Source organism: Lepidochelys kempii, chromosome 7 (genome assembly GCF_965140285.1).
Source record: "Lepidochelys kempii isolate rLepKem1 chromosome 7, rLepKem1.hap1, whole genome shotgun sequence".
NCBI lineage: Eukaryota > Metazoa > Chordata > Testudines > Cheloniidae > Lepidochelys > Lepidochelys kempii.
This window is the reverse complement of record NC_136386.1, coordinates 110,547,043-110,835,400: the sequence shown is the minus strand read 5'-3', so window position 1 is coordinate 110,835,400 and position 288,358 is coordinate 110,547,043. Positions and strand designations below refer to the sequence as shown.

Genomic DNA, 288,358 nt, shown 5'->3' with positions numbered 1-288,358 from the left:
AAGTATTGTCAAAATTTTGACTTTTGATGAAAAAAAACCCAGGGAAAAACTTAGTTAACATTTTTGCAGAATGTTTCCAGCCAAATTAACTTTTTTAATTTCTACATTAATTTTTTTATGAAAACACAAGGGGGGGAATTCGTTTGGGGGTGCTAACTTTGCTTCCTCTTTTTTGACCAGTTTAATCCTACAGGCCAGGAAATGGCAGAGAGAATAAAGTACCTTGTTCCTCAGTGGCTGTCTCTGTAGATCCAACTTGTGACACAATGGTAATGCAGTGGCATACCTACTCTGTGGCTAAATAAGATTCTCTTATTCTCTCAGGGCCTGATCTAAAGCCACTGAAATCAATGGGAGTCTTTCTTTAGACTCCAACGGGCTTTGGATCAGACACTTGTTTTGGATTATTTCACACACACATTGATAATGATCACCTTGATTTAGAGGATGACATCAGAAATCCTAGTTTTTATTGATGGGTTTTCATGGGACTCCACAGACCAATTTGAGAAGAGCAACGCTAACAGCACTGGCCACAGAGCCATTTACCGAGTTATGTTCATTAAGCTGCATGTTGTTTCCGTGCTTCACGCAGAGCTTCCAGCTGCTCCACCTGACTCTTCTCAAAGTTGCAGACACACACCTTTACAGTGCGGCGCCATGTAACACAATCATACAACTGATTGTGCAAACACTAAAATATTTCCTTTTTTAAACCATAAAATCAAAGTTTAATATTTTTCTTAGTTGCTGCAAAATATCTGGAAGCAAACTAAGGCTTGTGAACTGGAGCTGAAAGGAAGCACATGATAAGTTATACTCAAAAGATTAATTTCCTGTCTGGGTCTACGAATAAAAATCACATGCTGTGTTAATGCTTCCTGCTAACAAAGCTTCTTTTCAAATCACCCTGGAAGGAAAAGTTAAATTGTTTCTATTGCAATTTGTTTCAGCAATGAAACAAATAAACTTTGTCCTGGATGAGATTATGGGACTACATATGTCGATATGTTTTTTTCCTTCTTCAAGGAAAACAGAATAGAGGGCTGAATCCTGGTCCCATTGGAGTCAATGGCAAAACTCCTAATGGAACCAGTTGAAAACAAATGAAGAACAGAATATGTGATGACAGGAATCCATTTGATCCTAGTTTTAAGTAGCATTTGAAATTTCACTAGAAGGTCTGTTCTCAGTTTTGCAGACCTAAGAATTTGAGATGGCTTAGGTCAACAAACAGAACTTTTGGGAGCTCACCTGTGGTGAACAGCTAAAACTTTTGTTAGAACCAACCATACCACCAATATGCAGCACACACTTATCGATCAGCAAAATCTTTGCAATGATTAGAGATTTGAGGCATGATTCCAGTCTCACTTTCTCTATTGTAAATCAGGAGTAACTAGTGCAGGCTCTTTGAATAGTCCTGTTAATAATTAATTATTATTATTTTCATTGCAGTGACATACGGGAGTCACCCATCATGGAGCAGGACCCTTAAGTAGCTATTACCCACTCTCTAACCATTAGTTTCTAGCTGCACTTCTGCTGTAGCAGGCATCTTCTCATTTGCAAATATAGCTCAGTTCCTATCACTTTTTGTCTTTGCTGATTGGGCATGAAAGAAAAAAACTCTTTATAGCTAGTTTAAAAATATATTCAATAACCTCAAAGTCATATATATCTGGGTAATAACTGTGGTCTGTCTCCAGAATGAAGAAGTCAAGTGAAATAGAGGCTCTGATCATCCCACAAACACGCAAGCCTTATGCAACACAACCGAATATTACAAATAAAGCCTATGCACAGCGATAAGTTTATGGAGGAGATGGTATGATGGGATAACATGATTTTGGTAATTAATTGATCTTTAAATATTCATGGTAAATAGGCCTAATGGCCTGTGATGGGATGTTAGCTGGGGTGGGATCTGAGTTACCCAGGAAAGAATTTTCTGTAGTATTTGGCTGGTGAATCTTGCCCATATGCTCAGGGTTTAGCTGATCGCCATATTTGTGGTCGGGAAGGAATTTTCCTCCAGGGCAGATTGGAAGAGGCCCTGGAGGTTTTTCGCCTTCCTCTGTAGGATGGGGCATGGGTCACTTGCTGGAGGATTCTCTGCTCCTTGAAGTCTTTAATCCACGATTTGAGGACTTCAATAGCTCCGACATAGGTGAGGTTTTTCGCAGGAGTGAGTGGGTGAGATTCTGTGGCCTGCGTTGTGCAGGAGGTCAGACTAGATGATCATAATGGTCCTTTTTGACCTTAGTATCTATGAATCTATAAATGGTGTGTTCCAGCTGTGTTACCTTTATCCTGCAAATTACAGTCTGGCGCATAGCCATTTGATTGGTATTTTACCTAGGGGCCAATGTCCGATAACTTGTCTGTCTATCGTCATAAATAGACATTATGATCTCTGCATAAACCTGCAGGAGCTCTCCAACTAAAACTGGGGAGAAGAATGCAAAAAGCTTATACTGTGCCACTTTCTGCATGATCTGAATCTCTCTCTCTCTTCCCCCAGGTGTTTATAAGAGGCTACCTGGATAGGAGAGCAGGGTAATTTAACAGAGAAAGAACACATGATGAGGATATATTCAGTGACATAGATTTCCCTTTGCTAGCCTGGCAAAAGTAATTAGAGAAATGTGAAACATTTGTACAAATGTAAATCACACTGGGCATATTTTCCAACACTGGAGTCCAAAGTCTGTGTAGCAAGGGTGTGTGTGCAGAAGTGCATCCATGATTGTACCAGATATCATCATGATTACACATGTGCGTCTCTCGTTAGGTGGTAAGTGAACCTGCATTCATGAGTACCTGAGCATGGTTTGCTAAAGCATGGACCTGGTTCTCTCCACGTTTTGAAAATCTGCCCTTTCGTTTTGTGAGGATGAGTAAATGAAGACCATTCTTTGGCATTATTTGTATCTGAATTTCATATTAAAATGTGATCCAACAGGGAAGACGTGAAAACTGAGAAGATGGAAGCTTATTAAGCTCTCTCCCTCCCCCAGTTGTATAGACTGGAGAGGAACAAATGAGTGAGAATTGAGGCAAAGTGCCCTAAGCCTGGGAAAGGGAGCAGAGCAAACATGGCATGTAGACAGTCCTCTTCACCCAAGCCCATGGATGCCCCACTAGGCCTACTCTGGCATTCAGGCCTCCATTAGGACTCTCCATTTATGCATCTGGCTTAAAGTTTTGTAAGTGGTATCTGTTAAAAAGCAGCATTAAATCTCACAGATTCCCCCTTTGGCCTTTGCATAACAGCATGGACATACTCTAGCTTCCAATGGTCCCCAGGAAGCTATATTGGGGTGAGAGTACTATAATGATCCAAAGACCAGGGTCATGAGGCATATTGTTTGCATGACATACTGGGATCGGTCCTGTTTTCCCAGCAGATACTGGTGCTCTATGCAGTTTGGAGCACCCACGCCCCTACTCCCTTCTACAAGGCTGACATGGGGAGAATATCTTTAGATTAATTATCTATTTTAACTTTGTTTTCACCCACCAACCCCCCTTGGTTTTGCTGCAGGAGGCACGCACAGATTCCTAAATTTGCATTACAAATAGACTGCAACATACTCAAAACATTTCCCACTTGATTAGTCTTGTACTCTCTCTCCCATTTGCAATCGTTTCTCTTTTAGCTTGCAGTATAATGTGAACCTTGGTTATTTCACTCTGCCTCAAAACATCACCATTTCAAATTGAAATCCTGGTACTACGTACGTAGTATGGTGCAGCATCAGTGTAATCATTAGCCTTCAGACTGTGAGAAGCTATTCTATTTTAGTTGCACTAGGTAATTGTGAGAGTTTGGAATTGCAGTGAAGAACTGTGAAAGGATTCTGTATAAAAGTTCTCTTTACTCTGAAAATTAAGAGAAAAAAAAAAACTACCCCTCAATTTAAGAAGCTACCTTCTCAATTAACACACAAATGAGCACTAACACCCCTAACTGAGCATTTTGCTGTAACACTAAAATTTCTGCCCTGTCTTGGCTGGTTAGCTCAGCCCTTTTTATAAAGGATTACCCACAACGCTTCACTCAAAAGAATTAAAATCTATCTCTGTTTAAAAAACCTGCCAATTAACTGACATGAGCAGTCTACAGACAGTTAATTCATCTTCAGCCTTTAATGTCAGAATGTCCACAGTAAAACCACATTCATTAATCAGACAAATGACAAACATGCCTTCAACAAAATGGCCACCCAGCTACTAAACTACATTTCCCAAAAGGCTTTAGTTTAGCCTCAGAGATTATGCCTCTGAGATTTAAACAGCCTCATTGTGCAGCCACTTCATTACAAGCAGCTTCGTATTTTGCTGGTCGTACTGTTACATAAATTAGCCTGCAAGACAGGATACTTTTAACAATATGCAAGTCATTCCTTTGTAAACTATCCTTCTCTGCACTGCATAATATTACATTGATTTTATCATTGTATTTAATTGCTCTTACACAGAAGGATCAAACCATTTCTTCTAAGATTAAAAGTACTCAGAGGTGCAGAAACCTTTAAACATTCCCTTTAACAAATATGCTATGTAAAACTTGCACAGAACAAATGGAAACAAAAAGTTCTGCTGAACAGCAAAAACAAATTAGCTATTTACACTCCTCCATTCACATACATGCCACACTGACACTGACAAACACTTGCATTTCCTAGCACTTTTATCCAGGACCCCAGCAGTTACTGAACACTATAATAAAGGCAATCATCTGAACCTGCAAACCCTTACTCATGCAAGTAAGCTTCTTGTATGTATTTATATGTATACATACTCCTCCTAATCACCACAGGGTTTTCCTCCACATTTACGTGGGGCTGGGCAGTATCCTCAGTTTTACAGATGGGGAACTGAGACATGGAGCTTCAATGACCTGATTATAGTCATATAGGAAATCACAGAAACAGGAACTGAGCCCCGATCAGATGAGTTCTAGTGCTGTGCCTTAAACTCAAAGCCATCCTTCCTCCCAAGTAGCCAATGGGACGAACTGCATAAGTAAAGGATGCCACTGTGCATATGAATTTGCAGAAGAATATTATTTGATCACAAGCAAATGATAGCTAGCTGATGAGCAGCTCCTGTGCCTCACAGTAATATGTGATGTCATCATATATTTTATACCTATTAGGGCAAACACTGTAATGACTTATATTTCAGGAATTATGCAAAATTAATATTCCCTTGCTCATATCTTGTTAATAATTACTTCCACATTTTAAAAACATTTGACAGATTAATCATAATTTTTTTTATTATAGTAATGCGTAGAAGCCAAGATCAGGGCCTCAGTGTGCTAGGCACCATACAAACACATATTAAGAAGCACTCCTGCTCTAAAGAGTTTACAGTGTAAACGGACAAGGCTGTCTTGTGTCACCCTTCTTAACTTACCTTTTGTTTTTTTTAATAAGGAATAGAGTAGGATTCCATTATTCTAAGCTATTACTAAATGCAACATTTCATCAATGTACTTAGATATAGAGAAGATTATTTTGAGTGAGGTGCAATAATTTATCTTATGTTGTCTATAAAATTGGGTTTGCTCAATTTATTTATTGGGTTGAACTCCTGGACTGTGAAATAGATGTGGTCCTGAGTATCAAAAAATAATTATCGTGAATGTATGTCAGTATCGGGGAAAGTTAGCCTTCCCTCACTTTACCCTCTCTCTTTGATCTTGCCCAGAATGATTACAAGGGACCCCAGAATGCTGACAACATGCTTTTGTTTATCCCCAGTGCCCTGTAGTACATGACATTCTATGCCTCGGGGGAGCACCCTGTAACCCCCATAATACACATATTATATATAATTATGATGTTGTATATAAAGCATGCCATGTAAGGTATCAGGGGAAAGGTTATGATCTACTGAAAGTCATGGTTCTATCTAAATAGCAGTATTTCATCAATGCTTATGAAATTATAAGAATTGTGTTGTATGGTTTTCACTAAAATATGCTGTGGGTTTGGGAAGCGCCAGATACTAGCTCTCCAGAGACAACAAGGGAGGTAACCAATGCCCGGGTGGGTGCCGAACAGACATCACCAGCCATTGTCCAGCAGAGGAGTTGCAATTCAATGACTCACTTACAGGAGACACACCAGGACTTGCTTGGACTTGTGTTCTCCAAGCACATGGACTAAGGGTATAAAACAACACAGTGGCCCCATGATTCACCTTTTCTCCTTCCCACACCTATGCTGCGAGCAACAAGGACACTGAGAAGACTGAAGACTCCAACATGGGAGACTGGCCCAGGTTTCAAGGGTGAAACCTGTGTACTATGAACTGCAATATCCAGTGGGGTGAGAAAAACTGCTTAATCTAGATGTTGCCCAGTCTAATAGAGTTGACAGTTTAGACTGCCTGCTTATGTTTTATTTTATTTTGGTAACTACTCTGACTTCTTGCCTCTCACTTATAATCACTTAAAATCTATCTTTTGGAGTCAATAAATTTATGTAACTGTTTATCTTTACCAGTGAGTTTGCCTGAAGTGTTTGGTAAATCTGCTCAGGTTTACTAAGGCTAGTGTAGATCCACTTTCCATTGATGAAGTGGTGAACCAATTAATAAACTTGCACTGCTCATCTTGAGCAGTGCAAGATGGTATATTCCCGAGGTACAAGGCTGGGAGCTGGAGGGATTTGGCTGTTGCCTTTCTCTGTGTGATTCACGAGTGGCTCTGGGAACATTCATGCAAGCTAGCTGGGTGTGGGGCTCCACATGTGGTTGTGCTGAGTGATAAAGTGCCTGGAGGGGATTGCTGCTTGTCACTAGCAAAGAACTGTGAGAGACAGCCCAGGCTGGAGAGTTAAGGGGGCACAGTGTTCCCACAGTCCCAGGCTGCACCCCAGGGATCCCGTCACAATACAGTCTCTAATTTATTGAAACTGATCCATATCTGGCTTATCAGGATGCAAGTCTGAATTATTACCTCTGTCCCATGGATGTTTTAAATCTTTATTTGGTCAGTGGAACGTTAAGTGGTTTTCTAATGGACTCTCTCTTTATGTACCATCTTGACTCAATGATGCGATCAATTTTAACTTGAAACATCTATTGGCACCCATTAAACATGACTTAGAATTTTGCAGCCATCTCTCTCTCTCACTGTATTCTTTAAATTTATAGCACCCAACTGGGTTTCCTTTTACCCTTACTTGTCCCCTTTGTGCATGGCTAAGATTCTTCTACCAGGTGAGGGCATAAGACTATCTCCTAGTAAGGATTTGTATCTTTCAGCTAAGAGCTCATGCTATCTGTCACTGATGTTAATAATAACACTCCCATTCTCTTCAAAGGATGTGGGCTCAGCCACTAAATGGGACCTTACCCCCTAAATAATACCCCCCTGTCATTTTACTCAAAGTCTTAAGTGAAGGTTCAGTCCTGAAGTCATTGTGTAGACAATATTCCTACTCAAGCCAATAGGAAAATTTCCTCTGTAAAGTCTTCAGGATCGGGGCCTTTATTAGTATTCTTCCCTTCGTCCCCTTTAATCACATATGCAAAGGAACTCTGGCATTTCTAAACCAATGGCAGCTCTACAAGTGTGTTTCATTGCCCATAGTAGGGTTAATAAAAGCATTTGCTCCAGAAAAATATGTAGCACTTAGAAATTTCACCTGTAGATTTCAGAACTCTCCTCAAAGATGAATAATAATTATTTTAGTGAGGTATAAAGACATGAAGTGATTTACCTAAGGTCACACAGCAGCAGGGCCGGGACTAAAATCCAGAGCACTCACCCCCTTGTCCTGAGTACACCCCCATGTACTGTACCTTGGTATAGACAAGACAGGAATCTATATCTTTGGGTTTGGCTAACCTCTACTTAATGCAGGCCTTAAGGGCTCTAGGCCTCCTTTCTGCTCCCCCAATCTTGGGGCTGACTGTGGGGAGGGGGGTGGTCCATCCTCCTGTGTAATTTAGAGACCTAAGGGATGCTCTAAATGAGATTGGTCCCCTAGGGCAAGACACTCCTCCACACCCCTGGCCAGCTCCTTATAAGAGGGGGCTGGAGGCAGGTGCCATTGAGCCAGCTGTAATAGTTTTATGCCAGCTGGAGAGTCTCCTTTGTTAGATCAATCCTCACCTTCCCTATGAGAGCAGCCTTCTGGTTGCTCTGCAGCGTCTATGTGGTGCAAAGCAGCCAGCTGGGCAGGGGATTTGGCCTAATGTCTGTAAGACTGAGGAAGGGAAGTAATCCAGTGGCGGCTCTTCAGGGTAACGTTTGCATTGCCTGTTTGAATCAGATACAGCATGCTGTTGATTGGGTGCTAGAAACTACCTCTGACAATCTTTTATCTATTCATCACTTTCAGGTGTAATCAACCACCACTAAATCAGTCTCTTCCCCCACTTTTCTATTCTCAGCTACCCCCTATATAAATCAAGCACAGACTGATGAATACAGAACGTGTAACACTGTGGCTGCAGAATATGTATGAATACATGCCCAAAGAACATGCTAAAAACTTGCTTTGACCCTGGTGTTGCAGGTTACTCTATGCTGGCTCTGTTATACTGGCTACTATATATCACACTTGGGTTGGGCCAGTCTAATGGCCAGATTCTCAGTGAGAGATGAACATTTTTGGAAATCTGGCCCCCCATGTGTAGCTGAGAAGGAACTCAAGTACTATGGTGATGGGCAGAAGTATAGAAACCTAAGATAAGATATTTATTTTATCACAATAAGCTGACGTTTTCCTAGTCCTACCACAAAATGTTAAGGAGAGGTGGGCTCCAGGCTGTGAGATACAAAAGATACACATTCTGAAATCATAATTACCCCTGTATCTCCTGCCAGAACATGTCTGATGCAATTTGAATCTCCAATAATCAAATTTAAAAGGAGAAACTGAGAGGCTAGTCCTGATACTGTGCTGACCCTGCAGCCCTAGAATAATGTATTAATCATAAGACTATGCACTAATAGCACCTGCTATAAGAGGCTCATAAAGCACTTTACCAATGATGGGTATGATTCAACCCTCGAATGCATATACAAGCACATGGGACAACTCTACCTCACGTATCAATACAAAGCACATACAGTCCCTACTACTCCAGGGCATTGTGGCCACCAGATGTGGTTCCACACATGGGCATGGCATGGCTAAATTGCCTATACTGGAAGGGTTTTCATGGACTTGAAGATTTGGCCTTATATTGTCTGTTATGGCACAGGCCTGATCCAAAGCCCATTGAAGTCTATGGGAGCCTTCTGAGTACCTTAACAAATATATTCAGTAATGACTATAACTGATGTTCTTGTGTGTCTTTCAATAGTTTTTTCCCTGAAAAATTAATGCATCTATTTAAGGTACTTATATGGTTTCATTACCATTGTATCTGAGCCCATAACAATCTTTAGTGTATTTATCCTCACAACACCCTTGTGAGGTAAGGAAGTGCTGTTATCCCCATTTTACAGATAGGGAACCGAGGGACAGAGACTAAATGACTTGCCCAAGGTGTCACAGGTAGTCTGTGATAGAACAGAGAACTCAAACTGAGTCTCCCAAGTTCCCAGCCAGCTGTCTGCACCACCCTTCCTTTCTACACTTTTCTAGAAATGTGGTTTTCCATAAGTGCCCATCTTCACCTCTGGAGAGTGGCTGTTGACACACAAGGTAAAGAAATCAGACGGATGTAGTTGGGGGGGCAGGGGGCAGTATTGTCCCCCCCCAAACTGCAAGCCTCAGGCAGGCACGGTCTGTGCTTCCTGGCAGGGGAGCTGATCACTGTTATCAGCTTCCCCGCCGTGAAGCGCAGCAACTGCCGGCATCGCTCCGCGTCTATCTGAGGCTTGCAGTTTCGGGGGCGAGTGGGGCAATGCTGCCCCCTGCCCTCCAACCTATGCCCATGTTAAAAAGTGGGGGGCATGGCCCCTTGGCCCCCCTGGTTCCAGTGCCCCCGCTTCTACAACGGTTCTGGCACCTTTCCCAGGGATGGCATGTGGCCAGAACAGCCACAGGATACAGGATCAGGTGCCCATTGTGCTAGGCATTCTACAAAGAGAGCTGAAGAGAAAGTCCCTGCCCTACAGAGCTCACAGACCTAAGAGATGAAAGGTGGGAACAGAGAAATCACACATCCATGAATGAACATGGTGATGACTGGCAACATAGGCACCAACTCCATGGGTGCTCTGAGCCTCAAGCACCCATGGGAAAAAATAGTGGATGCTCAGCACTGAGGACTCAAAGCTTGAGTGTGGAATGTGATGAGTTCTGTGCTGCTAACAACTTCCGCCCTTGGGGCAGGGAGTTTGTTTATAAACAAAGGCAGGGTATTTAAGATAACAAAATGCTTGTCAATAAATTAAATTAAGGATCGTTATTTGATCCTGAAAGCATTCCCAGGCAATCCAGTTAAAAGATCCGCAACAAATTAATGGTCCATTTTCAGAAAGGAGAGAAGTAAATGGTGGTGTCCCCCAGGGGTTTGTACTATGACCAGTGCTGTTCAACATATTCATAAATGATCTGGAAAAAGGGATAAACAGTGCGGTAATACCAATAATACAAAATTATTCAAGATAGTTAAGTCCAAAACAGACTGCAAAGAGTTACAAAGGGATCTCACAAAACTGGGTGACTTGGCAACAAAATGGCAGATGAAATTCAATGTTAAATACAAAGTAATGCACAGGGCAAAATATAATCCCAACTATACATACAAAATGGTGCCTAAATTAGCTGTTACCCACCAAGAAAGATCTTGGAGTCATTCGCAGTACTCTGGAAGCACTATGTTTTCAGAATACTGCAAATGTATAAGAATCCTTCTCACTGTGCCTGTATCATCCTGAATTCACTCTCCAGGTTCAGCAAACATAAAAATTATCTCCAGTCATCAATGGGACAGATGCAACTGAATAATGTAGCTGTCCTTAACATTACTTCTGGGGGAATTCTGCACCACTGTGCATGCACAGAATTAATGTCTCTGCAGATATCTTTGTTTCCCCATAGAAAAATGACTTTCTGACAAGAGCAGTCATGCACCACTCCTTAGCAGCACAGGTAAATTATTTCAGGCACCCGGAGTAGCCAACCAGAGAGTAAATCACCGTGGAGCTAGGGACACCCCAGCCATGGCTCCTACCCTGAGCCTGGTTAGCTGCTAGTCCCGGCTGGGCTGGAGGCAGGAAAGGACAGGACTTCCTCTTCCCCTGCGAGCAGTGGCTGGGGTTGTTTCAGACCCACCACCAGACACCTCCCCCAGCTGCAGGAAACTCAGCATCCTCCCGCTTCCTGCCCCCATCGCTCCTCAGCTGCGGGGGGAGGAGTTACTGTATGGGGATATCTGCTTTCTGTAGAAAATACTGATTTTTTGGGGGAGGGGAGTCACTGCTCCCCCATCTGCCCAACCCCCATGCATCTGGACCTCACTGCCAATCCTCATCCCATATACCCAGAACCTCCCTAGCCCTCCATACCCAAACCCCACCCCACTGAACCTCAACCCCTGCATCTGGAGCCCCCCTGCACCCAGACCCAAATCCTTGCACCCAGACCACCCCCACTCAAACCTACACCCTGATGAGCCCTCCCACATACACCACCCTGAGCCCCCACATCCAGACCCCCATGCCTCTGATTCCCAACAAGCTGCACCCAGACCCCTACCCCACCAAACCCCACTCCTCCAGCACCCACACTCCCCCACTGAGACCCCCACACCCAGATCCCTTCCGCTGAGCCCCGACCACCATCACCTGGAAGCCCCTACAGACTCCCATTACCCCTGCACTTGGAACCCTCAGTGAGCCTCTGTGCATCCAGATCCCGCCACGCCTAGACCCACACCCACACCCACACCTCTTCAAAAGCACCCACCAGCAGAAACAAAAGTCAGCACTTATGACCAGCAGAGTTCTGTTACTTACCAGTTTTGTTGGGTCTTGTGTTCACTTAATTTTTGTCATTGGGGTGGAGGTTAGGGTGAGAGGACATTGGGCAGATGTGGGGTACTGAGGAGAGCAAGTGAGTATAGGGAAGGACAGTCACACCTCACTATCTGCCTAACAGTGTTGGTTAAAAAAATTTCATCAAAAGCCTTTTTGATGGAAAATTGGGTATTTGACAAAAATCTCACATCTGCTTTCTTAGAAAATACTGATTTTTTTTTGTTGTTGTTGAAAAACAAAATGCCCCAAACCATTTTAGCTGAAAACCAAAAATATTACAGCTTTTGGACAAAATTTTTCAGTTTTGCTGCTCCCATCGCCCCCCAAAAAACTGAAACAAATCAATAATTTAATAGAAAATTTAGACAACATTTTTTTTCCATGGAGAACCCTTCCTCATCCCTCCATTTTTGACCAGCTCTACTGCCTAACCACGTTCTGCTAGCTGAACTGATGGGAGGTAAAGGCTAGGTGTGTTAGCAGAGTGAAGGAGCATCCCCCCCACTTGCAGGGCTTCTATGGAGGGAATTAAAGCTGCCCTCATGCAGTGGAAAACCAAAGGAAGGGCAGGTGACAACGCAACCTGCCCTTCTGGGGTTTAAATCTCTCCCCTCAGCACCCAGGCTGACCCTGGGAGCAGACACGTCCAGTTCTCTATGCCACTGAGAGTGAACCTTGCTCCCTCAAATTTATTTTTCTCTTTAGGATCGTGCTTTTATTTAAATGGCAAGCTAGTCTATTTACTGATAGCTAAAAACTCCAGGAATGGAGCTATGACTATGAACTTTGGTGCATTTTTATTATTCAGCACTAGCTTATCAAATCAAATGTGTTGCTTCTGGTAAAATTATTTCTCTCAAACTACAATGAAGCCACTAGATGGTGCAGCTAGACCTGGTTTCTTTGAAAGAACAGATACCACCAGAGGGCATTTCAGAAACCTGTAAATGTTGTACAAAGATAAGTGCAGTTGTGTCTTTCTATTTAAGCCAATACATAGAGCCAAATGCTCTGCTGTTGGGCCTCTGCTGCCAATGCACACTAACAGACATTTTGGCCCATAGACTTCTGTAATGTTATTTTGGTAGATGGGGAAAAGTTAGAAAATTTAATGTAAAGCTAGACATGGGGTTTTCTATAAGCAAAGCTAAGATATTGGTGGCCTAGTAGAGTATGGAGGGCTCATGAGGAGAAGCAGATATTGGAAGGGAAAGGTATAATAATACTTAGTCCTTACAAAACACTTTTCATCTGTAGACCTCAAAAGAAAGTGGGTGTCATTCCCCCCATTTTACAAACAAGGAAACTGAAGCACAGAGGAAGCAGAGGGACTTGCCTAAAACTCACACAGCAGGTCAGATGCAGGTACAGGAACAGAATTCAGCTCTCCTTCCTCCCGCTCTCATGCCCCATCACCCACACCACACTGCTCGTCCTCTCCCTTTTGTGGGGGAACAACCATGTTTGGTTTTGGGGCAATGTTTGTGGATATAGCAGATAGACTACGGAGAGTGGTGGAGGAGCAGGTATTGGGGGAAGGGGATATCAAGAATGTGGAGAGGAGGCACAATCAGTAGTTTAAGAAACAAATAAATGCAAAAAGGGACAAATTTCAAATGGCCATTTTTCTCATGTTGTGTTTGACAAACAAGCTACTATGTTGATTTATAATGTGTTATAAGTGATGCAGTTAATAAATTACCCATGATAAATTCTGAGAGCTGTTTGTGCAGTTCATATTTTATTAATGAACAACTTTTCAGTATAGCTTTTATGGTGTAGAGTTTTCACATGCAATTATAAAGTATAACTTCTATTATCTGAATGTTAGTAGGGAGGGGGCGCTGAGGAATCATTGTTTTTCAAACCAAAGTGTTTGATAAGGGAGGGATTTCTCCATAGAATTAATAAACAAAGGGAAACACAACCATGCTTTGGGGGAATAGGGGCTTTTGCATAACTGAGGTCTGGATTATTGAGATTGAACTGTGCCCCCAACACCCTATATATTAGGAAATATGGGACCCATGTTACAAGAGGGACATTGGGCCTTGGCAGTGGGAGATGCTAGGACAATGGTAGTAGGAAATAAGGTTTCAGAGTACAGTACCATCACATTTACCCCTACTTCCAACCCATCCTTACACACCTCTCACTGATCCCCTTTTAGGCCCATATTTGGTGTCAGCGTGTCTATTCAAATCCTTGCCTTTAACTGTCACTGTGTTATGCAAGAACATTTTGCCCTTATGTAGCACTTTTCATACACAGATCTCATAGCGCTTTGTTAGTACAGTAGAACCTCAGAGTTATGAGCACCTCAGGAATGGAGATTGTTCCTAACTGTGAAATGTCATAATTCTGAACAAATCGTTACGATGGTTCTTTCAGAAGTTTACGACTGAACATTGACTTAATACAACTTTGAAACTTTACTATGCAGAAGAAAAAAAAATGCTACTTTTAACCATTTAGTATAAATAAAACAAGCACAGAAACAGTTTCCTTACCTTGTCAAATCTTTTTAAAAGTTTCCCTTCATTTTTTTAGCAGTTTACATTTAACACAGCACTCTACTATATTTGCTTTTTTTGTCTCTGCTCCTGCCTGATTGTGAGCTTCCGGCTCCAAATGAGGTGTGTGGTTGACTGCTCAGTTTGTAGCTGTGTTGTGCATAACTCTGAGGTTCAACTGTACATATTATTATCCCCACTTTACAGATAGGGAAACGAATGCAGAGAGAAGCTGAATTAATTATACGCTTCCCCCCACCCCACCCCGCCCCATGACAGTATTGGAAATAGAACCCAGGTTATCTGCATCCACATTTCCTGCTCCATCCAGTAAATTATGGTGACTCGGAGGACCTGTGTTCAAGTCCAGGATTGGGCCAGGCTTCCTTTGTGACTGTAATCTCTACAGCATCAATCTTAGAAGTAGCTCTGAATAGGCAGAACCCTGCATCCATGCAGAGCCCCACTCACTTCAAGGGTCTGCCCATGTGGCTGCTTCAGGACTGGAGCTTTTACCTCTGTGCCTCAGTTCCCCATCTATAAAATAGGAATAATGATACCTCCTTTCTCCATTGTATCTGTTGTGTCTGTTTCAACTGTAATAGCTTCAGAGCAGTGACTGTCTCTTGCTATGCGTCTATGCAGTGCTCAGCACAATAGGCAGTGGCAGATTAGCCACTGGGCCAACGGGGCCCGTGCCCAGGGGCCCTTGCCAATTGGGGGGCCCAGGAAAATGGGCCCTGTGCCCTGACCTGCTCTGCCCGCTAGGCCCTCCTGCTGGGGAGAGGGATCGAGGCGCCGGGGCTTACCTGATTTAAAATTGCTGTGTCTTCACTGTTATTCAAACCAGAGTTAGCTAATCTGAGTTACTCCTGGGGGAATTCTGAGACAAAAAATTAAAAATTCTGCACACAATATTTTAAAGTTCTGCATATTTTGTCAAAACAACGGTCTATAATCACTTAAATTTCAAATTATTTTGGTAATTTATTTCAAAATACCTGTCAGTAACTATGTCTGTTTTGTGTCTGTATTGTTACGGTTCCCCCAGAGTAAAGGGTTAAAGAAACCCCTGTTTCTCTGCCTTCTCCCCAGCAGAGCTCAGCAGGGGGCCCAGACACCCACACCCCCTAACCCTCAGAACCCAGCTGCAGGGCCCCTCCAGACCAAACACTCATAACCCCTCCTCCCCCCAGAACCCAGCTGCAGAGCCCCCGGCCCAGACACCTGCACCCCCTACCCTCCAGTGCCCAGCCATGGGGGCACCCAGCCAAGACACACCCCCCACCAGCCCACATACTTGCACCCCCCCCTCTTTCTCAGAGCCGAGGAATCCAGAGGGAGAAACAGACTGATGCTGGGTCCCAGGTTTGCATGGAGTTTCTTGCACTGCTGACTCCTTCCCTCAGGGCATGCTAGGAACTGCAGCTGCCCAGAACCCTCCAGCTCCCTCTCCCTCCGCCATGCAGTGTCTTCTATTTGAAAGCTGGGCTCTGCCAGGTCCAGCAGCCCCTAGTAGCGGCCAGCAGCTCTACAGCCCATTTCTCGGTGGGGGGGGTGGGGGGGACGACAGGGGGAGAGGAAATTCTGGGTGCACTACATTAATTTCTGCACAAATTCTGCATGTGCCGTGGTGCAGAATTCCCCTAGGAGTACCAAGTTAACACTTTCCCCCTCTACCATATAGGCATATCTTTTGCGTACTAGACATTTCAGAGTCAAAACGAGCTGTTGCAAACACCCTGTTTGATATGTAAAGAGACAAGATGGGTGAGATATCTTTTATTGGACCAACTTCTTTTGGTGAGAGAGACAAGCTTTTGAGCCACACAGAGCTCTTCTTCAGGTCTTCTTCCCAAGCCACAGAAAAATGAAAGGTGGAACAGATTGTTTAGCATCAGTAGTTAGCAAATATTGTAAAGGACTATTGAAAATAGAGTGGCTGTTAACACCTCTTCGTAGGACAAAAATAAGGGGTTATGGGTTACCCCCATATTGTAATAAGTCATAAATCCAGTGTCTCTGTTCAGTCCTTGATTTTTGGTGTCTAGCAGAGTAATAAATGCAAGCACCCAGGCTTGTCTTTTGAAAGTGTTGTGCAGGTTTCCTTTGAGGATGAGGACTGATAGGTCAGATATAGAGTGGTCACTTTGTGAAAAGTGTTCACCCACAGCAAGCAGGGTGTTTTTGTCTTATTTTCCTGTGAGAGTTCATTCGAGAGCATGGGTGTAGGTGTAGCATGTTCCATACTCCCAACCGTCTCAAAAGGCTTCCTAATTCCGAAAACATGCAGAGAAGCTGGAAACAAACTTGCAAAACCCTGGGCAACAGAAACAAAAGCCTGTGGCCGAAAAGAGAGCCCCATGGTCATTTTATTCCTTCTATTTAAATAAAAGTAATGCTGGTTTCAATGATGGACTGCCGGCAAAGAGATCCTATTTCTGCTCAGAAATGGTATGGCAAGAGTGGCAACCTATGGTTGCTCCCCATTTATTATTGTTTTATAGATGCACCTAAACCCGATTTTTTGTTGGGGGGGGGGGTGTATTACAAAGCAAATCAAGAGCCTTGGCATGCTCCCTGCCCCAGTGACCTTGCAATCTAATTTTAGACATGATACAATTATTGATTGTAAAGGCGATAGGGATGGACGAGAGATCACACTGTTACTCAGGCTTGGTATGCACACAGCTTGATGGTCCCATTAAATTAGGAGTGCTTTTAAACAAGTCAGCTCACTTCCTATGGGCCCTTTTGTCATCAGCGCTAGGGACAGAATGTACCGTCATTGCCAGCGTGGGCTGCGTTTAAACTGGTGAACTATTAAATGTCTTCAGTTTTCTTTAATATTTTTCTTGAATTTAAGCTGAATGGTGTCTTGAATAACTGTTTCACCCAGTAACACAGTTCATGGCCATGGCAGCTGATTATAACTGCACCAGGCATTTCAGATGTAAACACGTTAAATGTCATGTCTTGTAAAAGAGCCTAATTGCTGAATAACAATGGCCTGACCACCCCTTTAAATACTAGTGTGACCACTGAACTCTTCCTGCCCTGAATACTCAGGACTACACATACAAGGCACCACATTAGCTATTTTTCTGTGTGTCGAACACATTCTGGATGGTTCCTTTGAAACCAGACAACAAAAGGGACCACTGCTAGCCTAGCAGAGAAGCACTTTCCAGCTCTTCTTGAGTTTCAGAACACAGCGTACAAATGTGGGACCTTGTGATACCAGTGGTGAAAAAATGGGCAGACACCATTCAAGTATCTCTGGTGGTCAGATGCTAGGAAGCATGCTCCCCCTCTTTCCCCCCAACCCCTCTCCAGCTGAATGCTGGATGTTTGAGGCTCTCTACAAGGCTTTTATGTGGGGGGCTGAGCAGTTGCAAGGGGGTACAGAGCCGAGGAGCAAACAGCGTGTGTTGGATCATATTAAAGAAGTTCTGTATTAAAATCACAAATGAGTTTGATTCCCCATAGTTTAAATTCCAGGGTATTACTAATTAAGAGATCTCTTGGTTTTTGGTACTGTTTCTCTCCCTGTATGTGTGAAACTTGCAAGCTGCTAATTGCGTTAGTACATTCTAAGACAGAGTCTGTTCTCAAAGCAGTTCACACAGAGAGAGACTCAAAGCAATACTCTGTAACAACAGAAACAGCACCCAGAGACTCCCCGTCCTTTTGTTGTATTAACAATTGTGATTAAAATAGAGCTAGAGGATGTATGTGGATGGATGCTTGGTGTGGATAATAACTGAATGATCAGGGAGGTGCCAGCCTAAGAATCCAGTGTCCATCGGCTGAAGAAGGCGTCAAGTGGAAATAACCAGAGGACCCCCCCCCCCGGAGGGCAGACTGGAATCCACCCAACAGCCTCAAGAATGGGAGAACCAAAGAACAAGATAACATCTAGCAGCATGGAGCTGTCAGGAATGTGCTATCTGCTGATTGATTCAGCAACAGCATGATGAAGCAATTCCCATAGACTGGCATAGGAAGAAATTCCTATAAAAATAGACTCTAAAAAGTGAGAACTTTGGGGTCTGATTCTGCAAACCAACTTCCAGGAGCATCAGATGAGCATCTGACAAGGCCCTGCTCCCTCCTCATGTCCAGGCCACCTGGCCAGTGGCTTGGAATGAGCAACGCTAAGGCTGGTAACTATGATAACAACCTTGCAGAACCTCTGTGTGTGTGTGTGTGTGTGTATGAATGAATGTGTGAATAAATATGAGATTGAATGGAATAACTATAACTAACTGCTTACTATGATTCTTTCTGTATTCACAATAAATGTGGTATTTTGCCTTTTTCCCTTTAATAAGATCCTGCTGGTTTTTAATTTATTGGTATAACACGTGGTAACCTGGCAAAACCCACATATTTCACACAGAAATTACTTAAAGCAGAATTAACTTCTGATCCAACGCTTCTCCCACTTCAGAGAAGGGCGGAGTACTGTGAAAATGGGGACTATAGAGACTGCTGACAGCATGACCTCTGAGCTGATCATGGTGCCATAGAGCAAGGGAGCTCAGGACAGCACATGGAGGGGTAAAAACTATGGACTTGATTATTCTCCCCCTCACACTAGTTAATTCTATGGACTTCAGTGGCATTAATCTGGATTTACACTGGTGCCAGTGAGAAGAGAATCATGCCTTCTGTGGATTGGAGTTGATAAGGGGCCATGATTCCTCATGGATTCACCACAGAAAAGGAAGCCACCTTATTGAATATTTGGCCTACAGGTACTGTCAAAGTAAATCATGGAAGTGTGAATGTATCCATTACATGTGCTAAATGAAATGTAACCTAGAGAAGGTCCTCAAGGAATCCATTTTGAAGCATTTGGAGGAGAGGAAGGTGATCAGGAACAGTCAACATGGATTCACCAAGGGCAAATCATGCCTGACCAAACCGATTGCCTGCTATGATGAGAAAGCTGGCTCTGTAGATATGGGGAAAGCGGTGGACGTGATATATCTTGACTTTAGCAAAGCTTTTGATATAGTCTCCCACAGTATTCTTGCCAGCAAGTTAAAGGAGTATATGGATTGGGTGAATGGACTATAAGGTGCATAGAAAGCTAGATCATCGGTCTCAACGGGTAGTGATCAATGGCTTGATGTCTAGTTGGCAACCGGTATCAAGTGGAGCGCCCCAGGGGTGAGTTCTAGGGCCGGTTTTGTTCAGCATCTTCATCTGGATGATGGGATGGATTGCACCCTCAGCAAGTTTGCGGATGACATTAAACTGCAGGGGAGAGGTAGATATGCTGGAGGGTAGGGATAGGGTACAGAGTGACCCAGACAAATTGGAGATTGGGCCAAAAGAAATCTGATGAGGTTCAATAAGGACAAGTGCAAAGTCCTGCACTTAGGATGGAAGAATCCCATGTACTACTACAGGCTAGGGACCGACTGGCTAAGCGGCAGTTCTACAGAAAAGGACCTGGGGATTACAGTGGATGAGAAGCTGGATATGAGTCAGTGTGCCCTTGTTGCCAAGAAGGCTAATGGCATTTTGGGCTGCATTAGTAGGACCAAAAAGAAAAGGAGTACTTGTGGCACCTTAGAGACTAACAAATTTATTTGAGCATAAACTTTCGTGAGCTACAGCTCGGCTGCTACTCTGAAACCTGTCATTAGTAGGAGTGTTGCCAGCACATCGAGGGAAGTGATTATTCCCCTCTATTTGGCACTGGTGAGGCCACATCTGGAGTATTGCATCCAGTTTTGAGGCCCCCACTACAAAAAGGATGTGGGCAAATTGGAAAGAGTCCAGTGGAGGTCAACAAAAATGATTAGGGGGCTGGGGCACATGACTTACGAGGAGAGGCTGAGGGCTTATTTAGTCTGTAGAAGAGAAGAGTGAGGAGGGATTTGATAGCAGCCTTCAACTACCTGAAGGGTGGCTCCGAAGAGGATGGAGCTAGGCTGTTCTCAGTGGTGGCAGATGACAGAACAAGGAGCAATGGTCTCAAGTTGCAGTGGGGGAGGTCTAGGTTGGATATTAGGAAAATCTATTTCACTAGGAAGATGGTAAAGCACTGGAATGCGTTACCTAGGAGGTGGTGGAATCTGCATCCTTAGAGGTTTTTAAGGCCCGACTTGACAAAACACTGGCTGGATGATTTAGTTGGTGTTGGTCCTGCTTTGAGCAGGGGGTTGGACTAGATGACCTCCTGAGGTCTCTTCCAACCCTAATCTTCTATGAGTCTACATATCTACAGCAGTATGGTATGCTAGGGAAGGCTGAGAGCTTCTTAACAAGGCTTTGAACCCTAATCCCTTTAGGATCTGTTAATCATGGGGTGGGGCTACTTCAGGAGAACAGGGATTTAAAAAGCCAGCTCCTATATGACCAGAGCAGCTAATGAACAGGAGCAGCAAACAGGAGAGGTTTCGGAGAGTGTGAGAGCCAGATATACCTAACAATCTCTAAATTTAGGCCCATAAGTACCCTTCCCCCCCCAAAAAAAACAAACCAAAACAAAAACAAAAAAGCTGTAGGAGTAAAAATAATGCAGGCAGGAGGCCAGCAACAGAGTGGGGGCTATCCAGTTTATTGCACCGAATGCAGCATGTATGATTACCTGCCTTATACGTAAGTGATGTAGGTGTACACTCGGTGCAAGCAGCTCATGGCCCGCAGACTGACTACGGGCTCTTGCGGCCAGAGTGGCTGAACTGGAGGAGCTAAGGGAGACAGAGGTACATAAACAGGACTTTACATGATACAGCTGAGCGGCCCCACCTGGGTCTGACAGCCTCTGTGCTGCTGAGCATGAAAGTCTCAGGAACTGAGACCATCGACCTGGAGCAGAGAGAAATGATCCCATAGTTGAGACCCACTATATAAATCAATGGTACACCCACACCTTGAATATCATGTGCAGTTCTGGTCACCCCATCTCATCTTGTCGGGCTTAACGGGTAGTGATCAATGGCTTCATGTCTAGTTGGCAGCCGGTATCAAGTGGAGTGCCCCAAGGGTCGGTCCTGGGGCTGGTTTTGTTCAATATCTTCATAAATGATCTGGAGGATGGTGTGGATTGCACCCTCAGCAAGTTTGCAGATGACACTAAATGGGGAAGAGAGGTAGATACACTGGAGGGTAGGGATAGGATACAGAGGGACCTAGACAAATTGGAGGATTGGGCCAAAAGAAATCTGATGAGGTTCAACAAGGACAAGTGCAGAGTCCTGCACTTAGGACGGAAGAATCCCATGCACCGTTACAGACTAGGGACCGAATGGCTCAGCAGCAGTTCTGCAGAGAAGGACCTAGGGGTTACAGTGGACCAGAAGCTGGACATGCGTCAACAGTGTGCCCTTGTTGCCAAGAAGGCCAATGGCATTTTGGGATGTATAAGCAGGGGCATTGCTAGCAGATCAAGGGACGTGATCATTCCCCTCTATTCAACACTGGTGAGGCCTCATCTGGAGTACTGTGTCCAGTTTTGGGCCCCACACTACAAGAAGGATGTGGAAAAATTGGAAAGAGTCCAGCGGAGGGCAACAAAAATGATTAGGGGACTGGAACACATGAGTTATGAGGAGAGGCTGAGGGAACTGGGGAAGAGAAGAATGAGGGGGGATTTGATAGCTGCTTTCAACTACCTGAAAGGGGGTTCCAAAGAGGATGGCTCTAGACTGTTCTCAGTGGTAGCAGATGACAGAACAAGGAGTAATGGTCTCAAGTTGCAGTGGGGGAGATTTAGGTTGGATATTAGGAAAAACTTTTTCACTAGGAGGGTGGTGAAACACTGGAATGCGTTACCTAGGGAGGTGGTGGAATCTCCTTCCTTAGAAGTTTTTAAGGTCAGGCTTGACAAAGCCCTGGCTGGGATGATTTAATTGGGGATTGGTCCTGCTTTGAGCAGGGGGTTGGACTAGATGACCTCCTAAGGTCCCTTCCAACCCTGATATTCTATGATTCTATGAAAAAAGATACATTACAAATGGAAAAAATACAGAGAAGGGCAACAGATGACTAGGGGTATGGAATAGCTTCCTCATGGAGGAGACATTAAAAAGATGGGACTGTTTAGCTTACACAAAAGATGACTAATGAGGGCTATGATAGAGGTCTATAAAATCATGAATGGTGTGGAGAAAGTGAGTGTTATTTACTCCTTCACATAACACAAGAATGAGGGGTTGCCCAATGAAATTAATAGGCAATAGGTTTAAAACAAACATAAGTACTTCTTCACAGAACCCACCGTCGACCTGTGGAACTCGTTGCCAGGGGATGCTGTGAAGGGCAAAAGTATAAATGGGTTCAAAAAAGAATTAGAGAAGTTCATGGAGGGTAGGTCCATCAATGGTTAACGATTCAACTCCATGCTCTGTCTGAAGCATCTGGCCTTGGCAACTGTCAAAAGACAGAATTCTGGGCTAGATGGATCATTGATCTGACGCAGTATGATGATTTTTATGTGTTTATGTTCATATAGAATGATAGAGTGTAAGTGTAAATAATAGTACAGATCCCAGGCACAAATAATTTTGCTACCTTTGTTACATATAATCATAAGTGACAGTGAGAAATACTTATGATCACTATCAATGCTGGGGAAATTCTGCCAAGCATTTTCCACAAACGTTCACTTACTTTTAAAAATGAATTTTGGCCACATTCATGCTCCTCTAGCTTTAAAGGTCCTCTGAGCGTTAAAACCAGCAAGTTCTACCCATGTAAAGTGATGTTTGAATCTTCTCGTCCAGTATCTGCACTGTAAATGGTATATTCTGTCTAAAAAAATCAACCTCTCTGGGGAGGCCTGTGTGCCCAATAAGGTTTAACATTTTCTGAATTTCCCTAATTCTGTTTATCCAACGGAGCCCGTGCACAGGGGCCCCAGTCAATTGGGGGACCCCAGAAAAATGGATGTTGGGGCTTTTCCCGCTCTGCCTGCCTACCGAGCTCTCCTGCCAGAGAGTAGAGGAAGTCCCCACGCCCCAAATCCTGGCAGGAGCACTGGGCAGGTGGGACAAGCCCCTGCACCCTGACCCTATTTACCCAGCAGGAGCGCCGGGGAGGGACTGTAGGTGGAAGGGGTAAGGAGGGGCCCCCCACTTGCTCTGGCCCAGGGCCCCTGAACACTGTAATCCACCTCTGCTACAGAGCTGTTTAGCTGTGGTGTAGACATTTGGGATCAAGCTGCAGCTGGAGCTCACAGTAGTACCCAATTCAGCTTTCATTAACAGTACTATGTTTCTATGTATAAATATTGTTTACTGTGGTATTCAGGTACAATTCAGTTCCTTTGAGCAATGAGAGAGACAATTTGTTGCTATGGATAGTGAAGTGATCCTCTGTTTAAAATCTAACTTTGAAGTTGACTTTAGCTATCTGGAGAACAAAGATACTTTGAGTTAACTATGCATGCAAATTATTTCTTTTATCCCTAATTTCTCTTTTATTACTTTGCTTTTGTCCCTTTTATTTAGTCCTGCAAGGAGAGAATCTACTCAGATATTGAGAGTTAAAAATGTAGGCAATGAAGTGAACCTAGTGAAGTTTCCTTTCATATAGGTGGAAGCTGCAGCAGAGCTAAATTATGTCTTTTTTTTTTTCTTTTGCAGGAGGTAGAGGTTGCAAAATTTAAAGTGGTTATTTTTTGTCAGAAAACAGGTGAAATATATCTGCATGTCACAAGGTACATGATCATAACACTTATTAATTGTGGCTGAAGTTAGAGATGGATTCAAGTCACAACAACTGGATGCTGAGCCAGATTCTGAACACCCCAAAATTCCAAGGATGTTCAGCCCACTCTAAAAATAAGGGCTATTTGTAAACAACTAGCTCTGGGTTTTGGATTTCAACCAAAGCTCATGTGGTTTGATTGTAGGATTTCGATTTGGGTCCTGTGAAGGGGTCCACTCATCAGAAGCGCACGTCCTTTTGGCTGGATCTGGGACTTAGCTCTCACCCCATCTGCTGCTCCCTTCCATCAGTTGCTTGTGTTGTGGCCCATCCCTCTGTGACTCAGGGTATTCCTCCAGCCAGGTCACTATATAGTCTCCCCATTCTGAGGTAATGAAGTCCCGCTGGACAAGCTGTCCATATACCATTTCTTCTGTTCCAGCTCCAGCTCTGGTGCCACTGTGCCCATGGCTGGTATGGGGACCAAACACCCACCCACTACTCCAGGTACCACCCCAGCTGGCTTCATCTGCCATTAGTGCTTATCAACTCCTGGCTTCCCTCCAGGTGCAGTATGTAAGGTTAATTGGCCCCTTCTGGCCCACATTAACCCACCACTCAGGGCTTGTGTGGAATGGTTACCACATCACAGGCCCCCATCTCTATCTGAAATTATATGGGATCCAGTGGGAAGTAGTTCTCTTTTTTTTCAGATAAGAGTCCCCAAAATAGCAGATACACATGTCAGGGCTGACAGCAGTGTATGCTGCTATCCTGAGACAGCCACTTTCTCAGGAGCATGGTAAAGCACTAGACCAAAGGCTGAGTGCTTGCAGCACCAACAAAATGTCATTATTTCACTACAGCTAGATGCCTAGGGCTAGGGGTGGGGGGGGGGTTGTATCTGACATACTAGCATTTAATGATAAGTACTTTGTTATTGCAGGGGAGGTCAGATCTTTCCAAAGTGGTGGGAAAAATCCCACTATTTATCTAGGGCTTGATCCAATGTCCATTGAAATCCATGGAAGGCCTAGTCGGGGATATTAATACTGTTGACATTACCCATTATCTACTTCCCGCTTTCCAATAGCTTTAGCGATACATCACATTGTAAGGGGGAAAAGTGAAGGAAAAGATGCTGGGTCTCTTGCTTTAACCATTAGACCACATTGCCCAGGAAAATAAAGGAATCACACAGTATTTGCTGTTGGGTTACAAACTGAGAATTAATGGAACAATTTAGTTTGATTGGCAAATAGAGGGAAGCAGCGTGGAGAATTAAAGGAAGAAGGCATCGATGGTCACTGAGACCTACGTTTTCAGAAGTGGTCTCTAAGTTTGGGACTTAAGTCTGATACAGCTTCCAGTTTTAATTTCATTGATCATAGAATATCAGGGTTGGAAGGGACCTTAGGAGGTCATCTAGTCCAACCCCCTGCTCAAAGCAGGACCAATCCCCAATTAAATCATCCCAGCCAGGGCTTTGTCAAGCCTGACCTTAAAAACTTCTAAGGAAGGAGATTCCACCACCTCCCTAGGTAACGCATTCCAGTGTTTCACCACCCTCCTAGTGAAAAAGTTTTTCCTAATATCCAACCTAAATCTCCCCCACTGCAACTTGAGACCATTACTCCTTGTCCTGTCATTTGCTATCACTGAGAATAGTCTAGATCCATCCTCTTTGGATTAAAAGCAGCTATCAAATCCCCCCTCATTCTTCTCTTCTGCAGACTAAACAATCCCAGTTCCCCCAGCCTCTCCTCATAACTCATGTGTTCCAGTCCCCCAGTCATTTTTGTTGCCCTTCGTTGGACTCTCTCCAATTTTTCCACATCCTTCTTGTAGTGTGGGGCCCAAAACTGGACACAGTACTCCAGATGAGGCCTCACCAGTGTCGAATGGAGGGGAATGATCACATCCCTCGATCTGCTGGCAATGCCCCTACTTATACACCCCAAAATGCCATTGGCCTTCTTGGCAACAAGGGCACACTGTTGACTCATATCCAGCTTCTCGTCCACTGTCACCCCTAGGTCCTTCTCTGCAGAACTGCTGCTGAGCCATTCGGTCCCTAGTCTGTAGCGGTGCATTGGATTCTTCCATCCTAAGTGCAGGACTCTGCACTTGTCCTTGTTGAACCTCATCAGATTTCTTTTGGCCCAATCCTCCAATTTGTCTAGGTCCCTCTGTATCCTATCCCTACCCTCCAGCGTATCTACCACTCCTCCCAGTTTAGCGTCATCCGCAATCTTGCTGAGGGTGCAATCCACACCATCCTCCAGATCATTTATGAAGATATTGAACAAAACCAGCCCCAGGACCGACCCTTGGGGCACTCCACTAGATACCGGCTACCAACTAGACATCAAGCCATTGATCACTACCCGTTGAACCCGACAATCTAGCCAACTTTCTACCCACCTTGTAGTGCATCCATCCAGCCCATACTTCTTTAACTTGTTGACAAGAATACTGTGGGAGACCTGTGTCAAAAGCTTTGCTAAAGTCGAGGAATAACATGTCCACTGCTTTCCCTTCATCCACAGAACCAGTTATCTCATCATAGAAGGCAATTAGATTAGTCAGGCATGACTTTCCCTTGGTGAATCCATGCTGACTGTTCCTGATCACTTTCCTCTCGTCTAAGTGCTTCAGAATTGATTCCTTGAGGACATGCTCCGTGATTTTTCTGGGGACTGAGGTGAGGCTGACCGGCCTGTACTCTGTTCTGTTAATGTTTTGGGAGTACAGGGGAGATTCACATTTTTGATTATACGCTTCTTCAGAGCGGGATTGTTCAGACCATACTATTTAAAGCAGCCTACATTTCACAAGAAGCATTTTTAATAACACTGCCAGGAAGAGTTATTTGAAAACCACGGCATGGAAGCCAATTAGTTCCTTCATCAGTTTTCCCTCCTTCCTTACTCCAGGTGGTTTAGATATAATTAGTTAGAATTGCAGTTATGGCTAGTTATAATTTGCCTGCTTTCAACAGACGGCTCAGATGAAAAAGGTACAGAAAGAGAAGGAAAGAAAAAAGGAAGATACAAAAACCAGCTTTTAATTTTAACAAGCTTGGTTTTCACCTTGACGGGTAACTAAATAGTGGACAAGAACAGACTCAGGTATTAGATGTTCCTAAATAGTGGAATCCATCCTTGTGTATGGGGACTGAACAAGTTTATACTTCCTGTAAGTCCTGCGTAAGGCCTCAAAAAGGGTCATAAGTCTGCATTGTTCTTGTGTGAGATCTCTACAGCGGCAGGAATTTCACTCATATTGAACATGACTATTTCCAAAAGCACAAAACCCTTTTTTAAATCTGACAATTCCCTTTATTAAAATAAAAGGGAACAAATATAGGCCCCAGTCCTGCAAGTACTTATGCGTATGGTTAACTTTAAGCATTTCATTAATGCCACTAAAGTCAATGGGACTACTTATGTGCTAAAAATTAAGCACGTGTAAATATTTGCAGAATAGGGACCATAAAGGCCAGAGAAAGACCTGAAGGTTGCAAGGAGACAAGTTATGAAAATGTTTTTCATATAATTTGCTTTACTGAATGAAGCAAAGAAACAAAGCTCTGTAAATGAAGACAAGGAAATCACAAAATAATTACCTACGATAACTCAGTCATTAGGACCTGAATGTGCTTCCCTCAAAATTATGGTTGATATAATTTAACTAAGCATCACTGAAGGTCTGGAAACTCATATCTTTTACTTTTTCTGCCGTGTCATCTGAAGCTCACATAATGCTTTGCAGACATTGATTCTGACCAACACTTCCTGCAGGAAAAACATGGGAAATGTGAATGTCTCTACAGAACAGGTAACTGAATGACAAAACAACACTAAGATACAAAGCAATGGACATGGGTGGAGCCATTTATAACTAAATAATAATTCTAAGGACTCCATTTCACCAAAGACCGCAAGCACACCTGTAAATTTTGAGGACATGTGAGCACAGCCACTGGACTACTCATATTCTTAAAGTTATGCATATGCTTAAGTGCTTTGCTGGATCAAAGCCTAAGAAGGCAAAGATACTCTACTGCCATAGGTAGTATGCCCCTACAGGTGCCGACTTTTGTTTTTGCCAGTAAGTGTTCCTCTCTGTCCCACCCCCTATCCCCCCCCAGGGTGGGGCCTCAGGGGAAGAGGCCAAGCAGGGGCAGAGCCTCAGGGCAGAGTGGCAGGCATGGCCTCAGGGGGGAAGAGGCCGAATGGGGAATGGAGCCATGCTCCGGGCACCGGGGCCCACCAAAGATTTATTCGGCTCTGTGAGGGCTGAGCACCCCCTATTGTTTTTGGTGGGTGCTTGAGCCCGGAGCACCCATGGAGTCAGCACCTATGTGCCCCCCCCACCCCCCCAGATTTCTGCCAAGGTGGGAGTCCAACTGAGCCGGTGGAAGGGATGTGCGTGGGAAAGGCAACAGCAGCTAGCACTTCCGCTGAGCCCCACTAGTGACACCCAGAGCAGGTAAGTGACACCGGGCTGGCAGCACAGCTCTCTGCTAGAGGGGGGCACAGGGAAGCCTGCTGACTCCCATCCCCTCCTTGCCAGCAGCTGCAGTTACCTGCTCCAGTACATGTCTGGACTAGCCTGATTGGGGCGTGCAGAAGGGAGCTCGGGGAGTAAGGGCCATGCAGGGGGGAGACAGGAGGGCTCGGGGGCACCAGGGGTGGGGTGTGGAACCCAGGGAGGCAGTGGTGGCCAGGGGCAATGGCTGGGGGTGGGGGAGGCATGACATCAAAAGTAACTCTAGAAATCAAGTTTCAGAGTAGCAGCCGCGTTAGTCTGTATTCGCAAAAAGAAAAGGAGGACTTGTGGCACCTTAGAGAGACTAACACATTTATTTGAGCATAAGCTTTCCTGAGCTACAGCTCACTTGATCGCATCCAATGAAGTGAGCTGTAGCTCACGAAAGCTTATGCTCAAATAAATTGGTTAGTCTCTAAGGTGCCACAAATACTCCTTTTCTTTCTAGAAATCAAAACTCCTTTGTCTCTTGAGTACCTGCCTTGAAACTTGCTGCATACTACCATAACCTTTAAATTGTGTCCCCCTCTCCCCCCAACCCCCGGACTCTCAGCAGTTACCAGTTGCCTGTCTACTGCTGTGTCACTACTGAACTGTCAGCTTTATTTACCATGTTGGTATTACTGACACATCACCCAATACTGACCTTTAAACTGAAAAGTCTGCTTCTACAATGCATAGGACTCAGTGTTAAAACTGGGACTGGTTGTTTCTTGGCAGTCCCTCCAGGTGCTCCCAAGTCCTAATAAGGAATCTAAAGGGCATCATGCCAGGAAACTGCATTGAACACAGCTGATGCCACTTGTCTTCAGGTTGGACCTGCCAAGACGCATTAGTGTTCGCTTTTCAACAAAAGGTAACACAATGCTAAAGTGTACTATTGCTAGAGTCTAGACCAGAGATGGGCAAACTATGGCCCGCAGGCCACATACGGCCTGTGGGATGGCTCGTCCCTGGCCTGTCCCCTGCTGTTCCCCTTCCCCCATAGACATGCCGCTGCGCAGCCTGCGCTCTGGGTGGTGGAATTGTGTGCTCCTGCAGGGCAGCATGGCAAGGTGTCTGGCTCCGACCAAGCGGTGTGGCTGTCAGGCTCTGAGTAGCATGGTAAGGGGGCTGGGGGGTTGGTTGGATAAGGGACAGGGTGTTCCAGGGGGCAGTCAGGGGATGGGGGTTGGATAAGCATGGGAGTCCTGGGGGGGCCTGTCAGGGGGCAAGGAGCAGGGGGGCAGTCAGGGGACGGGAAGTGGGAGGGGGTTGGATAGAGGGCCAGGTCCAGGCTGTTTGCGGAGGCACAGCCTTCCCTACCCGGCCCTCCATACAGTTTTGCACCCCAATGTGGCCCTTGGGTCAAAAAGTTTGCCCACCCCTGGTCTAGACCAACTTTTACATTATCTTTGATTTCAGAACACTAAAGGTATTGTAAAAAGTAAAAAGCCTGATCAGACCAAGTGCATTTGTATATTAAGTGTGCACTTGGATCTCAGTATTAAAAGAAAAATACCAAATCCATTACCCATAATCTCTCAAATTTTAACAGGATATTGATTTACTAAGTTATAATGAGCCAACACTTCCGCTGCTGTGAACTGACATTTATATCAGATGAGGATGTGGCTCAAAAGTGTTGACAAGTGTCTGATTCAGTTTTTCTAAACTAACTGACTTTTGTTCAGTTAGAAGGTATAAAAAACCAGGATTACGTAACAAGGAAAATATTTTCCCCGCTTTTTGAAAAGAAAAAAAGTCATAACACAGGTTTAATACCTTTGTTGCCATCCATTGAAAACTCCTTTTGATTCCTCCAGAGAAAACCCAACTCGCCAGCTAGTCCCAATAGTCACAGGAAATTGTGTGTTCTTGTGGGTTGCTCAATCAAGTCTAAGTCAATAAACATTTCATGACAGAAAATCTAACCTGAATCTTTTGAGAATGATCCAACAAGTTCTTAATCACTTTTTAAAGTAGATGGATAAACTACAGGCCTTTAAAATATAGTGTTTGGCAAGCCACATATTTTGAATTTAAAGGTTTCTACAGTCCCATCAATCACGTTGCATTTTGTTACATTAAAAAACCTCTACTTCAGAACTCTAATTTAGAAAACCAAGCACCTTTAAGGATGGAGGGGGAAGACCTTTAAAGATTTAGGTTCAGGGCAGCCTCTAAGCTTTGCGGGGCCCTATGCAAATTAATGTTACCTGTTTGGCCCAAGTGATTAGCCATATTCAAGGTCTTGCAGGGTTGTTTCCACTAGGATGAGAAATTGACTGTATGATCCAGACGTATTCTTTAGTATAATCTTGTTTATTTAAAAAAAGTCCAGAAAGTCCTGTTTCCCTGAACACCATAGAAACAAATGGCAGGCAGTTTCCTTGTTCAGAAATTCCCAGATATGCCACTCCAATGAGCTCTGTGCCCAAGAAGCTCTGTCTCAGGGTCATGCTCACAACTGCTTCTAAATTTCTGCTGGCATTCTCCTCTAACTCACACAGGCTGCAAAACCAATATCCTAGCCCCAGTATTTGCAACCAGGGAAGTCTCTGAACCCACATGGCTTAACTCTAACCTGCCATGTGCCTTGGGCAGTCCCTCTTTTGTTTGTAGGCGTCTTTTCTACATTAAAGGGGTTTAATTTATCTTTTAAATCTGAAAGACCTGCTTGACTTTGGCTATGTCTATGGATTGTCTTTGGATCAAAGACCCACCTGATGGCAGCCATTTCAACAGAACAGTAACTAAAATGCAAGTTTCTGAGTAGGGAAGGGCAGTTATAGAATTCAGGGGCTGAATTTTAGAAGTACTTAGGCACCTAAAGAAGCAGAGTAGCTTCCTAATGGGATTTTCAAAGCAGCTAGACCAGTGGTTCTCAATCTGCGGCCCAATCATCACAGAGCTGCGGCTCATGTGACATCCTCAGGCCATACAGGTAGTATTGGATGCAGCCCACAATAGTAAATAGGTTGAGAACCACTGATCTAGACATTTAGCCCTCAATCTCTACCCATGACATACAGGTACTAGCTCAGATGGAACCGCAGATGAGAAAGCAGGGGAGGTGCTATGGATAGTGGGTTAGAGGTGGACATGGCTGCATATCATGGACAAGTCTAAACCACCACTTAAATACCATTATATATGTTCCTAGAAAATTCAGTTTGGTTGTTCAGTAATCAACCCTTTCAGTAAGTAGCCAGATAATCAGCTGTTGATTGTTTAGAAGGTCTGTGTTTGGGGTCACTAGAATCCCTGTAATTAGCTTTCTACTGGTAACTGTAGTGAGATCTATTTCTTGTTTATTCCAAGTGAAGGCAGCTTTGCTTGTGCAATAACATAAGCAATGAAACACAGGGTTGCTATTGTTTCTAGTCACTGACTTTATAGGTATCATGGGCTGCTGCACAAGGTGTGAAAAATTGCATGCCACATCATGCCACCAAACAAGAAAATGTATATCACCCACCACTGTAAAAGCTCAATACACTGATAGAGAACAGAAAGTAACAGAGCAAATTCCTGTTACCTTGGCATGATATTTTAACCCCTATTTTCTCTATCATATCGGGAAAGGACAGCCTTCCTGGGAGTGGGTAAACCCCACTGAAGTTAATGGAGTAACATCCACTTAAACCAATTTTAATTTGGCTCAGTGTAGTTCATATAAGGCAAAAATCAGAGAAGGAACATAGCATATTTTAAGATTAATGCTGAAAGAATATGCAGTTTCATACTGGATACCTGGAATAAATTCTGATCTGAATTTCTGGTTCTGCAAACAGGTAGGTATCCACTTGGGCTCCAATCATGCAACAAGCTTTGTACAGGAGAAGGGTCCACCTGTGTGGGCTTCATTGAAGGACTGGGGCCTTGATTTGTATAAAATAAATGCTGGAAAAATCTAGCACACTCTCAGCTCAATCAGATATATTCCCCACAGCATATAGAGTTAATTAATCCCTGTGCAATCCTTACATAGTTTGCTCATGGCTTCATTCCTGTCAACCTAAGAGCTCTAGATAAAAATTAACATTTATGTTTTTTTCTCTCACATTTGTTTTTCATTATCAAAGTTAGACACTAATAAAATGTATTGAAAGATAGTGTCATTTCCCTAAGAAAATCTTGATAGCTTGTAATAAACTTATTAAAACAACCCCCCACTCCCCAAAAAAATCACCATAAACACCAGATGGCCAAATTCTGAATTCCTTACTCAATTTTAAATCTCTGACTTCAATAAGAGAAAGAAAGGATAAGTAAGGGCTTCAGAATTTGGCCCTCAAATGTCCTATATGTGTGGGTCCCATGCTGAAAACACTACTGGGTATAGGGCTTATCATCATGTATAAATAGTCTCATTGACTTCAATAGATTGCTTACAGTAGCCAATGGGATTACTCACAATATTACTATCTCCAGTAGTAAAGTATTTTTCAGAGTCAGGACAAATTTGTTTTAGGACCCAGTTCAACAAAACATGTATGCTCCTTAACTGGGCATACATGCATAGTCTCACTCGAGTCAATGGGACTAATTCTATGTTAAATGTTAAGCACTTGTGTAACAGAGCCTAACTTTCCATTATTTCCTCCAGTTTTAATTTCCTAGTTTCCTTGGTCTCTTTCCTCCTACTTTGGTTGCTGTTTTAATAACCATAAAAGGGAGGAGATAAAAGGGCTTTCTATGCATAAGTGTTAGCAGGGCATATTCTCTGACATTTGCAGCCGCCGGGCACTGCCTTGAGATCAAGTCTTACATCTGTGTTATAAACTCAGACGCCTGATTCTCTTTTCTATTCAGGCTGACAGTACATTTCCTCTTCAGCTGAGCAATACAGCCAGCCAGCTGTAAAAAATTACAGGATGCTGAAATCTCACTGTGCCATTCCCTTTGCTAAGACCAAGGATATGATGTAGCTGAGCTCCCTTCCTATTCTGTAAACTACCTTCCCCAGGAAACCTCTAGTTAACTGTACCCTAAACAGCTACTGTGGATTACTCATAACCATTAAAGAGATTTTCTTCAAATAAACATGTTTAGGATTTTCTAATAGCAATTTAAACCTAATCTGAGAATGTCTGGAAGTGGAAAATGACTTCTACGTGCTGAGGATAGTGTTCCATTACCAGTAATTTATTGTCTTTAAGAGCATCACTGGAACATTTATTAACACAACAAAACACAGACGTTTCCAGTTTATTGTAAAATCTCATTGCCTTTGTCCATTTGTGACAAAGCACAGTAGTGCAATTTATATTCCTAGACAGAGTTTTCCATTTTTAAAAAAGTGTACTTAGAACTCACATGAAGATTTCAAAATCCAAAATTCAGAAAAAACCTCCCCACATTGAAACCAAGATGCAAAAAATGGAAACAGGTTTAGCTGAAGAAAAGTGAGTACATAAAAAATGCATTGGCTAAAGACTTCTTGATTATAATGTTTTATATGTACTTACCTAAGAGATTATAGTCACATTTGATTCAACAGAGGATATTTCACAATCCTCCTAGGACACGTCTCATGTTTGTGAGTTATGAATTTCAATTTAACTAGCTCTGTTTTGTTTGTACTTATTCACTCTACCCTAGAATGGATGTTCCAAGGAAATGTAATCGTAAACGACATAAGGACATTCAAAAGGACACCATTAAAACATGGATTTTTAAAACGTCCTTATTGTTACTAGCAACATATTAGGACCCAGTCCCACAAACTATTATACTTTGAAGTTAATGGGATTGTGTGTGCGAATGAAGGCTTGGGCCACCACAGTACTATGGCCTGATCCTGGCTCCAACTCCATCCTCTAATGGAGCATCCAGGAGTAAGTCCCTGGGTGAGTAAAGCCAGTGTGGCCACCTCTGTGTCATCTAATCTCTACTCCAGGCATAGGAGACATTTCTGCATAGGTCAGAGGCATGGCTGGGGGTGGAGCCAGAGCACACTGCATTCCAGTGATCCCCTGCTGGTAGACTGGTCCCTGCAGGGCTACTCTAGCCAATGTAATTTAGAGTAGCCTACAGATCCAGCTGGGCCAAGGACCAAGGGAGTAGAAAGGTGAATGAGAGACACCTTTCTTCCCACACCCTGGGTCCAATACTGGACCGGGGTTCTGGTCCCTTAAAATTAAATAATTGAACATAGAGTTTACTTTTCACCCTTTTTTCTGCTTTGTTCACTTCCTACACTTGATTCAGTTTAGAGAATGAGGCTAGTTCTGAACTCCCGCCTGAGCCACGACATCTACACAGCTATTTGTAGTGTGCTAGTGAAAGACCTGCTGCCTGCTACAAATCTGGGTACCTGGGCTGGGAGGTTTGCTCCCAGATGCAGTGTAGACATACCCATAGAGGGCAGCTGGTCTCTATAAAGAGCCATAGGGGAACAGAAGACAGGAGGCTGTGGCAGAGGCTGCAACAAGCTGGAAGCTTCTGAAGAAGACCCTTGACCGGGGGGCAAGAGTTTGGGTCTGGAAGCCAGAAACGAAGGCAGAGAGTGAGAGGCTCCTGCAGAGGACACCCTGAGATCAGGGGAGATGCTCCAGCTAGGAAGGCCTGGGAGTAAGCCTGCTGCAGGGAAAACTGAGACACTGGGGTGTTTTCAGACAGCACCTCAGCAAGAAGGGGCTGTGCCCAGCTTAATGCTGGGGGGGGGGGGCGGGGAAAGAGATGTTTGTGTTTATTTTGAACTTTATGGCCATAAAAAACAGATCATAAGGAGGGTTATTACTGAATAGAGAGAAGCCTTTTATGGGTTACTGAGGAATAGTTGGGCCATGAGAGGGCACCTAGTGCCAACTCTGTTCCAGGCCCCCAAGAGAAGCTGTCTTCAGTCTCTTGTATATCAAGTCTCACATTTATAATTAAGTATATTGTGCTTTTAAAATAAGTGTATTGCATTATAAAATATACAGACACTTAATCAAGACCTTTCATTGAAGGTCTTGTACTTTAGCAAAGGTGTGACTATGCCTCTTTACCTAGCAGTGTACGTTTTTGTGTTTACAGTTCGCACATTTCATAGCGGGCTAAAGAAAACTTTATTTATGCTAGTAATATAAATAAAAAGCCACAAAAGCTTTTAATCTCAAAGCTAGTCTAGCGTCTTTGTTGCTGCGTTACAGCTGTTTGATTTCCCTCATGCTCTGAATGCATCTTTGTGCTCTTATACCATAATTATTCTATTAGTATCCATAAGGCTACTGTATCAGCAGAATAGTATTCGGCACAGGTGTTGCTCTAATGCTAACACAGTTGGAACAATCACAGTGTCCAACAGCCTGCAAATCCCACTTGCCCCATACAGCTGGTTTGTTTTTCACCATTAATTTTACAATGGATTTAATCCAGGATAATACATTTAGGTGTTGCCCTGATAGTTGATTACAGGATGCTAGTATGGATTCACAGATCAGTGAAGGGAGATTTTTTTTTTTTTTTTGAGAACACTGCTGTCAGCTGCCTTCTTGGGCCCATCTACATTAGATAAAGCAGCTGTATTAGGAAATTATGTTATAACTTGATAGTCCTTCCATCACAATACCACACATATATAAAGGAGACTATACAGTATTATAACCATGTCACACCCTGATCTTTATGAAGAGATCATGATAACGATTTGATCCTTTCTACACAGACAGAACCAAACCCTGTTATAACAATGTTAGAGAACAGAAGCCACTGACTTCAGTGGTGTTACACCCTCTTACACAAGGGCTGAATTGGGCCCTTCATTCTATAAGATTACTTAGTTCCATACTTACAGTGTTATGTTTCAGAGTAACAGCCGTGTTAGTCTGTATTCGCAAAAGGAAAAAGGAGTACTTGTGGCACCTTAGAGACTAACCAATTTATCTGAGCATAAGCTTTCGTGAGCTACAGCTCACTTCATCGGATGCATACTGTGGAAAGTACAGAAGATCTTTTTATACACACAAAGCATGAAAAAATGGGTGTTTACCACTACAAAAGGTTCTCTCTCCCCCCACCCCACTCTCCTGCTGGTAATAGCTTATCTAATGTGTATGATAATCAAGTTGGGACTTCTCCCCCCCCCCCCCCCCCAAACCCACTCTCCTGTTGGTAATGTTGAATCCTGGACTGGAATTTTAACTTGTTTAAAGTGGATGTGTGATGGGGTGGGACTCACCACTCCAGCACCTCCTCGTGGCCAATATGGGAATTCGCTCTGGTAGCCAGTGCACCTTGCTCTGGTGGTGCTCTGCCTGTCACCTCTTCTGCTCCTGGATCCACATCCCTCCAAGGACCGCAATGTCCTCTTCAGTGTCACAGCCCTCCAGCTGTGCCACACTTGGTACTCCCCCATTCTGGGAGACATCACTGTCCAGCCACTTCTCTCAGTGGTGACTGCAGTCTACTGTTTAGACTCCCTAGTGGCAAAGAGTGGGGTGGGGGAGAAGGGGACCTGAGCCTGCCCCCTACTCCAGGTTCTGGACCAGGGACCCTGTAGATAGCAGCCACTTGCTGTGTCCCCTCCAACCGCTCAGACTATTTTCGTGGGCCACTTCTTTGTGGCCCTAGCACCTCCTTCACCCTTACCTCAGGGCCTCAACATGCTAGTCTGAGCAGCCAGCCAGGAGCTCGCTCTTACTTCCCTTATCCTGCCCCACCACAGCATGATAAAGGGAAGGTGGATTATTTTAATCAATAAACATGTTATGGAAAACTACTGTTGAAAGGAATCATGAGGCAGAGTAAAAACTTGTCAAGTGAGCTAATTTGAACTAAAAGAACTGCTAGTTACAGGTTTTCAAGACTTCTAGTGAAGTTACAGATTGCTACAACAGATTAGACTCTTCTGAAGAGGAAAGGAAAGGCCCCATATATGTACCATCAGAAACCTGGGTTTCATGCAGTATTTGAGGGAGCAGGTGTGTTGCCCTTTTTGGATATTTCTTCCAAGAAGCACTGGGATGATATGGAAATTGTCAAAAGTGGTAGGAAGATTGGAGCATGGCCATCATTAGCATTAGCCTCACACACATGGTTGGTACCATCCCAGCAACCCAGCAGGACCAGGACTTTACTGAAAGATATTCTGACCAGACAGAATCAGCTCCATCATTGACTGCTGAGATGTGAACCAAAGGTTCATGCTACTCCCCTGTCCCTGTGTGTTTCCTCTCACCTAGTTTCTATCTAATAAGTGTCCAACATAGCCATTTAGGACAAATCTAACCTCGCAACACTTTACTGTGACCAGTTTGGGCAGCTAAAAGCTAGTGCTGGCCTTGCTTCCCATAAACTAGCCAGATGAAAAACAACCACCACCTAGCTAAATATTTTCCCAAGCCAGGAGTGCATAGCTTATGTCCCAGGATGGCTAATAGGGTCTTGCATCATATGCTGGGGCTAAGATTGTCCAGCAACAGAAATTAGTACAACCTAGAGACAGGAAGTACATTATTATTTTCTCTTACCCCACCCCCGCAAAATGCATTTGTCTTGTTTTGTCTTCAGAAGAGACAGGATTAGACTTTAACAATAGACTGAGGACCTGAGATCTACCAAGTAAAAGTGACTTCTCTTCTTTCCTACCAAGGACAGGAGACACTATCTGAGAAACTGTAAAGAACAGGGTTTTTATACTTTAAAATGCAAACACAGAGAGAGGCCAGAAGGAATTTGTTTAAAATGAAAAGTTGCTTGACCTTCTTCACTGTAAATTTTTTACCTTTTCTCTTTTATGTGTGTTTTAATAACTACTAGCAATAAATTTTCATTTGGTGGTGTGCCACAAGCAAAATAAAGTCCCTGCATCAAAACTCTGATCCCAAAAATCTGATGTGGCATAAACGGAGAAATAGGGAAGCTTAATTATAACATCCGGAAAGCCCATCCAATCCTTACAGCAACAGGCAAGACCAACACGTATGATATCAGAGTCGGGGGACTAGCATGTTACATTCTACCATTTCTAGAGGTTGGTCATATAAGGGGTTAATGAGTCTGTTATAGCTGGCAGCTAATGGACTTAGGCACAGATCCACAAAGGTATTTAGGCTCCTAACTTCTACAAAATCAATGGAAGTTAGGAGCCTAAATGTCTTTGCAGATTTGGGCCTATGTCTAGCTCAAGTGGTGGAGATTTATGGTTGTAGGAAGGGATTTTCAAAGGCAGCTCATAAATTAATCTTACTTAAGAAGCTAAACTGGGAGCTGGCTATTAGCTAAACTTTTAGATAGCTGACAAAATTTAAACAAGACCAGTTACTTACAGGCAAGTTTAATTTGAAGTCTCCGCTCCATTTTTTGGATACTGCTCAGCACTGTGTCTACTGTTAGAGATTTGGCAGGCTCTCCATGCAGGGTGGCCACCAGATTGCTTAGAAAAGAAGTCCGGGCCATGCATCCCCAGGTGTTTTAAGGCTCCAAAGTTTGAACGGACCTTAGGCTCTGCTACAGTCTTGGGGTCCCTAGGTATACTTGGAGTGAAGACCTTCTGTTTAACATTCCCTCCTGAGAATTTCAATCACATGGCCCAATGCAGCACTTGTCTCTGAAGTTCAGATACTGAAGGAAGAGAAACTACTGCTTCCCTTCTCCAGCCTGCCCAGCACCCAGTTTGGCTTCATGTCTCACAATGTACCCAAAGAGTACCCCAATATATAACTAATGCATGCGATAATGTGGCTTACTGCTATATACATAAGAGTGGCCATTCTTTATATTTGTTATAATGCAAACTATATAATGGCTTTACATACATTAATGTGAACTTCCTAACATGCCTGAAGGGCAGTGTTTGTTGCAAAGCCAGATAAAGGGCAACAATTTCAAGAGAAAAACAGTCTATATTAACACAGTTTGCATGTAATGACTGGATTCCTCTAAGCTCCAGGGATGGGAAAGATTATTTGTCAGATGCCTTTTAGTTACAGACAAATTTCTGGAGAAATAATTAGGTTTGTAACACTGTGGCCAGCTTGCCTTCCCATTGATCAGGGAGCTAACACTGGATTGCCTTCAGGGCTGTCAAATGCAAACAGAAAAGTAGCTCAGAAAGGACAGATAAAATAAGGTGTTATTTAGCGTGGTCATTATCCAGCTTTTATTGTGCTTGGCAGATCTTTTTTGTTAGATCAACTAAAGATGTCAAAACTAGCCCTTACTTTCACTGAACTGTGGTAGGCGACATCAGAGTGTCTAGACAATACCTGCCACCAACAGTATCTGCCATCAACATCTAGTTCTCTAATGGCTTCCCTGACAGATTCTAAAGATACCCATGTTAAATCCCCTAATAATGCACCTCTTATTAGCCTTCACTCTCAGAAGGAAAAATGTTTGGGGCACCCAAAAGCTTGCAATGAAAGTATCCAGGTGTCATAAAGCTTCACTTGATTATACCAGGGGTAGGGAGAAAAATACTCGAGAGTCCAAAAATGGCATAACAACAACTGAAATGTTTTTGACAAGCATTTCCACAATGATTCGTTTCTAGGGGACAGCCTGACCATAATCTTTTGCCAGAAAATGTTTAGAGAGTTTGAAGTCTTTAATGTAGTTCTAAGCAGGTCAGCAAAGTATAATGGCAAACCAAATAGAGTTTTTGATAATTGTTCCTTTAAAAAAAAAATACAGTTCTAAGTCATAGCATATGTTCTTGGAAAGGTTCTCTGTACTTTAAAGCAGCAAATCCTTGCAACCAATTTTCAGTGGATATTGCTGGAAATAGGTCAGTTAATTCAGTGTCTGAATTATTAAGACTGAGCTTCTGTGCTTGTCTTAATTTCAGTGAGAGCCTGCAAAACATTATACAAGTGAATTGGGATTTATTCAGTCATTACTTTAGCCGTTATTCAGACAGGAAGCACTATATTGTTTACATAGTATAATATGCTACCTTAAATACTAGGGATCATGTTTTTTTCAGGGACAGAGTTGCTGAATGTTTTGGCTAAAATGAACAGCAGAAAAATAGCTTAAAATGTTAACTTTAAATTGTCATCATTATAGTGCAGAGTGAAGGTTTCCTATTTCTTATATACTCAGAATTTCTGACTCTGCTGTAAACCTTTCCCCTAAACATCTGAAGATGGTACATAGTACATCTACATGGTACATAGAACTGGGGGGGGGGGACCAACTTGGTTATAATTAACACCTTTAGTTATTTCGGTCAAGTCTGCATGTGGATACTCCTATTTCATAATAAGAGTGCTCTGTTTCAAAATAACTTAATATAGTAACAAGTGAAATTGTTAGTTTGAAGTATTCTGAAATAGGAGGGTCCATACTCAGACTTGAACTAAAATAACTAAAGGTGTGAATTACAACTGATTTAGTTATTTTGGTTCTATTTACTGTAAAAGCCCGAGTTTTGCTTTAGGAGCCCTTTCATGTGAGTATGTTTTGTGAGTGCAGGCTCCTCTCCAGAACGCATTAGAAGTTTACTAGATGTCTCCATAAGTCACATCACAGAATGGTTCTCACAATCACCAATTCCCTAACATTCTAGTCCCCTTTCACCTAAGCCTGTCTGCATCCCCACCTCTTTCAATGGCCTCCTCAGGGCATGAGAAAGGATAGACCCACTCTAATTTTACTGGTTTCAGAGTAACAGCCGTGTTAGTCTGTATTCGCAAAAAGAAAAGGAGTACTTGTGGCACCTTAGAGACTAACCAATTTATTTGAGCATGAGCTTTCGTGAGCTACAGCTCACTTCATCGGATGCATACCGTGGAAACTGCAGCAGACTTTATATACACCCAGAGAATATGAAACAATACCTCCTCCCACCCCACTGTCCCGCTGGTAATAGCTTATCTAAAATGATCATCAGGTTGGGCCATTTCCAGCACAAATCCAGGTTTTCTCACCCTCCACCCCCCCACACACAAATTCACTCTCCTGCTGGTGATAGCCCATCCAAAGTGACAACTCTTTACACAATGTGCATGATAATCAAGTTGGGCCATTTCCTGCACAAATCCAGGTTCTCTCACCCCCTCACCCCCCTCCCAAAAACCACACACACAAACTCACTATCCTGCTGGTAATAGCTCATCCAAAGTGACCACTCTCCCTACAATGTGCATGATAATCAAGGTGGGCCATTTCCAGCACAAATCCAGGTTTTCTCACAGGGGGTGAGAGAACCTGGATTTGTGCAGGAAATGGCCCAACTTATTCATATTCTCTGTGTGTATATAAAGTCTGCTGCAGTTTCCACGGTATGCATCCGATGAAGTGAGCTGTAGCTCACGAAAGCTCATGCTCAAATAAATTGGTTAGTCTCTAAGGTGCCACAAGTACTCCTTTTCTAATTTTACTGGAATGTACATCCCATCTAAGGGAATTTGTTACACTCTGGTTTTCCCTCCTTATGACACTGGCCTGCTCAACTGGAAGATTGGGGCAGTTGAAGATAGACCCTACTGCAATGTCTCTAGATTCTGCCTGTATACGTATGTAACCCTTCTGCCAATCAGAGTTGGCAGCAACGAGGGCCGGGTTCAGTATCTAGGGGTTCCGTTTTAACAATGCAAGGCAAAACCAGCTCGAGCCCCCACCGAGTGACCTGGGACAATTACATACCACCCCCCTGGGCACCTCTGAGAGGCAATACTTCCTCTCTCGCAAGCACAGAGTCTGAGTGCAGCAAAAGCCTTTTAATAAAGGAGGGAGACAATACAGCATTATGTTGGGGAAACACAGCAAACAGGATTCATAACACAAACCACGAGCAAAAGACCCACCCCCAAAGTAAGTTTGACAGAGTCCTTTTCCCCTCAGGGTCTTAAGTCCAGCAACCCACCAGTCACCCCACCCACAGTCTTCTGACCGTGATCAGTGTAACCCCCAGAGTTCAGAAGTTCCTCCACAGAGTTTCCCCTCCCAGCCTAGGTGGAAGTGCGGGGAGGTATCGGGGGGCATCTCACGTGCTCCACTACTCAGGAGTACGGCCGATTGCCACGCCTCTCCATGTGACTCTGCTATAGTCTTCACCGCCCACTGCTCCTCTCCACCAGCCGCCCTGCTATCCTCTCCACCTGCTGTCCTGCCGGCCACACCTCTCCACCAGCCACCGTGCTATCGGCTCCATTCACCACACTATCTGCTCACCGTGCCGCTCTACTCTGCTCCTCCAGCCGTCCAGTGAGCTGCTCCACTCCACCAGCCACTCCAGCTGTCCCACGAACTGTCTGATCCACCAGCCACTCAGCAACATATCTTCAGGCCCCCTCACTACTTAATACAGCACTCAGTGATTTCAGCTTGTAGTAGGGGACCCTCACTGCTGGTGCAGCATGGGCCCAAAGTGAATTCAGCTCAGCAGCCTGTAACGAGACTCCTAATGAAATCAAAATTAGCTCTGATATTCCACAGAGGAGAAGGTGCAATTGGTGTTTCAGGCCCTCAAAAGCAGCCCACACCACCAGGTACAAATACTTGCCTCCACCCTCTTCCCCCATTCCCTGGGTTTTGGAACCCATGTCCCTTGTCTAGCGAGTGCTACTTAGTTGATGGCGAGTCCCTCTGTCATAAAACAGTTTAATTGTCCTTGATTAACACTTTATTCTTCCTGTCCCAATAACAGAGAAACTGGGGATCCCACAGCAGCCAAAGGGTATGTCTACACTACGGAATAAGGTCGAATTTATAGAAGTCGGTTTTTTAGAAATCGGTTTTATATATTCGAGTGTGTGTGTCCCCACAGAAAATGCTCTAAGTGCATTAAGTGCATTAACTCGGCGGAGCGCTTCCACAGTACCGAGGCTAGAGTCGACTTCCGGAGCGTTGCACTGTGGGTAGCTATCCCACAGTTCCCGCAGTCTCCGCTGCCCATTGGAATTCTGGGTTGAGATCCCAATGCCTGATGGGGCTAAAACATTGTCGCGGGTGGTTCTGGGTACATATCGTCAGGCCCCCGTTCCCTCCCTCCCTCCGTGAAAGCAAGGGCAGACAATCATTTCGCGCCTTTTTTCCTGAGTTACCTGTGCAGACGCCACACCACTGCAAGCATGGAGCCTGCTCAGGTAACCGTCACCCTATGTCTCCTGGGTGCTGGCAGACGCAGTACGGCATTGCTACACAGTAGCAGCAACCCCTTGCCTTGTGGCAGCAGACGGTACAGTACGACTGGTAGCCGTCATCGTCATGTCCGAGGTGCTCCTGGTCGCCTCTGTGAGGTCGATCAGGAGCGCCTTGGCAGACATGGGCGCAGGGACTAAATTTGGAGTGACTTGACCAGGTCATTCTCTTTAGTCCTGCAGTCAGTCCTATTGAACCATCTTATGGTGAGCGGGCAGGCGATACGGACTGCTAGCAGTCGTACTGTACCATCTTCTGCCAGGCAGGCAAGAGATGAGGATGGCTAGCAGTCGTACTGTACCATCTTCTGCCGAGCAGCTATGAGATGTGGATGGCATGCAGTCCTTCTGCACCGTCTGCTGCCAGCCAAAGATGTAAAAGATAGATGGAGTGGGTCAAAACAAGAAATAGACCAGATTTGTTTTGTACTCATTTGCCTCCTCCCCTGTCTAGGGGACTCATTCCTCTAGGTCACACTGCAGTCACTCACAGAGAAGGTGCAGCGAGGTAAATCTAGCCATGTATCAATCAGAGGCCAGGCTAACCTCCTTGTTCCAATAAGAACGATAACTTAGGTGCACCATTTCTTATTGGAACCCTCCGTGAAGTCCTGCCTGAAATACTCCTTGATGTAAAGACACCCACTTTGTTGATTTTAGCTCCCTGAAGCCAACCCTGAAAGCCGTGTCGTCAGTCGCCCCTCCCTCTGTCAGAGCAACGGCAGACAATCGTTCCGCGCCTTTTTTCTGTGCGGACGCCATACCAAGGCAAGCATGGAGGCCGCTCAGCTCACTTTGGCAATTAGGAGCACATTAAACACCACACGCATTATCCAGCAGTATATGCAGCACCAGAACCTGGCAAAGCGATACCGGGCGAGGAGGCGACGTCAGCGCGGTCACGTGAGTGATCAGGACATGGACACAGATTTCTCTGAAAGCATGGGCCCTGCCAATGCATGCATCATGGTGCTAATGGGGCAGGTTCATGCTGTGGAACGCCGATTCTGGGCTCGGGAAACAAGCACAGACTGGTGGGACCGCATAGTGTTGCAGGTCTGGGACGATTCCCAGTGGCTGTGAAACTTTCGCATGCGTAAGGGCACTTTCATGGAACTTTGTGACTTGCTTTCCCCTGCCCTGAAGCGCATGAATACCAAGATGAGAGCAGCCCTCACAGCTGAGAAGCGAGTGGCGATAGCCCTGTGGAAGCTTGCAACGCCAGACAGCTACCCGTCAGTTGGGAATCAATTTGGAGTGGGCAAATCTACTGTGGGGGCTGCTGTGATGCAAGTAGCCCACGCAATCAAAGATCTGCTGATATCAAGGGTAGTGACCCTGGGAAATGTGCAGGTCATAGTGGATGGCTTTGCTGCAATGGGATTCCCTAACTGTGGTGGGGCTATAGACGGAACCCATATCCCTATCTTGGCACCGGAGCACCAAGCCACCGAGTACATAAACCGCAAGGGGTACTTTTCGATAGTGCTGCAAGCTCTGGTGGATCACAAGGGACGTTTCACCAACATCAACGTGGGATGGCCGGGAAAGGTGCATGATGCTCGCATCTTCAGGAACTCTGGTCTGTTTCAAAAGCTGCAGGAAGGGACTTTATTCCCAGACCAGAAAATAACTGTTGGGGATGTTGAAATGCCTATATGTATCCTTGGGGATCCAGCCTACCCCTTAATGCCATGGCTCATGAAGCCGTACACAGGCAGCCTGGACAGTAGTCAGGAGCTGTTCAACTACAGGCTGAGCAAGTGCAGAATGGTGGTAGAATGTGCATTTGGACGTTTAAAGGCGCGCTGGTGCAGTTTACTGACTCGCTTAGACCTCAGCGAAACCAATATTCCCACTGTTATTACTGCTTGCTGTGTGCTCCACAATATCTGTGAGAGTAAGGGGGAGACGTTTATGGCGGGGTGGGAGGTTGAGGCAAATCGCCTGGCTGCTGGTTACGTGCAGCCAGACACCAGGGTGGTTAGAAGAGCACAGGAGGGCACGGTACGCATCAGAGAAGCTTTGAAAACCAGTTTCATGACTGGCCAGGCTACGGTGTGAAAGTTCTGTTTGTTTCTCCTTGATGAAACCCCCCGCCCCTTGGTTCACTCTACTTCCCTGTAAGCTAACCACCCGCCCCTCTTCCCTTCAATCACCGCTTGCAGAGGCAATAAAGTCATTGTTGCTTCACATTCATGCATTCTTTATTCATTCATCACACAAATAGGGGGATGACTACCAAGGTATCCCAGGAGGGGTGGTGGAGGAGGGAAGGAAAATGCCACACAACACTTTAAGCACAGCACTTTAAAAGTTGACAACTTTAAAATTTATTGAATGACAGCCTTCTTTTTTTTGGGCAATCCTCTGTGGTGGAGTGGCTGGTTGGCCGGAGGCCCCCCCACCGCGTTCTTGGGCGTCTGGCTGTGAAGGCTATGGAACTTGGGGAGGAGGGCGGTTGGTTACAGAGGGGCAGCAGTGGCAGTCTGTGCTCCAGCTGCCTTTGCTGCAGCTCAACCATACACTGGAGCATACTGGTTTGGTCCTGCAGCAGCCTCAGCATTGAATCCTGCCTCCTCTCATCACGCTGCCGCCACATTTGAGCTTCAGCCCTGTCTTCAGCCCGCCACTTACTCTCTTCAGCCCGCCACTTACTCTCTTCAGCCCGCCACCTCTCCTCCCGGTCATTTTGTGCTTTCCTGCACTCTGACATTATTTGCCTCCACGCATTCGTCTGTGCTCTGTCAGTGTGGGAGGACAGCATGAGCTCGGAGAACATTTCATCGCGAGTGCGTTTTTTTTTCTTTCTAAGCTTCACTAGCCTCTGGGAAGGAGAAGATCCTGTGATCATTGAAACACATGCAGCTGGTGGAGAAAAAAAAAGGGACAGCGGTATTTAAAAAGACACATTTTATAAAACAGTGGCTACACTCTTTCAGGGTAAACCTTGCTGTTAACATTACATACATAGCACATGTGCTTTCGTTACAAGGTCGCATTTTGCCTCCTCCCACCGCGTGACTACCCCCTCAACCTTCCCCCCTCCCTGTGGCTAACAGCGGGGAACATTTCTGTTTAGCCACAGGCAAACAGCCCAGCAGGAATGGGCTCCTCTGAGTGTCCCCTGAAGAAAAGCACTCTATTTCAACCAGGTGACCATGAATTATATCTCACTCTCCTGAGGATAACACAGAGAGATAAAGAACGGATTTTGGTTGAATGCCAGCAAACATACACTGCAATGCTTTGTTCTACAATGATTCCCGAGTACGTGTTACTGGCCTGGAGTGGTAAAGTGTCCTACCATGAAGGACGCAATAAGGCTGCCCTCCCCAGAAACCTTTTGCAAAGGCTTTAGGACTACATCTAGGAGAACCGCAAATGCCAGGGCAAAGTAATCCTTTCACATGCTTGCTTTTAAACCATGTATAGTATTTTAAAAGGTACACTCACCAGAGGTCCCTTCTCCGCCTGCTGGGTCCAGGAGGCAGCCTTGGGTGGGTTCGGGGGGTACTGGCTCCAGGTCTAGGGTGAGAAACAGTTCCTGGCTGTCGGGAAAACCGGTTTCTCCGCTTGCTTGCTGTGAGCTATCTTCTTCGTCCCCAAAACCTGCTTCCGTATTGCCTCCATCTCCACTGAAGGAGTCAAACAACACGGCTGGGGTAGTGGTGGCTGAACCCCCTAAAATGGCATGCAGCTCATCATAGAAGCGGCATGTTTGGGGCTCTGACCCAGAGCGGCTGTTCGCCTCTCTGGTTTTCTGGTAGGCTTGCCTCAGCTCCTTCAGTTTCACGCGGCACTGCTTTGGGTCCCTGTTATGGCCTCTGTCCTTCATGCCCTGGGAGATTTTCACAAAGGTTTTGGCACATGCATGGTCACCTGCAGCTTGCCACGCTGGCCAAACAGGAAATGAGATTCAAAAGTTCGCGGTTCTTTTCCTGTCTACCTGGCCAGTGCATCTGAGTTGAGAGTGCTGTCCAGAGCGGTCATAATGGAGCACTCTGGGATAGCTCCCGGAGGCCAATACCATCGAATTCTGTCCACAGTACCCCAAATTCGAGCCGGCAACATCGATTTAAGCGCTAATCCACTTGTCAGGGGTGGAGTAAGGAAATCGATTTTAAGAGCCCTTTAAGTCGAAATAAAGGGCTTCATTGTGTGGACGGGTGCAGGTTTACATCGATTTAACGCTGCTAAATTCGACCTAACGTCCTAGTGTAGACCAGGGCTAAGTGACCATTTGGGCTGCTGTGGGCTCATGCTAGGCTGGGTGGGTGTGCCTATGCAAACAAGATCAGTCCCTGAAGTTCTTTTCCACAACTCACCACCAGATGTCAGGGTAGAGCTCATCCTGACTCTGCACATGTGAATCTGCTTCTTCCTGCTCATCCAGTTCAGCAATTCTGGCCTCAGGATGCGGGACTCATGTTTTGAGGACTGTGAGCTGCTTGCATCAGTTGTATACATACACCTACACGGTTGTACATTACAGACTTTGTGCAGTAAATTGGGTAGCCCACATAGTGATCTGTTGTTGATCTTTAACGTCCATAGTTATCCTGGGATTTCCATTCTGTGACTGAGGACTAGATTGAACTAGTTTTTCTCTTTAAATATAAAGATGTTTGTGTATTTGTTTGTTCTGTGATTTTACTTTACTCCACTATCTACTAACTGAGCAGCCCTTCAGTGCCCAACTTCTACAGAATCAGTTTATACTACTGTGGAAATAAATGCTCATTCTGCCAGTGCCTCTAGATTTGTGGATGAGCTGTGACTAGCTGGCTAGCTCTGTATTTATACCTCTCCAGCCCAAAGCAAGAGGACTTTATCCCTCCCATCCACACAATTATGATCAATTGCCACACAAGACAGTTTTTACCTTTGACTCATTCACTTCAAACCCTCACAGTCTTCAAAGAGAGTACCCCCAAAGAGACTAGTTCAAAGAGACTGGTTTTATTAGCTGGCTCTTACAGCAGTTACATCCCTAATAATTAGATTCCTTTTGTCCAAGGGACAGTGCTAATATAAAATGTATGATTTTCAAAAAGTCGCCTTGTCTCTGTTACTGGCATCATTTAAGAGATTTGCAGTTACAAATGAAAGGTACTGCAATATGCTGTTTGTCTAATTTTGCATTATAGTTGGTTTCGCATCTCACGCAATATGTGACAACGCTCTGCTGCACAGGTGTGCTAGTTAAGGGAAGAGAGTGTGAGGAACCTTCCTTCTCCACAGGAAGGGTTTCTAACAAAGTAAATTTCCTCATAGTAAAAATAATTGCAAATGACTAATTACCACAATAGACTCAGATAATTATGAATTATTGTAAATGCAACACACAGTGTAGAAATAACTGTAAAAGATAAAGAGTGGGATCTTAAATTCAATAGAAAGATGAGGAGTGTATTTATGGATATACCCTGGGGCCACATTTCTCAAAAATATGTGCCTAAAGTAGGTTCCTCATTTGATACTTAATAGACAAAATGACAACAGATGCAAGATGATGCAGCAAAAAAAATGACATGAAAACACCATACATCATTAGATAGTTGTCAGGAAGAAGAAATACCAACATGCAGTTCAAGACAAAAGCAACTTACCAATGAGGATATCAGAACAATTAAATATATGGAGGCAGTACTTTAGTCAATTTCTGCATGGCGAGCCAGTGGCCAATCCCCCATATATAGCGGAAGGAGAAAATCTGGATGTTGAACTAGGACCTATCACCAGAGTAGAAGTAGAGACTGGGTAGTGAATCTGTTCAAAAGTGGAAAAGCACCAGGTCCAGAGAACATTCCAATGGACGTTCTTAAGGCGGACTTGAAGAACACAGTAGACATTTTGACAGGCCCCTTACAAAAGATACAGGATGAAGAAAAAATACCAGATGAGTGGGGACAGGGTCATATAGTGAAACTGAAAAAGAAAGGAGACTTCAGTCAGTGTAAAAACTGGAGGGACAGTCAATTGCTGTCAATCCCAAGTAAGGTAAGGTAAGGTATTTACATATATTATAGAGAAAAAAAGAAAGGTTGATTCAAGGTTACAACAAGAACAGGTAGGATTCAGGCAGAAGAAATTATGTACAGATCAACTAGTAACCCTACATATCATCATAGAACTGTTGACTGAACGGGAGTCACCACTTTATATGCTTTTTATAGATTTTCGACAAGCTTTTGATACAGTGGATAGAACAATTTTATGCTAGTTTCTTTGCCATGCCTCCAAATTTTCTGAGCATCATTCTGAGCTTCTATGAAAATATGACATGTCAAGTAATACATAACAGCAAACTAACTTTAACCATTCAAGGTTACTATGGACATCAGACAAAAATGTCACCCATGATCTTTTTATTTGTAGTGGATTGGGTCATGAGAAAGACCACAGAACAGCCAAGGAGCATATAATGGACCTTCACAAAGCAGTTAGAGGACCTTGACTTTGAAGATGACTTCAGCTTATTATCCCATACCCATAGAGACATGCAAGCCAAAACAAGATCTCCAGGCCTTTGTACAATTAATAGAGTTGAAAATCGACACCAAGACAGCTATATACCATGGGAATCACCACACAACAGGAAACACCAATAACACTTTCTGGGACTGACATAGAAGAGATCCAATATTTCACATATCTTGGCAGCTTTGTAAGTACAACAGGCAGAACAAATGAAGACGTTAAAGCCACAATAGCCTTTGTAACTCTAAAACTAATCTGGAGAAACAGAAATCTTGCCCTTCAAACTAAACTGTGAATGTTTAACACAATTGTAAAGTTGATCTTACTATATGGCAATGAAACTTGGAGAGTTATTGAGACCTTGCTCTCTGAACTCCAAGTTTTCAAAAAACAGCTGCCTTAGACAAATCCTCAATATCAGATGGCCACCCTATAACACTTCCGTGAGTAATTCTGTTTATTTCAGTGGGATTAACTGTAGGATCATGGGTTGCAGGACTGGGTTCTCATATACAATTATTACAAATAGCCTCTCTTCTTTGTCCGGCCTCCATCTCTCCACCTGCATTTGCCCACTTCACTATACACTAGACACACAGGCCAACATTTGCAAAATGGGTGCTTATAGTTAAGACTCTAATGGGGCAGGACTCACCACCGTGGTGCCTCCTGCTGGTTGCTCTGGGAATTAGCTCCTTCCAGCCCTCAGAGTGCCTCCTGCTGGCTGGTGTCTCACCCATTGTCTGCTCTGCTGTGTTGTCTCCACCACCGCGACACACGTCCCTTTCTGGACCATGACGTTCTCTTCGGGACGCTGCCTCCAGCAGTGCCCACTACTTCATTCTCTCCCCTTCCAGGGGTATATCAGCAGTCCTAGTCCATACCTGCCTTCATGGCCACCTGCCACCCTAAAGTCTAGTCCCTTGCCTCAAGGACAAGGTGCAGTCCATGGGTCACACTCCCTCGTGGCAAGGTGCAGTGCAAGGGGGGAGGACCCAGGCCCGCCCACTACTCTAGGCCCCAGCCCAGTGACCCTTTAGCAGCAGCCACTTGCTGTCTTCCTCTACACCCCATCACTGCCTGCCTTCCTTGGGCCACTTCCCCCTAGCCCCTGCCCTCTACTAGGAGCCAGTCCTGCTCCCTTGCTGTCAGGGAGAAACTGTGCTCTCTGCTGTGCTGCAGCCTTTACATAGGACTCGGCCTGGCCCTGATTGGCTGCCCACAGGCCCTTTCTGATTGGCTGCTCATCTGCACAGCTTCTCTGGCCTACTTTAACCCATTTTCTCCTGGAGTGGGGCAACCATCCCACTACAGACTCCTAATACCATATTTCAGCACCTAAATTAGTGTCCTAATTTTTAAAAATTGCTGAGCACCCTGCAGCTCCCAATGACTTCTGTGTGAGCTTCAGGGTGGTCAGAACTTCTGAAAATCTGTCTTCTTATTAGGTGCCAAAATATGGACCTAAGAGCCTACTTTCTCTTCTCTTTTCTTCTCTCTTATGCCTCTCTATTCCAAGCAGAACATAGGGCCTTCATCATCTTTGCTGATATCCTGCTTCAGTCTTAACTTCTTCCCATGTCATTTTGTGAGCTTTCAATTCTGCTTCTATTGTGTATTTCCATGTTATCCTTGGTCTACTTCATAGCCTCTTGTCTTGTTATGCTGTTCAGGTCTTTCCTCCATGTATGTCCTAGCCCTCTCTTGTTTTGTTCTGTAATTTCCTGTTCTATTGGTTTCCTCCTGAATTCTTCATTTGTGACTTTTTCTGGCCTTCAGTGACTTCTTGCCTTGACATGTGTGCTAATGTGGGATTTCCCTACTTTGAAACAGAATTAGATCTCCTGGAAGAAACTAGCTTCAGACAGGACAACATTCTTCACACTTATATAATTAATAATAACTGGAGGTATTTGGGTCAGAACTGGGAAAATGTGCTGATTTCAGATCCCAAGTGTGATACACACTTATAGAATCCATAAAACACAGGCATGTTTGAAATGCTGATAGGAAATTAAGAGGAATGCAAAGCACTAAAGTAATGCTTCATGATGATCCAAAATTTACCAGTTAGGCTGCCTGAATCTGTGCTGCCTTTGGGGATCCAGGGTGAACTTTAGCTACCAGAGAGGAATGACGAGAGACATGGCTGTAATATACTCCATTTTCTTTCCTTTTTTAGTTGTAACAGTTAAATAAGCCATAGGAAATAACTCAGCAAAATGACACTGCACACTAAATATGGAAACAGCATGCCCATTGCCTAGGGCAACATCTGGCTATGCATGGATGATATGTTGCTGCAGACAAATCTTCATCTGTTGTTGAAATCTTGACTACTAAATAATTAGCAATGTCAATGCCATCGCTAGCTAGGTGCTTATCTTCAGCAGCAGTTACATCTTCAGTAGCAGTAACACTGACTCTTTTCTTTGGCTTTGCCACTTTATTTTACTATTCTAACTCTATGACACTATCTGTCAAAGTCCAGGTGTGAAACCCAATGTGAGAGTTGAGGCTTAAATGCCCTTGACATCTTGGTCTTTGTGATATCCAACCTACCTTTAGCCCACACTGTAATGAGTTATGAGGTGCTGTACACATCCTCCATGCTAAACTGGTGACTCAACAGTTAATCTCTTTCCTACCACTACTTACCTCTGCAATAAAGGAAAGGGTAAAATTTTCATAACCACTTATGTCATTTAGGAATGTAGATCCCATTGACTTACACTGAGACTTAGGCACTCTCTCAAAAATTTTATCCTGAATCTTACTGAAAGTCAATGGACTTAGGAGCCTAAGTGCCCCAGTCACTTTTGAAAGTGAGACTCTTCGGTTACTTAGGTGCTTTTGAAAGTTCTACCCAAGGTGTATAAACATTTTTAATAATTCATTGAATAATATTATTCAATCTGGATTGCAAAAACATATCTATTTTAATACCTTTTATTTTTTCTATTATATCTTAAGTGATAGATATTACAAAAGAGTAGAGCTAATCAAAATATTTCAAAATATGAGATTTTGACTAAATGTTTTGTTGACATTTCAAAAACCAACAACTGGAGGAAAAATTCATGAAATTTTGCCCCACATTTTTCAGCCAAGCACTTCACTAAGCAGTTGCATAACTATCAAAATCTTAACAGTAAAACCTAGTCACAAACACATTCACAAATTTCTCCCACCCCATCAGTTCAACTTGGCTGTCATATTCCTTTTTGCTTGCTTTTCAGTGAAAAATGATGGCATATCCACCTTTATATTCATTGGTATTGAGTGTCTGGCAGTCAGAGTGTTAGTTGTCTGGAGGCAGGGAGAGTGTAGGAGAGTGAGAAGGGCTGTCATTTACACTCTAGCAAAACTGAGTGGTCAGATGTTGTCAAGTGTGAAGAGCAGCACAGAAATGGCAGAGAGAGAAAGAGGGGGAAATGTTTTAGTACAAGAAATGTCTTTTATTTGGAGATGTTTTTAACATGGTCTCATTAGAGCTTATTAAAGAAGCATCTTTGCTTCTCTCTCTATCATCCATATGACATGCAACACTGTGGGGAAAAGGTCTACTTGAAGATTATGTAGGAGAGCACTGCTAGAAATTAATTGTCTTTTGTATTCACAGAATTTCAGAGAAGGTCCAAATCCACTTTTTCCTGATGTAATATTCCCATTAACATATCTTTAAAATTTATCCCTTATTAATGCCATTCTCTGCTACTCACAATACCTATAACACGTATTTCCCTTTCCCTACTCAGTTCAATGGGACTTCTCAAATGAGTAATGTTACTTGCATGTGTGTTTGCAGAACAGGATTCAGTAACTGGAGGGCACCCTCTTTCTCCTCACTAAAGTAAATTATGCTGTTTAATTTATCAGGAGGGCAGAGAAGTCATTACCCCTTGTTGGAAGGCTAGGATTTTAGTCCTAAGTGTAAATGTGACTGAGTCCTGGAGTTTCTAGTTAGAAAAGCCATGTAAATATGCACAAAACATCTCCAACATCTTATACAACAATAGGAAGACTTATTGATATTCATGATCTAATAGTAGAATATATCAATTCATTCATACATCAGAATATACATTTTGTACAAGGTACTGGTAGAATATCTCAGTGTAAAATAAAAATGACTTATGTAGGGACAGAAAAAAATTGCTGGAATACTTTGAACACTATTCCATTATTATTAATTATTAGAAGAAGCTATGAATGTATAGTAAATAATATGCTTTACTAAAATTTACCCCTAACTACTGAAACCACCTAGATTTATTTTCATTTACTTCAGTGGCAGCTGGATGATGGCCCAAGATGGCCCAATTTAGACCAAATGCATTTTCACTCTCAGTTACCTACATGAGCAAAATTTCCATCCCACGATGGAAATGTCCTTCATTGAAATATGAAACTGTATTCCTAGAAACTCCCTGATATAGAGGCACCAGCAGAAGCTTAAAACCCAAAGGATTTTGTTCAACAAAATTTCCAGCAAAATCTGCAAAATTTATAAAGACTCATCTGGTCAGAAAGGGGCACAACTTGATCAATTAACTTCATAAACCTTGAACAGCTGAAGTGTGCAACACAGCCTAAGAAATAAACTGCTTTTCCAGTAATGCCATCAGTTTAAGTCAACTAGGGTCTGATCCAAATCACATTGAAATCAATGGAGACTCCCACTGAATTAACTGGATTTGAAACAGCTACCTTGTGAAGAATAATTGGAAAAGTATATGAAAGTCCAGTAGAGTTGTTTTTTTTAAAGCAGAATATGTTATGCAGCTCAGACAGCAGTGCTATATGAAAATGCAACTATTTAACTTCTGCTACTTGATCAGTACAATGTACAGCTGCACTTGTATAACTGCCAACCTTTACATCTTCTCTAATATAAGATACAAAGGATCTTGAAATAAATTCCTAATTATGGTAAATAAATGCAGCAGTTTGAGAAGAAACATGCAGATGTGCCAGGGAAGTGGGTTATTTAATCTCAGATCGTACAACTTGATCAAAGTATTTAAGAAAAGAACTAGTAAAATCATGGAATTTGGTCTGCATAGCCTTCCCAGCAGAGGCTGCTCGAGCTATAGGCAGAGTAGGCAACTGCTTTGGGCCGTAGAGGCAGCTGGGCCAAACCTGAGTGTGACACTGCGTGCCAGTCAGGACACAATGCCACTCACTGAGAATTAGCCCTCCTACCACCCCCGTCCTGAAGTAGGGGTGGCCAGGTCAAATCTGAGTGGTGTGCTTCCCCCTTCTGCCATAACCACGGAACCATCAAAAGGCTTGCTGCACTCCCCCCCCCCCCCAAAAAAAAAATCTGACATCCCCTCCCAGCGGGCAATCCCCAGTTGAAAAGCTGTGTTCCACGGGAAGAGGGGTTGAGGGGAGAGGATACACTGAAGTTTTGCCCGTGGGGGCAGATTGTCTTTGAGTGCTTCCCAGGCATGCAGGGAATTTGAAGTGTTGGAAAGGTTTACCGAAAACAAACAAACACATCTTCTCTGTGAAGCTTATTAAGGGTGTTTAATTTCGCTCACTCTTCCAAGTTAATGAGGAACATGTGCCTCTTCTATGGGGATATACTTAACTATATCCTGTAATAGGCTAGCTTCCCTGCCGTGACACCCACGTCCTGGGATAGATGATTCTTCCTACGCCCACGTGTCTGGTAGTTGTCTCCTTCCCAGTGGAGCACAGGCCAGCCTACCTTACCGAACCAGCTCCAGGGAGGACGAGTCCAGCCCAGTCCGCATTCCCCTCGCCTGCAAAACTGGGTCCGGTTCACACCAACTCCCACCCCCCAGTACCGAGGGAACTCTGAGTTTTACGCACACGCGGATTTAATGAAGGGTCTGGAAAGGTCCCTTGTGCGCTAACCGTCCACATGCTGTGCCCGGAGTCTATGCCACGGATCCCGCGGGCGCCTTGCTGGACACCGGCCATAAAATCCCGGAGCCTTGCTCGGTCCCAGCCCCACCAGTAGCCCCCAGCAGGCTAAAGAAGCACCTCGCCTTCCCCTTTGTCCGTCCGCGGGGCTCCCGGCCTCCGCCAGGGCGTTAGGGGGCATGTGCAGGGGGAAAAGCGGCTGACTGCTCCCGGGCGTCGCGCCAGCTGGGCAGGGGCAGTCCGCAGCACGCGGTGCCTCGCCCGGGCGGGCGCTCGCTCCCCGGGGCGCTGGGGTCGAAGGGGCTGGGTGGGAGGCAGAGGCAGGGGGGCTGCGGCAGGGGCTTGGGTTGGCTGCGGGGCTGCCTGGGGCAGGGCGCGCTGCAGCCCTTGCCCCAGAGGCGCCTGGGGGGCGATAAGCATCTGGCGTGACGTCAGGGAGGAGGCTGGTAAGTGGCGCTGCCCAGAGGCGCTCGGGGCTCTCGACGCGGCTCCCCCGGCCCAGCAGGACGCCAGAGCGGAGCCCAGGCGGGCAGGACCCGCGGAGGGCGGACAGAGACCGGCAGCAAAAGAGCCGCGCCGGGTAAGCGCCACAGCAGCGGGCGCGCCCCGCCGAGCTCGCCCGCCCGCCAGTCCCAGGCGGGGAGCGAGAGATCATGGGCGGGAGCCGAGAGTTGGGGGGAGGGAGCAAGGGCACAGAGTGGGGGCAGTGGCAGAGACGGGGAGCGGTGATAACGGGGGGCAGGAGGCTGTGGGGCAGTGATAGTGGTGGGGGGTAAGGGGAATGTGGGGGGCAGTGATAGTTGGGGTCTGTGGAGCGTGAGGGGGGCAATGGCAGAGACGGGGCACAATGATACCTGGGGCAGGGATAATGTGAGGGGGCAGCGACAGTAGTGGGCTGTGGGGGGCTGTGCTAGTGGGGAGCTGTGGAGCATGAGGCGGACGGGGAACGTGGGGGGCAGTGACAGTAGTGGGGACCTGGGGGGGCAGGGGGCTGTGCTAGTGGGGAGCTGTGGAGCATGAGGGGGACGGGGAACGTGGGGGGCAGTGACAGTAGTGGGCTGTGGGGGGCTGTGCAAGTGGGGAGCTGTGGAGCATGAGGGGGACGGGGAACGTGGGGGGCAGTGACAGTAGTGGGGACCTGGGGGGCAGGGGGCTGTGCTAGTGGGGAGCTGTGGAGCATGAGGGGGACGGGGAACGTGGGGGGCAGTGACAGTAGTGGGCTGTGGGGGGCTGTGCAAGTGGGGAGCTGTGGAGCATGAGGGGGACGGGGAACGTGGGGGGCAGTGACAGTAGTGGGGACCTGGGGGGGCAGGGGGCTGTGCTAGTGGGGAGCTGTGGAGCATGAGGGGGACGGGGAACGTGGGGGGCAGTGACAGTAGTGGGCTGTGGGGGTCTGTGCAAGTGGGGAGCTGTGGAGCATGAGGCGGACGGGGAACGTGGGGAGCAGTGATAGTGGGGACCTGGGGGGGGCAGGGGGCTGTGCTAGTGGGGAGCTGTGGAGCATGAGGGGGACGGGGAACGTGGGGAGCAGTGATAGTGGGGATCTGGGGGGGGCAGGGGGCTGTGCTAGTGGGGAGCTGTGGAGCATGAGGGGGACGGGGAACGTGGGGGGCAGTGACAGTAGTGGGCTGTGGGGGGCTGTGCTAGTGGGGAGCTGTGGAGCATGAGGGGGACGGGGAACGTGGGGGGCAGTGACAGTAGTGGGGACTTGGGGGGGCAGAGGGCTGTGCTAGTGGGGAGCTGTGGAGCATGAGGGGGACGGGGAACGTGGGGAGCAGTGATAGTGGGGACCTGGGGGGGGCAGGGGGCTGTGCTAGTGGGGAGCTGTGGAGCATGAGGGGGACGGGGAACGTGGGGGGCAGTGACAGTAGTGGGCTGTGGGGGGCTGTGCAAGTGGGGAGCTGTGGAGCATGAGGCGGACGGGGAACGTGGGGAGCAGTGATAGTGGGGACCTGGGGGGGGCAGGGGGCTGTGCTAGTGGGGAGCTGTGGAGCATGAGGGGGACGGGGAACGTGGGGGGCAGTGACAGTAGTGGGCTGTGGGGGGCTGTGCTAGTGGGGAGCTGTGGAGCATGAGGGGGACGGGGAACGTGGGGGGCAGTGACAGTAGTGGGGACTTGGGGGGGCAGGGGGCTGTGCTAGTGGGGAGCTGTGGAGCATGAGGGGGACGGGGAACGTGGGGAGCAGTGATAGTGGGGACCTGGGGGGGGCAGGGGGCTGTGCTAGTGGGGAGCTGTGGAGCATGAGGGGGACGGGGAACGTGGGGGGCAGTGACAGTAGTGGGCTGTGGGGGGCTGTGCTAGTGGGGAGCTGTGGAGCATGAGGGGGACGGGGAACGTGGGGGGCAGTGATAGTGGGTACATGGGGGGGCAGGGGGCTGTGCTAGTGGGGAGCTGTGGAGCATGAGGGGGACGGGGAACGTGGGGGGCAGTGACAGTAGTGGGGACCTGGGGGGGCAGGGGGCTGTGCTAGTGGGGAGCTGTGGAGCATGAGGGGGACGGGGAACGTGGGGAGCAGTGATAGTGGGGATCTGGGGGGGGCAGGGGGCTGTGCTAGTGGGGAGCTGTGGAGCATGAGGGGGACGGGGAACGTGGGGGGCAGTGATAGTGGGGACCTGGGCGGGCAGGGGGCTGTGCTAGTGGGGAGCTGTGGAGCATGAGGGGGACGGGGAACGTGGGGAGCAGTGATAGTGGGGCCTGGGGGGGGCAGGGGGCTGTGCTAGTGGGGAGCTATGGCGCATGAGGGGGACGGGGTATGTGGGGAGCAGTGATAGTGTGGGACTGTGAAGCATGAGGGAGCACTGGCAGAGACAGGAGCAGTGATAGCAGAGGACTGTTGGGGGCCGTGATAGTGGCGGGGGGGGGGCGGGCTGTGGAGCGTGAGAGGGGCAGTGGCAGAGACGGGGACCAGTGAGAGATGGGGAGTAAGGGGAATGTGAGGGAGCAGTGATAGTGTGGGGTGGGGGCGGTGACAGCGGGGGGTTGGGAACTGTGGGGGGCGGTGATAGTGGGGGGGGCCCTCTGGGAGCCTGAGGGGAGCAGTGACAGCGGGGGCAGAGACGGATTAGTGGCCAGCGAGTGCTGTCCTTTCGATGAGACTGTCACATCTTTTGCAAACCTCCAGCCTCCCATCTGCCTGGTGATTCAGAATTGTGAGCGAAGCGCGAGTTGAGCCCTGGCAGCAGCAGCTCCTGGTGAGAGTAAAGCATTTGACCCTTTGATGGGAAGGGCCGAGGTCCCATCTATAACTCAGCCGTAGGACAGTGAATTGGAGCAGCTGAGTGAGACAGAACACTTGGAAAGGGGGAAGTTTGCTAGACGTTCTTGTTTTACTGCAGCTTGACGCCAGGTGCTGCCTTCCCTCCTGAGGCGGGGCTCCCAAGAACAGTTCGGCGGCACTGTATTTGAAGGTAGGCAGGCCTGGGACAGATTGAGCCTGGTCACGGGGGTACAATGTACCAGCCTGGCTGAAATGGCCCCGTTAGTCCTTGCAGAATCTAAGCTTCCTTTAAAAAAATAAGTTTCTAGCCCTTAAGGTTAAGAAGTTCTTGTAAACATGAACCAATGAAGGGATGAGTTTGCAAGGGGAGAGAAGGAAACCGCGCTGTACCACCTCTGTTTGTGGGGAAGGTCCCAAACCCAGCGGAATGGCTGCGATTCCTTTGTGCAGAACCGGTGGCTGGGGTGTAAAGGGCACAAGGCGGGGAGATGGGAGTGAAGGGCTGAGTAGATTTGCTCCATTTCTCTGCAGCAACAGGATACAGAGGACTAATCCTCCTCCACGTGTTGGGGGCAGTTGTGCCAAGCTGTTGGGTTGCAGGAGGTGGGAATTTCTTTCACTTTATGACACATAATAATGACAATTTGAAGCCAGGATTTAACTGATTATTTTTAGAGAAACATCAGACTAGTCTAAGATTATGGGTAGAGATCTAACTAGGCCTCTGCCGCCCACCCCTGAGTAAGAAAGAAACTAAACACGGTCCACAAAATTCCCCTATTGCTGGAAATGGGGAAACAAACCTGTGCCAACTAAGTGGGTCATGAAAGCAACAGGGAGACAGGCAAATCCAGGAAAAGCTAACTCTCCTTTATATGTTTCAGAGTAGCAGCCATGTTAGTCTGTCTTAGCAAAAAGAAAATAATAAAAAATGCTTATTATATATCCTTTATATGTTTACAGTGTAAGTCATTGCCTGAGGGAGCCTGAGCCATGGCTTGGAATGAATTCAGTGTCCTCAGCTGGCTCAGGGAGAGTCGGCAGTCCCGAAAACTAATTCTGCTTATTGTTTTCATTGCATTACTCCTGGACAACATGCTGCTTACTGTAGTGGGTATGTGGAACCTTTTCTTTCCAACTTATTTTCACAATAAAACCCCCTCAATGGATACACTGAACAGTCTGTGTATCTTCTGCAAGTTTAATTGGTGTTTCTTTCTAAATAATACGTTATCTACAATACATTTTTTCAAATTATATATGAGATATTCTAGATACTGCACAAATACATACCCACTCACCTCATAGTTTTGGTTTAGTTTATATTTATTTAAAAATACATGATAAAATTGTCTAAAAAGTTCTTCACAGAGTATCAATTACAGGTATCAGTAATTTCTAGTCAGAAAAAATTATCTGTCATTTTCTAAATTATTTTTAACTGTGCAGCATTTTCTTTCCTCTGTGGTCATGCAAACCAGAAGGACAGGCTAGATAACACTTGAGAAATATGTTTTCTCATGATAATTCTTGTGCATCGCCCCCATCATCATTGTTCTTATGAGATGATTTTGGTGGCAAAGCAGTATCATTGAGTCAGACTAATATGAAGGCCTTTTAGATTGATTTTAAATAACTCACAACTTGGTTTAGTAAAATCAACTTTGATCAGAACAACACTGAAATCAATGGCAAAAGTTCCATGGTATATAGGAAGGACCTAACCTAATATTAGGATAGAATACTTACAGTTAAAAATGCATTTAGATTTCAAGTTTTTGAACATTTTTAACTGGTTGTTTTAGAGGTCCTCATATTAATATAAATTTGGATACAAAGATGCAAATAAAAAAAGTCAAAAACACGGGGAAAAGGGGAAAATACCAGTTTGTGTTCACACACTTGTATTGCATAGATATACACATTTAGCTTCTACAGATTTGACACATTGGGCTACACCATGGCAGTTTTTAAACTAAACTCCTTATTGATTTCATTAGGGAATTCAAATTAAAAAAGAAAAAACATGATGGCACAATATGGCCTCTAATGAAAGGCTAATATATATTTTTGGCAAGTACTTTTTTTTTAAAGGAAAATTGTTCTCTATGCATTTCATTGTTTGTTCACTAATTATGTTAGAAAATCTTTTATGTAATCTCAGTTTGCAGGTTTGCTGAAAAAATATATTTCATAACCATATATAGTTTCAGACTTTTGCAAGAGGCAATACACGTTAACAGCTGTTGATTTTGTCACTAATATTTCCTGATAAAAATTACTGTCTCACCTGCTTTTACTATTTTAAAAATACTAATTTTCCTTTATTATATATTAATCCAGTTAGGATACAGCTAATACCTTAAAACATGTACAGAATTTTACTTTTAAATGACTTCCTTTTATGTGAACTTAAAACCCCCCCACCAATGAACAGCGTGAACATCTTAGATCTCTATTTATTTATTTAATATAAAAATAATATAAAATCTTTCCCCTCTTAATAGTGTTATTCCCAGCAACATTTATTGAACATAATATATTTTTATTGGAATTTTCCTTGGTTTAAATGCCTTCTTAGTGCAGTAAATGTTCTTTGTAAAAGCATCAGCCAACAAGACTACACAAATAATGTCTTGGGGTTCCTCCCATGTTTTGCCCTTAAATAGTACTTGTGTACATAGATAGTCATGCCTGTCAACATAAACTGAATATCTATGGAAAAGGCTTGCAGAAGTTGCTTATAACTACACTTCCTAATTATAATTCAGTACAGTCAGTATTTTTTTTCCTGGAATAATGTTTGTTGTAGTAATTCTTTGCTGAAGGCAAAAAAAAAAAAAAAAAAAAATCAGAAAACTCTTTAGCACTGTTCTATATAGCAAAGCCCTATTTTTATTTGTTCTGATGATACATTTTCTGTGATAAAGTATGCAAGCTAATGAAATTATGGCATTTACATGCAACAGATCCTAAGTTACTTACATATTGTGTTTGCTTTTCCAGTGCCAATAATTCCCAGTTACCTGTACAGCATTAAACACCAGAAAAATGAAACAGAAATCCAGACTATGAGACCTGAGATAACTACAACAACTGTGGCCAGTTTTCAAAGCATCTTCTCCTATTATGACAACTCCACAATGGATACTGGAAGTCAGTCTGATAGGACAAGATCAAGAGATTTGTATCATACTCAGACAGAGCAAATGGTGGTAAATGTGACTAATATACCATCCGATTGCCCCACGGCAGACAAGGACTTGCTAAATGAAAATGTCCAAGTTGGTTTATTGTTCGCTTCCAAAGCCACTGTACAGCTAATCACAAACCCTTTCATAGGGCCAATGACAAACAGGTATGTTATTGCTTTTATACTGTTAGCATTTTATACTAAGATTTTACTATAATCAGTATTTCAAACAAAGATTTATTTTCTTTTTCCCCCAACTCCCTGGAGTTCTCATTTCATTTATAGCCCCTGGAATATGTTTGACTATCACATCTGCTTTATAATTAAAGCTTTTTCAAAGTAAACTGGTGTATTATGCTTGAACCATTTTGCTACTTTAATCATCATCCAGTTTCTTTTCTCTTCAACTCCTTGGTCTGCATATCTTTATAGAAGCTTTTACTGAAAGGGTCAGTCAAGTTCTTTGAGTACTGCTAACAAAAATACTACATTACTGGGCCAGAAAGTCAAGATGGTTCAGTAACTAAAACAGCCAGATCATTGTGAGTAAATCTATAATGTGAGAATTTGATGTTGAAGTTGTAGGCAGCATTCAGAATTTTTTCCTTGCATGTGCTGTAGAGTATTTATAGTGCATCTTGTGAATCTAGGACTCTGGTTAATATTCCATGAGCATACAGTGAGGAAAAAAAAATGCAAAGCTGTGCTTGACCTCAGTGGGAAAGGGAGCAAGACTATCGCATATATAGTTGATGCTTTGCTGTTCCATCACTGAACTACAATATAGGCTGCTAGATCCTCAGCTGCTTGAGGATCATTGAAATCAATGGTGTCACACTGATTTACATTAGCTGATGTTCTGGTCCAATGTCTTCATACAAAATGTGTTTTTGTAGATGTCATATATATGGAAATATTGAAAGGAAGTGTGTTTAAAGGGGGCATTGCTGAAAATGTATTTGAATGGAATTAGAACCACAGCTATAGTATTCATACTATTAGTATTTATTCAATGAAATTCAAAAAGAAAATAAATGAAGCACTGGTGTTCTTTGTTTGGAGATAGTGCATTTATAAATTTAGTTTATTTTAAGCGTTTGGTGTAAGTGGAACAGACTAGAGGTTATTTTATTGATGATAGCTCAAGTAGTACAGAAATGACAGTATCATAATAAGTGACATGATGAATATGTGGACAGGAGTTCCATGTGCACAAAGTACAATACTTGTAAACTTGATAGATTTTTTTTTAAGCAATTGTGGGAGTTACATTTTTAATGAACATCATTTTAAAGCCCTGTTTTAATGTTAATGATTTGTGTGCGTGTTCCCCGTTCAATTTCTTTCAATCCCTGGGCATAACACAGTGACGTTACCTAATCAGTAAGATGTATGAGAATATAGGATCCCTGTGTACAAGGTTACTTCCGATTTTGTTTAAAGACAAAGCATTATTTTTTGTGTTTTAGATGTAAGCTGTTCTTTCAACAAACAGTTTTCTCTCTGGAAAGTGGTCTTTGGCTACCTCTCTGTTATGTTATCCTGGTCAGATGGTTTTCTTTTATTGGAGCATGCAATGCTTATCATGCATGCCAGTTATACAGACAATCAAAACATTGGAAGTACTAGATATTTCTGCTTCTGAAGTCAAAACTGATATCCCTCTTAAATCTTTGTGCTTGTCTGTACACAGAAGATGTAACAGTTTAACTAAATTTTTAGTTTTAAACTGATATAGCGATATATAGTACAGTGGGGTTTGCACTGGTCAAATCATCCATTAAATCTGTGCAAGTTTGTGTTTAGACCAACCTTTAAACAAGATTCTCTCTCATCTCATCTCAGACCTCCTTGCAAAATTTTTATGTAAATGCCTAGTGGATGTAAGGGATTTTTTGTTGCTCATCAGCAACTCCTATCAATTTATTCATCAACAGTCATAATTATGATAAAGATGGCATGTAGATTATTTGCCTAGATTGATACATTTTAATTATAATTTTGCAAGGATATATCCCACACACAGACACTTTCATATAAGAAATAGTAATCTTTTAATAATATGCCATTTACAAGTATTCTATTGATTTTGTTAGTGGTCAATTTAAGTGGTCACATTGGTAATACAGTTTATGTAGTTTCTTCAGAAAAAAAACACGTGGAAGTGCCTGGAAGCAAGGGTGTGTGCATAATTATGGGTTCATATCTGTTTGTATTTTATGAACAAAGTCCTGATGCAGCTGTGTCTTGGGAGGGGTGACATTGCTCCTGTGGAGCTGTGTTCTGGGGAGGATACTGGATGTGGTCACTGCCGGGGCACAAAACCTCCACACAGATGGCCCTGAGCTCCTATGGATCTCTAGGGATCTGTGTGGATCTCTGGGATCCACTAGGTTTGAGAATGGTCCGCCTAGCTTATTATTATTATTTTTTAAACATGGCTATCCCCTCCTTCTCATCAGAAGGATGAGATGTCGGGAGAGCTTTCTGAGAGGTTGCACACTGAGATTTCCTCCCGGACACTTCCTGGACATTTTTCCAATGGGAGGGAGTGTTGTGAGCCATTGTATTACCTATCATATTGTATGCGGGCAGTGTAAAATTCATGTTGTCCTTAATTATTAATTTCCTGTTTAAGTGTTTGAGCCTTGTAAACAAACAGTATATTCTTTTTAAATATACAGAAAAGAATGTGATCGTGACACAATAACCCTAACTTTAATCCATTGAGTGTTGTGGTTTAATGTATAATTTTTACTTTGACCTCAGTATCTAAATACTTTCTTTTGAGGGATGTTTTAAGGAAAATATCATCAATTAATATATTCATCACCTCACAGCAGAGTTTTTTGGTGAAGAACTTATAACAGCTATTTCTCTCTCTCTCTGTAGGTTAAATAGAAAGTGTAACAATATTGATTTATTATAGGTGGAACTGGTAGCACTGCCTATGGTTGCCACAGACTTCTCCTTATAAATACCCTGTTTTCAGTTGTTAATAACTTTGCCAAACTAAATTGTTCAGCCTGAGCTTTTCCATACTGGGTGTCGTCTTCAAGTTGAATTTTTTTTTGGAAAGTTTAAATAAAAATGGTTCTGCTATTTCCAAGAACGGGATTGGGGAAAAAATAAGTTTTGTCCATGTTAAAAAAAGTCTTATAACCTTTTGGTGAGAAGCTCAGCATGTTTCTTTCTCAAAAGAGTTGCATGTTATGTTTTTGTTTTTAGATTTCTGGGGAGAATGATATTTATTTTGGGTTATTGTTCAGAATGTATGAAGAAATGAAATGAAGAAATGTGCCCTTTTAAGCACTCAAGTTTGTACTTGATGCAACCGATAATTACATTAATTTCACTTTGCAGCTGTAACTGGCTCTCTTTTTACTTGTTTTTAGAGTTTTTCAGGATTTTTTTCCATCTTTTTTCTTTTGTGTAGTTAGAGATGGTTTTAATTTTAATTACTAGATTAGTGAATTATAAGGAGTGAGTGATGCTAACTAATGGCTTTTGTACATTCCAGCATCATTCAGTGGACAGCTGACAAAATATGGATATTCCTTAGAGAACTAGGGGTATGTCTACACAGAAAAAACTGTACCTGGACTAGCTTACCTGAGCTAGTTTACATCCAGCTAGTTTGGGAAACAGTAACAGTGCAGACAGTGCAATGCAGTCAGGATAAGCCCTGTATGGATCTTGGGTACATATTCTGTTCACTAGCCTGCTCCAAAGCCTGCACTGTGCTGTCTTACCTGAGGTTGTGTCTACAATACATTATGCTTGCCTCTGTGCTCCCAGATGGGAGCTAGGGGGAAGCTGCCCAGAGCTTCTTGCCTCAGGCAGGGAAATCCACACCCGGAGTCAGGTCAGCTGCCATGCTCTCGGCAGGAAGCTGGAACTCTCAGGGGCAGCAGGGCTCCAAACAGAGAGTGTGGTGTCCGGACAGCAGCCCAAGCTGGGAGTCTGGTGGCAGCCCAGTTTGGAGTGGAGACCCAGAGACAGCTTTCTTGTCAATTTCAGGGCTCCAGTGGAGCCCAGAAATTGACAAGAATAACATCCAACAGTGGATCTAAAGAACACAGTGTCTACACCAGTGGTCTCCAAACTTTTTACGCCCAAGATCACTTTTTGAATTTAAGAGCAACCCAGGATCTATCCTGCCCCTTCCCCAAAGCATCGCCCTGCTCACTCCATTCCCCCCCTCTCTCAGTCACTTGCTCTTCCCCACCCTCGCTCATTTTCACCAGACTGGGGTAAGGGTTTGGGAGGGGGTGTGGGCTCTAGGCTGGGACTGAGGGGTTTGCAGTGTGGGAGGGGGCTCAGGGCTGAGCCTGGTCAGAGGGTTGGGGTGCAGGAGGGGGTGAGGGGTGCAAGCTTTGGGAGGGAGTTTGGGTGCTGGGGGGCTCCAGACTGGGGCAGAGGGTTGGAGTGCAGGAGGGGCCTTGGGGTGCTGGCTCTGGGAGGGGGTTCAGGGCTGGGGCTTGGGGTGCAGGATGGGGGTCAGGGTGCAGGAGGGGGTATGGGGTGCTGGCTTCAGGAGGGGGCTCAGGGCTGGGGTGTAGCCTCCTGCCGGGCAGCACTTACCTCCGGCGGTCCTGGTCTGTAGTGTTGCGTTGCTGCCGCTAAGGCAGGCTCCCTGCCTACCCTGGCCCCACGCCGCTCCCGAAAGGGGCCAATGTACCCCTGCAGCCCCTGGGGGTGGGAGAGGGGGCATGTGATTCTGTGTGCTGCCCCTCTCTGCAAACACCAGCCCCGCAGCTCCCATTGGCCACTACTCCCTGTTCCCGGCCAATGGGAGGTGCGGGGGGGCAGTGTTTGCAGGCAGGAGCAGCGCGTGGAGGGAGACCCTTGCCACGCACCCTGCCCTGGGGCTGCGCTGGCTGCTTCCGGGAGCGGCGTGGGGCCGGGGCAGGCAGGGAGCCTTAGCGGCAGCCCCGTTGCACTCCAGAGATCGTGATTGACTGGGAGATCCTCTAGGATTGACCAGTGGATTGTGATCAACTGGTTGGTGACCACTGGTCTACACATACACACTGTGTCGCCCTAACTACACCAACATAAGTCCTTCGTCTCTTATCAAGGTGGTTTTATTATGTTGGCGTAGTAGGGGAGTAACATGGGTGGAAGGAGCATTTGAATATTGAGGCCAAACTGTGTATAGGCCTCATACTGTTACCTGTGCTAGCTAGATTCAAGCTATCTTAGATAGGGTAGCCCAGTGGTTCTCAAACTTTTGTCCTGGTGACCCCTTTCACACAGCAAGCCTCTGAGTGCGACCCCCCCCTTATAAATTAAAAACACTTTTTTTATATTTAACACTATTATAAATGCTGGAGGTGAAGTGGGGCTTGGGGTGGAGGCTGACAGCTCACGACCCCCCATGGAATAACCTTGCAACATCCTGAGGAGTCATGACCCCCAGTCTGAGAACCCCAGCCCATGCGCTGCTTGTGTTGTGTAGGCATACCCATTGTTTGCCATGCAAGAGTGAATAGCGCAGTCTGCTTTCAGTCTAAATCAGGGATCTCAAACTCGAATCACCACGGGGGGGTCACATGAGGACTAATACATTGGCCCAAGAGCGGCATCAGTGACACCCCTCCACCCGCCTGCCCTGGCTCCGCCCCCACTCCACCCCTTCCATGAGGCCCTGCCCCTTCCCCACCTCCAGCCCAACTCTACCACCTCCCTGCCCCTTCCCACCCCTTCCACGCCCCCAGTCCAACCCCTTCCCCAAAGTCCCCACCCCAACTCTGCCCCCTTCCTGCCCCTATTCCAACCCCTTCCCCAAATCCCTGCTCCTGACCCGCCTCTTCTCCACCTCCTCCCCTGAGCTGCTCCCTGCTCCTCCTCCCCTCCTGGAAAGCGCTAAGCGCCGCCAAACAGCTGTTTGGTGGTGGGAAGTGCCTGGAGGTAGGCAGAGGAGCGGGGCCGCGGCACGCTGGGGGCGGGGGAGCTGTGGGAAGGGGAGCTTGGAGGCTGACAGGAAATAACTTGCGGGGGGTGGGGGGGGAGCTTGGCGGGCTGCAGGAAATAAACCTGTGGGCCACATGTTTGAGACCCCTGCTCTAAATATTGGTAAAAGTCACTTTAAAAAAGCAAATATAGAGCTAGATAGTGGCTTTTCCATAAGCCCACAGGCAGAATCCAGTCACGCTGCCACAGGAGCAGACCAGGGATCATATAACTCAGTCACAATTGATCCCTGCTTCCTCACCTGGGTTTGGAGTGGAGTGGGTAGGGAGTCATCTGCTGCAACAGGTTTACCAGATCTGGTGGGGTTTCACCGCCCCTCTCCCCCCGACTTTTGAAAAGAAGCCTAGACTGGTTTGGACATAGATGATGAAAATATTCTCCTTTGCCATGGTGTTCCCACTTCATAGACAGTGAATCATGTCCAGCTTCCACATAGTGGCAATTTCAAGTATTTTACTATTTCTTCCCTTGAAAACAGGCTCCTGCACAAGCCAATGTCAAAATCTAGGATTTATCTAGGATTCAAATATGACAGTATAATTTGACTTCATTTAGCAGATAGAGGGACAGAAACAAATATTAGACACCTACTGAATGTTTCAGAAAGCAGCCATTTTGAAGTCTGCTTCGAGCAGGGGGTTGGACTAGATGACCTTCTGGGGTCCCTTCCAACCCTGATATTCTATGATTCTATGATTCTAAGTCTTGCAATCTCTAACTGTTAGAATTTTAGATTTTATATAGAATTTTCTGCTAGGAAATTTCACACTTAAAATCCTCCCCTATGCTGGACAAGACAAGTTCAGGGCCTCATTAATATCCTTAGTGAAATAACACAAACTCATACACAAGGTTGATAAACAAATAGCACTTGCCATATTTGCAACTAACATCAACTTTTGATATATTGAACATTTACAAGTCAAGAAAGTTAAAAGTATGTGACTAGGCTATAGTTATCCCTCAATGATTGCAGCTTGAAGTCAGTGTGACTTGTGCTCCAAACTGACTTCAGAGTTGGATTCTCTAAAACTCCTAGGGGCGTAACTTTAGGCTCCTAATTTTTGAAAAATTTGGCCCATGTGTATAACAAAATGTTTGTGAACTTTTTAGATGTATTGAAGTATAAATAATTTTTCATTGTTAATACGGAAGCAATTTTGTTTTGAAGTGACAAAGGTTTTAACGCCACCAGGTCAAAGATTTTAATGCCACTAAGAGAAAAAATTTATTCAAGTCAGTTTTAGCCCCTGTTGCTGCATATAGATATGTACTGTGCTTAACTTTAAAGACAAGTAATTATTTTTAAGTCAGGGGAATTATTCTTGTGAATAAAATTACATACCTGCCTAAGTATTTGCAGGCTGAGAGCCTTAATTTTCAGTATTTTGTTTTGCCCTGTAGCAGTTTTGTAAAATTCAGGTAAGATACCTTTAGCAGTAGTAGCATTTAACCTCCCACTCCCTAGTCTTTATAAAATGTAGTACATTATAAATTTTAATCTAAAATTGCAATAGCACAAATCATCAAATTAGATTTACAAAGTCTCAACCTGAATTAAATATATGATTTTAAAAATAAGTAATTTAATCATCCCACACTGTCAAAACCAGGGTGATAAGTGCTTGAAACCTTAATTATGGAGAAACCATCTACTTTCTACAACAAAGCAACATCAGGCCAAAGACTGAAACCTTTGTCCTTTAGCTCCCAAACCACAGCTCCCTAGTCCTTGAGCTGAAGGAAGTCACCATTAGCTGTCTGTTATAGAAGTGCTTTTATGTTCTTTTTAAGTTATAGACAGCGATTATAGGGTAGTGTTCTCTCTCTCTCTCACCCACCCAGCCACCCACACTAGTATTTTCAAAAGGGGCATCAAATACTCAGTGCTTCAGTTTCTGTTTGCCCAATGAGTTAAGCACCCAAAATAAGTGGACATTTTGGAAAATCTTGGTTGTAGGAGCTCATCTTGTTCCCATTTAAAATAACAGAAACCCCCGGTCCTTCCCCCCTCCCCCCTCATATTGACATTAATGGCAGCAGGATGGATCCCTGCAGCTATCCACAAACAATCATTAATAACCTTGCTTAAATCTCAACTTATGTTCTTTTAGTATAGCTCATGCATGGGATTTAACTATTTGGAAAAGGTAGTAGCAAGCTGTATTTGAGCTAAAAAGAGAAAATGAAATGTTAAACAAAAGCCAGAACATCTCAGATCTGGATAAGTTTTTAATTACATGGTATTAACTCTATAACTTAAATTTTCTTTAACTTTGTAGAAAGTCTCCTTTGCATCTGATGCACATTTGGCAATTTTCAATCCAAAACATACTTTCCAAGACAAAATTACAGGAGAAATAAAAACAGGGCTTAATAATAATGGAAGCTTGTTGCTACCTTAGCTATGCAGAGTGACAGTTTGTTGGAAGAGGTAAGACCCTTAACAATATTTGGGTTTGCTTCCTGCTGCCTTATGTAGTCATTTACATAGATGTAAAGTGGGTGCAAAACAGCATTTTATATTTAGTTTACACACAGATTCATAGATTCTAAGGCCAGAAGGGACCACTGTGGTCATCTAGTCTGATCTCCTTCATAATATATGGTCACGGAACTTGCCCAAAATAATTCCTTTGGAACTATACCATCCATTCTCGATTTAAAGATTGTTAATGATGGAGAATCCACCACAAGCCTTGGTAAATTGTTGTAATGATTAATTACCCTCACTGGTGAAAAATTTACATATTATTTCCATTCTGAATTTATCTAGCTTCAGTTTCCAGCCATTGGATCTTGTTGTACCTTTGTCTGCTAGGGTGAAGAGCCTACTATCAAATATTTGTTCCACCACATGCATATGTATGGGCTCATCAAGTCACCCTTAACCTTCTATTTGTAAGCTAAATAGATTGAGCTCTGTCACTGTAAGGCATGTTTTCTAATGCTTTAATAATTCTTGTGGCTCTTCTCTGGCCACAGCATCACAGGAGTCATGTTCAGCTGATGATCTACCATTTACATGTGTAAATGACTACAGAAGGCGTAAGGAGGTTAAGAATCAGGCCCATTCACCTGGACCAAGAGAACAGAAGTATTAGGTAACAGGGCAGCAGTGAGATGATAGACTAAATTTCCTTTGCTGAAAATGGCAGAATTCTCAGAGTAAACATGTCAAAACGCAGAACACAGATAGCCTATTCTCAGTTACACCAATACTTCTCTGGAATAATGGCACTGAAATCAAAGTGTTTGCACCAGTGGGAGTAACAAAAAACACTGTTTCTGCTACCTTTGCCTTGTTTCAATTTTATTTCATTGCAACACAAAACCCATCAATGGTTTATCTCACTACCATAAGGTAATTTCGTTAATTAGTGTAAACCAGGATCTGAATGAACTCTTTCCTGCTGTTGATGAATTGGGGGGGGGGGGACCTCCCTCGGAGCAAACCACATTTGCACAGACACACCTACTTTGCCTAGGTGATCAGTAGACAGACCTGCATTGCCAAAGTGATCATTTTGGGCTGTTGTGAGTTAAAATTTACTTTAGTGTTGGATGTAGGGGCAAGGAAATGTTATTTTCTTTATTGTATGACTAAAGGACAGGAAAAAAAATAATTAAATTCATGGAGGTAAATGGTACAGGGAATGTAATGTAACATGAGTTTACCGAAAATAGATCATGCCAGAGTGACCTATTTTCCTCCTTTGAGAAAATAACGGATTTTTTAGATAAGGGGAAATGCAGTAGATCTAATATAGTTGGATTTCAGTAAAGCATTTGGCATGGTACCATATGAGAAATTATTAGTTAAATTAGGAAAGATGGGTATCAGTACAAGAATTGTAAGGTGGAAAAGTAACTGGCTAAAAGGGAGAAGGCAACGGGTTGTGCTGAAAGGTGAATTATCAGACTGGAAGGAAGTTACTAATGGAGTTATTCAAGGATTGGTCTTGGGACCGGTTTTATTCAATATTTTTATTAATGACCTTGGCACAGATTGGAGGAGCTAATGATACTACATTGGGAGGCATCATCAATACAGAGGAGGACTGGAATATTCTATCGGTAGATCTGGATGACGTTGAAGACTGGAGTGACAGAAATAGGATGAAATTCAATAGTACAAAGTGAAAGAATATGCACTTAAGGTCTAATAAGAAGAATTTGTGCTACAGCCTGGAGGCTGATGAGTTGGAAGCAACAGAGGAAGGGAAAGACCTGGGTGTTGGGGTGCTGATCATAGGATGACAATGAGCCACCAATGTGATGTGGCTGTGAAAAAGACAAATGCAATGTAGGTATTTCCAGTAGAGATAGAGAAGTATTAATGCCATTGTGCAAGGAACTGGTAAGACCACATTTGGAATACCGTGTACCGTTCTGGTCACCCACATGTGTGAAAGATTAATTTAAACTGGAATAGGTGTAGAGAAGCACTACTAAGATAGCCTACCTGATGAGAGGAGACTGGAAGAGCTTGGCTTGTTTAGTTTAGCAAAAAGAAGGCTGAGAGGGGAATACGATTGCTCTCCATAAATACATTAGGTGGTAAATACCAGGGAGGGTGAAGAGATGTTTAAGCTAAAGGACAATGCTGGCACAAGAATAAATGGATATAAACTGAACAAATTCAGGCTGTAAATTAGAAGATTTCTAACTATCAGAGGAGTGAGGTTCTGGAACAGCCTTCCAATAGGAGTTGTGGAGGCAAACAACACAATTAGTTTTAAGAGACAACTGGGCAAATTTATGAGTGGAATTGCATGGTGGTGTTGCTTGTGATGGCAGAGGGCAGGGCTCAAGAGGCCCTAGGGCTCACTTTCTGGTTTATGTCTTAGGTTCCAAAAAGCTCATGCTTTAGGGTTTCAGCTGGTCACCTACAGGGGTCAGGAAGAGATCCTCCCCCACCATGAATTCTGGGTGGGGGTTGACCTTCTTCCTCTGATGTATCAGGTATGGCCATGGTTGGAGATAGCTCATTGGATGGGATGGGCCATGGCTCTAATGTGGCACCAAGGAGTCTCTCTCCCAGGTGCTTGGCTGGTTGATTCTTGCTCATATGCTCAGGGGCAGGAGGCAAACCCATGTGAATGCTCCTCTGAATTCTGGCACTTCACTGAGCTAGGACAACCAACTGTGAGGGGGGTGCAGCAGAGGGAAGTGGCATGTTAAAGGGACATTCACCCATTGGACTTTCACTCTGCAAGGTGAGAAACTGAAGCAAAGGACTTGTGTTCAAGATACTATGGGGCAGATGTTTTACTTATTGTTACTTCACTATTGTGTACTTACTTTTGAGTCATTATTGTGGAGTTTTCCCAAATTAATAAGTTTCCTTTGGCTCTTAATAAAAGTTTTCTTTTGTCATACATAGATTTGGTACTTGGGAGCAAGAAAGTATTACCTCTTGGCACCTAGGGGTGTTTAGTTCTTTCAGATTTCTGGGTGGGGGCTTGAGCTGGATTTGTCTTGTACTGTTAAAAGGAACCCCTAGATATGGAACCTTGTTGATGACGATGCCACCTGGCAGAAGGGTTACATGAGTGTAATCACTACCAGACAATTCTGTAATATTGGCTCCATTTTGTCACTGAATCTCAGCAATTTATACATACTTTATCCATAGCTGCCTTCCCCCACTGATTAACGATAGGTATTTTTCCTGAAGTCAGAAATACTTCCGAAAGCTTTTCTAGCTGCAGAGAGCCCTTTGAAACATATTGGATTTTGTCTCAGATTTACCACTGAGCAAGTAATTCCCTACTTGTGGAATTAAAAAGAGAGTGAAAGCAAAAGGAGCAGAAGAGATTTACAGGTCTCAGGGTTTTCCTCTGCTGTATGGTGTAGAGATATCACAAATCTGGGGAGAAAAGTCATGGGAAGGGAACAGAAGCTACATGAAATGTTCTAACCCTTTGCATAGTCACAACATTTTCCTGTACACAAAGCACCACAGAGCAACGAGGGGGAGTGGCTCAGGAGAAAGGGGGAGGAGTAATTAAAATAGTTGCTTTGTGGGCTTATTTACATGTTAAAAAAAGTTTAGTAACTGATCTGATTGGAGCACATACTCCTAATCTGTGCATTGTAAACTCTGTTGGAGGGGTCACCTATAGGGGTCAGGAAGAGATCCTCCCCCACCATGAATTCTGGGTGGGGGTTGACCTTCTTCCTCTGATGTATCAGGTATGGCCATGGTTGGAGATAGCTCATTGGATGGGATGGGCCATGGCTCTAATGTGGCACCAAGGAGTCTCTCTCCCAGGTGCTTAGCTACAGATCAGGACCTGATGGTTGCACAGCAGCCAACTGCTGCTATTAGCACACATCTGCTATTTTAGGAGGATGTGCTGGTGTATTAAGAAAAAAGAAAAGGAGTACTTGTGGCACCTTAGAGACTAACCAATTTATTTGAGCATGAGCTTTCGTGAGCTACAGCTCACTTCATCGGATGCATACCGTTTCGGTATGCAAATGGTATGAATCATAGAATCATAGAAGGTTAGGGTTGGAAGGGACCTCAGGAGGTCATCTAGTCCAACCCCCTGCTTGAAGCAGGACCAATCCCCAATTTTTGCCCCAGATCCCTAAATGGCCCCCTCAAGGATTGAACTCACAACCCTGGGTTTAGCAGGCCAATGCTCAAACCACTGAGCTATCCCTCCCCCCACTCCGATGAAGTGAGCTGTAGCTCACGAAAGCTCATGCTCAAATAAATTGGTTACTCTCTAAGGTGCCACAAGTACTTCTTTTCTTTTTGCGAAGACAGACTAACACGGCTGTTACTCTGAAAGGCGTATTAAGAGAGGACCAAACAGGAAGAGACACTGCACATCTGTAAGGTATGGATGAGGGTTTTCCCAAGCTTATTTGTTACCCAGCCCTTGCCTTCTAGTGAGTCAGGAGCCCCATGCCAAGTTGGTGATGCTGCATCAGATCAATATCTCCCCAAACCCTGGGCAAGATTTCAGGCAAGCCTTTCCTTTCCCTGTGTAATTTCGATAGTGGAGGGATCCAGGGCTATAGTAACTTGAGCCAACAAACACATCTTTCTTCACTGATCATCCAAACATGTTTTTCTCAGAACAACTAGTGTCGGCTTCTTATATATGGATTTCCTTCCCATCTGTTCCCTTTCCTTACCTTTTTTCTTATTGCAGTACCACCAAGGAAGCTGGTGTTCAGACCACCAGCTAGGGATAGAAAAATAAAGTCCAAATCATAGGTTTTTTCACAACCTTTTGTTCAGGGCTTGCTTTATTTCCAGAAAATGTAAACTCAAAATCAGAATAAAATTCAGACTAATAGCTAATAACCCTTTCTACCTTCAGTCAGCTGGGAAAGAATAGGGGACACACCCTCCCCTGCCCAGATCAGCCTGATGGTAGACAACAACCCAGTAACATACCAGACACCTATATACCTTGTCACTCTCCCAGAGACCCCATTGGACAGTGTCTGGTACTTGCACATACTACAAAATGGTGCCTGCCCTGAAAAGCTTACAATCTAAGTAGACAAGACAGAAAAAAGGAGTATTATTCTTATTTTACAGATGGGAAACTGAGACAGAGATAGATTAAGTGACTTGTTCAAAGTCATACATGAAGCCTGTGGCAGAACTAGGAATTGAACTCAGATTTTCTGAGTCCCAGTCCTGTTACCTAATCCTAAAACTAACCAATTTGCTTTAATTGTTATCTTAATACCTAAATAATTGTGCCATATATTTTTAATATAGGAGAAGCACTTAGAGCAAATCTCCCCCTTCCAATCCCCATTGCAGATTTTTATTTCATATTCTACATTTCTTGCATATACAGAACTCCCACTGATGCTAATGGGAGTTCTGCACATGAGTGAGTGCAGCATTTGCCCCTCTAAGACAGGTGTATTTTCTGCAGTCCATAATTAAGGAAGATTCCTATTAACAATTAGAGTTTCATTTAATTCAGGGCCATGCCATTTGGTCCATATAACTCAGCAGCATTCTATTGCTTAAAAATACAGCACACCGACTGAAGGAAGTTCTACAGTAGCTGAATGAGCCTTTTAAATGCATGGCCTCTCCCTATCACCTTTCCATCTTCTCTGCCCACTTCCTTTTCTCCTTGTACCTTTCCCCCTTCCCTGAAGTTTGCTTCTGTTCTTTATTTTATTTTAAAAAATCAGTTTTTACATAAAATAAGGATAAGGCAGAATAAGATTTAAAACTATTTGAATTTGTATAAGCAATTTTTTGTAAACTGTAATACAAATAATTGATATTTATTTTAACTACTCATATTATATACAATCAAATGTTTCAAGTAGAGTTAAGGTTAGGTAGCAAATGGTTAACATTATGAGAAGTTTAAGTATAGTTCATTGTGTTTGTTTTCCCCCTATATATTAAAAGATTTAATAAATAGTTAAAAGGAACAAAAGTTCTACAATAGAAATTCTTCCACTGTTTTGCTTGCAGTGCTAAACTGATCAAGCCTACCAGTTTAAGGACCTGATCCTTGCAAGTCATTGGAAGGGTCATTCAGCACTCCTTAAGAAACAATCAGCACTGTGAGGTTTTGGAGCCCTTAAAGGATTTCTTTACAAATACATTTGAGGCTCACATAACAAGGCTCACATACCATGGAAATACTCATTTTGATGAAAAAGCCATTTCTTTGTAGCAAAACATTGCCAATGAAGAGTTTTGACCAGCTGTATTCGTATTCCTGAAGCCTCAGGAGAAGCAAAGTGTTATTTTAAGTCTCTTTGGGCCCAATCCTGCAGTTCTAGTGTAGGCAAAACTCCTGATGAAGTCAATGGAAATTTTTCCCAGGTAAGGGCTAGTAGACTGAGTCTGTCATTGGCCTGACCATATCTCGCTGCAGTTAGTGGGACTGTTCTATGTGCTCTTTCTAGTCTAGTTTCAGTGTATAGAGAAGAACAGAATAGTTTCTTAACCAACAGTGAGATATTAGTAGAATATTTCAGAGTTCAATATGCAGAGCCAAATTCTGCCAGGCTTACACTCCATGCAACGTCTCTGAAGCCCAGGGGGATTGCAGAGAATATAAATATAGCAGAGTTAGACCAATAGAATTATAAGGGGCAAGTCATTTGAGATTTCTAATACAGAACACAATCTATTGAATGAGAAGGTATGTATGTGGCCAGCATACATTGATTCAAATCCAAAACCCACAAACCGAGCTGCTAAGTTTTTGCAATTTTCTTAATACATAAAAGCAACCGTCCTTTGCCTTCAGCAAGGAATTCACCTCAACAAACCTGTTTTAAAGTGTGCATGAAAAAGTACCATTCTTAAATATATTTGTGTTGACTTTGTTTTCCAGAATAGGTTACCAGATTCCAATGTTTGCTGGCTTCTGCATCATGTTTGTGTCGACAATTAGTAAGTGCCTGTTTTTTGCATACTTCGATGCAGATGCTGCATTTTTCATAAATGACCCAGCAGACCTGTCTCTCTCAGAAGACTCCATGTTTATATGCTGGGGGAGAGGGGGACCTTATTTTCAAAGTAAAATACTGGGATGCCTGTTACAGGAAGAAGTTGGTGCTGAGATTTGAATGCATGTCTGGAGGGATTTTGGTAGGCATCAAGTAGGTGTACATGAGCTGGTAGGAGAAAAGGATGCCTATTCTTTCTCTTCATCTGGGAAACTCACCTGACTTGTTTTCTGCCACCCTGTGGATTAGACTATGGCTCACGCTAGCACAAATCATCAGTAACTCTATCAAAGTCAGTGAAAACTGGTGAAAGTACAGAATAAGGCCATAAGTGCACAGGAGGGCTGGTTCAAGGGCTTGTGCAAGGTCAGGGGAGGAGGTACTTGAGACTCATGTGCGTTCAGCCAGCAAGTTGTCAGCTTCACCAGCTCAGCTGGTTGGGTACTCCTTCAAGTGGCCAACTTGCAGATTTTGTAAAACTGACACAGGAACAGGCCCTGAAAGAGTACATTCCTTGTTTTCAGGGACAAGTGTTCACCCTACACTAATGCCAGTGGGGAGTCTTTCCAGAGTAGAGTGTAGGATCCGGTGCAATACCCACGAGGCTAGACAGTGCCTTTAAATACAGCTTTATGCAAGAGGCAGTGCACAGATGCAGTTGTCCAGGGGCAGCATTGGGAGGCACTGTGCCTCACAGACACAGTTTCTCTGGTGCTCCCCTATTAGGAGGAGCTGTAAGTTGCTAGAGCCCTGACAGGGGTGCCACACATTCCTCTGCATGTCCAGCCAACTATGTGAGGCAGAACACGGTGGGAAGCAGAGTAGAGCCATTGCTGAGCCTCCCTTTGCCCACTTACTTGTGGGAAGGAGCATCTGGGGTACAGCCCCTGCTCTCCCCAATGCCCGGAGCTGCAAATTGGGCCATGCTAATGCAGCAGTGCAGGGAGATGGGGTGAAGGCAGGGGCAGTTGCATTAGACCAGTGCATATTCTAACCCTTACTCATTAGTAAAGATAGCTTGTATACATTTTTTTTCTGCGTTACCAGGAGGCTTAGATGTGGAGAAACGATTCAACACTGACAAATCTAAATGTAATAAGAGAAAATAATGTGGTTAGCATTGAAAGTGACAACAGTGACAGAAAACACTTGGCTGAATGGTGTTTTCATGATTGTTAAAATATCTTTAACTTTTTAACCTCGTTAGATTTAACTTGATTTTTAAAATCTACCTCGTCCTTTTCTGCAGTGTTTGCCTTCTCAGGAAGCTATACATTACTATTCATAGCAAGATCTCTTCAAGGAGTGGGTTCTTCCTGTTCTTCTGTGGCCGGTAAGAATGAAAGTGTATATGATAGATTAAATTAACTGTATTTTAGCCTGTCATTCTAGTGACAGTCATTTCCTTAATTGTGTATTTTGTCTGGCAGTTTCAATAATAAATGTAGAATTCAATTACATTCATTTTACTTTATATGCAAGAGGCTGGCTGAAAGTATCTCAGAGAAATGTCACTTCCAAATTCTTTGGTATTTGGGTCACGTTACTGTAGAAGACTAAAGATCTATGCTTTTTCAGATACTTGTGTAGAAGTGTCTTTAGATTTTTTTAATTCTTTTTATCAATGTAAAAGGTCAGCAAGAACAGATGTCTGCACTGAAGGCTGGTAGCTTGCCACTTCCCATTATAAGACCTTGTTTTCAGTTGCTTATAAATTTGCCAAACCTTAACTGTTTGGGCTGAGATTTCTATGCTAGGAGTCTGCGTAAGGCTGAATTTATTTATTTGTTTATTTAGAAAATTTTGCATCAAAATAGTGCACAGAATGAGAGTCTGAATAAGAATGAGGCTAGGGAAAAACACATTGTTTTGACCATTTAAAAAAAAATCACGTCATCTATTTTTTTTATTTTTTTTTGTTACGAAAAGCCTCCATGCTTTGGAACAGGGACTTGAAATTTAGCACTGAGTGGCCTTTGTGTCAGGGATGTGCCTTTGCCATCTTCATGAAAGCCCACACAAATTTAGTCAATTTAAGTCTTTGCAAAATTGCAGTACGCACATGCTAAGCAAAGACTTGTTAAGAGGTTGGCAGCTAAATTCCATGAAGACTCCATCTGCACTGGGCATGCTCCAGCCCAGGGCTAAGCAGGACTTTCCTGCAGCTCTGGGCTGCTTGGGTGTTCAGGGCCAAAGTCTGGACATGTGAATCAATGGCAGGGAAAACTATCTTTTCTATACTTTCAGTGATGCCAGCAACATCAATTGGATGAGGAGTCCAGGGGGAGGGGCACTAGGACTTGCTGGGCAAGAAGACTAGGAATGGGAGGAGAAGCCTAAGAAGGGGCTGTCTATGTGAGGAGAATGTAACTGTGATGAAGATCAAGGGATAGAAAAGAGACAGGACTGGGAGAGGAACAGGTTGGAGGGGACAGGACAGAAAGGGTCATGGTTGGCAAGGAATGAGAAGAATAGTCTATGCCAACTACAGTATACTCCCCCTCCAGAGCCTGGAACAGAATCAGCACTTCCCAGTCTCACCATTCATCTGCTGTCAGCAAATGTCTGTGAAATCCAGTGGCAAAGTGTCCCATCTGCCTTTAGTGTTGGTCCACATAGACTCTCTATCAGTTAGCTCAAGTGCCAGAAGTCTGTACAGTGGCTCTAAAGGTTCCAGCCTTGCTGGTGACCCCTTTGCTTGTCACATGCCACCTGACTCATGAAGGAATTTGTTTTTTTTCAGTTTGCCTTTATAAAGGAAATTAGAGAAAAAGAACATTAAGATTGCAAAATCACACTCAAAAAATTAGGAAATGACAGAATTAAGATTGCCTGCATGTAAAAGCTTTATGATACAGTCTTTAAGTTACATGATCACATACTATTTTTTCCACAGAAACCCTACCACATTCAGTACACAGGATTGACCTACTCTGACCCCAGCCTCACTTGTTGCAGAAGTTAGAAAATGTAGTGAATCAGATAAAGGATTTCAGGCAGACAAAGAATAGACTCATGATTAAAGTAGTTGAATGCTGCCCTAGAGAATTGAATTCTACCCCAGCTTTTGCCACACAGTTCCTATGTGATGCTAGTCAAGTCACTTAAACCAGACTTTTCACAAGTGGTCACCAATTGTGTGTTCCTCATTTTCTGAGCACCTGACTTGAGACTCTGGGGTCTGATCTAAAGTACTGCTGAACACTGGCAGCTGCAACAGAATTCAATGGGAGCTATGCATTGAACATATCAACTGCTGTATAGTGCTAAGTACTCTGAAAAAGTCAGGTCCTAGGCATCTCAATTTGGGCACCCAAAATTAGCAGATACTATTGACCACAGAAAGAGGTCAGTATCCCCTCATTTTAAAGGGGTGTTCTGAAACTATATGCATTAATGTTTGTGAATTCTATAATGACGAGCACCCTTGAAAAGTCCATGAAGAAATTAGTAATTCTGTCTTCAGTCAGGATTTGAATTGTGTACAGTAAATAAGGCCGAGGACCACACATTGAACAAGGAGTAAAGAACATATTGACTAGCTGCTCACTCAGTGAGCACTCGCCATGCGGTGCACTACATGGAAAAAAGTAGTATATGATCATGTAATTAGTGACTGTATCATAATGAATACATAGAAGGGGTCCAAAGTAAGGTTGCACAGGCAGCCTTCGTTCTGGCATTTCCCATGAGTGCTTGATTTCGCAACCTAATAATGTTCTTTTAATATAGTTTTGGTGTGTGTAATGGCATATATAATGAGGCATAACCTTATAAGCCATCTATGCTTGCAGGACTTCCTTTGACTTCAGTGGGAGTTACACGTGGAGGCATGCATATATATACACACACACAGTAAATGTCTAATATCACATCTTTCTAATATTCAATAAACTGGTGTATAATGAAAATAAGTTATATTATAGAACTGCCTAATTTTTTTTTTTAAATTTTAGGGATGGGTATGCTGGCCAGTGTTTATACAGATGATGAAGAGAGAGGCAATGCAATGGGAATTGCATTAGGAGGACTGGCTATGGGAGTATTAGGTCAGTGAGATGAAATATTAATGGGAACAAAAACAAACAAAAAAACCCCAAAACCAACCAACTACCTGCCCCAAATCCAAAAAACCCACAATGCACATCTGTAGTGTATGGATGTTATAGGAGATTCCACTTGGTATCTCCCCTCTATGAAACAGGATTTTGTCATCCTATCTCCAGTTTATATTAACAGAGCACACTAAAAATAGTTTTAAAAAGTTAAAATAAATTTAATATGCAGATACATTTTGCTAAAGGAAGACAAATCTTGTAACTTTCAAAGTCTGTCACCAATCATCTTCTCTGATTCAGAATGCCTCCCCTTAGCTGTGTGCTGGAGAATAGTGATTAACATCCAGAGATATCATTGTTCATTCTCAGTTACATAGGTGGCTTTTAAGCAGTGCAGCTGCAGTTTGTTTGGAAAAGCCTTTGAAGTTAGAAATACAAACACTATGGGCTATGTTCTCATCCACATAAATCTATCTTTAAATCCAAGAGTTGAACATAGATCTGCCAAAAGTTTGGGCCCATCCTGTTCCAATTAAAGTCAGTGGCAAAAAACCTTCCTGACTGCACCATGAACAGGCTCTAAGATCAGTATTTCTACCAAACTCATCCTCATGAGCACCTTTCAGACCCTTTGTCAGGTTTCTAGCATTCTTACTTCCATAGGGACAAAATCCTGCTTGCCTTATTCACACAGATAGTACTAGGGAAATCAGTGGACCTGACTGTGTGAGTAAAGCAAGTGGGATCTGGCCCATGCTTGACATTTCTTGTTTGAGCAATGTTTGTAGACTGCAGACGACAATCCCTGGGAAATTATCTAATCTAATCTATTCTATCTAAATATGTTCCTTATACTGAGTTATAGTGCTTTGGTTATTTTAATTAATGACCATTAAGACGGATGGGAATTTTAGCATTGAATTTCAGTGTTAAGAGAACTGGTTCTCCAATATGCTGAAATCTTAAAAGAAAAAGGACCATGAATGTTTTCCTTGTTTTTCTTTCCTAGTGGGTCCACCTTTTGGGAGTGTGATGTATGAGTTTGTGGGAAAGACAGCACCTTTCCTTGTGTTGGCAGGATTAGCTCTGTTAGATGGAGGTCAGTAAATACTAACATTCATAATTCTGTTTAATTCATTCATTTTTACTGTGTAGTATAGCCACCATCTTAAACAACAGCTACAGCATTGATTTCTTTTTGCAGCTGTTCAGTTATTTATTCTACAACCATCCAGAGCACAACCAGAAGTAAGTACCACCATAAAAAACAACTTTATATAATGGGTGATGTTTTGCCCTTCCTAACCCTGCGATTTTGTTATTGTCTGACAGACTCAAAAAGGGACATCATTACTGACTCTCTTGAGAGATCCATATATCATTATTGCTGCAGGTACAGTTTAATTCTTATAGAGTTTAATTCTGACTGTGCTTTTTTGCTGTACCTTGAATCCCGGACTGCCTTACTCTGGCCCTGGTTACGAATAACTTTCTACCAGTGCATCACAATTATTTGCAATGTTAATTTAAAACAAGGTTCCAGGAACAAAATAATTCATGGACATTCAGATGGGCTTAAGATGCAAGTCTTGGATTCACGTCGGACTTTGACCTTCCTAAAGAGCAGAGATTATGGTTCACATCCATCTCTGCGTAGGACTATGTAAAGCATGCATTGTTCACCTGAGAAACTTGAAGGAAAAAATACTTATATCAGTTAGGCTTATGTCAATACACACTCTGGTCAGCTAAACACATACGTAACTCTTTTTCAAAGCCTATTATTTACTAGGATAAATGCTTTGCAATAAGGAAAACTCTAATGGAATGGGAAGGGGTTAAGTGAGTTCCGCTGACTCACTGAGGGTATGTCTACATTGCAACCAGGGATATGAATGGCAGCTTGTGTAGACATACCTGCATTAGCTGTACTCTAGCTAGCTCATGAAAAAATAGAAGTGAGGATGCCACATGCGGGCTTCTGTACTAGCTCCATAAGCAAGTACATACCCAAGGGGGTCAGGGTACGTTTACATGAGATGCTATTCACAATCTCATACACAATGTAGGTGAATCTTGAGTCAAGAGACAATTGTGCCACCTTGATATATGTGAAGTGTGGCTGTCTGGGGAGAAAAAAGATCCAGCATGTTGCTGAGCAGTTGTGAGGGAAGATTTATCAGAGCATCCAAGCCTGGGGAAAAGGATTAAGATGAACTTTGTTTTCATTAGAAATGGTGTGAGTTTGGATTGTACCTAGAGAATGAACTACATTTATAGGATTTTGGGAGAGGTGCCTGCTCGCAGATAGCTCAGGGTCTAATGGTAAGTGTCATTTGCTATTACAGACATTATTGATTTGATTAATCTTTCCCACAGGAAGCTATATAGCTGGCTGATATAGCTATATAGGCCACACCTTAGGCTCAAATAAGTTTGAATTTTCCATTCTCTCTCTCAGGGTGCTATGCTAGGCGGAATTGGGTGGGGATGCCACTGTTCATTGTGAGCCCACTGGGAACTGTCAGGCTTGCAATGTACAGGAAGCTTATGGAGTATAACCGACTTGTAATCAGAATTACAGAATTAGCTACCAAGGCAAACCTTTCACTGCAGCTCCAGTGGGAAGCCTTGCTAACCACAAGTAAAAGTCATGAGCATTTTAGGAGTTATAAATGTACTGACAGTTTTAAAATGTTTTCTGCATTCTCATTTTGGAGGTATTAGTTTCACAGTTATAAGTCCAGACTCCAGGGCCTCTGCATGTAGGTCAAATTCTTGATTCGTAATTGTCTACTTTATAGTCAAAGGTATATGCATTTCTCTAACTAGTTTGGCTTATCTGTAGCAAGAGGCTCTATGAAAAGATCTCTTGATATTTCTAAGAGATGCTTCTTGTGCCTTGGTTTACATCCAACAGAGCTTAAGCTCAACCATGGAAAGCTTCTCCTTGCTCCTGTTGCTGTACCTTATTCCTTTATATATCGTATATTCAGTTATCACTCCTTGTTGCTGGTGGGTTCAGCGCTTTTATTCTAATAAATGTCACAGCAAATAGGATGCCAATACAGTCATTGGAGCACTGGTACAATATGGTCCTTATGGCCAGCTCTGATAAGCAACTGGGCTGTAGCATTTGAATGATTGTCAAGTCTCATGTAGAATGCATGGAAACAGTCCAGTCTGGAGATCATAAAGGCATGGATAACTGTGATAGGGCCCACAAAGAGAAATGGTCACAATTTTATGCCAAATAAAAATGATAAAAGGCACTTCTGGGTCCCTAATTGCTTCTGAAGCTCCAGGTGGCCTAGGTAGCCAGAAGTACCTCCGGAGTGCACACCCCATTAATGTGAGTTTGGTAGATCCTCTCAATCATGAGGGCAGATGCTATCTAGATGCTTTCTTCAGCTAACGTTTCCATCTTGTCTGGATTAAGCCTCAGTGAGCTCATTCTATTTTGAATCCCTATTTTGGTCAGCAGCCAGGAAAGCAAAAACAGTCTATACCATTGGGGTTTAAAGAAAGATCTAGAATTCTGTGTCATCCAAATACTGGTGACATCGCACCTCAAACTGCCTCAATGTTTCCTGCAGTAGCTTTCACACATGGACAGTATATAGCACATTCAGGGATGACAAATTAGAGTCATATCATGAGAAAGCCCTGAAGAAGGAAGAGGGGTATGTGTGTGTGTGTGAAAAAGCAAATAGATACCACCTTCTGGTATCTGTGTCAGAAGCAAAAGACTGGAACCAGACAACTATCAGATGGTCTGCAGTCAAGCAAAAAAAGCTTCCTGGTCAATGATATCAATGGCTACTGACAGATGATAAAGAAACATCCATGGATGTCATTGCTTGGAAGAGATCAGCCAACACGGGAAGTGCAATCCCTGTATCATATCCAGATCTAAAACCTGATTGAAAGGATCAAAGAAAACTGAGCACTCCAGGTGGATGAAGTTGGCTTGACAAAGTCAAGTTGCCTTAAATAACCTGGTCCAAAACCAGAATAAGTGAAATACCATGATAGTAAAATTTTAACATCAAGATGTGGTTCCTTGAGCAGGGGTCTGACAATTTTCCATTTGAGGAAAGTATCTTTAGGAGGGCGTTAATGGTCTCCACCAGTAATGCACCCAGTGCATCCCTACTTGATTTTGTCAGCCATGAGGAGCCAGGGTCCAAATGAATGGTAGCAGTTTGAAGTTCTCCCATCACCTACAGGAACTTTGCAAGGCCAACAGGAAATAATTCAGGAAGAATGTGGCATATGTCTTGTCTAAATATGAATCTCACCTCACCTCATGAAAGAGGTCAGTTCAGTACTGTAGAGAGATACGGATGACAAATGTTTATTATCTGCCTCCTGATAATAAGGGATCAGTAAGTTGGCATATAAGTCTTTACTAGACCTTACAGAATACCAGCTCAGACTCCTATTGTTGTGCTGGAATATGTCCTACCTACGTAATAAAGATATGAAGTACCATGGTAATAAAGTAATTACAAGGTTGTTACAAGTGCTGGGTTGTGGCAAACCCTAGAGCAGCGGTTCTCAAACTGTGGGGTAGCCAGGACTGACTTAGACTTGCTGGGGCCTGGGGCCAAAGCCCGAGCCACACCGCCCAGGACCCAAGCCCAAGGGCTTCAGTCCTGCGTGGCGTGGCTCAGGTTACAGGCTCCTTGACTGGGGCTGAAGTACTTGGGCTTCAGCTTTGAGCCCTCTGCCCAGGGCAGTGGGATCAGGCTTTTGGTTTGGCTCCCCCATCCAGCATGGCAAGAGTTGGGTGGGCTAAGGCTTCGGTCCCCCCTCCTGGGGTCGTGTGGTAATTTTTGTTGTTGGAAGGGGTCACGGTGCAATGAAGTTTGAGAACCCCTCTCCTAGAGACATTTTCTGTCATGTATTGTTAGGGAAATGGACTCAACTCCTTTATACACATCTGTATTTTTGAATTCTATCTTTGGGTAAGTTTATTAAGACCTGAATAAGAATTTTGTTACTTGAGCTCTTCTTTGATTCTAAGGGTAGGTCTACACTACCCACCAGATCGGTGGGTAGCAATCGATATATCGGGGGTCGATTTATCGCGTCTAGTCTAGACGCGATAAATCGATCCCCGAGCGCTCTCCCGTCGACTCTGGAACTCCAGTTCTGCTAGAGGTGCAAGTGGAGTCAACGGGGGAGCGGCGGCAGTCGACTCACTGCCATGAAGACGCTGCGGTAAGTCGATCTAGGTATGTCAACTTCGGCTACGCTATTCTCGTAGCTGAAGTTGCGTCCCTTACGTTGACTGCCCCCCAAGTGTAGACCAGGGCTAAGATAGAATAGAATTCATTCCTCCAGCTGCATTTTGTATGAGATGAAGTGGTTTTCCAGCATCAAGGTGTTCTTTCAGGCTCAGTTGACTTCTGGTTTTGGACAGGGCATCCTTGTGTATTTAATTGAAACTGCTCATAGACATTTGAAGGTTCCAAGAGCACAAAATGTAGCGGAAAGTTTACTTTAGCCGTTGTTGCTTGCCCCAGGAATGTATGGGTAGTGAGTCTACAAGTTTGTCTTAGGGGTCTTAGATGTGTAGTCTAATACACCTTGGCATTTTTGAACAAAGAATGACCGTGGTGCTCATTTTGTGCTGAACTGTGTGATGAGAAGTTTCTTTCAGGAGAAATAATTTCTCTATGACGTCAGACAAATTAGACTTGAGTTTTTAAAGGTAAAAATTGACTGGTAAACTACCGTAGAGACACTTGAATGTTTCTGAATACCAGTCCAAGACTGTAAGTATTAGAAAGACTTGAGGATTACATACCTAAGGGTACTCGTTACAACCATGGCTTTAAAACTTTGTTGAAGCTCACTTTGTGGTGTATCAGCAGATAGGCATATACCTGTCTCACTGTCCTGCTCTTACCCTCACCCCCCAGATTGTGCAGGTTTTCTTGAGCAAAATGGGGTAGGCTCCTCTTGTCAGGGAATCAGAAAAAAATACCTTGTGACTTCAACCATGTAACTAGGAAAAATTTAGTGAAGATGCAGATAAGTGTGATTGGGAAATCTGGAAAGAAACTATGAGTCATTCTGGCTCCTTGAATTCAACAGGTAAATTTACCACATGTTAAATTTCATAAAACATTCCACTTGGCTCTAGCTGAGGCATATTGTAACACAGTTTGGGGATGTTTGAAATACCACCACCTGCACTAGATCTCCTTTGAGCATAGACGATTTACATCTCCAAGGCTGTAAGTCCAGCCCTTATACAAAATACTGGAGGGTTCCACAGTAATGGTCAAAAGCACTGTAGCTTGAACAGTGCTATGACAGAACTTTATAATATTACGGTAGAATACTTCTGATAAGGGTTCAGAGTAACAGCCATGTTAGTCTGTATTTGCAAAAAGAAAAGGAGTACTTGTGGCACCTTAGAGACTAACCAATTTATTTGAGCATAAGCTTTCGTGAGCTACAGCTCACTTCATCGGATGCACTTCAAAATATTTGAGACCACAGGGAGTGCCACATTTATAAGAGGCCAAGTTCTGGTCTTCTCTTACTATGGGTCAAGCGTGTCACTAGTCTTTCATAGAATCACAGGACTCAAAGGAACCTTGAGAGGTCATCTAGTCCAGTCCCCTGCACTCACGGCAGGACTAAGTATTATCTACATGCACACCCATGTTGGCTTTGCAGAGAGGGTTGGAGAGGAGAGATCCTTGCATCTGGTTGGGATACATTGAGCCTCTCGCGGTGTGGATAACCCATAATAATGAGCACTCCTGCTTCCTATAGAAGCCCTCAATAGATCTTGGACCTTTTCCTCACTGTGCTGCATCTGCAAAGTTAATTGCAGCCCCTGCTGAGCTGCTGCAGTGAGGGAGTGGGGCCAAGATGGGCCCAAGTTTTACAAAATAATAATAAATGAAAAACATCTCTCTTTTCTGGAAGTGAGTAGGATGCTGTTGAAGAAAGGGGAGATTAACTTTCTATCCTCCCCAATATCCTGGCGGGAGTAGAGGGCATCCCCCATGATCACAGCTACTTTTTGCTTTAAGGGATACACAGCTCTTTTAGGGTTCTCTGTGGCTGACAGAATTATGGGGACATCACACCACCTACGAGCCCGGAAGGGACACAGTGCCTCCTCTTAATCATCCTCAAGTACCTAGGGAATGGAGTCAGAGGCCATGCCTTGTACACAATAGGGCTAGGATTTAGCCCCAAGAGAACAGATGTAAAGACCAAAAGATTATAGTTATAACTTATCATTTGTACAACAGTCAGACCTAGTGCACTTTCTAAATGTCACCAACCTCACTGAAATCTTTGTCTCCCCCCACCCCATTATGAAAATAGCTTAACCTTTATTGTACAATTCCTCGGAGAACTGAAATAAATAAGAAGTTGGAGACTTACGTGATCCCCCTCTCCACCATTTAAAGTTAATCAATATTTGGTGTATGACAAACAGGGCTACAATTGTTTCTATAATTGCACATTGTTTCTATAAACACTGCCCTTCTCTGTTCAGCTTTTGGTGTTAACATCCAAGTGATATAATCCCTGCATTTCCCTCTCCCAACCTCTCCTCTCTTTAAGGATCAATCTGCTTTGCAAACATGGCTATTGCTATGCTGGAACCAGCATTGCCTATCTGGATGATGGAGACCATGTGTTCAAGAAAATGGCAACTTGGTAAAGTAGAGTGCAATATATTTTACTTGAGTCTTGTATATTGTAGCATGAGGCTGTTCCAAGTGTGGTTTTGTTAGCAGTGGTCTTCTTGGGTGCTTTGATGATAGATGGCAAGATGATCATTTTTTTCGTCTTTTGGTCAACATCGTACTTAATTGTGTGATTATGTACACATATTTAGAGGTTGTCTGTTTGTGAGATATACACACTACAGAATTCAGTTTTTATTTTTTTATAATTTCAATGGATAATAGATTTTTTTATTGAAGCATTTTTTATTTTTATCCATTTAAACTGCGGGAAATTATGGAGGGTCATAATTATTTAATGAGAGTAGACATTGAGAATCAAAAGTTAAAGATTATAACTGTTAGAACACAATCTGTCAACATATTTTGAAGTTTCAGCCTTAAATCAAACAGCATTTTTCTTACTTTGCCTAGCAGTAAATTTCAGTTATCACTGACAAATATTTTTTTCATCAGTTTGTGTGTATATGGTGAAATCAATGTTTATTGACACTTACCGATAAAAAATTAATCCTTCCAAGTCTATATATCAGCATGATGGAAGAGCATGCCAGCTATCATAATTTTAGTATGATTATTGCAATATTTGATGTTTGACTTGAAGCCCCAGCTCCTGGAGACCAGTGAGTATACAAATATCTCAATTTCATTTAAAAATAAAGTTTCTGGCTCTTGTGGTTACAGAGAAAAGTATCAAAATGTGACTTGAGTGCACCATAAATGCTCAAAAACCAGAAGACAAATAAAAAGAACCCAAGATTATTTTTTATTAAAGTCTCATGATTTAAGCCAAGATGATGGTTTGGGGGCACTTGATTCATAGTTTTGAATGGTTGGGACTGGCAGTACAACATCTGTATCTGCCCTGTATGTAGTACACACGTGTATAGAGACATCCCAGAACTAACAGTTTACAGCAGTAATGCTGAGGGAGCTCTCGGCCCTTGTTAAAATTTTGCAACCAAATTGAAGGGAGGATTGGGAGGACCTCCCTGAGTCTGAAGGATTTCATCCTCTTCTATTACTATTAAATCATCTCTGTCAAAGGGCTTCTCCATGGAGCTCCTAATACTTCCTAAGAGCAAGGGCAAAATCCTGGCCCTACTGAGGTCAATGGGAATTCTGTAACTGAGATCAGTGGGGCCAGGGTTTCACGCCAAGTTCTTTGCCTTTGGGATGAACAAGCCTGCACCAAAAAACCAAAGTATTCAATAATGAGGACTCTGCCAAGATACCAAGCACAGTGCTCCTTCGTTCTCCTCTATATTTAGGACACGTTATGAGCATTCATGGCAATATCTTGTTTTATTTTTAATACCTTTGCATTTTCTTTATCCCATCCCATCCCCTGGTGTTATTTATCATGTTTATTACACTAGTGCCTACATAGAAACTGAGAATGGGGTGGGCCCCATTATAATTAGTACTGTACAGACATAGATTAAGAGACAGTCTTGCCTCAAAGTCTAAGTAGACAAGACAGACAAATGGATAGAGCATACAAGCAGAGTGAACAATATGATGGCAGCAAACGTATTCATTACACGATTATTTTTTCTTTTCTTTTAAGTTATTTTATTTAAATAATTTCAGTGGAGTTATTTTAGGAGGGGATTAACTATATGGATTGATTTACCTGTTCATTTATCTGGGCTAGTTTGCTTTCTGGAGAGCATGCTGTGTCTGACAGAGTTGTTTGCATGTTTGAGAAGGGTGAAATGATTAATCAGATTCCCTTTTCACATCACTGAAAGTCAGGAGTTATTTCATGATCTATTCAGGGAGAGGGAGGGGAAGAGAATGTGTGCAGGGGATATTGTAGAAAGATGTGCAAGCATGTGCATTTAGCTGGAGGTGGAAACTGGCTAGTACAATCTGATTATTTTGTGATGCTCCAGAGTGGGGTAAAGCAGTCAGAGTTTACAGCTTAATCTGGCCTATAAAGTAAACATTTTAAGAGGCTGAAAGTACGTATCTTCACATTATCTGAGTTATCACATGGTAACATTCTTTGTGTTTCCTCTTTAGTGTTAATATGTGACATTTTAATTAAACAGGTAATTTTCTAGTCAAACTTTTTTAAACTGTAGTTAACACTGAGCATGTTGCAGTAGCTGAAGGATAACGTTAAAGGGATGTTATAATCATCCCAAATACTATTATCTACAAACAATATTATTCACTCATAATTGTATTATTTTAGATCATCACCACAGATGACATGCAAACTGTAGTTCTAAAAAAAGCACCCTCAGGAAGCCAGAATCGAATTAGGCATCAATAATTAAAAGATTGCCAAACCATCAACCAGGACAAAAAGTGCTATATTGTAATGTGAGCACATTAATATATAAGATTGGAGATTTTAAAGCCTCCCTTACAGAAGAAAACAGAATCCATCTAGTGGAAAGTTGCTTGTTTATCTGCCTCCCTCAACCAGAACATATTATTGATGTCAAAGAAATGAGGTTTGAGAACTTCCTATTTGAATAAAGATTGTTTGGAGGAGAATGTCCATTCTAATTAATACTAGTTTTATCCCCTAATGATAAAAGCAGTTGATTCCATCCTGCTTTGTCTGATTTGATGGCATTAGCAGTTGAAAGTGTTTACAATCTATCTTGAACTGGAAGCTTTGAAAATGATGATTTTTATACGATTTAGAGTCTAGTTGTTTGAAGTACAATCTTGCAGTTCCTTCAGAAATCCTGATTTTGATCAGTTGGTTTTATATTCCATAAAACATAGAAAAGGGAAAACTGGTGATTCAGTATTTCACAGCTTACCCATTGCCTTACATAGCTAACTGCAAGTCTTGGCTAAGTTCAGTAAAATTTTTGTAGTTTTCCAGTTCTCCTATAGTAAGTAGAATGATGTAGAAATTCAGCTCACAACAGGACTAGGGTAATGTCATCCATTTATTATACGCAAAAATGGCATGTTTTTCATTGTGACCTGTGTGTGTGTGTGTGTATAGGGGGGTTAGTCATAAGATGCTATGGCTAAAAATTCTCTCTAAATTTTGTTTATGAACACCAAAGAGAATGACATAGGCAAGAAAAATATATGCTGGCTCCAGAGGAGAGGCTGTGGTGTACTTTAAGGGAATTATTTGAACACATACCACTCTGATTTACTTGAGTGTGAAATGATTGACTAGAATGCTAGGCATGGTCTGCATTGAATTGTCATACACTTGTTGGTTTGGTTTCAAAAGAAGTAAACAGAACAATAAATTCACAGCAACAGTTCTGCAATCCTCTACTATGTGGAAGTTAGAAATAAGGTCAGGAAATAAAAGAGGATTCACCCTAGGGGAGGAGCAACAACAAAAAAAATGCAATGAGTATATCTGGGGAAAGCTAATCCAAAAAGCAGATATTCAGATAGGAGAAAGAAACCCGAGGAGCAAAAATATCAAGAGAAACCTAGACGTGATAGCAGAGAGCAATGAAATATGAGTTTGAAGGTTATATGTAAAGGCCAGATGATTTTTAGATACTTACAGTGACATCAAATAATAGGGCAGTATGTGACCATGGTGAAATTGCATTTGGAATAAGACCATCAGTTTTTAGTTCATTATTAGGAACATATAAAGAAATGGGAGAGAGCTTAGAGAATAATCAGGAGTGACAGAATTGCTTCAATTCTTCTATCCTTTCCTAAGTGGCCTTTGACAGTTACCAGGACCCTCACCTCACCTATCTACAGATATTTGAAGAATGTAAAAATACCAGAACAAAGGATAGAAAGGAATTACTAAGCCTTGTAGAAGGGGGCATAACTAGAAGTAATGAAATAGAATTAATAGAAACTTCAGGCTGAATATTAGAAAAAGCTTCTTCATAGTGAAGTTTATTAGGCTGTGGTATTACCTTTCCAGGGACATGTTGGAAGCTCCCTTGCTTGGGATAGCTGTGAATGCGTAAGATGCTAATAAGTTGTTATTGTCCCTTGTACATGGAAGGTTGTCCCTGAACAGATCCGTAAGTACAATAGACTCTCCTTCCTTACATCCTTCCTTAAGGTCCCTTCTGCTGTGACATCTACAAGGAGTCAGACAATTAATGATAGGTATGTTGTGACAGTCAATGAGAGTTCAGTGTTGGGGCACTTGGCATTAAATGATGTTAGTTTATATTTTAAAAATTAATGATTCAGAACCAAGAAATTGTGTGTAGATTTTCCTAAGTAATAGCATGAATATATTAGTTAGCCTTGTCCTCTCTATTTCCCTTTTCTTGTTTAAAATGTAAGTAGTATGTCTTAAATTAGGCTCAAGTTCTGGAATTGGCTCCATATGGGTGGTGAATCCTGGGCCCCAGAGGAGTGCACGGAAAGTTCAGACCCTTAAATTGTAAATTCTTTAGGGTGGAGGGCTGTCTTCCTATGCCAGAATTCCCCAAACTGTGAGGCATGCCCTTCTAGGGGGGTGTGGAGGAATGTTTTGGAGGGTGATGTGGATCCAGGTCAGTCCCCGGGGGGGGCGGGGAGGGAGTGGCACCCAGACCTGATCCACCCCCAGCTCTGCTCCAGCCCCACCCCCAGGGGTGGCCCCGGTTCCCAGCCCTGCAGCCGGTCCCATCCAGAGTCCCCCGACTCAGATCCACACCTGGCCAAGGCTTGGCTGCCAGCCCACCACCACGGCCCAGCTGTGGCTCTGTTCCCACCCCCAGTCTCAGCTCCGTCTCCACCCCCAGTCTCAGCCTCAGCCTCGTGATCAGGGCCTTAATGTGCTACTATCACGATAGGGATTAATATTGTGGATAACACTCCTGTCCTGGCAGGTGGGTAAATAAATGTTACATTTTAGTCAGATATTTTCACAAATGTACTCAGGAAAAAAAATCCCACACTATTTCACCATACAAAAACCTGAGAGAAATAATAGATAGTCAATATAATCCAATTATTACCCCCCACATATAATCTCAGTATACTCCTCCTCCTCAAACCCAGGTTCTAGAGTCTCACAATGTCTAAAAGAGAGAGGGTTCTGGATGAAGATGAGCTGGGTTATCACTCAGCCTGGATAAGATGAAAGTAATACTACTCTAGATATTTCCCTATGCTGACAAGTGTTTCTCAGCCAATGGGTCACAAAACACAAATCGAGGGGTTTGTGAGGCATTGAAAATTTTGTTATAATCTAAAGCAAAGAAAAATCTCACTCTGCCACTTCCTGCACACTCTTGCCCAGCACTTATTCTCTGTCCATCTCAAAACACACATACACACACACACACACACACACACAAATTATGTATGGGGTTACTGTTATCATTTTTCATCCAGTCTGCACTATTGTATTGTGCACTGCTTAGGGCAATCTAAGTCTTTCTGGAACCTCCAGCTGGTTCAGAATACAGCTGACCCCCCTCCTGAATAGTGTGGGCCATCATGAATACATAGCACCTGTGCTTGAATCTTTGTACTGGCTTCCTGCTTGCTTCCAAATACAGTTCAAGTATTGATTGTCCATCTGGAAGCTCCAAATAGCACAGAAAGCAGCAGTCCACCTGTTGAGGTTAGTCTATCTCTGATAGGAAATCATCTGCTGTACTCTGTAATACAATCAATCAGATACATTTGAATACTCCATGTTTGGTGAGAAGGCTGGCTCAATTAAGAGCCCTTGCCTTTAGCACTTTTTCCCTGCAACAGACCAGTAGAGTCAGACTCTGGTCACCTTCAGACAATACTAGGCACATTCGTTTTCATTTATTATTGGATTTACTTTTTGTGCCTCCTTTTTTTTAAAGTTATATTTGTTTATTTAAAGAGTTTAACTACCAAGGCAATAACTGCTCTAGACGTTATTAACAACTACCAGATGAAAGTAGTGTACTATACAGCTGCAATATTCATCTTCTATATTCTCCAGCCAATGAAATATTTTCTTTCCTTATTTGTTCCAAGTCTAGAGATATGGGGAATATATATATATAAATAAAAAGACACAGGCAAGATATTGCAAAGGAAATCCCATTGAGCTTTCAGTGTTTCAAGCTCTGTAGGAGTGTGTCATACAGATTAATATGGAACATTTTCCCTGTTTTTTCAGCTGCCCCAGAGGGAGCCTTGGCAGAGAGGTTATGTTTTGCTGAGGCACAATTCTCTCCCTGATCTTTCTGATATACAGGGAAACTGCTCCCCCCAACTGGCTGGCCAATCAGAAAGGGGATGGTGCCATGGTTCCTCCTCCCCCCACCCCGTTGAATAATGTGCACGCTTCACTGCACTCCCTGGCATTGAAGAACTGCTGTAATTCCTGATCCTTGCATGGGGCCTGCAAGTTTTGTTTTTTGAGGGGCTGCATGCAAGGGGCAATGATGAAGCAATTTTTTGCCTCCATCCACCTCATCCACTCACCTTCCTAAGTGTCCAGGACAATCTCCCCCTAAATGTCTTCTGACTCTTTCCAGTTTATCCCCGAATTCCTGATATAAATTTTACAAGCACATTACAGTTAAAAAAAATATACAGAGTTAAGATTAAACATGTCAAAGAAACTCAAAGATCTTCATGTATGAAAAGGCAGTTAGGCATCCAAACCATCTTAAACTTTATTCTCGTAGCAGTGTCTTGGAAAGAGACCAGACATTAAGCAGTCTTACTATTCCACAACAGACAGATCCATCCCTTCAATAATCACAAAACTAGGACACTTTACACAGTCTGAGAGCAACTCTGGTGTTTATGGCTGTACACACTTCAGAAAGAAGTGCAAATGTCCACTTAGGTGAACATCATTCTCACTCCCATTCACAAAGATACCACTTGTCACGAGCTATAAGAGTGCCATTAGATACAGACCTAGTATATCTACCCACACAGACCTCCTAAGTTTACAGCATGATAACACTCACATGAAAAACAAAGGTTAGCACAGTCACAAAACACTACCTTGTCCTGGGTACCTACCCAGAGAAGTCAGATTTTCCCCTAGCTCCCCCAGCTCCCTGCCTCTGTGGTGCAGTGGAGAGAACCGGCTCTATAAAGCTGCTACTCCCCACTTGTGGGCAGAGAAGGGTGAAGCTGAGTTGATGCAGAGGGGGAAGTAATCTGCTAATATTAGTCAGCAGCAGATTACTCCTCCCCCTTGCTCAGGAACGGAGATCCAGGGAACAGGCTTCTGGGATGCTCTTCTGGGAGCAGGGCAGTTGCACACCACTCCTTGTTCAGGGTTAGAAGGAGAGCAACAGTCTAGCTCTTAAATATCAGACTCAAATATGAAAAACATTTTAAGAACATAGCTTTCTGGTTCATGTTCAGTGCTCCATGCACAGTATGGGCAAAATACAGCATATTCCTCATGTGCAGCCACAGACTGGACTTTTTAAAACGCTTTTGAAAAAAAAAATGGGGATGGTACATTAACTTTACTGTATCCATATAGTTGCATAGCAGCAGCTTCCCTTAATCCAACATCAGGATGAATGCACTACCTCAGCTTCTGATTTGAGGCCTCAGTTGTTCTGGGATTGTTGATAACTTGCTGTTTTGGCTAGAGGACTAAAGCAAGAACCGTTCCAGGACAAACTAAGAGTCCTGTAACCCTCCTCCTCTCCTCTGCACAGCATTTTCCTCATCATCTCTCCAGGCAGCTCATGTCCTCCCTACTACAGTCTTTGGGACTCTGAATTGGGGACAATCACCTGTCCTAAGGCCAACTGTCCTGTTCCACTGGTTCCCAGAGCCAGTTCCTACAGCACCTTTTTCTCTGACTCTTCTCCTGCCTTCTTCCACAAACAACCTTCCCCAGTGTCCTTCACCAGGAAAATATCGATCCTTCAAGCATGGTACTATTTCTACCAGTTTTCCTCTCCTACTGAGGGCAGGCTTCCTCTTATCTTTCCCAGCAGGCCTGGTTCTCAGTCACCTGCTCTCTGTCATGTGATGCAGGGGAAGAGGGCTGGAATCACCAGGCACACTTGAACCTCTTAAAATCCCAGTTTACCCTCTAACACAGCGGTTCTCAAACTGTAGGTCAGGATCCCAAAGTGGGTCATGACCCCATTTTAACGGGGTTGCCAGGGCTGGCTCAGACTTGTTGGAGCCTGGGGCCGGGGCCAAAGCCAAAGCCTGATCTCCACCACCTGGGACCAAAGCCAAAGACCAATGGCTTCAGCCCTGGGTGGTGGGGCCTAGGTTACAGGCCCCCTGCCTGGGGCTGAAGCCCTTGGGCTTCAGCTTTGCCCCCCCCCCCCCCACCTGGGACAGTGGGGCTTGGACTTTGGTCCTGCCACCCGGGGCAGCTGGGCTCAGGCTTTGGTCCTCCCTGCTGGGGTCATGTAATAATTTTTGTTGTCAGAAGTGGGTCGCGGCGCAATGAAGTTTTGGAAAGCCCTGGTCTAACAAATAGTGAGTGCAAATTCAAAATTCCACAGTCACAGTCTGTGGACTGCTCAAGCCTTTAGAAAAAGTCTTTGATCAAAAATAGCATATCTTATAAAGTAAGTTTGAGGGGAGATAGGAGGCTGGTGTTATTGGTTGGGTGACCTTAACTGCAAATTGCCTTAGGTGACTCAGATGATTGATTTTGTTTTTAAGTTTAACTTTAACTCTGAATATATTAGCTCTCCAAATGACTTTTTAAAAAAACCAGTAATGTTCTTTTAAGATTTTTTTTTTTACCTTTAAGTTACTGAGATGTACTCTTAACTTTAATTCCTGCCTAACAAAGGGCTAGGTTCTGGCAGGAGAGAGAGGCGCCTTGACTCTGCCCCTTCAGTGTGCCTCTTCCTGCCCACCTGCAGAAGGGGGGGATGTAGCAGCTCTGTAAAGATGGCAGTTCCCTGCCTGGTGGAAGCAGCAGTAAGGCACACTGGTGTAAGGAAGTTGGAGGGAGGTACCCCCTTGCTGTGGCACGCAGAATAGGCCATGATTTGGCCCAAAGTTTATTATATTTATTCTGAATATAATTTTGTTGTCTCTTTCTCACACACATACAGAGATTCTTATAGCTGATACTGAAATACTCTTTTTGAAGGCGTCACAATGGTACTGCGTTTGATGGATAATCTTGTTAGATTCCATGAAAGGGCTGGAACAAACCGGATATTTAATGCTTTGGTACAGGCACCAGGATTCCATTAGATTGTTTTAATCACAATTGCTGTGTCTGAACTTATTAGTTTTTCACTTCACTGAAATCATTGTTGATAAAATGTTTTTTTCATATTTTCCAGGCGTTGCTTTCCTTCCAGCTAGTATCTCTTATCTTATCGGAACTAATATTTTTGGGGTACTTGCACACAAAATGGGAAGGTATGCTTAATTAAAAAACCACAATCCTTCAGCATATTCATATAGCATTTCCAGTTTTTCCTCAGGCAGTTACTTGATAATAGAAATCTTTAGATTTTATTAGATATTATTAACCTGAAATTTCATTTAAATAAATCATGTTACGTATTTGGTTACATAATCCTGCACTACTGCTTTAGAAATAGCATTGAAAAATTCCAGACCATCTCTAACAAATCTGCATTTGTTTGATGTCTAAGAGAGAACATTTCTCCTTTGATAGGTGGCTTTGTGCTCTACTTGGGATGATAATCGTGGGAATAAGCATTTTATGTGTGAGTAAAAATTGACATGTCAGCAGAATGAACTACAAATTCAACTCAGCTCAAAAAATGTATATATTAACTTCGAGTATGTATTTTGCTCGTGAGATTTTATTGAAGTTTCTGCTTGTGATGCATTTTTAAACATCAGTTTGTTAATCAATCCTGAGTGCTTTCAACAAAAATTGCTTTCTAGAGAGTGCTTATCATGTTGCAGGAGGTGATCAAAGAGTTGAAGAATACGAACTATAATTTCTTACAGTTCTCTCCTAATCAACAGCTATTATAAGCTGTAATTAAATGCAATAAGTATTTTTTATGACACAATCATGCAAAACAGTTACAATGTTTTCATCTATATTTCTGTACAAACTGCTCCATGCTTCCATACTAAACAATTAAATGAATTGTTTTGAGGATTTATTTGCGAAAAAGACAAATGATCCCATTAGCAAGATGTGATGGGTTATACTTAAATCTCTGAAATTTAATTTGCAGGTACCATTTGCCAAAAACATATATGGGCTCATAGCACCAAATTTTGGGGTTGGGTTTGCCATTGGTAAGTAAAATTACTTGTATATACATATTTTGCTGTCTATTTAGAAAAATAACATTACTACAGAATTACATAAAAGATTCTTTTTGTTGCCATTCTGAGTGGGCAACGCCCAAGGTTACACTCTGAAACAAATTTGGCAGTAGACTAGCAGTAGTTTTAAGGCCTGAACTCAAGGGTGTTCAACCTAGACTTTCAGCAACTGGACTAGATTCTGACCTCTGTTACCTGGGAATAACTCCATTGACCTCAATGGATCTTTTAAGATGTCCCAGAATTCTAGCAATGCATTGTTAAAAAACAAAACAAAACAAAAAACCCCAGCACTTTACTATTGCCTGACATTTACATAAAAGCAAACACACTCGACTTACTGCTGACCCAGCGTAAATCCCCTACCATACACATGTGCCCTCTCGTCACAATACACATGAATGTGTTTGCTTATAATGGGCCATGTAGTGAAACTTGAGTGGGATTTTTTAATGATTACAGGGTACAGCGGTTGACAGATGGTTTAGTAATTTGATATTTGGCAGGTATTCTGAAGTGCCTACAAACACAAAGAACTGTTAGTAAGTGTAGAAATTACAGTATGTTTATAAACCACAAATATCATGCAGCTTTTTGATCTGATAACTCATGCGGCTTTTGTACTCACAGTGAAAACAGCTCACAAATCATGCATGTGAAGTACAGCATAATAATAATGACAGACTTGAAACCAGTATAATCCTTTATGCTTATAGGCATAAGCAAAGATGTATAAGCCTGGACTGAATAGTTTGTTTTCTAAATGAATATGTTATTAAAAGCTTCTTTATGTTAATAATTCTTCTAGTTTCATTTACATCTTTTTAGATCATATGAGGTTGATATATTAAGAGAGACAAATGAAAGCTGTTTCATGAAATACAATTTTCCTCCTATCATCATAATCAGGAATGGTGGATTCCTCAATGATGCCAATTATGGGCTACCTTGTAGATCTGCGTCATGTTTCAGTCTATGGCAGTGTGTATGCAATAGCTGATGTTGCCTTCTGCATGGGGTTTGCATTAGGTAAGGGCTTAATTTTCTCCTGTTTGTAATGCATCTAATAGACGTGAAAAGAGAAACTAAAAAAAGGCTTGGGGCAAATACCCAGAGCACTATAGGCTCTATAAACTGCAAAGCTCGTGTGATTCTGCTGCATTAGGTTGGTAGGGGAACAGAATGCTGGCAGCCTATATGGAGATTCCACACCTCCTATATGCCGTGATGGGGAAGGGCAGGTGCTAGCCAAGAAAGTTAGGTTCCCAGTGTGGGGGCATTATAGTACCCGAAGCTAAAGTACTGGTTTCTCCTTTGCCTGGCTGGGGAAGGAAAGGATTCCATTGTCTTCCCCTCAGTGTACTGTGCCATGAAACCTTGTGTCTAGCCTATTTACTTAGGTGTGGTGCAAGAACAGTGTACAAGAGTTCTGATCCCATGGCCATTGAAACCCGTATAGAATCTCCAATTACTTCAGTGGACATAGGATTGGTACTTAACAGCATTTTGTGCTTAAACATGAATTTTAAATGCATATTTACTTTTCTTAAATGGATTTTTAGACCATGAATTTTGTATTTAAAAAATGTTTGCCCCCAGTCATTATCATAAATATTTTGCAGTATTTAGAAAGAGCTTTTTATTTCCAAAAGGTCCCTCTGCTGGTGGTGCCATTGCAAAGGCAATTGGATTTCCATGGCTCATGACAATTATAGGGATTGTGGATATTCTCTTTGCTCCTCTGTGTTTTTTCCTTCGAAGTCCACCTGCCAAAGAGGAAAAAATGGTAAGCAGAAAATGTTGTTTTGCAGTAAAATGAACAATGCCTTATTTATACTTCTCTAGCACTAATTATCCAGAAAACCAAAGGACCCATGGATTTTCTGCCATCTCTGCCCCTCCTCTTTAGAGTAGTAACTCCACTGTTTAACTGGAACTGTATTTCCTGAGCCCCTCTACAGTATTTTAGCACTCCCTCCTTTTGTTTTTGCAATAAAATGCTTTCTTTGACTCAGAGCAATAAGGGCCCCAAAGTTGTTCCCCAACACTGTAATGGCTGGACGCAGTATAAAATGCTGCAGCGCCTCTGGTGTGGAAACCCCAAACTCAGATTTGCTCTATCTGCTTTCCTCCTAACTCCAGAAAAGTGTTTTGCTGAGGTTCATCAAGTCCTTATTTCTTTGTGTCATTTCTACTGTACTCTTCGGGTATGTCTACACTGTAGTGAAAAAGCCATGCCAGCTGACTCAGGCTCATGGGACTGTTTAATTATGGTGTTGACATTCAAGCTTGGGCTGAAGCCCAGGCTCTAGGACCACGCCAGGTGGGAGCGTCCCAGAGCTTGGGCTGCAGCTGGAGCCCAAATTTCTGCATCACAATTAAACAGCCCTTGACCTGAGCCCAAGTCAGCTGGCACAGGCCGGCTGAGTGTGTGTAATTGCAGTATAGACATACCTTTAAAGGCCCTTTACAATGTATTTTGCTCCATCTCCTCTTTATTCCTCCTTTTTGCAGCCCCTCTTACAAGTTAATTGCTCCACTTTTCCTGGCTGTAGCTGCGGCCTTCTCTTGAGTTTCCTTTTGCTTCTTTTTTCTCACATTATCTTATGCTTTAATCTTATCATGTACATTATCTTCAGCCTTGTTTTCTTCCAAGGCAGTTGTTGCTGGTTTCCCCCCTGCCTTCTTGTGCCGTGGCCTGCTTCTTGTTCGCCTCATTCTTTCACTGCTGTCTATTCCTCTTGCCCTTCCACAGCTCTCCTCTGTGCCTTGAAATCTGCTGCTCCCTCTCCCTTCCCTCCATCACTCCCTCTTCTACTGCCCCTTCCCATTATCTCCTTTCTCCAGTCACCTACATTCCTTCTGCTTGGTCCAAGCCCAAAGATCCTCTTACCACTGGGGCTGATGTACTGCTCTGCTCTTCTGCTTCTTCCAGCTGTCTGGCAAGAGGCTAGGAAGGTGCAGCTGCCTGGCTACGATAGGAGACATGATACATCCCCATCATTAGGTTAAATACAGCCCAAACAATGTAGAATTACCAGTATTCTGGGGTTCCAAGACCCAGACAACCCTACAAACCCAGTATGATACTGGCTACATCATCTCTCCAAGCCCCATGGAACTGCAGGTCTAGCCCAATACTTCCTCCTAGGGGCCCTGGGTCCTTCCCAATGTGGAAGAATGCTGGCTTTCACCCAAGATGTACTCCTTAAGTACAGGTGCAGTCACTTTTGCACTTAGGATAGCAAAACGTAATTATGCATGGGCCCTTGTGTTCCATGTGCAGTGACATCTCTCTGAAAGGTAAGAAGAGAACCACCTGATGTGACTCTGTCACACTTAGTACAGGCACATGCAGAACAGAAAATACTCGCAGAAAATCTGCCAACTGTGGATTCAGTTTACATACAGTTGTACACAGATTCTGAAGGCAATTCTCCAGAGATTTCTGCAGACTACTCATCATGACCTTTTTAGACTGCAATGATCATTTTGTATAGTGATTAGAGATAGGGACAGGGGACGAGAAATAACTAAGAACTACTGTTGTTTGCCAGAGATACAAACTGGCAAAGCTCTATAGCTTTGTTTCAGTCTTTGTTACATGAAGATGCTTGTTTCTTGGAAAATCTGTTTGAAAGGCAGTAGAAGATTTGGTGAGAGGAAACATAAGAGGGACATTTCCTATCAAAAAGAGAGCCAGCCAAGAAGAGAAAATTCAGGCACTTCAAGAGCAGGAGAGCCTAGTTGCAGCTATGAAAAAAAACCAAAACAAACACCTGGGGTTCCCAAAAAGTGGCCTGAGGAAGGAAGAATAAGCCAGGGAAGTATGCAGTTTGGAGAAAAACGTATACTTGGTGAAAGTGATTCAGCTCAGAAAACAGCCAAAGCTTAATTGCTGGAGCGTATCCATGAGGATTGTCTCCACTAGGGTAGTTATAGAACAATGGGGGGCAATTGCCCTTGTCGGTAGTTTTAGGTTCATGTATTTAAACTTACAGATGGTTTTGTTTTTATAAAACCTTGATTTTTCATCCCATAAAATTACATTCTTCATGCAAGCCAGGATAGGTGATACATTTTTTTAGTTCAGTTGCCACATTAAACTGATTAAACCACATTAAAGGAAAATGAAAACGGAATTCAAGCATAACATGCACAAGCAGCACTTTCCTTCTCTCTGGTCCTTTTTCCCCTTTACTCTTCTCCACTGATCTATTTGGTAAAGCAGTAAGGAGCAGATTTTAATGGATGAAAAATCCAAGACTGATGAAGATATATGGAATGACACCATTTTTTCCCATTCAAGTTCGGATATTTGAAGCACTCAGAATGAAATGGAAAATGTAGCTACTCCATCACCATTAGTAAAACTACCCATCATGCATTATAACTTGTGGCATTCCACTAGAATTCAATAGAAGGGGGGGGGGGTTGGCATTTAGTTCTGCTTTTGTGAACTCATCATGACCCCGAGTACACATGTAACTAGCAGACTGACCTGTGAATGGCCTATAACCAGCAACCAGGAAACTCAAGAAAAAACAGAACTATTTTTGGGAGCAAAGAAACATTCACTGTACCTTTTAAAAATATATATACTGTGTAATTTCTAACTAAACTGAGGGACCTTTTAATATTGTATGTAGGCAAGAAATTCTTATAGCTATATTGCTCTAGTTTGATATACAAAGTCTTCCCAAAATGCAGTTTAAAAAAAATCTCAGGGACAACAAGACAAACCAAAAAGATAAGCCTTGACACTAATTTGAATTTAACTCTCTTGCAATATATTTAGGAATCTTTTGTATATAAGCAGTTAGACAACTGCACCTTTTTCTTCAGAAATTATATTACTCTCTTGTCAGTAAGTAGCTGCAGTGAAACCATAGGTCAAGCACAGCATCATTGATTGGACCATTTCGTTTTCCTGTGGCAAGAACAGTAGACAAGTAGAAAACACTGTTCATGCATGAGTGCTCAAAGCCAGTTTCCATCTGCCTGTGCTACAGGTGAGCTTTAAAAAAAAAAAAAAGTCCCACTGTGAAGACAACCAGCTTATTGTTAGCTGTCTTGTTAAGGGCAAAAGGCCAATTTTGGGTTGGAGTAATCCTCACACAACTATACTGATGTAAAAATACAGGGTCCCTTACCCTCAAAGGCCTTAAAGTCTTGTGTGCAGATTGCTATTTTGCAATTCTATGGAGTGAAATCCTAACCCTATTGCAGTCAAGGGGAGTTTTGTCACGGACTTCAATGAGGCCCGGATTACACCTATGATGTTTAAGTTCTTCAATCAGACATTAATACAGCACCTCATGAGGGGCCCAACCTTGATTGGGTCCTATAAGTGCTACCATAATTCAAATTATAACTGCATAGTTCACTGTTCTCTAAGTAACTTGTTGCATGTTACTGATCTGGCACTGCTCTGCTTTCAGTTTTGATGAAGAGGACAGAAAGCCGATATCCTACCTTATTAACTTTGCATGATTAATAAAAACCATAGTCTATCAATAGAATATCATGTCAATGGTTTGTAGTGGGCTGGCCTTGCATTGCAATAACTGGATTTTTATAGGTTAGCATTAAATACAAATAAACAGGCCACCAAACTCTGTTCTCACAGACAAGGCCTGATATTACAGTTGCAACTCACAGTGGCCCAACTTCAGTCAATAAAATTTACACTGGGATATTCCAGGGATTAATTTGGGCTACCAGTTTCACTGGTAACTAAAGGTATGTCTACACTGCAATTAACCCCCACTGGCTGGCCTGTGGCAGCTGACTCAGGATCATGGGGCTGTAGAATTGAAGTGTAGACATTTGAGCTTGAGCCCAGCCTCTGGGTTCCTCCCCTCTTGCAAGGTCATGGAGCTTGGGTTCCAGCCTGAGCCCCATGGGCCTGTGTCAGCTGACAGGTCAGCTGTGGTATTTAATTGCAGTGTAGACATACCTTAAGAGCAGAATTTGATCCACTGTATAAGACTAGAATAGATGCTACAAGTTTGAATTAGTTTCTGAAACCAGAAAGGAAAATTTTCTCCATGTGTAGGGAGGTAACTGGTAATATTATGAACAGTAGTCATAGTGTGGATTATTCACATTGATTTGATGCGTCAGAAGTGGTGGGGAAATCAAGTGACCCAGGATAGAACCATTCCTTAAAGCAATGGTATTCTGCCCTCTTGTGATTCAGATTATTAACAGATGATGATGCAAAATGTAGCTGTAAATTCACTATCTGTAACATACTGGAAAGATAACTCACATCTTAGTGACACAGGGTGAAATCCTGGTCCCACTGAAATCCTATATATAGAAGTTTTGCCATTGACTTCAGTGGGGTCAGGCTTTCACCTATATTCTTTATGGGCTTGATCCTACTCTAGTTGAACTCAAAGGTTTTGCCACTGACTTTAATGAAAGAAGAATCAGTCCCTAAAACAGTGGCTAAAGTTGTGTGGCTTTTTGTGAAAAACAGGCAGCTGCAGACATCATTAAAATGTTTAGCAGATATGCTAATACCCCTACTCTTTTTTCTTTTAGGCAATACTCATGGATCATAACTGTCCCCTTAAAACAAAAATGTATACTCAGAACAACGTCCAGTCATATCCAATAGGTGATGATGAAGAATCTGAAAGTGATGAATAATATTAAAAGCCATATTATTTTGGTGTACACAATGCAGTGTTTCCTGTGAAACATCTCATACAGAAATATGTTTTAGGTGTACTGTACTTTTAATGGTGAAATAGTAAAGAAACCAAAGGTATATTATTTATTTCCCATGGTTATAACGTAGATTGCCAACTGCCTTATAAAGAGAAAATAACTTTTATAGGGGTTTGTATAGTGTTGAAAATTTTATTTTATGTATTTAATTTTATTAAATATTATACAGTATATTTTTTATTAACTGTGTAGTTAAATCTGTATAAACATTTGAATCCAAACTATAATTTTCTAAATCTTATTCATGGACACTGACATAAGATTTCATAGTTTGGACTCATTAGTGGTAATGAGTTCTTGACAGTAAAATGCTTCTATTAATTATTCCTCTGATTAAAAAAAAGGGAAGTTCAAAGAACACACAACCTATCCAACTCTCAGCTCTTTTAAATATACTGTGCTCTTTGAAGCACATTCACAAGAGATAAAGTCTAGAATTAAGACAGCACTTTATTACCAGTTGTTCAGCTCAGGGTCATACAGTGCCATCAATTTTGGTTTCTTTGCAGAGCTTCCCTGATGATTCCAAAGGTGAGCTCTGCATAAAATTGATGGCATACTGAGACCTTACGGTAAGAAAATAAAACTTTATTTTTAAAAACAAAAATTGTTTTCAGACATATCAGTGTATTGCTAAAAGAGTTAAAATGTGTTTCTGAAGGATGGGTACTGCTCTAACTCCAGTGACTCTTGCTGGCTCATCCACTAAAGGGTATTGTCACTAGCTTTAGAAGAAACTGTATATTTGCTCTCACACAGGAGATACTATGGTTTCCATCTGATGTGTGAAGGAACGCTGGGCAAATTTCAAGGCAGGAACACACTTTGGATATATAGGGATGAATTGAGAGGCCGGTGTTGGCTATTAATCTAAAATAGCACTAGGTCAACTAAAGAAACAAAAGATAAGAGTCAAAATTTGTCCTCACATGTATGCTCCCCCTTTCCCCCCTTTGAGGATTACAGTTGTATCAGAGTGAAATTGGGTTTTAAAACTACAGCTGATGTAAATACAGATGTAGCTCCACTGAAATCAGTTCAGCTATGCCAATTTACACCAGCTGAGGATCTGGCCAAGGATATGTAAATGTACAACAAAACCAAAGTTAAAACATTGCCATTACTTTTTTGCCCTGTAATGTAGTCTTAGTTAACCATATATTCTAGGTGCTGGGAAAACTGGATAGAAGAGTATTTGATATCTCCTGCTAAAATTATTTATGTACAAGTGGGCTATTGTACCTTCAAGAGAGTAGGGGCAGCATGAAGCCTTGACATTAACAATTTTTATATTCAGAAGTTTTATTTTTGTCATCTCAACTTTATTTCAGGTACTTCTTACACATTCGTTTCAGGATTTTTATGATTAGTTAAGATCATTGCAGTACCACAGTATTTACATTTAACATCTTTCTTAAAGGACTCCACTTCGGTAGCTTTAACTAAAAACTATTTTACACTGATTTGCCTACACTTCTAGAAATTTTGTTTGTCTGTTTCTTTTATTTGAAAATGAAGTCAAATGATAAATTTAGCCAAAATAATGGAAAAGTAACAGATAGCTCATTATCAATACCTCTAGTTATTTGATGAGACTAAATCTAATGCAATGAAAGTACTGCATTAGGCACTCTAGTTATCTGCACTGAGAAAAATCAAACTGTTAAAGTAAACACAACAAAAAATGGAAGTGTTTTTATCTAGTGTTGTGTACATGTAGTTTTTGTTTGTAAATGAAAATCTTTATGTGCCTTCTTTCATGTATCAGCAGATGTTTCATGTACTAAAGCAGATACTCTGTGTTTACATATGGTTTTGTAAAGCATATATAGTATGGTCAGAAAGTATGGAAATGCTGTGAATCAAATCTCAAGTATTGCTTTGTTGATAATTATGCAGTAAGACTACATAAAATAAATAAAAAGTAATCTGAAATAAATTCATGATTTATTGCAACACAATACGGTAACTATCTCACCATTTTCTGTGCTGTTATGGTTTGCACACACCAGGAAGTGGAAAGAAGGTAATCAGAATTGATCAACCTCCTAGGAAAGGTTTCAGAGGAGCAGCCATGTTAGTCTGTATCCGCAAAAAGAAAAGGAGTACTTGTGGCACCTTAGAGACTAACAAATTTATTTGAGCATAAGTACTCCTTTTCTCCTAGGAAAGCAACATTTAACTCATACCTAGTCTATTTATGATTTCTAACAGGCAGGTTAAACGTTTCCACACCAGGAGACAAGAGGCCTGTGTATAACCTGCTAATGTAAAATGAGCTCCGAAGCAATCTGACAAATGACTTTTGATTCAAATTTTAATTTTTGTAAACTGCTCTAATAAATAATGCAGAAAGATGTAGAAGGGATTACAAGGCATACAGGAGACTGTTCATTCCTGAATGGACATGTGTAAGTAAATGTACGTAAAATGCTAAATAGTAATAAGACCACACCACAGCAGGAATCGACTTATTACAAAGTATGAAGGATCACAGCAGAGTCTGAAAACTGACTTATGCTAGTAACTACTTTTGCATGTGGCTGTCTTCTATTATATTTTATTGATGCAATAGGTTTGACAGCATTTCTGTAGCTTCCAATACTCTTACAATACAAGAAAATGATTCTTTCCATGCCCCACAAAGTATCTGGAAGACAAACATTTTTAATACAACAGAGACTGAGATTTGGCAAGTCTGTCGACAGCTCCTTCAGTCCACTGCATTGGTTGCAACACCAACTATATGTAAAACTGCCATGCAGTGCAATATCCTTTCTACAGTTTTCTTTAATAGAAGCAGTTTGTATTTTTAAGTTTAGCATTTTTTTAAAATAGCTTCAACTGTGAGATTTATCAATGAATCTAGTTGCATGACTAGGTAATGGTACATATGAAATTCATGTTTTGATGAGTGAAATGAGTGAGAAATGTGGTCTTCATATTATGACTGCGTGTGTTTGGGATTTGGATTTTTCAGTCTGTAACAGGGCAGTAAAATAGATTATTAGAATTTGTCATGACCTTGAAATTTGTTTCCAAACAATTCTCTGCCTTAAAATGTTTACATCATACAAATTTGTAGATCAATTTAAAAAAAACAATCAAATGTCAGTAAGTCTTTTACTTTGTTTTTGTGAACATCTCTGGTTGATATCAATTGTTCAGTGGAATTTATTGCCCTGAAGTTGGATCTATAATACTAACATTTAAATTTTAATTAGCATACCATATATTCATCTGGATGAAGTGCAATCACCAATTGCATTAATCAGTGAATTTTTTATGTTCATATTTAGATAACATAAGTTGCTACATTTAGAAGGCCCTATCAAGAAAAAGGTAGAATGTCCTGTTCACTGGATTTATTTTTGCATTTTTCTTGATCAATTAAGAATTTGTTTTAAAATGAAAATTAAGGGAGACATTCACATTGTTACACAAATCCCAAGTAAATGAGCTTTGTGAGAGAGACCCTTGAGGAGAGATTCAGGGGGTCAGCTCAGTCCTCTTCAAGCGACGGGCAGAGTGCAGAACAAGTGGACTGTGGCTCTATGTATCCCCTCACTGTGGGGTTTCTAGTCAGCGTATCCAAACATATCATAGCCGAGCTGGCTGTGCCCTATCACTCTGCCCCCAACACACCCACATACCATGGAGACAATGGGCACAGTGGAGACCCCCTGTATGACCTCTCTCCCTTCCTTCTCCCACCGCCCATCCCAAATCCATGCAATAGAACCATGAAAATTCTGCTGTACTTTGGGTCTTCTGTGGCCATGGAGGAACAGGTGGATTTCATCTAAAATCAGTATTAACAACCCAATGGTACGGCATGGCTGTAATTATATTTACCTTTAACCACATGGGAAACTTTGAAAAACATTCTGTTTAGGAATAATTCTGCTGCTGTCATTTAGTGTATTTTTCTATCCCTATTTCCCCTAAAAAATATTTGCTGCTTAATAGGTTACGTGCTTTGCTACTCCTCCTCCTCCTGTAGTTACAGATGTCTATTTATGACAAAGTACACATTGTAGGAGAATACAGATAGGGAATTGGCAGGAGGAACAGATCAAGTGAGTTAGTAAACTGCAAGGATTCTATTTTTAAAAAAAATGTTACAGGGAATAAAAAAATAAAGCACAAGGAAGAAAAAATATAGGATAGATCAGAATTATTCTTAAACAGAGTGAGTCAGATTGTTCCCTGGTGTAACTCCATTGACAGTCTTTATTACCATCATTAGAAGTAGCAGTATTTGTACAGTGCCCAGAAGTCTTAATCAAGGATGTGAGTCCTGCTATTCTAGGCACTCTGCAAACACTCATAGTTACACCATCTATTTATTTGGCCCAATGTTTTTTAAAAACTTCCATACTTTTTAAATTGTGCTGAGTGTAATAAAAATGCATATGCTAAATACAGAGAATGCATTAAAGGCTTACACAGCAATCAGTAATTTTACTTTTCTATAAACATATATTCTCTTCCCCCCCAAAGGTAGTGTGCTTTCTAAATTATCATACCTTAAATAGTAATATTTTTAAATATTGCATTGCAGTAGTTTAACAGTGCAAAGAAGTAACTGATAATTTAGCAAAACTATTTTATTAAAGCTTGTTCTCATGATAAAATCATAGCCAACAAAATCATCAGGCAGAGTTTCTGTAACTATGTGTAGCTGCCACCTAGCTACATATCACTAAATCAAATATATTTTCATTTTCTGTGGTATTCTTTATTTTCAGCTATTTACAGGAAAGCAAAGATTACATTAGGAATGTAGTATTACAGCTTTTCCTCAAAAGTCAGTGTTTATTGTAATTAATGCCAGATAAGATTTTTATGTTTTCCTTATCACTCAAATACAACTATTTCCCCTCCCCATTCGACATATTTAAAAATATTGCACTACATTTTTTGTTTTACAATCATAATTAGCACTGTTATATGAAGAAAATGATATCCAGCTTTTCATATCCATTGTATTACACAATTATAGAATTTAAAATATTGAATATGTTTTTGTGAAAAAACAAAATTTATGTTATTTCTGCAGCTACTTCATGCCTGGCAGAGTTTAATGATGTACTTGGATATACCTGAAAGCTCTTATGGTAATCCATAATGAGCTAACACTGACGAAGATTTAGTCCAGATCATCACCAATGGTGAGCTACTCAAAAATAAAATGTGGAAGACATAATATGCATTTTAATCAGGTAGATGGGTAAACAACTATTTTAGTCATTAAAAGGATTTTATTCTGAAGCAGAATTTTAAAAAGTGTAATACATGCCTATTTGAGCATGGACAGTGTTTTCCACACATCAGCTAAATAATCATCAGGTGCCCGAAAACTTCACAAAAAAAAAAGGGTGAGTAGTTGCATGAGTGCAAGTAAATGATTTTACTTAAAAGTACAAATAGGTTTTTCCTGCTAAAACTATTGTTTTTTGTTTTTGTCTATCACAAAATAAATTGAGACATAAATTGAACAGAATACTATGTTAGTTTCTGCCTGCCAATTAAAACCATTAAAAAACATAAAACAAAAAACAATGTAACTGTATTAGCTTCACTGTTGTTTGCACAAAGGCCTATTTGCTACAATCCATGATACAATACAGTACCTAAAAGAAAGATGAAAACAATATATGGTCTATCTCCATATACAAGATGGAGCCTCAGATACATTTATAATAAATCAATAGGAATATCATACTTAGCCAGACGATGCTAGAATCCAAAACTTCACCCAACACAAGACCAGATGGTTCTTTTCAAAAAGTACTGGCCAAATTCCTCCTCACCTCTACTGGACTTATTTGTTTTGATCCAGTGCAAAGATGTTATACTTTGCTGAATAAGATGGTCTTTTTGCTCAGACTGTTTCTTCTGGTTGAGTGGCTGAATGCAGTTCTGTAATGCATGGTGACACCAGAAGTGTTGAGACATGTAGCATATAGTGATTCTGTTTAAATATGAAATTTATTTTGCACTTAGAATCTGTGGGTGGCAAAATAAATCTTAAACCTTTTGAAATCTTAAACATCCTTGCATGCCTTTGCAAGGAGAGTGGTAATGCTAATTCTAAGATTCCACATTTTAGAACTGCAATTTTCCTTTAATAGGTTAAAATGTTATAACATTTAAAAATGTGATTATATTCTATAAGGCTGCCAGCTATTTTTATCTTAATAAAAATAATATTGCTACTTTTGCGGGACTAGTCCAATAAAATTACTAAACAGTATTGGTACATACTTATGTATTATATTCAAACAGGGTTTAATATCCCAAAGGTCTAAGGAGAAAATATTTTGTTTGGTACAGCATTACTATATATCGGATTAGCCACAACTTTTCAAAAGTTATCTGTGTTTAACAAAAGTATAGAAAGCAAGCAACTTGATATGTAATACCACCTTTACTGGACAGTTATTATAAACAGACAAAATAAAAGCCACAGTGTTTGTTTTCATGATACATTTGGCAAAAAATATACAACTATTCAGAAGACATAAATCAATGCAACGTGATCAAAATTTCAAAACCTGGTCCCTCAGTGATTGCTGTGTTGTCATCAGTTTAGGCATGCAGCAAGCTCGCAAACGTTTTCATCATATAATGGAAATCAAACATTTCAAAAATCCTGACAATTTCCTGTTCAAATCACTAATTCAAAAACAAAAAAGGTCAATAATGCACAAAGGACACCACATATACATTAACATGAAATGTTAGCTTACATAATTTGAAAAAAGTTAAAAATAAATTATTAAAAATAAACTCCCAGTATAAACCCAAAAATGTAGTTTTAACACAACTTGAACCAGCCAGTTTAAAAAAATGGTGGTACTGTAGCTGGAAAAATACCTCTGCTAACCTTACTCTTACACAGGCAAATAACTGTGGTGAAGCAGGTCATGTACATTGTACCAGTGTTTAATTAAATTTTGACTTATCTGATTTTTTTTTTTTATTAAGTGCAAAGTATTCTTTTCAATCCATTCTTCCGAAAGCCAAATATGCAACTATCAGTCAACTGAATGAGGAGTATCAAGCGGTTCTTCTGATATGCTGTTGAATGTTGGGGCCTCTGTCACACTGACCTCTTCATGATCCATTTCTTCTGTAGTACTAGAGTCTTCTGCATATTTAGTCATTTTCCTGGATTGCTGGTCTAAAGGTGTATTTTCCAAAGATTCTATATCCTCAATGCCTGCTCTGTAGTGGATCATAAGCAGTGTAAGGGCTTGCAGTCTTTCACCTGATTTAGCCAATGCAGCAGAAATTAGTGCTTTTTTCCTTGCATCACTTGTCTCTTTTTCTTCTTGAATGAGTGAATTATTATTTTCCAATTCTTGGTCTATTTCATTCTGCAGCTTATCCAACATGAACTCTAATTTCTGGAACCTTTCCTCTGTAGGCAAGCTTTTATAGAGATCACGGCCAATTTCTTTTACTGCAACGAAGACATTGTCATCTAGTCCTCCCTCCTTTTTTGCTAACTTTATCCCTGTGCTAGCTGCACGTTTTGAGGGACTATTTGTACTGCAAATTTCAGTGTCACTGCTTTCATTATCTGAAGTGTTTGGAGTGTGCTTTGGTGAAGGTTCTACAATGTCCATCCCTGGCTCAACAAGGCGAGCTTTAGGGACTTGACGAAGATTTAACAAACGGGTACTTGTGTTGATGATATGTCTTGTTAAACCTGTGGTTTTGTTCACAGATTTAGATTCTGAATCAACACGAGAGGATACAGCTTGAGGAGCTTCCTGCCCCTCCATCCTATAACTTCCCATAATTCGGTCAAGTCTCCTTTCAGCTCCTACACAAAATGGGGTTTCAGTTAGACATTTTTCTTGACATTTTTTATGACAAACATAAGCACAGAGCATGCACTGGGAAGCTGCTTTAGTCCAAACCTTCTTTTTGCAGTAGTCACACCAGGTGGGATTCTGGAACTGAGTATCTTGAAAATTATGCTTGTTTTCTGTAAAAATCATTTGTCCCAGATAAGGATCCTCTTTCTGAAGTGCATGAACTTCTTCTACCAAATTATATTCCTTTTCTTTCTCCAGCAGAAAACTTGAGTCTTCTGGTTCCCCTTCTTTTAGGTATTTAAAGTGTAACGTTATATCGCCATAGCAAAACTTTTCATTGAATCCCTTACGCACTGTCAAATTGCGCAAAGCAGTTCTAGTGACTGCTGCTTTCGGCGCAGGGGCGTTTAATCTAAGTGTTCTAAGGTATTCCATGGATGATGTAGCTATACAATCTAAAGCAATTTCTTCAAGTTTTATACTTATGTGTCCTAAACAGATAAGACCACCCATTTTGAAAGGGTCTCTGCACCAAAGTGCAATATTAAGGTACTTATGGTATCCTTCCACTTCAAATATACAGGAGGATGCCCTTATCCTTGCCCATCGACCTTGTCGATTGCGATAAGGAATTTCTGGTGATTCCCATGAATGATGGTCATCTCCACTTTCCTTAGAACTACGTGAATTTTCTGAAGTTGTATCTTTTACTATTTCTGGTTTTGTTACTGTTGGTTTTGATATCACTGGGTCTTCCACTTGATCATTATTTTTTGTTACCTTTTCTGTGCATTTATCTCCATTGTTTGCAGGTGGAGGAGGCCTCTCTGGTTTTTCAGAAGATATGTCTCCTGTTTCTAACAGATTTTGAGTTTCACTAGAAGGCAAAGTAAGTTTAATTTGTGGCCTAGGTGGGACAGGAGGTTTAGTACTGCTCCCCTGAGGTGGTCTAACTGATTGCTGTGATGTGTCCTGACCCTCGGAACTTTTGGGCACGACCAGTTTGACTCCATCTTTTGGTTGTGTTTTTAAAGTTGTCTGATAATTTCCTAAATGTAGCTTGCGATTTAGAATTGGAGATATTGTTCCAAGTGGTTTAGTAGCAAATGTTACTACAGAACGTTTGGGACTCTGAGTTGTTGGCATCTCTTCTTTGAAATCAGGTGACTTTATCTCACAAGCTAAATCTTCAAATTCTGAATCCAGTTCTTTGTTATCAGCATCTGTTGAAACACTAGCTTGTTCCTCTTCAGGGTGTGCCAGAAAAGCAGGGTCTTCGAACTGTCCAAAACCATCCTGCAGTGCTGCACCATGCTGATTATAACCAACAGGCCTTTCATAGAACACTAAAACTCTGTCGCCAGCCTGCTTAATAAGCTTTAGCACTTGAACAGTCGATGTGATTTTAACTCCTATAAAAAAAAAGAAAAAGAAAAATTAGCAAACGTGAAAGAAAAAAAAGACACCAGTGTCCAAAATCAGTACACAAATTCATTCAAATCTGTAATATTTAATAATAATATTGTTATTAATAAAGGGGAACAGTAAAGCTATTATGATAAAAAGATCCCAACTGGAAGGTAATAATAGTGGGATTCTTTTAATTATTCTTACCGAAGTAGAACAGTATTGGTGTGTGGGGAAAAAGAATAATTGATAAAAACCATTTTACTATGAAACTAAAAATGAATGGGTGCACACTGTGGATTTTTAGTAGTATTTAGCACCCAGACACTAGAAGGATGGGTACCTGCCTTAGAAATATGCATAACTCAAATAATAAAGGTAGCGTTAGGCTAACAAACAAATCAGCGCCAGTACATTAACAGCAGCATGTAGGCACAGTGGCCAAGAATCTCAGCTGGGCTCAATGGTGGGAGGAGGTGAAGATGGCTCTAAGCCAGAGGTGGGCAAACTATGGCCCGTGGGCCACATCCGGGCCACGGGACCCTCCTTCCTGCCCGGCCCCTGAGCTCCTGGCCCGGAAGGCTAGCCCCCGGTGTTCCCCTTCCCCCGCAGCCTCAGCTCACTGCGGTGATGGGGCTGCGGGCTCCTGGGGCAGCGCAGCTGCAGAGCCTGGCCTGACCTGGTGCTCTGTGCTGCGCGGTGTGTGGCTGGCTCCAGCTGGTGGCACGGCTGTAGTGCCGCCAGCCACCAGTGCTCCAGGCAGTGCGGCAAGGGGGCAGGGAGCTGGGGGGTAAAGAGGGCAGGGGAGTTCGGGGGGGGGGGTGGTGGTGGTCAGGGGCTGGCGGTGTGGATAAGGGTCGGGGTGGTTAGAGGGCGGGGAACAGGGGGGTTGAATGGGGGTAGGGGTCCCGGAGGGTCAGTCAGGAAGGAGGGGGGTTTGGAGGGGGCGGCGGGGGGCAGTCAGGTGCGGGGGTTCTGGGGGCCATCAGGAGACAGAGAGCGGGGGGTTGGATGGGGCAGGAGTCCCGGGGGTGGGAGGGGAAGGGGCCAGGCCACACCTGGCTGTTTGGGGAGGCACAGCCTCCCCTAACTGTCCCACCATACAATTTCCAAAACCCGATGTGGCCCGCCCCTGCTCTAAGCAATCTATTTTCCTGGTCCTGACCCCCAGGCATAGCCTAGACTGATACCTAAGCATCGCTTTAAGGCCCTGATTCAGCCAGGTACTTAAGGATGTGCTTAATTTAAGTATGTAAATAGTCCCACTGAAGTCAATGAAGTCCATGGGTGATGTAAGGCGGGCTATACCAGCTTCATGCCAGCCAAGAATTCTGTTGGGGCAATCCTCAGCTGCCTGTCCGAGCCAGCTTGAAATCCCTTTTAGACCTCTAGAGCAATGCAATGAGAATTTAGGCAGGGCCCAGGATCTGGCCCATTCTGTCATTCAGTTTAACACTATAATGTAAATCTGTTTATTGTTAGAGTTCCATGGGGTCATGAACAGAAGTAGACTCTGTGGTCTGAATCATTGGATGTCTTTCCTGCACCTGAGTACACGGGCATTTGATTCAGGGTTTGGCCCTGTTTGAAACCCTAGCATGCCCTCCTGCTGAAGCATGGAACTGTATTATTGGTGACCTGAAATGGTTTAAATAATTATCTGACTTATTCGATGTGTCTCAGGAAAAGAGTAGATGGTGACTGATGATCTGGCTCTGTGATCAAGGCCTTGTCCTGCTTGCCATAGCAATCTGAACAATTCAGCATATTATTTTACCATAATTGGATACTTCATTTTCACTTCAATGAGACATGACATTTACACATCTATTTAGAGACAACTGTAACAGCTGTATCTTCTTAATTTTCATATTGGTAATTATGAAGATAATAAATATGCAAAAGAAATGGACCGTTTTTAGATTTTCAATCAACTGCTAACAAAAACAGCATCTAGTAAACTATTTTAAAAAGAAATAGGTTACTAGAATCAGTGGTTGACCACGGTTTAATACCACAGTAGTCTCTGTTGGACAAAGAGCAGCTATACAGTCCATATAGCGTCAAAGTCTTCCTGTTGAGAGAGTTGAATTCCATTTTTAACTATGGTCTGTGAGCCCAGGTGTCATTTTAGGACAACATACTACACTCAGTCCACACCAGGATTTCCAGTGATGTCAAGGGAGGTTTGCACAAAGATCAAGGATACATCATGGCTTTTATGCAGCAACTAAACTTTCAATTAACATTAGCCAAAATTTGCAAATCTGGGTACCTAAAGTACTCTTTAAGTAATATTTCAGCTCCAAAATAAAAGTGGGCAGAGAATCAGATGTGATGAGAACCTACAGCTCCCAATATGGAAATGGTACTTTCATACTCAACAAACCTCCTTGGGTCACATTTGAGTTTTATGTGATTATTTTACAGTCAGAAATAACTTCATGCTCCTGTTAGCACTTCAGAGCCAACACTGGGTTTGCAGGCCTGGGAGACAGAAATACTCTATTTTGCTTTTTAAGTAAGCAGATGTTATACTAAAAAACATTAAAAGATGATGAACAGGGAACCCCACAATGCTGTTTTTAGAGCTGTGAAGAGTATAACTCCACTTCAAATGTTTCTTCAACTGTTTGGATTTATATCAAGTATAGAATAAATGTTTTAATACATAAGTAAAGGTGTCACAGTTAAATTATACACCTTAGGTGGCCATAAATACACAAAAGCTAATGTAACAATAGGAGACTGTTTTTTGTTGTTGTTGCTTTAAACAGCATTTTACTTGAATAAAACTGATTACTGCTCTTTTGTAACAACAAACTACTGTTTTTTAAAAAAACAAACAAACAAATGACGTGATTGCTCACCTCCAATCGCTATAAGTCTATCTCCTCGTTGGAGATCAGCAGCTGCGGCAGGTGAGTTTGGTGTAACAGTTTCAACAACAACATATCCTCCATCCTCTTCCTTAGACGGCACTAGACGGAGAGTGAGTCCAACACTTTGTAAATTCCCTTTAATTAGTTCTGCCTGGAAAGAAAAGACGTTAAGTTTATTGGAATTCAGTGGCTAACTGACAATGTTTCAATAGTTAGTTACAATCAATCATATATTTATGGAATGAAAATAATTATAAAAATAGGCATTATGAAACACAGAATATAAATTTTTTTTTGACTGTATAGGGATCCACTTGACTTCAAGAGGCACTTGATCAGGTCCTATATTCACCATTTGTTAAGCCAGTTTATAGTTGCGGGAAAAGAAATAAAACCTCACCAATTCTCAAGACTATATGTACTGTAACTTCTACATTAAAAGGTAGTGTAAGAAATTCCCATTTATACATATTGTACAAAAACTTAAAAATATAGTAAAGATATATACACACGTGTCATATCCTCAACAGCTAACCTGTACAAATGCAATTCAGGAGGGAAAGGAGCTTAAAGATCACCTTTGCAATGCTCTGATCCGGCTGAAGCTGCATGTAGGCAGCTCCCCCGTACTTATTCCTATATATATTTTAGTATGGCTTCAAGGTTTTGGTAACAGAGCATCAAAACCATTCACTTTTAGGATGCTACTTTGTATGTAATACATTATATTTGAATTTGGCTATCTACTGTACTTCTGCCAAAGTGCTTTTCTATCCATTTGAGACATTGCAAGTTCCCCTATGTCTAGTCTCTCAGCTTGAAGGAGTGAAATTTAATTTGGTTTTTTCGAGACAATGAGACAAACTGAGGACTGCTGTTTTCAGAAATCCTCTAAAGGAAACTTTTTATTTGCTTTCAATTTACTGAGTTTAGGTAGGCAGTTTCCCCCCTTCCCTGAGCCACTATTCAATTGTCTATGTTTGAACTGTCTGGAGTTTATCCTCCTCTTTGAGTGTGTGTTGGTTTGCTCAATATCATAAGATGACTTTTGTATATGAAGCAGATTACTTACAAGACCCTTTCCCTGGCCATACCTGGCTTTATCAATGTCCCTTTGCTATAGTCATGACACTCAGGGCAGTCTTGTTTTTTGATGAATAGTTAAGTTTTGTACCATACTTTGTAGATATAAAAGTGCTATGAACTACAATTAATTTTCTTCTTTTACCTAAAAATGGTCTTGTGGTTAAGGCAGGAGATCTGAGTTTACTTCCCAGCTCTGAGGCAGACTTTCTGTGTGAACCTGGGCAAAGCATGTAATCTCTCTGTGCTTCAGGTCTCCATCTATATAATGGGGATAATATTTTCTTTCACGCTCTTTGTCTGTGTTGCCTATTTTGAACGCTAAAACTGTAAACTTGTCAGGGCAGTGACTGTTTCTTACTATGAATATGTATAGCACCTAGAACAATGAAGCCCTGATCTGGTCTCACCTGGCATCTTTAAGCGCTACTGTAATGCAAATAAATAATCTAATTGCCTATAAGAATTACGTCAATTTCTTAGGTTTCAGAGTAGCAGCCGTGTTAGTCTGTATCCGCAACAAGAAAAGGAGGACTTGTGGCACCTTAGAGACTAACACATTTATTTGAGCATAAGCTTTTGTGAGCTAGAGCTCACTCCGATGAAGTGAGCTGTAGCTCACGAAAGCTTATGCTCAAATAAATGTGTTAGTCTCTAAGGTGCCACAAGTCCTCCTTTTCTTTTTTCAATTTCTTAGCTCCTCCTATTCCATTCTATGTCCGAGACAACTCTAGTATTAGTGTTGCTTAGCAACAGGCTATTCAGTTAGGATTAAAAAACAAATAGAAAAGTTTATTAGAAATATTTTTGGAAGAAAGTATAAACGTTTTATAAAAGGCCTATTACACGGAAAGAGACTCTTGACACAGTAATACACTTTTCACTTCATCAAGTTCATAGAGTGACTTTAGGTTATGTAGCTTTGCATATGACAGGATTAGAAGACTACTACTGATGGCAAGAGACTGACAAGAAAGAACTGTGTCTTTGATAAGAAAGTGACAGGAAAAAACAGGATGATTCCCATCTTATCTGCATTAGGGTTAGCAAGTTTTTCAAATTTAATTGCACTGTATTAATACTTCTTTGGAGCCTTTCTGCCATCTATTGTAATGGTCTACAGTCCTTTATTAAATCTAATTCAAAATAATGAACCTCAGTCCATGGAGTCTGGAATCAATTAACAAAATGGGATATTTCGATGTCATGGTAAAGAGGAAAAGGCTGGGTTCTGGTCTGGTCTGTCAGTTTTGCGATACCTAAGGAGAAGAGCTCTGTTACCCTAGTCACAGTCGCTGGCTTCTAATTTTCCCTGAGGGTGCTCAACCCCTGCTCAGCCCCAGGCCCTGCCGCCACGCCACCCCTTCCCTCAAGACCCCACGCCACCCCTTCCTCCAAGCCCCCCCCGACCCACCGCCCTCCCAGTGCCTCCTGCATGCTGCAGAACACCTGTTCTGCAGCCTGTAGGAAGCACTCGGAGGGAGGGAGGGGGAGGAGTTGATCGGTGGGGGCCACAGGCAGGTGGGAGTGGGGGGAGGGAGGGTAGCTTGGCTGACAGTGGGTGCTAAGCACCTGCTAATTTTTCTTCGTGGGTGCTGGAGCACCCACGGAGTTGGCACCTATGATCCTAGTCCTGAATTCCCTGATCATTGAGGTAACTGCTCAGAAAGCTTGGCTTTCATAATATTTTGAGAGTTGCTTTTCCAACAGGGTCAAAGTGTGGATGGACAAACGTCTCAGGATTATTTCTAAGTTCATTTTGAAGACCGTAATAACTTATTTGAAAACTAGTACCTGACAAGATGGCCTCTAATACAGTGCCTTTTGGTGTGAGGTAGCAATGACCACTAAATGGACTTAATATTAGTTCTGAGCAGTTAAAATATGTGGATGGGGAAGAATGGAAAGGGAGGTAACTGACTACAGTGCCTAGCACAACAAGCCCCAGTCCAGATCATGGCATTTGGACACTAGCCTCATAACAATAAAAATATACACTAATAATAATGCGTGATAAATGTTTGAAAAAAATTACTACCAATAACTCTAGCTCTTAGAGAGCTTGTCAGCACAGATCCCCATTTCTGGAAGGGGCACTCTAAAGCACTGAGTTGGAACCTTCTAGAAAGCGCTGAGCATTAGGATCACACATGCACTTCCTGGAAAAAACGGTTACCTACCTGTACATAACTGTTGTTCTTTGAAATGTGGGTGCAGACATGTATTCCACTCAGATGCTCAGCACAGCAAAGCCAGAGAACTTTGCCTTGCAGTACCCCATAAGATGGCGCTGGTGACCTATGACTCCTGAACCCCTCTCTGGCTATTTACGGGTAGCATTGCCCTACCGGCTCAGTTCCTTCACACCAAACTTCAGAGTTGAGATTCCAATGCAGAGTGGATGGAGGATGAGTTGTGGAATACATAACTATACATGTACAAAAACAACAGTTACTGTACAGGCAGGAAACCATCTTTTCCTCTTCCAGTGGGTTGCAGATGTGTATTCCACTCCGGTGACTCACTAGCAGTATCAGAAGGAGATGGGGCTCGGAGTCTCCTTAAAGACTAACTGCAGGACTGCTTTCCCTGTAAGAGGAAAATCAGGTTAAACTGGCTCAGGAAGAATGAACTCAGAGTATGTCTGCAATGGAGATGGCTTGGGAAAAAAGACTGCAGCTGGGATTGGAGATCTTGCCCTGGGCTGGGTTGAAGAACTGGATCTTGCAGACTGAGAAATGTCCTAGGGATTCCAAGGAAGCCATTGAGAATAAGGGTAGGGCACTGATGGCCAGCAGGTACTAGGCCAGGAGCCCCTACTGCAGCAAAGGTGACAATCTCTGTACTGATGGTGGTCTAAGGACAGTCGCAATGACTTCTGAGAGTGTTGCTTGGAAGGCAAGGGAGAGGAATTCTCCTGAACTCGATCCCGATGAGCCCTGGAAGTGCCTGATGGTAGCAGAGGAGCCACTCCTGACAGAGAAAGCAAATGACCAGTCTTGTCCAAAAACTAATATGGAGATGGCATCAGTACTGAGAATGGATGAGCAGTTGACGCCTTCAGTGTCAAAACAGGCATAGCACTTCCGTGCAGTATCAAAATATGGTAACCAGAGCTGAGGCCAGTACCACCTAAGATGAGTTCTGCAGTTAAGATACCTTCAATGCCAAAGATAGCATCTGCACTGATGGACCAGTCAGTGCTGAAAAGGCAGCTGACCACCCCCCAGCCTCCACAACTCTGCACTCTGAGTCTTAGGGAAGGCAGAACATGGTGCCGACAAATGAGACGACTGTGACGAGACCACTTGGTGCCAAGGGCACAGCGGCAGCAGTAGGCGTGGCAGCTGAATGTTCCTGAATTATTGGGGAATCTGAAACAGAGAGGCAATGCAGGTCTGATGCCACCTGCTATGCCAATGACATAGGTCAGTTGGTGCTGATACTAACGTCAGTACTGGACTCAATGGATGCCCTGTTACTGGAGTCACTGGTACAGTATCCAACTGATCTCTGTGTCATACTGGGGAGTAGTAAGATGGCCCCACTCCATCCTGAATATTAGAGGAATCACAGTGCCGGTCAGCACTCCTCTTAGAAGATGAAGAGGAATCTCTCAGTCCTAGAATGGCCTTGATCTGTCTCGAGGGAACTCTTCCTCAGAGAGCCATAGGCTACAAAAGGCTCTGCCGGAGCAGATGATCTGCAGAGGCGTCTAATGCTGAAGCTGGTCTTATGGTCTGCTCCAGAAGGTGCTGTTTAAGGTGCAAGTCCCTTCTTGCATTCCCTTCTTGAACTACCTGCAGATAGAGTACCTTTCCTTAATGTGCCCCTCTCCCAGGAACAATAAGCACAAAATGTGTGGGGGTCAGTATTAGGAATTGCCAGCCCACTCAATGGGCAATGTTTAAAAACTGGGGAGGGCATTCCACCAGGCTAAAACTAGGCTAAAAACGGTTACTAACTACTTCTAACAAAAACCTAAGAATACTACTAAACTGCTAACTATACACACACCACAAAAATTCAGAAACACTAGACAGAAAGCAGCAAGAGGTAAACACCACAAAGAATCCTCCTACTCAAGCTGCAGGCAGTGCGAAGGAACTGAGGGGAATTTAGGTGGTACCATCCTTATATAGCTAGGGAAGGAGTTAAGGGGCCAGAAGGTGTAAGTGCTGCTCATAGGGGTACTGCTAGGCAAAGTCCTCTGGCTTTAATGAATTGGGTATGACACACCTGAGTGGAACACGTCTGCAACCACTTAAAGAAGAACTGAACATTTGGACCAAGGAGTTTATAAGGGACCAAATCAATCCCTTATCTATTGCTAAGGAGAAAATAGGTGACGCAGAGGTGACTGGGTGTCCTTCTTCTTAAGTTTCTTTGAATCCAAGGACATCTCTGAGCTAGTCTTCAAGGTAGCCTTCAACAATGAAAAAGATCCCAACTGTTAATGACCAGGTCTCCACAAGGTGGGTGCCAGCAAATCCTTTTTCCAAAAGCTAGCCTCAGAGCTAGGGCTTCCACTCCTGGCAAGTGCAAGACAGTACTGCTTTGAGGAGTGACTTTTACCAAGCAACTACTAGCACCAGGAATGCTAATGAGTTATAGATATCTTGGCTCAGCAAAATATGCACCACTTATACCCAGATTTTTTTTTTTAAACTAGGATCTGCCATAATGAAAGACTCTAAAAAGCTGAACAAGGCAGAGTATCAGAGCCAATGAACCTGCACCAAACCAAACATGGGAGCAGAATCAACGACTGAGACTTAACTTAATATCAATGTAACACTGCACTTAGTAGAGAAAATTTCAAGAGAACCACCAAAAGAAGTTTGAAAGGAAAGAACTGGGGGGTTCTGATCTTCAGCTGACCACAATAAAAGGGAACTGAGGAATGTCTGGGACCCAGATATGCTTAAATACAATCAGGTCTGAACAGCTGTCTTCCATGAGGGGCCGTCCACTGATTTCTAGAGGGTTCTGACTCTATTAGAATGTACATAGACTACTGATGGACCTACAGGATTCTAATAATACAGTAAAAGCTGTGTTATCTGGCACTTTACCAACTGAAAAGCTCTATAAACCAGCATTTCTGATCTTCATTGAAAGTCCTGTTTAGTCCAGTTGGCACGGGGCTGGCAGGCTCCCTACCTGGCTCCGGGAGGCTCCCTGCAATCTGCGACATGTCCCTGCTGCTCATAGATGGAGGTGCGGCTAGGAGGCTCTGCACGCTGGCCCCGCCCCGAGTGCTGGCTCTGCAGCTCCGCTTGGGAAGGAACCACGGCCAATGGGAGTTGCAGGGGCAGCGCCTGCAGGTGGAGGCTGTAAGCCTACCCATGCCTCTGCCTAGGAGCAGCAGGGACATGTTGCTGCTTGCGGGGAGCCTCCCGAGGTGAGCACCGCCCGGATCCGGCACCCTACACCTTCTCCCGCACCCAAACTCCCAGAGCCCAGACCCCGCACTTTCTCCCATTCCCCAACCCCCAGCCCACTCCCCAACTCCCTCTCTCTTACTTAACTGGAATTTTTGACTTACCAGCACCCCCTCATACCCCCAACATGCCAGATAAAGTTTTTACTGTACTTGAAAGAGTTATTTGAAAAGGAGAGATCCTTGGAACATGAATCAAGCTCATCCTTGGTGTGACTGCATTGAAGTTGATAAATACTTCTCATGAAGACATTAAACTGCTCTCATTTACCAAACTAAACCAGATGAATGGATTTCTTTCTGGCAACTTTGAGATTTTCAGAAAATCTAAGCAGCTCTAATGTTTCTGAATTTTTCTTTCAAGATGATACAGGTTATCAAGGCAGCTTTCCATCTTGGCTGACATAGGTATGATCCATTTGGGCACTTAAGAACTGATGGGGGTCTACATTTTAACTTTCTCTTCAGTACCAGGGAAGTGTAAGATATTTCTTGTTGTGGAACAATGTTAAATGTTTCAAAGGGGAAATATAACCTCTAGAGAAAACACAAGAAAGATAACTTTTAATCAGGAGGTTGATTTATATCTCTTCCCAATTTTTCTACAACTCTGAACTTACACTACAGGTATTTCTGTCACTCAAAATGGAAAACAAGTATTTAAGGAACACCTGTTTCCAGTTTTACAAGTTTGCCAGAGAGGTCTTGTTGGCAATGCAGATTATTGCTCCAATGAGTGAGGGATGGTTCTTAAATTGTGAATAATTAATGGTTGGCAAAGCACTTTCAGATGGTCCCAAAGACACAGTGGTGTAGCATCCACCAAAATACCAACAGTGACACTTCCTGCTAGTTATAGCACAGTCCAGTGCTCTTTCAGAGTTCCCAGGGATTTTTTAATCAACTGAACTCCCGTACCGCTGTGCGTTACATGTAGCTGCTTCATGTCTTTCTTTGTTATGCACGTTTTTTGGTGTAATTTAAACTGAGATCAAATTTGTGAATGACAGCAAATTTAGAAGGACAGGAAACACTCAAAGGTGGAATCAACTTGCTAAATGACAGAGCAGTTAGAACAGTGAGGCTGCAGGTAACGCAAGGAAATGACATTTATTAGTAAAAAAAAAAAAAAAAAGTCTTACACCAGGGAGAAAAAATAAACTGCAGATGCACAAAATCCATTACAGCCAAAAGTAGCTGCACTCCTCATATTAAAGTGAGTTTATTTTCATTTGGTGTCATTAAATATTAGATCTACCATTACTTTTTTTTTCATGTAACCAAACACTATAGTTCCTTAAGTAATGCATGGGATTAGATGGTAGGGAGGGGAGGTTGTCAATGAGAGTATCTCTATATTCGGAAATGGTTCACAGCATGAAAAAGTTAGAGAACCACTGCACTAAACTGTGGTATATCCTGGAATATACCATAAAAAGAGGGGCATGAATGTAAAACAGCCTCTCAAGCATCATCTTACATATTGTTCATGAAACAATCTGATGATTAGGCATACATTGGGATGGAAGTAAAGAACTGAAAAAGAAATACACCATAAAAAGCCAAATAAAACTTGTTCCTTTTGTTTTTTTTAAATATATATAACAAAGGACACAAACTTTTTATTCAGCTTGGAATTAATAAAGCATTGTGATGTGGTGTCACAAACAAAATTTAATGGGATATAAAAGTGTATGAACATTGATTTCCCTATAAGGGTTTTGGAAGCTCATCATTACTACTACCATATGTGCATTTAAATACATCATGGAACATAAGCCTAACTATCACTATTCAGTTTAATAATAGGTCTTTGTTCTGGAAGTAAATTGAAGGAGAAAAATACATTCCCTGTGACTCATAGCTTTCCCCACCCCAGTCTTGTCATTTTGAAAGTCTAACAGATGTTAGCTGCAAGTGAAAATCAAAGTGTTTAATCTTTATGAATCTGAAGAATGCATTTCTCAAGCTTAACTTCATAGCTACACATTTACAACTTAGAAATGCATAGCTTGCCAATATCATTAAAAATATTTTCAAAAGGTGTTAACCAGGATCTTATTTATATTTGCAAATACCTGCAGCTATAATTTTGAACCCACAATAAACTTCAGATACAAATGGAAGCTACTGGACATCTACCTCCTTGATTTACACCTGTAAAAATGTAGGTAGATGTCTATGTGCTACCATCTCAGCTGCAATTTGTTATAGGGGCAAAACCTGTGCCACTTCTGAGAAGGTGAGGAAAAATGTTTTCAGTATTACTGTAATAGCATAAGTAGGACATAAACTAACCATGTCTTTTAAAACTCAGTTTATGAATTAAAATTGGGTACAGCTACATAGTTAAGCATCTCTATGTAAGGAATGTAAATAATGCTCACTCACAAAGGTGGACTTGGAAAACTACCTCGTCTAATAAGGGCAGTAATATTAGACTTTTGCAGGCATAGTGGTGTTGTCATTTTGACAAGCCTTCCAGAATATCAAACTACACCAAAATGATATACTATGACATACTCAGAAAAAAAGAAAATTTAATTTTCAGTAACGGAAGAATTCCTGTCTCTCTTCAGCTTTACCCTATTTACATCTCTCTCTCTCTCACACACACACACATACACACACAAATGACCAGCAGTACAAATTCTTTTAAGACAAAAAACAATGTAAAAAGATATGTCTGGCTTCAACCTACGTAGAGAGAGGCTCTGAAAAATCCCTCTTCAGTGGCTCTGTATAGGTTTCCTGGAAACTTGACATTTTCTTTTGTTGCTGTATTGGCCCTTTAGGCTAAATAATCAGCTTTTACAAATGGTGGACATTTGAAATTAACAAAGGTGTTGTTCATTGCAGATCTGATTTTTTTTTAACCTCATATAGAAGGATAGGAGCATTTTTACAAATAATTCCTATTAACTAGCCAATGGAATAAGTATTGATTGTTAACTATGTGGCATTTACTGTAATTAGAGGTAATTATAGCTTAGCTGTTATCACTACTGTGGCAAATGTGTATGTCACAAATTGTCCAAACATAGCTATCACTTTCCTTAATTTATGTCAGCTGAAAGCATTTAACAGATTTCAAAAACTTGTTAACAGTATTACAGCTGATTCCTCTAACTACTGTTAGCATTGATAGGTGCAGCATAATGTAGTTTTAGGGAAAAAAAGTAAAAGAAATGTGTACAAAGAAGTCTGTAAAACTAGCATTTCTGAATGCAGAGCTGACATGGGGGAATCACATACAGAATCATATACAAGGATTTTATACTAATCATTACTATTGAAGGTCACTATTTGAGAGGCAGTTCCTTGTCTTCTGCTGCCTCAGAAATAATTGTCAGAATAAATATTAAAGACTGTTGCAGCACATCACCATATAAAATAAATTGTGGATTGAAACTACCATTTCTTCATCCCTATGTGTGAGTGCAGTCATCCTGGGTCCATCTGCTTTTGTGAATAGATTAGAAACTTATATTTCTGGGCCAGAATGGGCTGTGGAAAGGATCAGGGAATGTGAAGCCAATGGCATACACTCAGATTCCACTACAGCCCACAAAGTCTCTCTAACAGATGCTCTGTTGGGGTCCTGATATACAAGTTAGGAGGGAGTACAGGCTCTCCTCTCTCTGTGGCATGCTCTCAAATCTATGGGGCAAAGAGATATGAAACACTGTTGTTAGAGTCTGAAGTCCTCCTCTGCACTACAGAACACCCCTTGAGGGGGATCCAGTCTGCATGGATAAAGAAGATCCACAAGTTTAGACACGTGAGCCCCCTTCCTTTCCCAAATTGGAGAAAACTCCCCCTGAAAGAAGAACAAGGAGGAAACTACCAACATTTGACTAAATCCTGAGGGCCAAATTCAGCTCTCAAAACACTCACTTTATAGAAAACTATTTAGTACAATTTTTAGAAATAAGTTGATTATTAGTTTATTAGGCTGAGATTTCCAAAACAGTCTATGAGAGTTAGGTGCCCACATCCTACCCAAATTCAACAGCAATTGGCCACTTAACTCCAATTTGTGCCTTTCAAAAACATCCCCTTAATCTTTATATTTCCTTTAACATGTCAACAGATATTTTGTGAAAATATGCTTATAAAAATGTAATTGAAAAGAAAAAAAATGAAAACAGAAAATAAGCAATATATTTTATCTGATTGTTTTATGTATTTTATCTTATAAATTGTACCAAGATTTCTCTTCAGTTTCTGTAATAAAATGATTAATTCGAGCTAACACTTCTGTATCTTTTCCAAATCCTATTCTTTCCATTAAAAACATACATATGATAATTAGTCCATAGTTTTAGCATACACAATATTTGATTATTTGATACAATAGATGGTACACAAATGTTATAAAAATTAAGTATACTTTAATTGAAACTGCAGTTAGAAACCAGAGCATAGTCAGAGAAAGCAAAGTGTATGGGTAACATATATGAACTCAGCAGGTAACTGAACTGTGCTTATTAAATAGGCTGTTAACAGATGATGATAAAAACCAGGCTCAATTATATGAAGCAATAACAGTGAGTCTGAAAAACAAAGGCACAAAGATATGATCAAAGCTTTCATTTTAAAATAAGGCTTAATGAGCAACTCATGACTGTGCTCTTACACTAGGCTCTTGAACTCCCTTTAGGCTGAGGTAAGAATGCCGATTCCAATATATACAGAGAATTTTCAATTTCCTCCTGTGGGTTCATGATACTAAAATAGCTTAGATTAGCATTACAGGTATATGATGCAACTTCTACTGCACAAGTTTCAAATCTGAGTTGGAATAGCCAACTGATATGAAAGTAACTAAACGCTGGTCAGAATGAGTTAAATGCCGCAAAACATCAAAAACTAATTTCACTCGCGTATTCAACCACCACTGAAGATGAAATTGAAATGAGAGATTCCCCCATCAAGAAAAAAAAAGGAAAAAAACCCAAACCTTTAAAACTCAGTTCAAGCATTATTATTATACCATTTATCTATTGTTATTCTAAAGGATATGTTCTCACATTTACTTTAACTATACACTTAGGAACAAAGGAGACAAATCTTGGAAATACTCATCAAGGAAAATGGGACAGAGTAATGTAATGAGTCTTTCACTATTTTTGATGGCTAGGCAAGGGCAAGAAAATGGGAATTTCTCCCATAATTTCTAAGATACAGCTGGCTGTGATGTTTTAAAAATATATAGAAAAAATAACTAACATGCTTTTCTGGTTAAATGTTTCACTTCACCTGATTACTACGGGAATAAGCATCTTAGAAATATGTACAACAACAACTTCATTTTTTAATCCTCTCTTTTAGATTTGAACTCAATTCCTAAATAAGTGCAGAATAGTAAGGATCAGACACAATGCCACACAAGACTGATACCTCTCTTGTGGCCCAGTAAGATTGAATCTTTTATTTAAACCAACAGTTTTAGCCCTACTAGTTGTGAGGATAAGCTTCTTCAATGTAAACCAATTCAATGCTGTCTGAATGAACTGAGGACAGAACAACTGTTAGATGGCGATCTGCTCCATTGCCCACTGGTGTTGTACAAATAAATGATACAATAAACCCACTGAATTAAAATATAATTTTTATCTATCTCACTACTGATCATTTTAGCAGAAATATCCATCTATTTATGGTCAGAGGTTGAGTATAGAGTTCCACACTTTTCACCAGGGTAGAATGTTGCATTTGACCAGGCTAAGGAAATTAAAATTACATTATTCACTCTTAAAATTGTGAATAAACTTCATGTTAATTCATTGCAACACTAATTTATAGGTCATAAATAAACTATATCTATGGAATATGTTCATAAAGTTTCTTGACTAAAAAGCTTGAAAAACTTTCCTTGTTTCTATGATTGGGCCCAAATCTCCAAAAGTAGAATTTTTTGTGCTAAATATTTTTTCAGGACCCATGGAACAAAGATACACATGCTCAGGTTGCTGGACAATTCTCCCTCCATACCAAGGAAACTGACATTTGCAGTATTATAGTTGGTAGAAAATTTTCCATCAGAAAATGTCAATTCATCAAATTGAAATGTTCTTTGAGAACATGATTTTTTCTAAATGGAAGTTAGTCAAAACCAGCAACATCAAGTGTTTCGAACTGATAGGAATAAGAATTTGGAGTTTTTGTTTCAAAATGAAAAGTCATTTTGAATATTTATATTGGTTTATTTTATTTATTTCATATTTAATTTTTTCTGTTGTGGCAGAATAAAAATTATAAAATAATGTGAAAAAAGAAGATGGAAAATGTTTGTTCTTCATGTGTAAGGGAATCCCATTGTCTGTTTGCTGGGAAATTAGAGGTTCCAATGACCTTGGAATTACGGTAGCCTGAAGTAGACTCTCCTGCCCATTCTGCTTAGTGCAGAGAAAGTTTGATCAATAAGAAGAAAACCAAAATTAAAGTGCAAAGCCAACTGGCTTGTGGAAAACTAAAAATTGGGGACTACAATTTCAACTTAACTAGAGACTTCAGCAGTAAGAGGCATAAAAATTCATGCCAGTACTGAACTCCAGTGAATGTAAAACACCATTTAAAAAAATCAACTTATCAAGCAAGTCTTTTTCTGAAGAAATACTGTGGAATTTCTCTTGGTGCATCATTGCTCTCTTAACAATTTTCCCAATGGTACTTTCTTGTTTAACATTTTAATACACAACTGTGCATGATCCGTTATTCCATACAGTGGCAGAGTCATACTGAATCTCTGGACCACAACCACCATTCATACTTTAGCCCTTAGTGCATTACCCTTTTGCTTTATTTTGGGGCCATGTCTTCCGTCAGTTCAGCCCTTACTCTGACTCCTGGATTAGATTCAGTGGCTCTAGAGAGGTTCTTCAATGTTCACATTAATATCCTCTGCAGATATGCATCTACTTAATCTGTCATCCACTAACACTTGAGGAAAATTAACACTTTTTGTTCACTCCCCTCCATCTAACTAGCAAACTCAGACACCACAGCAACATCTTGTATCTTCACTGGTCATAAATGAAGGGAGCAAATAACAAAACATTCAAACCCAGTAGTTAACGAGCAATACAGCACAGACCCTCTCTCTCACACACACACCCTCCCCCCCGACATGGGGGGGGAAATCCACCATCAATTTTTTAATTTGTGTTTTTATACTATATAGTATTTTACATATTAGATTTATTTGGTGTCATTTTTATATATGAGGAGAGCTACAAAAATGCTAAAAGGTTTAGAAAACTTGACCTATAAGGAAAGATTTAAAAAGCCAGCATGTTTAGCCTTGAGAAAAAGACGATTTGAGGGGGTACCTGATAACAGTCTTCAAATCTGTTAAAGGCGGTTATTGAAGACGACAGTGATCAATTGTTCTCTATGTCTCCGTGAGAAGTAATTCTTCCACTCTACTCTGCACGGATAAAGCTCAACTGGAATATTGTGTCCAATTCTGGGTACTAAATTTCAGGAAAGATATGGACAAACAGGAGGAAGTCCAGAGGAGAGCAACAAAAACTATTAAAGGTCGAGAAACATGACCTATGAGGAAAGATTGGAAAAAATTGGGTTTGTTTAGTCTGGAAAAGTGAAGACTGAGGGGGACCTGATAACAGTTTTCAAGTGCATAAAAGGTTGTTACAAGAAGAAAGGTGGAAAATTGATCTCTTTAACCTTTGAGGATAGGACAAGAAGCAATGGGCTTAAATTGCAGCAAGGGAGGTTTAGGTGGGACATCAGGAAAAATTTCCTGTCGATGTAGTGAAGCACTGGAACAAATTGCCGAGGGAGGTTGTGGAATCTCCATCACTGGGTTTTTTTAAGAACAAGTTAGACAAACACCTATCAGGAATGGTATAGTTATTACTTAGTCCTGCCTTGAGCACAAGGGACTTGACTGGATGATCCCTTCCAGCCTTACATTTCCATGATTCTACCAACTGCAATACCGATTATTCATTAGAATATCAATAAAAAAATGACCAGTTATGCCAGTTACCAAAGAGCTAACCAAGCACCCACCAGCAAACCAGTTAGAATACAAATGACCAATTAAAATGCCATTTACCAATTACAATACCAGACACCAATTACAGTATTTTAATTTTATTTTATATTTTTATAATTTAAAAATGATTAAATCCTAATTTTCCAATAAAAATAAAATACAAATATAGAATAAAAATAAAGTCAAATAAAAATATGCAGTTGACATTTAAAAATATAAAAGTCAAAATAAATTTTTTTTTTATTGAAATGAAACATTCTGATTAACCCAAAATGATCTTACCCCAGGAAATTTCTAAATTTTTGCTTTTGTTTTCCTCCTGATTTGCAACTTTTTTTTTAATGCTGGAATTTCTGTTCCATGGGAATTCTGAGTTTTGACCAACTCTATTCAGTACCACGGAATAAAAGTTGTGATATTCTTAAAGTACTGTATGTGTCCAGGCTTAAATTTAATTAAACAATTACATGACAACATTAATGGAATAAAAGTTCGTACAGTACTTATGGTTTACTGCCAATAAAGAAATACTGGGTGAAGACAAGACAGTTTTAGAACAAACTATCAAAGCACAAACCCAGATTTCATTAACACTGTTACACCAAATACAAAGCAAAAAGTAAGCTTTCAAAAGTGGCACCTTGGGTTTCTCTGAGATAGGAAGCAATCCAAGACAGTGTGGGACATTAGGAAAATCACTTCGTGTGGGACATTAGGAAAAATTAGAAAAGTCTTATTTTTCAACGTCTTTATTGTTTCATTAACAAGATGAGATGTTACACTCTTATCCTGTAATTGATAGCGCATGGGTGGCCTTGCCCATGAAGAGTCCCACTGATATCAATTAAAGGATCAAGGCCTTTTTCTTTCTTTTACTTTTCTTTACTTTTATGAAAACTCTATTTTGTGGTCAATTAATTTTTATATTTTTAAAAACTGATCAGGACAGCTATGCAGTACATCACCATAAATTATAATGTCCTATAAAACTACAGTACAAAGAGGAACAGGAGTACTTGTAGCACCTCAGAGACGAACAAATTTATAAGCTTTCGTGGGCTACAGCCCACTTCATTGTATGCATAGAATGGAACATATAGTAAGCAGATAATATATATATATATATATATACACACACACACACAGAGAAGGTGGAAGTTGCCATACAAACTGTAAGAGGCCAATTAGTCAAGATGAGCTATTATCAGCAGTAGAAAAAAACTTTTGTAGTGATAGTCAAGATGGCCCATTTAGACAGTTGACAAGGAGATGTGAGGATACTTAACTTAGAAAAATAGATTCAATAAGTGTAATGACCCAGTCTAAATGGGCCATCTTGACTATCACTACAAAAGTTTTTTTCTCCTGCTGATAAAAGCTCATCTTAACTAATTAGCCTCTTACAGTTTGTATGGCAACTTCCACCTTCTCTGTATGTATATATATCTATATCTTCATACTATATGTTCCATTCTATGCATCCGATGAAGTGGACTGTAGCCTACAAAAATTTATGCTCTAATAAATTTGTTAGTCTCTAAGGTGCCACAGGTACTCCTGTTCTTTTTGCGGATACAGACCAACACGGCTGCTATTCTGAAACAGTACAAAGAAGTGCATATTACAAAATAAGCAGATACAATTCTACTCTGGAATGTGTTTTATGCTTTAGATTGAGATTTATAGAAGCAATAATTCACCAAAACCCTAATTCCTACAAATGTTTACGGACATGCTTAATTTTTCTACTGAGAGTTGTTCCCTTGAAATCAATGTGACTACTCATGGTAATAAAATCAAACATCTGCAGGATAAGGACCTAACCAAATAAAATACGGACAGACTAGTCAGGTTGATTGGTCTACCATTAAGCAAAAAAAGGGTCTGCAAATTATTTTTTCTCAATATTTCTGACAAGCTTGCAGTAGCAGTCTCAGCTTTACTGAACATTGTAAAATTGTACAGAAAAACAGTTTCTGTGACATGAAAAAAATAACTCGTTTAGCAATTATCATGAATTGCTGACACACTCTAAACAGCAATTACAGGAGTTGAATGGAGGAGTTAAAGACAAACCAGGAAGCAGGCAACCTGCATTTAACTTCACAATAATGTCAGAAGCAGGTAAAAAGCAAACCTTCAGTTTTACATGCAGCTCTTCCATGGAGAGCAATTTAGCAGAAACACCAATGTAGCTCTTCTTAAAATGCTCTTATGCATTGACATCCTTTCAGTGTTTATTAAACCCCACTGTGATGATTTCCCTCAGCCCTGAAAAATGGAAAACATTGATTTTTTCCAACTCTGATATCACCTTTTATGTATTTGACAGAAAGAAGACTTCCTCTAATATTACTTGAACATGACTCAGCTATTATACGAATATTTTGTAAAAACCTCAGGCAAATAGTCTAACAACGAATATGGACAGGTTTATTGACACTGGGTATTGAGAAGAGGAAGAAAGTTGAGGGAATCAATTATTATTCAATCAATCAATTATTATTATAATCAACTAATATTATGTGTAAGACAGGACAACTAAATTTGGCCTACTAGGAATTCTTCTTGAAATGAACTCCTTGTGGACTCTCGTGATGGAAAATGTTGATGCAGCAGCTAATTACAGGGGACATCAGAAACCCTTTCGGAAAAAAAACTGAGATGGAGAAGGAAAACATGTTCAAGTACATGTACAATAAAAATCAGTATAAATTTCAACCCATCCAAACATAGCTTGTAACTGTCCTGATCTAAGAACCATTCATTTTCCAGAAAGAGAATTCCAAAGTTCTCATACATTCAAATCTACTAGAAATATGAAGTCAATATGCTGTACTATGAAATTCTAAGCGACTCAGACAGGAATCAGCACATTTTTCTTTCTACACAGGTAAAATACATTGGTTGAAAATTTTGCCCATACACTTCAGTAGTGAGAATATATATCCTGATCACTCACAGGGGCTTTATTTCAATAGGTCTATTTTTAATAAGGTATTTAGTTACCATTGTCATTATACCAGCATGTGACATAGATACAACTTTCCAAAGAAAAACTCACCAAAGCAGCATTGTGAATTTTTAAAAATAGCTTTAATAGTAAAGAGATTTCCAAATGCCCTTGAATTTTTCTACTTTGTTTCTGTTGCTATATATAAACCCTTTCCTTTGTATGTATAAGAACATAAGAATGGCCATACTGGGTCAGGCAGAAGATCCATCTAGCTCAGCATCCTATCCTCCGACAGTGGCCAGCACCAGGTGCCCCAGAGGGAATGAACAGAACAGGTCATCAAGTGATCCATTCCTTGTCGCCCATTCCCAGTTTCTGGGAAACAGAGGCTAGGGACATCATCCCTGCCCATTCTGGCTAAAGCCATTGATGGACCTATCCTTCATTAATTTACCTAGTTCTTTTTTGAACCCTCTTTATAGTCTTGGACATCACAACATCCTCTGGCAAGGAGTTCCACAGGTTGACTGTATACTGTGTGAAAAAATATTTTCTTTTGTTTGTTTTAAACCTGCTGCATATGAATTTCATTTGGTGACTCCTAGTTCTTGTGTTATGAAGACTAAACAACACTTCCTTATTTACTTTCTCCATTCCAGTCATGATTTTATAGACCTCAATCATATCCCCGCTTAGTTGTCTCTTTTCCGAGCTGAAAATTCCAAGTCTTATTCATCTCTCCTCATATGGCATTTGCTCCATACCCCTAAACATTTTTGTTGCCCTTTTCTGAACCTTTTCCAATCCCAAGATATCTTTTTTGAGATGGGGCAACCACATCTGCACACAGTATTCAAGATGTGGGCATACCATGGATTTATATAGAGGCAATATGATATTTTCCGTCTTATTACTATCCCTTTCTTAATGATTTACAATATTCTGTTTGCTTTTTTGACTGCTGCTGCAAATTGAGTGGATATTTTCAGAGAACTATTCACAATGACTCCAAGATCTCTTTCTTGAGCGGTAACAGCTAATTTGAACCCCATCATTTTATATGTATACTTGGGATTATGTTTTCCAATGTGCATTACTTTGCAGTTATCAACACTGAATTTCATCTGCCATTTTGTTGCCCAATCACCCAGTTTTGAGGGATCCTTTTGTAGCTCTTTACAGTCTGCCTGGGACTTAACGATCTTGAGTAGTTTTGTATCATCAGCAAATTTTGCCATCTTACTGTTTACCCCTTTTTCCAGATAATTTATGAATATGTTGAATAGGACTGGTCAGCACAGAGCCCTGGGGGACACCATTATTTACCTCTCTCCATTCTGAAAACTGACCATTTATTCCTACCCTTTGTTTCCTATCTTTTAACCAGTTAGCAATCCATGAGAGGACCTTCTCTCTTATCCCAAGACAGTTTACTTTGCTTCAGAGCCTTTGGTGAGGGATAGTGTCTAAGGCTTTCTGAAAATCTAAATGCACTATATTCACTGGATTCCCCCTTGTCCACATGCTTGTTGACTCCCTCAAAGAATTCTAGTAGATTGGTGACAGAGTAGCTCAAATAAATTTGTTAGTCTCTAAGGTGCCACAAGTACTCCTTTTCTTTTTTTAGTAGATTGGTGAGGCATGATTTCCCTTTACAAAAACCATGTTGACTCTTCCTCAACAAATTATGTTTCAATCAGTTTGCCCGGTACTGAAGTCAGGCTTACTGGCCTGTAACTGCTTGGATTGCCTCTAGAGCCTTTTAAAAAATTGGCATCCCATTAGCTATCATCCAGTCATGTGATACAGAAGCTGATTTAAAAGATAGATTACATACCACAGTTGTGCAATTTTATGTTGGAGTTCCTTCAGAACTCTTGGGTGAATACCATTTGGACCTGGTGAATTATTACTGTTTAGTTCATCAATTTGTTCCAAAACCTCCTCTAGGGACACCCTAATCTGGGACAGATCCTCAGATTTGTCACTTAAAAAGAATGGCTCAGGTTTCGGACTTTCCTGCACATCCATGAAGACCGATGCAAAGAATTAATTTAGTTTCTTCGCAATGGCCTTATTGTTCTCGAGTGCTCCTTTAGCATCTAAATTGTCCAGTGGCCCCACTGGTTGTTTAACAGGCTTCCTGCTTCTGATGTACTTAAAAAGTAATAGCAAACAAAAATTTTTGAGTCTTTGGCTAGCTGTTCTTCAAATTCTTTTTTGGCCTCCCTAATTATATTTTTACAACTTTATTTGCCAGAGTTTATGCTCCTTTCTATTTTCCTCACAAGGGCCATTTCTACACTACCTGCCGGATTGGCGGGTAGTGATTAATCTATCGAGGACCGATTTATCGTGTCTAGTGTAGATGCGATAAATCGATCCCCGATCGCTCTGCTGTCAACTCTGGAACTCCACCAGGGTGAGAGGCGGAAGCGGAGTCGACAGGGGAGCGGCGGCCGTCGATCCCGTGCCGCGAGGACACGAAATAAGTGATTCTAAGTCGATCTAAGATACATCGATTTCAACTATGCTATTCTCGTAGCTGAAGTTGCATATCTTAGATCGATCCCCCCCTCCAGTGTAGACCAGGCCTAGGATTTAATTTCCACTTTTTAAAGGATCCCTTTTTGCCTCTCACTGCTTCTCTTACTTTGTTGTTTAGCTACGGTGGCACCTTTTTGGTTCTTTTACTATGTTTTTTAATTTGGGGTATACATGTAAGTTATATCTAAGTATATTTAAGTATATCTTACTAAGGGGCTTAAAATTGCTTTTATGAAGAAGAGGATAAAGTGGATTCAAAGAATAGCTTGAATATACACTAGTTCAATTTTATTTTGTACCACTAATGTTTTTGTTATACTACTAACATTGCTTTCAGGAGGTTGTTTAATTACTGTAAATTCTTCTCTTTTAAAAAGTGCCTTTACAGATTTTGCTTCCCTGAGAGCCTTCACACAAACCCACCACTCTTTTTGAGGTCCCAGTCATGCACCCATTCAATGGGACCAATGGGAATTTTGCCATTACATTCAATAAGATTGTGGTCAGAGCTGACTCTCAACTTGAGCCCATCTATTTCATGTGACAAGCCATAACTACGAACAGTGTTATCAATTCAAATGGTTGAGTACCACTGGTCTCGGACATTTCATGTATTAATAATCTCAGTAAGCATTTGTGACAGTTCATTTACTTCTAAAACTTATACGGTGCCATGAAAGAGCTTAAACACGGGAACAAAATGTTCCCTGGTAAAAATAACATTTTTCAGCAATTCATAGGAATAAAATTCTCAGCAGTGTGGTAGTCAAAGTAATGATCTGCCTACATCTGTAAGAGAGAGGCAACATGACTGTACAAGTTAATACTGTTACACCACTGATTAATACTGTTTTTGTGATTTTTACAGTACACACATCCTGCTTTCTCACCTTCTGATGAAAAGTTGCACTCTACTATAAATAATGAAATAGTCACAGTCATACTATAGAAAATAAAGCAGCAAACCTAAATCTCCAACTGACCTGATGATTTTTGCATACTGTTAAATTCATACTGAACTAGTCACTATCAAAAGTAATGAAAACATGTTTAATAAAATTAATTAACATTATTATGATATTAGAAAGTCTATCAATAAACACTGGGTATCAAAATGAATAGTAACTTTAAAAGCTTTTCAAAAAAAGAATAAAATACCCCGACTTTTGAAATTTTGCATGGCTAAAATGACCATAATTATAACTGACATTCTGAAGACTTATATCTAACTATACTTTCAATAATTACTGTTAAAAGGTCAAGATTTGCAATAAACTGTTCACTTTGCATCAATTCAAAAAAGAAAAGACAGAGACCAATGAGTTTCTGAAGATCTTGACTTGATACATACTGTAGTATATATACACACACACAGTAAGAGGTATCTTAGTCAATGGTTGTGTGCCTATTTTTGGTTATTTCATCAAATACAACATGTCAAATCAATTTGCTTATGGTTATAGAGCACAAGTTGCAGCCAGGCAATGAAACAGCAGCTCACTGTCACTTTTAATTAGAAGCAACCAGAAACAACACACCTGGGGCCAGAGTTTCATATTGTTACTGTCTGTCACTTATAAAAGTTGCAACAACTATATTTGACCTTTACGTCAATCCAATCCGGAAAATTCATTATGTTATGAACAGATTACAATCCATATGAATATTTGCTTTAAAATGCCTTAAAGCATATTTTGGTAGCCATTTCAGAAATTTATTTCCAGACATAAAAAGCACCTTCCAAATTATCAGAAAAACTATTTAAAAATCAAACTTCACATTGGCTATAAATGGGAATCAATACGCTGTCAAACTTTCTGCCTAACTTCTACAAATACAACCTGAAGAGTTGAAGGCTTGATGTCCTGTCTTTCTTTCTGAATCATCCATTTCACTGTATAACTTGATAAACAGAATTTAGTTCCCCATAGCGAGAAGTCTGACTGGCAAGAAAACAAAGCTGACATAACTTCAATGTGTTTGAACAGCTGAATGTCATACATAGCTAGGATATAGAAAACATTTATTTCAATACACAATCAAAAAAACCCAACTATGTCACAAACTGTACAACCTTTTTTACTTGGGTGTGGGACAGGGCATAACCCTGAAGCTGAACAACCTGAGTTCTGGAAGGAATTCTAAAATAAATATCATATTTACACCATCAATAACCTGTCAAAATAAACCTCTGGAAGTGGTGGAGAAAGGCTATGTTCAGGAATCCCTTCTATGACCCAGATTGTTAGAGCTAAAGGGCACAGAAGGTGGTCAGAGAAGCAAGAAAAGTGAATCTTTCAAGAATATCCTAATCAAGGAAACCCCCAAATCCTAAATCTGCCTACAGCGAAAGTAATCATTCATCCATTATGACTTTTTTTTGCAGTACATATGGGCTCAGGTAGAGTGGAAGGGTATGTCTACACTATATTGTAAGCCCTGGCTCAGACTCAGGTTTGCATCCAAACCCCCTACCATCCACATACAAACATTTTTGACTTGGGCCAGTAAGCTCTCAGGACCAGAGTCCTAGGACCTGCTGGGGGGAGGGTGGGTCTGAGTCCAAGTCCAAGTCCTATTTTTCTGCAGCATGAAAGCAGCTCAAGCTTTGGTCCCTAGATTCGGAGACTCCACCAAGACTATCCTACAATCCCCTTGGCCAGTGTTTCTCAAGCCTTTCTACCCCCAAACTACCCACTTGATTTCTAGGAACTGAAGCAACCCATCCATCAAATGCTGGAAACAAAGTTTACCATCTCCTGCATTAGCTATGGCCTGCAACAAGAAGTGGTACTACGCCAAACGTGCTGTTAGCTAGCCACAGGAACGCAGCCAGACTCTGGTTGATCTCTGGTGTGAGGCAAGACAGACACTTCAGCAAAAGCACCAGAAAGTATGTTTACCAGGAAACCTCAGAGACAGCTTGTGGCATTGGGGATTCACCGGACCGCTGATCAATGCAGAGAGCCAATCAAGCAGCTCAAGACCAACTACTGTGAAGTTAGGGATAACTACCACACTTCTGGAAATTTCCCATATACCTGCCCCTTCGATGAGGAATATGACTGGGTGCAGGGAACCAGGACAAGCATTGAGCCCACAGTAGTTCATGACTATCTGCTGACCAGAGCTGGCACCCTTATAAACCCCAGGTCACAATTAGCACTGGAAGAGAGCCAGCAGCTGTTAGATCAAGCTCAGGAAGTGACTCTGGTGCTCACGCCAGTCCCTGAGGAGGCTCTGCCAGTGGAGCAACTACAGCACATCCTAGGTCCATACTCACAGGAGCTGTTTAAGGATGCCCTGGGGGAGCAGCCCACAGTGGAACAGGCAGCAGACGCAGAAGAAGTGTCTGAGCCTGGTAGGTTTCTACTTCCATATTTGTTGTTAATATACAGATGGGACGGATTTCTAGTTTATGACCCAATGATATTATTAATACAAGCCCCCTGCCACCACTACCATGTGGAATTCCAAATGGATACAGGAAAGCGAAAACTAAAGTTAAACAAGCAGTTACGAAGGAATTTTTGTCACTCACCCATTGTTAGAAAGATGTGTGTGTGTGTGTGGGGGGTGTTAAAATTAAGAGCCTTATATTGCTTTCCCTGATAGTACACTGTACAAATCAGCCATGCCAGAGAGTCAGGACTCTAAACTGTAATGGAGGGAAGGGGAGAGATAGGAATATAGTCCACGGGTGCTGTATTAAACATCTGAAATGCACTGGGGGGCTGTATGTCGTTCATGGATACCATATAACGTGTCCAGAAATGTGCTGGGGACGAGGGTGCTCTGTACTCCTTCATTACAGAAGTATGATCCCAGGGGAGGAAGAAGGGGGTGGTTATGGTGATCGATGCCCTATTATGAGACCTAGCTGTCCCTCAGATCTATATATAGAGCATGGATGCTGTATTATGAGTCCAAATTGTCCAAGAGTATATAGTCAATGGGGGCTGCGTTATAGGCCCAAACTGCATCAGGTCACTGCATGAATGCAGGGACCTATCAGGAAGGGTGTAATACATCTGCAGGCTAACACACCATCCTGCTGATTCTCCCACAAATTTTCAGCCAATCCTATTTGCTGATGATTGCAAACTTTTCCTAAAGCAGGAACTCCAGGTGGATGGTCACATTTCTGGGCACTGCCTTCTTATTAGGGCTTCCTCTATAAGTCACTAGACTCCTTGATTAATAGATGTGCTGGTCAGTCACTATAAACCTAAAAAGCTCTTTAGTATACATGACTGGGGTTGCCCCTGCTAGCTTGTGGCAGAAGATCCCTTTGCCATTCAGGAATCTCTTGAAATGTTAGGTTCTCCAGAAAGTTGACTCTTTGAAAGGATTTTAAGACCATAGATAGTAAAACCGCAGCAAGTTGTACCCCACAAGGGGGAAATGGTTTGGAATTTTATAAATAATTTAAATTGATTTTGTAAATTGGACCTTACCATAATGCCTGATGGCTTCCTGCTCTGCCTCTCAGCAGCATCCAAGGTGTGTCTGAGAACTGAATTATTTTTCTCAGAAAATAAAACCAAATGATAGAAAACATCTTTTGACCTTGAGATTCCATAGCTACTTTTGCTACAAATGAAGTCAAACTTCTTTTTGACGTTACTTAGACAACAATGTATTATTTCATTTGTCTCGGCAGGCCCTTTCACTTCAGCAGGCACTGTCAACCAGGAGCCCGGGGCAGCGGGCGGTGGGAGTTATTCACATACAGTGATCAAGGAAGAAGGGGTATGTGAAGAATTAATAGTGGACAACCTGGATAAAGCCAACCAACAGCAATACCAACAGGAGGAGGATGCCGTCCAGGCTGATAGACACAGGATGGCGAGTGTAAGGAGAGGCTGGCAGTGCAGTTTCTGGGAAACGAGCAGTGCTTGATGAAGGAAGACCGCACAACACAAATAAATGACTGAGAGGCTGCTTGTGCTCATGGCAGCAAGACTGCAGGCTCCAGACCCAGCTCCACCTGAAGCTCCCACTCTAGCCTCTGAGTTCCCACCATGCTACCCTGTCCTGAACCATTTGAACAATTTTGTGGTTGGGTGGTCTAAGCCACAAGCAATAACACTAGATGGAATGGGCAAATGTACCCTGTTAATTCCTCCACTCCAGTGCCACACTGTGTTTAAAATGTGCTCAAAGGGCCAAAGAGAAGAGGAGCAGGTGGCATTCAGAAACAGGTAGTATTTTACCCACTCTTTGTTTTACTGTATTCGTACATGCATCATACATGTACCTTCCTCCCTCATCCATGGGGCCAGGCAAGCACATGATGTGGGTGCACAAAGCACCCTTGATTTCCCTTGCACAAGTGGATCTTTCTCCAGTTATGGCATGTGCACTTTCTGCCTGTGCACTGGTCCAGCAACCCTGCAGTGTCCTGAGCCCACTTCAAGGACAAAGGTGAGCCATTTTGTCAGAAGACATTGTGCAGACACAGCAGGCCACAATAATGTGGATGGCATTGATAACACTGGAATCCCAATGGTTCTGCAAACAGCACCACTGGGATTTGAATCTGCCAAATGCCCAATCAACCACCATTCTACAGCTATTGAGGGTGTAACTAAACCTTCTTTTGCCAGGCCCTCTGAGATCAAGGTACAGTTTCACAAGTCATGACAAAACGGAATACACAGCATCCCCTATAACAACAGTGGGAATTCCATTTATAACACTGTATTTCAGTGGGAACAGCATCCCAGCCCTGGTCTACACTAGGACGTTAGGTCGAATTTAGCAGCATTAAATCGATTTAAACCTGCACCTGTCCACACAATGAAGCCCTTTATTTCGACTTAAAGGGCTCTTAAAATCGATTTCCTTACTCCACCCCTGACAAGTGGATTAGCGCTTAAATCGATGTTGCCGGCTCGAATTTGGGGTACTGTGGACTCAATTCGATGGTATTGGCCTCCGGGAGCTATCCCAGAGTGCTCCATTCTGACCGCTCTGGACAGCACTCTCAACTCAAATGCACTGGCCAGGTAGACAGGAAAAGAACCGCGAACTTCTGAATCTCATTTCCTGTTTGGCCAGCGTGGCAAGCTGCAGGTGACCATGCAGAGCTCATCAGCACAGGTGACCATGATGGAGTCCCAGAATCGCAAAAGAGCTCCAGCATGGACCGAACGGGAGGTACGGGATCTGATCGCTGTTTGGGGAGAGGAATCCGTGCTATCAGAACTCCGTTCCAGTTTTCGAAATGCCAAAACCTTTGTGAAAATCTCCCAGGGCATGAAGGACAGAGGCCATAACAGGGACCCGAAGCAGTGCCGCGTGAAACTGAAGGAGCTGAGGCAAGCCTACCAGAAAACCAGAGAGGCGAACAGCCGCTCTGGGTCAGAGCCCCAAACATGCCGCTTCCATGATGAGCTGCATGCCATTTTAGGGGGTTCAGCCACCACTACCCCAGCCGTGTTGTTTGACTCCTTCAATGGAGATGGAGGCAATACGGAAGTAGGTTTTGGGGACGAAGAAGATGAGGAGGAGGAGGTTGTAGATAGCTCACTGCAAGCAAGCGGAGAAACCGGTTTTCCCGACAGCCAGGAACTGTTTCTCACCCTAGACCTGGAGCCAGTACCCCCCGAACCCACCCAAGGCTGCCTCCTGGACCCAGCAGGCGGAGAAGGGACCTCTGGTGAGTGTACCTTTTAAAATGCTATACATGGTTTAAAAGCAAGCATGTGAAAGGATTACTTTGCCCTGGCATTTGCGGTTCTCCTAGATGTAGTCCTAAAGCCTTTGCAAAAGGTTTCTGGGGAGGGCAGCCTTATTTCGTCCTTCATGGTAGGACACTTTACCACTCCAGGCCAGTAACACGTACTCGGGAATCACTGTAGAACAAAGCATTGCAGTGTATATTTGCTGGCATTCAACCAAAATCCGTTCTTTATCTCTCTGTGTTATCCTCAGGAGAGTGAGATATAATTCATGGTCACCTGGTTGAAATAGAGTGCTTTTCTTCAGGGGACACTCAGAGGAGCCCATTCCTGCGGGGCTGTTTGCCTGTGGCTAAACAGAAATGTTCCCCGCTGTTAGCCACAGGGAGGGGGGAAGGTTGAGGGGGTAGTCACGCGGTGGGAGGAGGCAAAATGTGACCTTGTAACGAAAGCACATGTGCTATGTATGTAATGTTAACAGCAAGGTTTACCCTGAAAGAGTGTAGCCACTGTTTTATAAAATGTGTCTTTTTAAATACCGCTGTCCCTTTTTTTTTCTCCACCAGCTGCATGTGTTTCAATGATCACAGGATCTTCTCCTTCCCAGAGGCTAGTGAAGCTTAGAAAGAAAAAAAACCGCACTCGCGATGAAATGTTCTCCGAGCTCATGCTGTCCTCCCACACTGACAGAGCACAGACGAATGCGTGGAGGCAAATAATGTCAGAGTGCAGGAAATCACAAAATGACCAGGAGGAGAGGTGGAGGGCTGAAGAGAGTAAGTGGCGGGCTGAAGAGAGTAAGTGGCAGGCTGAAGAGAGGGCTGAAGCTCAAATGTGGCGGCAGCGTGATGAGAGGAGGCAGGATTCAATGCTGAGGCTGCTGCAGGACCAAACCAGTATGCTCTAGTGTATGGTTGAGCTGCAGCAAAGGCAGCTGGAGCACAGACTGCCACTGCTGCCCCTCTGTAACCAACCGCCCTCCTCCCCAAGTTCCATAGCCTCCACACCCAGACGCCCAAGAACGCGGTGGGGGGGCCTCCGGCCAACCAGCCACTCCACCACAGAGGATTGCCCAAAAAAAAGAAGGCTGTCATTCAATAAATTTTAAAGTTGTCAACTTTTAAAGTGCTGTGCTTAAAGTGTTGTGTGGCATTTTCCTTCCCTCCTCCACCACCCCTCCTGGGATACCTTGGTAGTCATCTCCCTATTTGTGTGATGAATGAATAACGAATGCATGACTGTGAAGCAACAATGACTTTATTGCCTCTGCAAGCAATGATTAAAGGGAGGAGGGGAGGGTGGTTAGCTTACAGGGAAGTAGAGTGAACCAAGGGGCGGGGGGTTTCATCAAGGAGAAACAAACAGAACTTTCACACCGTAGCCTGTCCAGTCATGAAACTGGTTTTCAAAGCTTCTCTGATGCGTACCGCGCCCTCCTGTGCTCTTCTAACCGCCCTGGTGTCTGGCTGCGCGTAACCAGCAGCTAGGTGATTTGCCTCAACCTCCCACCCCGCCATAAACGTCTCCCCCTTACTCTCACAGATATTGTGGAGCACACAGCAAGCAGTAATAACAGTGGGAATATTGGTTTCGCTGAGGTCTAAGCGAGTCAGTAAACTGCGCCAGCGCGCCTTTAAACGTCCAAATGCACATTCTACCACCATTCTGCACTTGCTCAGCCTGTAGCTGAACAGCTCCTGACTACTGTCCAGGCTGCCTGTGTACGGCTTCATGAGCCATGGCATTAAGGGGTAGGCTGGGTCCCCAAGGATACATATAGGCATTTCAACATCCCCAACAGTTATTTTCTGGACTGGGAATAAAGTCCCTTCCTGCAGCTTTTGAAACAGACCAGAGTTCCTGAAGATGCGAGCATCATGCACCTTTCCCGGCCATCCCACGTTGATGTTGGTGAAACGTCCCTTGTGATCCACCAGAGCTTGCAGCACTATCGAAAAGTACCCCTTGCGGTTTATGTACTCGGCGGCTTGGTGCTCCGGTGCCAAGATAGGGATATGGGTTCCGTCTATAGCCCCACCACAGTTAGGGAATCCCATTGCAGCAAAGCCATCCACTATGACCTGCACATTTCCCAGGGTCACTACCCTTGATATCAGCAGATCTTTGATTGCGTGGGCTACTTGCATCACAGCAGCCCCCACAGTAGATTTGCCCACTCCAAATCGATTCCCAACTGACCGGTAGCTGTCTGGCGTTGCAAGCTTCCACAGGGCTATCGTCACTCGCTTCTCAACTGTGAGGGCTGCTCTCATCTTGGTATTCATGCGCTTCAGGGCAGGGGAAAGCAAGTCACAAAGTTCCATGAAAGGGCCCCTACACATGCGAAAGTTTCGCAGCCACTGGGAATCGTCCCAGACCTGCAACACTATGCGGTCCCACCAGTCTGTGCTTGTTTCCCGAGCCCAGAATCGGCGTTCCACAGCATGAACCTGCCCCATTAGCACCATGATGCATGCATTGTCAGGGCCCATGCTTTCAGAGAAATCTGTGTCCATGTCCTGATCACTCACGGGACCGCGCTGACATCGCCTCCTCGCCCGGTATCGCGTTGCCATGTTCTGGTGCTGCATATACTGCTGGATAATGCGTGTGGTGGTTAATGTGCTCCTAATTGCCAAAGTGAGCTGAGCGGCCTCCATGCTTGCCTTGGTATGGCGTCCGCACAGAAAAAAGGCGCGGAACGATTGTCTGCCGTTGCTCTGACGGAGGGAGGGGCGACTGACGACACGGCTTACAGGGTTGGCTTCAGGGAGCTAAAATCAACAAAGGGTGTGCCTGTACATCAAGGAGTATTTCAGGCAGGACTGCACGGAGGGTTCCAATAAGAAATGGTGCACCTAAGTTATCGTTGTTATTGGAACAAGGAGGTTAGCTTGGCCTCTGATTGATACATGGCTAGATTTACCTCGCTGCACCTTCTCTGTGAGTGACTGCAGTGTGATCTAGACAGGGGAGGAGGCAAATGAGTACAAAACAAATCTGGTCTATTTCTTGTTCTGACCCACTCCATCTATCTTTTACATCTTTGGCTGGCAGCAGACGGTGCAGAAGGACTGCATGCCATCCACATCTCATGGCTGCTCGGCAGAAGATGGTACAGTACGACTCCTAGCCATCTTCATCTCTTGCCTGCCTGGCAGAAGATGGTACAGTACGACTGCTAGCAGTCCGTATCGCCTGCCCGCTCACCATAAGACGGTTCAATAGGACTGCAGGACTAAAGAGAATGACCTGGTCAAGTCACTCCAAATTTAGTCCCTGCGCCCACGTCTGCCCAGGCGCTCCCAGCCGACGTGGCCAGGAGCACCTCGGACACGACGAGGACGACTACCAATCATATTGCACCGTCTGCTGCCAGAAGGGAATGGGTTGCTGCTACTGTGCAGCAAAGCCATACCGCGTCTGCCAGCACCCAGGAGACATAGGGTGACGGTTACCTGAGCGGGCTCCATGCTTGCCGTGGTATGGCGTCTGCACAGGTAACTCAGGAAAAAAGGCGCGAAATGATTGTCTGCCCTTGCTTTCACGGAGGGAGGGAGGGAACGGGGACCTGACGACACGTACCCAGAACCACCCGCGACAATGTTTTAGCCCCATCAGAGTGCTCCATTGTGACTGCTCTGGACAGCACTCTCAGATGCCCGATTGTTTGCCATTGCTCTGACGCTGGGAGGGGCGCTTACAGGGTTGGCTTCAGGGAGCTAAAATCAACAAAGGGGGTGGCTTTACATCAAGGAGTATTTCAGGCAGGACTTCACGGAGGGTTCCAATAAGAAATGGTGCACCTAAGTTATTGTCCTTATTGGAACAAGAAGGTTAGCCTGGTCTCTGATTGATACATGGCTAGATTTACCTCGCTGCACCTTCTCTGTAAGTGACTGCAGTGTGATCTAGAAGAATGAGTCCCCTAGACAGGGGAGGGGGGGAAGCAAATGAGTACAAAACAAATCTGGTCTATTTCTTGTTTTGATCCACTCCATCTATCTTTTACATCTTTGGCTGGCAGCAGACGGTGCAGAAGGACTGCATGCCATCCACATCTCATGGCTGCTCGGCAGAAGATGGTACAGTACGACTGCTAGCAGTCCGTATCGCCTGCCCGCTCACCATAAGACGGTTCAATAGGACTGACTGCAGGACTAAAGAGAATGACCTGCTCAAGTCACTCCAAATTTAGTCCCTGCGCCCATGTCTGCCCAGGCGCTCCTGATCGACCTCACAGACGCGACCAGGAGCGCCTCAGACATGACGATGACGGCTACCAGTCATACTGTACCGTCTGCTGCCACAAGGCAAGGGGTTGCTGCTACTGTGTAGCAATGCCGTACCGCATCTGCCAGCACCCAGGAGACATAGGGTGACGGTTACCTGAGCGGGCTCCATGCTTGCCGTGGTATGGCGTCTGCACAGGTAACTCAGGAAAAAAGGCGCGAAATGATTGTCTGCCCTTGCTTTCACGGGGGGAGGGAGGGAACGGGGGCCTGACGATATGTACCCAGAACCACCCGCGACAATGTTTTAGCCCCATCAGGCATTGGGATCTCAACCCAGAATTCCAATGGGCAGCGGAGACTGCGGGAACTGTGGGATAGCTACCCACAGTGCAACGCTCCAGAAGTTGACGCTTGCCTCGGTACTGTGGAAGCGCTCCGCCGAGTTAATGCACTTAGAGCATTTTCTGTGGGGACACACACACTCGAATATATAAAACCAATTTCTAAAAAACCGACTTCTATAAATTCGACCTAATTTCGTAGTGTAGACATACCCTTAGTAAGGTTGAGACACCCAGGTCCAGAACCTGTAAACTTGGCCTCACTATACAGCGTGGATGCAAAAGTGTGTGTTTAGAAGCACCAAGTCTGCAGACTAGTATCTCACAGACCAGGGTTTACAAAGCAGTGCAGACATACCTGAGGTTGCACACTCCAAGACCTTGAAACACTGTACCCAGGCAAAACTGAAAGAGTAGGAAAACCGTGCCGGATTTAAGACAGATGTCCTTTTTTTGTTTTAGTACTTAACCACTGTTTCATATAATCTAGTCTATGAATATTATCCTTAAAGTAGCAACAACTCTATTGATGATTGTCACATTTCAGGGTGCAATCCAGACCAGTGAGGGCTTATGTCACCACCTGCCCCCCAACCTGGGGTGCCTCACAATGCTTTGCTATTGTAGCTCCCAACCTGGGCTGCTCACAAACAGCTCACCAGCATTCAGGTCACACCCTAAGTGTCTGTGTATAGCTGTAGCCCTGGTCCAGCAGTTATGACCCCAGCAGCCTGTCAGCATCACACCAGTCACAGTTTGGCTTCCACCAACTGCGTTTACTACTTATAGGGTGACACCAACATGCTCCCAGTCCCGAATTTTCCCCAAAACATGTGTTTTTTCCACTGTCCAGCCCTTTCCTGGACAGTTCAAATATGAAAGGTCCATTGCCCCTGTAAAGGGTCAATATTCAACAGTTTGCTGCTTTAACTAGAGTTACCAAACAGTTCAGTTTAAACACAACTCTGGGTTTGTTTAGATTAAAAATCAAATGAGTTTATTTAACTACACAGAGATCGGTTTTTAGTGAGTATAAGTATAAGGTATTATAGTCAGAAATGGTTACAGGAAAAATAAAGATAAAAACATTTTCTAGTAGCTATAACTTAACAAGTTAGACTTGGTTCAAGGTAAAATCCTTCCTACAGGTTCCCAGCAACATGACTGACCAAATTCTCAGGTCAGGATCTCCCCGCAAAGTCAAAGCACTGGTTCCTTTATCTTCTGAGGTAGGCTAGAGAGAGTGCAAGTATCCTTGGGCTGTTTTTGCCCTTCACTTTTATAGTCCAGTCACCCTTTCAAATGCATTTCTGAGGGTTACCCCTAGATAAAATTCATTCCAGCTGTGAGGATGGGCACAGAGTCTCATAGTGAAAGAGGTTCCATGTTGCTGTTTGCTAAACTGTAGATTGATCTGTTCCTGCTTCCTTTGTTGCCAAAGAATGGCCACTTAACAAGTGTTTGCCAATCAATTTTGATGACATCTGGCTGGAGGCGTTGACTTGTCCTTTTTCTTTGAGAAACAGGCTTACTCCCCTACCCCGACTTGTCTAGTAAACACATTTTAGTTATAATTTCAGCTTATGTTCACAACTCTTAATATGCATTTGTCATAAATATAAAGGGAAGGGTAACCACTCCTCAAATAGTGGTCACTTTGGATAAGCTATTACCAGCAGGAGAGTGAGTTTGTGTGTGTGGTTTTTGGACGGGGGTGAGGGAGTGAGAGAACCTGGATTTGTGCAGGAAATGTCCCACCTTGATTATCATACACATTGTGAAGAGAGTTGTCACTTTGAATGGGCTATTACCAGCAGGAGAGTGAGTTTGTGTGTGTGGGGGGGGGCGGGGGCGGAGGGTGAGAAAACCTGGATTTGTGCTGGAAATGGCTCAACTTGATGATCACTTTAGATAAGCTATTACCAGCAGGACAGTGGGGTGGGAGGAGGTATTGTTTCATGATCTCTGTGTGTATATAATGTCTTCTGCAGTTTCCACAGTATGCATCCGATGAAGTGAGCTGTAGCTCACGAAAGCTCATGCTCAAATAAATTGGTTAGTCTCTAAGGTGCCACAAGTACTCCTTTACTTTTTGCGAATACAGACTAACACGGCTGTTACTCTGAAACCTGATTACAGAGGTGATTCTTTTACTTTTTCTTTAATTAAAATTCTTCTTTTAAGAACCTGATTGCTTTTTCATTGTTCTTAAGAGCCAAGAGTTTGGGTCTGTGTTCACCTATGCAAATTGGTGACGATTTTAATTAAGTCTTCCCCAGGAAAGGGGGTGTAGGGCTTGGGGGGATATTTTTGGGGGGAAAGACGTCTCCAAGTGGGCTCTTTCCCTGTTCTTTGTTTAACACGCTTGGTGGTGGCAGCATAGGGTTCAAGGAAAAGACAAAGTTTGTACCTTGAGGAAGTTTTTAACTTAAGCTGGTAAGAATAAGATTAGGGGGTCTTTCATGCAGGTCCCCACATCTGTACCCTAGAGTTCAGAGTGGGGAAGGAACCTTGACAGCATTTCATACTTAAAATATGCAAGAACATTAACGATAAGTGTGTTGTTTTAAATGATACTTCACAAGGCATATTTTGCACAAAGATTATTACAATAACATGCAGAGTGTGACTACAGGGGTGCTTTCGGTCACAATGATACCCAAGGAAAATGTAATAAAAATAACTACAATACTATGAAGGTTCAATGGCAAAGTGTTCAGATTTAAAACATCTTTCCATTTCTGATTATTTTTCAGATACAGCCAGGACTTCGTAGCTATTATTGACTAACTCAATTACAAAGATTCATTTTTTAAAACTAAGTCATTTTGGGGCTAGCTTGTGATAAAATTCGAATGGAAACATGAGAAATTACCTTAATCAATGTATCATTTAAATCCTAACTCCATCACTTAAGTCATTTTAAAATGATCAAAGTAGTAGTAAATATACTCTAAGGATAAACTGCAATGAGAAGGAGTCTGATTTGAAGGTTTAAGAGATTACTTCCCTCAATTTCTAAGCGCTACAGTCTGGTCTCAGTTACACAAGTACAAATCTAGATGAAGCCCACTAAATCAAGGATTTACCCCAGTGTGCCTGAGAACAGAATCTTGCTCATATGATTCAGTTATACAACACAAGATTGTGCACAAGTAATAAAAAGGTGAGCTGTCAAATTACATTAGAAAAGTATCTACATGTATGTATTGCTAAGTTTAAAAGCAAGCATAATTTTAGTATTTATTGTTCCAAATATCACAGGACTGATATCTGCATCAGTTCTCAAGCCACTATTTGCTTTATGTCTTAGTTTGAACAGTTCAATTTATCATCTTTTGATTGCAAGACCTTTATCAAAGAAAAACAAAACAAAATATGCTTGTGGCTTGCTTTTATTTTTATGCTGAACCTCAGGCTGATGGTTGATCATCTCTGCAAGTGTGCCTGTTGACATTTAAGGGGGCAGACAAAGTCAACAATAAAGCTCCAGCATCAGTCTAAAAGGCCCAGGTTGCACCTGTCCCATTTCTGTCATAAGCTAAAGGTTGCAAATTTGCAAAACGTTGCTATGTGCTTAAAGTGCTGTCTTTACAAAGTCCTGAACTGCAGCCCTGAAACACTCTCTCTTTCAAAACAAAGATGATTCATAGTTCTTGGATATACAATATATTCAGGTTTTAAATATCTGCTCTTGCTCACTTACGATACACTAAGGTAAAATAATTTCTGTTTTTAAAAACATTCAGGATAGTATGCTTGGTTAAAAAAAACATGTATAAGGTGCCTAAAATATAATATAAACCACAAAAAATTGATCTGGGGCTTCTGAATTCAGAATGAACTTTTTTCTGTGTGATTTTCCTGTAAACAACAGTTTTAATACATTTTTGTCACCAAAAATTGTGCTATTAAAACTCTTAATTAATAATATAAAAATGTGTTGATATCCTTCAAACTGATCTTGGAATGCTACATCTCTAACAAAGATATGCTTCTACAATGTAATTAATATTGAAGAACTCCTGCAGTCAAACTTCAAGATACACAATTAGACAGGATCACTCACCAACTTTTCCATAACTAGCTATACAACTGCCCATTCCCCCATGATGATTTTGGGAGAACAAGAGTTGTGTAGGTTAGAGTCTGGACAACTGGGGTCCGTTCTTCTACAAAGCAATCCTTTTCAACAGTCTGAAACACACTGAAGAACTAGTAAAAAGAAAGTATTTGAAAATGACAGAGATAAGAGTTCAGATTTAAAAAAGATGGTAAGGACAGTGTAGGGGAAAATTCCCAGAATCATCTGGGAAAATTTTGCAAGCCACTCTTCTCACTATTCTGTCCCCAACTCCTTCAGTCATTAAAATTTGCCAATTACATCCTAAAAAGAAGAAACAACCCCACCTCTGACAGCCAGAAAAGTCATAGCTGGGAGTGCACACAGATTTTTAGTCTATGGATTTATGTAGAGGGATATGCTTAGTCTCTGAGGTGATGACAGCTATACTACCATTAAAACATACTCTCCTGGATAAGGTAGGAAGCAGCACTTGTGTTTGTGCTGTTAAGATAAAAACAGGTTGAGATTTAAGAATTAAATATTAAACAGAAATCCAATTCCTATTTACCATCAAGTTAATCAGAGACAAGATAGTAAACTGTCTCACTTAAAAAAAAATCTGAACAGAAAAAAATAGAGAAAGTGGATGTATAACAGATGAGTATGCTTTGTAGAAAAAGTACAGAAACCCAAATTTGTTCGGTTAAATTCTAAAGTTAAGGCAAAAATATAGTATCTTTGCAGTTAGGCAGATGTACAATACAATACAGCCAGTTGGACTGTGCACAGCACAGAAAATATAACTATATAAGAATACTTTTGAGACCCTTAAGGGAATTTATAACAATGATCACATCATTGCTATTTGAGCTCACAAGCCTGTGAGGGGGAAAAAAATTGTATTTTAATGATTGCCCTGCAATACACTCATATTTCATCTTTCATCTTTTTAAATCCTATTGAAGTCTCATTTTGGCTTTTTGATTTGCAGCTAATTTAAATTTTATGTGAGGAAAGGATATAGAGGCTGGGGTTGTTATGGAGACAATAGCAAGAGTACTGCTTTTGCCCTTTTTTTGTTTCTACTCCCAATCAGAAAAAGCTCTATGTTCCTGTATCATCTAAACAACACTCATCTCTGTAGGTTACCATAATGCATCAGTAAGGGGTTTTACTTCCTACTGAAGAAGTTTGCTAGCCTTCAAATGTCAGCAGTAAATCATGAAGAGTAAACCCATGTTTTCATCATGCAGAGCCTTTCCTTCTCGCTGAACTCTTGGGGTTCATAAAAATATCCATTGACTTACATACTTTAATACCATCTAAACAACAGCATTGTAGGACAATAAAACTGAAAATTCTACATTATATTGTATTTCGATATTTATATGATTTAGTGGCTTAAAACCTCTGAGTGGGGACAGGAATGTATGTTTATGCCTTTTTACTGCAAAGACTCGTTTCTGGGTTGAACGAGAAACGTTAATGTTTTGCATATAGTGTGGCAAGGTTACTGGCAGTGTTTTTTTTGCATATATTGATGTGATGGAGAAGTGCTTTGTTAATAATTATTTGTACGGCTACAATTGAATTTAATTTTATGTAGAGCATATGGCGCATCTAAATGTTTCTCTCAACAGTAATTGGTTGTATTGTACTTAAATGCTTACATTTCTATTTACAGAACTATATTTGCTATAGTTTTATGATTCACCCCCCTTTGCTTCCTCTTCAAAATGTGATTAGATATTTATATTATGGCTGTCAATTAATTGCAGTTAACTCACGCAATAAACTCAAAAAAATTAATTGTGATTAAAAAAATTAATCACAATTAATCGCAGTTTTAATCGCACTGTTAAACATTAGACTACCAATTGAAATTTATTAAATATTTTTGGTTTTTTACATTTTCAAATATATTGATTTCAATTACAACACAGAATACAAAGTGTACAGTGCTAACTTTATATTATTTTTATTACAAATATTTGCACTGTAAAAGTGACAAACAAAAGAAATAATATTTTTCAATTCACCTCTTACTAGTGCCGTAATACAATCTCTTTATCGTGAAAGTGCAACTTACAAATGTAGAATTCTTTTGTGACAGAACTTCACTCAAAAACAAAACAATGTAAAACTTTAGAGCCTACAAGTCCACTCAATCCTACTTCTTGTTCAGCCAATCGCTAAGACAAACAAGTTGGTTTATATTTATAGGAGATAATGCTGCCCGCTTCTTATTTACAATGTCACCTGAAAATGAGAGCAGGCATTCGTATGGCACTTTTGTAGCTGGCATTGCAAGGTATTTACGTGCCAGAAATGCTAAACATTTCTATGCTCCTTCATGCTTCGGCCACCAGTCCAGAGGACATGCTTCCATGCTGATCATGCTGATTTAAAAAAAAAAAAGCGTTAATTAAATTTTGACTAAACTCCTTGGGGAGGAAGAGTATGTTTCCTGCTCTGTTTTACCCACATTCTGCCATATATTTCATGATGATGACTCAGCACATGTTTTCGTTTTAATAACACTTTCACTGCAGATTTGACAAAATGCAAAGAAGGTACCAATGCGAGGTTTCTAAAGATAGCTACAGCACTCAACCCAACTCAAGATTTAAGAATCTGAAGTGCCTTCCAAAATCTGAGAGGGACGAGGTGTGGAGAATGTTTTAAGTCTTAATAGAGCAACATTCCAATGTGGAAACCATAGAACCCGAACCACCAAAACAGAAAATCAACCTTCTGCTGGTGGCATCTGACTCAGATGATGAAAGTGAACATGTGCCGGTCTGCACTGCTCTGGATCATTATCAAGCAGAACCCACCATCAGCATGGACACACGTCCTCTGGAGTGGTGGTTGAAGCATGAAGGGACATATGAATCTTGAGCACATCTGGCACATAAATATCTTGCGATGCTGGATACAACAGTGCCATGCAAATGACTGTTTTCACTTTCAGGTGACATTGTAAACAAGTGGGTAGCATTATCTCCTACAAATGTAAACAAACTTGTTTGAGACTGGCTGAACAAGCAGGACTGACTTGTAGGCTCTAAAGTTTTACATTGTTTTGTTTCTGAATGCAGATTTTTTTTGTACATAATTCTACATTTGTAAGTTCAACTTTAATAAGAAAATTGCATTACAGTACTTGAATGAGGTGAATTGAAAAAATATTTGTTTTTACACCACAAATATTTGTAATAAAAATAAAATGAGCACTGTACTGTGTTGTAATTGAAATCAATATATTTGAAAATATAGAAAACATCCAAAATATTTAAATAAATGGTATTCTATTGTTTAAAAGTGTGATTAATAGTTCAATTAATCAAAATTAATTTTTAATCGCTTGACAGCCCTAATTTATATAGATATCAAGAATATTCAGAGTTGTCATAAATAAATCATAACAAATATGGTACAAGGGGTGCTAAACCCCACGCTTCAGGGCCCAAGCCAATCTCTGACTGTTAGAGATCAGGATGAGACCTACCTGGGGGACGGGGGAGGTAGAGCAAGAGGCAGATTATCCTATATTAGTCTGTGGTGGCGTTTTTACGCCTTCCTCTGAAGTACCTGCTAGTGGCCACTGCCATTGACTACAGGACTAGATGGACTTTGGGTCTAATCCAGTAATACAATAATGATCCACTATGGCAGTGGTTCTCCATCTATTTACCATTTTGGGCTGCATATGCAGCTCTCTCTGTGTTATGTGGGTCGCATCCACAGAATATACCTGTATGGCCCGAGGCTGTCACATGAGCCACAGTTGTGAGCTGATTAGGCCGCAAGCAGCCCACCTATTAAGAACCACTGCACTATAGCAATACTCCCATACTTAGGTTCCACATTTAAGATGGCCTGGAAAAGTCTAATCACCCAATTATTCACAGTAATATATATTTTGCTGGCTAGGTGACAGTATATATAATTATTTTCATTATCCTCATTATGGGGCATGGGGTGAGAGTCTATTTTGGGCTTAGGCTGGTCAGTTTTCATATTGCTCAATTAACTGACTCAATAAGGGAAAATAGGGTATTCATTTTTCAAAATGTTAAGATGACTACGTTTTGCATTTTTAAAAATCAAGGACCTGAAACCCAAGATTTACAACTTCTTCCTCTAGAGTAGTTACTGGAGCCCACTATGGCAACTTGCTTTCTTCCTTGGAATGTTACTGTACTCCAGCTGTAGATGGCAGCTGAAGGTACAATGTAGGAAATGAAGGTATTGCCATTGTAATTTGTTCAGTCTTTGTATTGCTAGACTTTCGATATTATGTTTAATTAAAATTCAAATCAAAATGTCAAAAAAATGTAGATATCATAAGAGTGCACAAGATACTTAAACATATCAGCACTGGAAATAAATATTGCTAAACTTTTACAGGCCAAACATTCAAAGGGCTGTTATACAACTTCTGTTCATGAATGCACAATTTTTGCATACTCATTTTTGCACAGAAATTATGGCTTTTGAGTGTATGAAGTCTATTTGTTCTCAGCTGCTGGATGCCAAGCATGCTACCTTTGCACAGCATGCACCATTTTGAAATGTCTGTCAGCAATACGTCATCAAATGCCTTGCTCATTCTAAAAGCTTAATAGTGTTCTTCACTGCTGTTCTTTTCTCAACATAGTCACCAGACAGTATGATGCAGATTATTATGTACCACATAATCAAAGAATACAACTACATTTTGTGCCCTTTACATGCATAGTTTTATTTAGTAATTTACTTGCCATTCTTTTACAGTATAAACAAGGGTCACTAATCAATGCTCTCTTATTTTGGCTTTCCACTCTTATTAGGAATTAAATTGGTTTATTGAAATTAAATTGTTCAAATCAAAATAGATTATTTTTCTTTTGCTTCATCCAAAATGAGACGGGGAGCAGTTCGGTCCTTTCCCCAAGCCGTCTTCCCCCCTACCCGGGTCTCCCTTGCTCTCGGTCTCTTCCACACACTACATTGGACAGCTCTGTCCCATTCTGTGCACAGGTTGCCTCACGGCAACCCAGCCGTGAATGCAAGGAGGGTTCATCTTTGTTTTTTTCTCCTGCCAGGGAAAACCTCTGCCTGAGGCAAATAAATCAAGGAGCCAGAATCAGAGGGCTTGGGAATCACCCCCACGGGAAACTTCCTGTCTCTCTCTGCCAGGGAGAGGTCCGTGGCAAGGCATGGCTGCTCACACTTTATCACAAGCCCGTGCCCTGGACCTGAGGCAGGGCGCATCTTCTCATGGGTGAGGGGGGCTGGCTCTCTGGCTACCTGCCTCGGTTGCATTTCCCAGGCACTTTTCCTCTCTCGCCAGAGACAAGGGAGGAAAATGCTGGAGGAGAAGAAGGGAAGGAGACACAGAGATGGAGGAAAGGGGGGAGAGGTGGAGCGTGCAAGGCTGACCCTCCAGGTGCGCCTCTATTCCCCCCCACTCACCTGGCCTTCCCTCCCCCTGGCGCTCTGCTTCTCTCCATTTCAGCAGCACTTCTGTCCCCCCGTCCCCTCCAGCCTGGAGGTCCCCAATGTGAGGGGAAGAGCCTCTCCACAGCGAGCGAGCCGCTGAGGTCCCTGCGCCTTGCCACGGGCTTCCCCTCTCTCTGCCAGGGCGCTGCACTACATCCAATCCCGCTTCGCGTCCAGCCTGCCCTCGCTGCTGCTGCAATCTTGCCAGGAGAGGGAGTGTGTGTGTGAGAGAGTGATTGCCTGCCTGGGCTCCTCAGCATGATGACACTTAAATTTGGTGATTTGTGTGTAATCAACAGCACAAGCACTAACCACCACTGCCTCTCCCCGCGACCCCTCTCCCCCTTCACCGCACGGCCGAGCAAAGTTCTCTGGAGAGGCTGCACTGCGCGGTTCTGAGCGCTCCTTTGCTACTGCAGCTCTCCAAGGCGCAAGGTGGAAGTTTCACCTAGGGCACAAAATATCCTTGCACTGGCCCTGCCTGGCAGTAGAGGGGAGAAAAAGCATATAATGACTGGCTTTCAAAACCAGATGATCGGGCAGCTTTTCATGTCAGCAGAGAAATTCCTTTAATAAATTCATGAAGTTCCTGTGAAATAAAATACATAAGCCAATGTTCATGCCAGCTTCTTCCATCATATAAAAATGTATTTTCTAACGGTATGGAAGACAGGCAATTGATAAATTAATACTTTTTCCCTTTGTAAAGATTCTTTGATCAAATAAAAAAGGAATACTTGTGACACCTTAGAGACTAACCAATTTATTTGAGCATAAGCTTTCGTGAGCTACAGCTCGCTTCATCGGATGCATCATTCGAGCTTATGCTCAGATAAATTGGTTAGTCTCTAAGGCGCCACAAGTACTCCTTTTCTTTTTGCGAATACAGACTAACACGGCTGTTACTCTGAAACCTTTGATCAAATACTTTTCCAAAACTGTAGCAATGTAGCTGGTTATCTAAGGTAATGCTAAGACTCCTAACACCAGAGTATTTAAGCAAATCAGTTTGGATCATTTAGATCTTGTCACAACACAATAGTTCTTAGCATGTAGGAGAGCGCATGCTTGTACTTTCTATTTAAATGACATGATAATCCACAATATAGATGAAACAGTCACAATTTATAAATACATACAGTAGACTTAATGCAGGGACATAGATGAAGATGCTTGCACTTCCACTGTTTTGCTGGTGCTGGGGGCCCATTGTGCAGGCAGACCAGAGTAACCTTGGGGCTATATTAGCCTGTCCCTCCTTCAGCCATAGCCCAAAGGGGTCCTGCATCAAGAGGGAATTGCCAGTGTGCTGGTATGTCCTAGCCATTCTTTTCTCCCTTCCTACATGTCCTGCTCTACTCCATCTACTCTACCTCTGGTCCTCTGCCGCCCTGCCCTAGAATGCCCACTCCACCATGGTTTCGGTGGCACAAGATATGTACTGGTTATGGACCCATGGAGAATCTACCAGGGCTCGCTGACTGGCCCCTTTGTGCCAGCTATGATATTTCTTGAATTTGCAGAAGGATGGATTTGGTCGGTATGTCTTTTTCTCTATCTACTGTTAAACGATATAGTCCCACAATTCTAGCTGCCAAAAGAAGTCCAACAGAGACACTAATTTCTGTGAAAGTAAGAGGGAGGTGCAGCAACATGGCTAAAAACTGATAGTTTATTTTATGTTGGCAGTTTACTGATGAAAGGATAAGTCTTTAATGAGCTTTTTGTATTTTCTGGTAGCTGTATTTAAAGTCTGTAAATTAGTGATGTTAAAGTAGCCCTACAGCATGTAAGCAGATTGTTGTGCCTAAACTTTAGTACAGCTCAAATGATAAGAGCTTGAAGTCTGATGCCTATGGTTAATTGCGAGCAAAGCAATTTTTGCAAGCTTATTTAAAAAAAATACTGCAGGCTCTCTCTTGCGATCTTTGAAGCAATAACTAATGCAGCACAAATATGGGTAAACTATTCTAGGTGTGGTTAAGAAATTTATTACAGGCAATACAGCATGTTTTATTGTCTTACACTGAGCAGCAGCCACTTGTATAACACTTGGCATCATACTATGACTAAAAATTATGAGCTATTCAAATAGACAGATTACTTGATGAATCTTCAGTTCCAGAGCTTCTGAGAACTAAATGTAATACAAAGCATCTCTGTAGTTAACTACATTTATAGGACAGTGGAAGAAATTACTCACCTTGTGCAGTAATGATGATTCTTCGAGATGTGTCCCCCTATGGGTGCTCCGCTGCAGGTGTGCTTGCGTCCCTGCGCTGCTGATCGTAGAACTTTGGCAGCAGCGTCTGCTGGGCCCACACATGCGCTGTCTTTCCTCATGCTGCGCTGCGAGGCCTGCCAGCATGCATGGGCTAACCCCCTCAGTTCCTTCTCTACCGCAGAGTCATTGACAAGAACTCTGAAGTAGAGGGGCGGAGGGTAGGTTGTGGAACACCTATGCGGGACACATCTCGAAGAACCATCATTACTGCACAAGGTGAGTAACTTCGAGTAATGTCCCTATGGGTTCTACACTGTAAGTGACTCCCGAGCACTACCGCTTCAGGAGGCTGGGACTTTGGAGTTGGGTCAGTTACAGATGACAGTACTGGGGAGCCAAAGATGGCATCGGAGGTGGAGTCCCCAGTAATCGCATAATGTTATGCGAAAGTGTGGGTTGACGCCCATGTCACCGCTTTACAGATCTCTGAGATAGGAACACACTTGAAGAAGGCGACAGATGAGGAAACTGACCTTGTAGAGTGTGTACGAACAGAGTCTGAAGGGGACATATTGTGAGCTTGGTAACACTATTGGATGCAAATTGAGACGCACTTGGAAAGCCTTTGGAATGATATTGCTGAGCCCTTGGATCTTTCTGCAATGGAGAGGAAAAGTCTATGGGATTTCCTGAAGGACTTTAGTTGGAATCCCCCACATTTCAGAGTTATGAACAACTTCTGTTCCCGAAGTGTTCGTAACTGAGGTTCTACTGTAAAAGAATCCTATTACTAAATACTCTGTGAAACTCTGGCTTAATGTCTTAAGTAATAACTCTAAATTTCTACTATTTCTTTGAAACATAAGAAAGAATAAAACCAAAATATCTCAAAAAATATAGACTCCTCACTATTGCACAGGGATGGAGTCACTGGAAAAGACTGCAAAAGCAGAATCATTAACAGTCTGACAAACTGTTCGTAATTGGTGATTCCTTAAAATACCCAGAAAAAAGATTATGACTTATACTTGTGGAAATGAACAGTTTACTTACACAATATTTTTATGTACCCATCATCTTGAATGTATCTGCAGTGTAAGCAATTTTATATAAACAGTCTGTGGCATGATGAAGGGGATAATTCTCAAGATGTCGCTGATTATCTTCTAACATGGAAAATTATTTTACTATTTCTTATAAGAAATTCTTGCAAGTGTTTGTGACAAATCCATAAAACAAAAAGACACATCGAGCGTTGCCAACTCTTGTAATTTGATTGTGAATTTCACAATATTATGAGTTTTTCTTAATGCACCATCTCCTGGAGTTCTGTGAATGCATGAGAATCTCATCTTTCCTTTTTCTAAAAAAAGGTTTTAGTCCTCATGGTTGTGAAGAAAAATTTGAAAATGTGACCTGACTGCACACTAAAAAAGATAAAAAACCAGGAAACCATGTTTTATAAGGGTCCTGACAGGATTTTTGAATGATTGGTGTTGGCAATACTTTCAAATTTCACTACTGCAGGTCAGCGCCAACACTTTTCTAGCCACATTTTGGACAACTTGTGTTGTAATATATAAGATAAGATGTTCTGGTCACGAGAATAACTTTCCAGCACGAAAGAAAGTAAAAGTCATGAACTTTTTGCTGTTCTGTTTCTTTCTCTTGACCATGCTGAATTTAATAACCAAGTAGCTAAATTCCATAAAATGTTACTGTCTTTTGTGAACTTAGTGGTTCTCCTATTTAAATCTTATTTATAATTTACATATAAGCACCTTGAGACAATTATTTAACATTTGTAACCAATAGCGGTCATATTTTATAGCTGGAATTGAATAATCACATTTTTTCCTATGATTTTCAAAAGAAAGTTAGATAATCTGACTGCTAAAAGATTTCATGCTAATTGAAAAGTTAGTTGCTCTACTCCTATGACCTTATTACCCAAGTGACTTTGTTGGCAGTGACAATTATCCATGTTCGATATTCTCTTTCTGTTTACACTACTAAATTAATGCAATCTTTCTCCATCATCACACCTGGTCTTCAGTGCCAAGTTCATAATCGGTATTTGACTTTCCTTCCCACATTCCCCTCCACCTCTCCTTTAATAATTAACAGATTTTAGATAAATTAAGTAAGTGCTGCTGGTAAGAAGTGATTTGGTTAAACACCAAACCTCATGCCATCTAGTTTATTTTACTTAATACACAATAAGCATATTCATTTTGATTAACATGTAAATCTTGAACAGATATTCTTATTCTTACTGAACTCCACATCAAACAAGGCTTTATACTATGTGTTCATGCACATACAGATTAATTTCATTTGTGTCAGTGCATAGGTCTTAATTCCAAAATATAGAGATGACTACATGTTGTGCAAGTTGTGATAGGTCTTCTCTAACAAGCTGAATACAAATAAATTTTCACTATCCAGATATAGAGTATTCTGTTTATGTCAGAAAGTAATTGTTATGCTAGGTTTTTCATTTTAATCCTGCAGATTTTTTCATGCTCCCTAGAAACAGGCTGTGCAGATCACAAAGGGATTCTCATTGCAAGTTTCACAGCAAAATTATTTGGTCCAACAGCAGTTGATAATGTTGGTGAGCTGCTTGTTATGAATGTGGATTTAGTAGTGTACATAAAGTGACAGATTTATGAATAAATGTATTTTTATCTTTAATTACTGAATGTGTAACAGACTTGAGGAAACAGAATTGTTTTGTAGATATCACTGATGGGTTGGAGAATGTGGGTTTGTGCAAGAAAAGAATAAGAATATTAGATTGCTAGTTGTCCCTTCATTCAAAATTCACCCCGTGTCTAGGTTCTTCTCCTCCCCACCCTACCTTTTCAGTACAGTGAGAAAAGGACATTTCCAACAATAGGGAACTTGAGGCATTCTGGTGCTGTCTTTTTCTCTTCTGTCACAATTAACCCTCCCCTCCCCTCTTCCACAATACACTAAAACTAGTGGCGAACATGGTCGCTGGCTTATATTAATTCTAGAAGCCCTTGCAAACCACATTAGATATTATTCCCAGAGAATAACAGAAAAATAGACTACTCTTCTAACTGGCATCATTGCCACATTTTAGAGGGATAATTCTGAATACTTCAGCACAGAAGAATGGTTTGCTATTGCTATTCATATGTCAACCATGAGATCTGCACTAAGCTTCAATGGAAGTGATTTGGCTGGGTGTAGCCCAAGGTGTATACGTGGGTGTAGCCCAAGGTCCAGTGTGCTTCAACAGCAGCCATGGGAACTACAAGTTGTGGAATACAAACTGTGGCATGTTGGGAGAACTTCCTGGTTCCTCCCAGGATGTATCCTCTGCTCTCCCAGCAGGAGGTCTCAGCACTGTCTGAGCTGGGAGCACGCAGTAGGCAAGCAGAGAGGAGGCTGCTGGACTGTAATCCTGTTCTATGTTATTTACACGTAGGACCAAAAAGGGCTTAAAGAGCCCCCTGAAAGGAGTTTAAATGACATAAAAAGAGAACATGGGCTTGTTTGTTTTGGGGTTTAGTTATTGTGGGAGTTAGAACATGTTTGTAAGGGGGTGGGAGGGAAAGTGTTGTACAATATACCCTCTGATCTCCCAGGAGGAGGTCTCAGCACTGACGGAGCAAGGAGCACATAGCGGGCAAGCAGAGAGGGGGCTGGTGGACTGTAATCCTATTCTATGTTCTTTGCAGAATAAAGCCTTGTTCATGGTGGTTTGTCTGAGGGGGTCTTTTGCGAGGTGAACACACGCTGACACACAATGCAGAGCACACAAAGGAGCCTCAGGCCCAGTTCCCCAAAGTTGTACAAAAAGTCGCAAGGCAGGTTTCCCCTATCTTGAACAACCTCATACTAGGCCAGTGAACGGGGTCGGGGGGCTACATATGTTGAGAGGAAAGTAAACCAATAGTGAGGGAAGAAATGACAAAAAACATACACAGAAGGAACACACCTGCACCAATGACAAGTCCCAGAATTTTCGAGTGCAGCACTAAGAGCCAGCTGGGGGATTACTCAAAGAGAGCTGCTAGTTTAAAGGACAAAATTTTCAAAATGGTTCTACTAATTATGAGCACCTCTGTTTTTGAATGGCCGTCCGATTTTTTTAGACCTATTTTTAATCAGGGTCTGATGTTTTCAGAAGTACTGAAGATATATTGCTCCCATTAATGTCAGATGGAGCTGGGAGTGTCCAGTCATTATGGAAATCAGACTACAGCTGTTTTAAGTTGGGCATCTAGAAATAAAGGCACCCAAAATTAGTGGATACTTTTGAAAAATTCAACTAAAGTACTTGTGAAAGTGATTCAATTTATCTGCCTGGAAGCTAGGGGAGACAGCTTTCTGAGAGCATAAGGCAAATGCTCCATTTTCTCTGTCTATTCACTATACACACAGGTTTCTTTTACATAACCATCAGTTGTCCTAGCTCCAGCCCTACTACTCTGGAACAGACTTTTACCCATCCATTTGCACTGGAGGTATCAATTTGTCATTCAAATTTCTGACTCCAAAAGTTTTCCCAGGGTACCAGCTAAACACACACACTCTCTCTCTCTCTCTCTCCTGTTTGGCACCATTGTAGAAGATGCCAAGAAACATGCACCCTAACTTCACTGACAAATGCCTGATTACACAGACAAATATATATTAAGTCTGTGACTATCTTAAATACTTATAAAATGTCTGGCATCCTTCCATATCTTTAACTCCATGAAAAAAGGGGTTGGTAGATCATCGTAGCCTTGTGAATAATTTACCAATCACTAATACATGGGATGGATTTCTGACTGCACACTGTAGCTAACATCCAGTGATACTTCCCTTCTGCTTTTCTCCACAGACAGAACAGCCACAGAGTTCCAGCTGGTGAAAATGACACTGATAGAAAATACTTCAAACACGATCCTCTCTCTGTTTCCTCTATTCTGTATGTCTCTCTAAATGTTGACTTCATCCCCCAAGAACAAAGTGAACAGAAATTAACCTCAGGTTGCTGTTTCACATAATGGTTAAATAGGGAAAGGCAAAGAGAAAAGTGAATAGTTTCCTTCACCAGATAAGATTAGTTAAACCATCAGCATGTTTGAATTTGATCAGCTGTGACAATGAGTCCACTTCTTTTTTTTTTTTAATTATATTAGTTTAACTCTGCAGAAGGGTAAGATCCAAGCCCTGCAACAGCACTGTATTACCTGGGTTTTGGGAATCAGAAATAGATTATTGAATTAACTGAACTAATTTTTTTTTGTATTACAGAAAAACAAACACTCTGAAAAGGCAGGCAAATAACTACTTGTAAAGAGAAATTTAGATTAAAAGTGGTTCTAAAGATGCTTATCAGAAAATGCCAGGATCACTATAGAATAAGGCATTCTCCCTATTAAGTTTACATTTTTCTTCCCAATCAGAAAAATTGAAGTTTTTCCAATAGTTTATACCTCAGTACTTAGGACCAATACTGGACATAGTGACTTTTCATTGTTATAAACACACCTGAAGAAAAAAATCTAACACCATAGGTTACCAATCATTCTCCTGTGTCAGGGTCAGTGTCAATAAGACTGATTTCTCTCCAGCTGTACAGGAGGAAATACATATATTAAGAACTGATGATATCTGGATTAAGAATAAAACAGAGATCCTATGGATCAAGCTTATCCCCGAGGTAAATTCACTTGTGCTGATGATGCTTTCACTTACAGCAATATAAATTTACATTTGTGCCAGTGTAAATCAGCAATAAGTGAGAGAAGAATCAGTTCCAAGTACAGGTGAATTCCACTTATCCGAACACCCCTAGTTATCCAAATCAACAGTGTTTCCCCCATGTAGTTTTGTTAAATACCAACTGATTAACTAACATTAAGGCTATGGGAACTGTGATTTGAAAGGATTTCCAGAGTTAAGGATGAAGAAAAGAGGACGGGAAACCAAGGAAGGCAAACAGGAGAGTGGAAGAGAGAAAAGGGGAAGGAAAGGTGGAGGACGTCACAGGAGACAGGTGTCTCCTTGGTGCTACTTGATTGCTTCCCAGCACTGACAGCCCCGGGTCCTGCAAGTGCCAGTACGAATAGCTGGCTGGCTGGCTCTCTCCCCCAAAGAAGGCTCCTGTCTCCTGCAACTCCTCCTCCTCCTCTCCTTCCTCATCATTGGGAGCCAGCATCACGAAACAAACTGAGGCTTAAAATCACACTTCCAGTTATCCAAAAGGTATTGCCCAGGCTATTTAAATAAAATTATACCGTACTTGAAACTTGTACTACCAGTATAAAAAAACCCAAACAGCTGGAAAAGATATTGACAGTATAGATATTCACTTCTAGCTGCAATCCTAAATAATTTGTGTCATTAAAACCCACTGAGCAGCAAGTTCATTATTTAATATCTATCAATATGAAATAAATGTTAAAGAAATCATAAAATTCTTTCAAAAAATTCACCAAAGTAGTGTAGCGGGCAATCACTGATGAAATACAGGCAGAAATACAACTACTGTATGTAGGGCCATCGATATGAAGATGAAAAGACTGAGGTTATGTCTACACTTACAGCAGCATGTACAGTACAGGCACCAGAACTGTAGCTACACCATCCAGTAAAAGGCAGGCTGGGTCCACGCCTGTCACTGTGGTGTGTAGCTACAAGCCTCAGTGAAAGGCTCTGGCAGTAGGGAGGCAGCTGGGAAAGGTTCAAGCTGCGGTGAGCTGCTGGAACCTTTCCTTGCTGCCTTGTCCCTGTTGGAATTTTCCCTGCTGGAACTCTCCCTGCTGCTGGAGTCTTTCACCATGGCAGGGAAAGGCTCTGGCAGCGAGAGGTAGTGGGTCACTACACTGCTAAAAATAGCAGTGTAGATGTGGGAGGCACTGCTTGGACATGTAGATAGCCATGTAGGGTATATATGCAGGGTGTTTGGGCATGTAGGGCACCCTAATCTACTCACCTAAGCTGTGCCTCACCATCTACACTGCTATGTATATCCAAGCTAGTTGGGCATGCATTGTCTGTACTCAACACACCATCGTAAGTGTAGACGTATCTTGAACTGATACATGGCTAGAAAAGGGACTCTGGAGGTTTGTCTATCTTTAAAATTGATTTAGTTAAATGGTGCAAGTTTTCTAATGAAGATCAAGCCTTTACTACATTATACACACACACACACACTGCAAAAACAGTTTTGTAGGTAGTGCCATCTTGCCTTCAGTCGACCAAATGCACATTCCACTATCATTCTGCAGAGTGTGCAAGAACATAAGAATGGCCATATGGCATCAGACCAATGATTCATCTAGCCCAGTATCCCGTCTTCTAACAGTGGGTGGTATCAGAAGTTTCAGAGAGAATGAACACAACAGGGCAATTTATCAAGTGATAAATTGTTGTTCAATCCCAGCTTTTAGCAGTCAGAAGTTTAGGGACACCATAGCATGGGGTTCCATCCCTGACCATCTTGGATAATAGCCACTGATAGACCTATCCTCCCTGAACTTATTTCATTATTTTTGGAACCCAGTTGTACTTTTGGCCTTCACAACACCCCCCTGGAAATGAGTTACACAAGTTGATTTTGCATTGTCTGCCTATTAATTTCATTGGGTGAGCCAATGAACAGTCTTCTGCCAGGAGCCTGCAAATCATGGTAGGACTTTAGGACCCAGGGAAGTAGATAGGTTGCCAAAATACCAGTGGGGATGGACACCCCATTGATATAATTATTTTTAGGTAAGAACAAAGTGCCTGGTTGTCATATTCAGATAGGCTGGTTCTCTGGAATACATCTGCATGGTGTTCTTTGCTGGTGCATCCAATGTAGATTGTACATGTACCTCCCTTTATAGTCCCCCAAGGCTGGCATAATGAGTGAATAATATCTTTTCTTGTTTATATACTCATGTGTACCTTGGGGGACGTAGGCGTAGGCAAGATAATGAGCACACTGGTGCTACTGAAGAACTCACCAGAATTCAGGAAGCCTATTAGCTGAAACCCTGAAATTATTTTGGGCACAGTGGATCATCCATGGTAGTGAAGATGGTCAAAGCAATAATTAACTTGCAAATATCCATAATTACAAAACTGGTGTTGACAAGTCAATTGTCAAATTGATCACTATATATCTGGGGTAGCTAGTTTGCAGAGGGCTACAGGAACCCACTTCCATACTGGTATGGCCTTTCTCATCCTCATTCTTGGTGTTGAAAGGCCAAGGAAAGCTCTTCAAGCAACTCAAGGCACGTGATTTTCCTTATACAAAAGTTTTGAACCCACTGCTGGTCATCCCACATCTGAATGATGGCGTAGTGCCACCATATTGCACCTGTGGACCTGGTCTAGATCACTTGGCATAGGGCGATTAATCTGCCATAAGAAAATGCATCAGCTGTCCCCACTCCATCTTTGCACGTCGCTTGTGTACTCTTCTTGAAACATGCTGCTGCTTTCTCATGGCACTAAGCAGCTGTTCTGGGCTCACAATTTACCTCTTCAAGGGGCATGTGAATAGTGTGATACATATAAAACCATTGCTCTTTACTTAATTGCAACAAGAAATACTCAAATTTATACAAATTTAACAAGTCCTTCAGCCGTTTCCCTGTTTCCTCACCATTTCAGAACATTCACTGGGTTAGGGTCAGTGTCATCTGGGGCCATTCTGAGTCTTTTTGCAGCCATGCGTGGCTTGTGTTCCTTCCACATTTCACTGCAAGGACATTCATAGAGCAACATAACTTAATGTAGTGCTACAAACCATTTGATAAGCCCTCAGAAGTCTTGGTACGCCTACACTGAAATAAAAAACACATGGCTGGTCTGGGTCAGCTGACTTGGGCTCAGACTGCAGACCTATAGAACTGCAATGTACCTTGGGCTTGACCTTGTGGGGTCTGAGAGCCTGGACTCCAGCCCAAGCCTCTACGCTGGAGTTTTATAGCCTCACAGCCAGACGACCCAGGTCAGCTGTGGCTATGCTGTGGGTCTTATCGCAGAGTAGACGTACTCCTAGTGCCACACAGGGATGAGTAGTGTGGACGTGGGCCATTAGTGCAATCACTGCACCACTCCATTAATATTCTGTATTATGGCTGCTCTTCTGCATGATAGGCTGACTTGAAGGAAGTAACTCGGTAATGCTGGAGAATAGATGCATCTTTTAGACCTTGTCTTCACTAGGAGAAATGGTATATTGTTAACTCAAGTTAAAATTCTAGTGAAGACAAGGCAGTCTGTAATTTTCATGTGAGTTAAAGATTAGAGTCCCCCGCAGTTTCTGACTCGAGTCTTTTCAATGAACATGAACACACACACACACACACACCCCTCTAGATTTAAAATAAAAAATAAAAAAAAAAGAGGCAACATTTTAAAGTATGATTGTATCCTGATGAAGTGCAATAGTTTCTTACAATAGTCTTACAACTCTTATAGATGGCAAAAAAGACTGAGCTTATACCTCAAGCCCTGTATCTGCCAGCCTTACTCACATTAAATATTTCTTTACTCCACGATTAGTCCCATTGACTTCAATTGGTCTATTCAAGGAGCAAGAGGTTCAACACGTGTAAGGAGAGAGAATGGGCCCACAAGTAGCAATACTTCCCCTAAATTACCTTGGAACGGTTTCTTCTAGATGTGTCAGTCTATTTCAGCAAGAAGAGAGATTTCTGATGGGAGAAATTCGGGAACATGAAATTCATGGACAAATATTAATTAGAGGAGAGAAATTGAATTTTGGGGAAAGGGGAGTTAAAAAGGCTAGCACTGTTTTCTGATTATTCTATGGCATGACAGGTAGGGAATCCACTTAGAATCCTAACCCTGCCACCTTTCCCCTGAACTAGACTGTAGTAGTGGCACCATGATCAAAGTTGCGGGAAAGCAACAGAATAAGATTTATATTATCATATTTACTGCTGTTGGCTGAAAAGCTATCAAAGGTCTAAGCTACCCATCAACTAAGTCAGAAAGTAACTGATGTTATCTTAAAGCAAGCAACATTGAGTCAGTGGTGGAAAAGGAGGCAGAGTATTTAACCAACCACACCCATTTAATAGAGCATGGATTTTTAAATTTAATTGCAATGTTTCCCAAAGCTCTACACAGAAAAAAGAGGCTTAAGTGAATCAGAAATAGAAGGCATTATCTTTCTGACCTGAAAATAATCGGTCATTTGCTTGGTAATTCAGGGTCAGCTTTACAAAATGTTTTGTTTTCCAAACTGATGAACTGGCATACTGCTATGGGTTTTTAGTGAATACTTGAATTGAATCTCTTCCATAGAAGTGTTTCTGTATTAATGTTTTTAAAGAGTAAAATGTGCATGTTTCTAAATAAAAATAAAAGTGATGTCTATTCTAACTCACCCGTCCTAACAAACAGAAAAACCTCAATCTGCATAAGCTTTCATTTTAATTGCATGATGTGGAAACCTGGTGTAGCACCTTTCTGCCCCACCCCCCAAAAATCCTTATGGCCCTTGTATTGTTTCGATAAAAGAAAGCCATCTAACCTTTTAAGGGTTTCAGGATTACAATTATAGCATTATTCCATAAAGTTTTCTTATCTGATTTAAATGCTAAATATAGTTAAAATCATTTAAAGAAACCTGATGCTTATTACTAATTAAAAGCTAACCTGGTGTTCCCCATTCGCTAAACACAGAGTACTGCAATTACTGTATAAGGTAAATACTGTTGTGCAATAAATATTAAGATTAAAGGCACACAGTGAAAATGTTGTATTACTACTACTTAAAAACAACGCAGTTCTATTAATTTTATTTAAATAGCTACTGTGGCTCAATAGATACAAGTAACTAAGGGTATGTCTACACTGGCAGAGTTACATCGCCAGCAGTTACATCGCCACTCAGAGAGCGCTGAAGGGAAACTGCTGTTGTGTGTTCACACTGTCAGCTGCCTGCGCAACAGCATGTTCACACTCGTGGTACTTGCAGCCGTATTCAAAGCGGTGCACTCCGGGCAGCTATCCCACAGAGTATCTCTTCCTCTTCTGCGGCTAAGAGTTGTGGGAAGGTGGAGGGGGTCATGGGGCATCTTGGGTCTTGTCCCAATGCCCTGTGATGCATTGCTTCACACCCCAGAAATCCCTGTGCTTCCGTCAGCATTTGGCACCATCTTTCAATGGTTTGTGTACTGCGCGCTCTGCCTCTTCGGTGTGCAGGAACGGATTCCACACTGTTGACCAATATGCTGCTCACTCTCACTAACACGTCACAAGTGGCAATGGAGCTATTCCTTAAACTACAAAGGCAAGAGGAGTTTGACATTGATCTCGCCACGCATAGCAGCTACAACTTGAGATTGCTTGTGGCATTCCTGGAGGTGCTGACCACAGTGGAATGCTGCTTTTGGGCTTGGGAGACAAGCACTGAGTAGTGAGATTGAATCATGATGCATATCTAGGATGACGAGCAGTGGCTGCAGAACTTTCGGATGAGGAAAGCCACATTCATGGGACTGTGGGATGAGCTCGCCCCAGCCCTGTGGCGTAAGGACGCAAGAACGAGAGCTGCCCTGTTGTTGGAGAAGTGTGTGGCGATTGCACTGTGAAAGCTAGCTACTCCAAACTGCTACAGATCGGTCACTAACCGGTTCTGAGTGGGAAAGTAAAACGTTGGACATGTGTTGACGGAAGTGTGCAGGGCCATTAATCGCATCCTGCTCCAAAAGACCATGACTCTGGGCAACGTGCGAGACATTGTGGATGGCTTTGCACAAATGGGCTTCCCTAACTGCGGAGGGGAGGGGTGATAGATGGCACGCATATTCCAGTTCTGGCACCAGACAACCTAGCCATCACGTACATTAATCGGAAGGGGTATTTCGGTATGGTTCTCCAGGTACTTGTGGATCACCATGGGCGTTTCACGGACATTAACACAGGCTGGTTGTTAGGCTATAGATATTCAGGCCTGTCTGTAAAGGCCTATACTCTAAGAATTTAGGTGTATTCTTATCACTTGGCTAATTATAGAGGTATAAAAGAAAGAATCAAAATCACTGTCTGCTGGTGTAAGGGCCTTCTATTACTGTGACAGTTTGAGGCCCTGTTCTTAGGCTAAGGCCTTTGGCTAAGCAGCAGAGGCAGCCATAAGCTGGGAAGCGAACAGTCACATCCTCACATTCCAAACTAGTCACATTGAAATAAGGTGCTATTGGGCTGTTAGGCACTATCAGGACAGGATTGTATTCCTATCACCTCCAGAGAAAGGGAAGTGCCTAGAAAATGTAAAAGGAAACTTAGTTTGATAGCATCCTGTCTGGCAAGAACTCACTTATCAATAGCTGGGATGTGAAATCCTCACTTCTGTATTGTCTTGTCATTATAGTTCCCACTTTGCTATTGTTTGTCTGTATAATCTCTGTCTGGTTCTGTGATTGTTCCTGTCTGCTGTATAATTAATTTTGCTGGGTGTAAACTAATTAAGGTGGTGGGATATAATTGGTTACATAATCATGTTACAATATGTTAGGATTGGTTAGTTAAATTTCAGGAAAATGATTGGTTAAGGTATAGCTAAGCAGAACTCAAGTTTTACTATATAATCTGTAGTCAATGAGGAAGTGAGTGGGTGTGGGTGAGGGAGATGGGAACAGGGAATAGGGGTAAGGAAATTGGAATCATGTTTTGCTAAAAGGGGAAATGGGAACAGGGAATGGGGCTAGGGAAATTGGAATAATGTTTGGCTAAGGGCAGGAATGGGAACAGGAACACAGGTGTAAGGCTCTGTGGTGTCAGAGCTGGGAAGGAGGATACTAAGGAAGGAAACTGTGATCATGCTTGCTGGAAGTTCACCCCAATAAACATCGAATTGTTTGCACCTTTGGATTTCGGGTATTGTTGCTCTCTGTTCATGCGAGAAGGACCAGGGAAGTGAGTGGGTGAAGGAATAAGCCCCCTAACACTGGTCTGGAAAGGGGTATGCATTTTTTGGAATACTGCCCTGTTCAGGAAGCTGCAAGCAGGGACTTTCTTCTTGGACCAGAAGATCACCATAGGGAAAGTCGAAATGATCATTGTGATCCTGAGAGACCATGCCTACCCCTTAACGCCATGGTTTATGAAGCCATACACGGGGAACCTTGACAGCAGCAAGGAGCGGTTCAACAACAGGCTGAGCAAGTGCAGAATGACTGTTGAGTGTACTTTTGGCCATTTAAAGGCCCACTGGCTCTGCCGATATGGGAGGCTGGACCTGGTGGATGACAATATTCTTATGCTTATAGCCGCATGCTGTACGCTCCATAATATTTGTGAAGGGAAGAGTGAAAGCTTTACTCAGGCCTGGACAGCTGAGGCTTAGTGCCTGAATGTTTAATTTGAACAGCCAGAGACCAGGGCTATTAAAGGGGCATAGCATAGGGCCATAAGGATCAGGGATGCCTTGAGGCAGCAATTTGAAGCTGAAAGCCACTAATATTTGTTGCTTTGCTCAGGAGTGCAGTGCTTGTAATACTGGGAGGTGACTGTGATTGGTGCAAATGATGCACTATGAATGTTTAAGAAAAGTGCCTGTTGCTTTGCAGGGCTCTGTGTGCTTTCAATTAATGGAGTAAAGATTGCTTTCAAACCAAAACAGTTATTTTATTAAAAAACAACCTGAGGAGAGAGAGACAAACAAAAAAACCCCCACACCATCGCTGAAGGGGATGGGGGAAGGGAGGGGCCCAGGAGGAGGTGGGTCCTGGGATGGTTAAAGATTTGTGTATGTCCAGGTATCATATGCAACCTTGTCCTTTGGAGTACAGTGCAGCGGGTACTGTACTTCAGCAGGGCTAAACTGCAGAGGAACGGGTGCTGAGCGCAGTGGGTACTGGGAGTCCGCAGAGCTGGACTGTGACGGCACAGAACTGCTCAGTTTATAATGCTAGTAGCGTCTGGAGCGTGTCCATTTGGAGATCCATAACGTTTAAGAGCCACTCTATCGCTTCATTCTGGCGTGCCGCATTCTCCTTTCAATCCCTCTAGTCGCTGTCCAGCCACTCCTTCAATTCTTGTTTTTTGGCCACAGAGTGCATCATGACATCAAGCAGAAAGTCCTCTTTAGTTTTTTGTGGACGCTTTCTAATTTTGCGCAGCCTTTCAGCCGGAAACAACAAAGAGGGAGGCTGGGCTCCCAAGTTCATATCCGTGAAGCCAAAATGCAACATTTTACTGAAGCAGTATTGTTTGAAACACACAGACCACTGATTCAGTGATTTAAAACACTGCCACTATTCACATACCTGTCACTAATTAGCTGACCCCAGGCAAACACACGTGAGCCACAAGACCCCCAAAATGGTGAGTACCCGCAGAAGCAGGGGAAATCAGTGTTCCAGGGCCTTCCTGTACATTGGGCACATGGCTCTTGGGGAGAGCCAGCACTGTAGAAGGGGCCTTATAATCATTACTGTCCCCACATTTTCCACAGGCTGTGTTAATTATGGAAGATATCTCACTGCTGAGGGTGAGCAGGGAATCAAGGGAGGGTCTTCTCCAAGACTGCCGCTTCCGCCCTGGCCCTTACGTGGCTCGCCTGTGTGCAGTAATGCCCCCCACAGTGATGGCTGAGTGGCACAGGAAACTTACCCTTAATGGGGCAAGAAACAAAGCAGCTCTGCCAAAGAACCTGCAGCAGCAGATTGCCCAGTATCTCCATGAGAGTTTCGTGGAGATCTCTGAGGGAGATTCCCGTGAAGAGAGGGAGTCAATCAACACCCTGTTCCGCCGCTCAGACTAGGCATGTGTTGGTACGCGCATCATACAGACACAAGCCTGCTTTCTGCAACCCTCCTGCCCCCAACAACTCGCTTCAGCGATTCCCAAAATCAAAGACACTCACCAGGGGCTTCCTCTCCTGTTTGTGCTTTGCCAAGCTCCGACAGCTGTGACTGGCTAGCCTCTTCTGGGATACAGAAGAGCTCCTGGCTGGATGCATCTCTGACCTCCAAGTCGTCCTCTGTATCTGGGTTCCCCTCCCCATCCTCATCCAAGATCTCCTCCTCCTGGCTAGTCTACTCTCAACTGGCATGTGAACCACTGAAGTATCCACAGTGGCCTTGGCAGTGGAGATGGGGTCGCCACTGAGTAACGCGTCCAGCTCTTTGTAGAACCGGCAGCTCGTGGGCCCAGCACCGGAGTGGCGGTTTGTCTCCTGTGCCTTGTGGTAGGTGTTCTGCAGCTTCTTCACTTTGACCCTGCATTGCAGTGTGTCCCAGTCATGGCCCCTTTCTGTCATGCATCGTGAAATCTGTCTGTCGGTATCATAATTCCTATGGCTGGAGCGCAGCTGGGACTGCACAGCCACCTCTCCCCAAATGCTGATGAGGTCCAGCAGCTTGGCATTGCTCCAAGCGGGGGATCGCCTGGTGCGTGGAGCAGGCATGGTTACCTGGAAAGATGTGCTGAGACCACTGCACGTGTCACCGAGCAATCGGGAAGGGGACTTTCAAAATTCCCAAGGAATTTAAGGGGTGGGGCTCACGTTTGGTCACCTCTTGGCAGGACACTGGAGTTCAAACCGATGACCAGAGAGGTGAGAACAGGCATTGTGGGACAGCTCCCGGAGGCCTATCACAGCGCTGCTATCGACCAGGGTGTCTACACTGGCACCATAGCGCTGTAGCCCCAGCGCAGAAAGCTGTACGCCTCTCGTCAGGGGGGTGTTTTTACAGCATTGCAACTGTGCAGTTTCTGCGCACTAAGTGGCTAGGCAGCGTGTACACCCCGGGAGTTACACTGCAGAAAGATTCTTTACTGCGCAGAAACTTGCCAGTGTAGACAAGGCCTAAGATAGTTTTAAGGTCTTTAATACCAAGCAGAGGGTTTTGTGGTGCAACTATAAAAGGTGGCAGGTTTCAGAGCGGTAGCCGTGTTAGTCTGTATTAGCAAAAATAACGAGGAATACTCGTGGTACCTTAAAGACTAACAAATTTATTTGGGCATGTCTAAGGTGCCACAAGTACTCCTTGTTTTGTTTTTTTTTAAATAAAAGGTCGATAAGTCAATACAGTAAAAAATTGACAAGATCTTAAAATTACTTCTCTCCAATAAGCTATTCCAATGTTTGTTTTCACTAACTGATCATGAGATTTCACAGTTTGGGTACAGACTTTATTTACTTACATTTGACAGTGAAGCCTCAATGGAGTGAATTAACTGGTGGTCTCTCTCCTCTCTTCAAGACGGATGCGGATGGGGTTAAATTCTTTGTTTTTGCCTATTGTACTCTACTATTCAATCACACCTATAAAAGCTGACCAATGCACTACTGTACAATAGAATTTTAACATGTCATGATCTTCACAGTGTTTGGACTGTCAAGATAACAGTCTTCATTTCTGTCATGGCACAAAATGCATATTTCATTACCTTCAGATACTGAATATGGATGGTTGCAAGGGTAACTTGTTAATATTTTACTATTTTAAAAGGTTTCTTGTACCTTTAGTAATGCAGAAAGTCTTAAAAAAAAAATCAGACTATGAACCAAGGTCACACGTAAACAGTGTGGTGCCAAGTGACTCCCTGCTCATACATACAAGTATGACCCACTTTCAGTCAAGGCAGACAAAGGCCAATACTGCAGAAACAGGCTTCTCTGTAGCAGTAAGTTTGATTAAAAGTTCAGTGGTGTGGGGGCTGTTGTGGATGGTTGTCTTCTGACAATAAAACAACAGAAGGACCATACTTTGACTTAGAGTTTAACAAACTGGAACTTACAAACTTGCAGTGTATCTGGCATTTTTTTTTTTATTATGACACCAATTTTATTTATATGTATTAATTTCCTAGCTCGTGAAGATGGCAAATACAAAAATCTTGATTTTGAATTCACAGGATTTCATGAACAAGAGTACATAGGAGTGAGTAAAAGAAAAAAATGTTGGATCATACAGAGAGGTGAGGTGGGGGCAGGGAGGGCAGACTAGCACTATAACAGCCATGTTCCTTTATTTTTTGTTAGGTACTTATACTTGTGGCTGACTGTCCCTACTCAGATCTCTTTTGTATTTATCTTGATTTGATGCTTTTCTTCTTTGACTGAGCTTTTTCAATCAGATGGGGAGGAGATACTGGGGGAGGAGAGTAGGGAGATATAAATTACTTGCAACAGAAGCCACCAGTCTCATTCATGGCTATTAGGGTCTGTTTGGTCAGGTTCTGATGTAGTAAGGGAGCACTGCCGACAGTTAAATTCTGTCATGGTGGTTGGTTAGTCTCCCTTGCGCATCATAGCTTTGACACACTGGGTATTTCAGGGACTCTTCTGAAATCTCTTTATAGAGCCGACAGCAATTGAATTGATGGGAAAATGGTTCAAGAGCAAGTGGATGCATTTGCACCATAAGTATCAAGGTTTGAGAATATAATGAAAGACAATGAGGAAAAGCTATTCCTAAAGCACATGTTTATAAATTTAAATACTGTCATGATTAGCACACTAATACATAAGTACAGACTAAGAAAAACAGGACTGATTCTGATCTCATGTACACCAATGTACATAAGGAATAACTCCACTATAGTCAATCGAGTTACATCAGTTCATATGAAATCAGAATCAGTTCAATGTGTTATTTAACATCAATACTGAATATACAGCTAATCAAATTAAATATAAAACTTTGATTGTGTGCAACTGTGAAAATGAACAGGTGGAAACACTCGGAAATTAAGATTACATTTAGGAATAGTGTGGCATGGTAATCACTCTACTTGTGGATTGGCAATTTTAGATGGAGTGATTCTAGCATCAGGCCCTAATTCTGAACTGTTTTTGTGCACTGAAACGATTTTTCATATTTCTTCTAAAATCCATAGAAATTGATCTAAGATTAGCAATAAATTTTTCATTCAAAATGCAGAACTATTTTCTCATTTACAGGCAACAAATATGTTCATGATTTGATAAAGAAAACAGAATTCTCACTTTAATAAGAGATTAATGTTCCCAGCGGTGACCAGGAAAATGCAGCTAAAAGGTAGCAAGTTAGAAGCCCTGAAGCTGAAAACACACACATGGGCTTTGATGTTGTCATTTTACCTCACAATGATATTTGATATTTTATGTGTCTGCTGAAGAAGAAGAAGAAAAAAGGAACCTAAAAATATGAGACTTTGGTTTTTGGATAAGAACTGTTAAATGTTTGGCTAAGATGAAGAATTTTTTTTAAAATTCATGTCAAAACTTATATGAAAGGACTTTAAAAAAAATATTCCAGCCTTGCAGTATTGTAATTAATGCTTAAAGAGATTTCTTTATTGGGTAATTTAACTAGCTAAAATTCTCCAGTAATTAGGAGGCTTTCTAAAACTAGATACATTTATAGTTTATGGATTTAATCCAAGTGTTTCTGATTTGGATATTTTTGGTATATAAGAAGAGTTAAACATTTGCTGAGTGGTTATTTTTCGATGCCCTTGCTCCATAACTGAGCACTGTATACAGAGAAGTTTTACATCTACTCTACCCTTATCAGCAGCACTGAGAGAGAGAGTCTCAAAGAGACCATATAAGTTGCTTGTTTTATCTTGATATTAAAAAACAGAAGTGTTTCTTTCCTAAAATATATAATAAGCTATACATGAATTCTACCTCTCTCTCCAGTACTCCCTTATAAATAAGTAATTATGCCAGATCTTAAACTGGTATAAATCAGCATAGTTCCCTTCACTTCAATGGAAGTGCGACAATTTATACGATCTGAAGATCTGGCCCATTGTGACTCAAGTATTTCTTATTAGACACCCAAAAAGCCACAATCCCACACTCAAGGAAGAGAGCCATACTGCTTAAAAAAACAACCCGGTTTAGAGGGGAAGTGAAGGCAGCTATAAAAAAATAAAAATAATAATATACAACAAATGGAAGAAAGGGGAAGTCGATAATAATGAATATAAATCAGAATTTATTTTTCTAAAATTCCTGAGGGAAGCAAAGGGACACAAGGAGCAATCTATGGCCATCAGAGTTAAGGACAATATATTAGGAGCAAGAAGAATCCTGACAATGATATTGGCTAATTACTATCTGGAAATAGTAGAATCATCAATAGTAATACAGAAAAGGCAGAAATGTTCAACAAATATTTCAGCTCTGCATTTGGGGGGGAAAAACAGATTATATTTCATCATATGGGGATAACATTTCATCTTTCCATTCCACTAATATCTCTGGAGGATATTAAACTACTAAAGTCAGGCATTTTAAAAATCAGCCGATCCACATAACTTGCGTCGAAGAGTTTTAAAAGAACAGGCTGATGATCTCGATGGACCATTGATGCGGATTTTCAATAAGTCTTCGAGCACTGGTGGAGTTCTGGAAGAAAGCTAATGTGCCAATTTTTAAAAAGGGGTAAACTAAATGATCGGTGTAATTATAGGCCTGTCCGCCTTACAGTGATTCTTGGCACAATAATAAAGCAGCTGATACAGGACTCGATTAATAAAACATTAAATGTAATTAATGCAAATCAATAGGAAAATAGATCATGACAAAACTATCTTTATATCCTTTTTAGGTGAGATTACAAGTTTGGTTGATGAAGGGAACAGTGTTGATGTAATAGACTCATGTAAAGCATTTGACTGGGTACCACATGACATTTTGATTAAAAATAGAACATAAAATTGACATGGAATACATTAAGTGGATTAAAACTAGTTAACTAATGGGTCTCAAAATATTTCTGTAAATGGGGAATCGTCATTGAGTGGGGGTATTTTCAGTGGGATCTCACAGCAATTGGTTCTGTGCCCTATACTACTTAACATTTTTATTTATGACCTGGAAGAGAACATAAAATAGTCACTGATAAAGTCAGCAGCTGACGAAAACTGGGAGAGGGGTTAAAAATGAAGAGGACAGGTCACTAATTCAAAGTTGCTTGGTAAACTGGGCACAAGCAAATAATATGCATTTTAATACCGTTAAATGTAAATGTATACATGTAGAAAAGAATGTAGGCCACACTTCCACGATGGGGGACTCTATCTTGGGAAGCAGTGACTCCGAAGAAAACTTAGAGGTCATGATGAATAATTAGCTGAACATGAGCTCAGAGTGTGACGTTTGGCCAAAAGAGCTAATGTGATCCCGGGATGCATAAACAGGAGAATCTCGAGTAGGAGTAGAGAGGTTATTTTATCTCTATATTTGACACTGGTGCAACTGCGACTGAAATACTGTGTCCCGTTCTGGTGCCCACAATTCAAGAAAGATGTTAAGGGATGACCTGATTAGTCTATAAAGTATCTACACACAGAGGCGGATTAATATTTTTTGGGGCCCTGGGCACAAAATATTTGGGCCCCCAACACTACCAGGCTCTGCCCCCCAAAACCCTGCCCAGGCAAGAAGGGGCTGTGGTAAGAGCTTTCCAGGGAGCCCTGGAACATCCACCTGCCTAGGTGGTGTGCCCCAGGGGGCAGGGACATGGGTTGGGGGCTGCTCTCAGGCACCATGGCTCCCTGCCCAAGGCAGGTGGAGGGGCTGGGGCTCCCCACAGCGGCCTAGTCTCCCTGGGTGGCTCTTACCAAAGCCTAGGATAATCATCCTGTTTTGGCCGGTACAGTCCCCTTTTTAAGCCCTGCCTGGACATCCTGACTTGTTTGGCAAAACTGATGATCAGTTGGCAACAACAAATAGGATAAATGCCTAGTTTTGCCAAAAAGGGGCTTTGGGAATGAGCAACGGGGCTCGGGCCAAGTCCACGCGCGGGTCGGGGGTATAAGAGGGGCATGGGCTAGGTCCGTGAGGGGATATGATCAGCCTACCACAACCCGGCTTCTGGCCTGACCAGGGGGTGGGGTCTCAGGGGAAAGAGAAAGAGCATGGCGGTGGACCAGGAGGGGGAGAGAAGAGGCAGGGGACATGGCTACAGGTCTGGCACCTGTGGCCTCCTGCTGACAGGGGCTCCCAAATAGGCCAGGGCCCATGCCCTGCCACTCTACCCATGGGGAACAAATATTTAATAGCAGGCTTTTCAGTGTATCAGAGAAAGAAATAACATGATCCAACGGCTGGAAGTTGAAGCTAGACAAATTCAGACTGGAAATAAGGCATACATTTTTTAAAGGTGAGTAATTAACAATTAGAACAAATTACCAACAGTTGTGATAGATTCTCTATCACTGACAATTTTTAAATCTAGATGTGATGTATTTATAATATATATGCTCAAGCAATTATTTTGGGGAAGTTCTATGGCCCGTTTTATACAGGAGGTCTGTCTAGACGATCACAGTGGTCCCTTCAGACCTTGGAATCCATCAACCTATGAAAGTGTTAGACAATTTGGCCAAGATTTTCAGAAGTGACTAGTGATTTTGGTGCCTAACTTGACACATTTCAGAGGGTGCGATTTTCAGAAAGTGCTCAGCACCCACTCTGATCTAAGGTGTTTCACATTGAATGCTCCAAAATTGAAGCACCCAGAAAAAATCGGTTTTTGAAAATCTTGGCCTTTATAAACGAACATGGAATATAGGGGCACTAAGGGGAAGTGTGGGTGACAACTACTTTTTTAAAAAAAGATTGTTTTGTCAGAATGTATTTGGAAAGGTTTTTTCTCATTTCAACTACAAACAACAGACATCAATTTGAGTACAATGGCTGCAGCACTTCACAGTAGGACACCACACAAATAGTTTGGAAAGTCATTCCAGAAACGAACCAAATTACCCAGAAACCATCTGTTTACCCTGGTCAATAAAACACTGTTATCTCTCTTACAATAGGCCATACTGTTTATATAAACAAAGTTAGCTTTCATGCCTGGGCCACCTATTTATTTAGTGAGATCAGCTATCACTGTAAATCAATTTCTTTGCAAATGAGAAACACAGCTGTCTGCAAAACCTACTTAAAACTCCTTCCTGTGTCCAATATTTGTACGTGTAGCAGAGCAGATTACCATGAGAATACAAAAAGGATTGTCAGCAGAATACATCTGTGGAAGCTAAAATAGAACAGCTCTTCTTGGGTTTTACATCTGCTTCAAGGGGAAAGATCATGTTCAATTTACTTGCCTTTTTGTATTGCTGTATGAGAAACTTGATTTGTTTATACAATTTGCATAATGACAACTTAAAAATTTGACCAGGAAAACCGTTACATTTGCTATTCAGAATAGGAGCCTTCAGAAAGACTTAATTAAATCAGTCATTAAAAATGCAAAATATAGAACTTAAAGATTTACAAAAAAAATTGTCATCATGTCACTGACCTTTATAAAGTGTAGCTGCATTGTTAGCATGGATTTTGCCTTTAATGAGTTTAACAAGTATTAAAAGAACAGAAGGCCCAAACTACCCATCTGTAAGAAGCCTCTGCAAGGTTTTCCTCATGGAACACTCAGAGGAATCATCTCCAAGTGGAAGACCACTTACCTCAACCCCATAAAGAAGAGATGGCACAACTCTCACCCCCAGAGACCTCACAGATGCGTTTGGAACATATATGCTTCTTGTGGGATCAGTGAGAGGCCAGCATCATCCTTGCAGAGAATGTAGCAACTATGAAGCATGAGATATACAAGATCCCATCACCTTTTGTAATGACAACATGAGCAGCAGCAGCAACCCATTAGGGTACATAATCCCTTAAGCCCCCACGTATTTTCAGTTGCTTATGAACTTTGACTCTTTCACCGTTTGGGCGGAGCAATTTTTATTCGCTTTGTTTTTGGCTGGAAATGCATTTTCTTCTCAGACGCTGAGTAAAACTTGTTTCAGAGTAACAGCCGTGTTTGTCTGTATTCGCAAAAAGAAAAGGAGGACTTGTCCACCTTAGAGACTAACCAATTTATTTGAGCATGAGCTTTCATGAGCATTTTTTTTCAGCTCACTTCATCGGATGAGTTTCGTTGATAGCATATATGGAGTTTTTTTTTAAAAAGTACACTTTTCCCACTAGAAGATTTTCTAACTTCTGAATTAAAATTAATATTGTGAAGTGAAGCACTCAGTTTTTGTGTGGCATATTATTTTTCAAATCTAACAGGCTATATTGTAACCTAAAAAGCCCTTGGTTGGGGGTTGTATAGAGCTGCAGCAGGGAAAATCTTGGAAGGACTCTGCCTCAGAGATTGGGTTTCATGACACATTGGGGGGGCGGGGGGGGGAGGGGAGGAGAATTACATAAGTTGCACATGATGCAGCTGTCCTGTTCTGCCAACTAGTGTGGAAACTGAAATACACAGCCATGGAACCTGCCTCCTCCCCTTCCCCTTTGGGCAATGTTTGTCCCCAAAACAGTGACGAAGTATCCCCAACATGCTCAAGCACAGGGTCTGCAATTGTCCCTGATCCTGTCATAGGAGGGCAGAGAAGGCAAAGGTTTCTCCAGTCACAATATGGCCTAATGTAATCATATTAAAAAACTATCCTAAAGTGCATATTCAAGAAGGTAGACATAAGTTTGGACATGCATGAAAAAAAAACAACTAGTTCCAACATTGTTACAGAAAAATATATACATACAGTAGAATTTTATGGAAAATCTCTGGTTAAGCAGTAGAAAAGCTATCTGAAGCCTGAAGTTAAAAATGTTTAATGCTCAAGAATAGAGGAAAAAAAACCTGATGGCCTTCAAGTTTATTTGAAAGACAGATTACAGAATATTACGTAAAGCGCAAATCTCAGACCTATTCCCCATTGTATTTACAAATATTATCAAACTTTATAAGACCATGAATTTTCATAAAAAGTGACATTTTCAAAAACCTTTACTTGCTTTAATCCTCCTCTTTTCTTTTGATAGGATTAAACTCTCAAATGGCAGACTGTTAAATAAGCACACCAAAATGCTAACTGTGAGGCATTTGGCTTTATATATTTATAAATTAGTGTTTCACAGCCACTTCAAATTTGACATTACAGTTCAGTATCTCCAGGCAATTCATTTCAATGGGTGTTGAATTTGATTTATATGATTTTTCTCATTTTAACATCCACATGTTCCTATGCCAGATACCTTTAAATATAATTTTTTTTAAAAAAAAAAATCTATAATTTATTTAAATGAAGCTCCACAAAAAGATATGGCCTGTTATTTTTAAAGCACATCAACTGTCTTGCCTAAAACAATTTTTAAAATTGCATACAGATAATTCACCGAAGGCCCTATTCAGCCACAAAATCTACCAGAAAGGCTGCAAATCTTGACAAATCCATTCAACTGAAAGATTAGCTTGCTTTGAAGCCCCTAATTGCAGAGCCTTTTCCCTGCTATAGTAATCCTAGAAGGTATCTATTTGCCAGGTAAGAGGACAAGACCTGCACACTGAAGCAGCTAATCTTCTTCCCTACATATGTAAGTGTTCAGAGGACTGACTCCCCGAATGCTCAGTAGAGTAAGTGCTTGCTGGCGTCTCTTTGGAAGATGAGGATGCTGGAAAATTTACCCAAATAAATTTGCAGTTTTCTCCATGGCTGTTCTGTCTAAAACTCACAGAAACCTTGTGAAACCGCTGGAAAGACAAAATTCTGCTGGATGGGGTATTCTAAATGCATTTCTTTAACTGGAAGTATTTATTTAGCGAAACATAAAATTTATACATACCGTAAGGATTTGTTGTTTATATGTTTTGGGACTTGTGACGGGGTTGGGACTCATCACCGCAGCACCTCCTCCTGTTCACTCTGGGAATTAACTCAGTTCATGCTGAGTGCCCTCTGCCAGTGATGTCCTGTCCGTCTCTCACCCTAGATTGTCGTCTCAACCCGCGTTGCTCCCAGCTTGCGGCGTCCTCTTCAGGACACCGCCCTCCGGCAGTGCCCATGCTGTTGACTCTGGGAATTAGCTCAGTCCATGTGGAGCGCCCTTCGCTTGTGGTGTCCCGTCCGTCTCTTGCCCTCCATTGGTGTCTGGACCCACGTTGCTCCCCGCTCAGCGGCGTCCTCTTCAGGACACTGCCCTCCGGCCGTGCCCACTGCTCCGATCTCACCCCCTTCTGGGGGTTTGGTGTGGTCAGCAGTCCTTTTTTGCCCAACCACAATGGCCAACCACACCCCAAAGTTTAACCCCTTTTGGCAGGGGTCTGGTGCAGTCCGTGATGGCCACTCCGAATGGCCAGGTGGAAGTGGAAGGGGGGGGACCCAGGCCCGCCCTCTACTCTAGGTCCCGACCCAGGGACCCTTTGGCAGCTGCCTTCCTGCCTGCCCCCCTTCTCGCCCTTTGTCCATCTCTCTCCCTGGACATTTCCCCTTCGGCCCCTTTGCATTGGCTAGGCCCTTTTTCTCAGGGCTTGCAGCTCAGCAGGTACCGGGAAGGAGTTCCCTTCTGCTCCCCAAGCCTGCCCAGGATTACGCTGTCCCTGGTGCTGGTCTCCTCATGCAGGAAACAGACCTTCACCCTCTGAAGGCCTGGGAGAGACTGCCTGCTCCCTTCCTGGGCAGCCATTATATAGGGCCTAGCCTAGCCATGATTGGCTCTCTAACAGGCCCTCCCTGATTGGATGCCACCCTGCACAGCCGCTCTGGCCTGTTGTAGCACAATCTGGCATGGGGGTGGGGCACCGCCCCACCACAGGACTCAATGATCAGATGCAAATTCCTCTCCTAGCCTATTAGGAGAAAAACTATTCCTTTATTAATACAAGCACACAGGCATACTAAGTATTGTCTGGACCTCACTGTTGGCTGAAAATAGAGCTTTCAAATTATCTACTTAACTATTTTCAGAACAACAACTGTCTTCTCTTTTCTGTGGTGTTTGACCTTTAAATTAGAAGTCTGCTTTTTAATCATGGAAACAGTGGATAGGCCGAGATGAATTTCTTTCTACAAGTCTTTAAAACAGCGTATATACCCCAGTAAGTCAATACTTTTATACAATTCACAATGCCAGTAACAGCTGAGTATTTGGTGACATGCAGATTATGAAATACAATCAAAACAGGAGGAGACAGGCACAAGCTAGTCTCTAGACTCCAGAGGCACTGAATCCAATTTGTAAGAGTCCCAAGAAAAATGGAGGAGGTATTAGTCTATCTACGTTTCCCCCACATTTGGCATTATTTAATAAGTTAATAAAATTGGCAGTCTCACTCAAAAGGTCCAGTACTACAACAACAGCAGAAAAATATGTAGATAGTAACTGAACTAATGATGCACACTACTATTTCTATTATTTTACTTTCGAACAAACAGCAAATGCAAAAGTTATCCAGTTTAAAGTTTCCATGCTCATATTGGGCATGAGACACCTAGAAGACAACGATCTACAGTGGTTATACATAGGCTGAACTATTCAGCATAAAGACTGTGCAAAGAAAGAGAAAACACTATTTCCCTCCCCCTCCCCCCCCCAAGTGTTGCAGAATTACTTATATTAACAAATCCTAACATCCTAGGAACTTCAAAGCTCAGTTCTAGGTTTGTCCTGCTCTACTCTGCTGGGAGCAGGCACAGAAATGCTGCTATTCTTAGAAAGGTGTGGTGCTACTATATGGCCATTTCTGGGGGTTTGGAAGGATACCCACTCAGAAAAGGCATTAATCTCCACAGCTGATTTTGAACTAACAAAACTCTATGGAATAAAAACCTAACACTTTAGGGTCCATTTCTGTAACTCATACACTTGTTATCTGGAGTTATTTTCATTTTATTTCATAAGATAATTAAAAGTCTGGATAGAAAAAACCTTTGCTAATCTTACACATTACTGTGGGTGAAATCCTGGCACTAATGAAGTCAGGGGCAAAATTACCATTGATTTCAATGAGGCCAGGATTTCACACTACGTGAACAAGATAAAATGTAGCATAGGACAAATTTTTCTTTTAGTATGTACCCACCTAATTGAAAAAGCTAGTTTCCATTTTAGTGGACAACTTTCAAAACATCTATATAAAAAGCTATGACCCTTACACCTCATACAAGGTACAGCTTCTAGTTAATATCTGTATACTAAAAATAAAATAAATAAATAAATAAATAAATAAATAGTGTGAAGTGTCGCAAGACACCCATCTTTAATGATCTTCCCTTCTAAGGTACAGAATACTATTTATGTATAATTATGATGCTACAATACTATTTATCCATAATTATGACATTCAGAAATTAACATTAATTCCACCAGTCTACACTATTCATGTTTTTAGTAGTGTGTGGATTTTGTATGGGAATGTGCCAAATCATCTCTCAAATTATTAATTTGAGCTATGAACATGATCTGATAAATACCTTGGAGGCATCAGACCCCTTTCTATTATAACAGGCATTTCAGTAACACACTGGATATGTTTAATAACAGCATCATTTTTCAAAACTAATTGTGACACCTACTAATATTCCATAAATAAAGGGATCAGATTAGAGTCTCACCACCATTCATTATGAAGTATTAAAGCTGTCTAATCTCTTATCACTGCTAACAAAGAATGAAAATGCCAATAACTACAGAATATGAGTATTTTTCTTATGAAAACAGTAGAACATAATTCACAGTACAAATCAGATGCTGTGCCTTCATGTGGTTATAAAGCTCTTCTGAATTAAACAATTCTAAAATTGAACATATGTAATTTTTTCATTTGCCCTAAGTTGTCTATTTTCATTTTTTAAGATTTCTGGACTCTTTGATATACATTCTAACAATTTTATCTCAGTTGCTACTGAATTGACTGGAATTAAGAGGAGGCTTAAATGTTAAAGAGAACCTAGAAGTAATACAAAATCCTCAACTTACCAATGAATAATATCTCCCCAATACAGCCAAAAGTCAACTGCATAGACTAATGTTGGAGCTCAGGAAGCTTCTCTTGTTCGGAAGAGCAAGTAATTCTGAGTTACAACTTCCCATCCAAATATTCAATCAATTATTCCTATTGAGTGACTTGTCATTACTATGTGTTAAGAGATTCAAGTATACTGAATAAATTCATGTTATTTGTTTTATTGGGTTGTCAACTCTTACGATTTTATCATTATTCTTGCAATAATCTGGTGTTTTTCTTAAGGCGACAACTCCTAAAGGAGTTTGATTAGGCAAGTATTTTTTTTTTTTTAAAAGAAGTATCTAGCCCTCAAGGTTGTGGAGAAAATTCTGACCTGAGCAAACCCTAAAGACTCTACCAAAAAAAGCCAACCCCCCGCCCCCCCCCCCAAAAAAAACCAACACCACAGCGCAAATCAATAAAGAGCCAAAATTTTTATATTAAAATAAATCTCATGATGTTTTGTCGTGTGATTCATGATTTTTGCATGCTTGGGGTTGGCAATACTGGCTTTCATAGTGCCAAATTCTAGCCAAGTCTCAGGAGTACACAATGGAAGGAAGGGTGCAACAAGCCTTTCCTTGACTCTTGCATTTCTGAACAGGGGTTGGCCAGAATTTGACTGAGCATTACAGTTCCTCCTTGTGTTCTCTTTAGGCCAGCCCTGACGAACCCCACCACCTTCACAAATGATCTGCAGATCTGGCTGAGTGAAAAGCATGCTACACTCTTCAAGGGTACTGGAGCAATTGTTCCTGGGAGTACACATCAGAATCCTCAATTGGCATTCTGACTGATTCACCCAGAATTTTTACTGTGGGCTCGAGCCACACCACAGAGCCTCAGGGCATGTCTACCCTACAATAAAAAACTCACAGGTCCAAGTCTCAGAGCACTGGTCACCTGACTTGGGCCACGGGGCTATAAAACTTGAGTGCTGACACTTGGGCCAGAGCCTTAGCTCTGAGATTCTCTCCACTTGTGGGGTCTCAGAGCCTGGGCTCCAGCCTAAGGGTTTACACTGCAATTTATTAGATTCACAGCACGAGCCCCCTGAGCCCAAGTCAGCTAACCTGGGTCAGCTGTGTTGCAGGTCTTTTATTTCAGTGTACACATACCCTCAGTCCCTCCTCTGGCATGCACAGTAGAAACTGGTATTTCACATCTAGTCTTTTCTTAATCTGTCTTGTCTACACTACAAATCCATTACTAGGTTAGCTATACTGGCAGAGCCCCAGTGTTGATGCAGCATATGCCAACAGGAGTTTCACTGTCAGCATAGTAACACCACCTTCCCAAACACCAGATATGCTAACAAAGGAGCATTCTTCTTAGAGTGTGTGCCATATTTGTCCACGCCTTATATTAGTATACAGCTATATAACTCATTTACTGTATGTGTCCAAGATCCAAGACTCACGAAGTCACTGAATTTTATTCCTCTTCCCATGTATCCTTTGGAATTTTGATGATCAGATAAATTCACCCCACAATAGTATCTCCCAACTGAATTAAGAAGCAAGTTTTATTAGAAGTATTTTCTATCCAAGCTATTACTTTGTCAATTAAAATAGCTTACTTTAAAACAAGCAACAACAGGTTACTAACTGTTCTGTAACTGATGTTCTTTGAGATGTGTTGCGTATGTCCATTCCACGTTAGTTGTGTTTATGCCCAGTGCACTAGAATTGGAGATTCCTTTTAGCAGTACCACTCAGGACAGCGCACACACCCTCTGTTGCCTCGTGCTGCTGAGTGATGGTATAAAGTGTGGAGCCAGCCCCAACTGCTGCCCCCGCCCCCCCAGTCCTTTTTATGGGACAGACTCTGATATAGAGAGGTAGGAGGGTGGGTTGTGAAATAGACAGGTGTAACATATCAAAGAACAACAATTACAGAACAGGTCAGTAAATGTTTTTCTTCTTCAGGCGATTACATCCACTTCAGGTGACTCACAAGCAGTTCAAACCGGAGATGTGTTTCGGATTCCAGTCATTGTTCAGATAAAGGACTACTTGTCCAAACTTGGCAACAGTCTCTTCTGGAATGTTGATATGGCATAAGGAGTTATAAAGGTACATATTGATGACCAAGCTGCAGTCCTACAAGTTTCTGACATAGACAATTGAGCTAAAAATGCTGCAGAAGCTGCATGAGATCTTGCTGAGTGTGCTACCACCCTGCTTGGCAGGGCTATGATGGCAATTTCATAGCACAGGTATATACAGGAGGAAATCCAGGACAAGATCTTCTGCGCTGAGGTAGAAAGGCCCTTCATCCTGTCTGCAACTACCAAAGAAGTTGAAAGAAGAACAGGAGTACTTCTGGCACCTTAGAGACTAACGAATTTATTTGAGCATAAGCTTTCACGGGCTACAGCCCACTTCATCGGATGCATAGGAGGGAACATATAGTAAGAAGATGTATATATACACACATACAGAGAACATGAAAAGGTGGAGTAAGAGGCTAATTAATTGAGATGAGCTATTATCAGCAGGAGAAAAAAAACTTTTGTAGTGATAATCAAGATGGCCCATGTAGACAGTTGACAAGAAGGTGTGCGGATACTTAACATTGGGAAATAGATTCATGACCTGGATCAGGATAGCCAACACCCTTCTAACATCCAACATATGGAGCCTCTCCACATTCTTATGAGAACGGGGCTTAGGAAGAGAGTCAATTAGTATACTGTTTGATTGTAGTGGAAGTCTAACACTAAACCAAAAATCTTGGATGTGGACTTTGGTATACTTTGTCCCTATAAAAGACTGTAAGGAGGTTCAGCTACCACTGGCCTTAATTCCCCCACTCTTCTCGCAGAGGTAATGAATACCAAAAATTGACAGATGAAGAGGGAAGAAATAACATCTGCCATCTGAGGATATAAAATGACCAAATGGTTTAAGAACCTAATTGACACTGACCAACAACTAGAGGGTGGAAAGCAGAGATAGGTGAACTCTGATAGAGCTAAGAAGATAGGACTTGTTATTTCAGGTAGAACAAAAACAGTCCAGAATATGTTGTATACAGGCCCAGACTGGCAAAATACTCCTTTGCTATGACCATATGGAAAATAATTTCTACTTCAACAGGTAAGACTATCTAATTAAAAGGCTGTCTATTCCCAGAATAATCTACCTTCTGAGGCATTAACCCTGGAGCATCCAGGCTGTACGACGAAGAGCATCTGGACTACGATTTAACAAGTGACCGTGGTCCGGGAGATCAGGTCTGGCTCTGGAGATAGTGTCAAAGGAGCCTTGGCTGAGAGAATCAGCAGACTGGAAAAACAATACTGTCAAGGCCACACTGGCACTATGAGGATCATGTGAGCATGATCCTCAGCAACACTCTGAAAAGGAGTGGAACAGGAGGGTAAACATAATTCAGATTGTCTTTCTGGGATAACATGAAAGCATCCGTCAGAGATCCCTGACTGTGACCTGCCCTTTAACAAAAGGGTTAGAATTTCTTGTTGTGGCAAGTAGCAACCAGGTCTATTTGAGAGACCCTCAACACCAGGTCTGAAAAATAAGCCTTAACTGTATGTGCCCTGAGAGACTACTTGCAATCTTTGTTGAAAAATCTGCCCAAAATTGTTCTGAATCCCCAGGATGTTTTGAAATGAATTGCACTGGTGACACAAAATACCCAAAGCTGTATTGCACCTTGACAGAGACTGTCCTACCTGGCCCCTCCCTATCTCTATCCTCCATCTTGTTTCCTTGAGGACTGTTCCAAGGACATTGATTTCTTGAAGGAGGTTGGCTCCTTGGAAGCATGCTACCTATGCTTTTTCCTTGGCACTGAAGAAGGGCACAGAATGTTTGAATGGGCACTTCTGACAGGGGCAGATGTGCTCAGTACCCATCCTAAGTGGGAAGGCTTTGACAGTGGACACCAGGCTGCCTCCATGAGAAGATGATGCAGTCTTACCTCTCTATCTTTCTTAATCGGGGCTTGAAGTCTTTACATATTTGACACCTGTCCTGGATGTAACCCTCACCTAAGCACTTCAGATACTGAAAAGAAGGTCACTTAATGGCACAGACTTCTCAAAGCCAGTGCAAGGCTTAAAAGTCTGGAGACAGAGGATTTCTCGATACCAAGAGTTGGTAACCAGAACAAACAGCTCCCTAAGTAAAACCAATTAAATTAAAAAAGTAACTATTGATGAGTACACTAACTATAATAAAAATAAACTAACACCCCAACTACCAATCACAGACAGTAAGAAGAATCGGAGGGAGACTGGTGGCAACTGAACGCTTTATACCATTTAGCAGCAACACAAGGCAGCGCATATGCTATCCCAATGAGTACCTGTGACAATTTTCATGGTACACAGGACTGTCACCTTGTTACCCACTGCCTCTAGCAAGGAGTAGACCTGCCTGTGGTAACTGGGTGTTAGGGAGCTAACACCACCAGCCTAACCTACCTGTTAGCCACTCAAACACTCTCCTCTGGGCTACATGGGCCCTGTCTGTGTCTTTCAGGTTAACAATAAATGCACTCAAGTCCCTTTGAATCATTCCCACGTAATATCCAACCCCTGACATTGGCTACTCACAGAAATCCCAGACCCTCTGTCCCCAAAGGAGCAGTGTGCCCCAGTTTACTAGCTTTACCTTAAATCACCACTCTTGTATAAAATCATACAGCACTTGTGAGCAGTTAAAACAAAAACAGGTTTAAGAAAGAATGGAGTTTAGATTCAAGAAAGTGGTGAAAACAAATGGCTATGATACAACACAAAATCATAACACACAAACCTGGATCTACAGTTATTACTCGTTATCTTTCCTATCTAATAAAGTGGGTTTCCCTGCCCAAAGTTCAGTCTCTGCTGTAGAGCTGGCTGGCTTCACAGGAACCAAGATCCAATTTTTCCATTTGAACATCCCTTTTCACCAAGATGTCTCCTCAGTGAAAGGATTCAGAGTGCTTTTCCCCACCCTGTGTTACAATGAAACAGTCTTTTGTCACTTTTCATAGACAGGGCAAACCTGTCTTGTTGCAGTGTTCCTTTACAACCTCCCAGTGGTTTTGATGGTTTGCAGTGGTCTCTGATAATTTTGGAGTGGAGCAAGGCTAGACCACTAAGGGGTAACAACCCTCTCATACTTGAATGGGCCCATAATGAGACATTTTATCCCCTGGTGACTAACTTTTACTCCAATATCATAAAATGTACTTTCAATAAATTTGATATTTCTGAAAATATAACCCGTACGTACTTCTTGCAATGATTCTGAGTCTTGCTAAGTTACAAGCTTTCTGTAGGAACCTTACAACACAATATCCATTATGGATAGTCTGTAAGACATGTGTTTGATGTAGTGATTTTGTCACGTCTGAGACACGAGTTATTTGCAAAGAACAGGGACCCTTTGCCAAAGGGTCTCCATGTGACAATACTGCAAAGGGAAAAATCTGACTGGCGCACTAGACATGCACATACCTGAAGTGGAATAGACGTTCTACCACCCAAAGAACATGTGGTTCTTACCTTACAGACTTGTAATATACACACACCGAGAACATACTTCAGTTAAATTAATAGATTTCATAAACTAGCTAAGTTGTGTGAAATTTCTCAAAGTTAAATTGCTGTGTGCAGTATTTTATGTTGAAAGCCATACAACTCCACACACAAAAACGTTTAAAGAGCTTCCAGTGCTACGATATGTGCTCTCTAACATACATCACCTCCACCTTATGTGACAAAAAATGTTCCTAGTTTATGCCAACAACACTAGTGTTGTTCCAATAGAGTTCTTTTCATATTTATCTTGTTTAAACACTCAAAGGATTGCTATCAATGTACCACAAACATTTTAACAACTCAGCTGTAGGTAATTCACAGTTTGCACTGTGCTTACTATGGCACTGAAAGTTATCTACATAAATTTTTTTTTAAACACATTATGGGACAAAATTTCCAAAAGTGTTCAGGTGCTTAAGTAGGAACAGAGCTCTTTTGAAAATCTGGAGGTCCGAAACTATTTTTCTCTCTCAAACTGGCCATCAGTTTCACTATACTGCCACCTGCTGTCAAAAATGTACTACTGCAATGAGAATTAGTCGTTTTCAACTTCTACAGCTAATGAAGAAGCACGAGAAAGGCAGGCATAACAATATTCCTGCCCATACCGATTTTAAAGAAAATATTTATTCTTTGAAAAAGGGCATGAATTTGAATGTCCTTATTACCACATGCTGTCAGCATAATTTTGTGTAAAATCAATGTAGACACAATTGCTAAGGCACAGATCAGGCAAATGTCATGCAACTTTATACATATCAACAAGACCACGCAGATAAGGACCTGCTGGCAATATTGGGTCCAATCCCGCAATCTCCTCACACAAATATGGTACAATTCACTTCACAAGGAATTCTGCCCACAGAACTTCTAAGGAAGTATATTAGCAGTTATGAAGAGATGCAAGGTGGGTTTATTGCTTGCTCATATTGGAAAAAATATTGATAAGCAAAGATCAGTAGTACTGAAGAAGCAGAATGTACTATTCTTGTTGAGCAAAAAGGAGAGGGGAGAGGATTGGAGCACCTTAACCTTCTTCTCCCCCCTGCCGCCCCGAACAAGTACCACTGGGCTCTAAACATAACAGAGAAAGATATTTAAACAACTTTTACAAATATTTATTAAAATGAAGGTTTTTTAAAAATTCACTTTTTCAGCAGAATCCCAACACAGTTTGATTACTACCACCATCATAGGATCTGAAATTACAACTGTTTCCATTTTTTGAAGGCAATATATGTTTCAAAGACACTATATGTTTGAGAAACTCTTCCTGACAAGAAGAAAAAGTAGTTTGTGGATTGTGTGCTGCTAAACTAACAGGAGAGCTCAGATAGGATACATGATTCTACACTACCGTAAAAGTCAGGAGTACTTCTGTTACCCAAACTCTTATTATTTTGCAGACTCTTATTAATTAGTTCTTTAGGCATGTAATGTCTTCATCATTTTTCCTGTACATTTGGACTGTTAAGCATTTCAACGGTCCAATTTTTAACGAATGCATATGCGCAGTTGTGCACTTCATGTGTGTGTTAAAATTGGGTCTTATATGAGCAAGCAGCACTGTGGTGGTAATTGCTCATGGACGTCATTCACGTGCGTCTTTTTTGATAAGCAGGCCTTTAGCGACAAAAGTTGGTATCTAGCAGTCCCTGACTGCACTTGATGTACCAGTTATGAATAATGAACATATATAGTCTAGAAAGAGTATATGAGAGTTTGTCATATAGTAATACAATATGTATGCATTTTACCGTTTTAATGGAACTCCGAGATTTTTCTTCCCAGACATTACTGCTCAGCTCAAACGTGCAATGAACATTTGTTTCTCTTTCATAGGATCCAAAAATCAGTAATCTGAAATACAGAAGTAGTAATTATTTTTAATAATAATCTGGGCTGTGTAATCTGTAGGGTACATATTTATTACAGAATCACATCTTTTCTTTTTAAACTCATTCATCCTTTTTATATACACTGCAATACGAAACCAGGAATTCTCCCGTATTAAAATTCTCTCTCTCTCTCTCTCTCACACACACACTCTTCTTCTACAACTCAAGCAAAGCTCTCACTCAAAAGGGAGGTTTATAGAACACTTGCACCCTCTAGTGGAAGAATTAAGTAAATAAAATTGGCCAGAATTCTTATTGCCATATATAAATAAATATTTTTCCTGTAAAATGAATAGAAAAACAATCTGTATTTACAGACAAATGTTTTGAGTCTCCTGACTTCATTTCCACCCCCCCCGCCCCGCCCAGCCCACTCTCGACTTGCTTGATTCAAATAGCAGACCATTATTACAACATCTAGGATAAGATTTTGTTTTGTAGCAATTTGTTTCATTACACAGAAGTTCTATCACCCTTGTGACTTTTCTTTACAATAGTACTAACACACACCTATTTCATGTATCACATCTTAAAGCAAAAGATGATGAAGAGCTTCTCAAACTTGATAACATGCACAATAAATGAAATTCAGTGACCTCTGGGGTGGAGTGCAGCACTCAAGCCTGCTACACGAGAGCATACAGATGGGACACTTTGGGATGGAAATTGGAGCTGTCTTCTGAAGAGAATGATGGGTCTTTACGGTTTGTGCAGAGCTGACAAGAACGCTGTCTCCAAGGTCTCATCCAACAGATCTTACTTATAGTAAGCTTCATAACCCTCAATATATACATATCTAAAGGATGGACAGCTCAAACAATCCTGGGATGCCAGCCTGTTCTAGGAAGTTTAGGTACTTCTGATCTAGGGTTGCCAGGTGTTCGGTTTTCGACAGGAACGCACAGCTGACTGGACCATTAGAAGTCTGGTTGGCAGGCTCCCTACCTGGCTCCACGGAAGCTGTGACAAGTCACTCAGCTCCTACTGGTAGATGCAGCCAGGGGGTCTCCACATGCTGCCCTCACCCCAAGAGCCAGCTCCACAGTTCTCATTGGCCAGGAATCACAGCCAATGGGAGTTGTAGGGGCAGCGCCTGTGGACAGAGGCAGCATGCAGAGCCCCATGGCCGCCCCTCCGCCTAGGGACTTGTTGCCACTTCCAGGGAGCAGTCAGAGGTAAGTGCTGCCCGGAGCCTGCACCCCTCACGTGCCCCAAACCCCTGCCCCAGCCCTGAGCCCCCTCCCACACCCAAACTCTCTCCAAGAGCTCACACCCCACACCCCTTTCCATACCCCAACACCCTGCCCAGAGCCCCCTCCTGCATCCCAAACCTGTCATCCCCAGTCCTACCCCAGAGCCCGCACCCTGAACCCCTCATTTCTGATCCCACCCCAGAGTCTGCACCTAGAGCCTGTACCCCAACCCCTGCCCAAGCTCTGAGCCCTCTCCCAGAACCCAACCCCCGCCTCAGCCCAGAGCTCCTTCCTACACTCTGTACTCCTCAGACCCACCCCCCAGACCAGAGCCCCCTCCTGCACCCCAAACATCTTATCCTCAGCTCCATCTCGCTCCTCCAGCTGGACCCCTCACCCCCTCCCATGCCCCAACCCCCTGCCCCAGATCAGTAAAAATGAGCGAGTGAGGGTGGGGGAGAGCAAGTGACAGAGGGAGGGTGGATGGAGCGAGTGGGGTGTGGCCTCGGAGCAGCATGCCCCTGAATGTACCTGCTTCTCAAAGAAGGTACCTGCATTTTAAATTAGTGAACTGTGTAATACACACACATCTTGGATTTTGATCAATGCAATCTTGAAGTTGGTGAAAGATGCACTTAAAACGTTACGTTTGTGTAAGTGGGGAGGAAGGGGAACAAGAATGAAGACAAAGGAAGTTAGAAACCCACAGCGGAAGTTATTTCATAGCTAAAATTAATATTTTACCACATTCACATATCTCCACTCATCCTGAACAACCAACACTTCTGAACCATGGTTATCGGTTAAACAGTCATGTTCAAGGAAGTGTCTAAAAAGCACCTCTCTGTCTGAAAGCTAAACTACATTCTCCTAAAGCCAAAAACCTGTTAGAAAGGGTTTCACTAATAACTATTCATATCTGAGTGGCCCTTGTGCACCAATCCCAGAAAAACCCTCTCTAGCTAACCTCTGAGCCATAACTTTTAAATTGGCACTCATTTTCCAATACCTTTAATAGTAATAACTTTATTACAGCTTCTTCATATGAAGAATAAGCTTACGAATCTTATCAGGATCTGGGGAGGGGTGAAGGGGGGCAGGGAAGATGTAAGTAGCACTACATAGGATAATAATATTTCACCTTTTTACCCCGTAATAGTGATATCTGGCAATGTATAGCACTTCTTGCAGTTAGTCTGTAACAGTCTCTCACATGTTAAGTTTGCTTCATACTTCTCTCTCTTCTGGGCAAGAATTCTAATCTTTATTTCAGGGACAAGAGGATGACATCAGGACACTGGTTTACTTGCTGACATTGCTCTTCTATCTCCTTATTCTTAACTAATGTATGTATACATGTCAGCATTGACACTTTCACACAAACTTTTATCAACCAAAAATACCCTCAAAATGAAAGCACAAAGAGAAATGTAACATTGAGCAATGCCAACTTTTTAATGAGGAATGCCAGTTATTAAAACTACAACACATTTAGCTTATAAAATTGCAAATATAGAAATAAAAGAGTTGAATATGGCTCTAATTTACCACCGGAATAGATCTAGAGTAATGCCATTAAAGCCAGTATTACCCTATTGCAATAGAGCACAATACCGTCACAAAATGACAATTTCTTAAGTAACAGATGCTGAATTACTTCAGCAACCAGGCTATCGGAACATAACCCGACACTGCATATGATACATTTGTTAATAGGTTCTAATAATTTAGATGTGGAAGGAAAGTTAAGATCTGGGCCAAAGTCAGCCCTGGTGTAACCAGTCATAATTCCCATTTGCTTCAATGGGAGGTTCACTTGCATACATCCAAGCTCATTTTGGTCTGTAATCTTGTTTCTGTAAACAGTGAGGCAAAGAAAATTTAAAAAAAGATAATTCTGCTAGAGATTTAGGAAAAGCAAAGAAATTTTCAGCTAACAAAATAATGTTTCGGTAACTAGCCAGTACCTTCAATATAATAATCACATAGAGCATATTATTTATTGGATACCAACACCTCCTCCACTTTAACAAACATTTACTTAATTCACAAACTTCTCCCTTTCACAAAAGAAAGTCAGTTTACCAAGTCCAGATTTCTGTTTGAGTGAACAGGTATGCCATTATTTCAAAGATATATAAATACCAATCATTACAGCTATTCTTGAAGCCTCCGGTATCAAAACAGATTTGATTGTTTCCTTTAAGTTAAAGATTTATTAGATGGCTTAAAATAAGTGATGAATGAAAAAAAACATTTTAACCCTTTATAGATCACTTTTATTTGGTATTATTTATAAGCAAAGGAGTTCAAACGTGTTTATGCTGTGTTCATCCACCACAATTTTCCCCCAACTCCTGTTTATGTCTAGCAACTGTTGTCATAACTCACTTGGAGTTTAACTTTAACACTCATTTGTCTAGACACCACTGATTTGATTACCTCCCCTGCTCCCACGCCCAAAGTTCAGTTGATTAGTCCTCCTTTGATTACACAATACCCAGTTTATATCTGGGCAAAGGATTACCTAGACCCATGAAGTCATGCCTTGTTTGCCCCCCCCCCTTTTTTTTTTCCCCTTAAAGCCAAAGTAAATCATTATGTTTGTCTTCTGTTCCTGTTTCTAACTTCAGACGTTAGTGGATATTATAGGATCTTTGTCCTTTTTTGCTACTTGTTAACTGTTAAAAGCTGAAGATATATTTTGATACTAAAGCTTTTTTTTTAAAAAAAAAATCAGACTTAAAAATCTGAACCACTGTCAACAACTGACAAGTATTAGGAACTTACAGAGAAGTCAACTGTGAGTTTAAGTAGAGAGTCCGAGTCATACAACAGGAGCCAGGCCCATTCCTACTGTCTTTGGAGTGCTTCGTTATTTGTACAGGCCAATATTTTTTGAATATGAATGCCTAAATTCAGCACTTGAATATATAAATCTTATTTTTCAGAGGAAACTAGCACTACAACTTCCGTCACAGGGTGGCTGGGTCTTTAAGAGCAATCCATGCCCAACTCTTGCCTATATATTTCCTCCCAAATTATACACTTGTAAGCTACAAAGATTGATGGGAAGAGGAAAACAAGATATAAAGGGCAGGTCCAGTTCCCTCACTATGGGGAGTGATTGGCTCTTCACTTGAGGTTTGTCTACACTTCAATAAAAAACCCGTAGCAACGAGTCTCAGAGCCTTTGTCAGCTCACTCATTCTCACAGGGCTCAGACTCTGGGACTAAAAATAGTGTAGACATTCGAGCTCAGGCTGTAACCTAGGCTTTGAGACTCTCCCCCCATCACACAGGGTCTCAGAGCCCAGGCTCCAGCCTAAACATCTACACTGCACTTTTAAAAAACCACAGCCCGAGTTAACTGATGTGGGCCAGCTGCGGGTCTTTTATTGCAGTGAAGACATACCCTAAGGTATGCTTTTAAACACCTGCGTTTGGCCCAGGTCAGTTGACTTGGGCAGCTGGGCTGTAAAACTGCACCGTAGGCATTCAGGCCCAGGCTAGAGCCTGGGCTCTGGGATCCTCCCTCTTCACGGGGTCCCAGAGCTTGGGCTCCAGCCCAAGCACCTACACCTCTACTTTACAGCCCCACCGCCTGAGCCCACGTCAGCTGACAAGGGCCAGCTGGGGGTGTTTAATTGCAGTGTAAACATACCCTTAGAAGCCTGAAGGAGAACAGCAGTGGCTAAGGTTTCTCTAGAGAAAAGCTTAGGGTTAGGTTTAGGATTAGGGACAGTGACTGCCTGAAACCTCTGTGCCAAGAAGTGGACTTCTAAAACATAGGAAAAGGTATTGGGGAAACCATAATAACAAAGTGAAAATTAGTAAATACTTGTATAAGTTTTGTTTAGAAGAAATTTTTGTAGTCCCTAACGAGGGTCAAATGGGACAGTTATCCTGCAAAGATGTTGGGATATATTTTGTACATTAGGCATTAAACCAGACCTTAGGAAGGAAGACTGGTTTGGAACTTCAGTCTGTGTCTGTGATTGATTAGAAATGCAGGAGGTAAAGGCACAGCCACATCCAAATGTCAGAGAGAGGAGTAGCCCCCTCACTCCTGCTGACTTTGAAAATTTTAACCATGGTGTCTAACATGTCATAGGTGCTTTGCAGGAGGGAGAGAGGGAAAAAAAAGTTATGTCCCTTCCCCAAATATCTCACAATTGCAGTTCAATACAGCACAGCAAGGGAAAGTGGGAGACAGGGATGGAGCTAGGGAGAATGAAGTTGCAAACTTTTTCTTAAAAATAGGAAGGTTAGGTTTTGTTTTATTTTCATAGGCAAGGCTGGTAACACTGCCTATTTTTAAAGTTACCCAACACTTCCCAATTTAAGACCCTGTTACCAGTTGCTCATAACTTTGCCACACTAGCCATTTGGGCTGAAGTTTTCCATACCTGGTGTCTTCTTCAGTAGAATTTTTTTGGAAAATTTCAGCCAAAACAATTCAGCATTTCAAAGAATGACAGAGAAATGTAAGTTTTGCCCATGTTAAGTTCTGGCAACTTCTTTATTGAAAAGCTCCCGCCCACGACCACCCCATGCTTTGAAGAAGGGATTTGAAATTTGGCAGGAGGTGCCATGTGTGTGAGGTTGAGCTCTTTGCTGTCCCTGTGAAATCCACCCAGATTTGGCCAAGTTACAGGCCTCTGAAAAACTGCAGTTTCAGTAGAGACTTCACATTTTTAGCAGCTAAAATCTCCAAAGATTCCATCCTCACTAAGCATTCTACATCCCCTCACAGCTCCTACACAGTTAACCAGTTTGTACATGTGCCACCTCAACAGAGTAATTGAGAATGTTCCCTCCAGCCCAGGCCTAAAGTGGTGAGGCTTGACCTTCCCTGTAATGGCTGCTCTGGGCTGGGGTGGAGCCTGGCATTGAAACTGAGAGCAGTCTGTCTGTCCTATGGTACCAATGACCTCTTCCTAGCAGCCTGGCAAGGTGGAGGAGAAAACGTATAATCAGTATAGGGTTACTGGTTGTTGACTGAACATGTGGAAGTTTGTAGATATTTCTTTTTTATTTTCCGAATTTTCAGCTACAGTAACTTTTAAACCCATAATATTTTAGAAATAGTAGAATATTCCTTGGATTATAATAGTTTAAAAGTAGATTCAATTTTTGTTCTAAATTCTTTAAAAAGAAGAACTAACATGTACTTTGTATTGATGCCACATATTACTGTGTTTTTCCATTGTGGGGCTGTTTTGTCAAATAGGCCCATCCAAGGGTCATATACTTTAAACAACTATTTTACATAGCATTATATATATTCCAAGATAATGAAAGGTAATCATTTAATCCTGTTTGCTTTACAAAGGTGAACCTATGTAGATAAATGTTATGTTTAGCAGATAAGTCTAAAAAGATTATTTTCCTTATAATAAAATCAAGTTAATATGTCTTACTCGTAAAATAGTCTCTACAGTTTAACATGAAAATATTCACAGTTGGAGAATTAGAGTTGCTTTTCACCCTCCAAAGAAAATATAAAAATAATTATGAAATAGTCAGTGACTTATTTGCTCTTCCAATTCTTTGAGACCATACTCAAACATAGATAACACACTGTAGGTAATCTTGCTTTAGTCTTAAAACATTAACTAGAATGTTTATCAAAAATATATTATTTTTGCAGTAGTAAAAGATTGTATTGCCCTGTAAACATTAATTTACAACTTTTATTATCTATTACCTAGCACCTAGGAGTCCCATTTATTGAAGTATTTTTATAAGCGATGCTTAAATTGGGGAAAAATAATCTTGCATATTACTACTACAACTTTGGCCCCTCCTCTCTTCTTTGGCCTCTCTCCTTTTTTAAAAAAAATGCAATATTTAAAAAATGCAACTTTTTTATGCGCCTTTCAAGTGTTTCAGGGGGGGTGAATACTAAGCTCAGCTCTAAATGGAGTGCATAAGTGCGCGCACACACATAAAAAACTAATTTGGATGAAAACAGTGTTAATTACTAATCTGCAGTAGAGAACAAAAATCCTTTGATCTGCAAAATGTCATCCCAAAACTTTATTAATGTAGTTTAAAGATCCAATTCTTACTAATACGTAAAGGAAACTAAACATTACTGATCTATCACTAGTAATAAGAGGGTTCTTTTAAAATTTGATGGAACTGCATCTCTCAGAGAATTGGTAATGAGGACAACAGCATTCTGTGTTTGAATGTGATCAAGATTGGTAAAGACCTGTATCACGGATGCCAGGCAGCGTTCAGCACTGAAGACAAGCGACTGTTAATAAGGCTCGGGGTCACAGCCAAAATAACAGAGAGGGAAGGTGAGGAGAGCAATGGTTCAAGCAGGCAGGTTTTAGCTAATGAAACAACCTAGGATGGGACACTTAACACGTCTTCTCCACATAACAAGCTGAACAATTTTGGAAAAAAATGGTTGGTGAACAAGTGCACTGAGGACCATGTTGCCTCTCTACAATCTCTGTGATCAGAACTCTAGTGAAGCATGCCACCAACGAGGCCTGCATTCTGGTGGAATGGGCAGTAACCTGATCAGGGAGTTGCAGTTTGTTAATAATCTGAAGGTACCCTGACAGTCTACAGTGCATTTCAAAATTCCTGAAGCAGAAAGAGGTCTACCTGTAGATGAACTGCCATATGCAATAAAAAGTCTAGGAGATCTTTAGCCAGTCTTTGTCTATTAAGGCAGTACAAAAAAGTGTCCTTTTCACATCTATGATATGCAATTTTGTTTCATCAGGAGAAAAGCGACGTCTTGGAAAAAATACAGGTAACTGGATATGAAAGTCCAAAAATACTTTCAGAATAAATTTTGGGTGAAGTCTCAGTTCCCCTTACACAATTTTTCATATAAACAGTGTGGTTTGTCATGACAGCCTGGATTTTGATTACTCCGCATGCAGAGGTAATAGTCACCAAAATTAAATCTCAATTGAAAGTGGTCGAGGGAGCAGGATGATAGGAGTTTGAAGGAAGGTACCATTAGAGGTAAGGACTAGGTTCATGTTTCAAGAAGGTGGTATTTTCCTTACCAGTGGAAACACTCAACAGGGCTCAAACATTTTGAGCACTGGGTGAGAAAAACTGAAGAACCATGAATATGAGAATGAAAGGCTGAAATTCCTGTCAAGTGAATCTTAAATTGAGCTGTGAGAAAGGCCAGATTGTTTAAGAGATAATGGGTAGTCCAAAATTACCGAAACAGATGCCTGAAAAGGGTCATAACGTCATCATCTTCTGCCATAATGAGAAGCACTTCCACTGAGCAATATACGTCGTCTTAGTGGAATGCTTCTTGCTTTCCATAAAGATTCTCTATACATCACTTGAGCATCCCTGAGCTGCTGGCATCAGCCAGAGTGTCTCCATGATATCAGAGGAAAGGATGCGGGATCTGGATGAAGTATATGACTGGCATGCTAGGATATTATGTCCACCTGAGGTGGTAGGGTTATGGGTTGTTGACTGGAGAAAGGTAACAGGTCTGAAAACCAAAACTGATGTGATGGAGCCACTAGGATCATCTGTGCCTTGTCTTGCTTTACCTTCTCCAGTACTGTGGGGATCAATGAAACTGAGGGAATGCATAAACTAGATGGCCTGTCAATGGAATCAGAAAGACGTTTGCCACTGAACCTTGTCCCAGCCAAAAAGAACAAAGACAGGGTGTGCACATCCTGGTCACAAAAAGGTCTATCCATGGAAATCTCCACATCTGAAAAATCTGCATTAGACTGACATCCTTCAGAGATCATTCAGGACAGTATGAAATTTTCATGTTTAGTTGATCTGCTAAGACACTTGTCTCTCATGGGAGATGTAAAGCTATGAGATCTGTGTGATGTAGAATGCCCCACCATATGTCCCATAGTGAAATGGCCTCTTGGAAAGGGGAGCCAATCTTGCCTCCCTTGGCCTATAAATTCATGGCTGTAGAACTGTTCATTTAAATTGGTACTGTTCAACCCTCTAGAAGAGGAAGAAAGAACTTAAGAGCCAGACCATTGCCTTCAGTTCCAGAACATTTATGTGAGCCAACAAGTCTGCTCTTGACCAAAGGCCATGGAGTTCAGAATTGGTCCAAGTGAGGCTCCCCAGCCTCTCCTGGATGTATTGGTAACTAAATGTCCTGGTGGGAGCTGGTGGAGTGAAGGATATCCCCCGATGAATATTGTCTGGGCCTAACCACCACTGGAGGGAAAACAGGACTGTCTGGGGAACAGCAACTCACTGATTTATCCACTGAGTGCTTGGGTGATATTCTGATTTGATCCAGGATTGAAGAAGTCGTAGTCTGAGTCTGGTGAAGGGAATAACTCGAATACATGAACCCATGTGACCCAGTAATTTTAGGCAGATCCTTATTGATGTATGTAGGTGCAACTGGAGCTCTGATATTAGGTAGCATTCTGGAACCACTCTTCTGGAAAATAGACTTTTGCAGTTCTGGAGTTCAGTCACACCCTTATGAATTTGACAGACTAAATCAGAATCAAATGCGATTTCTTTTGGTTGATTCTGAGGCCTAATTTCAAAAACAGACAGAACCAGCACTCTCGAACCTGAAACCTGCTGTGCTGATTTGCTTGGATTGTTCCCATACCTCAACAATTATATACCCTGATACCCTAAATAAACTGTTACCACAGACATATAGTTTGTGAATACATGAGGTACAGCTGAAAGGCTGAATGGGAGGACTCTGAATTGAAGGTGGTTGCTCAGAAGCTTCCCTTGTGACGGATGTATCAATACATGGAAGTATGAATCCTTTAGGTAGAGGGTATTGAACCCAGTGAGGGGATTATAGAGGCAAGAGTCACCATGAGCTCACGAAAGCTCATGCTCAAATAAATTGGTTAGTCTCTAAGGTGCCACAAGTACTCCTTTTCTTTTTGCGAATACAGACTAACACGGCTGTTCCTCTGAAACCTGACATACTGTAGGCGTCAATCCTCCTTTTTTGGTATGAAGTAGTAAAGGGAGTAAAATCCTTTCCCGCTGAAAGTTGGTGGACCTACTTCTATTGCTCCCAGCTCCAGTAGAGAATTTCTTTCTTGTTGCACGCGACTCGTGTGAGATTGGTCCCTAAAAAGGGACAGGGAGGGTATGGTATATAATTGAAGGGCATACCCCTCTTGGAAACCCAGCAAAAATCACCATCAGTTGGATGAAATTACAGTGCAAGCTTTTCTGAAGAAGAGAGGTGGGTACCAAACAAGGGAAGAAAGGTATAAATGCACATACAATCTCTCAAAATTGCTGCTTCTGTGACTGAGATAGACAATGAGGATGGCTCTAACCAGTCATTTTATGGAACCTCAATCTCTTAACTTATCTAAATGCTTGCAATGTAAAGAACATGAGGAAAATTCCAGTTGAGATCTTTGTCTGGAACTAAACAGGTCTATAATGCTTCCTCTAACAAAAAATGGTTACTTACTTTCTCATAACTGTTGTTCTTCGAGATGTGTTGTTCACCTCCATTCCACATTAGGTGTGCGCACGCGCCGCATGCACGAGCATCGGAAACTTTTTCCCTTAGCGGCTCCCGGCGGGCCCCCCAAATGGCGCCACTGCACCATGCATATATACCCCTACCAGCCCGACCCCCTCCAGTTCCTTCTTGCCAGTGACTCCGACAGAGGGGTAGGAGGGTGGGTGGTGGAATGGACGTGAACACCACATCTCGAAGAACAACAGTTACGAGAAAGTAACCAACCGTTTTTTCTTCTTCAAGCGCTTGTTCACGTCCATTCCACGTTAGGTGAATTACAAGCTTACCTCTGGAGGAGGGTAGGAGTCACGGAACAACTGCTCGGAGGACCGCTCTGCCAACTGCCACGTCCTCTCTGGCCTGCTGGTTGACCACCTAGTGGGTCGTGAAGGTGCGCACCGAGGACCAGGTGGCTGCTCTGCAGATCTCCTGGTTTGGGACCTGTGCCAAGAACGCTGTGGAAGTTACCTGCGCCCTGGCTGAGTTGGCCGTGACCAGAACACCTGCAAGCTCATAGCACGCCTGGATGCAGCTTGTAATCCAAGACAAAACCCGCTGCGCCGACACTGGGAGGCCTTTTATCCTCTGGGCTACAGCCACAAACAGCTGTGTGGATTTGCGAAAGGGCTTGGTGCGCTTCAAATAGAATGCCAGCACTCAACACACATCCAGGGTGTGCAAGCTGTGGTGACTAGGGTCCGTACAGGATTTCGGGAAGAACACCGGTAGACAAGTGTCCTGGCCCAGATGGAATTGGGAGATCACCTTAGGGAAGAACTTGGGGTGCAGCCAGAGCTGCACCTTGTCCTTGTGAAATACTGTGTACGGTGGCTCAGAGGTGAGGGTCCTCAGCTCAGACACCCTTCTGGCCAAGGTAACAGCAACCAGAAATGCCACCTTCCAGGAAAGGTGGAGGAGAGAACAGGTAGCGAGGGCCTCCACGCCGGCAGGTGCAGCGACTGCAGGTCGGGGTGGAGAAGCCGCCCACCGTCCTATGTAATGAGGTCCCAGTGTAAGGGCAGGACTACCAGGGCCTCCACCGACAGCTCTAGGAGGGATGTGTACCAGTGTTGGCGGGCCCAGGCTAGGGCGATGAGGATCACCGTCACCCTGTCCCTGCGCACCTTGAGCGCCAAGGGGAGCGGGGGAGAAGGCATACATCAAGCCCTCTCTCCACGGGATCACAAATGCATCCGTGAGTGAGCCCGGGCTGCAGCCCTGGAACGAGCAGAACCGCAGGCACTGGGCGTTGGCCCTGGTGGCCAACAGATCCACCGGGTGAAACCCCCTCCTGCAGAAGAGCAAACGCACGACGTCTGCCCTGAGAATCCACTTGTGCCTGCGGTACGACCTGCTGAGGGAGTCCGCCAGCTCGTTCCGCACCCCTGGGAGATACGGCGCCTTGAGGTGAATTGCACGGGATATGCAAAGGTCCCAGAGGAGGAGAGCCTTGCAACAGACGAGAAACGAGCCCCACCCTGCTTATTTATATAAACATGGCAGTAGTGTTGTCCATCAGAACTGTCATGCTGTGACCACTCAGAGTGGTGTGAAAGGTCTGGCAGGCGAGACGAACCACCCGGAGCTCCTTCACGTTGATATGGAGCGACCGCTCTACCTCAGAGCACAACTCCTGCGTCATGAGGTCCCCCAGGTGAGCCGCACATCCGTGGTCTGACGCATCCGCTACCAGCATCAGGTCCGGAAGTGGGACAGCAAAGGGGATGCCTTCATAAACCACAGGCTGGGACTGCCACCACAGCAGGGAGTCCAGCACATCCCTTGGGGCTGTCACTACCAAGTCCAGGGGGTCCCTGCCTGGGCAGTACACCCGAGCGAGCCTCGCCTGCAGAGTCCTGAGTCTCAGTCTGGCATGCCTGACCATGTGCGTGCACGCTGCCATGTGGCCCAGGAGCTGCAGGCAGCACCTAGCTGTTGTCATTGGAAACTAGTGCAGGGAGGCCACCGCTTGCTGGATAGCCCGGAATTGGGATACTGGAAGGCTTGCACCGCGTCCAGGACCGCCCCTATGAATTCCACTCTCTGCATGGGTACAAGCGTGGACTTGGGGACGTTGACCAGGAGCCCCAGCTTGGGGAACAATCTCAGGGCCACCTCCACGTAGCCCCGCACCTCCGCCTCAGATTGGCCCGCCAGGAGCCAGTCATCGAGGTACGGGTACACCCGGATTCTCTGCCTCTGTAAGAAGGCCGCCACCACCACCATGCACTTAGTGAACACCCTTGGGGCTGCGGCTAGACCGAATGGGAGAACTGCAAACTGGTAATGTTCTCAGCCCATGAAGAAGCATAGGAACAGTCTGTGTGCTGGGAAGATGGCGATATGAAAGTATGCGTCCTTCATGTCGAGGGCAGCGTACCAGTCCCCTGGATTTAGGGAAGGGATGATGATGCCCAGAGAGACCATGTAGAACTGGGCCTTGACCAGGAACTTGTTGAGCCCGCGCAGGTCTAAAATGGGACAAAGGCCCCCTTTGGCCTTGGGAATGAGGAAGTACTGGGAGTAGAACGCCTTTCCCCTTAGACCGTAAGGCACTGCCTCTACCGCCCCCGCCTCTCGCAGTGAGCGAACCTCCTTCTCCAGCAGATGCTCATGAGACGGGTCCCTGAAGAGGGATGGGGAAGGGGGATGGGAGGGAGGGAAGAGAATTGCAGTGAGTACCCGTTCTGTACCGTGCGTAAGACCCAATGGTCCGACGTTAATGCTGGACCATGCACAGGAGAAATGGGCCAGGCGGTTCAGAAAAACAGGGGACGGATCCAGTGACTGGTCTGGTACGCTGTCCTCGAGCACACCTTCAAAAGCCTGGCTTAGTGCCCAGCTGGGATTTGTGCTGACCTTGGTTCTGACCCGGCGCATTATTGTTATTATTGCACTGTCACCTGTTATCCCTGCCTCGCCTACAGTAAGGCTCATGCCTATGACGAGGCTGGTACTGGCTCTGAGGGGGAGGCTGCAGCTTAAAGGGCCTCCTCTGCGTCACCGGGGCGTGCATACCCAGCAACTTAAGTGCAGCCCTCGAGTCCTGGAAGCTATGCAGCCTCGCGTCTGTCTGGTCCAAAAAGAGCCCGGACCCTTCAAAAGGGAAGTCCTAAAGCGTATTCTGGACCTCAGGCGGCAGGCTTGACTCCTGCAGCCATGCCGAGCGCCTCATGACCACCCCCGATGCGACTGTTCTGGCCGCCGCATCTGCTGAACCCAGGGAGGCCTGGAGAGAGGTCTTAGCTACTGCCTTGCCCTCGTCCACCAGGGCCGTAAACTCCTGTTGAGAACCTTGCGGGAGATTGTCCTTAAACTTCCCCACCGCTGCCCAGGAGTTAAAACTATGCCTGTTGAGGATAGCCTGCTGGTTAGCAATCCTCAACCGAAGGCCCCCTAACGAGTACACCTTTCTGCCAAAAAGGTCCAGGCGTTTTGCCTCCTTGGCCTTAGGTGCCGGGGCCTGTTGTCCATGGCACTCCTTTTTGTTCACCACCGAGACCACCAGGGAGCACGGACTTGGGTGGCAGAACAAGAATTCTTAGCTCTTTGATGGGGCAAAGAACTTGTGCTCCACACCTTTGGCTGCTGGAGTGCTGGAGGCCGGGGCCTGCCATACAGTCTTATAATTCGATTGGATGGTCTTAATGAGCGGGAGCACTATTCTAGATAGACCTTCAGGGCTCAAAATGTCCACCATGGGGTCCTCCTGCTCAACCGTCTCCTCGACCTACAACCCCAAGTTCTGGGCGACCCTACGCAGTAGCTCCTGGTGGGCTCTGTGGTCTATGGGTGGAGGGCCAGAAACCGCTGTTCCCGCCACAGCCTCATCCAGGGATGACGAGGAGTTTAGTAGCTGCTCAACCCCCTCTGGCTGATCCTCCTGCTTCCCTTCTCCCATGGGAGCGGCCTCCAGCTCGGGCCAGGGTGGGAGACCTCGGGGCGGCACCAGACTCAGGGGTGGTCTCTCCGGTTTATCCTGGGGGGATGCTGGAGGCCTGGATACCGTAGCTTCCGGTGCCGGCAGGCGTCGGTGCGGGGACCGGGACCGCAGCACCAAGTAGCTCACCCTGGATGGGGCCCCTTGGCACTGTTGATAGGCCCAAGGGAGTCCAGAAGGGCCAATGACCTGGTGGCCCCCATTGGTGGTGCCACCCCATCTGAGGGTCCTTGCTGTCTGGAGCATGATGCGAGTAACTGTTACGGCCAGAGTCAGCACCGGACTGTGGCAACACCGACCACGAAGGCCACGGCGGTGCCGACGATCTGTGCCTGCGGGAGGTTGACGAGCGGCTGCTAACGGAAAGGGAGCGAGACTGGTACCGATATCCCCAGGAACGGAATCTGGATCAGGACCGGTATCGGCATCTGCGGGAGTCCTCCGGCGAGGGCCGTCTCAACTCCTCCTGGTGCTGGTCTCCAATCGGTGCCGGAGAGCATCATGCCTCTTCCATTACTTCCTCACGCTGACCCACTCCTGGTACCGTGATTTCCTTCTGAGTCGTGGGTAACTGGGAGTTTGCAGATGCGGAGCTCGACCAGGACCAACTCCGGGAGCAATGCCGGGACGGTGTCCTCAAACGGCACACCATTGCTGGCTTACCCCTTGACGGCACCTGCGGCATGGGTGCCAAAGGCTTCTCCCTGTATGGAAGGGGGCTCGTCACCGACAGCTCAGTGAGGTCCTTTGCCAACTCAAAGGTGCCAGGCGTGAAGGGCTGATCCGGTAAGTCCTCGAGCCCATCGTCCGCACTGAGCTCGCTTAGGCCTGGGCTCGGTGGGACTTGTGGTGCTGAAGCCACCGGTACCAGTGCCGGTACAGCGGCCTTCCCACTCTTATCGGTGCTCGGGGCCTTGGAAGGCGCCGGCCTCCTATGAGGGGAACGTCCGTGCCTTCCTTTTGGCTGCGCCATGGGCCGCACCAGGGAGTACAAGCGGTGCCGGGGCCCAGTCTGGCGCTCTGGGGCCAACAGCTTTAGGCCTTTAGCCGGTGCCGGGTCTCCTGACGGCTCCGGGGCACTACGCACCAAGGAAGCTGGAGCCGAAGTCGGGCGCTCCAGGGCCAGTGGCTGCAATGCGGCTTCCATCAACAACCGCTTCAAATGAAAGTCTCTTTCTTTCTTTCTTTGTTCTTGGCTTGAAAGCCTTGCAAATCTTACACCGCTCAGTTTGATGTTCTTCCCCCAAGCAACGTAGACAGGAGCCATGGGGGTCACTAACTGGCACAGGCTTGCGGCACGTGGCGCAAGCCTTGAAGCCATGGGCCTTCGGCATGCCCCGTGACCCCGGCCGGGTGCTTGAAGCCTCCAAGCACCTAATCACTTAAGTGTCCACAACAAAGGTATGCTAACTAACTGATAACAGGAATCTATCAGAAAGGCTAAGGGACTGCTCTCATACGAGAGAGAGGTGTTGTTCCAACGCTGCCAGTAAGAAGGAACTGGAGGTGGTCAGGCGGCAGGGGTATATATGCAAGGTGCAGTGGTGCCACTCAGGGAGCCCCGCTGGCCCAATGGGAGCCGCTAAGGGAAAAAAAAGTTTCCGACGCTCGTGCATGCAATGCGCACGCACCTAATGTGGAACGGACCCGAACAAGCTCTTGAAGAAGAACTAAAAACTAAAGATGAATTAAATACTGGACTTAAAGTAGGTGGTTGCCTACCTTGGGATCAGTGATCATAAGGAGTTTTTAAACAAAGGGCTGGGAGAAAACTAACAGATGCAAAGGAGCACACAGTTCAGGCAGAGACATCCCTTAGTGGAGAATCTATTAATCCGGATTCTTTATACTCTAGTAAGGAGAAGAGGATGGATGATGATAAAGTACAGGTAGGACGTGATGAGAAAAACAGTCAAATGAAAAAAAGGCCCATTCAGTTACAATCACATAATGGCAGACAGCTAAAAAGTGACAAATTCTATAAGTGCTTATATAAAAATTCTAGAAGCCTAAAATACTAAGATGGGTGAACTTCGGTGCCTTGTATTAAATGATTATACTGTTATAATAGGCACCCCAGAAACTTGATGGAATGATTATAATCAATGGGACACATTAATACTAGGGTACAAAATTCTCAAGGAGTGCACAGGCTTCGTGCTCTGGTACGACTCTGAATGAAGTCAGACAGGACCCTCTGGCAGGGTGACTCCCCTCAGGGCAAACTCTCACTAGGGCAAGCCTCCTTGGCTTCAGCACCTCCTTGGGTCTGACCTCAGAGCATTCAGCATCTCTATTCCATGCCATGAGCTCCCTGCAGTGAGTCCACATGGAAAGGACACCTGAAGAAGTCTTATGTGCCCCCCAGAGGGCCCATGCACCCTCAACTTCATAGTCAGCAGTGACTCTCACCAGCAAGATAAAACAGAAGAGTTTATTAGTCATAGAATCATAGAACTGGAAGGGACCTAGAGAGGTCATCTAGCCCAGTCCCCCGCACTCGTGGCAGGACTAAGTATTATCTAGACCACCCCTGACAGGTGTTTGTCTAACCTGCTCTTAACGATGGAGACTTCACAACCTCCCTAAGCAATTTATTCCAGTGCTTACTCATCCTGACATTAGAAATTTTTTCCTAATGTCCAACCATAACAGCCCTTGCTGCAACTTAAGCCCATTGCTTCTTGTCCTATCCTCAGAGGTTAAGAAAAACAATTTTTCTTCCTCCTCTTTGTAACAACCTTTTACATACTTGAAAACTGTTATGTCCCCCCTCAGTCTTCTCTTTTCCAGACTAAACAAACCCAATTTTTTCCATCTTCTTTCATAGGTCATGTTTTCTAGACTATTAATCATTTTTGTTGCTCTTCCCCGAACTCTCTCCAATTTGTCCACATCCTTCCTGAAATGTGGCGCCCAACATTGGACTCAATACTCCAGCTGAGAGGCCTAATCAGCGCAGAGTAGAGCAGAAGAATTACTTCTTGTGTCTTGCTTACAACACTACTGCTAATATATCCCAGAAAGATGTTCGGGGTTTTTTTTTTTTTTTTTGGCAACAGCATTACACTGTTGACTCATATTTAGCTTGTGGTCCACTATGACCCCCAGATACCTTTCTGCAGTACTCCTTCATAGGCAGTCATTTCCCATTTTGTATGTGTGCAATTGATGTTCCTTCGTAAGTGGAGTGCTTTGCATTTGTCCTTATTGAATTTCATCCTATTTACTTCAGACCATTTCTCCAGCTTGTCCAGATCATTTTGAATTATAATCCTATCCTCCAAAGCAACCCATTACAACCCCTCCCAGCTTGGTATCATCCGCAAACTTTATAAGTGTACTCTGTATGCCATTATCTAAATCACTGATGAAGATACTGAACAGAGATACCCAGATACCCAGAACAGGACCTCCAGGACCCCACTCGTTACCCCCTTCCAGGATGATTGTGATCCACTGATAACTACTCTCTGGGAATGGGTTTACAACCAGTTTTGCACCCACCTTATAGTAGCTCCATCTACGCTGTATTTCCCTAGTTTGTTTATGAGAAGGTCATGCGAGACAGTATCAAAAGCTTTACTAAAGTAAAGATATAGTAGTCTGGAAATCAGCTCAGAACAGATATTAGCAGAGTAAACAGGAAGTTATAACAAAGTCCATCTTGGGGGGTGGGGTGGCGGGGAATCCAGAGCCCAGAGTTCACCCCACTTGAGTCCCAACCAGAAGACTGATCAGCTTCCAGAAGCCCAGACTCAGTCATGCCCACCTGCCCTCCTCCTTCCTTTGTTTCTTTCTCAGGCCACCTAGCTCCTCCACCTCTCGCTTTGTTCCCCTAGACCCCTTTGCTGATCCTTACAGAGGATAGCCTTGGCCATCAGTTGCCAGGTTACAGAATGTTGGCCAATGTGTTTATCTGGGCAGCCAGACCTGCCCTCTAGGGGTCTCTGCAACAATCACACACCGTTATCTCACCACCTAGACACTTGAACAACACATAGGAGAAACTGAGGCGCGCACACAGTATTCAGACAAAACATTAAGAACATTCCCACTTTGTCACAAAAATATACAGCAATGACAGAATAGGTCATGCTGGCAATGGAGTGGCACTGTATGTGAAAGAAAGCATAGAGTCAAATATAGTAAAAATTTTAAATGAACCAAACTGTGCTATAAAAATCTCTATGGATAGAAATTCTGTACTTCAAAAAGAATACAGCAGTAGGGATATACAAGCAATCACCTGATCTGGATGGTGATGATGATTGTGAAATGCTCAAGGAGATTAGAGAGTTGATTATTGAGTTTTCTATTTTTATAATGGGGGATTTCAACTATCCCCATGTTGACTGGATACATCACCTCAGGAAGGGATGCAGAAATCAAGTTTATTGGCACCCGTCATAAATATAAAGGGAAGGGTAACCTCCTTTCTGTATACAGAACTATAAAATCCCTCCTGGCCAGAAGCAAAACCCTTTCACCTGTAAAGGGTTAAAAAGCTAAAATAACCTCCCTGGGACCTGACCAAAATGACCAATGAGGAGACAAGATACTTTCAAAGCGCGGGGGGGGGGGGGGGAGGAGGGAGGGGAGAAAACCAAGGGTCTGCTGGCAAAATAAGCTGTGCTGGACGGAATGTATATTCCTGTTTTTGTGTCTTTTTGTAACTTAAGGGTTTGCCTAGAGGGATTCTCTCTGTTTTGAATCGGATTACCCTGTAAGGTATTTACCATCCTGATTTTACAGAGGTGATTCTTTTACTTTTTCTTTAATTAAAATTCTTCTTCTAAGAACCTGATTGCTTTTTCATTGTTCCTAAGATCCAAGGGTTTGGGTCTGTGTTCACCTATGCAAACTGGCGAGGATTTTTATCAAGCCTTCCCCAGGAAAGGGAGTGTAGGGCTTGGGGGGATATTCTTGGGGGGAAAGACGTCTCCAAGTGGGCTCTTTCCCTGTTCTTTGTTTAACACGCTTGGTGGTGGAAGCATAGGGTTCAAGGACAAGGCAAAGTTTGTACCCTGAAGAAGTTTTTAACCTAAGCTGGAAAGAATATGCTGAGGGGGTCTTTCATGCAGGTCCCCACATCTGTACCCTAGAGTTCAGAGTAGGGAAGAACCTTGACAGCACCATACATGACTAATTCTTGGATCAGCTAGTCCTGGAACCCAAAGGAGAGAAGCAATTCTTGATTTAGTCCTAAGTGCAGCACAAGATCTGGTCCAAGAGGTGAATATAGCTGGACCGCTTACTAGCGGCAGCCATAATATAAATTAAATTTAAGATCTCTGGAGGGAGCAGGGGAGAAGCCCACTACAGTAGCATTTAACTTCAGAAAAGGGAACTACACAAAAATGAGGAAGCTAGTTCAACAGAAATTAAAAAGTACAGTCCCAAAAGTGAAATGACGGCAAGCTGGATGGAAACTTTTTAAAAACACCGTATAGAGGATCAAATTAACTGTATACCCCAAATTAAAAAACACAGAGGACCAAAAATCTGCCACCATGACTAAACAAAGTAAAAGAAGCAGTTAAAGGCAACAAGGCATTATTTAAAAACTGGAAGTTAAATCCTAATGAGAAAAACAGAAAAGAGCATAAACGCTGGCAAATTAAGTGTAAAAGTATAATTAAGACAGCCAAAACAGAATTTGAAGAGCAACTAGCCAAAGACTCAAAAACTAATAGCAAAAATAAAATTTAAAGTTCATTGTTTAGCAGGCTTTCTGCTTCTGATCAGTGAGGTCACTGGATGATCAAGGTGCTAAAGGAGCACTCAAGGAAGAGAAGGCCATTGCGGAGAAACTAAATGAACTCTCTACCAGTCTTCACTGCAGAGGACATAAGGAAAATTCCCAAATCTGAGCCATTCTTTTTAGGTGACAAGTCTGAGGAACTGTCCCAGATTGAAGTGTCACTAGAGGAGGTTTTGGAACAAATTGATAAACTAAACAGTAATAAGTCACCAGATCCAGATGGTATTCACCCAAGAGTTCTGAAGGAACTTAAATATAAAATTGCACAACTGTGGTATGTAATCAATCCTTTAAATCAGCTTCTGTACCAGATGACTGAATGATAGCTAATGGGACGCCAGTTTTTAAAAAAGGCTGTAGGGGCAATCCCAGCAATTACAGGCTGGTAAGCCTAACTTCAGTACCAGGCAAAGTGCTTGAAACTATAGTAAAGAACAGAATTATAAAACACACAGATTAACACAATTTGTTGGAGAAGAGTCAACATGACTTTTGTAAAGGGAAATCATGCCTCACCAATCTATTAGAATTATTTGAGGGGGTCAAACAACATGTGGACAAGGGTGATTCAGTGGATAGTGTACTTGCACTTTCAGAAAGCCTTTGACAAGGTCCCTCACCAAAGGCTCTTAAACAAAGTAAGCAGTCATAGTATAAGAGGGAAAGTTGTTTCATGGATCTGTAACTGGTTAAAAGATAGGAAACAAAGGATAGGAACCGTCAGTCAGTTTTCACAATGGAGACAGGTAAATAATGGTGTCCCCCAGGGGTCTGTACTGGGACCAGTGATGTTCAACATATTCATAAATGATCTGGAAAAAGGGGTAAACAGTGAGGTGGCAAAACTTGTAGATACAAAATTACTCAAGATAGTAAAGTACAAAGTAGACTGCGAAGAGTAACAAAGGGAATCTCACAGAACTGGGTGACTAGGCAACAAAATGGCAGATGAAATTCAGTGTTGGTAAATGTAAAGTAATGCACATTGAAAAACAGTCCCAACTATACATATAATATGATGGGGTCTAAATTAGCTGTTACCACTCAAGAAAGATCTTGGAGCCATTTTGGAAAGTTCTCTGGAAACATCCACTCAATATGCAGCAGCAATCAAAAAAAAAAAAGCTAACAATGTTAGGAACAATTAGAAAAGGGATAGATACTAAGACAGAAAAAAATCATAATGCTGCTATATAAATCTATGGTACATCCATGTCTTTAATACTGTGTGAAGATCTGGTCACTCCATCTCAAAAAAGATATTAGAATTGGAAAAGGTAGAGAAGGGCAACAAAAATGATTTGAGGTAAGGAACAGCTTCCATATGAAGAGAAATTAAAAATACTGGGACTTTTCATCTTGGAAAACAGAAGGAATACGATACTACTAAGAAGGAATACGATAGAGGTCTATAAAATCTTGACTGGTGTGGAGAAAGTGAAGAAGGAAGCATTATTTACTCAATCTCTTAAAGACAAAAACTAGGAGGTCACCAAACGAAATTACTGAGCAGAAGGTTTAAAACGAACAGAAGAAAGTACTTCTTCACACAACACACAGTCAACCTGTGAAACTCGTTGCCAGGGGTTGCTGTGAAGGCCAAAACAGCGTTCAAAAAACAACCTAGATAAATTCATGGAGGATAGGCAGGATGATCAAGGATGCAACTCGGAATTCCATGCTCGGAATGTCCCTAGCCTCTGCTTACCACAAACTATGACTAGGCAACACGAGAGAGATCACTTGATGATTACCTGTTCTGTTCATTCCCTCTGAAGCATCTGGCATTGGCCATTGTCAGAAGACAAGATACACACAGGTTGTGCTTCAGAAGGGCTAATTTCCCAAACTGAGGAAATTATAAGCACAATTGATTGGAAGGAAAACTTCAGATGAAAAATGTGAATGAAAATTGTGAGTTCAGAAGGAGTTTCTAGGTGGCCAAAAAGGCACAAATTTCACAAACCAGAATGAAGACAACTGTGGGTAAAAAACCATCCTGATTCTGTGGTGAACTGAAGGCATAAATTAGAAATAAAAAAGTAACATAACAAACAGAAATCAATATAAATTAGAAATTATGAATTGTAGAAAATTGATAAGGGGAGCTAAGAACATAAGGGGAAAAAATCTATAGCTGGCAGGACTAAGGAATTTAAGTATATAAAGAACAAGAGAAATCTTCACAATGGTATAGGCCCATTATTAGATGGAGATGGTAAGGGTATTAACAGTGGTGCAGAACAGGCAAAAGAAGTGTTCAATAAATATTTCTCTTCTGGTTTTAAAAAGGAACAGGATGATGTACCGATATCACATAAGGATGAGGAAGTACTTTCTAGTCCATTAGTCACTATGGAGGATGTTAAACCGCATCTATTAGGGATAATCATTTTAAAAATCAGCAGGCCTGACTAACTTGAAGCCAAGAATGCTAAGAATGTGGGGTGAGGCGATCGCTGGCCCACGGATATTAATTTTTAACAAACCTTGAAACACCAGGAAAATTCCAGTGACTGGAAGAGTGCTAATGTTGCACCAATATTTAAACAGGGCAAGGGGGATGACCCAGGTAACTATAGGTCTGTTAGCCTGATATCAATCCCAGGCAAAATAATGGAACAGTTGATATGGGATTCAACGGATTAAGAACTAAAGGACAAGAATACAATTAATGCCAGAGCCAGTCAACCTACTTTGTGGAAAATAGGCCTTGTCAAACAAATCTGATTTCATTCCAGTGAGATTATAAATTTGGTTGATAAATGTAATTGAGTAGATGTAAGAAGGCATTTTGTAAGGCACAATATTCTGATTTGAAAATTAGCATGATACAATATCAACAGAGCACACATTAAATGGATTATGAACTGGCTAACTGACGGATCTCAAACTGGGGAATTGTCATTGAATGGGGGTGTTTCTAGTGGGGTTCCAGAGGGATCCATACTATGCCGAATGCTTTTCAACATTTTCATCACCAATCTGGAAGTAAATATGAAAATCACTGCTGATAAAATTTGCTGATGACACAAAGATTGGCAGATTGATAAACAACAACGTGGACACAGCAGATATGCAGAGCAATCTGGATTGCTTGGTAAACTGGGCCCATTCAAACAAAATGCATTTTTATGCAGCCAAATGCAAAGTTACACATCAAGGAACAAAGAATGAGATCATAACTAGAGAACTGGAGACTGTCTCCCAGAAAGCAGTGACTCTGAAAAGGATCATGGGGCCATACTGAACAAGCAACTCAACATGAGTTCCCAGTGAGATGTAGTCAGTAGCAAAAAGGACTAATATCAGCCTTGGATGAACAAACAGGAGAGTAGTGAGAGTAGAAAGGTGATTTTACCTCTGTATACGATATCAGTGAGACCAATACTGGAATACTGTATACAGTGCCCACCTTTGAAGAAGGATGTTGAAAAACTGGAGAAGGTATGAGAGAGCCACTAAATTCATTTGAAAACTGGAGAAAATGCCTTATGGGGAGGAGACACTTAAAGATATCAACCTGTTTAGTTTATGAAAAACAAGACTGAGAACTGTCTTGATCACAGCATATAAATACCTTCATGTGGATAAAATACCAGATACTAAAACATTATTTAATTATTTAACCTAGCGGAAAAAGGCATAACAAGAATCAATGTCTGGAACCCGAAGCCAGACAAATTCAAAGGAGAAATCTGGTGCAAATTTCTAACGAGGGTAATTAACCACTGGAAAAAACTACCAAGGGAAGTGGCAGATTCTTCATCTCTTGATGTCTTCAAATTAAGCCTAGATGCCTGGCTAAAACATATTTTGCCAAAAAACAAGTTATGCTTTAGTCTTCTTTCATATGGCTTGGGCAGGTAGCAACAACTACAGATTTATATTTAAGTTTGATAGCCAGCACATTGCTGCAGCAGTGAGCTGATGAACCTTTTAGTGAAACACAGAAGTTACTGGGTTCAATAGCGGGGAACTGGGTGAAATATAGGAGGTCAGACTAGATCATTTAATAATCCCATCCAGCCTTAAATTTTATGAATTTAAGGACATTTTCACAAAAACAAGTTTTACTTGCTTTGGACTTTTGATTTTGTTATTCCTTTTTGTTTTCAATGTTAAAATCACTTCCACAGCAACTAAATTATGAAATCACCAATAAGCTTATGAACCCATGAATTCTTACTTGATGGGGGTAGGGGGGGAATAAGCAGTAGGAGCAGATTAACACTTAAGCAACCAAAAGCAAAGAGGAAGAAAAATCATTATACATAGATACACACATCTACATACACCCACAGAATCATCTGAACAGCTTAGAGTACGTTTTCCATGTTTCAATTGATCATTGAGAGAGAATTTTTAATTTAAAAAAAAAAGCTATATTATAGTACGAGTTCAACCAGGAGAGTGAAGTTGCAGTGTTCTTGTATCAAAACAGCCTTAGCAATAATATCACGTACTTGAAAACCACTAAGTCCAGAAAGAGTGACAGGGCAAAGGACAGGACATACCTTGTACATTCTATTAAGGTAATTTTAAGTCGGCCTTCTGTCAATGGAAAATCTTGTATGTTGAGATCCCGATCTTCATATTCCTCAGGTGACATAACTTGAAATGGAAAAAATGGCTTGAACCTGATAAAAATAAATATAAAGTCTCACTTTTTCATAAACAGGACTATTTTACTATTTCAAAATACATTAACAGAACTATCAGGCATAAAGAATGAAAGCAATATACTTACAGGGCAATTTGGGGGGGGGGGAGTGAAGGGGCTGTTTTGCTGTTTAAGACAATTAAGGACAGAAAATCTGATTTCTACAAGTCTTCCAGCCCCCCAAAAATAAAAAAGTCTCTCCAAGCTACTAAATTCTTCCATGCAAGAAGCAGAGGAGTGTATAAACATAGCAAGAATGTAAACACTTTGTTTTCCCTGGAATAGATTCTTTGAATGCCATATCCCAGTGTGCCAGTAATTTTGGATAAAGGAGATTATAAAAAATATTCTCGGAGTGAAACTGTGTAGCTGTCTCGTATGTTAAAGAAAAATCTTGTGCTATTATGATGTGTAAAGAAACTGTACTATAAGCTTTCAATTTACCTATATACTAAAGTATTTAGATGATTAAGGACCAAAGAAACCTACAGACAAATATTTACATACCACAGTATAGGTTTTCATACAATAGGATAGGCATAGCTAGAGATGTGCACTATTAAACAAGACACTGTTAGTTTTGTTATCCATGCTAGTACTTGGGTTCTTACAACATTGAAAGAACTTTTAGAACATTATTTTACTGAGAATCCAATACATAAACTTTGAAAACATTAACTGCCTTTTTCAGTTTCTTATGTATAAATTCTGAATACCTTGATTGGGATTTTAATACTTCTTTACAGTCTCATAAAATGATTTCCCTCATTTGCAGAGCATGGTCTGGTTTTGCACTCATGTTAGTTTAACCAGCGCAACTTGTGGTTTTGGACCAGGCATAGGATTTACAGAAGCCCATAAACTCTCATTTGATGGAGAATGACACCAGAGGAAGAAAACAGAAAAGCTTCCTTCTTCAGTTCACCAGCGAACGCATCATTTTTTAAATTAAGAGGTGGTAAGTAAATGCGGTGATGAAGATGTCAGCATTCCTAGAGCATAGTTTCAGCACCTCTTCCCACACTACTCACACAGCCTGTATGAAAGAAGGAAAAGTCTAGTTTTAACTATCTTAAAAATAAAGAAATCAAAAGAAAAAAAAATTTATGACTAAAATTTCTATCAGAATATTGCAAACGTAAAATTGAGGAAATTCAGAGGTATGTTTCTATAGCATCTTAAGAACCACATTGTACATACAGTACTGTGCTTTTAGATACCATGATGATAGCTACCTTAGAAATAATTTTAGCAGTGTATTTTAGATATAAATTTATCAGCTAGAGTGAGGAAAATAGTATACGTTTGAATTTCCTGACCGTTGAGAGTTTAAAAATATCAGTCATAATTTTGCATTAATGCAAGATGACTTACAAAGACCATTCCAAATTCTAGGAACTCCAATACAGTATGTACTGAAGTATGCAAAGCAGTTAAGGTTTTCTTTTCAAGTTGAACTTGAGTTCTGGAGTATTTGTAGATAATTGAGTTATCCGATAATATTCTTTTAATATGGAATTAGAATACAGAAGTACATTTAAAACCAACAAAGCTGTGAATTACAAAACAGCAGGCTCTGCTGTCATTTTTCTTGCCTAATGGCTTCAACATGCTTTTGGAAATAGATCCTTAAAGTCCTAGGCCAAAACGAGTTTGGATTATACTTTCGTTTCCACTGATACTAGTAGATTACAAATAAAGAAATTAAATTTGGAGCATTTAGTTAGTTACATGTAACTGATTCTTTACAACATTCAATTTTCATAACCCAGCAATTACCATCTATTTAATGATAATCTATTGGATGTTTACAAAATTAAATGTAAAACCTCAGTGTACTATTATTCCAAGTAGGGTTTAATTACTTGTTAGTTAGTTAACTGAGCAGTTTACAGACTGTTCAAGTATGAGATAACCCAACTACATCTATTAAGTAAAAATGTTTGGAAAGATTATTTCCTATTGGCAACTGGTGACTGGATACACATTAACTAGCAACGTTTAGCCACCTTGTTATCTTACTGTAAAATCCATACATGGGCTATCTGTAATAAAAGTGTATGATAGGTTCACAGATGCCCAGTTCCTCCAATTCCCCCTGCCCCCCGTAGGGATAGGGACATCCTTTAGGTTTCAGAGTAGCAGCCGTGTTAGTCTGTATCCGCAAAAAGAAAAGAAGTACTTGTGGCAACTTAGAGACTAAAATTTATTTGAGGCTAAGCTTTTGTGAGCTACAGCTCACTTCATCGGATGAATGCACTCTCTCACTCATTCTTGCAGACAGTCCCCCCCACAACAAACACCACTTAGTAGCAAGTTTCAGAGTAACAGCCCTGTTAGTCTGTATTCGCAAAAAGACAAGGAGTACTTGTGGCACCTTAGAGACTAACCAATTTATTTGAGCATAAGCTTTCGTGAGCTACAGCTCACTTCATCGGATGCAACATTCCCTCCAGTGAAGAGTGCTCCCTGCAGAGCTGTCATTGCTACTCCTTTGTTCCACTAAACAGGGTTGCTAAAGAACAATACCAGGTACTCCAATTCCCAGAAGCCAGGTTTACTCCTTCCATAATGGCCTTGCAAAATGTCAGCTGGGAACACTGCTTAGGTTATCTTAGGGACTAACCAATTTATTTGAGCATGAGCTTTCGTGAGCTACAGCTCACTTCATCGGATGCATACCGTGGAAACTGCAGAAGACATTATATACACACAGAGATCATGAAACAATACCTCCTCCCGCCCCACTGTCCTGCTGGTAATAGCTTATCTAAAGTGATCATCAAGTTGGGCCATGTCCAGCACAAATCCAGGTTTTCTCACCCTCCGCCCCCCCACACACAAACTCACTCTCCTGCTGGTAATAGCCCATTCAAAGTGACCAGTCTCTTCACAATGTGTATGATAATCAAGGTGGGCCATTTCCTGCACAAATCCAGGTTCTCTCACTTCCTCACCCCCCTCCAAAAACCCCACACACAAACTCACTCTCCTGCTGGTAGGGAGAGTGGTCACTTTGGATAAGCTATTACCAGCAGGAGAGTGAGTTTTGGGGGGGGGGGGCGGGATGATCACTTTAGATAAGCTATTACCAGCAGGACAGTGGGGCGGGAGGAGGTATTGTTTCATGATCTCTGTGTGTATATAATGTCTTCTGCAGTTTCCATGGTATGCATCCGATGAAGTGAGCTGTAGCTCACGAAAGCTCATGCTCAAATAAATTGGTTAGTCTCTAAGGTGCCACAAGTACTCCTTTTCTTTTTGCGAATACAGACTAACATGGCTGTTACTCTGAAACCTGCTTAGGTTATGAAGCAAGATAAACTACATTAGTTTAATACAACATTTATACAGTAGTATGAATAATCCAGCCACACTTAATGAACAAGTGGATTTATTTAAAATATTGTACTTAAGTATTACTTTAAAATACTAACTTACACTGGTGTTTTAGCAAAATGGCTATTCTTCATTAAGGAGACAAGGTGGGTGAGGTAATATCTTTTAATATCTTTTATTGAACCAACTTCTGTTGGTGAAAGAGACAAGCTCTCTAGCTTACACAGAGCTGTTCTTCCAGTCTCCAATATCCTGGGACCAACACAGATACAACACTGTCGCAAACATTCTTCATCAAGCTAATTTAATGAGATTTAGCCAAGAGATCTGGGTTTATTCCCAGCTCTGCAACAGATTGTGTATGACCTGTACAAGTCAACGTCTCATTGTTCCAGTTTCTCCATATAAAAAGAGGGGACAATATTTTCCATTTTCAGGAGTGTTGTGAACTTAGGGTATGTCTACACTGGCACTTCATCGGAAAAAACTTTTGTCATTCAGGGACGTTAAAACACACACACCCCAGAATTACAAAAAACTTTTACCGACTAAAAGTGCTGGTGAGAACAGCACTTTGTAAGCAGGGGCTCTCTCCTGCCGACAAACAGCAACTACAATTGTGCGACTTTTAGTGGCACAGCCATGTCACTAAAAGCTGCGCAGTGTAGCCAGAGCCTTAAGTCAGGAGTCTGCAACCATCGGCACATGGCCCATCAGGGTAATCCGCTGGCGAGACCTTTTGTTTATGTTGACTGTCCGCAGGCACAGCCGCCCGCAGCTCCCAGTGGCCGCGGTTCGCTGTTTCCGGCCAATGGGAGCTGCGGGCAGTGGTGCGGGCTGCAGGGATGTCACTTCCTGCAGCTCCCATTGGCTGGGGACGGCAAACCACAGCCACTGGGAGCTGTGGGGGGGCAGTGCCTGTGGATGGTCAAAGTAAACAAAATGTCTAGCGGCCCGCCAGCGGACTACCTTGATGGGCCACATGCCGAAGGTTGCCGACACCCGACTTAAGTAATTGGAGTTTGTAAACTGCTTTGCACTTCTATAATACTTTCAGAGGATTTCAACATCTACCATTATATTTAGTCCATCTTTAATACATGGAATGCCTTTATACAGCACTTAAAGAAAAACTGTCCAAACATTTATCAGATATAAAACTAGGCCAATCAGCCAGAGGCAGATGAATGACGGAGCATTCCTCCCTCTGTCCAGCAACATCCTGAAACAAACCTTTGTGCGAAACCAAACCTTCATGTCACTCAGCCACTACAAGGAACAACTGAGCTGGATTCCCATCAGGATTCTGTCCCAGGACCTGGCTTGAAGTTTCAGTCTTTCACATCAGCCTCTGGTTTGTACAGTTCTTATAAATTTGAGGCTCCAGTCCACTGCAGCTGCACATAAAGGAGCTCTTTCTGTGAGGTAGAGAGTTGACTTAAGTAGCCCACCAGTATTTCTATGACACTGTTAAACCTCAGTCAGTAACCAAAGGCTGGGTCCACACTATACATTTACATCAGTATAACAACTCAGGCATGTGAAAAATCCACACTCCTGATTGATGCAGTTATACCTCCCTAAGCCCCAGTGTAAACAGCGCTATGTCTATGGGAGAGCTTCTCCCATCAATATAGCTACCGCCTCTCGCAGAGGTGGATTAACTATGCTGACAAGAGAAGCTCTCCTGTCAGCAGAGTAGTGTCCTCACTTAAGTGCACCAGTGGTGTAAATGCAGTGCTGGAAGTGTAGACTTGTCCAAAGACAGTTTCCATTTTGTTATATATGTCATGCAAAAATCAGAAAATGTTTGGATAATGGATAGAATTTTACCAAAAAGCACTTGCAAGTAGTACCATGTTTTTCTGAGTATTGCTGTGCCTTCTCACCATATTTCCCAATGCCAATTTCCGATATATCTTTATTAGTTCACCTCCTAAGTCCTTCTATAATGCCATCAGCCTGTTCAGCAAGGCTCAAGTCACTCGTCAAAGTGAATACTCTGCTCCAATTTTGAAATTGGTCAGTTATATCCCGAGATGAGATTAGGCTCTTTTAAGTTAGCCTTTATCATTCATTACTGTTTACAAGTGTCCAACCTTGAAGTAAGGACCTTCCCTTCTCCACTCCACTGCCAATTAACAACTAGGCATTTGTCTAAATCCTTGTTCAATTGTTTCTTCAGAGACACCCCCATAGTAGACATAGTAGATTTAACAGGTTTCATCTCCTACTTTTTTCCTTTATCTGAACCAGAGTTTCAGAGTCACGTCATCATAGGGGATTGATAAGTACTCGAGTGAATGTCTCATTGGCTGGTCATTTTACATATTTTACATATCATCAGTTTGCTGAACAAACTTGTCCTTGGTCTACTCTCTCCTCTTAACCAAAGAGTAGTCACATGATACCTTGAAAACAAAGCTGCTACATAGTGTTTCTTCACTGCATTCACCCCATAGCAGCCAGCTAGCATAACAGAAAACAGGCACGCTGCTAAAATATTTGACAAAGTTAGAGATTAGAGAACATACATTAGAGAACCAGAATTGTCAGGAATGTGTGAAGTCCATCCTTTTTTTTTTTTTTTTTTTAAATCGTGTGCATGCCCTTACTGCTTCTTTGTAATCTACAAAAGGCAGCTGAATAAGGTTGGGGGTTTTTCCAGTCCATTAGGTTTTTTTTAAAATAGATTTCTGTTTAATATCAGAAATACCATGGCTTGTCTTCCCAGTTTGGGTGGAGGACTAAGATTAGGAACTAGTGGGATAACATCACAAAATGAAAATGAAAATTTAGCAGGTGAGCTGGGAAGACTGTCGTAACTTTCTAAAACTTTGTTTGTTAACTATTTAACTCAAACTCCTGACAGATTTGGGTAAAAGCTCACTTTGAGAATTCAAAAACCCCAGCCCCTTCAACTGAAGATTTCTACTTCTTCAAGGAGACCTTTAGCAAAACTATCACAAAGCTTCATGTTTCTGATATTTCTAAACTCCCTCCCAAACACTTACATCATAAAGCAACAAAAGAGGCACACATTTTTCATTGCTGTTGTCATAAATATAAAGGGAAGGGTTACCACCTTTCTGTATACAGTGCTATACAATCCCTCCTGGCCAGAGGCAAAACCCTTTCACGTGTAAAGGGTTAAGAAGCTAAAATAACCTCGCTGGCACCTGACCAAAATGAGGAGACAAAATACTTTCAAAGCTGGGGGGGGAGAGACAGGGACAAAGGGTCTGTCCCTGTGTGATGCTTTTGCCAGGAACAGATCAGGAATGCAGCTCAGAACTCCTGTAAAAAGCTAGTAAGTAATCTAGCTAGAAATGCTTTAGATTTCCTTTTCTTTAATGGCTAGTAAAATAGGCTGCGCTGGATGGAATGTATATTCCTGTTTTTGTGTCTTTTTGTAACTTAAGGTTTTGCCTAGAGGGATTCTCTGTGTTTTGAATCGGATTACCCTGTAAGGTATTTACCATCCTGATTTTACAGAGGTGATTCTTTTACTTTTTCTTTAATTAAAATTCTTCTTCTAAGAACCTGATTGCTTTTTCATTGTTCCTAAGATCCAAGGGTTTGGGTCTGTGTTCACCTATGCAAACTGGCGAGGATTTTTATCAAGCCTTCCCCAGGAAAGGGAGTGTAGGGCTTGGGGGGGGATATTCTTGCGGGGGGGGGGGGGGGGGAGACGTCTCCAAGTGGGCTCTTTCCCTGTTCTTTGTTTAACACGCTTGGTGGTGGAAGCATAGGGTTCAAGGACAAGGCAAAGTTTGTACCCTGAAGAAGTTTTTAACCTAAGCTGGAAAGAATATGCTGAGGGGGTCTTTCATGCAGGTCCCCACATCTGTACCCTAGAGTTCAGAGTAGGGAAGAACCTTGACAAGTGTGCAGGCCATCTTTAAGTTGGTTTATTTTGGTTTCAACCAGTTATTTCCAGTTTTATCAACAATGAGGAGTTTCTCTCCCACTTTCAGTAACCCTTTAAGTATGTACATAGTTAAATTCTATCTCATAGCCAGTTTTTCCAAGCTGTACGGTTTCCTCAGTTCTTCATAACCCACTGCCTCCAAAACCTCTCTCTCATTACAGTAGTACTCCTTTGCACTCCTAAAAGCTGTCCTTTACAGCAGTGGTACTCAACCAGACATACACGTATGCAGAGATCTTCCAGGGGGTGGTTAATCAACTCATCTAGATACTTGCCTACGTTTATAACAGGCTACATAAAAAGCACTAGCAAAGTCAGTACAAACTAAAATTTCATTCAGAAAATAACTTGTTTATACTGCTCTATATACTAAAATGTAAGTACAATACTTCTATTCCAATTGATTTATTTTATAATTATATGGTAAAAATGATAAAGCAAGCAATTTTTCAGTAATCGTGTGCTGTGATACTTTTGTGTTTTTTGCCTGATTCTGTACACAACTCAATTTTAAATAAGGTGAAACTTGGTGGTACTCAAGACAAATTACTTTCAGGAGTCTTGTCTGGAAAGGTTGAGAGCCACTGCTTTACAGTCTTTTCATTTTATTTATATTCTTTCCATACTGTAGTGCTTAAGTTTGTATTCAGCTGGTCAGCTGAAATCCACACAATATAGTGAATAGTGATCAATAACTTCCCCTTTCCCTTAATTTGGTTAAAGTAAGTTGAATAGTTTAACTGCCTTCTAAAACTGGCTATGTCCTCACCCTACAATATAGTAACCTCAGAGTTATGTACACCAGTTACGAACTGACTGGTACACCACACAGGTCATTTGGAACCTGAAGTATGCCTCAGGCAGCAGCAGGACAAAAAACAAAATAAAAAACACAAATACAGTACAAAACTGTGTTAAATGTAAACTACTAAAAAATAAAAGGGAAAGTTTAAAAAAAGATTTGACAAGGTAAGGAACTGTTTCTGTGCCTGTTTCATTTACATTAAGATTGTTAAAAGCAGCATTTTTCTTCTGCGTGGTAAAATTTCAAAGCTGTTTTAAGTCAATGTTCAGTTGTACACTTTTGAAAGAACCATCAATGATTTGTTCAGAATTACGACATTTCAGAGTTATGAACAACCTCTATTCCCAAGGTGTTTGTAACTCTGAGGTTCTTCTGTACATAGTTTTACGATTTTTATACTTTCGCACCAAGTCTTTGACAAAATACATGATGTGAAAGGCAGCACATCCCTGTATAACTCTAGTAGATGCAAGTTTTCTAACTAAATTCACCAACATTTAAAACTACCTTCTGGCTTACTATCCTACCTTAATACATGGTCAAAATTTATAAGACCATTCCTAAGCTGAAAGACAAAACCAAAAAAAGTTCTAAATGTCTCCACCACTACTTCAAAGAATTTTTGTACACCACAAAGCAGTGACAGACATAAAAAGCCATTTCATTTTCCCTGTGAAGATTGCTTAACTATGGAGTTGCCAACATGAATTTATTTCAGTTGACTTCTCTGCAACTGTTCCCAATAATCAAATACACCCACTACAGAATGAAGAAAGAGTAACCCAATATCAGAACTAGTTTTTAAAATTTTAGTGTTTGTAGTGCTGTTGTCTAAACAATGCGACTTTTTGCTTATCTGGAGCAATTATACAATGAATTTCAAACTCAAGTCACCAGTAAATTGGATACATTTTAAACATACTCTGGTTAGTTACCTCTCCTCAAAAAAACTCATCAACATTCCTCCACTAATAGAGCTGTCAACTTCCATCCATGCAAAGAATTTCAAATTTGTGCTGAAGGAGAACATTTCTAAAATTGCCTTACTAGTTAGAAAAAAAATTGAGGCATTTCAAATTAAGATAAAAGAATGTACTAGTTGGCTAACCCATTCCATCAGTGTCTCTGAATAATCTTTGCAAGAAGAATGCAATATATTTTTCTTTTTCAGTGTAAGTCAGTCCTTAAATAGCAACAGTGCATTTCAATCAAACACAGTAAGACAGAAAACAAGCAGCAAAAGCATGTTTTCACAACACTAGGTCAGATGATGTCAAAGAAATCTTGTTAAAAGAGAACTACTCAGCGAATACTTAAAGATATTACACTTAAAATAGCACAAGACTCAGTCCTTCTGTATATAAAGCCAAAAAAAGGGAGAGAGAAATTTGTTTCAAATACTCTACCTAAAACTACTTTAGTTCCCTTTATGCTTAAGAATCCACACCCTCCATCCAGGGTTCTCCCATAAAGCCTTGAAGGGTGACAAATCCAGCACACTTGGTATTTTATCCCCACCTTTAACTCAAAGAAAACCCAAACCAAAATATCTTATAACTTACTGTAGGAAAAAAACAAAACAACAAATTCTGCATTTCTATCGTGGGGGTATATAGACCACATAATCTTCTGCTCCCTCCTTTTCAAATTTTGGGAAAAGCCCTATCCATCTAATTGCAAAACAGCCTGAATTAATATTTAATGTTTTAAAAAGTGTCTGGCCCAAACTAGCATCTATTTGTATTAGCTATTGTACGTGGATTGTTTTGTGGGCTTTAAGCCAGGTTTTCTTACTAGACAAAATGAAGACAGGAATAGTCTTTTATACCGAAGAGGAAAAAAAAATAGAGTGTCAGCCTATTAGCTAAAATTATCTGGTCCCATCACAGTACCTACTCATCTACAATGTATCCAGGAGCACCAAGAAACAACCCACCACCAAGCTCTGCCTGGCCAAAGACAAACAAGGACTTATGTAATTCTATTCACTCTATCTGCCAAGGATATCCAGAACCACAATGCAGAAACAGACACAGGCTAAATACCAGGAGAGACAAACTAAAATATCAACAGCAGCTGGACTGCTTTTCTGCTCTTCAGAAAAAGGAAGAATTAGACTGGCTAAAGAGAACCAGACCTTTTTCATTGCACAGAAAGGTTATAATTTGCAAACTAAGTCAGCTTCAGCTGAAAAGGCAAGAGCATGATCATATAACATGTTCTGAGAAAGGAAAGAAAGGAGAAAAAAAAGCTTTAAATTATTCACCTGTTTGGTGCAGGGAATTTAATGACAGCGTTTTCCAAAAACAATTACTCAGATTTCTCTTTACAACCCCATCATCACTTTGGGTTATACAAGTTTCAGTGCTACATTACTTCCATAGATTAAAAGTGTCAGGTTTACAAATTCCTAGTCAAGTTACATGCTTATTTTAGAAGATATACATTAAATATTCAGTTAATCACAATACTTTAAAACTAAAATAGGCTTTAAATTCAAATGCCAACAAAACAAACAGTCGAAGCTTAAAATGTAACAGACATTATTTATAAATTTAAATTTTTTAGTGCAGAGTTACTCTGAAGGGTTTTAGAGAGATATTTCAAACTGTATTTGCAAGAAGAGTAAACAAGCAAGAACCAAGTTCCTGAACGGAAAGCGAAAGACAGCATCTTATAAAGTTACTTGTATTTAACAAAACACTGATTTATTCTAATAGATTGTACCATTAAGGAAGATATTCAGGGATGACCATTACTAATTTGCATTTGGAAAAAATAAGTACTGCACTTCTTCCATTTTGGGGGTACAGAGACCATTTAACTGCCTATGGGAGAAATCCAATAAATAAACTTTAATGAAATCATTTAAAGTTACTCTGATTTAGCAACACCAGATAAAAAGTCATGCTTTTGCTACTTAAAAACATTTAAATTATCATTTTTTTTTGTTTCAAGCTTAAATACCATTTAATTTAGGTTTATTACACTGTAGGCAAATTTAATCCTAAACTGCCTGGAAAAATTCTAAAACCATTATAGGCCATTCCTAAAAGCATGAAATACACTTTTTTTTAAAGAAATTGTCTAACAAGTTACATAATCCTACCAATGCCTTTGCTGAAAGGTTTTATAACTCTGAAAGCTCCATTACAGATCACCTGTGAGAGACAAAATATGAGCTCATCCTTACTTAAAAGCAAAACAAAAAACCAAGGTCTATTTTGCAGAATTCACTTTCTTGCCCACACTGAAACCAACGAAAGCTGTACTGAGAGAGCATGACTGGCTCTACAACCAACTGATTTTAGCAAATCAAAGCATACTTCTATTTGATAGTCAGTCTCAAACACGATCAAAGCATCTTAGCTTTACCACATCCGTAAAAATAGTTCAATTTAATTAAAAACGCCTCATTATTGCAGCATGTGGGTCTTCTCAGGAGATTTTATGAAAATATGCAAAATCAGTTTTCTGACATTTTAGCACTCCACCCACTTCATGGATTCCATTTTCCCATTAATGCAGGAGGATCACATGCATAAATTCTCAGTACCCTGAGGGAATTAGTCAAATCTACCAAACAAGAGGAAATGTAGTACCTGTTATTTCTCTCTTAAAGATCCTTCACTTAATCCATATGCATACATTATGCTCCTCCCATTACTTTGAGGGATAATATGATATTTTGATGACATAAGGGAAGATAAGGATGGAACTCACTATCGCAGAATTCTTCACAAGGGAGTTTGTAGATGTTCTACCCCTGCCTAGATGATGGAAAGACAATATTTGTACAATCCTACAAGTACCATATGTTTACTCCAAAGTAGCTTTCAGCAACTTTCTGCATCATCTTTGGACTCAAAGTCTATGACTACATTTTTCAAGAGTAACTAGTGATTTTGGATGCCTTACAGGGGTAGGGGGGGGGAATCTTTGCGGTGTCTGATTTTCATAAAGTACTGAGCACCCACCCTCTGAAAATCAGGATGTTTGTTACTAGTAGTCACTTTTGAAAATCTGAGCTGTAGTGCCTGGCAAAATATGCACCAATACTCAGTTGGCTTCTTTGCAGGTAACTAGCACAGATGCTTCACCTCTTTACCAGAAAGTCATAAATCTGGTAGAGAGTCCTGAAAACACTTAATATTTCTGTCAGTAATAAACAAGCTGAAAAATCTTGAAGTACACTTCTTGAACTAATTTCTTTATTTAACCAGAGAAGACAGGCCTAAGAATGGCCACATTTCTGTTTGGAAGTAGTTTCCACTGCAAAGAACTCTCCTTCATGCCCATATTCATGTTTTCTTGAAGAAAGCTAAAAGATCTGGATTTTTTTTAGAATCTCAGAGGGAGAACAACTTCCACAGGATGGATTATGCCCAAAGTAGCATGGATGAGATAACTATTGGAGACGCCTCTCCCTTTTTGCCTTTCCTATTCAAGAATTGTACTACATAGGCAAAACGCACAGGGGTTCCTTGTGTTGGAGCGGGTCTTCCATCTCTTCACCAAAGAGGTTCTTTGAAAAACAGGTTGATCATCTTTGAATACAAGTGACTCAGCCAACTGGAAGCTATTACTATTTTTTCCAGGCCTGCTCATCTTCTGGAGCATATCTTTCTATTCTCATCTTGATGAGCAGAGCAGCACGGCAGTGCTACTTGCTATAGGAACACTATACCTGCTAAAGAACTTGGGCCCCTTTTTATGCATTTGCATGCTGCAAGAGCAGTTTGACTTGCCTTATTACAAATCTGTTTGAATACATGGTGGAGTTGTTCTGAAACAGATCAAGGGAAACTGGAGCTCAGTCAGTTCTCTGACTGTTCTCATACAGCATTGATTACGGATATGTATACTACATTTTTTACTGCTTACTTTAGCGTAGAGGAAATTTTTTCTCCCTGAATATGCTCTTGCTCTCAGTGTGCTCGCTCCCCCTAGTTTATGCAAGGCTTTCCTGATAATGTTGTGCAGTTGACCACTGTACCCGGCTTGTAACCTGAGAGACTTCTGAAGGTGATTTAGAAAACTTTGGAAAACCACTTCCCCCATGCTGAGCACTAATCTATTATTCATTTTCTAATCTATTTTTCATTTTCCACTTACCTCTCCACAAGGAAGTTCTTACACAGATTCTCCACAGTTTGCCCACTATATCAAGGACATTCTCACAGAGGGCCCAATTCAAGAAAGCATTTAATCAAATATTTATCTCTAAGTATGTGCTTAAAGTTAAGCATGTACTTAAGTGCTTTCCTGAACAGGTTCCAGTTGGAGGTATTCTCACCAGCCTGTTGTAGCCTTGAAACACAACTTCCATTGCAACAGGAGAAAAGTTGGAGGGACTTCACATGAACTGCGCTTCCATAATTACACAGAGGCACATTGCCTAACCTTTGATGCCTGTGCTCTGCTGATTACTGGTTTTGACTCCGAGATTGGTTGCATATTGACAAAACAGATCATAGCATTATCCTATTGGTACTATCAGTGGAAAATTGGTTAAAAGATAGGAAACAAAGATAAGAATAAATGGTCAGTTTCCAGAATGGAGAGAGAGGTAAATAGTGGTGTCCCCCCAGGGGTCTATTCTGGGCCCAGTCCTATTTAAATTATTCATAAATGATCTGGAAAAGGGGGTAAACAGTGAGGTGGCAAAATCTGCAGATGATACAAAACTACTCAAGATAGTTAAGACCCAGGCAGACTGCAAAGAGCTACAAATGGTTCTCTCAAAACTGGGTGACTGGGCAACAAAACGGCAGATGAAATTCCATGCTGATAAACGCAAAGTAATGCACACTGGAAAACAATCCCATCTATACATATAAAATGATGGGGTCTAAATTAGCTGTTACCACTCAAGAAGGAGATCTTGGAGTTGATGCGGATAGTTCTCTGAAAATATCCACTCAGTGTGCAGCGGCAGTCAAAAAAGCAAACAGAATGTTGGGTATCATTAAGAAAGGGATAGATAATAAGACAGAAAATATCATATTGCCTATATATAAATCCATGGTACACCAACATCTTGAATACTGCGTGCAGACGTGGTTGTCCCATCTCAAAAAAGATATATTAGACTAGTAAAAGGTTCAGAAAAGGGCAACAAAAGTTATTAGGGGTATGGAACGGCTGCCATATGAGGAGAGATTAATAAGACTGGGACTTTTCAGCCTGGAAAAGAGACGACTAAGGAGGGATATGATAGTGGTCTATTAAATCATGACTGGTGTGGAGAAAGTAAATAAGGAAGTGTTATTTACTCCTTCTCATAACACAAGAACTAGAAATCACCAAATGAAATTAATAGGCACCAAGTTTAAAGCAAACAAAAGGAAGTATTTTTCTACACAATCCACAGTCAGCCTGTGGAACTCCTTGCCAGAGGATGTAGTGAAGGCGAAGACTATAACAGGGTTCAAAACAGAACTAGATATAAGGTATCACTAAAAAGCTTATAATCTACTGAGAGTGTGGTCATCCTATTTGTATGAATGTATCATTCCTATATCTGAAACTAGAAATATAACTCTGAGGTCCTATTGTAATTATGCAAAGTGTGGGCCATTAATGGTGGTTTGGAATCTTGATGGCTCCCATTAACCAGGACAATTGGTTGTAAATGGCTCTGTTTACTTGTAAGCCTTCCTGTGTGTGCATGCCAGCAAGTGGGTACTGAAGTCTTACAGTGGCATGTGATCATGTCACCTGAACTGGAATCCATCTTTAACCTGGTGCTTTTCCATTTAGAAGAAGGGGTGGGAACCCAGAGAGAGACACAAAGTATTCCCGCCTTGTGCCAAAGATATAGAAGGGGGTGGAACAGAACAAAGTGGGCAGCCAGTCATGAGAAATCCCCAGAGTTACCACCTGAGCTGGATCTAACAAGAACTGTACCAAGGGAAAAGGATTGGGCCCAGACTAGGAAGAAGTCTGGTCTGTGAAAGAAGCTTATTGGAACATCTCTAAGGGCATGGCTACATTTGCCAGTTAGAGCGCATTAAAACAGCCTAGTGCGCTTTAACTCATGACACGTCCACACTGGCAATGACTCCGTGGCTAGAGCACTCCTGGTACTCCACCTCGGCGAGTGGAATAACGTATGATGCGCCGCCACAGCACCAGTGTAGATGCCCTGGTCTGTTAATGCACTCTGATCGGCCTCCAGAAGTGTCCCACAATGCCTGTTCTAGCCACTCTGGTCATCACTTTGAACTCTACTGCCCTGCCCTCAGGTGACCAACCATCAGACCCACCCTTTAAATTATCTGGGAATTTTGAAAATCTCCTTCCTGTTTGCTCAGCCAGGTGTGGAGTGCTCTCAGCGAATCTTTCCAGGTGACCATGCCTCCATGTGCCAGGCGATCCCCAATATGGAGCGATGGCGAGGTGCCAGACCTCATCAGTGTTTGGGGGGAGGAAGCTGTCCAGTGCCAGCTGCACTCCAGCCGTAGGCAAACAGCCACTCTGGTGCTGCCCCTGCAACCTGCCGTTTTTACAAAAAGCTGGACACGATACTTGGGGGTGACCCCACCTCCACTCCGAGTACCACCATGGACACTTCAAAGCACAGTCCAACAAAGCAGGAGGAGGAGCAGAAAAGCAGGAGTGAGGGTGCTGAGGAGAAGGAAGATACCCTGGCATCCCTAGATGCATGCAGCCAGGAGCTGTTCTCAAGCCAGGAGGAAGGTAGCCAGTCGCGGTGGCCAGTGCTTGAGGAAGGACAAACACCAGAGGAGGTTCCCAGTAAGCAGCTTTTATTTTGGGAAGCAAGTTATTCGGTGAGGGCTCTTGGGGCAAGAAGGGTTAGGGCTGCATGTAGGGCTAAATTTTCGAATTGTACTATAAGAATTGATGTAAACTTTGATTTCATTCATTCAGCCAGCCACCCATTTTGAATAACAGAAAGGAATGACTGTCTGAGACTCGGATCCTGTATCCCATATGTATTACAATTAGGACCTGTTATAAAGTTTAGTTAGTAAGAGACAAGATTTTGTATTGTGTCTATGATAAATAGATTAGAGAAATGTTGAGGGCCTGAAGCCCCAATGTGAATGGTTTTAGTTATAAAAGATTTAGCAAGACTTAACTTACAATGTATTCTGTATATCTCTGAAGACTTCTGTGAGAGACTGTTTGCGTAAATGAGGAATGCATGCATCAGGAAAAGATAAGGTGCGAAAGCCATCACAAATGTCCAGATGGTCAAGAAAAAGTGAGAGACTTGAAAACACCAGGAGACAATCAGAAAATATCCATTGCATTCGAGGCTAAACACGTTAGCAGCATTGATGACCTCGGAGGTGAGGCAGGCACCCCCGAAGGCAAAACAACAAATAAATGATAACAGCAGAAAACCCCAAGATTAACACCACTTAAGGACTAATGATTACAGGATGACATTGCAGAATGCATGGACTAAAATGGGAATTTACAACTATAAAGATGGGGTGTTTTGCCATGGAACTCTGGGTTCAGTCCTGCAAAGCCTCAGAGCATCGGATTATGACCGACAGAGCCTAGCTCCTCACTCGTGCTCAATCTAACTGACCCAGTGGGGTCAGAGGGTAATGGCTTGTAGAAAGTGGTATTGGAGAGCTGCCGAGCAGCCTCTTGTTCATATTCTGACCTATTCATGATGACAACAGCAGATTCTAGGTGGACTCCTCCTGAAGGTCGAAACAGCAGACTGGACTTCTACATAGAGTGCTTCTGCCAACGTGCACGGGCTGAAATTGTGGAAAAGCAGCATCACTTGCCTCATAACCTCAGCCGTGTGGAACACAGTGCCATCCACAGCCTCAGAAACAACTCTGACATCATAATCAAAAAGGCTGACAAAGGAGGTGCTGTTGTCATCATGAATAGGTCGGAATATGAACAAGAGGCTGCTCGGCAGCTATCTAACACCACTTTCTACAAGCCATTACCCTCTGATCCCACTGAAAGTTACCAAAAGAAACTACAGCATTTGCTCAAGAAACTCCCTGAAAAAGCACAAGATCAAATCCGCACAGACACACCCCTAGAACCCCCACCTGGGATATTCTATCTACTACCCAAGATCCATAAACCTGGAAATCCTGGGCGTCCCATCATCTCAAGCATTGGCACCCTGACAGCAGGATTGTCTGGCTATGTAGACTCCCACCTCAGGCCCTACGCTACCAGCACTCCCAGCTACCTTCGAGACACCACTGACTTCCTGAGGAAACTACAATCCATCGGTGATCTTCCTGATAACACCATCCTGGCCACTATGGATGTGGAAGACCTCTACACCAACATTCCACACAAAGATGGACTACAAGCAGTCAAGAACACTATCCCCGATAATGTCACGGCTAACCTGGTGGCTGAACTTTGTGACTTTGTCTTTACCCATAACTATTTTACATTTGGGGACAATGTATACCTTCAGATCAGCGGCACTGCTATGGGTACCCGCATGGCCCCACAGTATGCCAACATTTTTATGGCTGACTTAGAACAACGCTTCCTCAGCTCTCATCCCCTAACGCCCCTACTCTACTTGCGCTATATTGATGACATCTTCATCATCTGGACCCATGGAAAAGAAGCCCTTGAGGAATTCCACAATGATTTCAACAATTTCCATCCCACCATCAACCTCCGCCTGGTCCAGTCCACACAAGAGATCCACTTCCTGGACACTACAGTGCTAATAAACGATGCTCACATAAACACCACCCTACACCGGAAACCTACTGACAGCTATTCCTACCTACATGCCTCCAGCTTTCACCCTGACTACACCACACAATCCATCGTCTAGAGCCAAGCTCTGCGATACAACCGCATTTGCTCCAACCCCTCAGACAGAGACAAACACCTACAAGATCTCTATCAAGCATTCTTACAACTACAATACCCACCTGCGGAAGTGAAGAAACAGATTGATAGAGCCAGAAGAGTTCCCAGAAGTCACCTACTACAGAAGAGGCCTAACAAAGAAAATAACAGAACGCCACTAGCCGTCACCTTCAGCCCCCAACTAAAACCCCTCCAATGCATTATTAAGGATCTACAACCTATCCTGAAGGATGACCCAACACTCTCACAAATCTTGGGAGACAGGCCAGTCCTTGCCTACAGACAGCCCCCCAACCTGAAGCAAATACTCACCAGCAACCACATACCACACAACAGAACCACTAACCCAAGAACCTATCCTTGCAACAAAGCCCGTTGCCAACTGTGCCCACATATCTATTCAGGAGACACCATCACAGGGCCTAATAACATCAGCCACACTATCAGAGGCTCGTTCACCTGCACATCCACCAATGTGATATATGCCATCATGTGCCAGCAATGCCCCTCTGCCATGTACATTGGTCAAACTGGACTGTCTCTACGTAAAAGAATAAATGGACACAAATCAGATGTCAAGAATTATAACATTCCTAAACCAGTTGGAGAACACTTCAATCTCTCTGGTCACATGATTACAGACATGAAAGTTGCTATATTACAACAAAAAAACTTCAAATCCAGACTCCAGCGAGAAACTGTTGAATTGGAATTCATTTGCAAATTGGATACAATTAACTTAGGCTTGAATAGAGACTGGGAGTGGCTAAGTCATTATGCAAGGTAACCTATTTCCCCTTGTTTTTTCCTACCACCCCCCAGACGTTCTTGTTAAACCCTGGATTTGTGCTGGAAATGGCCCACCTTGATTATCATACACATTGTAAGGAGAGTGATCACTTTAGATAAGCTATTACCAGCAGGAGAGTGGGGTGGGAGGAGGTATTTTTTCATGCTTTGTGTGTATATAAAAAGATCTTCTACACTTTCCACAGTATGCATCCGATGAAGTGAGCTGTAGCTCACAAAAGCTTATGCTCAAATAAATTGGTTAATCTCTAAGGTGCCACAAGTACAGACTAACACGGCTGCTACTCTGAAACTTGCCTGTGATAGTAACCCTCTTGGCATTATAGGTCATTTGCTACACATGTGAGTTATGGCAAGATTAATTTTCACTAGTAAAGTCACCACCTATTTGATTTTTATTTTAATGCTTACATCACAACATGGAATTCCATACTCACCATCATCATCTTCAAGTCTCACTCAAAATGGAGTCGTACATGGGAACAGACAGATTTTATATAGGAGTAGCAAGGTTTTACCACCATTCACAGTAAACAAGACCAGATGTACAAAATGCTTAAGTGTTTTAAATTACATTAGTGACACTGGTAAACAAAATGTGATCCTGTTTTAACACATCATATTACAAAACCAACATGAAGATCTTAGTACTTATATACAGGCAACCTTTACCATAAGAATATATTGTTCACAGAGTTACAGTGATGTTTAAAACTGACACAGGAAAACAAAAAATAAGTTCACCACTAAGGAAAGATTCAGAAACTCATACAGATGATGTATGTAAACTTGCAGATAAGTATTGTAAATCATAGTGAACTTTCTCCTTGATTTTCTATCAAGGATTTGGATATATTTTAGACCTTTTCTTTAAGCCAAAACAGGCAAGAGTGTACACATTGAGAACCAAAGATTCGCAAGACATTGCGGTTGAAATGTAAAATATCTCCCTTGGCCCCATACCACATAGTATTTTTAAATATAGAAGTTCAAAGACCAAAGTATTATAATGCTACCTCTTTTTCCCCCATTTCCCTCACAAATGTTACAATAGAAGATCTCTAGATATTTTATTTTTTAAGAAAGAATCTTACTGAATGATAGAATTTTAGCTGGCAACAAACCCCTGAAAATAGGAATTAAATGCTAATATAATTCAAGTTATATTCTTTAAAACATCATATTTGTAATCTAAGAAGTTAATGTACTCAGGGTGTCAATTCTATCATTAATTGCCCCATAATATATTCTTCACTAACACCTTGTAAGAATCAGAGAATATGAGACACGTATTTCACTGTTGTGATCCCAATGTATTTTTTTTTGTAAACAAAAGATACAGTTTTTATGTATGAGGAGGGAGAATTGTTCCTCAAGAACACCAGGCTGGTTTATAAAATAGTTAAAAATCTAACAATGGCACTTTGTGGGGGAAACTCTCTATATATTTTAATAAGACTATTCGCTACCATCTTTAGATCTTAAAATAAGACCTCCAGGTAGCAGCTGTCCAAACTACCACTACTATAGATAACTAAAATCTATCTGAACATAGTACAATTTTACTGTTGCTCAAGTGAGTGTCAAACTAACATCATATCTGAATAAACTATTCACTGAATTTAGAGTGAAGATACTGTATACACAGACCAAATACTTAGGTAGCATTTTTTCTACAACTCTGAGTGCTATTTAGAAGAAATATGTTTTATCACCATGCACAGTGGAGAATTCAGTCAGAAGGTTATTTCCCATTCCATGTTTTACCTGTAATTCAACCTACGATTTAGATTTTCAAACACGATTCATTTTTTGATACTTTGCTATGTGGAAGTATAACATTGTATAAGGGGACATACTGGATACATTGTATATGAGAGGGCATGCCAAAACATGTTACAAAGTATCTGAGGGAGCACACCTAGGGACAGTTAGCTTTTGAATGGAGAAGCAATTAAGATAGAGCCAGCACGTCTAAGAAGCAGGCATCAGAATGGAAGGTGTGAAGGGCAATTAGTTAAGTTAACTGGAAGCTGTTAAAGGAGATTGTTAAGGGTGGCAGGTAATTGAAGATACGTGACTGGTCTCAGGGATCTCGAAGGGTGGTGACTAAAATCTTTTTCTTCTTTTGTCTGTAACTTCTCTGTAACTTGTTCTCCAAAAAACTGTATAAATTAAAAGACAGAAGCCCCACTCAGGGGACTCACTTCTAAATGTATTAGCAGAGCAGCTTTGCTAATAAAACAGAGTGGTCTGATAAATTGTGAGTCTGAGTCAAACTTTGACAGCTACAACCTGTGTGGCATTTCAGAGATACAGTTTGTTACCATGATTTCAAGTTTTTAAAAAAAGGAGTTGACTTTTTCCATTGATCAGAATATAGCAAGCTATACAAACATGATTTAAACATGATCTTCTCATCAATATTTGAATACTCCTGTTTATCTAACAGTATTATTCCTCCCGGTTATGTGGGAGAGACTGGTTTGATTCTTTGTGCCAGCCTTTCATTCCTCAGGCTTACAGGAGCTAAGGAAGCAGAGATCATCTAGGCTCTAACACAGACAGGAAGGATCTTGCCCTTCCCCTCCCCCACACTCTACAGCACCCAAATATCAAGTTCTACTTTTTACCTTTGCCATCCCTTGCACTCTCTTTTCAGTTCTCTATCACTCTTATGTAATCCCAGAGTTTCACAAGTCTCTGTTAAACTGGTCTCATGTTCTATTATTTTTGTCACCATCTAAAATAATTAATTTAAGGTGTCCATTGACACTTCAGCAGTGCTGAAAAGCCACAACACTCCCCCCTTCTGCTCCCCCCAATGCACTGTTAGGCTAAAATGGAGTTCTATTCTGAAAAGAAAAACATAAAACTCACCTTACTGTTTGTAAACTAAAAATATCTGAGATGGATTCAGTGACACACTAACTATGGAATGCCACAATAAGTTTTTAAAAGCAACAAAAAGAGTAACAGCCCTGAAAAATAAACCTGAACTTAAGAGTGAAACTGGGAAGGTGTCTCACACATCACCAATAATAGTTACTGCAGGCCAAACTTTGTGCTTGGTTAAATCTTTGCAACCCAAAAATACACAAAGCAATATGTTAGTGCTTAAGGTAGTTAGTCTATTTAGTTTTACAAAGAAAATTTTGAGATGACGACTTATAGTCTATAAGCACCTATATAGAAGGAAAATATCTGATAGTAGAAGAGTCTTTAAGCTGGCAGACAAAGGCATAACAAGATCCAATGGCTGAAGTTATTCTATAAATTTTCTATACCACACTCATCACGGTAGTAAATGAATGCCTTTCAGTAGTCTATTAACAACATAACTAACAGCTATCACACATTTGTTCCCTCATCCTCTCACTAGGGGAAGAAATGTGTGCAGTGGAGTGTTCTGGAACATAGTTAAAAACTCAGCTATATATGTTTGTTGCACCTTGTTCTTGGAGTGGAAAATGGTGAGGTCTGCAATAGTCCATAGTGCCTGTGAGACTTTGTTCCACAGTCTTGGGCCAACCCCCAAATAAGTTGTCTCCTGCACCAGCAAGCTTTGCTCTTAATTGTAGGAAGTCCCATTGCACCAAGAGAGCAAAGCTGTCAATTGGGGTTTATCTTAGAGCTTAAAGGCAATCTTCTAGATACCCTAGTCACAGAGTGCTAAGCACCTTGGAGATAAGGACCAAATGTAGAAGCTAAATAGTTTCAGACTAGAAATAAGGTTTTGTTTAAAAACAGTGAGGGTAATTAACCTTTGGACAAAATTTACCAAGGATTATTCATTGCTTTAAGACTTTAAATCATGAGCATGCCTTTCTAGAAGATTCTCTAGCTCCATCAGAAGTTTTGGGATTGATGCAAGAACCCTTTAGTGAAATTCTGTGGCCTTTTATGCAGGTCAGATGAGATGACTAGAATGGTCCCTGCCTTCTGGCCTTAAAAATATGTGAATTTATGTTTTTACTCAGAAAAATCATGACTGCTTATTACTCCAAAAATGAAAGTTAACCTAATTCTAAACCCAAATCCACTTAATTGCTCAGAAGCCATAATACAGCAGTAAAATAAACATCCACTGAATGCATCCGATGAAGTGAGCTATAGCTCACGAAAGCTTATGCTCAAATAAATTTGTTAGTCTCAAAGGTGCCACAAGTACTCCTTGTCTTTTTGCAAACATATACTTAGACACCCTCAGTGATGCATTTTTTAAAATGAAGCATATGTAAGGTGACTAGGTGCTTTCTCATCACTTACGTACTGCTGTTCTTTATTTTATCAAAGCTGTCCCATTCAAATACAAATCTCACTTGACTATCTTCAGGAAAACTTGTAAGTTGTTCAAAATATATATGTATATATACACACACAGAATAAAACTGCTCTGCTTCATAACTTCATTGGTCCAACCTATCACTTGTAATGTCTCTGGAAAAAGGCACAATTCAATGTTATACTATTAACATTTTGAAAATGGAACCACTAGTAGATTATCAGTCCCCACTGACACTTCTTTACTGAATTACCAAACCAGTCATTTGAGTATCTAATATTTTCCCCCAAATGCTTCTTTCACGCTCTCAAGTATACCCCCTATTTTATTTTGTTTGCCTTGCAGTACAATTAATAAATTCTCCTATTGTTCAATGGAGAGTGATGAAATGTTGAAACAGTTCAAAACTAAGCAAGTGTGAACATGAATTATATACAGAGACAAGTGTTGGTGACTTGAGGCAATCACTGCAGGAATGTTGAATAAGCAGTTTACCACAGTCACTCAATAACATGAAATGACTAGCTACTACAGTGAAACTGTCAACATGAGATTAAGTTCCATAGTGATTAGAGTGCAGCATTCTATGACACCACATTGCTGAAACTCACTTTCCTCATTCAAATTGCTTTCTAAAAGCTTAACTTTTTATTTTGTTACAAAGATTTACAAGATCTAAGACCAACTTATGCAAAGGAATAAGTCTTTCATGTGTGCATATTACTTTCTATTTGAGAATGTCTAAGTGCTATACATTTGCATAATACCCATATTATATAGCAGAGTATCACCCCTATTTTTAAGTATGAAAACTTAGGCAAAAATTAAGTGATTTACTCAGAGTCTCAATGGGAAGTTGGACTCCCAGTTTTGAACCTTAACAATAGGCCATACCTTCTCCCACTTTAACCAAAGCATTAGGTGTCGTACATTATCTTAATCTGAAAAATAAACTTGAGTTTTCAATGATAAGATTAGTAGTCATCTGAAATAAACCCGAGAGGTTTTACTGAAAGCCTTGAAAATATGCAAGTTATGACAGACCAGTTAGAAAAACACTAAAGTTTGTTGGAAAATAACAAAGGCATTTGTCCTCACTGAGAACAAAGTCTGAAACAAGTCTTTTTTGAGATATCAGAACACATAAAAAAGCAAACATTCAAAACATTAAAGTTCCCCCCACACACACTTTGATATCAAACTGAAGATGTTTGCAACAGAACTTTATCAGATTTCCCCTAGGCTTTCACCCTATCAGCATCTACCTACCCAAAAAATACAACACTGGTCTTAAAGCAAGCATTTTTTTAAAATCCACAATTGTAAGAAAGGTAAGCCAGTGCTGTAGTTTTATTTTCATTTGCAATTGTGACAAAAAATCTCACACACATCCTTTCAAACAGGAGGTAGGATTGGGGGTCAACATTTTGAGAAAGGAAGTGCCATTGCCCACAAAACCAATTAACTCTAATCCTTAAATGGATCAGTTTTTGAAGCAAACAAATATAATTACCACTATAAATCTATTCTCTCTTTCTCTCTCTCACACACAATTTTTCAACCTCCATTGATTTTATGATTTTTTTTTTTTTTTTTGGTATTCCCACCATCCTTTGCATTCACCGAGATTTTCTTGGTCCCCATGTAATTCTCCTACACAGGATTGTGTCACACAGAACTACATATATTGCAGGCAAGGCACAAAAATGCAGTATTTGGTTATCATGCACATGTCAAAGAGCTTATGCCCTCACTGATCCAAAAAGCACACCAGTAACCTACTACTACATTCTAATTTAAAAAAAAAACCAAAAACCTTAAAACTTTTAGAGGACAAGAGATTCTGAGATTTACCTTCTGACTGCAAGAACCCATAATTAGACAATAGGAGAAAAAAAATAGGAAAAAAGATTTTTAAAAACCCTTCTCTCTGCTATTCTGAACCAATGGCCAAAATCATCAATACCAACAGAATTAAGGCTTTCATTTTATCACACACTGAATTTGGTGGCCTTCCGGGCACACTGCAAAAGACATATTCTTCAACAGGATTTTTGGAGTAGGCAGAGGGAATGATGAAAGGGTGGAAAGCAGCTTTTTAGTTGGTGGCAGACTAGCCAAGTTCCTTTCTGAAAGTTATTTGATGCTGCTGGGGTTTTGTTTTGCTGTAATATTAATTACCTGTCAGGGTGCCTAGAGCTTTGTATAAGCTATTCCAATAAAAAAATAAACATGCTTAAATAAAAAGTTATTTGCTCTTGTGGCTATGAAGATCTTCCAAATGTGATAAACTGCAGTGTCTATAGAAAGCTCTGTTTATCACGGGTTTGCCAAGCAATATAGTGAAGTCTCTGGTCAGTTTCACTGGTGCTATTAAGAACCAGGTGAGCAGCACTGAAACTGTCATGAATGATGACAATGTCATAATGATACCACTACCAACAGAGACAGGCCTTGGAATTTTTCCATGGGGAGAAGGACCCAGAAAATGGAAAAAGAGGGAGAATAGAGTAGCAGAAACTTTTTCACCTGGGTTAGGTGAGCAAAGGATAGGAGATAATAGATGCGTCTTTTCCCTTCTGGCAGCTACAGCAAACAGAATTTCAAATCTGTAGCAGGCACGTGTTTTTCAAGAAAGGGGAGATATAAAAATATCAGTAGGCTCCAGAAACAGCATCTTAGTAAAAGTCTCATCATCTTCTCTCTTTCCAGCTAAGGAGAGCTGGGAGGTGGGATTCTCAACAAATTACTGCTCCTGGACATCACTGGTGCCTCTAATATTATCTTTAAAAGGTAATTCTGGCTAAGAAGTTTAGACTTCCAGTTAGATGTTCACTACATTTTTCAAGACCTCGGTTACCTGATTAGGTTTGTCACATCAATAGCAAAGAACCATTTTATGCCAAAGTCTTGCTTACATTACATTTTTGGCTTATACTTCTTGGAAAATATGGAGTCAATTTAAAAGCTATATAACAAGTTCTGTAATGATGAATTAAAATAGGTTAAACTAAAGTTTTTGGGTCATACTGTCAAGTGTCAAATCACCTGCTTTATTTTGGAATCAGTTATTGTTTAGCTGAACTCATTAACTAACTAAATGTAAGTCATAAGTGATCAATTGTGGTATTTAACTTCCGATAACAAATCATTACTAGAAAGTAGTCTTTGTAAGACCCTGCTTCTCTGATCTGTTTAGCTTCTGCATTTGGTTCTGCCGCAAAGTTCTGGTGCATTCTTAAGAAACTAACTGTGAATCAAGTTCCTGATAAATTCTTCTTTAGCTAGTACCACACATGGGATGTTTGGACAAAATTCTATGTTACTTTAAATAACCCAAAATACATGTTAAAAGGTCTACCGTGGTTGTTAACTTCAGTTTTAGCATTAAAAATAGCCGATGAAAAATTGACTGTAAAGGAATGTGCTAAATGGCTTAGATTTAAAAGTAAAGGTATAATTTTACAGTTAATGTGTCTAATTGCCTGGTGGTTGCAACCTGAGAATAGATAGGAGACAAACTGGTTTCTTTACCTGGGTACCACTGGCTGGCTCTGACACTTTGAACCATTCTTTCAATGTCTGTTTCTTTATATGTTAAATGAATTGAGGATGCTACCAGTTACTCACATTTGTAAATAACTTGGAGATTCTGATTAGTGAGATGTATTGTGCGTTGCAAGTAAAAAAGTCTCAATTTTCAGCGGTGTATGGAAAAACTACGAAGGCATGTTAAAGAGTTATTTAGAATTTGAGTCAGATTCTTCTTCCTTACACTCAGTTCTACATTGCTTTTACTCCTGATTTACACAAGTGTGAATACAAAATTGTGCCCTCTGAATCTTTTAGGCCTTTCTACATGGGATGCTGTTTAAAACCTAGTTTAGGATAAATCAGTGCAGATTTAGCTAACGTGGTGCAAACCCAGGTGGATATTCTTATTTTAGTTTAAGTTAAACCTGATCCAAAATTCAGCTTAAAAATTTCCCATGTTTAAACTGAAATAAGTGTGTCCATACAGATTAGCACCAGTTTAACTAAATCAATTTAAATTCACACCTTAGTTTAAACTGATCATCTTTCTCACACAGACACAGCCTTAGTATTCTGGTAAGTTCCATTATCAGACACAGCTGTAGAGAATGTAGACATGCTTCACTAGATAGAAGATGCAGAAAGTTTCCTTCATGTGCAAGAAAGACACCCATTTTAAAAAGTCTTTTAGTTACCTTCTCCTCCTGATTCTACCACCACTTACTTCCACAGCCACAATACTACAAATCTGATATCTGTTGTATTTCCAAATTCAAGGTCTTGCAAATTCATCCATTCTGATACTTAATCTGCTTATTCTAGCTAAAACAGTATGGGAGTTCTATATATTTTAAGGACATGAGGTTTTTCAGTATTAAAATGTGAAGTGTTAAATAAAAGAAAGCAATAGCTTTCTTATTATTATTTTTACCTTACCCTAGAAACTGTATCTGATTTTGTTTTATATGTAACTATTTGTTTCCAATATTCTTTCTATCACTTAAATCTTTGATAATAAACTTATTATTTTCACTATAAATACATCTCAGTGATGTGGTATTGAGTGAAATGCTGACCCTGAGTTGACTCATTCAAGCTGATGTGTATACTGTTCTTTTGGGAACAGCAAATCTGGTATTTCTGTGAGCGTTCCGTGGTTAAGGGGCTGAATACTATAAGGCAATGTTTCAAGGGACTCGGGTGCACCTACTGTTAACTTACAAGATAAAGTAAGGGTTGGCAAAGCCCAAAAAAGTGCTTGGGTGGTTAACAGGCTGACGGTGTCAGGATGCTGACACCAAGTCAAGTACAAGAAAGTCTCCCTCATGCTGGAAGTATGGGAGGTAACAAGATGACTTTCATCCCTGGATTCCCCAAGATTCCCCATTACCACCACATCAGTAGACAATTAAGGAAAGAAAAACTTAGATAATACTGTGGCCTCGTTCAGAGAATTTTAGCCAACTGGCTCTTAATCAGATGAAAGCTCTGTCCTTGAATGACAACTGTTACATCAAAATAACTGTTTTGTTAAATCCAAATACTCTTGCTCAAGAGCCAAGGAAAAAAAGAGACAGGTATTTTCGAAAGTGTCAATGGTATATATAAATAAGACTTTGTAAGTATTTCAGCATAAGCTCTAACTGCATGTCAAAATGTTTATCCCCTTAGCTTATGGATTGCAAAATTGGAATAAATCAGATCATGAATATCTGATTCAGTGTGACAATCTATACAGGAACATTTCAGGAATGTCACTCTGAAGCCTCTTATGTCTGCAGAGTCACTGTGCAGGATGGAAACAGCTTCAAACAGGGTTGAGGGCTCTTTTTGTTCAGAATATCACCAGGTTCAATCATTATTGGGTTTTGTGGTCTGTTACCATGAAATTTTTTAAGTTTCCAGCCATTCTGACTTACAAGTTACACCTGTGCAGTGTACAGCTACAGTAGAACATGTATCTGTGCTATGCCAAAAGTCCTTGACTATTGTGATATCAGAGGTAACTCAATCACTCTCCCTTCTCTACAACTAATTTGCATGCAACAACTTCATTGGTTGTACGCAGGAGACAGATGGATTGATTGGCCCAACTGCCACCTGCACAAATCAGCACAACCAGCGCACACATACAAAAATACATACACCCCTCAGCACAGCACATGCCCCACATCTGCCACCTGTGCAAACCTTCCAGGATAGTCTCTCTGTCTGTGTCACTCTGAAGACCAGAATTTCTGTTGAGCCAGTGTGCAGTGATGGAAACAGCTACAACCATAGTTAAGAGCCTTTTGTTTAGAATATCACCAGGTACAATCATCTCCAGTCCCTGTGACTACCAGATAGAATGCTGGAATCCGAAGATTCTCCAGCAGTTGGAACATGACAGTTTACCAAAGAAAATGGGAGTAACATTCACATGGCGTAACAAAGAGGTGGTTGTTCCTCCAGCTGGAAGGCAGGTCTGTGGACAAGCTTTGGGGGATATGTACAAACAGCAACATTTCTCACTACAACACAGCACATAGAAACAAGAGCCCCTCCATTTTGGCTTTTTTAAACACACAAGACTTTACAAATTACACACATGACAGTCCAGGCTTTCAGTTACCTTTAAAATAAGTCTGTCAACCTCAACCTTAAACAATTCAACATTAGTATTTCTTATGTGCCAAATTATGCTCTTGGTGAATAAGCACCATAGTGATAAGCCTTAATAAAACTGCAATTGTCTGCTGGACAGTTCCACTTTTTTTCTGGATGACAATCTAGAGTCACATCCAATAAAGAATAATCAGCCTAAGAAATTCAACATTACCAATCTGTTCATAACTTTACAGTTTATTTTCAAGTGACCTATCTGTTAAAAATCAGAAGAGAATCAAAGACAGGCACAACCTTTCTTAGATTACAAGTCACCTCTCCTCTTATGTAAAGAGTCTTATCAATCACGGTTCATTACAACTTTATTCGTATTTGGAAAAAACAGAAGTAGGTTGTGCAGTTATCTGTCTGCAAAACACTTAGTATACTATATACATTAATAGTTCTATAAAAATGTAATCACAAAAGACTAAGCAAAAATAAATGGAAATGTTTAGTTTACCCAAGCTTTACCAGGAGTGTCAGAATAGACACCCAGACTACCACAGGGGTTCTCAATTTTTGTCGTGGGGGGCAATACCTTAAAAAAAGAGATTGTTTGAAGGAGCACATCATCAATCCATTAACAACTGTCTAGACGACCTCTCTTGCCATTGGACATCAGATAATATCTCTGTAGAATCTATAGCAGTTGCTTACTTACAAATAGTAATTTTTTTTTAAAAAGTGTACTTTTAGCTTCTTTAAATGTTATTTAACAGCTGGAAAAAAGATAGGACAGCTTTGAGGTCTGTAATTTGGAAATTACTGAGCCAAAATGATGTCCCCTTTTTAAATGGTTCAAAAGAGAACTCCTTGTATGCAGAAAGGAGTACTTGTGGCACCTTAGAGACTCCTTTTCTTTTTGCGAATACAGACTAACACGGCTGTTACTCTGGATCCTTGTATGCCAACATCTTCTCTTTCTAAGGCCTGGTTTAAACCTAAAACTTAAGCCGACCCACCGACATCTCTCAGGGGTCTGAAAAATTCACACCCGAGACACACAGGGTATGTCTACACAGCAATTCGACACCAACAGCTGGCTGATGGCAGTTGACTAATGGTCAGAATAAGGTGCTGTTTAACTGTAGTGTAGATGTTCGGGTTTGGGCTATTACCCCACCTTGCAGGGTCCTAGAGCCCAGGCTCCAGCCCAAACTTGAATGTCTACACCACAATTAAATAGCCCGTTAGCCCAAGTCAGCTGGCACGGGCCAGCCACAGGTTTTTAATTGCAGCATAGACATACCCATAGTTAAGCCAACCTAAGCCCAGGTACAGACACAGCTGGGCTGACAGAAGTAGTCTTCAGTTGACATAGCCGCTACCTCCTGAGGGGGGTGGATTTATTACAGCAAGAGAAAAACTCATCCAGCCTGTAGCAAGTGTCTATTACAGTGGTGTAGCTGCAGCACTGTAGCCGTGCTGCTATAGGGCTTGTCATGTAGACATGGCCTAAGACTATTACAGCTATTCAATTATTTATTTGCAAAACTCCTAGAGCGAGCGTGGGGCGGGGAAAGCCACAGAAAGGGCTTGAACTGAAAACACACAGCTTGTTAAATATTTAACCAATAATATTTCAAATGACAGAAAAGAGAGGCAGGGACAAATACATTCCACGCAGATGAGAAATTATTGAATGTTTACGTCAGGAAACAGGTTGTTTAAAGGGTGTAAAATTTATCTGCCTTCCTCCCAAACACTGAAAGATTGTATAAAGAATAAATTACATGGCTCTAAAAGAATATCTGAATCACAGGTTCAGTGTTTTGCCTTCTTTTAAAGAAATTTAAAACATGCAATGCCTAGTAAGAAAGATTACCTTTCCAAAACTGTTCTCCTTGAGGCAGTGGGGTTTAGAGTTGAGAACAGTATTAGAACTCTGGGGCTCCTGTCCCAATAACCACTGACATTGTGCTACCTTGGGCAATCACCTGTGCTTCAGGTTTACCCCTCTCTATATGGGGGTCAACACTATACACACAAGTTTCAGAGTAGCAGCCATGTTAGTCTGTATCCGCAAAAAGAAAAGGAGTACTTGTGGCATATTAGAAACTAACAAATTTATTTGAGCATAAGCTTTCGTGAGCTACAGCTCACTTCATCAGATGTATGCAGTGGAAAATACAGTAGGGAGATTTTATATACACAGAGAACATAGCCATCAGAAACAGTATCCCCGATAATATCACAGCAAACCTGGTGGCTGAACTTTATCCTCACCCATACCTATTTCACATTTGGGGAAAATGTATAACTTCAAATCAGCTGCACTGCTATGGGTATCCGCATGGCCCCACAGTATGCCAACACTTTAATGGCTGACTTAGAACAATGCTTCCTCAGCTCTGGTCCCCTAATGCCCCTACTCTACTTGTGCTATATTGATGACATCTTCATCATCTGGACCCATGGAAAAGAAGCCCTTGAGGAATTCCACCATGATTTCAACAATTTCCATCCCACCATCAACCTCAGCCTGGTCCAGTCCACACAAGAGATCCACTTCCTGGACACTACGGTACTAATAAGCGATGGTCACATAAACACCACCCTACATCGGAAACCTACTGACCGCTACACTTACCTACATGTCTCCAGCTTTCATCCAGACCACACCACACGATCCATTGTCTACAGCCAAGCTCTACAATACAACCGCATTTGCTCCAACCCCTCAGACAGAGACAAACACCTATAAGATCTCTATCAAGCATTCTTACAACTACAAGACCCACCTGCTGAAGTGAAGAAAGACTGACAGAGCCAGAAGAGTACCCAGAAGTCACCTACTACAGGACAGGCCCAACAAAGAAAATAACAGAACGCCACTAGCCATCACCTTCAGCCCCCAACTAAAACCTCTCCAACGCATCATCAAGGAACTTCATATTATCCTGAAGAATGACCCATCGCTCTCACAGATTTTGGGAGACAGGCCAGTCCTGGCTTACAGACAGCCCCCCAACCTGAAGCAAATATTCAACAGCAACCACACACCACAATAACCCAGGAACCTATCCTTGCAACAAAGCCTGTTGCCAACTGTGTCCACATATCTATTCAGGGGACACCATCCTAGGGCCTAATCACATCAGCCACCCTATCAGAGCTTATTCACCTGCACTTCTACCAATGTGATATATACCATCACGTGCCAGAAATGCCCCTCTGCCACGTACATTGGCCAAATCAGACAGTCTCTACGTAAAAGAATAAATGGACACAAATCAGATGTCAAGAATTATAACACTCAAAAACCAATCGGAGAACACTTCACTCTCTCTGGTCACTCCATTACAGACCTAAAAGTGACAATTCTTCAACAAAAAAAACTTCAAAAACAGACTCCAATGAGAGACTGCTGAATTCGAATTAATTTGCAAACTGGCTTGAATAAAGACTGGGAGCGGATGTGTCATTACACAAAGTAAAACTATTTCCCCATGTTTATTTCTCCCCCCCACACACACACATTGTTCCTCACACGTTCGTTTCAAGTGCTGGAAATGGCCCACCTTGATTATCACTGCAAAAGGGTTTTTTTCCCCTCTCCTGCTGGTAATAGCTCACCTTACCTGATCACTCTTGTTGCAGTGTGTATGGTAACACCCATTCTTTCATGTTCTCTGTGCATATAAAATCTCCCCACTGTATTTTCCACTGCATGCATCCAATGAAGTGAGCTGTAGCTCATGAAAGCTTATGCTCAAATAAATTTGTTAGTCTCTAAGGTGCCACAAGTACTGCTTGACTATACACACAGAATGTGCTCTAAGTTTTAGGTTTCAATGTCCATAAAGCACATTCAGATCTCTTGAGGAAACAGTCTTATATACAGGAGTGGATATTTTGTTACCCAATACCTACTAGCCTGTGTACTAAGTCTATAAGCCAGGGTAAAAAATAGCCATGCTACTATGACACTTTCAAAGCCAAACTCCCTACTATTTAAGGGAATAACTATTTAGTTTTTAATATTTTATTGGATTGTATTTTTTAAAAATTAGCTTACAAAATTACTTAGACTTTCTTTCCCTAGAATTCACTCTTCTTTCCTATAACATACCATGCTATACCTTTCCTTTCAGTATCAGTTACCTTCTCTGCCCCACTCCTTCTCCACACTCCTATCTCTTTCTTACTAAATGTTGTGCTCTACCTCTGCCCAGTATTTTCTGTCACTCAGAATTCTCTTTTTAAAATCCATCTCTCCTCCACCACAACATACTTCCCTTTCTTAACTTATCACTCTCTCTCTCTCACCCACACTCACAATCCTAACCCAGTAGCTCTCATGCACAGGATTTGAAAAATTTACAAGACATCAAATATCTTGGACTGAATGAAGAGAGAGGACTCCACTATCCAGGGGCACCTTCCAAGTGAGATGCAAGACCCCTTCCACAACTGCTTGAAGAGGGGAGTGATCCATCACTGACCTACACACAGACACGCTGCAACTGGAAGGAAGAAGGGAAAAGAATGTTCCCTCCCTCCCTCTCCGCTTTGCTGCAAGTGGTTGTTGAAGTCAGTGAGGGTCTTGCTGTCCTAACCCTCAGAGACTAAGGTCAGAAGGGACCATCATGATCATCATCTAGTCTGACCTGCACATTGCAGGCCACAGAACCTCACCCACCCACTGCTGAAATAGACCCCTAACCTCTGAGTTACTGGAATCCTCAAATCATGGTTTAAAGTCTCTGGTTTAGGTCCTTTTCCACAACCAGTAGCTCAAGTCCCTTTCCCAAACTGCAACTGTATGAAACTGACCTGATTCTTGTGAGTTTCACAGTTGTCCACAATGTTCTGAATAGCAACCCTTAAAGCTGACAAGTGTTCCCTCAGTTTTCATTTTGCTGCACTGTGGGAATGCTATGAGTAACATCTGAAGTACTTGAAGTGTCTGTGTGAAGACTCAGGAAGACCCAACCACACTGGTTTAGACTTGAGTCAGACTTTGTAAGTTATATTCAAAACCATAAAGCCTCTAAATTATTAAGAGAATTAAGATTCTGAAATGGCATTTCCCTGAGAAGCTTCTTACCTGCCCTGCTTTTGTGGATTTTCCAAGCCCTAGATCATTTTCTACACATGCAGATATATATAGTCACACAAGCTTAGCAAAATTTGTAACAAAGAATAGACAGGAAAGACTTTTAAAGCCATCTCCTCAACATAAAAATTAGATATACTTTAGAATTCAGATAGACCTCTTCAATGATTCCTTTGTGTGGCTTCCCCTGAGAGGAACTTTACCGAGTCTTAGTGCTGAGGAATCAAGTAAACAGAGTCACATTAATATATCTAGCAAGTGATCATGCAAACTATAGAGAACATACAGATGGATGATGGGACAAATGTGTTCCCTGAGACTGGTAAATTACTGAATACTTATAGTCACAGACCAGGCAGCAATTAGGCAGCGAGGAATTCACTTGGATTCTTCCACTATAGATAAATCACCGGACATCCCATTATATGCAAAACTGCAGTGTGTATAAATCAGACAGAAGTGCTCTTCACACTCCTTTACTACAATAAAGACAAAGTTGGCACTAGAAAATTCCATGATTGCAGCATGAGTAGCGAGCAGCTGTCGCCAGCTAGCTTTTAGGTCTGAGCAAGGGCAGATGGAGAGGCTGGAGGAGCAGCGGGAAGCAGTAATGAACTGGGGAAAAAAAAGATAATTTTTGTACTTTTACAGTGCCTTTCGGAGCATATCAAAACACTTTACAGTGAGTGAATTAATTCCTGTCTCATGTTAGAATTACTGTCCCTGGTTTTTCAAATAGGAAAAGTGAGGCCAAGTGACTTGCCCATGGTTGCACAGTCAGTCAGTAGCAGATCCTGGAACAGATCCCACATATCCCAACTCTGCATCCTGTGCTTTAGTGACAAGGCCATCCTTCTACCTTCCAAAGAAATAGCATGGAGCAAGTGGATAAGGCACTGGCCTGATAGTTGGGATACCTGGGTTCTATCACCTGTTCTATCATTAATTTACTATCTGATCTGTGTGCTTCATGTTCTTCACCTGTAAAACAATGGAAGTGATACTAATTCACCTTTACAAAGTGCTTTGAGATCACAAGAAGAAAGATACCATAAGTGCCATTATCATATGCCTGAAAAAGTGCCAATAAAAACCTTTCCTTTTCTACCTAAGAGTACATGACAGGCATTTGAATGCATCCTGTCCCAAGGTAACCCCAGGGAAGAGGGGAATATAGCACCTTACCTGATTTTATAACTGGGTAAGGTGTGCTTACGCTTGATGACCTTCTTGAACTGGTTGACGATGATAGAAGTGAGCTGGGGCATGGGCCTCCCCTCAAACTGGGACTTCACTTCAAAGCCTATCACAGGATCATCCATGAAAGCAAAGGACCAGTGTGTGAAGGGCAAGCGGGTGAAGACCAGCCTCAGCTTCCCCATCACCCGAGAGATCTTGACGAAGAGGTACGCCGACTTGCCAAAGACCAGGTCGGCATCGATGGCTAGGTGGAAGCCACCATTATACTCCAGGTCCACCTCGAAGCCCAGTTCCTCGGGGCAGCCCTCGTCACTGCAGATCACTGGCCGGATGAGCTTGATGGATTTGAAGAGGGGCACCACATCGCCCAGCGACACATCCCTGAGGCTGAGTCCCTCCAGCACCTTGCCCGTCATCTTGGTCTGCAGCAGCTCCTCGAACTCCACCTTGATCTTCTTGGTGACCCAGTGCCTGACCAGGGAGGTGTCCCTGAGCTCCCTGAAGAGGAAGAGGCAGATGGCATTGAGGAAGTAGCAGGTCTCCTCTCGGGAGGAGGGGGGCGCAGGGGGCTCTTGCTGCTGCTGCTGCTGCTGCTGCTGCTTGGCGCCGGGCTCAGCCTGGGGCTTGGCGGCGCCCGGGGAGGGGGTAGCAGCGGCGGCGGCAGGGGCAGGCTCCTGGGGCGGATGGTTGCCCGCCGGCTCTGAGCCGTGGAAATAGTCCCTGAGGCTGTGGTCGGGCAGGACCCTGGGGAAGAAGAGGCCGCCGGAGGCTCTCGCCACCCCGGGGGGCTCCGGCTTCCTCCTGTAGAGCAGCAGCAGCTGGAGCAGCAGCGTGATGAAGGAACCGGCCAGAGCCGAGATCAGGATCACATAGACCAGCAGCATCTCCGCCTCGACGCCCGCCAGGCGCGCACCTGGGCACGGGCTCCCCCCTCACACCAGCGCCCTCGCCTCCATCTTGTGGGCATGGAGCTGGGGCAGGTGCGGAGGGGCTGGGAGGGGGCGCAGCCTCCGCCTCAGTCCGCCCGAGATACCCGCGCGGTTCCTCCGCGGTCCGCTCCGCCTCACACAGCAGCAGCCAGCTGCCCCCTCATCCGGGTCTCACCTCCCGCCCCCCGCCGGGCGGAGAAAGCGGCGGCCGCTCCCCACCCCGTCCACCCGGATTGGAGGAGAGAGGAGGTCCTTACCCCTGACGTCACAGGGCACGGCGCCCTGCGAGGTGATGTCACAACACCGCCGGCAGGAGGGGTGGGGGAAGGAGCGGTGCGTTTGCGCGCGGCGCCCGAGAGTTGGGCCACTTGCGCCGGGGGGGGCCTGGCCGCCTGCTGCTGCGGACTGTGCAACCCGGAGGGCGCTGCAAGGGGGGAGGGGGCAAAGCGGAGGCTGGAGCTGCACGGACGGCGGGGGCGGGGGTTGTTTGCAGAAGCTGCCCGCGGCTGCTGGGGGTCCCCAGCATCTTTTCTCAAATATTCACCCCGAGGGGAGACTCGGATCCCCCTCCTACCCCGGGGCTGTTTCTGCAGCCACCTGCTGAAGAGGATGAATGTCAGGCGGAACGGAGGAGGTTCCGACAGAGCAGGGTTTGCTCTAGGATAGCGCCAGGCCCCCTTCCAGCCGCCGCCCCCCCCACCACCCCTCTTTGCAGGTCACTGACACGCCACGGAATTAGCGCTGCAGCTGCCCACCTCTGCCCTTCACTCCCAGGACCCCCTCCCCTCTCAGGACTATGCACCTCTAGCAACCCCTGCAGTTCACTCTGCCATGTTTATTGCACCCATGCAGTTACTTTCTGCACACTTTGCATTATAGAAGGGCCCTGAGGCTGGGCTGGTGTGGACTGGACTGGGCAGCTCTTGAAAATGGCTAGAGAATGATGGTGTTGTGGGGGCCTACCTCTTGGTCTCCGACCGCCCAGAGTTTTTAAAATGCTCTCACTAATAAATGATTTGCAGTATCCTAGCTTTTGAGAAACTATCTCTGAAAACCCTGTTTCTAGTCCCTTTCTCACCTAGCAATGGAAAGAAGAAAAAAGTTCCCACCAGGACAAGCTACTTCTCTGATAGTTAGAGCCCTGTGTAGATACAAAATTTGTGTCTGCATCTGATCCGCAAACATGGTCTGCGGATATCTGCAAATTTGCAGGGCTCTAGTGAGAGTTGCTCTTCTTCCAGTGGGAAATCTTGAAAAATAGTTCTCTTCCTCCACCAACCCACAACTATTCCCAACTGCCATGGAATCATCTGAGTCTGACATTTTGACCAGTCTCCAATTAAAGGGTCTCCCCAGTTGTCATGGAACCTTCTGGTTTTAACAGTCTATCCTGTCCATTATTATTTTATTATTTGTATTCCATTAGCATCCAGAGGCATCAACCTAGATCTCGGCCTCACTATGTTACGTGCCATATAAAGACCTTCAAAAACACAGTCCCCACCTTAAAGTGCTTGCACTCTAGTTTGATTAAAGAGATATAACTTAAACATACTTCTGTCTGTTTAAATAGCATCAGAAATGGCTATCAGTACGTACAAATCTAACCACACGTGCAGAAATTTTTCTGCTCTTGCACAAGCTAACTGTGGAAGTAGGCTACCCCTTGATACTATATTTGCAGCAAAAATATCAGTTTGGCTGTGAGACTAGATGACTACCAGAAGCTGGATTCTTACCATAGACAGCAGTACTCAGTGACACCTCCATTCCACCTTAGAGGCACCAAGAAGGAGCTGCTCTGTCCCTCAAATACGTATCAGGTTTACACAGATCCTGACTGGGGCCAATAATGAGACATTATATCAGTGCAATAACTCAATACATTTTAGGCAAGTCAAATAAAAATCTTACTGACAGGGAGAACTCAAGACATAAATTAGTACATCTTGAAAGTTCTGGATCAACACCAAGAAGATCAAATTCAGATCCTGCCCCGCAACATCTATCTGCAACTGCTACATCAGTCCTGCATAGTTACTGCCAAATTACATGGGTGATTTTTCATCTGTTTGCTTTATGTGGACCCATATTCATCAGGAACTCAAATGAGACCACCATCCTTATATGGAATCAATTGCAGTAGCCCAGTAATGTCCTCGGGGTGGGAGCGTGGGGGCAAATGTATCAAAAATTGGGTTGAAACAATGGAAGGGGGAAAGAGCAGTTCCACTTTACAAGATACTCCTTTCCTGAGAGCCTACAAAAGTCACTTAGTAGGACCACTGCAGTGTCTATAGTTTTGGATAAAGCAAACATTTGATGGGGGTGAAACTGAAAAGCAACTGTTCCCTGCAGCATGCTCCCCTAAGGACCTGATGGATTTCCTGACATGAATCAGTTTGGGAGTTAATGATGCTACTAACAATGTTTACTCCCCCACCACAACTGCCAGCCCCTTTGGAGGGAGGAGTATTAGATATTATGGTAATCGGCATAGCACAAGAACTTAAATAGCACAATGGAATAGAAGAAAAGGTATAACGGAAGTTATTACAAATGTAAAAAAGCTGTAATAAAGTTGGTTGTGGACAAGGAAGGAATGTGAAAATTGTAAAAAGAATGAAGGAAAACCAAGAATTCTAGATGATGTAGTGACATTTTAATATGTGATGTATACATCATTGAAACTATGAGGAAAAAGAAAGCAATCCACACTTCACTGAGCATATTCTTCTCAAGGAAGGAAACAGATGAATCCTGTACAGATGGCATGAGTTACATCTAACAATGTGTTCTTACAGAAAGAGTAGACATTTCTAAGGAGTGCTTTAAATCAGTGTTGCACAGAGATAAATGGCATAAGGAAGCTAAAAGAAAGCATATTGTGTACGAGGCATGGCTAAAAGAGAGGAGGAAAAGACATGCAGCAACTTTTTGAACAGAAAGTTAGAGAAATTTTGAATTTTTATGAAGGTATGTAACTCAAAAGAAGCATTTATTTAATTTGTTTCATCATAAATGAAAAGTTAGCAATAGAAATAAAACACTATATTATTGATGGAAAAGATTATATACGAATATGTTTATAAAAATCTATTAATCTAATAGGGCAAACTGATTTATAGGATAAATCTGGGCATAAATTGGCCAGAAACACAGAAAGAGTGGCCTCAGTACATTCTCCAAAAATTGCTATTAGCTGCTATTTATAAATTATATTTTACCAGCTGCTTGCCTGTGCCTTGGATTACTCACTTGCCTGTCTTTCGTACTTAAAAAGTTTTTAAAAATAGCTTTAAGTTTGTTATTCACAAGGATTTTTGGCCCAGACTTCAATGATGAAGAGTATTTTTTAGAACTTGTTTTACACTTTAATCCACCTTGCTGCATTTTAATTAATAAACTACAACACTATAGTATTGATCACACAGGCAAGTTTTTGATATCACACTGTATTTTATCCATTTGTATTTTGGAATTTATGCAAAATAAACCTAATTTTGGATTTATTTACCCTTTTTAATTTAGAAAAGTCAACTTCCGGACCTGCATTTTTTAAAAATACCATGGAAAACAAGAGATACAATTTTTTAGTGCAGGTAAGTATTAGTCCATGAAATACAGGATTTTGGGGAACCTGGTAATGATATAAAGCCATGGATTGAGACTAGAGATGATTCAGAGTGTGAACTTTTTATAGAGCCTATGACTGACAGTTGAAATGATTGGATGTTCATGATTGGATATAAGAAGGCCAAAGAGGTCATAATGGGAGATTTTAACTACTGAAGCACAGGGGTATATAAAATAGGAATAGATAATAGGAATGGATTGTGGATTTGAAATTGAATTGCTGTTTAAATAGAAATTAGTCATAGAGTTTATAGTAGATTTGGTTTTAGGAAAGGAAAAACACCAGAAAGTACAACTGCAGATTTCTACGTTACGGGGCATATCCTTTCCTCTAGTTTTGTGATCAGTGTTTTTTGTGATTTTGGTTTCAAACTTGGCATAAACCATTAGTAATTTAGTTCCATTGGGTTTCCTGTAGCTGCAACTGGTATGCACCTTTTAGAGTTTCCAGGGCTTACTTATCCTCTCCTGAAGGTTTTCTTGTGGGAAAGAATAGCATGGTCTAAAAGGAGCATTAGGAATCAGAATTTAGTGGTTTTAGTTTTCTTAAGAATGAAAGAATGAAGGGAAACACTAAGCACCAAATATGTTAGAATGCAAACTGACCGGATGTGCCTGTAATTTAGAGTAAAATGGAACGGGATGAGAATCTGATGAGAAGGTAAGGAAGTCTATTTAAATTGTGACCTGTAAATTGCAAAAAGGGGAGAGGGGATTGCATCGTTATGTTGTATCAAGAGGGCCTGAAATGTATTTTTGTTTTGTTTTAAGATTAGAAATTCAGCTACGGTTAATTTTTTTGGAAGATTCTATGGACGACTGAACCAAAGAAATGAAATTTGAGCAACAAAGAGGAAGGAATTTTAAAACTGTTTAAAATGCTCTGGTCTTTGTTATTTAACTCAACACACTTAACAGAGGTAGGACAAAAGATCTTTCTTACAAAACCTAAACCTAATTTCCCCCATACTAATTTCCCCCTACTGTTACTCACACCTTCTTGTCAATTGCTTGAAATGGGCCACTCTCATTATCACTACAAAAGTTTATTTTTCCTCCCTTGGTATCCTGCTGTTAATTGAATTGTCTCATTAGACTGACCTCACACTTGGTAAGGCAACTCCCATCTTGTCATGTATTTATACCTGCTCCTGTATTTTCCACTCTATGCATCTGATGAAGTGGGTTCTAGCCCACAAAAGCTTATGCCCAAATAAATTTGTTAGTCTCTAAGGTGCCACAAGGAATCCACGTTGTTTTTGCTGATACAGACTAACACGGCTAGGGCTACCATTGTGAAACCTTTCTTAGAACCAGTGGGCCAGGTTGAGGAAAGCACATAAGCATATACTTAACTTTCATTGAAATCACTGGGGCTGCTCTTGAATAGGGATGGATTTAAACTTACGTTTAAGTGCTTTCCTGAATCAGGGCCAATATCACTATTCGTTCAATAGAAAGCATAGAAAGCTAACAATCCAGTACTCTGGTCCTCCAAAGAGACCTTCAAAAAGAAAAGGGAAGACAATAGGCCTGATTCTCCAGTGTCTTGCACCTCATATTGTCACTTTACAAAGTGGGTATAAAACCTATCCATCACGCTTTAGTCATATTTTGGACACTCTTTGAACAGGTATAAACAACTGCCTAAAATGCAAAATCAGTCTCTCTCAATATATATATTCCTGATATTTCTAAGCTTAAAAAAAGTAAGGAAAAAATATTTTTCTTCTCTGGGATAAAAACATGTCAGGCCTCCGTTATACATCAAAAAGAAACAAAAAACGTCATGTCCAATTCTTTTTTCCTTGCAGGTCACCTTTAAGACAAACATGTGAGGGGCCAGAATATTTCAGGCCTATAACACTGATTTCAGTGTTCTGCAAGACACTGGAACAATGATAGAGGAGAAGATTGCAAAACATGGCAATGCATAATTTAGTATAGAGCATTCGGTATGAATTCATGAAAGACTGAATGTACTTGAGCCAATTCTCATATGTAATAAGCAAAAGAATAGCAAGCACCATGAAACACAAGTCCTTTGTTCATATAATTCACCATTGATCGGGAGAGATCTCTAAATGAGGAAATGTTGAAGTCAATTTACCACAGTGTAAACAGTTGATAAGCACATGTTGGAGTGTGATGTTTGTCATGGGGTAGAGGGGAAAATATCAGGGTCACAAGCTTAAAAAAAAGAAACGATACGAGATAAAAATATGACTCAGTGTTTTTTTTAAACAGCAAACGCGGATAAATGGCAAATGCCATTTGAAATGAAAAAGTTGCTTGAAAGCAGGAAGTACTGGATTATTCTGTAACAAGTAGTTTGGGGTGTTTTCTTCATATATTATTAAATTGCCATTACCATCCACTTTTTTAATGTCTTTAGGACAGACTGTCTCTCCCAGATTCTCTCCTGTGCCTCCTTTTTAATGTAGTGCATCTCAAAGACAGATCAAATTAGAATATTACCAATCTCAGTGGGTTGCATAAAACAAAAGACAGATTATTTACTTTAATAATTAATAAAATTTTTAAAAGTAAGAAAAACTATATAGAAGAAAATACTCTTGTCAGAACTATCTCTGATTCTCTGTTTGGATGGTGCCTAGCATAATGGGGCTCCATTCTCAGTTGGTCCCTAGGCCCTACCATAATAAACATGATAGATACATTAAGAAATTAGGTAAACAAATGCACAAACTTCACTTTGATACTATTGAGATTCCACACAGAGAATCTTTCTTTAATTCTGCAACATTAAGGATTAGACTGACATAAATCCACCTCCAGTGCGAGAGAGATTGCAGAGGGATTGCTGCTTTGTAACGGAAGCCTCCTCCTCCTTTTTCCCTCCACCCCTGAAGAATTCTGCTTGACTCAGCAGGAAATACTGGATAAACTGATCTACAGTTCCCCTTCAGAGCTCACACTTTGAGCTGATGGCAAAACACACCTTCCTCTGGCTCAGGTTGAACTCCAGATCCCTCTAGCACAGAGGTTCTGAACCTTTTTCTTTCTGAGGTCCCCATAACATGCTATAAAAACCCCATGGCCCACTTATGCCACAGCTGTTTTTCTGCATATAAAAAACAGGGCTGGCATTGGGGGGTAGCAAGCAGGACAATTGCCCAGGGCCCCACGCCACAGTGGGCCCCACATAGCTAAGCTGCTTGGGCTTCAGCTTCAGTCCCGTGTGGCGGGGCTTGGGAAGGTGGAGCTTTGGCTTTCTGCCCTGGGCCCCAGTGAGTCTAATGCTTGGCGGACCCTCTGAAACCTGCTTTAGGCCCAGCAGGGGGCCTCGGATTCCCGGTTGAGAACTGCTGCTTTAGCAGTTTTTACTGTCACAAACTAAAATTTCTCTACCCCAAAGCACACAGAAATGCATTCTCGGTGATTCTTAACCACATTTAGAATATCTTAGTGCTGTAGAGATCCATGGGCAGATCCTCAGCTAGTGTAAGTTGTCATAGCCTCACTGAAGTTAACAGTGATGGCAATTTACATGCCTGGAAAATCTGCCCCCTTTCATTCTCGAAGGGGTTGCATAACACTGTTATTGTTTAAGGATTGTGATTGCGAATCTTTTAGGTTTTATTCCTAGTCTGCAACTGATTCACTGTGGGACCACAGACAGGTAACTTAAACCAACGCTTTCAGAAGTGGAACTAATTTTCGGAGCCTCCATTTTTGTGCATCATACTTCAAACACCTAGGGCCCGATTTTCAAAGATGCTGAGCAGTCACAAGTTCCTTTTACTTTAGAATGACGAGTGCTTAGCAAAAGAGTTGTCTCAACTAGGACGCCCAAAAATGTCATCACCATAATGAATGGCTTCATTAGAAAATGTGAGCTTTTAACGTCTTCATGCCTCTGTCTACCTATCTGTGACACAGGTCCAATATCACCTATCTCATAAGGTTTTGATTATTTATAAACAGATTTGTGATGCTTGTGTAAGCAGTGTCAGGATGAGCTCCACCCTGACATCTGGTGGTGAGGTGTGGCAAGTTGTGGAAAAGAACTTCAGGGGCCGATCTCATTTGCATAGACACACCCACCTAGAATGAGGCCATAGCTGCCCAAATGGTCACTTTGGCTGCTGTGGGATCCCCAGTGTCTCTGTTATTGGGGCAGGAAGAATAAATTGTTATTACCCTGATTATGGGAACTGTGCTTGGAACTGTACTTGGCCTTTTGTTATGATGGAGGGACTCACCATCAACTAAGTAGCACTCGCTAGGCAAGAGTCATGGGTTACAAAACTCTGTGAATTGAGAGAGGTTGGGGACAAGTATTAATATTTGGTGGTATGGGTCCCTTAGTGAGGGCCTTACATGCTAATTGCACTTCCTCCTCTCTTCACTGTGGAATATCAGAGTTAATTTTGATTTCATTAGGAGTCTAGTTACAGACTGCTGAGCTCACTTTGGGCTAATGGTGCACCAGCACTGAGGCTCCCTTACTACAAGCTGAAGTCACCAAAGAGCTGAACTGACTAAGAGCTGAAATCACTGAGCGTTGTGTTAAGTACTGGGGGAGCCTGAAGATATATTGTGGAGCAGCTTGTGGGACGGCTGGAGTGCCTTGTGGACAGGCTGGTGGAGCAGTTCGTGGGACGGCAGGAGCTGCTGGTGGGACGCGGAGCAGTTCGTGGGACGGCGGGAGCTGCTGGTGGGCCGCGGAGCTGAGCAAAGCAGTTTGTGGGGCGGCTGGCGGAGCAGAGTGAAGTCCTATGGAGCTGTGGGGCGGTCAGCTTCAGATCATGTAAGGTGCCTCTTACACCCGCCCCCACCTCCACCCAGGTTGGGAGGTAAAGCTCTGCAGATAAACTTTTGAACTCTGGGGTTGCCCTGACCAGGGACAGAGACTTTTGCGTCATTGGACTTTTGGGACTTTGGGTGATTTGGGGTTGCTGGACTCAAGAACCAAAGGGAAAGGACATGCCCCAATTTGCTTGGGGTGGGGTTTTTTTGCTCATGGGTTATGTTATGAATCCTGTTGGTGGTGTTTCGCTAACATAATGCCACATTGTTTCTCTCTGTTATTAAAAGGCTTTTTGCTATACTCAGACTCTGTGCTTGCAAGAGGGGAAGTATTGCCTTTTGGAGGCGCCCAGCGGGGGTGGTTTATATTTGTCCCAGGTCATGGGGTGGGGGCTCGAGCCGGTTTGCATTGTGTTATTGGAATGGATCCCCTAGATATTGAACCGGGCCCTTGTTGCTGCCAACTCTGATGGGCAGAAGGGTTACACTTGAATCAAAATGCTACATCAGAGGTGAGCAAACTATGGCTCGCGGGCCATGTCCGGCCCGCGGGACCATCCTACCCGGCCCCTGAGCTCCCGGCTAGGGAGGCTAGCCCCCGGCCCCTCCCAAGCTGTCCTCCCTCCCCCGCAGCCATGCCAGCAGCGTGGCTTGCGCCCGCCCACCTCCCAGGCTTTCCAGTAAGCCTGTCCTGTCGCTCTGAGTGGCATGGTAAGGGGGTGGAGGGAGTTGGATAAGGGACAGGCGGTCCTGGGGGGCAGTCAGGGGACAAGGGACGGTTGGATGGGGTGGAGGTTCGCGGGGGGGCGCGGTCAGGAGACAGAGAGCAGGGGGGTTGGATAGGGGGTGGGATCCTGGGGGGGGCAGTTAGGGGTGGGGGTTCCTGGAGGAGGCAGTCAGGAGACAAGGAGTGGGGGGGTGGATGGGTCCTGGGGGGGCCTGTCAGGGGGTGGGAGTGTGGATAGGCGTCAGGGCAGTCAGGGGACAGGTAGCAGGGGGGTTTGGATAGGGGGTGGGGTCCCGGGGGGGGCGGTTAGGGGCGGGGGTTCCCGGAGGGGGTGCTTAGGGGACAAGGAGCAGGGGGGTTTGGATGGGTCGGGGGCTCTGAGGGGGGCAGTCAGGGGGCAGGAAGTGGGAGGGGGCAGATAGGGGGCGGGGCCAGGCTTTTTGGGGAAGCACAGCCTTCCCTACCTGGCTCTCCATACCATTTCACAATCCCGATGTGGCCCGAGGGCCAAAAAGTTTGCCCACCCCTGTGCCACATGCCATAAATGTAAAATAGTCTAGTTAGTTCTATTACTAATGATGGGCTAGAGCCACACAGTTTGTATCTGGATTCTGAACCTGCCAGAATATGGAGATGTTTGGATCCAAGATTTGATCTGGCCCAAATACAGATACAGGCCTGGGTCTTGGTATGGATGCATATCTAATTTTTACATGAGGTATTTTACACAGTGGGAATGAAAAATGTCTGTATACAGTGTGTTAGATGCTTATTTTAAGAGGATCACATTCAAATTTGAAGTGTCCCATCTTTTAATCATGATTTCCATTGCTATGTGAACACTATTTAACTTCTACTGCACCCTGAAACTAGATCCCTCACTTGGGAATTGTATCTCTGCAACTTCTTTTCTTGGATAATAAGAAAAAAATATCATTTTTATGTAACAAATTGTGTGTTTCTTTATCTATATATTTTCCACTATTGTTTCTGATTGGATACATTTCCCTCTGTAGCATCTGCCTATTGTTGTAATATCAAGAAATCAAGAATCTTTATTCGTTCCAATAAGCAGTTGTAGGTTGGCATTTTATACTTCTTTTCCTCCTTTAATTGTCGCTTTAACTTGTTCTTACTTATGGTACTCATCGTCTTCATCTTCCTTTTCAAATGTGTAGTGTTTTGGTTCATTATTACCATGTTTGTCTGTTTAGAATTCATTGATGTACAAATCTATCCACCATTTCTCTGAGTATGTCCCACTCTTCTCTGAAATAAATTCACCGTACATCATGAGAGAGTTCCAGTCAGCCTCCCTGAGGGCATTTTGCACGCTCCTAAATCAGCTTTCCTAGAGTCAAAATTGTTTTAGTTACTTCCCCTAATACATTTCAAGTGTAATTACACTGTGATCAATAAGTCTTAGATGTTCCACAACCTCAGATGTGTTTTTCATACTTGGCTCACTTCCTGGATTAGTCCAGAACAGCCTCTGATATAGAGTGTTCAAGAAACTGCATAAAAAAGCAATCCTGCATTTTCAGTTCATGAACCTTTTTATAGATATTATCTCATGCTGCAAATTCAACCTTCTGCAGAGGGCCCACACAAGACTTTGGGCACCACTTATGTACCACTTAGACCCTATGTTAAAGGTGAAATTTAATATTACCATATAAGGCTAGAGTTCTTGGACATTAATAGGGTGATGTGTGGATAGACTGTGGAGTATTTCTCCAATCTGCAGTGCAACCTTCCCCTTCTGAAACATCTGTTCCATCCTGTGGTCTCTAATAGCAGCTGTAACCCCTGAGGGCCACTTGTGCAGTGTGGTAGGGAGGCTGGATTCATATTTGCCCCTCTCCCAGTCTGCTTCTTTGTCTCCTTTTATATTGGGCCATGCAGGGTCCACTCATACAGAGCACAGAGGAGATATCAAAGCATCTTTGCCTGGCAGCTTCATCAGTGGCCTCACAACCTCTTCCCCTTCAATATGGTGCTATAGTACTGTGGAGGGCCTTGTGTTGGCCCCTTTACAGCAGCATGAATTTCACCTAAATAATGAAGTACAGTTTAAGTGGTGCTGATCAAAGAGCCCTTTTCACATTTGCTGCACAAAGATGAATTTCCCTCTATTTAAGCAATTAAAATAATCTGTGAACATGATCAATATTCCGGCCTTTAAGCAGACCTTTCTTACCTGTGAAAGTATTTCCTAATCTTCTTTTGCCAACTACTCTTACCTTGAGGTCTGTGACACAAAAAACCAAGAATCATTTTGCTATCATTTTTGTCTTTACTTTGCATTGCCATTTGGCTCCATTCCTAAATTTAGTACCCGATATCAAGCCAGACATAAGGAAAGTCATTCAAAAATACTGGTAAAAGTGTTTTCATGTGAACCCATCAATGTATTTCATATCTCAATATTTTAACTTCCTAGTCAGTTTTCAGAATTACTTCTGTTATTCCAGTAATATTGTATGTACTGTATAACTGCATTCTCATACCTTGGTAACAACCATCTAGATCCCCCAATCCTTCAAAAATTTGTTCATGTGCTTAATTTTATGCACAAATAGCAGTCCTGTTGATCTCAAAGGTGAATTTTCCAAAGATGAATGTCCAGTGGGACTGCTCATGTGTAGTAAACTTAATCACATGCATACATTTTTTCAGAATCTAAGCTTTAGTGGACGCAATGCTAGCATCTGTAAAGATACCTTTTTTGTTGCATTGTTTCTGCTTCTCGCCATTTCCTAGTGTTTGCTTTTGAGCAAATACATTATGTTCTTTAGGTTCCAACAAATTATAGTTCATAAAACCCCACCAGAAACAGATTATTTTGACTGAAATCCAGAAAATGGAGAAACAGCAGCAGAACATCTCTCCTTGCCCACAGAGAAGGAAAAGGAGTGTGGTGGCACAGAAGGAGGGGGAACATGACACACACAGAGAGGTCTTGTTTGGAAATGGGGGGAGCCTGGGACTTAGTGATGAGGGGCTGAAAGGGGGAGCAGGAGAGCTTGGGATATGGTGAGAAGGGGGAAAGATGAAAGCAGATCAGCTTTTATTGGGTGATGGGGGTGGAGGAGTAAGAAGCAGAGTGGAAGGGGACTGCCTGTTCATTTTCAGAAGAGCTGTGGTGGGAATAACAGCAGAGGCGCTATAGGTGAGGCAGAATTTATTTCCTGGCAGAGGGGAAGAACTGCAGTGTGGTTAGCTGGCTTGTTTTATTCATGGGATCAAAAATATGTGTGAAGGGGGAGGTGGGAGGTCAGAAATATTTTTCTGTGGAATACAGGAAAGGGGAGAGTATTTTAATTGCCAGCCCCAGCCCTCATCACTTATTCTGGGCCTCAGCCTTCGCGGATTCCAATATTAAGGTTGCGAGTGCAGCATTAACTCAGCCACAGAAACTCACATTCCTAGGCATCTATGCCTAGACAGCTACCCTCTGGAATCATCCTGAAGTAACTCCCACCCCTGTCACTGTTCCCTTCTTTCTAAACAGTATAAAAGATAAGACAGCCTGAAGACACATGGAATGTGGAGTCCAGCCAGGGGAAGCACATGGAGTGTAGATAAATAAATATACCTATTTACTATGGCAACTACAGTTTGATTACTTTCCTGAAGGAACATACAGCACTTTCATTACATAGTTGTCTGTTTGAGGCCATCAACAGAAATAATATCTGTACACTGCTCATGAGTAACATGGGCATATACCACCCAAGGAAGTCTTGTATTTCATTAATAATGTATAAGTACAAGTCACTGGGTGGGGGAAAAAAAACACCAACAACCTGCTCTTGTTAATTGACTTCTGAGATGCTAATCTGTGGCTCATTAGCTTTAAACATAGCCTGGCAACACTGTTTGTGCCATGTAGAAATAATCTACTTTAGAGGGAACACAACGCAGTAAATGTAAGAGTATATTCATCCATTATTCACTCAGTAAATATACACACCCCTCTGTTTGTTCTCTGGAGAAATTTAGGAATGAGGGACATCAAAGGCAAAGGAAGAGCAACTGCAGATAAACACGCATAATAAAGTGCTGAGGAGAATGGGAAGAAGAACTGGAACAAGGCATGCAGATGGCACTGAGGCTTCAGCGATGGGCCCTGTCCGGAATGAAGTACCCATGCACATCCAAGCTGTGGCAGGTCATGTAGGCTGGCTCCATAACAGGCCAACCTCTTCAGGAGAGAGGTCAGAGCTTTATAACAATAGAGATAGAGAGAGAAAAAAGCCAGCCTGTGAAGTAATAGAATTGCTGGTAGGGAGGACAGTTCCTTGCAACAAGCTCCCCTCCTCTTTTTCTCCACAGTTATACTCAGAGATTCCATCTCTCTTCCCCACTCAGGAGGCACTTACACAGCCCCATTATTGCAGTAAACTGTCCTAGTCTGTCAGATGGGGCTCTCCCCTCTTTCCCCCCTTCTTCCCTGACCAACCAATTGACCATATTGCTTTGTGGACGAGGAACCTGGGGAAATCTCCAAGACTGAGTCCCTCCATTCAAAACAGAGCTATCAGCCAGGAAGGAACCTGGATCCACTTTAACCTTTGTCCCTGGTTGACTCACTGTCACTTCCCTGAGAAAGACTGTCAATGGGAAGCTGATTGAGCAGAGTCTGTGAGTGTGTCTCTAGGAAGGGACAGCCATCAGCAGCAGTGTAATGCATAAGGCAGCAATGGATGGCTGCTACCAAGGAGGGGAAATACCTCTTTGGATTTAGGACGAGCCTGCAAATCCCCCAAAGCATTCATGGATAGCTGCTGGGTAGGCTGCTTAGAGGCTCAATTAAGCCATGTATGTGATAGGTTACTAATCTTAAGGTAATTGTCTGTGTTTAATTTTACACTAGAGAATTGTAGGCGTTAATGCTACCTCCACACCAGCTGTTCAGTGTATCTGATGCTGTAATGTGAGCTTACGTGCTACTTTCTGATTGGTTAAAGGGCATTGTCGAGTAAATTTTTTTATGTATATGCTCAGTTACCCTCTCATAAATTTGAAAATTATACTTCTTTTCCATATGACAAATATTACTTCTTCCCCCTCTTTGATTCTTACTTGTCAACGTGGCTTTTCCTACTGTAGTTACTTCCTTGGTGTCAGATACGCTGGAAGGTTAAATAAAAGAAGAATTTTAAGGAAAGTATAAAGAAGGAGATAGAGGTAACTTGACACACAGGGAAAGGATGGCTGCATGAGTGTACAGGGTGTCATTGAAAAGGGTTCAAAGGTGAGAGGAGGAAGAAGTTTATGGCTTCATTGAAGAATGATTACATTTCAAATCATTATTGCCTCCCCATTCTTAACCATCTCTACCTCCTTCACAGGGTTGCTAAAGATGATATTTTGTACTCTGGGTGGTTTTTACCCACAATCATTATCTATACAAAGAGGGTCAAGGCACAAAGTTTTGATCTGATACCTTTATTACACCCAAAGTTCAGTGTTCTGATCCAGGGTTTTGGTTTGGCTTAAAGTTCAGATCTGGATCTAAACTCACACAGAGTTCAGGGGTGTGTGTGTTTAATCATTTGGTTCAGACTCATCTCTAATTATAATATTGTAGCACAAGTGATGCAGAGAAAGGAGGGTGGTCCAGTGGTTAGGATGCTAGGCCTGGATTCATGAGATCTAGGTTCTGTTTCTTACTCCACTACAGACTTCCTGCATGCCCTTGGGCAAGTCATTAATCAATGGGAGTTAGGTGCCTTTGAGGATCTGGGCCACAGTGCCTCAGTTTCCCATCTATGTGGTGGAGATAATAGTTCTTCCCTGCCTCACAGTGGTGTTGAGGGGATAAATACGTTAAAAAATAAGCTTGTGAGCTGCTCACAAACTACAGTAATGGCGGGGTTTATCAGTACCTAAGATAGAATATCTGTCTTTATTCCTTGCCTACATTAGTGAAATGAATATAGCTCGTGGTTACGGAACACTGCTAAGGGAAGCTGCATCATGTGGTATCTAGGGACAGTGGGGCCAAATGAAGATGCTGTGGTTGCTTGCATACTGCATTTCCTTGCTCTGTGGTTTTATGAGTCAGCTTTCTCATTTCCTTACCATTCTGTTTACTGACAATATACGAATCCATCTTTCTGTGTTCGAATTGAGGTGCCTTTTGAAGGTTCAACACAGGTTTTTTGTGTGAGTTTTTTTCCTTTTTGGTAAATGATATAAAACCCACTCTCTCTATTGTATAAAAAGTACTTGACTTCCAAGTTTTGCTTCATAACACAGATGAAGAGGGCATTTATCTCCAGACAAACAAAACACTTCAGAGAAACTCACACTCTTCCATATATTTTATTCCTTATACAGGGCCCAAACTTGCAAATACTTACACCAAAAGTAAACTAGTTATATTCCACAAGTTTGCTTACCTGCTTAAAATTAAGCACATGCTTAAGTGCTTCACTGGATGAAGGGCTCTAATTGGTAATAAGTGTTTGCAGGATCATGCCCTTGTATTGGAAAGTAATGTGTAAAATAATTTCTATACCTCATCAAAGAGCATTGCTTTCACTGACTTTCACTGACATTGTTTTTATTTCCCCCTTTTTGACTGTCACTGCTTAATCATTTTGGTTAATCAAAAGCTGACTTTTTGATAGGCTATTATAGTAGATATGTTCTTACTTGGCAATATAAAGGAATGGGAAAAAGGTTCCATGCACACAATTCTTTATTTTGCAAATGCAATAAGAATACTGGATGTATATGTTAATAGGATCTGCCAGCAATGCAGGTCTCAGCAGGCAATTCCCAAATAAATCTAATACCGTAGCACAGTTAAATGGATTACTAGACAAACAACGGCAAAAAGATGAACATTATTACAGAAAATACTTTTTCCTAGAGGAGAAGGTGGGGGACCCCTTTGTCCTCTCTTCAAATAAACATCTCATTGATTTTTATAATATTATTTTCTTCCGGTTTTTAGTAAGCTTGAAATATAGTCTAAGGCATTACTTTAGGGCATATTTAGCCACACAGTGGCTTAGCTCTAACCCTCAGGCTTCCTGTGCTTATGCTTCAGTAACATTAATAACCTCTCTGGCTAATCAATGTGACATAAATATGTTCGTATACTAACATCTTTTCTTGGGAGGTACAGTTAAGGTCTCAGACTTCACTACAATGGATAATGTAATCTCACCTCAGTAACAGAAGCTGCAAAACCAGCCCAGATACCATCCCTGCAAGACAATGGACATTGCTGGAGAGTTCATCACAGGAATGAGTCAGTCAGAGAGTGGACAGAATGGAGGGGAGTATCCCATTATATGAAATAAACTTGAATTGTTAAATCTTGCCAAGATTTTAGTCTGACCAATATTAGATAAAGGAAAGCAGTAGGTTAACACATGCAGGACTGAGTGTTATTCTTTCTGGAATCAGGGTATACCATTTATTCTCCAAAGCAATGGAGCCAGTCCTGTACCCGTCAATGTCAACAGAAAAACTCCTAACGACTGGAGTGGGAGCAGGATGGAGCTAATTATCAGTTACCGTACGCAATGTATCTTCGGTCTTCCTCTTTCTGCTCCCAAAGATTAGCAAACCCTAAACAAGTCACATCACAAAAGAACTTGATTTTGTTTGCATGTAAAGAAATGCTGCTTCAATTATTCCTTTTTTTCATCATTGGGTTATATTCATGCAACATATGTTTGTGTGAAAATGTGACCTTCATTGCTTAACACTCATTTAAAACAATTACTAAATCTGGGATTGAGTCTCTAGCTGACACTGATCACTGCACAGATTAGTTTTCCCTTAGGTGCTTCACTGTGGCTTATGCTACTTGTTTTCCATTAGTGCCTTTTGAGGAAGTAGCTGAGCACCCTTAATTTTCATCAGCACACGTTCCACTTCCCTGAGTTCTGAGGAGTTTGTGCATTCTTGCAAGGGAGGCATCAATGTAGCATTCAAGTAGACCTCTCTTCCAATCAGAATGGAGAGTGGCAGTCATTTTAGTCTGTGATGAAACTACCCTGGTCATTCTGCCCGCAATACAACAGAAATAACAACAACTTCCCTAATATTCCAAACAGCTCTAACTGCCTATTCTTGTCAGACACAGTAGGTATTTATATCATACACTTCATTGTGACATCTGGGCATCTATTACAAAAATTAAAATAAAAACCTGTTGCCAACCATTGATACAAATTAGACTCACACCAGTTTTTGTCCAGTCTAAGGATGGATAAAAATCATCCATCTAGATGCCAGAATACATAAATGTATCTTGCACTATGTCCTTCTACTGACTTTAATGGGAGTTGGCTTTGTCCCCTGTCTTTGGGCTGCAAGAAAGAGTGAATTCCAGCTCGGAGGTCCCTCCCGCAAGAATGCTACATATCCTATGGAGTTCAGTCTTAGAGACGGACAGCAGGAGCTTTCCAGTGGAAACGAACTCCCATGATAAGGTGTAAGGGAAAAGATAATGCCTGAATTACAGGGGGAAAAAAAAAAAGAGGACACAACATCTTGCTTTCTGAATCTTTAAGATTCAGGAATTAAACACAACAGGTGAATTCCTGACTTCATTGAAGTCAATGGCAAAATTCCCATTGATTTCAGTGGGTCCAGGATTTCACCCATTCTGTCCCAATATGGGTGAAATACACACTGGAATTCCTGGATGTTACTGCAAAACTGCTGTGACATAACCAGTTCAATAACCAGCTGGCTATGTCTGCGGCAGACTGACAATATCCTGTAATATCCTGGACAAACTTTTTGGAATTAAGATAAACTTCATTGAATTAAGTTAAGACCTATTGAATTAAGGTTAATATCTTTGGGGATCCATTGGTTTAAAATGCAAATGTGTACGTGTTATTGTGGAATAATATGTATCTTCTCTAGTAAGAAGGGGATGCTAATGTATTTCATCTGTTATCAGCCCATTGAAACCACCCCCCTGGAGAAATGTGCATACATTAGTTCAACCTGGATTCTCCAGGGACCTATAGTCAAAGAAAGGATTTTTGGATATATAGCCTGGTTTTAAACTGGTTCAGGAGCTTCTTCCTGATCCAGCAAATGGTCCAAACCCCTGGTCCATGGAGAGCCCCAATTCCTAAGGTAGGGTTGGAAGCTCAGGGCCTATTGAGGCCCCATATGCGTGGGTTCTTGTTCTGACCTGAAGCTCTGATGGACTTGTGACCACCAAGAAAACCCCGTGGATGGGGTGTTGAAAGACTGCTCCTGCCAGAGCCTATGTTATTAGTATGGCCCTACCACATTCACCATCCATTTTGGTCAATTTCATGATCCTAGGATTTTAAACATCGTACATTTCATGATTTCAGCTATTTAAATCTGAAATGTCACAGTGTTGTAATTGTAGGTGTCCTGACTCAAAAGGAGTTGTGGTGGGGGGGGTCTCAAAGTTATTTAGTAGTGGGGGTCTCAGTACTACTACCCTTACTTCTGCACTGCTGCTGGCGGGGCGCTGCCTTCAGAGCTAGGCGCCCGGGCAACAGCCGCTGCTCTCCAGCTGCCCAGCTCTGAAGGCACCACAGAAGTAAGGGCGGCAGTACTGCGACTCCCTTTAAACAACCTTGTGACTCCCTTTTGGGTCAGGACCCCCAGTTTGAGAAATACTGGTCTTCCCCGTGAAAAAGCGAACAAAAGACCAAATATCATGGGGGGAGACCGGATTTCCCAGTCCATGACGTGTTTTTCATAGCTGTGAATTTGGTAGGGCCCTAGTTATTAGTATGCAAGTAGGTTCTTTTATTGTTTTCACTGTGATTTCTCTGTAGTGCTTTTACTTTAAGAATAAAATAGTCTTGCAAAGAAAGAACTGTGTGGTGCTTATAACTGTTGATGATCACTCTGTTATCAGTCTCTGAAGAGAAAGCAAGCAGCTGTGCTTGGACAACTTGCTTCTCCTCGGAATAATACAGTGAAGGCAGGGAACTGTGCAGCCTGGATATACCCTGGTCAGAAGGGCGAGAGACGCTGGTCTCCACCCAGAATAGCAATGGCTGGAGAGCTGGAAGCATAAGAGTGAGTGCCCTTGCTGGACCGCTGTGGGGAAATAAAGGTGAACTGTCACAGTAGTATTGTCACCTATTGGCAGGCTAAGTTCCCTGCCATAAATGGCTCAATACACATTATCCCTTGCCAATGGCTATCTCCCACGGAGCAGTGCGGGGAACAATCCTTTTCCCCACTAGGCTGTCTCATGGTGTGAGGAAGAGAAAACTTCACTCTACCCCATCCAACTCTCTCTCATTATATGAGTGGAAGAAGACATCCCTCTATTTCTTGCTGGGGGGAAGGGAGATATATCCCAACCCCTCCTTTTCTCCCTTTAAATAAATAATTTAATACATGTAATAAATAAACAATAACTTGCCTCCCTCCGTGTGCAGCAGGAGTTGAATCCAAAGCCTCCATACCTGCAATGGTGGACTGCCCTTCACCACCTCAGCGTTGGCTGCCTAGGAGCTTATATGGAGAGACATAAGAATGTAAGAACAGCCCTAATGGGTCAGACCAAAGGTCCATCTAGCCCAGTATCCTGTCTTCTGACAGTGGCCAATGCCAGGTGCCCCAGAGGGAATCAACAGGCAATGCATAAGTGCAGAGTACCAAGGTGACACGCATAGAGCTACTAACTCAGTATAGCAAGAGAGGCAGTATCTAATAACTTACACCTCTGTTTTGCTTAGCAGTAGTCAGATCTCCTTATAAATTATTCATTCAAGAACCAGTGTATTTAAATAGGGACAATAATTTTGTTAATGCAATATCAGTGGGGCTCCTGGAGCATTTTTCTAATGATTAGGAAACTGGGTTGAAGATATTTGAAAGCAGCACTGTCAGGAATTCATATGAATTACCTTAATCTATAGGATTGTTATTAAAATACCAGTTGTGTATAAATAATTGTAAGTACTTGGTGTTGTGCAATTAAGTAATATGAACCTGCTGCCATGTGTGTCCCTTTTGCAACCCCAGCGTTTTTTTTTTTAACTCTCGAAGGAGGACTAAATAAACAAGCATCATAGGAAAAGGGAGAGGGTTCTGTGGAGCTAACATGACCCCAGAATCCAAACAACCCAGACTTTGAAGGTTCAAAATCCAGAGCTGTATTTTGCAGCTTGGCTCATCGCTAACATTTTGTAAATATGCTACAAAACTTTTCTTTGTTGAGTCCACTGGAAAATTGCATGTTTCATGCTCATTTTTTCTTGTACAACATGCTTTTTTACTAGCAATGAAGCTCACTGTTCTCTAGAGATTTGAACCCTGTTCCATAGATTCCAGGGCCAGATGGGATCATTTTAATTATTTAGTCCAGAGGTTCTCAAACTTTTTTTGCTGGGACCCCCTTTGAAAATACTTCAGGCTCTGATGACCCTTCCCCCATACCATGCCACCCTTACCTCTGTGTTGCTGCTGGCGGCGGTGCTGTCTTTGGAGCTGGGCGCCCGGCCAGCAGCCGTCACTCTCACGACCCCCCTACAATAGTCTTGCAACCCCCTTTTGGGTTAGGACCTCCCCATTTGAGAAACGCTGATCTGGTCAGGTCTCCTTTATAACACAGGCCAAAGAATGTCCCCAAAATAATTCCTTTTGAACTAGAGCATATCTTTAAAAAAAATCCAATATTGATATAAAAATTGTCAGTGATGAAGAATCTACCACAACCCTTGGTAAATTGTTCCAATGATTAATTACCCTCTGTTAAAAAATGTACATCTTATTTCCAATCTGAATTTGTCTAGCCTCAGCTTTCAGGATCTTGTTAAGCTTTGTCTGCTAGACTGAAGAGCCCAGTATCAAATATTTGTTTCCCCATCTAGGTACTTCTAAACTAATCAAGTCACCCCTTAACCTTATCTTTGTTAAGCTAAATAGATTGAGCTCCTTTAGTCTTTCACTATGAGGCATGTTTTCTAATCCTTTAATCATTCTTGTGGCTCTTCTCTGAAATCTCTACAAGCTATCAACATTTTGCCAACTTCTCGAATTGTGAACACCAGAATTGGACACGCTAGTCCAGCAGTAGTTGCACCAGTGCCAAATAAATAGGTGAGATAACCTCTCTACTCCTACTCAAGATTCCCCAGTTTATGCATCCAAGAATCACAATAGCCCTTTCGGCCATAGCATTGCACTGAAAGCTCATGTTCAGCTGATTAGCCACCACAATGTCTTTTTCAGAGTCATTGCTTCCCAGGATAGATCCCTCCCGCCTGCCATCTTCTATGTATGGCCTATATTCTTTGTTCCTAGATGGATATATTTACATTTATGTGTATTAAAATGCATGTTGTTTGCTGGGCACTCTACTTACCAAGTAATTCACATCATTCTGTATCAGTGACCTGTCCTCTTCATTATTTACCACTTCCCGATTTTTATGTTATCTGCAAAACTTTATCAGTGATGATTTTATGTTTTCTTCCGGGTCATTGATAATAGGATGACTATAACACCCCATGTGTAATAAAAACAGTACACATGGCCTTTCTGTTCAGATAGCATGGTGATAGATGCAGTATAAGATGCTAACAGGTAGATAGATTCCAGGATCTCAGAGGACTTTTCAAGCGCTAATTAAAGCAAGCTGTAGTCCTTCACATAGACAATTCAATTTTCCCTTCAGGCTGCTTTTGTTTTAATGTCACTTTAAAATAAAGTTGTTAAGTACTCTATATAAACCAGGCTGCTCTCAAATGACATCCCAACTGGACGTGGACATATTTCAAAGTGCCAGGTCTACCCCAAAGAAAGATAGTTGTTGAAGCAGTGAGGTGCTTTGCAGAATATTTTTGCAATACATTTCTATCCACTCCATTCCTGCCCTGTCCCCCCTGAAAAATTGTTTATAAATCTTTATAAATGTGTTAGTACAAAGAACAATTTTATTAGATTCCATAAATACATCAGTATGACTCTATTTTCAGTCAATTAACTTGAAAAAATATCACAGACATCTTACAAATCTTTGTGGCCACTGGGTGTCGCTACTGATCTATTTCAAATAAGTAGAATGTATACTATGGGATAAAAAACAAAACAAACAAAACCCCCTACCAATTTGAATAAGGTAAAATTTTGTTTTATTTAATAATGTTGTTTACAAGACATCATTAGCTCTTTCTCTTAAGTCAATATAGCGGGCCTGTCACCTTGTCATTCCTCATTTCTATAAAAACAAATTCATACCATCAATAGTTCCTCACACTGTCAGGCAGCTCCCCTCATGAGGGAGAGGAGGTTTCGGGAACATGTGGAAGAAGCCCTGGTGGCACAGTTGCTATGGAGATATACTGCCAGGGAATGGGGAAGAGTTGTAGGGAACTTCTGAGCCACCATGGAATGAGGCCACCGAGCTAAGGGACCTTGCATGTAACAGACATTCTGAGATTCAGAGATCTCAGGAGATCTGCGGGATCTGGGGACTGGACCGGCTGTTTCTTCTATAGGTGGTGCTGGAGGCAGCTGATTCTTCATCCCTCTGCCCTTTCTATGCAGATGAGGGAAGATCTACTTTAGGATTTAGGGGGAATGGGATTGCCTCCAAGTGATTTGTAAAATGCCATGCATACCTTTAGTATTACATAAATACAAACAAACCCATTGCCAGCTCATATATTATTTTCATTACAGTAGAACCTAGTGGCCTCAGTCTAGATCAGTTCCCATTATTCTAGACACGATAGATCATAAAGTTCAAGGCCAGAAGGGACCACCAGAGCATCTAATTTGACCTATATATAACAGGCCACTAATCACCACCCAGCCACCCCTATACGAAGCCCAACAACAAGAAACAGACAAAAGTATTACAGCCCTGATGAGACTAAATTTCTGTTTGTCACAGGCAGAAAACAGGAGAGACTGAGGAGCACCAATGCCCAAGGCCCCTTGAATGGCAGAGAATTGAGTTAGAGAGATATACCCATTTAATTCTGGCAAGAGGCCAGTGCTGCAGATGAAGGTGAAAAAAATCCAAGTTCCCCGCCAATCTGACCTGGGGAAAAATTCCTTCCCAACCCTAAATATGGCAATCAGTTAGACTCTGAACATGTGAGCAAGATCCACCAGCCAAGCACCTGAGACAGAATTCTCAGTACCATTTCACATCACCAGCCCACCCCATCCAGTGTCCAGCCTCTGATGCTTCAGAGCAAGGAGACCAAACCACCCTCGAAACTAGAATACATCCTGGGGACCCCTTTCTGACTCCTAGAGGTGATCAGCTGAACGATGAGATTTTAGGAACATAAGATATGATCTGGAAGGGACCTCCAGAACTGTGAAGCCCAGCCCCTCAGGATATCCTGTCATATAATGCCACTCACAAATGTATTAAGCTCTGTCTTAAAATTATTCAGGTTCTTTCCCCCCACAATGCTTACTGGGTGGAAGTTCCAGTGCCTCACTCTCTGATGGTTAAAAACCTTCTTCTAATATCCAGCCTAAATTTAATCATGGCCAGTTTATATCCATTTGTTCTTGTGCCAGCATTGTCTTTTAGCTTAAATGGCACTTTAGTCTCCTTGGTATTTGCCACCCGATTTATTTATAGAGAGCAGTCATCTCCGCCTCAGACTTTGTTTTACTAGGTTAAACAAGTCAAACTCTTTTAGTCCCCTCTTCTAACATAGGCTCTTCATTCCCTTGATCAAGTTAGTAGCTCTTCACTGCACCTGTTCCAGTTTGAATTAATCTTTCTTGAACACAGGTGACCGGAACTGTACACAGTATCCTAGCTGAGGTTTTACTAGTTCCTTGTCAATAGCTCCAAAGCGTCCCTATCTCCGCTGGAAATACCTTGTTTAACATATCCTAGGATCACATTTGCCTTTTTCACAGCCACATCACATCAGCGGCTCCTAGTCATTCTATGATCGATCAACACGCCTATCTCTCTCCTCTTCTGCTGCTTTCAATTGATGAGCATGGGGCTTATAGCAGAAATTCTTGTTATTAGTCCCTAAGTGCATGGTCTTGCACTTTGTACTGTTAATTCATTTCTATTAGTCCAGTCCTCAAGGTTGTCCAATTCTTAATGCATAATATTCCAATCCTCAACTGTATTGATGGTGCCTACTAACTTTGTGTCATCAGCACATTTAATTAGCACATTTCTACTTTTTGTGGCAAGGCCATAATCCAAGATGTAGTTTTCTGTGTGTAATAGTATTAAGAACGATGCACTGGTATATTATACAGTACTGTAAATACAATTTTTTTGCATAATAAACTATATGGTTGCTAATGCCTTTCCTGTGAAAAAGATGTACCGTGATTTCACAATACATTATATTAATTGGCTTAGCTCCCCAACCACAGCTGAGGAGGCAAGGTAAAAAAAGAAAGCAGACTTAAGCTACTTTTGTGCTCCCTAAAACAGAGCTTTTAATCTTCCACGCCCCAGTAAAAACCTTCCCTGGTACTTCCTTTCCTGATCACTATGGACAACACCACCATTCTACCTATCACTCAGGACTATACCCTGGGTGTTATCTTTGATGCGGACCTCGCTTTAGGTCCTCACATCCATGCTATGTCTAATTCTTTCTGCATAACATCTGTAAGTGTTGGCCTTTCCTGTCCATCCATTACTAAAACTCTATCCAGGCTCTCATCATCCCACATGGCAGTTACTGAAACATCCTTTTCCCTGGCCCTGACAAATGCAATCTTGCCCTGTGAATATCCATTCCGGATGCTGCTGCAATGGTAATTTTCCTAGCCCATCACTTTGATCACATCACCCCTCTTTTTGCACCTCTCCATGGACTGCCTTTTCTCTATCATATCAAATATAAGACACTTGTCTTCACTTCCAAGGGCAAGACACACTCAAACATGATACAGGGCTCAGCTACTTGTTCATGCCTTCAGAGAAAGTGAAGACTAAGGCTACGTCTACACTACAGCCTATCTTGTTATAACTTATGTTCCTCAGGGATGTAAATAAACCACCTCCTGAGCGACATAAGTTACACCGATATAAGCGCTCGTGTGCACAGTGCTATGTTGGTGGGACATAGCTTCTGCTGTTTGTGGAGGTGGTTTATTATGCCAATCAGACAGCTCTCTCTGGGACAATAAGTAGAACTGGAGTTCCTCAATTTAGCATGATAGACAGCTCTTTTTGCTTCCTGGTAGGTGGAGTCGTATTAGTTCTGTGGGGACTGGAAGACAGAGGATCACATGCCTACATGTAATAGTCCATAGTAAGAATGATATAGTGGATGGCTGAGATGGTTGGCCAAGCCTATTCCTCAAAAAGCAAGTAACTGTATTTAGGTACCTACTTTCTCATCTGCAAGTAGAAAAGTTATTTTTCTCTTCATAAATCAATAACTAATGAAAAACAGCTCTCTCTCTCTCAATGGCTTCCAATACCCGAAAAGCTGGGGGAATTGCTATAGGAAAGGAGAAGTGGAAACTACTCAACAAATATAGGTTTTGTTTTACTTTAGAAACTTGTGGGATTGGCAGGCTTTCCAGTTCATCTGATCTCAACATTGGATGTCTTTGTACACATTGGGGAGTATGGAGCAGAAGGCGGGCATGCAGTCTTTTTTCATTCCCTGCAGCATTCCCAGTCTGGCACAGCAAGTTAAAAGGCATTTCAACACACAAACAAAAAATAGGTATTTGGGGCCATTTCTGCTACCCTTACTCATGCCCCAAAGTATTTTAACTCCACAGGTAGTTCCACTGGTTTCATTAGAGCTACTCATAGAGTAAGATGCTACTTAATATGAGGGAGAATAAATGAACTGGCCCTTAACTTGCATTGAAAGGTATACCTCATGGGACAAGGACTACATTTTTGTTACACTGAGGGCCTGATCTAGGTTCCCCTGATGCTAGGGGAGGGAAGATTAAAATCTATTTTAAATTCTGTCTCCTAGCATATCATCTAGCATCAACCTAATGTCACCGCCACATCATAAAGTATACCAGGAAAAATGCATATTTCTAACAGGAAGCAAAGACTGGAAGAAGCACATTGTTGTTTGAAGTGCTTTCTAGGCATATTGGCAGAAGCCTCATTTTCATACCACATCACATGCTGCACTGGCAGCTAACTTCTATAGCTTCTTAACACAAATTATATGTGTTTCCCCCTTTATGTTAGTATATTGCCCTTTGGAAACCTGAACGTGTCAAGTAGACGTGTGGGGCTTGTTTAGACCGGCTCCTGTTATGAGCATCACAAAGGATGACTATTATCAGGGGCCATCTCAACCATTCCACCAAACCCACAGCTACAGGGGGCCTTACGTGGGCAGGGGATCCTGTGTCTGAAGATTTTTGGAGAAAGTAATTTGCCTCTCCCACTAGCAAAGATCAAATACACACATTTGTGGTTTCGTAAATGTTCGTTTACTATGTGCATCTAATGGATATACAGGAACACATGGTTTTGGTGGATATGGACCCCATTTAATGTTAATTTGGCTCTCCTTCGCTGGCATGAAAGAAAGATAAGAGGAGCATGTGTTTGTATGGTGGTTATGCACAATTTAATTCCTCTAAGGGCACCCTTGCTACTAGGGCACCTTACCACCTGTATGAGTAGGCGCATTAGATACTCATTTATCCCCCTGTTACCATTGCCCAAACTCCACATCTAGGGGAAAAAGTCACCACAACACAGAAAGAAATGAGAAATATAGGGCCTGTCTCTCCACCATCTTGCACTTTGTGTAGTCACCTATTCCTGTACAAAGTGGATACAAAGTGCTACCAAATCAAGGACGGTAAACTCACCAGATTATAGGGTTGCCTTAAGACCCACTTTACCATCAATGCAGCACGTCTATATTAGAGGGTTGCACTGGCGTAACTCCACTGACGTAGTTACATTGGTGCAAATTTCTCTAGACAAGGCCTAACTTAATCCTACAAAGATATTAAAAGGGTGGTTGAGGGAGCTTATTTTCAAATGTTGATGTTTTCTCATGCCTTGTATGTCTTAGCAAAGTCCTGTTATCCATCTCCCTGCACTCCAGAGTTCTGAGGCCTTAATGAGGAAGGAGACAAAGAAGATATGGGAGTTTCTACTCTCCCATGGGCTGTATAACAAGACAGGACTTTTTCCTGAGGATTTCTTTTTTAAGTTGATTTTAATACTTTCCCCCCCGTCTACAAGAAAGCTAAACAGATTGCGAGTCAGTGAATTTGGGAGCTGAAAGAGGTTTTTTTTAAAATACCTGCCACCCACCCCGAGCAGCAGTTCTGATATGATGTTTGTCCTAACCCTAGCAAAACGTCATTGGATACATGCAGCAGCCTAGCCTTTAAACTGCCCCTCAAGTTTGCGTAGCCTTAAGAAGTAATTTTCCAAGCACATGAGGACAGCAGTTACTTGTTCTCATATTGACCTTTATGTATTTATAATTATGAAGAATTTTTAATGACTCTATTAGGCTGGTTGGTTCAAACTACCCATTCTCCAGGCAAAGGCGTAGGCACTGGGGTGACAAACTCAAGAAGTATGACATACACACACTTAGTTACTCACAGGCCACCAAATGATGATTCCAATTACACTGGTGTAAATCCAGAGTAACTCCACAATAGTCAACAGCATGCGCCATATTTACACTACTGTAATGGAAATCAGAATCTAGTCCACAATCTCCAGCATGCCTGTGAGCTCTTGATTCAGAGTGAAGGTTAGGAACTCCTGCAATGAGCATTAGTTACAGAAAGACATTTAATAAGTTGTACAAAGCTTTCTGATAGCACTGAATAATTTTTGCCTTGTAAATAGTGTAAATTAATTGCTACACAGAAAGTCTTTTATTAAGGACATATCCAATAGGATTTTCTCTGCCTTTCATTGCTTATTTTTATTTTGAAGGTCATAGAGGGAAAAAAGGGATTTTAGTAATTTAAAAAGCTACAGAAAATTATGAGCTTACAAATGTACAGATGAAATACAATTACAAAGAAGGGGCACAGAAATCTAGCATTAGGGACAGTGTAAGTACAGAGGATAAAATAATAAAGGTAACAATTACAATGAAGTATCCCAATGGGATATTTTAAGTTGTATGAAACTATTTATACCAAAGGCTGACTGGTTTAATAGCAGGAACACTGTATTCAGTTTAATAGTGGACCAAATAACAAAATATTCTGAATAGAGTCTATATTTGTAGCTTGTGAGCTTTTCATCAGAGCCATGATACCCAACTTTACAGAACTAGTATTTACAATTGGTACACAAGAATTGGGCCTTTGGGGCAGTGGAAAATCTCGCAGAAATTAGCAAGGAAAAGGCTCAGCTGGACTAGAAGCGAAGCATTCTTGGTATTTAACAGTGCTTTTGACACAATGATTTTAATTGGGTACCCCAAAATTTTACCAAACATATGTTTAACATTTCACAAACACTTAGACTTTGGAGGCAATCCCACTACATATTCCCCACTTCAGCAAATTGTACCAGTAGTACTGAGCATCACACATACCTTCTTTACAAGCCATGTCTACACTAGACCACTGCATCACTGCAATGGTGAAGAACATCCCCACTAGCCTGTCCTGTTTAGTGTGCACACAATACACTGTGTTCAAACACAGCATGCCCTGTACCATTGCAACTAGCGGTACATTGTGTTTATATATCACACAATTCCTGGGACAGCTCCTATCCACTGCCCAAATCAGTTTCCTTCCTGAAAAATATAAACACTTGCATTTTATAAGTATAATTTGCAAACATATAAATGAAGGGAGAAGCTGAGCCCAGGAGCAGGAAGCAGGCTGTTGTCCCTAACTCTGAAGCATTTTGCAGCAGGGTTTTCTTTAAATCTATATACTTAACTGAGTGGTGGGTTAATCAGTTAGCTGACTAGCTAGCAGTGATTTCAGCAGAGGAAGAGTCTGCATGGATTCCAACTGAAAGTTCCTACAAGAAAGTGGAGGGAAGATGTTGTTTCAGACCACAGGTGGCCAACCTGAGCCTGACAAGGAGCCAGAATTTCCCAATGTACATTGCCAAAGAGCCACTGTAATATGTCAGCAGCCCTGCATCAGCTCCCCCACCACGCTCCCAGTGCCTCCCACTCACCGGCAGCCCCGCCAGTCAGCGCCTCCCGCACTCTCCCCATCAGCGTTTTATGGCATGCAGGAGGCTCTGGGGAAAAGGGGGAGGAGAGAGGGCACTGCAGGCTTAGGGGAGGGGGTAGGGCCTCTGGCAGAGCCAGGGGTTGAGCAGTGAGCACCCCCCGGCACATTGAAAAGTTGACACCTGTAGCTCCAGGCCCGCAGTCGCTGCCTATACAAAGAGCCGCATATTAACTTCTGAAGAGCCGCATGTGGCTCTGGAGCCCCAGGTTGGCCACTCTGTTTTAGACTAAGCGAACTGTCTAGATTTTGTGATCAAAGACTCTAACTGAGACTTAGGTGAACTAAATCTAAACTTTTGGGAACTCTCAGTTTCTTCTCACTGTGTTTCTGTGGGGACTGAACTGTTCAGATTTTAATTTGGTTTCTTTATTTATATTTATGTGTAACTATGAAGATAATGTCTGCGGATTATAAAATAGCCAAGTTATGTTATAAAATTAGATTATTATTTGTTTCTTTATCATAAGATTTTATAAAGTTATTTAATTAATTTCATTTC

At 42.0% G+C, this 288,358-nt stretch overlaps 2 protein-coding genes across 5 annotated transcripts; one reads left to right on the top strand and one right to left on the bottom strand.

Moving 5' to 3' along the window:
• The first annotated feature begins 56,571 nt into the window (after window positions 1-56,571).
• On the top strand, window positions 56,572-109,660 carry SLC18A2 (solute carrier family 18 member A2). 3 transcript variants are annotated; one of them, XM_073354251.2, is made up of 19 exons: window positions 56,572-56,712; window positions 59,255-59,324; window positions 59,469-59,540; window positions 60,314-60,464; window positions 62,357-62,708; window positions 77,870-77,928; window positions 79,234-79,317; window positions 81,941-82,033; window positions 83,052-83,141; window positions 83,247-83,290; window positions 83,375-83,435; window positions 89,645-89,740; window positions 98,964-99,042; window positions 99,305-99,356; window positions 99,843-99,906; window positions 100,846-100,965; window positions 101,589-101,722; window positions 106,489-106,564; window positions 107,187-109,660. In XM_073354251.2, exons 4-19 carry the CDS (start codon window positions 60,344-60,346, stop codon window positions 107,195-107,197), a joined length of 1,536 nt encoding a protein of 511 aa, XP_073210352.1. In that variant the 5' UTR covers window positions 56,572-56,712; window positions 59,255-59,324; window positions 59,469-59,540; window positions 60,314-60,343; the 3' UTR covers window positions 107,198-109,660. The 3 variants fall into 3 exon arrangements, with proteins under 3 accessions (XP_073210352.1, XP_073210350.1, XP_073210351.1); XM_073354249.1 differs by lacking the exons at window positions 59,255-59,324; window positions 107,187-109,660 and having other exon boundaries at window positions 106,489-107,002; XM_073354250.1 differs by lacking the exons at window positions 59,255-59,324; window positions 59,469-59,540; window positions 107,187-109,660 and having other exon boundaries at window positions 106,489-107,002.
• Window positions 109,661-111,019: 1,359 nt separating this feature from the next.
• On the bottom strand, window positions 111,020-258,762 carry PDZD8 (PDZ domain containing 8). Of its 2 annotated transcripts, XM_073354247.2 has the most exons (5): window positions 257,611-258,761; window positions 222,022-222,144; window positions 196,962-197,064; window positions 118,787-118,949; window positions 111,020-115,921 (listed from the first exon to the last, which is right to left on the bottom strand). In XM_073354247.2, the coding sequence occupies exons 1-5, from the start codon at window positions 258,507-258,509 to the stop codon at window positions 113,721-113,723; spliced, it is 3,489 nt and encodes a 1,162-aa protein (XP_073210348.1). In that variant the 5' UTR covers window positions 258,510-258,761; the 3' UTR covers window positions 111,020-113,720. The 2 variants fall into 2 exon arrangements, with proteins under 2 accessions (XP_073210348.1, XP_073210349.1); XM_073354248.2 differs by lacking the exon at window positions 222,022-222,144 and having other exon boundaries at window positions 257,611-258,762.
• Window positions 258,763-288,358: the final 29,596 nt, after the last annotated feature.

Coding starts and splice junctions, on each gene's coding strand:
- PDZD8 (XM_073354247.2), bottom strand. CDS start 258,509: ATGCTGCTGGTCTATGTGATCCTGATCTCGGCTCTGGCCGGTTCCTTC. Junction 222,145..257,610: donor TTACCCAGTTATAAAATCAG/GTAAGGTGCTAT, acceptor TATTTTTATCAG/GTTCAAGCCATTTTTTCCAT. Junction 115,922..118,786: donor TAGACTTATAGCGATTGGAG/GTGAGCAATCAC, acceptor TTTTTTTTATAG/GAGTTAAAATCACATCGACT.
- SLC18A2 (XM_073354250.1), top strand. CDS start 60,344: ATGGCTTGGAATGAATTCAGTGTCCTCAGCTGGCTCAGGGAGAGTCGG. Junction 79,318..81,940: donor TTCCTGTTCTTCTGTGGCCG/GTAAGAATGAAA, acceptor TTTAAATTTTAG/GGATGGGTATGCTGGCCAGT. Junction 83,142..83,246: donor ATTAGCTCTGTTAGATGGAG/GTCAGTAAATAC, acceptor TTCTTTTTGCAG/CTGTTCAGTTATTTATTCTA.